At 50.7% G+C, this 234,652-nt stretch overlaps 3 protein-coding genes and 1 long non-coding RNA gene across 8 annotated transcripts; 3 read left to right on the top strand and 1 right to left on the bottom strand.

Annotated features, from left to right (window-relative positions):
* Nucleotides 1–23,411: 23,411 nt before the first annotated feature.
* Nucleotides 23,412–39,882, bottom strand: LOC102463337 (tapasin-related protein-like). 2 transcript variants are annotated; one of them, XM_075902442.1, is made up of 7 exons: nt 39,750–39,875; nt 37,689–37,940; nt 30,346–30,621; nt 28,951–29,292; nt 28,413–28,742; nt 27,632–27,727; nt 23,412–26,939 (listed from the first exon to the last, which is right to left on the bottom strand). In XM_075902442.1, the coding sequence occupies exons 1-7, from the start codon at nt 39,796–39,798 to the stop codon at nt 26,899–26,901; spliced, it is 1,386 nt and encodes a 461-aa protein (XP_075758557.1). In that variant the 5' UTR covers nt 39,799–39,875; the 3' UTR covers nt 23,412–26,898. The 2 variants fall into 2 exon arrangements, with proteins under 2 accessions (XP_075758557.1, XP_075758566.1); XM_075902451.1 differs by having other exon boundaries at nt 23,413–26,939; nt 37,689–37,937; nt 39,750–39,882.
* LOC102462774 (uncharacterized) lies at nt 39,461–49,704 on the top strand. Of its 4 annotated transcripts, none has more exons than XR_012896668.1 (4): nt 39,461–39,483; nt 42,476–42,689; nt 48,707–48,793; nt 49,042–49,704. It is a non-coding gene; the product is annotated as an uncharacterized LOC102462774 (long non-coding RNA). The 4 variants fall into 4 exon arrangements; XR_001368874.3 differs by lacking the exon at nt 39,461–39,483 and adding an exon at nt 40,063–40,199 and having other exon boundaries at nt 42,593–42,689; XR_003091037.2 differs by lacking the exon at nt 39,461–39,483 and adding an exon at nt 40,073–40,199.
* Nucleotides 49,705–88,309: 38,605 nt separating this feature from the next.
* On the top strand, nt 88,310–230,682 carry LOC112547505 (antigen WC1.1-like). The gene is made up of 16 exons (XM_075902503.1): nt 88,310–88,426; nt 97,278–97,592; nt 122,285–122,599; nt 122,826–123,140; nt 133,769–134,092; nt 134,171–134,485; nt 134,919–135,233; nt 136,683–136,745; nt 136,829–137,143; nt 222,450–222,485; nt 223,759–223,896; nt 226,417–226,509; nt 227,536–227,619; nt 228,317–228,406; nt 228,625–228,756; nt 230,273–230,682. The coding sequence occupies exons 1-16, from the start codon at nt 88,363–88,365 to the stop codon at nt 230,395–230,397; spliced, it is 3,039 nt and encodes a 1,012-aa protein (XP_075758618.1). The 5' UTR covers nt 88,310–88,362; the 3' UTR covers nt 230,398–230,682.
* Nucleotides 139,604–145,044, top strand: LOC142827833 (uncharacterized). The gene is made up of 7 exons (XM_075923881.1): nt 139,604–139,709; nt 141,539–141,631; nt 142,124–142,207; nt 142,586–142,654; nt 142,921–142,992; nt 143,463–143,615; nt 144,627–145,044. Exons 1-7 carry the CDS (start codon nt 139,604–139,606, stop codon nt 144,749–144,751), a joined length of 702 nt encoding a protein of 233 aa, XP_075779996.1. The 3' UTR covers nt 144,752–145,044.
* Nucleotides 230,683–234,652: the final 3,970 nt, after the last annotated feature.

The following is a 234,652-nucleotide window of genomic DNA, read 5'->3' as shown; positions in this document are numbered from 1 at the left end:
TTCTGTCAATCTGAAAAAAGAATTCCCTTAGTACTCAGTACAGCTGAATCCTGTCTCTTCTGTGTAGCAAAGAGCACCACATTGGCCATAATGACACAAGGTCCCCAGAGAGAGCCACAAGTTAACCAAGAATACAACATTGGGGACATACAATCAAAAAGCATCCAGAGAAGGAGACAATGTGAGGTAAAATCCAGCCTGAAAGAGTTGTGTATAGGTGTGTAGCCAAACTGAAAGAAGTTTAGAGGAAATTTTGAATCAGTAAATTACAGCAATTTGTGGTATCAAAAAAAGGTGGCCTTGGAGGAAACAGCTCAAATGCATGCCTCTCTAGCACTTTGCCGTCCTCAGCTCATGAAGGCCAAACTGCCACAGCATGAGCTCCTTGGCAAAGAACAACAGGATGTTTCCCCACTCAGACACCATCTTGGTGAGAGGGGAGAACTCTGAATCAGCACAGGAAGTTTTCTCTTATCCGCCCAGAAAGCTGCAAAGGCTGGGTACCCTGGGACAGCTCACCACAGTCCTTCTCAGTGGTCCACTGTGCATGGGCCAATACAGCACAGTGCAGCTAGGGACATTGAATAAACAGAACAATGATCAGAGAATTCAAGGACTGGCTGACAAATAAAGACAGGTACTGGCAATGGACATAGCTGGCTAGAAAATTCATATCTTCCATGTCTGGAGTCTTTTCCCAGATGGTGGCATCCACATGGACAAGATGAGTCAAAGAACCAAAGACCCTCTTGACGTCACACTATTTACCAGTGTAACCTTGATCATTCTTGTTCACATCCATGTATGATCCTTTGTGGAACTCTATGGATCCTTCACATAAAAGAGATATAAAGAAATAGGAGCTGGGTATTCAAAACACGGCTCGAAGCACAGCCATCTGTCCCCTTAGGAGCAGCTGTGGTCCAAAGTCCACCAGCCCTGTTCCACAGTTATCAATCTAAAGAGATCAGAAATAATTAATTAGTTCCCACGTGAACTTGACCCAAAAATTCATAAGATTACAAATGAAAACACGACAACATGTGGTTTGGGGGCCATCTTTGTACTCTCCCCTGCCCACTCCAGTGTGTGTGTGACAATTATTGTTACTCATCTCTAGATTTCTTGAGTAAAGTGATTTTGCCTTCTCCAGTAGCTCGCACCCCCACTTAGAAGCATAGGATCATAGAACACTAGAACTGGAAGGGACAGCTCCAAGGACTCTTCCTCCCCGCTCCCGTATATCTCTTCCCTGGTTGTGGGGAGGGTGAGGAGGGATAGAGGATGAAGCAGGTGATCATCTCCATCACCCCTCGATTGCTTACAGCAGGTGAGCAGGGAGAGGAGCAATCCTGAGCTACTGGGCACTGTAGCTCCCCTTTACATTTGCGCAAGAGGGCTTTTTCCTGAACAGAAGCAGCATAGTATTTGCGCAAGAACACTGACAATCTTACATGAGATCGTCAGTGTTCTTGTGCAAATTCAAGCGGCCAGTGTAGACAGCTGGCAAGTTTTTCCGCAAAAGCCACTGCTTTTGCGGAAAAACTTGCCAGTCTAGACAAAGCCAAAATGTATTCGCTTTGCACCATATGAAGAAGTGGGGAGGCAGGAGTCTGATACAATTTTTGTTTCTCTCTCTGTGACTGGATGTTGTAACCATTTCCTGTTGCTCGAATTTCCTATTTACTCTTGTACAACAATGTATTTAATAGTTGCCTCAGTTTGCTCTTTACAGATAGGGAAAAATCTTTCCTAAAGCCCTGTCAGTCTTGGTTCATTTCACAGTCAGGAAAACACCAAAGGGATCAGTCTGGAGTCCCAGTGAGACCACAGTGTGTGGCCTGTGCTATGCTCCCAGCCTGGCCTATCTAGGAGGAAGGCAGGCAGACCCCTCCCTTGTGAAGCTGCAGATCACAGAAAGGAGACTCATACTATCTCCCCAACATTCACAGCACAAGAAGGCCAAAGCACAGGAGGCTGAGGGCCATAGATGACTCATGGTAGCATTTGGGAGGTGCACTGCTCCCTTGTGCCCCCACCAAAATGTTAATTGCTAAATGGGGTGTTTCCTCATGCCCCTTCCCTGTTCCTCTGGGCGGCCCACCCTGTATTCTTCCTCACACAGTCACCAGTCACCTATCGTTGAAGCATTGAGGCAGCATCTCCCTCAGTCCCTCTCACTACTCCCCCTGAGACATTCCTGTGCTTGAGCTTCTTGTGTTTGGGTCTCTGCTGCTCTGGGGGCTGTAGCTGAGGCTGGAGCAGGGCAGATCCTCTTCCTGTGTCTCCATTGCCCCACAGCCCCACAGGGATTTTACTGTATACGAAACTCCTACCACACACAGGGCTCAGTACAAGATCTGAGCTGGATTTTCTGAGTCCATCTTCTATCTGGTGGTTCCAGACTCCTGAAAAGGAATATGGAAGATGCTATGCCCAGGACATTGCAGCTGTCAGCAGGGAGACAGACTGAGATCTCTCTCAACCAGATCTGTCATATTACTGGATCAGACAGGTCACTGCTGCATCCGTAGAGGGGTGTTTGCCTCAAAAGTTGGTATAAAGGGTACCATGTGCGGTGTTGAATGAAAGCTTATGTTCTGTATATGATTCTGTATATGATATTCATGTACTTGTATGATATCTGTGCGTGGAGTTATAAATATGAACTCTATGTTGATGCTGGAAGATTCTCTGTCTGAGGCAGAGCAATGGGCAAAGAATGTTCAGCCAGTGGCTATGCTAATTAGCAAGGCTCCGGGGACAATAGATCTCTAAGTGCCAGAGACACACCTCAGGAATGCCTGGATATCTGCAAGCCAGCCAGAATAATGGTTGCTGACTTGGGGCATAAGGATAGGTCAATGGACCATGTGACCTGCAGTAACCTGCTCTAACCAGGAAGATGCCAGGAGAGGTATATAACTGACATGTGGCACCCTCCATCTTGTCTTCAGTTTAGCTCCTGATCCCAGATGCAGCCTTGCAGGGAACAACGAGCCAAAAAGAACTCTGGACCCATCCTGACATAGGATGTACACCAGAGACCATTGCTGCAACTGGTAATGAGAGCTTGGTATAGGCCCTGGTATTTGGCAGCTTACATTGGGGCTTGGGGCCCTAATACAGACACTGGTTTTCAAATCAGAGCCAGCTCAGACTGGTCCTGCACCAATAGGAGTGTGTGCTCTGAGAAGGCATGTTTCTCCTACATTGCCCTCTAGTGGTGGCTTCCTGATTCTGAAGAAGACAGATTCATGACTATGTTCCCCTTTTGTTGTGCTGAGCTGATGCTAATGGTCCTATTCCTTCCAGTATAGCTAAGTTTTAGTCAAGGGCCTGCTGACAGTTACAGCACCACATGCCCCCTCCCCTCCCTGCATTATGACTGACAGTAACAAACACAGAGCTTCGTTATTTTGAAATAACAAGATGAGCATTGTGACGGGGGAACTTACCCCCGCACTCCCAGCCACGGGGACCGCGGCCCCGTGCCCCGCGGGGAAGGTCAGCGGGGGCCAGGAACCCAGCCCTGCGCGCCAGAGCCGGAGGGGCAAGGGGAACCCGGCATGATCGGCGCGCAGGCGCAAGACAGCACGGCGGGAACCCGGCCAGCATTAGGACCCAGGAGCGCAGGGCCGGCGCTCGGAAGGGCGGGGGCCGGCCAGACGCCGAGCGGGGAGTTCAAAAGGGGGGAGGAAGGAGCAGCAAAGGAGGCTTGGGGAGAGCAGGGAGGATTCTGCTCTCAGCCTCCTCCGCAGGACCCGAGCAGGACCCCACCGGGAGCGGCGTGGAGCCCAGCAGCAGGAGCCGACGACGCAGCGGGGACGCCCGGAGCGGGGAGGAGCCGGACGGAGCCAAGCCCCACCAGGGAAGGAACGGCCGGGGAGCGGACCGGGGAGAACCCAGCACCCGAGCCTAGGCAGAGACAGTGAGGCTGCCGGCCCCGGGAGGACCGACAGGGGGGCCCGCGTCCAGGGGGACGACAGGATAGAGACCGGGATCGGGAGGTGCCAGGCACACTAAGGCGAGGACCCTCGGACTCGGGGGGGTGTGCCCGGTGGCCCCCGAAGAGAGACTCGGTTACACTGGTGGAGAATGTGGGCACTGCCCCAAGGGGAAAAGGGGGTGTAGCAGTAGTATAGTGTGGGTGCTTTAAAAAAAAAAAAAAAAAAAAAGGGGACACAGGGGTGCACCGTAGCGGATAGGGGTGCACCGTATGTATGGATGTATAGACCCAAAGGACGAGGTAGATTGAGGGCAACAGGCGTTACAGAGATGGATGCAGGGAAGCTGTTGGAGTGGCTGGCTGATAACCAGCGCCAGCAGCAGCAACAGCAAACTCAGCTCCTCCAACAAATGGCTGAGCAACAGAAAGAACAACAAAGGCTGGTGAGGGAGTTAATGGAGCAGCAGCAAGGGCAGGTCGAGCGCTGGCTCCAGGCAGGGGCAAGGGGCCCGACAGGGGCCACGACGGAGGGAGCCAGCGTAGGGGCAGCCCTAGCACTACCCTTGAGGCTAGTGAAAATGACCCCGAGTGACGACCCCGAAGCGTTTCTCGTAACGTTTGAAAGAGTGGCCACGGCAGCCAGGTGGCCTGAGGAGAACTGGGCGACCCTGCTGGCCCCATACCTTACGGGCGCTGCGCAAGGGGCCTACAGGGGTCTGGCGGCACGAGACGCTTTACACTACCATAAAGTAAAAGAGGCCATCTTAGATCAGGCCGAGATCACGCCGGAGACGCACCGGCAGAGGTTTAGGGCGGAGAAATATCGACCAGGCGAGCGACCGAGAGCGGTGGTACAGAGGCTCAAAGAGGCGGCCATGAGGTGGCTGGAGCCGGAGAGAAAGTCAGCGATGCAGGTCGTGGAGATGGTAGTGTTGGACCAATTCCTGCAGATCCTGCCCCCAGATAGTCGCCTGTGGGTCCGTCGCCACCAGCCCACTACCCTGGGAGATGCTACCTCTATATTGGAGAATTACATGGCAGCGGCAGGGGGCGAAGAGAGGGTGGAAAGGGGTCCGGAAGGCCCCGGAGGTCGTGGGGAGCGCGGGAGAGCACGGCCCTCAAGGGCCCGCGGAGGCTGGGGTGCGCCACCCATACCGTGGAGAAGGTGGGGGGAGCCTTCCACCACACCCCCACCGGGACCCCCAAGGGAGAACCTGCCCCGGGAAAAGCCGGCAGCCGCCCCGAGACCCCCGGAGCCACCGACACCCGGTGCCTGTTTCGAGTGTGGGCAAGAGGGACACTTCCGCAGAGACTGCCCGTTCATGGACTGCTCATACGGGAGGACCCTGATGGCCGCCCAACGGGCTAGGAGCAGGGCCGACGACAAGATCACCTTACAGGTAGGCGTGGCAGGGAAGGAGGTATGGGCCCTCGTGGACACAGGGTGCAACCAGACGATGGTCCGGGAAGCGTTGCTGCCCCGGGGAGGTACGATGGGCCTGACAATAGCGATGCAGTGCATCCACGGGGACGTGAAGCACTACCCGACACAATGGGTCCTGATCACAGATGGGGATCAACAGCGGAGGTGCCGGGTGGCCGTGGCCCCGGGCCTGGCTTACCCTGTAGTGCTAGGGCGGGACTGGCCAGGACTAACACGACTCCTCCAAGAGTGAGGAAAGGCCCGTCCCACCCAGGAGGAGAGGGCGGAGTCGCGACCCCACGCAACAACGCCCCCGCGGGAGGCCCAGGCCGGAGACACGCCAAGCATCGATGCTAGGGGAAGAGAGCCGGCGGACAACCACGAGTTCGTACGGGAGCAGTGCGAGGACGAATCCCTGAAGCATGCATGGGAGCAGGCGGGGGATACGGCGGAACCAGACAGGACCGGCAAAAGGGGACCTCGTTTTGAGGTAAGAGACGACCGACTGTATCGGGTAGTCTGCCCCCCAGAGCAAAGAGGAGAGGTATGGCAGCTGCTGGTGCCAGCCCGGCGGCGGTGGCGAGTGCTGGAGGCAGCGCACGCCAACCCCTGGGCAGGACATTTAGGGAGCGAAAAAACGCTGCAGCGCATACTGCAACGGTTTTATTGGCCGGGGATTCACAAAGAAACCAGAGACTTCTGCGACTCCTGCCCGGAGTGCCAGCGAGTGGCGGGGAAGAGCGTGGCGAGGGCTCCGCTGGTACCCTTGCCAGTAGTGGATGTGCCTTTTAGGAGAATAGCATTGGACCTAGTGGGGCCCCTCGAGAGGTCGAGAAAGGGCAACCGATACATTTTAGTATGGATAGACTACGCCACCCGCTACCCGGAGGCAGTCCCGCTCCGCAGCACGAAGGCCCCGGTCCTGGCCGAGGAGCTGGTTAAGGTGTTCTCCCGGGTCGGGTTACCCCAAGAAATATTAACGGACCAGGGGACAAACCTAACAGGGCGAGTCCTAGCGGAGCTTTGCCGCCTACTCCGGGTGAAGCAGCTCCGCACCTCCGTATACCACCCCCAAACGGACGGGTTGGTGGAACGTTTTAACAGAACACTCAAAACCATGCTCCGGAAGTTTATAGAACTAGACCCCCGGGATTGGGACCAGTTCCTCCCGGCCCTACTGTTTGCCGTGCGGGAAGTACCCCAAGCTTCTACCGGGTTTTCCCCGTTTGAGTTACTCTATGGGAGACAGCCTCGGGGCATATTGGATCTTATCAAAGAGGAATGGGAAGAACAGCTCCCCAAGGTACAAGGGATGGTCCCGTACATTTTAGGACTGCGAGAGAGATTGAGAGCGGTAGGAGAACTGGCCCAGGGTAACCTCCGCAGGGCCCAAGCGAGGCAAGCTCGCTACTATAACCGAGGGGCACAGGTGCGGACCTTTGCCCCGGGAGAGCGGGTTCTGCTGCTGCTGCCGTCGGCAGAATCAAAGCTATTAGCAAAGTGGCAGGGCCCCTATGAGGTCATCCGGCAAGTAGGTCCCGTGGATTACGAAATCAAACTCCCGGACCGGCGAAAAGGGGCGCAAATCTACCATGTAAACCTGTTAAAAAGATGGAGGGAACGGGAAGGCCTCATGGTCAGTATGCAGAGGGCGGAGCCGGAATTGGGACCCTGGGGTGGCGACATCAAGGACGCGGAGGAAGAGGCCCCCTTGGGAGAGGAGCTGACGGAGCCCCAGAGGGAGGGGATGAGAAGCCTGCTGCGGGAATTTGCAGACGTGCTGTCGACTCAGCCAGGCAAGACCACGGCAGGGTACCACCATATCCAGACGCCACCCGGACAAAAGATTCGAGAACCCCTCCGCCCGCTACCTCGGAAGATGTGGGACCCCGTGCAGGAGGAGGTAAGCAAGATGCTGCGGATGGGGGTCATACGAGAATCTCGGAGCGCCTGGCGAAGCCCCATCGTGCTCGTCCCCAAACGGGACGGGACTCTGCGGTTCTGCATCGATTTCAGAAAGGTGAATGCCATCTCCCGAATGGATGCCTACCCGATGCCGCGGGTAGAAGAGTTACTGGAGAGGCTGGGGCGGGCACAATACCTGTCGACATTAGATCTGACCAAAGGATATTGGCAGATCCCACTCACGCCCACGTCACAAGCAAAGACTGCCTTCGCCACACCATCGGGACTGTATCATTTCATCACAATGCCCTTCGGACTAAACGGAGCGGCGGCCACCTTCCAGAGGGTCATGGACCAGGTGTTGCGGGACCATCAGGCATACGCCGCCGCCTATATTGATGATATCATCATTTTCAGCACATCATGGGAAGAACATCTGACACACGTCCGAGCGGTCCTACAGGCGTTAAAAGAAGCACGACTGACAGCCAACCCGGCCAAGTGTGCCTTTGGCCAGACAGAAGTGGCATACCTGGGGTACGTGGTAGGAAGGGGCCACTTGAGGCCGCAAGTGAACAAGATAGCGGCGGTCCAGAACTACCGGGCCCCGACCACGAAGAAGCAGGTGCGGCAGTTCTTGGGGCTGGCCGGATATTACCGCCGATTCATCCCGCAGTTCGCCACCATCGCGACCCCCCTAACAGACCTAACGAGAAAGGGTTACCCGGAAAAAGTGAAGTGGACGGAGCGGTGCGAAGAGGCCTTCCAACAGCTGAAGCAGAGGCTTACCTCCGCACCAGTACTAACACAACCCGACTTCACTAAACCCTTCATCGTGCAAACGGACGCGTCCAATTTAGGGATGGGGGCGGTCCTGGCTCAGGATCAAGGAAAAGGGGATAGACCCATTGTGTACCTGAGCCGCAAACTACTGCCGCGAGAACAACAGTATTCCACCATAGAAAAGGAAGCGCTAGCACTTAGGTGGGCGGTAGAAATGCTGAGGTATTACCTCTGGGGCAACACGTTCCGATTAGTGACGGACCATGCACCCTTAACGTGGATGCACAACATGAAAGAGGTTAACCCCCGGGTGATGAGATGGTACCTGTTTTTGCAGCAATATTCATTTATAATAGTCCATCGGGCGGGGCGAGAGCACTCAAACGTAGACTTTCTGTCCCGGTGTGTTGAGAGAGAGGAGGTAAAAAGAGAGACAAGAGAGACTAGGGGGGAGGGGTGTGACGGGGGAACTTACCCCCGCACTCCCAGCCACGGGGACCGCGGCCCCGTGCCCCGCGGGGAAGGTCAGCGGGGGCCAGGAACCCAGCCCTGCGCGCCGGAGCCGGAGGGGCAAGGGGAACCCGGCATGATCGGCGCGCAGGCGCAAGACAGCACGGCGGGAACCCGGCCAGCATTAGGACCCAGGAGCGCAGGGCCGGCGCTCGGAAGGGCGGGGGCCGGCCAGATGCCGAGCGGGGAGTTCAAAAGGGGGGAGGAAGGAGCAGCAAAGGAGGCTTGGGGAGAGCAGGGAGGATTCTGCTCTCAGCCTCCTCCGCAGGACCCGAGCAGGACCCCACCGGGAGCGGCGTGGAGCCCAGCAGCAGGAGCAGACGACGCAGCGGGGACGCCCGGAGCGGGGAGGAGCCGGACGGAGCCAAGCCCCACCAGGGAAGGAACGACCAGGGAGCGGACCGGGGAGGACCCAGCACCCGAGCCTAGGCAGAGACAGTGAGGCTGCCGGCCCCGGGAGGACCGACAGGGGGGCCCGCGTCCAGGGGGACGACAGGATAGAGACCGGGATCGGGAGGTGCCAGGCACACTAAGGCGAGGACCCTCGGACTCGGGGGGGTGTGCCCGGTGGCCCCCAAAGAGAGACTCGGTTACAAGCATCTACATAGCAAGCCTGTTATTTCAAAAAATTTCAAAATAATGGGCTTCTAATTCCAAAATCAGTAATCCTCATTTCATGAGGAATAATGCCTATTTTGAAATAGCTATTTCAAAATAGGGTGTGTGTAGACAGCTCAGCTGTGGTTATTTTGAAATAAGTGGCCTCCAGAGCTTCTCAGAGGTGCCATGATGGCCACTCTGTCCACGCTCATCAGGACTGTACAGTTTTCCTTCCCCTGCAGCCTTTAAAGCTGCAGCCTCAGGGGAAAGGGCTTGTTGCTTTCTAGCCCTGTGCTACAAACCAGTAGCCTTCACAGCTTTTGCTGCCTCCATGAACAACCTCCATACTCCCAAGGAGCCCTCCATGGCTGCAAGCCAGCTCCCAGGCCCCTGCCTGGGGGCAAAGGAGGAGGGCCCTATCTTAGTCTGGTGCAGAGATCCTGGATCTCATCGAGATATGGGGAGAAGAGTCAAACCTCCAGGATCTCCATACCGGATTCAGGAACACTGACATTTGCAGCTATATGACTGACAGCCTGGGCCAGAAGGGACACAGCCTCACTCAGGAGCAGGTGTGTATGAAGGTCAAGGAGCTGGGGGAGGCCTACATGAAGGCCAGGGAGTGCAACTCCCACTCAGGCATCGCAATCAGACCTGCCCGTATTTCAACCAGCTCCACTGCATCCTGGGAGGGGGATCAGTCCCTTTCTCCCCCTTGTTGTGGAATTTGGGTTGGAAACACCCATCATCAGCCCCCTGGAGAGTGTGGCTGTGAAAGAGGAGGTGCAGGAGGAGGAGGAGGAAGATGAGGAAGCCGGCAACCAACACCATGCCTGCCAGTCAGTTCAGCCTGTCCCTGGAGCCAATACCGCCTCCCAGGATGTTGTCCAGGGCTCAGATGAGGCCAGGGAAGGCCCATTAGGTGAGTTCCCTTACTTTCCCTAAACACACAGGCTACGTCTACACTGGCCCCTTCTTAGGAATAGGCATGCTAATTTAGAACTTTGGAATAGGGAAATGCTCGGGGGATTTAAATATCCCCCGTGGGATTTAAATAAACATGGCCGCCGCTTTTTTTCCGGCTTGGGGAAAAGCCGGAAAAGAGCGTCCAGACTGGTGCGATCCTCCGGAATAAAGCCCTATTCCACGAGGAGTAACGGTAGTTCGAACTAGGAAGCCTAGTTCGAACTACCTAGTTCGTGCCCCGTGTAGCCGCGCTGCACGGGGTTCGAACGAGCGGGGTTTTAAAAATGGCGGCGCCCCGCTTATGCAAATGAAGCCCGGGAAATTCAAATCCCGGGCTTCATTTGCAAGTGCGGTATGCCTACATTACCCTGCTAGTTCGAACTAGCGGGGTAGTGTAGACATACCCAGAGAGAGCAGGTAGAGAGGTATGGCCATGGGATAGGCAGAGGGTCAAAAATGCAACAAGCTAATGAAAAGACTGCAAGCTGGGAGAGGAACATAGTCTGGGAGGCAGAGTGGGCATTATGGGGGCTGAACTACAGAACATATGCTCCTCCTCATGGAAGCCATGGAGAAAGAGATGTCTCTATGGCTGGGGGAGGAGAGGGGAGATTATTGAACAAGACACAGTAAAAAATCATTAAGGCAACATGAATCATCCCCTGAGCTAGAGAAACTCCCCTGAGCCCTGGTGGGAGGGAGGGGAGAAGCAACAGCTGCTCCATCCTTGGGTACTACCCAAGAACCCAACATGGTCACTTCCATGAGCTCAGCCCAAACACTCATTCCTGGCCAGTTATTGCAAATCAACAGTGCTCCCAGATGGAAAGTGGCACCAAAGTTGCCCTGGGGGATTTCTGGGCAAATCTCTGTCTCTCCCTCAGTGTCTCCTTTCCCATCCCAGTCCCACATACCAGCCCCCGTTTGTGACTCCTAAATCAAAAATTCTACCCCTGGATTCCTTTTCTCAAGCCAGCTCCAGTCCTCCCACCATTGTTTCCTGCCCTCCCCGCCAACTTCCACACCAGCTGCTCTTAAGCATCCCTTGACCTGTCCTGTCCCCTCACACTTGCCCCATTTTGTGTATCCTCTCTTTCCCCCTGCAGTAATACGCTGCCCATCAGAGCATCCTTTCTTGCCAGGGCTCTGACGTCAGTCCCCCCAGACTCTCCTGTTTTCCATGTGCCAGAACATCAACACCTGTCATGGTCCCCCTCTTGTCACACTCTTAATATCTGTCTCCATCATGGTGGATGCATATCAGCCACAGCACATCAGAGACTGACTCTAGCATCAGCATTAACACCATTTCAGGCTGCTGCAGAGCTCTGCACAGGGAGATGCCTTGGGCTGCAGAGACCTAAGGCTTAGCTCCATTCCCCAGGGTATGATCATTGCCCAGCTGTTGTACACATTGCCAGGAGAAATGTTCTTCTATTTCTATTTCATCTGTTCCTCAGGACCTGCTCCGTCCCAGAATTAATACCTGGCCAGGCTGTTCTGTCTCCTGCAGGGAGGGACAATCAACTGCTACAGGGGAGACCTGAGTTCTGGTTGCATTCGTCAATGGATGGATGCTCTTTCTAAGTTCTCTGTAGCCCTGCAGAGAGAGGAGACCTTCTAGCTCTGCCTGGGAAATACCAATACTTGGTTCCACCCACTAGAGATACCACTGACCAAAAACACATCCTGGGTGCATCCAATCCACCCCCTACAGTCCTCAGCCCCCCCTGCCGAGGGTCCCCCTTATCCAACACTCTCCCCTCCCCCCTCCCTGCAGGGACTGCAGCCCACAAGCTCCTTCCCCACCCCAAAATGGTTGGCCACTGACCGCTATCTGTCGGGGGTGGCCAGCTTCCACAGAGTTATTGCGACCCACTTCTGCAGGGGGATGGCGTGCCACAGGTGCATGTCGTGTCTTTGGAGGGCAGGTGCAAGCCAGGCACAGAGCTCAAGGAAGGTGGCGTTGCACATTCTGACATTCTGCAGCCGCTTCTGGTCATCCCACTGCTCCATGACCAGCCGGTCCCACCAGTCTGAACTGGTCTCTAGCCTTCAAAAACGCCTTTGTACAATGGGGTGTGGCAGCCAGACTGGAGCAGCCAGAATCACACAAAGGGTCCCAAGAATGAGCTCGGGGTCAATGTCCAGAATGAAGATGTGGGCAGCTGGCAGCAAATGCTGCAAAAACTGCAGCATGGCCATGTGGGGTCATTGCCTGCCCAGGGGTGGCTCCGGTTCCCTAGCACAGAACAGGAAAAATGCTGTGGTGTCCCAAAAAAGAACAGGGAAACCACAGCAGGCACTGCTGAAGCTTTGCTGTCCCTCAACAGAGGTCCACAAGCAGGCAGCAGAAACAGAGAAATGACTGCCCAGGGGGTTCCCTTTAAGCGTGCCTCTCTGCTGGGCTCTGGCAACAGCACTCAAGAACAACTGGTGACCTAAAGCTCAGCTAGAACGGGGTTCCAGGTGATTTTATATATGAGAGAGCACCCAGGCAGTCTGGACACTCTCTTGCACAAGAGGCTCTATTGATAATTGTGTGATTGTGTAAATTAGGTCAAGCATGGAAGAACATAGGGAGGCACCAGATACAAGGATCAGAAACAAGCTGTAAGCCAGAGGGGAGTAGCGGAACATCTCAATAAGAAACAACCTCCCCATAAATAATCTACATACCGACGTAGGTTCAGCATCATAGATCATAAGTTGACAGCATGAAGGATAGTAAGTAAGCCCCCCTTCTGTGAGGTAAACGGTGGTAACTAGGTAACAGAAGGTGGCAACTTGGTACGTCAGAAGTGATGTAATTTGTTTGTACGTGTCTATGAGGATGTGTCTACACTGCACCATTTTTCCAGAATAACAATGCGAGCATCCACATGGCAATTCCATTATTTCGAAATAAAATCAGAATAACAGATGGCTTTTTCTGACTTTTGTAAAGTTCATTGCACGAGGAATAACGCCTCTTCCGAAATAGCTATTTCAGAAGAGGGCTGTGTGGATGCGGCACAGGGAGTTTTTTTTCAAAATAAGGGGCCTTTAGGAAATCCCACAGGTGCCCTGCTGACCACTCCACTCACACCCCTCAAGACTCTATAGTTCCTCTTCCCCTGCAGCACTTAAAGCTGCAGCCACAGGGCAAGGACTTGTGGCAGGAAACTGGCCCTCACAGCCTCCAGCCACATTGTTGCTACCACTGCCTGACATCTGGCCAGCAAGGCTGATGCTTGAGCCTCCCAAGAACTCCCTACCCATTCTAGGGAGCAATCGGAGACCTCCCAGGAGCCTGCCAGCTGGTGAAACTGGTGTATGCTATCCTGGTCTGGTGCAGAGATCCTGGCCCTCCGTGAGGTGTAGGGCAAGGAGGAAAACCTCCAGGATCTCCACTCCAGACAGCACAATGCTGCATGGCTGATAGCCTGGCCATCAAGGGCCGCATCTGGAACCAGGAGCAAGTCCTGAGTAAGGTTAAGGAGCTCTGCCAGGCCTATACCAGGGCAAGGGAGCACAGCTCCCACTCTGGGGCAGAACTCCACACCTGTCCCTATTTCGAAGAGCTGCACACATCCTGGGGGGAAGTGCAGCCCCTTCCCCACCCCTGGTGGTGGACTTGGGGCTGGAGACTCACATAGTCACTTCCTGGGGTATCAGCTGGGGATGAGGAGGAGCAGGAGGAGGAGGAGGAAGTGGCCAGCACGGTGGCCACGCTCACCTTGGAACCAATATCCCATGGCCTGGACGTCTCCCAGGCAACCTCCAAGGCTGGAGAAGGATCATCAGGTGAGTGAACATAAGAACATAAGAACGGCCGTACGGAGTCAGACCAAAGGTCCATCTAGCCCAGTATCCTGTCTGCCAAGAGTGGTCAACACCAGGTGCCCCAGAGAGGGTGGACCGAAGACAATGACTAAGCGATTTGTCTCCTACCATCCTTCTTCAGCCCCTGGCCAATAGCCTTTTATGGACCTAACCTCTATGAAATTATCTAGCTTCTCTTTAGAGCCACTCCCTTGGTGGTACAGCTTCCTACAGTAGACACTCTGCAGGGTAGCTCTCCCTGTATTATATCCCTCTGAACAGTAGTGTAGCGCCCCCTCTCCACCTGGTTACCTTCTTTAAAGCCAATCTCCTTTCAGGTTCGGATGGATAGGTCTGGGTTCTTCTGGATCCCGCCACCCACTCAATTTTATTCTTTCTGATGGATTTATTTGGCGGTGCCTCCACCCCCCACACTCCTTCCTGGCAGGGTCACCAGGGCAACTTGGGAGGAAAATTCTAGCCCTGGGTAATCCCCACGTATTTGCCAGATAGTTGGAGACTCCCAGACAATAGCACAAACACATACACTATAATAAACACAATTATATTAAACGAGACAATTATAACAGAACAGGGTAAAACACTATTTTTAGGGTCACCGGTGCCCAGCAACTGTAAGATCAGTGTCCCATTGGTACACGTACTTTGTTGGGGCCCTTGATGACTGTTGATCACACAATCCTTCTCTGCAGTGGTTTAGCAGTGGAGCTGACTAGGTCCAGTACAGCCCAAAGGACTCTCACATGGGAGAAGGCAGTAAATCCCTCCACGGGTTTAATATGCTTCAGGTAATAAAATCCCCAAACAAATTCCCTGCCTAACTAAAAATTGGTGCACTCACACACTCCATGAATGAGCCTCTGGTTGAGAGATGACTCAGTCACTGCAGAGGGGCTGCTCTCTTCTCGCAGGGATCCTCTTCAGGCAGGAATCAGGCTGCTTCGGTCCCAGAATTTCCCCTCACCGCGAAGGGGTGCAGGGCTCAAGGTGCAGGTCACACAACAGCACCAAAATTCAAACTATAACCTCCCAGCCCAGCATTCAGACCCACACAGCAGGCAGCAGCCCTGAACTCGCAGCTAGAGCCAAGCTGACCATGCAGTGACTCCTCTCACCCAGGGAGCTGGAGCTAACTCAGCCTGGCTGGGGAAGCCTCCCAGCAAACTCCACAAACTGGGACTCAACTGGGGAGACATAAACCCAGCTGAGGGATCCTGCCTTCCGGTCCCTAGAGGCTAGTTCTCAGGGGGAACCCTGCATGCAGGCCTGGGGCTTACTAGCTCCCACACAGCCAGTCCTCCCCTTGTCCTGCTGGCTCCAGACTCCCCCCAACAATTGTCTCTCTTTCCCCCTGGGAGGGGCATCTCACTCCCTATGGGTTGCCGGGCAGACTCTGGCCCTGGTAGGGAGGGGGAGCCAAGGCAAACTCAGAGTGCCTCTCCCTGAGCTGCCAGCAGACAAGGTCCCGAGAATCTAAGTAATCTCCTTGGGGGTTATACTAGCCTCTCCCTTCCCATGTTATGGAAAACAGACCCTTTCCTTAGGTTCCTGGTTGTCCTGACGCAACCAAACCCCAACCTTGCTTTAGTTAGGAGAAGAGAAAGTTGCATAGCAAATTTACAGTTTAGGAGGAGTTCTTAAACAAACAGACTTGCATTCTAATTTGTGTGTGTGTGTGTGTATATATATATAAAGAGAGAGAGAGAGAGAGAACATTTTCAACTCATGAGATTTCCTTTATTCCAAATTGTGCCATCTACTGAAGCCAGTGAGATGACACCATCTCCCTACAGTCTGTTGATGTCTGGGAGTGAGTAAAGTTGGCTGCCACCTCCCACTGTTTTCAAGGAGACTGAAGCCCTCAGGAAACATGGCTGCTCTTATATGGTTTGTGGGGGGCAGAATGAACAGGACCCAGGGGCAGTGGGAGGCAGCACAGACCCTGTGAAAATAGGATGCAGAGAATGAGGGGAACAGGGCATGGAGGCAGTGGGGTGGGGAGTGGGCAGGAGACAATTAAGGTTTCAGTGGAATGGTGTTGAAAACGATATGAGACAGCTGGAAGACAGGGGGCAGAGAGCAAGGTGAGCTAGATATCTGTTGGAGGGAGAAGGGAGGTTGAGAGGAATATAGCGGGATGTGTTGTGCAGGGAAACTGAGGGGACTGCAGATGAGAGCAGTGGTGGTGAGAGATGTAGGGTATCAGATGGCAGCTCCTCAGCCTGGGATTTGGGGTGGTTTTTGGTGCCTTCCAAGCCACCAGGGAAAGGCAGTGTTGCAGTGTTTGTAGAGCTCACAAGCTGATCGGAATCATGGGATTTTTCTGCCTATACAAACCTCAGAGGAGCTGGTATGATGACATGAGAAGCCCCACTGATACTCCAGTTTTCCCACAGCTGTAGGACCCAAGTTAGACTTATGTTAATGTCAGCAGTTTGAATTCTTACCTGAACACGATACACTGACATCATCTTTGTGAGAACAAGTCTTATTAGGGTGAGAGATCCTGGGACAGTTTGAAAGGAAAATCTCACTCCCCACACATTGAAACTCTTCTTTCCAGATCAGGTCATGTCCTTCTCCAAAATGTGCAGCTCCTATAGCAGCTACAGCCTGTCCACACCCTAATTCACTGCAGATAACAGAGGCAGCATTGAAATCCAAGTGTGAATCACACACTGTCTCCCACGCTTTTCCATGTTTAACTTCAACAAGTCTGAAGCAGACAGTGTTCCCTCCAGCCAGCTGGATCTCAATGTGACCTAGAAAGTCAATACATCCATCACTGAGTGTTAGTTATTCTGACACTCCATAAATTTCCCTGAACCTTAGAATATAAGAACATAAGAATAGCCGTACTGGGTCAGACCAAAGGTCCATCTAGCCCAGTAGCCTGTCTGCCAACAGTGGCCAGGACCAGGTGCCCCAGAGAGGGTGGACCGAAGACAATGATCAAGCGATTTGTCTCCTGCCATCCTTCTTCAGCCCCTGGTTAATAGCCTTGAATGGACCTAACCTCTATGAAATTATCTAGCTTCTCTTTAAACTCTGTTATAGTCCTAGCCTTCACAACCTCCTCTGGCAAGGAGTTCCACAGGTTGACTACATGCTGTGCAAAGAACTACTTTCTTTTATTAGTTTTAAACCTGCTACCCATTAACTTCATTTGGTGTCCTCTAGTTCTTCTATTATGGGAACTAATAAATAACTTTTCTTTATTTGCCCTCTCCACACCACTTATGATTTTATATACCTCTATCATATCCCTCCTCAGTCTTCTCTTTTCTAAACTGAAAAGTCCCATTCGTTTTAACTTCTCTTCATATGGGACCCATTACAAACCCCTAATCATTTTAGTTGCCCTTTTCTGAACCCTTTTCAAGGCCAAAATATCTTTTTTGAGGTGAGGAGACCACATCTGTACACAGTATTCAAGATGTGGGAGTATCATAGTTTTATACAGGGGCAGTAAGATATTCTGTGTCTTTTTTTCTATCCCTTTTTTAATAATTCCTAGCACCCTATTTGCCTTTTTGACCTCCGCTGCACACTGTGTGGAAGCTTTCAGAGAACTGTCCACGATAACTCCAAGATCTCTTTCCCGATTTGTCATAGCCAAATTAGCCCCCATCATACTGTACATATAGTTGGGGTTATTTTTCCTGATGTGCATTACTTTACACTTATCCACATTACATTTCATTTGCTATTTTGTTGCCCAATCTCTCAGTTTGGTGAGATCTTTTTGGAGTCTCTCACAGTCTGCTTCTGTCTTGACTAACCTAAACAGTTTGGTATCATCCGCAGACTTTACCACCTCACTGCTTTCCCCTTTCTACAGATCATTTATGAATAAGTTGAACAGGATTGGTCCTAGGACTGTCCCTTGGGGGACACCACTAGTTACCGCTCTCCATTCTCAGTGGTCTTAGCTATCTGACACAGACAGGGTGGGGGCAGCGGACACTGAGGGGCTGTAGTGTGATTGTTGCTTGGCCTGGCTCTCAGACTGCAGTCCGTGGACATGGATGTATGTGCAGCGCCAGCCTGCACCATGCAGGCCCAGGAGGCAGCACTCAGGGCTCCTGCTCACAGGCTCTGGGGAGGCCACCCACACTTCTGACCCCTGCCTGCGGGGGGACGCCCTCCCACCACGAGCTACCACTGCAAGGAGGCTGGGGACAAGGACACACCCTCCACTCCAGGACTGCAGCCCAAAGGCTCTATACCTGCATGATGAGGGCCCTGATGGTCAACTTCTCCATGCCAAATTGGTTTACGACGGGTCAGAAACTGTCTGGCGTGCCGAGATTCCAGACTGCAGTGGCAACCCACTTTTCCGGGGGGGATGGAGGGTCTCATCTGCATGTCCCTTTGTGTGAGGGCAGGGGTGAGCCAGCACACAGCTCCAGGAACGTCTCTTTCCTCCTATGGAAGTGCCGGAGCCATGGCTGGTCGTCCCACCGCTCCATGACGAGCCGGTCTCACTGGTCGAAACTGGTGTCCAGCCACTAGAAGTGGTGCTCCACAGTGGGATGCATCTGGAAGATCTGTCCTCCCAGACACATGTTGGGGGGTCCTCAAGCAGCTCGGGGTCATGTTCCTGCAGGGCCAAGAGGGCAGCCTACAGAAACTGCAGCACGACAGTCGGAGCTGTCATGTTCCCGGAGACAGTTCCGGCTTCATAGCTGGGAGTGCTGTGATGTCCAAATCAGGCCAACGAGAACATGCAGAGGAAATGCTTTGCTGTCTCTTGGAGAGGTAGGCAAGCAAGCAGAAGAACCTGAGAAACGGTTGTACAGGGGAGTCCTTTTAAACACGTGTGTCAGAGAGCCTCAGGCAAGAGCTTCAGGAAATCACTGCTGACCTAATGCCCCACCTGAACTGGTTCCGGGTGGCCTTAAATGCAAGATAGCATCCAGTTAGAGTGGACACTATTTCAAAATAGCAAATCGCTGTTTTGTTGTGCTTTTTACATATACATGCACTATTTTGAAACAAGCTATTCCAGAAGGTATCTTCCGGAATAGCTTATTCTGAAAGAAGCATGCAGTGTAGATGTACCCTAAAAGTGCACCCCAAAGGGTGATTGGCAGCTGACCATGGGGGGGGGGGGGTTATGGCATTTAATGGGTGTTAGCACATTGCCATGGCTTGCATGAGGTGTAGTGGCACAGCGGTGAGTCTGTCTGCTGACAACTATTAGTGTATGTCATTTGGCAATAAATCTGCTCGGGTGATTCGATCCTTATCTGATTTGTGGTCTCTGGGAGGGTTCGAGACGAACCCTGAATCCTGACAGAGAACGAAACCAGAGTGAATGACACTAATTCTCCCCTTCTCCTCATCCCATCCCCAGGTGTCCAGTCACCTGACACATTGTTCTCTAGCTCAGTTCTTGCACTGTTTCAGGAGCAATGATAACTCCTTTTCACTCTCTGGCTAGCAATGGCATGTACAGAAGGAAACTGAGGCACGTCTGGGATTCATAAAAATACTACAGAAAATCTCCGTTTTGTTACAGAGGGTACACTCAACCATCTCTACTGTCAAGGATGGTCTATATTTGTGTAGTCCTGCCTCAGCAAGGGGGGAATGGACTACACGACCTCTCAAGGTGTTTTCCAGCCCTAGAGTTCTTATTCCATTGTGGTGAGTCTCTCCCCCACCCAGGTACAAGCTGGAACTGGGGTCCACTGAACGCTGGGTATGTCTACACTACAACGTTAGTTCGAAATAACGGACGTTAGTTCAAACTAACTTTCAAAGGCGCTACACTAGCGCTCCGTTAGTTCGAATTTAATTCGAACTAACGGAGCACTTAGTTCGAACTAGGAAAACCTCATTTTACGAGGATTAAGCCTAGTTTGAACTAGCTAGTTCGAATTAAGGGCTGTGTAGCCCCTTAATTCGAACTAGTGGGAGGCTAGCCCTCCCCAGGTTTCCCTGGTGGCCACTCTGGCCAACACCAGGGAAACTTGTCTGCCCCCCTCCCGGCCCCGGACCTCTTAAAGGGGCACGGGCTGGCTACGGTGCCCATGCCAGGTGCAAGCCTGCCAGCACCCAGCCAGCAGACCCTGCACCTGGCACGGATCGAGCCACCCACCCGATGCCCCCCAGCCCTCCCCCTCTTCCCGGGACCAGGCTGGCGGCTCCCAGGAGCTTGCCCGGGACCGCAAGAGGCGGACACCCGCCTGGGCTAGTGCGGACATCGTGGACCTCATCCACGACCTCCGCACTAGGCACAGGAAGGTGGCCGGCTAGGGCAGGAGAGCTGCCAGCCTGGCCACCCAGGAGCAGGTGTGCATGAAAATCAAGGGGGTCCACTGAGACCCCCGACCCTGAGCTTACAATGGCCGTCCTGGGTCAGACCAAAGGTCCATCTAGCCCAGTAGCCTGTCTGCCGACAGCGGCCAACCCTAGGGACCCTGGAGGGGATGGACTGAACACAGTGACCAAGCCATTTGCCTCGTGCCATCCCTCTCCAGCCTTCCACAAACCTTGGGCAGGGACACCACTCCTACCCCCTGGCTAATAGCACTCCATGGACCCAACCTCCATGACTTGATCTCACTTCCCTTTAAACTCTGTTCCAGTTCTAGCCTTCACAGCCTCCTGCAGCAAGGAGTTCCACAGGTTGACTCTTTGCTTTGTGAAGAACAACTTTCTCTTACTAGTTTGAAGCCTGCTACCCATTCCTTTCCTTTGGTGTCCTCTAGTCCTTCTTTATGGGAACTAATGAAGAACTTTTCTGTATGCACCCTCTCCACCCCTCATGCTTTTAGAGACCTCTATCCTGTCCCCCCTCCGTCTCCTCTTTTCTAAGCTGAGAAGTCCCAGTCTCTTTAGCCTCTCTTCATATGGGACCTGTTCCCAACCCCTGATCATTTTAGTTGCCCTCCCCTCTCCCAGCCTCTCTCTTCCCCTCTCCCACCTCCTTTTCCCAGTCTCCCCCAGTTTTGTTCAATAAAGACAGATTCCATTTTTGAACACAATTGTCCTTTATTTTGTACATCAAGAAGAGGGGCTAAGGAAGTGTAAGTGGAAGGAGGTGAGGAGGAATGGGGTACGCGCCCCCGATGGGGAGGACTGGGGTGGCTTTTGGGGTGGAATCTCTCCTGCAGCCCCCCAATTGCCCCCTCTCCCCAGATGGCAGCCTGCAGCAAGTGCAGCTGGTCTGATGGCCGAGTGCTGTGATGTGCCCAGTGTGGGTACTCCAGGCACTCCAAGCCAGGACTGCTTTGCAAGCGGGGCACCCCTGAGAACTGTCTGTCCGGGGTGGGGGTCGGGACGCTTTAAGCACAGCCCTCAGCTAGCCTGAGACAGCATCTCCACGTTCTAAGTCCTCCTCTGATGCCCTGCCGGCACTGCTTCCGGCCATCCTTAAGCCTGGTTCAGGATCCACTTAATGTGGACATGCTAGTTCGAATTAGCAAAACGCTAATTCGAACTAGTTTTTTAGTCTAGATCCGTTAGTTCGAATTAGCTTAGTTCGAACTAAGTTAGTTCGAATTTACCTTGTAGTGTAGACATACCCCCTCTGATTCACTAGTTTGGGCTCCCTCTCACACTGTGCTGCTGTGACAAGCTGCAGACCATTCCTGGTCCATCTGCAGGACAGCATGGTGGCTGAGCATGATGCTGGGTAAACACCTCTGGTGAATGTGCAATTCCAAACAAATTATAGGATTTACATGCTCTTACTATTACATTATATATTTAATACAAAGAAAAAGTGAGGTGCAGTGAGGATCTGCTTCCCAATGGCTGCTACAGCTACACAGAGGGTGCCCCCCATCGGAAGGGAATGTTTATGTGCACAAGGATGGCCCAGGAAACCCTGCAGTCCTTTGCAAGTTTCTGAGGAGGGCCGTCTTATTTCTTCCACTGTGGTCGGGCACTTTCCCATTCCCCTCCAGAATTAGCTCTGCAGGCATCACTATGTATGCAGAATAACTGCTTAAGGTCCAGATCTATATCCAGACATTTGCAGCATCTGCTCCCTTGAAACCCGTTACCCTCAGGACACTAATATCAGCTAGGGTCACCTAGAGGAGACGGGAAGTTCTCATTACAAGGACCCTTAGGCTGTGTCTACACTGGGCCACTTATTCCGGAAAATCAGCTGCTTTTCCGGAATAAGCTGCGAGCTGTCTACACTGGCCCTTGAATTTCCGGAAAAGCAACGACGCTCTACTGTACAAAATCAGCCGCTATTCCGGAAAAGCTACGCTGCTCCCGCTCGGGCATAAGTCCTTATTCCAGAACACTGTTCCGGAAAAGGGCCAGTGTAGACAGCCCAGTAGTCTTTTCCGGAAAAAAGCCCCGATCGCGAAAATGACGATCGGGGCTCTTTTCCGGAAAAGCGTGTCTACACTGGACACAGATGCTTTTCTGGAAAAAGGGCTTTTCCGGAAAAGCAGCCTGCCAATGTAGACGCACTTTTTCCGGAAATATTTATAACGAAAACTATTCTGTTTTAAGCATTTCCGGAAATTCATGTCAGTGTAGACACAGCCATACTGCAAACAATAGAGCACATGCTCCACAACCCATGGCAATTTCTAGGTCCCTCAACCATATTTTCCCTAATACGCCAGTGGTTTGGCTGGCAGGAATAGACATTGACCTCAGATTCTACAAGTCCATGGCAACTACCACCAGCAGCACAAAGGAAAGGAGTCGTGGGCGTCCTGTGTTCTTGAGGCCACAAGTCCTTTGCCCCCTGCAGCCAACTTGGACAAATACAGCAATTTGGGAAGCTTAATGCTGGTCCCTGGCTTCAAAGCAGCATCCATGTAGCTAGGGGGATGGAGCATTGAGCCCACCTGTGCTCCCAACACAAATTTGCCACAATTTGCATCACAAGGCCTCTTGCCCATGCCAGAGGGCCCTAATCACAATGGCTGGAACAGCAAATCAGTTCACTGAATAGCGAGGGATTCTCATTATGTTCTTACTCACACTAGAGTGAAATAAGGGGAAAGGTTATTTTTAATAGCAGCCTTGTGCTAAACACAGGGTATATGCCAACAAGGACTGTCTTGTGCTTTCCATACCTCACCGTGGAAAGCTGGGTCTTCATCACATCCTCCACAGTGTCAGAAGGGCTTTTGCAAATTAGAAGAGGGAAAAGGAAGATGTGGGACAATCTACACCCCAGGGGAGCATCTTGTAGCTTCCATAATCATCATCTGTGTGTAATTCTGATATTTCATATAAAGCATGATATGTGAGGTATGGGGGACAGGTTCTGATCTGCTCAAACCCACTGTTCCATCTAACTATGTATATCATTAATGGCTATGAAGTTATGAGAACTGTGTTGTATGACTGTCACTAAAACACACTGTGGGTTTGGAAAGGACCAAGATACTAGCTCCCCAAAGACAATGCCCTAGGGATAGCCAACACCTGCGGTGGGGGGGTATGGTACATCAACAGCTATTTTCCTGCCAGGGAGCTACAATGCACTTGCACAAGGCCACATCAGGGGAAATGCTCACTTGTCGGGTGACTAGCAGTGCCCACCAGACATGCCTGCACTTGTGTTCTCCAGGCACATGCTGGGACGAAGGTTACAAAACACCACATAATGACCCCACACGTCACCTTTTCCATCCCCAACCCCCAGCTGTGCTGCAAGCAACAAGGACAACTGAGAAGACTCAGTCTCAGACTCCAACGATGGAGATTGGCCCAAGTTTCAAGCGTGAAACCTGTGTTCTATGAACTGCAATATCCAGTGAGAACAATTGCTTAGGCTAGTTGTTGCCCAGTCTAATGGGCTGAGAGTTTAGACTGTGTGCTGGTATTTTATTTCTTTTGGTACCGACTCTGACTTTTTGCCTGTCTGTCTTGAAGTCAATAAACTTGTTTTACTGTTTATCTTTACCAGTGAGTTTATCTGAAGTTCTGAGGCTCCACCACTTAGCCCAGCTCTTAGTGATTTCCCTGGACAAGGAGAAACCTCTCTTCTGCTGCCTCTCGTCTTTCATTAGAATGCTGTCCTCACATCACGTGTAAAACTGATTGCTGCTCATCAGTGCTTTCAACTCTCAAAATCATGAAACAGAAACAAGAACTCTTAATTGAGTTTGCTCAACTCTCCCTTTCAACACTAAAGAGAAAATCAAATAAGACAAGAACATCTAACCCGACCCCTCTAACCTTCACTGGGCTGTGGCATCCCCAACCCCTGCTTAGTTAGTAGCTTTGAGTTTAGAGTGATCCCCTCAGTCAGGGCTCACCTAGACTATACTAAAGTGTCGAAAGAGCAAAAAACCCCATCTTCACTGCTTCTTTTTGAGCAAAAACCCCTTGTGCAAAAAGAAATGGCAGAAAATATGCTAATGATGTTGCAACTTCTGCAAATGAGTCCCTCATTAGCATATTTTCTGCAAGAAGAACTCGCAGTGAAGACGTAGCCATACTAAGGAACACATTTCAATAACCCTATGTTCAATATTAAATTGATCTGTACCACTCCAAACCAGCCAAAATTGCTCACTTTGGCAATCCAGCTCTAACTGCTGAGCACCTAGGCAAAGTAGGTGTGTGTATGTAAATATTTCCTGGTCCTGAAGCCCTTCCCTCATTTACTTTTGCTGAGTTTTCTCTCTGCTACTGTGAATTAAACAGCCACATGGGGATCATTACCTTTAATCCCAGTTTCTTTCCCAGGGGTTGCATTTCAAGGCAATAGTCCTTTACACGTGGAAGTTGGGAATGAAATACTTCTTTTTTACCTGAACACGTGTGCAAAAAGAGCCAAGAAGAGATCTGTATAACAAGCAGTGAACCTCTACTGTGATCTGTCACCTTGCAATTCCAACCTGGCACCCCTCCTAAGAGGTGGTGGCATAATGATACCTTCCAATTCAGCTGAGTTTGGCGTTAAAGTGGAAATGTGCTAGAAAAATAACCACGGGGTTTTATTCAGTGATTAAATTCAAACTAGCATGAAGTGCAGTGAACAGCATGTCTTGTATGAACCAGTTACAGAGTGAGCCCCACTCCCCCTTGCCCATTCCCTTCCCCACCCTGCACTTCCCAAACACAGCTTTTCAACAAGATACTAACAGGGACTATAACAGACTCTCCTCTTGAAGCATGTCTTCATATAAATAATTAAATATTCACTGGAGAAGAGAGGAGAAAAAGCAGGAGACTGACTCAGTAGCTCAGTGGTCAGGGCATTCCACTGAGATACGGGAGAGTCAGGTTCCCTGTTTCAAAACTATTTCATTTATATCAAGTGGAACAGCTTCAGCAGGGCAGACTAAGCCATAACCACCTCAGAATACTCAACAACTCAGTGGTTTGAGCATGCAGCTGGGATGTGAGACTTGATTTCAAGTCCCTGTTTCGGCTCTGGCAGAACAGGGGTAGAAATTTGGGCCTCTATACTGCAGAAGAGTGCTCAAGGCACCAGGCAAATAACGTTATTAGTTACATTATTGTAGCGCATAGGAGCTGTCGTTATTGGCCAGGACCCCATTGGCCAGGCATTGTACAAATGGAACAGAAAGACAGTTCCTGCCCCAAAGGGCTTACAGTCTAACCATATACCAAGAGACTTGTAAGGGAATATAAGGAAACAATGAGACAACAACGGTCAGGATGTTCAGCTTTCTAACCATTCTTTACACATTACAGGCATCTCAGCCAAGGAGAGTTTTGCAGAGGTATCTGCAGGTGGATGCTTTGTGGATGTTTACAGGCAGCTCCTCCCAAGTGTGCTGAACAGCATGGGAGAAAGTAGAGAGATGCTTGTCTGAAAACTGAACCTGTGGACAATGGAGACTGGCATCATGGGCATCAGCAATTCAATAGCAAATAGGTAGGGTGGGAAAGAAGGGACTAGAAGGTGAATAGAAGCAGCTTATATTTGACATGCTAGAGAAGGCAGAGCAGTGGAGGGGTTAAAGGAAAAGGATGCCTTGGGATGGCATACATGTACATATGCACATAGACACATACATCAAATTTCTGTTCTGCTTGCTCCTAGCTACCCTTTATTCAAGGCCCAAACTGAGAGGTGAGCTCTGAGCATGCCTCTGGGATCAGGCCGTGCAGGTGACAAAGGCAGAATATTGCATTGGCTGAGAATCCTCCTAGAGGTTATGCATGAGCCAGGGAACCGAGCAGCTCAGTGGCATCAGGAATGATTCTGTGTATGCCCACAGGCAGAAAAGTAGATTCTTAAGGGATTTTTCCAGCAAAAACGTAAGTGCCTATGAAACCTGAGCAGTAAATGGGTTAGTCACCAAGTGAAAGGAGCTTTGTGGATCTCAGGGATGATAGCAGCCTTCACCTATCTGAAGGGGGGTTCCAAAGAGGATGGAGAGAGGCTGTTCTCACTAGTGACAGATGGCAGAACAAGGAGTAATGGGCTTACGTTACAGTGGGGTAGGTCTAGGTTGGATATTAGGAAAAACTATGTCACTAGGCGGGTGGTGAAGCACTGGAATGGGTTCACTAGGGAGGTGGTGGAATCTCCATCCCTAGAGGCTTTAAAGTCCCAGCTTGACAAAGCCCTGGCTGGGATGATTTAGTTGTGTTGGTCCTTCGTTGAGCAGGGGGTTTTACGAGATGACACCCTAAAGGTCTCTTCCAACCCTAATCATTTATGATTGTATGACAGTGGTTCCTAAATGATGGACTTAGGCACCAATGCCAACATCTTTTTGAGGATCTAGTTCTGTGTACCTAAAAGTGTGAGAAGAAAAGTGTTACAGTGAGGTTACCCACAGGAAATGTGGGAGATGCCCACTTTTCTCTGATTCCACTTTTCCAGGGTCACAAGGGTCCTCCAATCCCTTCCTACAGAGCTGCAGGAGGGTCCTTGGCACAGGTAGTAGCTCCATAATGGAAGGTTTGCTTCTGAGTGGCGGAATCTCCACCTGTGGTGGAGTCCATCAGAGGGACTGTCCTTTTACCCTGAAGTCTGCAGGGATTTCTCCAATTTTGCATCAACTGAAAAGAAGGAAAAATACTGAGATTCCAGGAGACAAAAGTGATCAGATCCATGTTCTGCAGTTACTGGGTTGATGAGAAACAGAAGCTGTGGGAGGTCTAGGTTGGATATTAGGAAAAACTATTTCCCTAGGAGGGTGGTGAAGCACTGGAATGGGTTCCCTAGGGAGGGGCTGGAATCTCCATCCCTAGAGGTTTTTTGGTCCCAGCTTGACAAAGCCCTGGCTGGGATGATTTAGTTGGGATTGGTCCTGCTTTGGGCAGGGGGCTGGACTCAATGACCTCCTGAGGTCTCTTCCAGCCCTGGGATTCTATGAGTTTATGATTCCCCCACTTCCTCCCAGCAAGAGGCATGGTAAGAAGAAAAGCTGGAGCACTAACTCTGCAATGATCTGCCAACGACTCCAGTTCTAGCTTCTTCCTGGCAGGAGGCTCAATGGGAAGGAGATAAACGCACTAGCTACTCCAGTCTGGGCCTCAGGCTGCTGTAAGGAAGGCGCCAGGAGAGCTGGTTTTGAAGGAGCTTTCAGCTATTCTACTCTCTACAGGAAGCACTGTCATTAGTGTGGCAGGAATCCTGGCTGTAGCAGGTGCTCCCAGCTACTCCAGTCTCTGCCTCTCACAGATGGGCACTGTAGGGAGCAGGACAGGAGCTCTGGGTGTGGGAGGGCTGGAGTGCTCTACACACTTACCAGTTTTACTTCTCCTGAGCATGAGGCCAATGAGAGCAGCAAGGAAGATGAACGTAGCGATGAAGATGCCCACAAGTCCATTAGATATTTTTTGCTCTGTTGGAAAAAGAAGGGGAGTCAGTATCTGAACTGCATCTGAATCTGTTTCAGAGTTTAAAGTCCTCACACACATCACACGCAGCATAGGCTGGGACCCTATGGGAGGAGAGATGTGGAAGGTTCCAGGGGAAAGACTGGATTAGGGAGACGAGATAGTCCATAGGGCAGCATCAGGTCCCAACGGGGGGAGAAGTGTGTGGTTGGGGCGGGCAGTGTGTGCTTTCAGGCAGTTGGCTGCCCATTGGGTAGAACCATGGCACAGAGAGCAGGACCAGTGCTGAACTTCTACTGCAGAAGGCAAGGGGAGGGGCAAAAAAGACCATGTATTGTGAGGTTCCCAATAAGGACTCTGATGAGCAGGATTGGGGCCCAAGTGCTGATTTTTTGCTCCCCTGAAATCACTGTCCCCTTACCAGTGCAAGGTGCTGCATGATGCAGAGAACAAACTGCTTTAGGGGTGCAGTAAGAGCTGAGGAAGTGAGACTCAGAAGCCAGGGAGGAAAGAAGGAATGGGATATAAGGGCAGGCAAGGGAATTGGGAGAAATGGGAAGATGCTCAAACAGGAAGGGGCTATCGTACCTCCTAGTGAGGGGTGAAGAGCTGGAGCTAGGAGATCAGAGGACGAAGCAAAAGCTAAGAGGCCGAGGCAGTTCAGGGCACTCGCCCTCCTTTCCCACTTACCTGGTGCTCTGAGCTGGGCACTAGCTGTGATTTGCTCTTCGAGGGCGAGATGCGAGACATGGCAGCTGTAAATGGCAGGTCCCAGCTCTGTGGCGGTGTTGATACTCAGGTACGAATTGACGCTATACGTGCCATCCTGGGCTTGCCTATGGCTGGAGAAGTATGTGCTTGAGCCTGAGACAGGGTCCTTGCCCTTGTCATCAGGAGCCTGCCGCGTCCACGTCACTGACACATCCAGGGGGTAATAGCCAGAGATCTCGCAGGTCAGGGTGCTGACTCCATTCCCCTCACGAGACACCAGCTCTGGGAACAAACGGACCCTTGGGGGCTCTGGAGGGGAATAAACAGGAAATTAAATCCAGCCATTCATAAAGTGTGTTTGAGGGATGGAGTCGTACAGAGGAGTGCCTCACCCCACTGGGTGGGCCTGGGAAAGCGAGGAGGGGAGCAGAGTTACAGGGAACGGTCAGGTTCCAGTCAATGGGACCTGTCCCCCGACTGCCCTCTGACTAGTATCCATAAAGCACCAATTCCTCACCAACCAACTGCAGCTGGATGATGTTCTGGGCCTGGTGCTGCGGAGTGGACACCAAACAAATGTATGTCCCTTCATCCCCCACCCGCACGCCATGCAGCCGAAGCGATGCATCTCCAGACTCCAGCAGTTGCACCACATCCACCTGGGCCCCTGGCTGTTCTGCTTGTACTGTGTCCCCTGCCTGGTAGTGAAACACTCTCCGCCCACTGCCTCGGTGCTGTAGCCTCCACTCCAGCGAGGCCAGCGGAGAGCTGGGAGCCAAGGCAAAGCTGCAGTCCAGGCTGACGGAGCTGCCAAGTCGGGTACGCAAAGCAGGGGTGTGAGATGACAACTGGAATTCAACTAGAAACAAAGAGTAGAAGAAAGATAGAAAGTGTGTAAATCTGTGATCATGAAAGACTCCTTGGCAGCACATCAGGTCACAATAAGCTCCACCCACCGGCAGAAAGTATGCTGTGCACTTATTGGGTAGGCTGAATCGAAGGGTATGAACTGTGCATCCGTTGGGTTATGTCTACACTGTAGAGTTTTTATACAAAAACTCGCAGAGCGTCCACATGATTTTGCACAAGAAAAGTACAGTAGATGGTCAGAAGACAGGGCTTTTTGCACAAGAGTTATTCCTCTTTCTACGAGGAAGAAGCCTTTTTGCGCAAGAGCTCTTGTACAAAAAAGCGTGTGGATGGACAACAAGTTTCTTGCACAAGAAATCCCTATCGGAAAAAGCCCAGATGCACTGATGGAATGGCCATCAGAGCTTTCTTACGTAAGAGTATCCATGGCTGTGTGGACACTCTGTTTGGCAAAAGCACATGGCAGTGTGGACGTGCTCTTGCGCAAGAAACCTGCAGTGCAGACGTACCCCCAAGAAGAGCCCATCCTGCAGGCTGCAGAGCTATTAGCAGGATACAGGGAGTAAGTGCACATTGCTCTGCTTGCTACAACAAACTATTAGATGACTCAGCACTTGTCAGGGATCCCAGGGGTGTGGCAAATAATGGGGACAGTCAGTGAGAACAGGAGGGACAGAACTGGGGGCCAAGGGGCACAGAAGTGGAAGGGAGAGTGACCAACAGGGAACATCGGTGGCCCCGAATTTACATTTTGGAAATAACTGGAGGCCCACAGGGCCCCATGCATTTGAGCTTCCCTCCAGAAGGCAAGGATTATCTATCCTGCTATGTTCAGTCCCTGTACAAGTGAGGTATTCCTGGGATCTCTTGTTCCCCTAGCACTCCTTGGTGTGGAGATTTCAGCCCTGGGATCTCTTGCTCCCCTAGCACTCCTTGGTGTGGAGATTTCAGCCCTGGGGTGTCTGGCTCCCCTAGCACTCCTTGGTGTAGCAGGTGCATTCCAGAACTAAAGTCTTTTCATCTCATTCTTCACTCTGCTTACCTGTGGTCAGTACTGTGCCCTCATTGCTTACAGGGACCTTCAGCCTTGGGTGCAGCACAGCCACTCCCCCATCTTCCTCCCTGTCGCTTCTGACCTTCAGCACCAGGGCTATGCTGAGCCCACTGGACAGCTTCAGGGTCCCCATGAACCAGGAGGCCTGAGTGAGCGTCTCATCGGCCATGTGTAGGCTGTATGGAGAGATCTCACAGGTCACTTCCTCCCCAGCACAGTCTGCATGCAGCAGGGATTCCGCATAAGGGATGGGAACCAACGTTTCTGTAACGAGAAAAAGGAGCTAGGTAGTCTGATGAATGGAACAGGAAAAAGAGGATCAAGTTTCAGTAGGGCCCTAATTTGGAGAGACACCAACGGCTCTTTCACACCCAACGTAAAAAGTGGCAAACTCCAGCTGTACAAACAAAAGAGCCTTAAATGAAGCATTGGTCTCCCAGCTTGTTTGAAGAAATTCTTGTGGTGAATGAAGAAGCCATATGGTTTGTTGTTATGGATTTCTCAATTTACCTGTTACTTTTAACTTTTCAGCCAGAATGGACAATATGAAAGGCTATTGGGGGAAAACAGCAGGGAACAAAACAGTGGCAGACAGTAGCTTAAGGGAACAGTAGGGAGAGCTGTACATCGGAAAATACCTACCTGCCAACCATGCTAGCAAGGTTTATTCTTCCCACTCCTAAACCTGGGACCAAAGGGGATGCTGAAACATTAAAGGTTTCAGCCTTTAAAAAGAAGTGGGATTGAGGACGCAGCAACAGCTAGAGAGGAGGGTCTGCCAAAGAGAAACACAGGCTGCTGCAGGGGCTCTCACCAGCCCAGGAGTAGGGATTTTTGAGTTGTGTGGAACTTACCAAACACTTGCAAGGAAAAAATAAAATGCAGGTAAAAAGCCAATATAGAGGCCACTGTCATTGAATACTTGTCACTGCATGCTCTGTATCTTGGGTGAACAAATCATGTTTTGTTTTCTAGAAGTCTCTTTTGGATTACCTTTAATCCATCACTGTCACAGACCACAGAATAAAAAGAGCTGCTAGGTGGCAGTTTAACTGGCTAACAGGTTAAACATACTGTTTAACTGGTCAACTGATTAAATGGGAGGGGAGTGGGACAGCAGCTCCAGCGGCTGGAGTGGCGCCTACCACCGCAGACAGGGACTGCTCCAGCCTCGCCAGAGTATCCCGTCTGTGACAGGTCCCTTGTGGGAGCTGCTCCCACCCCCATCGGTTAACCTTAACCGGTAACCCTCACCTGTTAAGAATGAGGCTTACGGGTTAACCAATTAAACCAGGATGGGAAACCTTTTGTGGATTGGGGGCTGCTGACCTACAGAAAAATTAGTTGGGCAGGGGATAGAGGGGGTTCCCAAATACTGGGGGGGGGGGGGAAGCCCTGAGCTCTGGGGGCCGGATCCAGGCGAACTTGGGACTGCATCTGGCCCCTGAGCCTAAGGTTCCCCACCCCTGAGTTAAACCTTCACATCCCTAGTAGGTGCCAGAGGGGCCTGTTGTGTTAACATGTTTGGGAAACAGGACTATGGGGTCCTGCCCTTGGGAGAGGTGAAGAAAGCCAGGCTTCAAGTGAAGGATGCACTTGAGAGGACAGAAAGGGATTTAAAGCCCAGCTTGTCCTTTAACCTGAAAACTGTTCTATGCAGTTCTTGCCACCTGCCAATTCACTTACTGTTACTGAAGCACGTGCCAGTCTTTCTTGTTGCCCTGCACTCTCTGCACCTATACTCCAGTGGCAAAATACTGGAGTGTTTTTAACAATTTGTTAATACAGCTTCAACCTCCTTGGTTCAGCATCCTCGGGTCCTGACTGGTCCCGGATGAAGGATTTTGCCAGACCAGGAAAGGTCATTTCTGGGCCCATCCCTGTCACCGCCCCCCATCCCTAGCTATGGCCTTACAGCCAGCCTCCCTGCCAGCTTCCCCTGCTGCCGGCCCCTCCATACACAGGGCACCTGGTCCCACTGTGGCAGCCCTGCCACTGGCACACACAGCCACACTGCTGGGCTCCATCCCCACGGGGCAACTGCCCTGCTGGGATCCAGTTGCACCACTGGGGGAAAAGCCCTGCTTGGGGCTACCAGGCTCTTTGCTGCACTGCTGGGCAGCCCCACTACTGGGGTCCTGGCCCTGCCACCAGGTGGCTCCACGGTCAGGTTCCCGGCCCTCTGGGGCAGACGCGCTGCCTCCTGCTCCCGCCGGGCAGCTACAGTGCTTGGTGCTAGTGGGGCTGCCGGCTCCGCGCTGTGCTGCCGGGTGACTCCGCTGCCTCCCAGCCTCGCAGCAAGTTTTGCTGCTCGGCTCCAGCTCTGCTGCCCCTCCCTCTCTCAGCGTTAACACAGGGCAGCAGCCCTACTGCTTGGCTCCCGGTTTCACTGTCACAGGGCAGCCCTGCTACTGGGCTGTAGCCCCACTGCAGAGCTCCCAGCCACCAGCCCGCCACTGGGACTCTCTGGTCTTGGGACATCCCAGGATGCCGGACCAGGGATGCTGCTGGACAAAAGAGTCCCGGTTAAGAGAGGTTCAATCTATTGTGTAGACTGGCTTGGCTCTGGTGAAGAGGTTTTTGTGAGAATGTATTTCATTAAGGGCTCCCAGGCAGACAGGAGAACGTGGCTCAAACACTCCTTTAACGGCTTTGCTGGTATCGCCAACGTTTTCTTAAAGCTCTTGCTGAAATCAAACCATTGCATGAGGATTCCAGCTTCCATTAAAAAAGTAAGTTTCTACCACTCATGTCTGAGGAGCAAAACTTGAAAACATGACCTAGGTGCATTCTAAAAGCACAGAATCCAGACGGCCGATAAAAAATAACCTAACATTTATCCTTAGAAAATCTCATGATTTTTAAGTCAATCTCATGATTTGTTGAGACCTGATTCATGATTTTAACGCTGTATTGCAAATACTGCAACCATGTGAGAAAAGTTAAGAGACGATGCCAGAGCTATTAGCTCTGATAACTCTGCATTGATCCGCAGATCACATACAGAACTGTCATGACCAGTGGGAGCCCAAGCTTTCCAATACTCTGAGAAGCATCTTGGACAACAAAACACTTGTGGGGTTTAAAAGGACATTCCCTCAGAGTTACCAGAGAGAACCAGACTGAGACACACTCAAACCTGTGGTACCACTGGACAGGGGACAATGACTCTGAAGAAGCAAAATCTACCTAGGTCACCTTTATGGAATGATGGTAATTTAGATAAGACAGATGTACATGCAGGTTGTTATTTTAAAATCTTCCCTCCTTCCACCCCTGCTTTGTTTCAATGGCTAAGTAAAAACATTTTGTTTTAAAATATTTGATTATAGTATTGGCCACTACTTTGTTGGCTCCCAAGGGAAGAAAACACGGGTTCCCCAAACCCAACTGGAGCTGCACAATAATAAGCGATTGTCATACACTGGCCAGTGGTCCTAGGCCTGCTCCACGTATGGAAAAATGATAACATTCCATCCCAAACCAGGCAAGGACAAGAGGCTCAAGACCTGAATTGGGTTCTCTGAGAGACTAGAAAGGGGACTGAAAAGCAGGTAGTCCTGCAGCTGTGACACTCCCCTTCTTACACCCTTTCCTCTCCTTGCACGCCGGGTGAAGTGAAAGTTCTTCCACAAAAGAACTCCAACCTCAGCTGAAGGCAGCAGGTTCTGCCGCTTTGTGTCCAGGTGGGACAGGAGGGCAAGGGAACGTATACAGCAGGGGTTCTCAAATGTCTTTGCACCACAACTCCCTTCTAACAACAAAACTTACTACATGACCCTGGGGGGAGGGGTGAGGGGGACTGAAGCCTGATCCCACCTGAAATTCACTGCCCAGAGTGGGAGGGTCAAAGCCTGTAACCCTGAGTTCTACCACCCTGAACTGAAGCCCTTGGTCTTCAGCTTCAGTCCTGGGAGGGGCAGTTCAGGCTTTGGCCTGGGAAGAGGGGCTTGGGCTTCAGCCTCAGGCTCCAGCAAGTTTAACAGAAGCCCAGGTGACCCCATTAAAACAGGTTTACTAGACTGTCCAAATATATAACATGCAGCCAGTGTGAAAGGTGCACAGTGAGGAAGGCAGCTGCAGAGCCCGGTGAACAGGGTAATCAGTTCTGCTCCTGGTTTGAGGCATAGTCATTATGCTGCTAGGGTCACGTTTTTTAATTACATCATGACACACAATTTTTCCTCTGCGTATACCAACAGGTTTGAACTCAGAACTTTCTCCTCCACCACGCAGGCCCCTACCCGATGTCAATGGGCTGATGCCAAATGTCTCAGGCTCCCAGGGCTCAGGCTGCAGGATTGTTTAACTGCAGTGCAGACTTCCAGGCTTGAGCTGGAGCCTGGGCTCCAGGACACTGTGAGGCAGAAGGGTCATAGAGCCTGGGCTCCAGGCAATGCCCAAAAGTCTACATTGCACTTAAACAACCCTGCGGCACGAGTCCACAAGCCACTGGCAGCCACCAGTTATTAACTGCAGTATAGACATAAACAAGGAGTAGTGGTGGTAGGAGTATCTTGTGGGGCCTCCAGACCGGCCACTAGAGGATAGCGTGACACACTTTGCTAGTGGATTACAGGGCTGCTTGACTGACCGCATAGAGCTGTAGGTATCAGGATTTTGATTACTCTCTCCTCGTACATTCTCCCTGGTTAAACAACACAGCTGCACTCTCACTGCAAACCATGCTCAAATCCCCATCCATTTTTGCCACTTTCAGCTCCATCCTTAAACTCTCCCTTCTCTTGTCAATTCCTCTTTGCCATTAAAAATCTTGTTGGTTTTTTCGGCACAATTAGAAAAGTACGCCCCTCCCTTTCCCTTTGCTATCTCCCCCCCTTTCACTACCACTGCAGCTGAGATCTCTCTCTGTCGCTTTCCTCCTCTAACCATTCCCACAGTCTCACTTTCTCCCTTCCCTCATTCTCACTTTCTTCCTTTCTTATTCCTACTTGTTCTCCATCTCTCTCCTATCAACTCCACCATGAAGTGTCAGACTTCCATTCTCTCCTGTGAGTGTGTCTCTCTCCTTGTCTAAGGAGGAAGGAAGGTACCCATGTGGTTAAGGCAGTGATGGACTAGAGTTCAGGATTCCAGGGTTGCAGACTGCAAAACTGCCATGCAGCAGTTCCAGTTGGTGTCCCAGGGTGCAAATGCACACACAGGAATCAGGCCTGGATACACATTAACCTGCATGGGCAGGACCACCTGAGGTCCTACGCACCAAAACATCTGTCCCAAGATGCCTCACATCTAAACCCTGTCTTTAAAGTTGCCTTGTCATCCTGCTCTCTGCAAGTCCCAGTGCTCGCTACTCCACCTAGCAAAAGGTCTCACCCACCAATCAAAAAACCAGGCAGGCAGGCAGGCAGCAACCAATCGAAATATGATGTTGCCATGGCCAATCACTAGGCTCCAAGTTCATCCTCCTCTGCCAATTACAGACCTGGAGAAAGAATTTTTTCTGCCCAGTAACATAGAACGTGTGGCCAATCACAAAAATACACCAATGCATGTCACAGGGAGGCAGAGCCAGAGTGATGAAGTGGGGCGACTCAGCTGGAAAATGGCTGAGTAAAGTGTGCTGGGGCTGGGTTGGCCTGCTCTGCTTTCGCTTTGCTTTTGAGGCTTTTTGGCCCTAACAGGCTGCCGGTGGCCACCTGCCTTTTTGTCTCCCTGCACCAGTCCAGACAGCTCCCCTGCAGAACCCGGTAAGCACCCAGGATTTTCACCTCCTGGCCGGGAAGAAATCAGAAAGTACCGGACATTTTAGGTATCTGGTATTTTCTGAATGTTTTTACCAGACAGGAGGCGAAAATACCGGACTGTTCGGTTCAATACCGGACACCTGGCAACCCTAACCCCGGCTGCTGGTGCCTAGCCCTCCAGTAATTCCACAGGCCACCCGGGCCCCACCTCCAAAGCACAGGGCCCGGAGTGGCAGCTCAGATCTGTCTAATGCTGTCCTTGCCATAAGCCGTGGAGTTTGGGTGAGGAGAGTTAAGCTCAACCATTGCACGGAGAGGGATGAGGCTGGGATTGTGCCACAAATTATTGGCTGGATCTAGGACACCCTCACTGATCTGGAAGGCAAGCTGTAGGGCTGAAGAATGAACTTGCCATTTTAATAAATTATATCGACAAATGTGACATTATGTAACCTCATGAAATGCAGTCCAATTTTATTAATGGGTTTTGAATTAATTTGGTAATAACCTGTTAAGAATTGCCTTTGGAGAATCTGTTATTGTAACCTTTTTGGAACATTTTTTACATACTGTAACTGAAACCCCATTTTAACCATGTTGTAACTGAACATTTTAAACTGTGTACTGCCTTAACTCAGTGTAAAGTTAGGTGTGTGTTTATGTTACAAGTGCAAATGTGAGTGTCTGTACAGCAATCAATCCTTGAAGCCAGCCTGTCTGGAGACCAGCTGCCAGCACCACCTGTTGATGGCTGAAGACCACTGTGTGTGAGACCCACCTAAGAATGAGAGACAAAAGTCTCATCAAGAAAAGAAGATCATAGTCCCATCTACCGTTAACTGATGATGCATGGTCATACAGTGCTCTGGGGCAGCGGGACAGTACATGATCTATGGACTAAAACATACAAAAAGACGGGTACAAAACTACAAAAAGACGGGTACTTTCACCAACATTTAAAACATCCCTCCAATAAAACATTTTATCTCATTCATCTTATCCCTCTATTGTAAGTAAGCTGATAGAAACTGTTTGGCTGTGTCTACACTGCACCCCTTTTCCGGAAAAGGGATGCAGATGAGACAAGTTGGGATTGCAAATGAAGCAGGGGATTTAAATCTCCCCCACTTCATTTGTATAAACATGGCTGCCGCTTTTTTCCGGCTCGGGGCTTTGTTGGAGAAAAGCACCAGTCTAGACGGGGATCTTTCGGAAAATAAAGCCTTTTCCGAAAGGTCCCTTATTCCTGATTTTAAGAGGAATAAGGGACCTTTCGGAAAAGGCTTTATTTTTTGAAAAATCCCCATCTAGACTGGCGCTTTTTTCCGGCAAAGCCCCGAGCTGGAAAAAAGCAGCAGCCATGTTTATACAAATGAAGCGGGGAATATTTAAATCCCCTGCTTCATTTGCAATTCCGACTTCTCATCTGCATCCCTTTTCCGGAAAAGGGGTACAGTGTAGACACAGCTTTTCTGTTTACACAGAATCCTTTACTCCCTTGTCCATCACATGTCCTGTGCGCCCTTGCAGCAGAGCTCTGTGTTTTGAGTCTGTGCGGATTTCAGTTCACTCAAGGACAACTGGCTATCATGGCAATTCTGCTATCTCCAATTCCCCACTCACCTGAGACTTCAAAGATGATGGGAGAAGTGGAGTCAGCACTTGTCCCTGGAACCTCATAGTTGGTGACACTGTCCAAGCTTCCATCATCAGCAATGCTGACACCTCTCAGCACCAGGGTGGCAGGGTCTGAGGAGAATGATCCTGCAAAGGCACCTGGAAATCCTCCCACAGCTTCCTCTATATAATGACAGTCCAAGACCACATCCACAGAGCGTAACTGGAAGCCTGGGGCCGGCTCTCCTGGCAGCTCTGCTGAGAAGGAAAGGAACCAGCTGAGAAGTGGGGTGCACACACAAACACCTGCTGCTCCATCGGGATGAGACAAATAGCACTTAATCTTGCCCTCTGCTAGGGCAGCCCTATGGAAAAGGGGATGATCCATGTGAGCCCAGGGGCATGCTACTGTCATAGAATTCCCCTTCTTTCCTGGAACACATCCCTAGAACTACCTCTTCCCAGTTGTGGTATTATTTCCCCACCCCCAACCCCCTCCGCCATCATCCTTTTGGAAGATTCCAGGCATAGGCAGTGATGCCATGGCACCAGGAATATTCCTGACTTGGGGACAGACTCCACCAGAGTTCTGGGCCACTGACTGACATGGGCAGGACCACTTGGGGTAGCATGTACCAAAACATCTGTCCCAAGATGTTTCACATCTAACCTCTATTTTTCTCCTCAACCCCACCCCACTTGCTGTCCCTGTGTGCTCCACACCAGGTGCATGCCTGGCCACCTGGTGAGGAGCATAGGGTTGCCAGGTGTACAGTATTCTACCAGAAAGTCCGGATTTTGGGCCCTTTATCCAGTAAAAAAATTCAGAAAATACGGGACATATGCAATATCCGGTATTTTCTGGTTTTCCAGCTGGGCGCTCGATGGAAGCCTGGTGGGGCGGGGGAGTGGCTGGGAGGTGGGGCGCAATTGGCACTGGGAGCCTCTGGTTGCGTATGACACCTTGGGCAGGGGGAGAAGCCCCGTATGTGCTCCTGAGCGCTGGTCAAGCGCATGGTGGAGCCACAGCTGGACCCTTCGTGCTTTGCTGGGACCGTGCAGGCAGCACCCTGGGATTTGCATGTGCCCGGGTCAGTCCCGCTCCCCACCAGCCTATTTGCTCCCCAGTCCTGCTTCCTGCCAGCCGGCCGATCTCCCCCAGCCAGACCCGCTCCCACCGGCCACCCCCCGATATCACCCGGCCAGCCCTGTTGCCCCCAAGACTCCCCATCTCTGCTTCATGCCCCCCCCCCCCCGGCCAGCCCTGCTCCCCTCCCCCTGCGCCCCCGCTCAAGTGTGTCTGGTATTTTTTGAGACTACCTGGTAACCCTTGGAGCAGGAAGCTGCTCTAGCCCCACTGTGCTACCAGTGGTGGGGGCAAGGACCCCTGGTACATTTTAAATAGCTTGGGGGCAGCTGGCAGGACTGGAGGACGCATGGGCAGAGGAGCGCATGGGGTGGTGGGTGGGCAGGAGTGTGAGGAGACCCCCATCTCTCCAGGAGAAGATGCCAGAGGGGGATGTGTCTGTTCAGCATGGTGCCCCTCATCTCCCCCACCCAAACCCTCATTCACCCCACTCCTTTGAGAGCCCAAACCCTCTTCCCCATCCCCCTCCTGTCCCCAAACTCTCTCACTGCCTCCAGCCCCCAAAGTCCCTCCCAGAGCCTGACCCCAGCGCCCCTTCGTATACCCCCATCTTCCGCCCCAGGCAAAGCCTGCACCCAGGACCCAGCCTCCTCCCAGAGCCTGACCCCGCTGGCGGGAAGCAGCTCAAGCTGGGGCCGGATGCTCCCCCCGCTGGTGAGCGCAGAGCGGGGGGGGGGGGGGGCAGGGAAAGGGGGGGAGCGGCGGGACCTGGGGCGGAGGGGGGGTTGCTCCTCCCTTCTGGTCACGTGGCCATTGCCCCCCCCATATCCCGCCTCACCAATTGCCCCCCCCCCCCATCTCCCTGGCAGAGCGCTGGGCGGCGATTCTGGCTCCTGCTCCCGCAGCAAGGCCCGTCCCGCCCCGCGTCTGCCCTCGGCCCCCCCGGCTCCCGCAGCGGCACCTCCGCCCGCTCCGCTCACCAGCCCCCAGAGCCAGCGCGCCGCACGCGAGGAGGAGCCCGAGATGCATCGTGCCCCGGGGGCTCCCGGCAGACACGGAACCGTCCGGCGTCTGCGCCCGAAACACGCTGGGCAGGAGCCTGCGGCGCCCGGGCGGCCGCTTTCGCTTTCGCTCCGCGAGCGAGGCAGAGCGGGGAGCGTGAACGCTCCAGACCCGAGCCCGCGACAGGCAGCGCCCAGGGGCTGCCGGCTAAGCCCGGGCGGGAGGCTGGCTCGCTCTGAATGGCTTTGCCAGGAACACCCCTGTGTCAGCCTCTCCCAAAAGCCACTTTGTGCCGCGTCTTGTAGCTCCCCAAAACTCTCTGCAGCCCTTGGAATTTCCGTTCGGCCGAGCCCTCGCAAAACCTTACACTGGGCAGTACACTGACCATTGGGCTGCGGAATTAGTGCTCGAAAGCTGTGTCCTGTGAGGTATGTGCGCGCTCTTCAGCGCTGGGAGCTTAGGTCCAGAAACAACAAAAGTTTGTTCTCAGAAAATGGGGGGGAGGGTCCTAGATTTAGAAAGAGAAGGGGAAAAAGTCCGGCAACTCTACAGAAATGAGCGAGCAAGAGGCTGAGTATTTCTGATATATCACACGTTGGCTCTGTTTCTCTTTTTCATACAGATACCGCAAGAAAATGGCATTTTTATTAGGGAGGAGCTGTACAGAATTACAGTTGCATGGCTATGCTCAGTAGAAAGTGTCACCTTAACTTTTCTTTTCCTTGTGTTATGTTTGCTTTTCCGTGTTTGACTTTGAGGCATTTTTGTTTGGTTGGTTTCTGTTTTTCTTTTCTCCTTTGTGGATGTAAAGGGTTTTGTATGTGAATTTCCCTTGTTTTGGGACAAAGTGGGTGTAATGAAGGATGATTGAGATACATTTGTAGGATGGCTTTCTGTGCATGGCAAGCTGCTCTACAGGTAACTCCAAGTCATGGCCTCTTTCATACTGGAGCTGTGTCTCCCATGAGGGTCTGAATGAATGTAGTGCTTTACATTCTTCTTCTTTCCCCCCAAAAACTATCCAGTGGAATGGCCTTCCTTCCCAGTATTACTGCAAACTGTGAGTCTTAAGCATCCTGCATCTTTTCTGCATCTGTTATGTTACCTTCTTGGTAGCTCCTCTCCACAAATAGAACCCCTCTGGATCCATTCACCACCCTAAGCAGCCATGACACATGGCTTCAGAGGCAGATTGGCAGATGTTACACTCTTCTGTGGCAAGCTAATTTGAAAGAGAGAGGTTAGCTAGCATGTGACATCTATTAAGCTTTGGCCTCTCAGCTTTCCTTCCTTCGTGTCTCTCTGAATCCCTTCCCCTAACATCTTTGGACTTGCTAGAAAAAGTTTCAGAATTAAACCTCTCACATTGCTCTCCAAAAGCACCTAGGCTGCGTCTAGACTGGCAAGTTTTTCCTCAAAAGCTGCTGCTTTTGTGGAAAAACTTGCCAGCTGTCTACACTGGCCGCTTGAATTTCCGCAAGAACACTGACGATCTCATGTAAGATTGTTAGTGTTCTTGTGGAAATGCTATGCTGCTTCTGTTCGGGCAAAAGCCCTCTTGTGCAAATGCTTTTCCGCAAGAGGGCCAGTGTAGACAACGCGGTATTGTTTTGCGCAAAAAAGCCCCGATGGTGAAAATGGCAATCGGGGCTTTCTTGCGCAAAACCGTGTCTAGATTGGCACGAATGCTTTTCCGCAAAAAGTGCTTTTGCGGAAAAACGTCCGTGCCAATCTAGACACACTTTTCCGCAAATGCTTTTAACGGAAAAACTTTTCTGTTAAAAGCATTTGCGGAAAATCATGCCAGTCTAGACGTAGCCCTAGAGTCATGCTGAAATTATACTTTGTGTCCCAGAATTTCCTGCACCTCCAAAATAATGTCACATTTCCTTTAATACACTTTCAATTTCTGAATTCTGTCTATCCTTCTCAAATGAAACACATTCCTTCCTTCCTTCTTTGAACCCAATGCATGCCGCTGCTCCATGTCTCTCTGCATTCCCTTTACTTTTGAAAGTAGAGGAACATACCCTTTTCTCTCTGACCTCACACACTGTGGTCAAGTACAGACACATTCAAGAAAAGACAGAACAGTGCTCAAAAACATACTGTTATTTCTCCTGTGTAGTGAGTGGAGTTGCTATTACAGCACATGGGAAAGGACATTCCAGCCACCACTTCTAGTCCTACCATACCATTATCTCTGTAGTCTCTGAAATAGAAAACATTTTTAAATAAATATTCTCTTTAGCGCTGGCTCTCCCATTCAGTCCTCCTTGCCCCCAGCTCTGTACAGCTAACAGTAGCTGAGAGGGAAATGATCCAGTCGCTGTGAATAGATATTATATCTGTTGGCCAATGAAATAGTGTTCATTGTGCGGTCCTTCCTCTCTTGCACGTTCATCTTTTCTATGAAGTGCTTCCAGACAATTTGTTGTTTTTTAAGCTTATCTATGCAGAGTAACTCGGCTACCCCCTGAAGCATCTTTTCTGTGTACTTCATAGTGACTTTTCTGCACTCTACCTCCACAACCATGTATGTGAACTATTACTGAGACTGTGGTACTGTCTCTTTAAAATGGGTCTTATCATGTCCTCCCATTACCACTTTGTCAGGTTTCTCTGGCATGTAGGAGCCATCTTGTTATGTGTATTCATAAAAGAAAAACATGTACCTATGTAACTCTATGTTCCTGACATGCAGAGGCTGTAGCTCCCTCGCAAAGACGGACTCTTCCAGCTGCATGACTGCACTAGCAACAATGTAGGGCAGCAGAAGAGAGACTCCATTCTATAGGAAGTGGCTATTTTTTTTTGCCAGGATGCAGTGTAAATGGTACAAACTGCCACACGCAGACAAGACGCTGCAATCCACAGACCAGCCGAAACCAAACAGAAGGCACAGCATACGAAGACAAGTGAGTATGCAAAAGTGATGGCAAAAGTAAAGCAGTTAAACTAGAAAATTGTTTCTCTTTTTAAAAATCCTGAACAGGAAGGTCTGCAAGCCCACCCCACTTTTACCCTTTTGTAAATTTTGCTGAAAATTGAATGAGATGGGAATAAACCTTCCAGATTTATAAGAAAACCCCAGGAACAGATTTTAAGAGCACAAGGCATAAAAGTAGCTCTTTTACTGCACCTAGAGGGAGTGGAAGTTCTGCAAGTTTATAGCACTCTCCCAGCAGTCAGGTGAAAATGCTCCCACTTTTGATGAGATCTTAACAATGCTTAGGGATTTTGGTAACCCTAAGAAAAATGTTGTGTTTGAATGGTACCAGTTTTGTAGTGGTCTCACCTACACTTAGGGGAAGAACAGACAGAGCTGTTCAAGAGCTCAGGCAAAGAGCAAGAAATTGAGTGTTTGGAAATACTGAAAATGATTTTCTTAGCCCTTGACACCGAACACAGTACTGTATCTAACAGAAATCTTGAGGAAACCTGATTGGGCTTGCAGAAAGCACTTCATAGAATCATAGGACTGGAAGGGACCTCAAGAGGTCATCGAGTCCAGCCCCCCGCCCTCAAGGCAGGACCAAGCTCCACCTACACCATCCCTGACAGATGTCTATCTAACCTGTTCTTAAATATCTCCAGAGAGGGAGATTCCACCACCTCCCTTGGCAATTTATTCCAATATTTGACCACCCTGACAGTTAGGAATTTTTTCCTAATGTCCAATCTAAACCTCCCCTGCTGCACTTTAAGCCCATTACTCCTTGTCCTGTCCTCAGAAACCAAGAGGAACAAATTTTCTCCTTCCTCCTTGTGACACCCTTTTAGATATTTGAAAACCGCTATCATGTCCCCCCTTAATCTTCTTTTTTCCAAACTAAACAAGCCCAGTTCATGAAGCCTGGCTTCATAGGTCATGTTCTCTAAACCTTTAATCATTCTTGTCGCTCTTCTCTGTACCCTTTCCAATTTCTCCACATCTTTCTTGAAATGTGGCGCCCAGAACTGGACACAGTACTCCAGCTGAGGCCTAACTAGTGCAGAGTAGAGCGGCAGAATGACTTCACGAGTTTTGCTTACAACACACCTGTTGATACAACCTAGAATCATATTTGCTTTTTTTGCAACAGCATCACATTGTTGACTCATATTCAACTTGTGGTCCACTATGACCCCTAGATCCTTTTCCGCCATGCTCCTTCCTAGACAGTCGCTTCCCATCTTGTATGTATGGAACTGATTGTTCCTTCCTAAGTGGAGCACTTTGCATTTCTCTTTATTAAACCTCATCCTGTTTACCTCTGACCATTTCTCTAACTTGCTAAGGTCATTTTGAATTATGTCCCTATCCTCCAAAGAAGTCGCAACCCCACCCAGTTTGGTATCATCTGCAAACTTAATAAGCGTACTCTCTATCCCAATATCTACATCATTGATGAAGATATTGAATAGTACGGGTCCCAAAACAGACCCTTGAGGAACTCCACTTGTTATCCCTTTCCAGCAGGATTTAGAACCGTTAACAACCACTCTCTGACTACGGTTATCCAGCCAATTATGCACCCACCTTATCGTGGCCCTATCTAAGTTATATTTGCCTAGTTTATCAATAAGAATATCATGCGAGACCGTATCAAATGCCTTACTAAAGTCTAGGTATATGACATCCACCGCTTCTCCCTTATCCACAAGGCTCGTTATCTTATCAAAGATAAGATAACAGATAAGATAAGATAACTTGCAGAGCCTCACAAAGACACAAATAGAGTGTCATCTACTGTTGTCGGTGTCATACATTGACAAGTTTGCAGAGTCTGTTACACAAATGAATATTCAGGGCATCGTGGGTGGGGCCCAGCCACTATCGAGTTGGGGCAAAGCAGATACACCAACTGTTCACACGAAAACTGTACACACTGTTATATGACACACCTACCCATAGGCTGCCTGTCTTTGGAAAAACATGTCACAAATGTGGAAAATGTGTTCAATGTTCTATGTGCAGAATACACTTACCCAAAATGCAAAGCTGCAAATCTCTGTCACAACTAGAATGTGAACAATCTCTGTGTTATCACAGGGAAGGAGAATTCATATAGCTCACTCAGCAGAACCTTGGTATTCTATGCTGTGTGTAAGGAATGTCCTTATAAAGTTTTTCTTGATGTTGGGGATGTGACCCTTGAAGTTGAATGAATTCTTTCCTGATACCTAATGAGGAGCTGAGGAAAATGACTTTATGTAACCAAAGCTTCCAAAACTAATCTTGGCTGCATGCCTAGGTGATCAGTTTTGGCTGGTGTTGGATTGCAGATTGGGTGTAGGGGTGAGGAAAGATTGTTGTCTTTGTTGTGTGAGTGGTGGCAGCAGAACTGGGCTTGGCCTGCCCTGATTGAGAGGGGTCACCCTCAACTAAACTCCGCTCACTTAGCAGTAGGTAAGGGTGCCAAAGACTAGTGGAGGAGAGAGTTGGGGAGGCGCCTTGCCCAAAGAGTCTTAGACATCAGCCTGAACTTTTTAGTCTCTCTACTGAGTTCTGATGAAGTGAGTTTTACTCGTGAAAGCTCGTGATCATATATATATTTGTTAGTCTGTAAGGTGCAATAGGATGTTGTTTTTAAAGTTACAGACTAACATGGCTGCTTCTCTGAGACTTCATATTTCTTTTGTTCTTTTTGGTTGTTTCTTAGGCCGTTTTGTATTGTGTTTATTCCCTTTGTTTCTTGTGTTCCTCCTTTCTCTCTCATTCCTTCAACAATTGTGTTCCCCTCATTGTTTTGAAGGAATTTTTTCCCTAAGCGTCATCAGTAGGGTTGCCAGATGGTTTCAACAAAAATACCAGACACACTTGACATTACATCACAATCTACATTACATCTTAGTTAGAAAATACTGGACGTTTATATTTTCTCATAAATATTTTCTCAATTTGTTTCCTGAACAGAAAGCTCAAATATTGGACTGTCTGGTTCAAAACAGGACACCTGGCAACCCTACTCTTCAGACCAATGCTGCACTCAGAGGAGTCACTTTAGTTATTTAGCTTCAGCGTCTCCTAACTGTAGAGTGTCCTAGTGGCACACAAAGCAACCCTCCCCGCCCTCCACCACCACTCCCTCCGCTGCCTGTCCAGGGCAAGGTGTTTCACTCTACTTCAAGTTGTCTCTGTGATGCCAGCATCACTTCTAGTCATGCTGTTCAGAGAAATAGCTGTATTTCCAATTGACGTTTTTGCCATTTGCACCCTATTGTGCTCTTTTTGGTTTTCCTCTTTCCCAGGCAATGAAGCTTTTGGGGGGCATTAACAGCAATGGATTGTAGATTGTGTTGCCATTGCTGATACAATCGTTGTAGTATTTGAGTCCCAAGTGAATCTGGATCTGAATTTGATGATGTGAAAAATAGAAGATAGAGGCAGATTTGTCCAAAAGATATTTGAGAAACTGCCCCAGGGAGGGGAATGATTGGGATTTTTATTGTCAGGATTATTTTTCCTTTGTTGTAATGAAGACAATCCTGAGAAACAACATCCTCATACCCCACTAGGCATCTGGCTTCAATCTCTCTCTGCAGATACTGAATGCTTCCTGTACAGCAGCTTTGCAGCACAGTTTGACCTTCTCCTTTCACCCAGGTTATTTCCTACTGTTGCTACAGCTCCCTGAATGAGAAGAACCAGCCAACTGGGAAAGGGCAGGGGGAAGGTTTTTAAACAGGACTCCAGAGTAAAGCTACTGGAACAAAACTGTGGCACCCAAGGACTTCCCTGTTGCCACTTTGCTGAACTGCAAGGCCCCTCAGAACTGTACTGTGACTGAGCATAGCTCTTGGCTTCTCTTACCCCCAAAACCCATGCCTCGGTGACTGGAGCTAAAGGAGATTCTTCACTAGCTTTGAGCAATGCAGGGCCTAGGATACCCAACTCAACCTTTCTCATTCCATCCAACTATGCCTTGCAATGTATACATGTACTAGACAGCGGAGTACAGTGTCAGTGGTGGTTTATAATGGTGATGACTCCTGTTTGCTCCCTGCACCTCTTTAGCCACCTTGTTATGGTAGGGATGAATACAAATCACAATGTGCATGTGAACAATGAATCATTGCAAATCATTGCAGCAGCCATTGTCAGCACACTGGGGTTCTGTGTGGAGCCTGAGTCCCCTGAAGCACTTCTTCCTGCTAAGAAAGTTCCTGAGGCTGGGACCTCTCCCCAAATGAGATTTGGCCCCCAGATAACCAAGCCCAATAATTTTGGATCATTCCCCTATGCAATGGTCCTAGTCAGACACCTGGAACGTTAGCTCCCTCCCCCTGCACAGAAAACGCTTTCTGTCCCTAGGTATTTATAGTAATAGAGAGGTAGCCGTGTTAGTCTGATCTTGCTATTCCCTCCCTCCGCTCTCCCTCATCCCACCTTCTGTACTAAATCTGATTTGTCAGTTTAATAACGTGTTCACTTTTTTCATTGTATTCCTTTGGTGTATATGGTCATGCCAATTCTCTTCCAGAATATGATCTGAGGAAGTGGGTCTGGACCATGAAAACTCATCACCTATTAAACCATCTTGTTACTCTTTAAAGTGCTACATCGTTTTTCCTTTTGTTTTAGGTATTTATAGAGCACCCAGCAGCATAGAAACCAGGCACTGTGTTAATACACCTCTCCTGGCGTGTCCCTCCAAGGGGCCCCTCACTACCCTCCTTCTCTCCTCCATGTAATTAAGTAATCACAACAGAACAGGTAAATCAGAGAGGACTTTGCAGGCTATTTGTGCTGTGGAGCAGAATGTATCTTTGTGTTTCCTCCTCATTCGTGTCCCAGACTGATCCAGCCTCTCTCATTTCAGTTGTGCTTGAAAGCACAATTGCTCTAGCAGGGGCATGGCCATTGTTGATGGCAAGGTGCTTTCAGGCTTCATCCCTCTCAGATCATCCTTACAGAAGGTAAGGGACGGGAGTGATGTGAACAAGCTACTCCATGGGCAGAGAAGGCAATGAGCTGTCATACCCTGGGCTGGATATGAGGAGGGGCCTGGCCAGCCAGCCACTGTTCTGAGTCATGTGGGCATTCTCTAGAGCAGGGCTGGGGAACCTTTTTTGTGTCAGGTGCTGCTGACCCACAGAAAAATCAGATTGGGGCCACACACAAGTGAAAAGAAAAAAACCCTCACTTGTGTCCCCCAACTAAGGAAAAAGACACTCCGGACGTTCACCTTACACAACAGAGCCTAGGGGAGCCCAACCTAGTAGATTTTGTGTGCTCCAACCCCACGGTGGGGCAGCAGGGTGGCTGGAGCGCCAGCACAGGCGTTCCAATGCTAGAGGGGACCCATGCCTCAGGCCAGATCCAGGCAAGCTGGGGCTGCATTTGTCCCCAGGGCTGAAGTTCCCCACTCCTGTTCTAGAATCCACCTGGCTTGGACAAAGTTCCATCTCCTTCATTAGGTAAAATCAGAAACCAGTATTCCTCTAATCTTTTCATCCATGTGTGGAATAAATTTTATTTGCACCAAGCAATGCATGAATGTGCACCACCAGTAGAAACAAATATCTAGCTATGATTGCTCTGCTAATCAGCTGGGTGGCATTTGAATCTCTCCAAAGCAGCTATACAGGTACACAGCTTGCAGGGAACACTGCTAGTGAGCCACTTAATGAAACAAACGTACCAAAGTTTTGTGTGGATTTCCTGACAAACTGCTGCAGGCTAGTTTAGCTGTGCATGTACGCATGTGTACACAGACATACACACACCAGATTTTACAGGTATGAGTTTGAAAATGTGCCCTCGGAGATTATTTCGCAGTTCCCACTTGACCACTAGATGGCACTGTGGTTCCACAAGACTAGAACTACTACTAGGCCCACCAGTTAAGAAAGAGGTAGATAATAATGGGCTTTTCTGCAGGATCTGAGATGCCTCTTATGTTTATTGCTTATTAATAATCGAACCTCTTTCCCATTTTCTTGTTTAAAGCTTCAGCATGATTGTGTGCTGATGAAGGTGGAAAAAAACCAAGAACAATTGTGTCCTCTTCTAGATGGAGAACATAAATTCAGAGAGGTATTTTTTTTTTACTGATGTTATATATGTATACAAGCTTTAAAAAGCTGCCTTGTGAAATTGTTTAGTCTCAGGGCAAAAACTTGTAAGAAGATAACTTTAAAGAAATTGATTAGGTGAACAGTGTGATGATACCATGGAAAGTGGGAGCCCCATGTGTTTGGAACCCAGCTCAGTAGGTCTTTGTTGGACAGAAATTGATATTAAAAGAAAATATCTAATGCCTGCCTTTGTCCTCCCGTTATCAGGTCTCACAGAAGAATATCACTTTCTCCTTCTCAGTTAAGCAAGAATTTCCTGTGTCCAACATCATATGAGCGTCAGTAGTGATCTAAAATTACCATAGAAGATACAGGACGCCTGGCTGAGATCCCTGTTTATTTATGTATCTGGGTCATTGTTAGGGTTTTTGCTGTTGGTCCGTTACCACAATTGACAGAGGCCTTCTCCCAGTTTGTGTTAGATATTAGACCCATGTTGTACCCAGATGGGACCAAAGGTAGCTCTGCTTTGGGAAGGGATCCAAAATGGGGAGATTTCAAGGGAGTTTCACCAAATATTTAGTAACACTGAACATGTCAGATTCTTCTCATGAGTTTATAGATCAGCCCTGAAGACAGATCATTCTCAACCCAGGGGATAGTAAAAACCCCTGCATCTTTCCACTGAGGAGGCAAGAGATCAGAATGTTATATCCTGAATGGAAGATCATAGGCTAGCTTGTATTACAGTTGGAATGATTTTGGGTGAGTTCTTGCTCTCGCATGCCAAGGAAAATACAGGCCCTAGAATGCATGTTATGATTTTATGCGCAACTTTGTTATCAGTATTGCTCCTTTTTATCACTCGAGCCTCTGTTTTTTGTTAAAGAAAACCTTTCTCAGTAAATAAATCTCTGTGTCATGTGTAAAGCAGAGCTGGTTCGTGGTAAGCTCTGCTGAATAGCTCTTTGGAAGTGGCAGCTCTGGAGCACCAGGGAGCCAGTGTCCAGTGGATCAGGGCTCAAAACTGCAGGTGGATGCTTGGAGGGCTTGGATTGGAGTCAGTGTTCCCTCTAAGCTGCTCGCCTGCGTGGCCGCCCATAGAGCACTCTCCACTCACTTTTTTGCTGGACCTGAAGGTGAGAGGTAGCAGCAGTGGCAATAGTGAGCTGCTGGGGCCACGTGACAGCAAGTGGCTGCCTTGCCCCCAGTTTGCTTCATTGAATGTGGTGTTTGGGGTTCTTTTCCAGATGAGCATGTCTTGCTGAGTGCAGCACAGTCCGTGGTCTTACTTTACACTCTGGAACCAGCTACAAGTCTGCAGAAAATGGGCTCATCAAGTGGGGATTTTCAAAAGCAACTTAAGGACATACATGCTATTGAGAATCAGGGGGATGTGCTTCTGGGGCACTTTTGAAAATCCCACTCAGCTGAACGTGACTCTAGAACCAGAATTTTTGCAGATTCAGGATTTGAAATTTCACATAGTGTTGATGCTCCAAAAACAAAAAAGACATTTAAGAGAGTTTCGTAAAAAAGTGAAATTTGTGGGCATGACATTGCCTAAAACACAGTGAAAATGTCTGTGCTTAATTCTACCGTGACATTTTCATCAGTTTCATGCACCAACAGTGCTTTGTCGAGCAGGCAACAAAAGGAAGAGGGATTAAGTGTGGATTTTTCCCTCTTAGCACAACCAAAATTCTCATTAAAGACAATGGGGCACATTCTGATCTCTCTCACGCCAGCATAAATCAAGAGTCACTGCTATGAAGTCTATAGTTACTCCAGTGAAGGAGATAGGGTAAGGGGGGGGTCTTCATGGGGCAAAACAGGTTGATGTTTCAATGGTACCACATGTAATTCATAGAACCTCCATTTCAGGACTGGCCTCTTGTCATCCTGTAGAGAGAAACATTTTTGGGGGCAAAAACTAGGCTTCCCCTGCCCCAGATTTCTCCTTTTCATTGCTGTGACAGAGAGTTCCATCCGTCAGGCTCATAGGGATTAAAAACTGTGATGTTACCCTCTACTGGTATTGGTGGAAGTGTTTGAAATAAAATACAGACTGGACACTAAAAAAAGTGGGTCTGAGCATATTCTGGAGAATCAGAGAGCAGTCCCCTGTTACAAGTGCTTTTGTGGTTTCTCCTCTCCTCACACACCAAACCTAGAATGTGAACTGAGGAAAGGAGACAGTTTATTTCCCTGTGCAGTCTCTCATACTGTAGCCTATTTGTAAATGTTACACTTACAACCTGACTGCACATTGTGACTGTGCAGTAGGTAACTTGGTGAGATTCAGCCCCAGTGTGTATGTCTCCTCCACAAACCACCTCCAGTTCTGCAAGACCATATGCTAGCCTGGTTCCACACTCAGACACAGAACCATGGCTGGTGAAAGCATGTTATATTCCCCTTAATAAACTGTCTACTTGGGTCCTAGATATCTTGTTCTCTCTGCATGCTTTTGTAACGCAGAACTGAAGAATGTTTATTGCTAGTAAACTGTATGGCATTTCACTATTTGTAGTGCATGAGTAACTTCATACCCCAGATGATCAATTCCAAAATGTCAGGGAATGTTCTAGACATCAGTGGACCAAATCTGTAGTTTTTAAAACATCGAGAACTAGAAAAGCCTTCCATTGGAGCAAGTGTGGTTTAAATTCAGGCCTACCACATGCCCATTTGGTGATACAGGCCTACACAAATCCCAGGCAGTTGATTAATAATGCTGCTCTATTCCATTAGGTGGATAGCTAGACCTATGTAAGCAATGATGTGTGCAGTTTCTAATTAGAGCTACAGGCCAGCCCAAAAACTGTAATTAAGGGCAATGGAGTTATGTGCAACTCTTGAGTGAATCAGTGGACTTTTGAGGGCAAGGTAAACTATCTGCTTCACAGCTCTGCCAGTGGCCTTCTGTCCTGTCCTGCCCTGCAGTCCCCTCACAGCTCAGCCAGTGTCTCCCTCTCCTCCCCCCACACTCATCCTTTACAAATAAGGGGAGGATAAGAAGGGGATTGTGCCATGTAAAGGACAGGACCTTATCTGCCTTGTCTATCTCTCTGCACCTTTACATAACCTCAGTCCACTACAAGGCAAACAAAAGGGAAAGTTGGTCCCACATCCTTGAGTTTCCCCCTCCTTCCTCTTCTTGATCCTTGTCCCTTAAGTATACCATTTCTAAGTCAGCGCTCAGTTCAGAGAATATCATAATTACATGAATGCAGCTAACGCAGGATGGGACCCGCAAAAAGAGCGTCTAGATTGGCACGGATACTTTTGCACGAAAGCATCCGTGCCCAGTATAGACGCGCTTTTGCACAAGAAAGCTCTGATGGCCATTTTAGCCATCGGGCTTTCTTGCATAAAAAATTAAGGTGCCTGTCGACACTGGCCCTCTTGCGCAAGTATTCTTGCGCAAGAGGGCTTATCCCTGAGTGGCAGCATCAAAGTATTTGTGCAAGAAGCACTGAATTCTTACATGAGAACGTCAGTGCTCTTGCGCAAATTCAAGCAGCCAGTGTAGACAGCTGGCAAGTTTTTACGCAAAAGCATATGCTTTTACGCAAAATCTTGCCAGCCTAGATGTACCCAAGGTGTTTAACTGCCCTGACAGTTATGTCATGTGACTATCCCCTCATCAGTCTGACCCACATCCTGTTTCTGGGACCAACACACAGTTTAGTTTGTTCAAAGTATCCCTTGATATCAGAGCATTAAAACAAGGAAGGGAGGTCCTGACTGAACACTAAATGGTGTGGCAAGGCACCTCCTCCACCTCGGTAGTCTCACTGTTGCCTCTCTGTTAGGGGGGGCTTAGAGTAAATGAGCCCTGCTCCAGACAGTTTATTTTCCCACTTACGGTTTATTTCTCAATATTTTTCGAGCAGGGCTCAGAGCTGGCCCTAGCATTGCCCTCCTGCCAAACAAAAAGAAACATGTTCACAAACAGAGGAGGATACCTTTTCCTGCCCTGCTTACGGGATAGAGGGCCTTTGTTTTTGGCCCTGAAGTGCCAGTTCTTCTCATAAACAGGCAGTCAGGTAGCTTCCACTCTAGGGAGGAGAGCAACCGCCCAACCCAGAGAACTCTTTCTCCATAGGCATCTGGTAGCTTAGGCAGGGGAAGGCATTGCCTTCCCAAACTGCCAGGCATGGCCGCCCACACTCCACCCCCAGAACACCTGCTGCACGGTGCTCCGGGGAGGTGGGAGCTACACTGTGATCTCTCCTCCCTCCCCCAGTGCTCCAGGGGCAGGACACGCACTGTGCACCCTCCTCCCTCTGCTGGGGAGACTGGGGTGCATGCACGTGCCCCTTCCCCTCTCCATGAGGGGTCAGGGCCTAAGCAGAGGGGGTGGAGCTGGGGGCCTGCCTCCCGCAGCCCCAGCTGCACCAACTCCCCATGCCTTTCTCCCTCCTGCTACTAGACTTGTAGCAGCTAGTCTTCTTGGGTATGTCTACACTACAAAGTTAATTCGAACTAACGGACGTTAGTTCGAATTAACTTTGATAGGCGCTACACTAGCGCTCCGTTAGTTCGAACTTAATTCGAACTAGCGGAGCGCTTAGTTCGAACTAGTTAAACCTCATTCTACGAGGATTAAGCCTAGTTCGAACTTACTAGTTCGAATTAAGGGGTGTGTAGCCACTTAATTCGAACTAGTGGGAGGCTAGCCCTCCACAGCTTTCCCTGGTGGCCACTCTGGCCAACACCAGGGAAACTCTATTGCCCCCCTCCCGGCCCCGGACCCCTTAAAGGGGCATGGGCTGGCTATGGTGCCCGTGCCAGGTGCAAGCCTGCCAGCACCCAGCTAGCAGACCCTGCACCTGGCACGGCTCGAGCCAGCCACCCGATGCCCCCCAGCCCTTCCCCTCTTCCCGGGACCAGGCTGGCGGCTCCCGGGAGCTTGCCCAGGACCGCAAGAGGCGGGCACCCTCCTGGTCCAGTGCAGACATGGTGGACCTTGTCCACGACCTCCTCACTAGGCACAGGAAAGTGGCCGTCTAGGGCAGGAAAGCTGCCAGCCTGGTCACCCAGGAGCAGGTGTGCATGAAAATCAAGGCGGTCCACTGAGACCCCCGACCCTGAGCCCTGAGCTTATAATGGCCGTAATGGGTCAGACCAAAGGTCCATCTAGCCAAGTAGCCTGTCTGCCGACTGCGGCCAACCCTAGGGACTCTGGAGGGGATGGACCAAAGACAGTGACCAAGCCATTTGTCTCGTGCCATCCCTCTCCAGCCTTCCACAAACTTCGGGCAGGGACACCACTCCTACTCCCTGGCTAAAACCACTCCATGGACCCAACCTCCATGAATTGATCTCACTTCTCTTTAAACTCTGTTCTAGTTGTAGCCTTCACAGCCTCCTGCAGCAAGGAGTTCCACAGGTTGACTATTTGCTTTGTGAAGAAGAACTTTCTGTTATTAGTTTGAAGCCTGCTACCCATTCCTTTTCTTTGGTGTCCTCTAGTCCTCCGATTATGGGAACTTATGAAGAACTTTTCTGTATGCACCCTCTCCACCCCACTAGTGCTTTTATAGACCCCCCTACATCTCCTCTTTTCTAAGCTGAGAAGTCCCAGTCTCTTTAGCGTCTCTTCATATGGGACCTGTTCCAAACTCCTCATCATTGTAGTTGCCCTCCCCTCTCCCACCCTCTCTCTTCCCCTCTCCCACCTCCTTTTCCCAGTCTCCCCCAGTTTTGTTCAATAAAGAGAGATTCTATTTTTGAACACAATTGTCCTTTATTTTATACATCAGGAAGGGGGGCTAGGGAGGGCTAAGTAGAAGGAGGTGAGGGAGGAATGGGGTACAAGCCCCCAATGGGGAGGACTGGGCTGTCTCTGTGGGCCTCTGGGGGTGGAAGCTCTCCTGCAGCCCCCCAATTGCCGCCTCTCCCCAGATGGCAGCCTGCAGCAAGTTCAGCCGGGCTGATGGCCGAGTGCTGTGATGTGCCCAGTGTGGGTACGCCGGGCAATTCAAGCCAGGACTGCTTTGCAAGCGGGGCACCCCTGAGAACTGTCTGTCCGGGGTGGGGGTCGGGTCCCTTTAAGCACAGCCCTCGGCTAGCCTGAGACAGCAGCTCCACGCTCTAAGTCCTCCTCTGATGCCCTGCCGGCACTGCTTCCGGCCATCCTTAACCCCGGTTCAGGGTCCACTCTGTGTGGACATGCTAGTTCGAATTAGCAAAACGCTAATTCGAACTAGTTTTTTAGTCTGGATGCGTTAGTTCGAATTAGCTTAGTTCGAATTAACTAATTCGAACTAAGTTAGTTCGAATTAGCGCTGTAGGGTAGACATACCCCTCCAGAGGAGGAGTTTTTAAAAGTCTTGTGTAGCCCTTAATTAGACTCATGTGCCCTTAGTTGTCCTTAGGTCGCCACTTTTCAGCTTATAGGGAAAAAGGCCTTTATCATTCTGAGCTGAATATACCCACCCACTTCCGATACCCAGAAGAAATTCCAGAAAACAAATCAGATCCCTTTTTTACAGCTACCCAGTCTGGCGTTTTCACAATAGTAACAAGCCAGCAAGGCTAAATCTAGGGTTAAATGTGGTGGCCTTGCCTATCTGTCCCTGCAGTTTGAACTATAGAGGTGTAAATTGCAGTGCACGCCAATGTGCTACACTATAAGTGCCCTGTGTAGACCCTGTGGCTGTGTCTACACTGGGCCACTTATTCCGGAAAATCAGCCGCTTTTCCGGAATAAGCTGCGAGCTGTCTACACTGGCCCTTGAATTTCCGGAAAAGCAACGATGCTCTACTGTACAAAATCAGCCGCTATTCCGGAAAAACTATTCTGCTCCCGCTCGGGCATAAGTCCTTATTCCGGAACACTGTTCCGGAAAAGGGCCAGTGTAGACAGCCCAGTAGTCTTTTCCGGAAAAGCGTGTATACATTGGCCACAAACCCTTTTCCGGAAAAAGGGCTTTTCCGAAAAGCAGCCTGCCAATGTAGACGCGCCTTTTCCGGAAAAACTGAAAACGGAATAGTATTCCATTTTAAGCAGTTCCAGAAATTCATGCCAGTGTAGACACAGCCCTTGAGTACAAACTAAAAGTTACATAGTTTGCATGAATGTAGTCCTGTTTCAGGAGCATGTCAGTGCGATTTGTGTATCTTTTATTTGCAGCGGCAGGATTAATGGATGAGTGTAGTATGATAACACACAGTGCAGTTTGCACCCATCTGGTCCAAATTGCAGGGCCATGTAGACAAGTCCTTAGAGAAAAGACAATGAAAATACCGTAATGGGTAGCGCAAACGGCACTTGTACCAGTAGGTGGTGCTGTATCTTTAGCTGATTATTAACTTGTCTTGCCTGTTGTTGTATCTGAGGTGGGAATCACAAATCCCTGGAGAGGACAATGAAGGGCAATTCTTGGACCTTTGAGATTCCACTCCCATGCCAGTGTGATAGCCTGTGGTAGCTCAGAATAAAGCACAGTAGAAGGCAATGAAAGGAAGTGATTAACCAGCTGCTTTAATAGTATGCTAGTGGGTTTCACAAGTGTTTTGAAGATATGCGGGGCTGCAGTATCAGACTGTACTTAAGCCTGGACTTGTTCCAGTGGGACAACCTCGGACTGGAGCTGCAAGAGAAGCAGAGGTCAGGGTGAGAGGGCGGAACTGATGTGGGGTCAGGATTGATGGGGACTGGAAGTGGGAGTTTGTTGTACATGGGGCAGGCAAATGTGGGGGTGAGAGCTGTTACAGCAGGAGCCAAAATCATTGTACTAAATTCAGAAAAGAGGGCAACACTCATTGTCATACACCAGAGGTGGGGAACCTTTTTTGGATTATTGGCCACTGACCCACAGAAAAATCAGTCGGGGGCTGCACACAAAAACAAAACAAAAAATGTGGCTCCTGATGGAGAAGGAAGCAAACTCCCCACATCCCCTCAGACCCCAGTGCCTAGGAGGCTCATCCTAGTAGATTTTGTGTGCTCCAGCCCCACGGAGACGGGGGGGGAAACAAAAGAGCTGTAGTGCCAGTACGGCCTCCCCAAAGCTTGGGGAGGAACCAAGCCATGGGGGTGAGATCCAGGCAAGCCAGGGGCCAGCCTGAGTTTCCCTACCCCTGTCATACACAAACACAGGTGGACCCACATAATGACATGGCCCAATGGACACAGACCCGCTGTCTATGAAGAAAGGGAGCTCAACAAGCAAACATTATGCAAAAAATCCAATATACTCTTTAAAAAACCCTCATGTTTTTTCAGGCAATCTAATGATAGTTGGGGTCTGACTCATAATATTTGATTTTTAGGGGGTGGCAATACTAAAAATGTCACAAATAGACCCCCTCTGGATTGCAAAAGGGTGGGAGGAGGTTGTGAGAGTGGGAGAGAAGGAAGAGGATGAGGGAGAGGCTGATGGGGAAGGGATACAGCCCACCAAGGAACCCTGCTAGCAGATGCCATCTCCGCAATGCTTAAGGTCTGTCCAGAATCTTTTGGTAATTGAAAACCCAGGCTCAACAGCTACAGTGAGACCAGCCATAGCCCCAAAACTTTTCCTTACTCCAAAGATTGGCGGGAGGAAGGTGAGTCAGCTACTCTATCTGGGCAGTCCCTAATCCTCATCACAGTCAGAGCAGCAGCAGCAGTTCAGTCTGTGTGATGTGCGGGTCATCTGTACTAATCCCACACTCTCCCAGTATGTGTGGGAACACTTGTCAGTCATGGAACACCACCTGGCCACATGCAGCAAAGTCCAGTCATCGAACAAATGGAACAGGGAGACAAAAATAAAGTGTGTGAAATTAAAATATATTTTCACAAAAAGAAAATGTCTTTAGTATTTGCTGTCTTCATAGCAGCAGGCTTGGCTTTTGCAGGAGTTAGTTAGTACATTTCTAATGATCAGAGGAAGCTTTAGAAAGAGACTGTTTGGCGTATACAGGCAGGCATGACCATACGCCCTGATCCAGAGAGATTTGTCTCAGGTGCTTGTTTAGAAAAAGGCTCCCAACATTCTGTCATGTGAGATACAGAGATAAATCCTTATAAAACGCAGACAGAAATGCAGAAACCACAGCATCTATACAAGCACAGCATCTATACAACATCTATACAAGCCTCAAACTCCCTCCTGGCCTGAGTGAGGAAGAAAGTGGTTTCTCTCCCACCACTCATTTCCCCTCAGGCAATGGCGCTCCTTCCTCCCATATGTATAAACCCAGCGATTGCTCACATAAACATCCTTATAAGAGATAACAGCTGCTGAAAATCACACATGTGCACTCCTAACAGCGTACACATGTAAACAGATCTGTGAAACCCCAGTAATTTGGCTCTTGGGGAGTGTGTGCGTTCTCTCACTCACACATATTTATAGACTCATGTTTTGCAGGGCAGGGAAAATATGTTAACATACATGTGTGAATATCTCTCAGTGTAACATGGGACCCTAATATTGGCTAATGACTTCTGAACAATAAAAATATTTTTAATTATTTGTATTAACAAGTTATTAGCAAAGCCCATTTAAAAAAAATTCTCAGCACTAGGTCAAATATCAAACAGATGGAAAGGATCCTTTTTCAATGGAAATGCTCAGGCAACCTTAACTGTAGTCTGGTGTAACACCAATGGCAATACACACAATTGAATGTGGCTCTCAGTGGCCAGATCTTGTTATGAATTCACTTGGTTTTAGTAATTGTTTTGGATACATTTGAGTCAACAGAACTGGTGACCTCATTTGACCTAATATCTCCAAAATGGAGGCTTCCTAGTAGAACTGGTTAAATAATGAAAAAGATTGATAAATATTCTCAAGCTGCTCTACCCAGCTCCATGAAGAAACTTAGGTTGTGTAAATTTTCATATTTGCTAATAGACCAGTTCAGAACAGCCTGTGAACAGCTGAAAACTAATAGTGGTGAATGTGTGGTTTTTAGGCCTACAATTACAAAGGAATTTAGGTGTTTCTCCACTCAGCATTCATAGAATCATAGAGTCGTAGGGCTTGAAGAAACCTCAAGAGGTCATTGAGTCCAGCCCCCTGTGCACAAAGCAGAACCAACCCCAGATTAAATCAACCCAACCAGGGCTTTGTCAAGCTGGGACTTAAAAACCTCCAGGGATGGAGATTCCACCACCTCCCTAGGGAACCCATTCCAGAGCTTCACCGCCCTCCTAGGGAAATCGTTTTTCCTAATATCCAACCTAGACCTCCCCCACTGTAACTCTCCAATCCTTTCTATAGTGGGGGGGTCCAGAACTGGACACAATACTCCAGATGTGGCCTCACCAGAGCCGAATAAAGGGGAAGAATCTCTTCCCTAGATCTGCTGCCAATGCTCCTCCTAATGTACCCTGTAACAGAGGGGGTCGTCAAGGGGGTTTCCCATCCTGGTGCCCCTCCTGCCTTTTGTCTTTTTTGGGTTTTCCCCTCGGGGACCCTCCCGTAGTCCCTCCTTTAGTCCTCCTTGTAGATTTCACTGCCATCACCAAGCCCGGTTCCGGCTGCATCTGTCCAGCCCTCGGGTTGCTCGTCCTGCAGTGACCCCGTGTGTTCGCGGCCAGGCTGCTCCTTCCCCGGGTCCATGGCTGATCAGGTCACTGTGGCATCCAGCGCTTCCTTGGTCCCCCAGGGTTGCTCGCTGCCTGCAGGATTTGAGAGCACAGCCAGCCCCCGCTCTCTCCCTGGCCTATCCTCCCTTCGCCCTCTTATATGCCCTGGCCAGCGTCACGACGCGTCTCAGTGTCGGGGCCGGCCAGTCATCCTTGGGTTCTAAGGCCCGCCAATTCAGGCCCTGGCCTCTGTGTGCCTGTGCAATCGGCCCCGCGTTCGCTACTCGGCGCTGCAGTGCCTGGGCTGCTGGCAGCCACCGGCGAGCAGTCCGGAGTGTGGGGGCCAGGTCCCCCGTCACATACCCTAATATGCCATTAGCTTTCTTGGATACAAAGGCACCCTGTTGACTTATATCCAGCTTCTCATCCACTGGAATCCCCAGGTCTTTTTCTGCAGAACTGCTACTTAGCCAGTCGGTCTCCAGCCTGTAACAATGCTTGGGATTCTTCCATCCCAAGTACAGGACTCTACACTTGTCCTTGTTGAACCTCATCAGATTTCTTTTGGCCCAATACTCCAATTTGTCTAGGTCACTCTGGACCCTATCCCTGATCCCCAGTGTATCTACCTCTCTCCCTAGCTTAGGGTATATCTACACTACAGCGCTAATTCGAACTAACTTAACTAAGCTAATTCGAACTAGCGCATCTAGACCTAAAAACTAGTTCAAATTAGCGTTTTGCTAATTCGAACTAGCGCGTCCACACTGATTGGACGCAGGGGCGCATTTAAGGGCAGCTGAAACCGGTTCTGGCAGGGCATCAGGTCAGTAGTTGCTTTGTGTGGCTGCTGTCTGAGGCTATCTGAGGCTCGTGCTTAAAGGGACTCCCCTGAACAGCCGGTTCTCAGCTTTTCCGCTTGCTTGCCAACCTCGCCGAGGGACAGCAAAGCGTTGGTCTCTGTGCCCGTCTGTGTCGGTGCTTCCCTTCGGGGGGGCCGCCGCAGGTGGCAACATGGAACCAGAGCTTGCCCTGCACCTTCTGGTTTACTTTCTGGACTTGCTGCTGCAAGCCTGCCAGCAATAGCTGGAGGCTGCCTGGCACCACCTGGTGACATCAGCCCCCTGCCTCTCTGCCTGGCTGCCCTGGGAGCCATAGAAGAGCCGCGGCAGCACCCGGACGCCGGCGTGCCCCGCTGCATCTGGCGTCTGGACACCAGCACCGCCTGGTGGGACCGCATCGTCCTGGAGCGCTGGGACGACCGACAGTGGACCCAGAATTTCAGGATGAGGAGGGACACCTTCCTGGAGCTCTGCGAGTGGTTTGTCCCTGCCCTGCGCAGAAGGGACACTCGCATGAGGCCCGCCATCCCCCTCCAGAAGCATGTGGCCATCGCCCTCTGGAAGCTCTCCATGCCGGACAGCTACCGATCCGTCGGGAACCAGTTCGGCGTGGGGAGATCCACCATCGGAGCAGTGCTCATGCAGGTACGGCACCCATCGGCCATTGGACAGGCGGGGGAGGGGGGCTGCAAGGAGGGGATGGGCCGCCCCAGGGAAAAAGGGGGAGGGAGGAAGGAGGCGAAAGTGCCCCGCACCGGTCTCTCCCGGCCATAGTACACGCCGCCCGGGGGGGTTGCTTCCAGGAGTGGGGCGCGGGGCACTGCCAGGGCACGAACACTCTCAGCCACCCGGGCGCCCCACTGATTCACGCTTTGCTGTGTCTCTCCGCAGGTGGTCAGGGCCATCAACCGGGTGCTGCTCCGCAGGGTGGTCCGCCTCGCCAACCCGGACGCCGTCATCCGGGGCTTCGGCGCCCTCGGCTTCCCCAACTGCGGGGGGGCCATCAATGGGCCGCACATCCCCATCCGTGCCCCGGAACACCAGGCCTCCCGGTACGTCAACCGCAAGGGGTACTTCTCCGTCATCCTGCAGGTCGTGTGTTACCACCGGGGCCAGTTCATGGACATTAATGTGGGCTGGTCTGGCAAGGCACACGACGCCCGGGTGTATCGCAACTCCTCCGTGTGCCAGCGGCTGCAGGCCGGGTCCTTCTTCCCCGACTGCCACATCAGGGTCGGGGACATGGACATGCCTGTCTGCTGGTGGGGGATGCCGCCTACCCCCTACAGCCGTGGCTGATGAAGCCCTACACGGGGCACCTCAATCCCTCCCGCCAGTCCTTCAATGCCAGGCTCACCAGGGCCCTCATCTTGGTGGAGGGGGCCTTTGGGTGACTGAAAGCCCGCTTTCAATGCGTCCTCACCCGTCTGGACTTCGCCGAGCACAATATACCTCCTGTAGTGGCAGCATGTTCTGTGCTGCACAATTTGTGTGAGAGAAAGGGGGAGGCTTTCCTGCCAGCCTGGATGGCTGAGGCTGACCGCATGGCTGGCCACTACGCTCAGCCCCGCACCGCCGCTGTCCGGGAAGCCCTGCGGGAGAGCTTCCTAGTGGAGGAGGAGGAGGACTGAACTCTCCCTGCATGCCCCACTGGGGGCTTCTTCCACCCTCCCCACCTTCCCCTTTCCCCTTCCTAACCACCCTTCCTAATGTCAAATAAAGACACCCATTTTGGCAAACTACATTTCTTTTTATTTAACATAAGTGGGGTGGGGGGACGGAGGAGTGAGGGTGGGAGAGGGGAGGGGGAAACCTGGGACGAGGGAGGTGGAAGGGAAGGGAAGGGAAGGGAAGGGAGGAAGGGAAAGGAAAGCTCAGGGGTGGGGGTCCGGCTGCCTCTCCCATCTTGCAACACTGCGGGTGAGGGGGCGTCGGGGGGGAATGGGTGTGGAGGTTGGGGCAGGAGGGACGGGGGCTGCGGGGGAAGCAGGAGCAGGGGGAGCAGGAGCAGGAGGAAGCCGGAACCGGTCGAGGAGGCTCTGGAGGTGGCCTCTGAGGGCATGGCCCTGCTCCTCCAGCGCCTCCAAGCTCCGCTGGCGCAGCCGAAGGTCCTCCTGGCCCAGTGGTCCTGGGTGCGGAGCTGGTGATCCAGGAAGCGGAGGTGCCGCCGCTGGTACTCCTCCAGGTTCCTGGCTCTCCTGCTGGCCCGGGCATGGGCGGCTGCTGCAGGTGGGGTGGTGCACCCTGCAGGCCCAGGTGCTGCAGCTGTGGTGAAACAAGAGCAGCGGTCAATTCTCCCTGGGGCCCAGGTGGGTGAAACCCAGCCCCACTCTGCAAGGCCAGGGCCCCTGCAAGACACCCAGCTACTGCTCCATGGTGGGCAAGGGCCAGGCGCACGGTCCCTGTGCTCCCTCTCCCTTCAGCCCCCGTATACCTAAGGGGAGCATGATGGTACTCACATGTGGAGGCTTCCCCGGCCTCTGACGACACAGGTGATCGGCTCTGTTGGGTTCCTCAGGGGTCCTGGGTCCTGGGCAGGCTGCCGGCAGGCTCCTGGCTCTCGGCATCCTCCGGCTCCTCCTCCTTGGTGTCACTGAGTGGTCCCTCCGCCTCGGGGTCGATGACCACCCTGGGGGCAGGGACGGCGTGAGCCCCCAGGATGCGGTCCAGAGCCAGAAAGTGGGGGCAGGCCTCCAGGTCGGCCCCTGGCAGGCAGGCCCGGGAGTAGGACTGCCGCAGGTCCTTTATTTTGCAGCGGACCTGCTCCCTGCTGCGGTGGTGGCCTCTGGCGGCCAGGCTGGCAGCCATGCGGCCATAGACGGCCGCGTTCCTGTGGCTAGTACGGAGATTGTGGACATTGGAGGCTTCCCCCCAAACCTGGATGAGGTCCATGATCTCCGCACTAGACCACGCGGGCACCCTCCTCTTGCAGCCCCGGGCAGGCTCCTGGGAGCCTCCAGGCTGGGCCCAGGAAGAGGGGGAGGGCTGGGGGGCATCGGGTGGCTGGTTCATGGGGTGTCAGGTGCAGGGTCTGCTGACACGGTGCTGTAGCCAGCCCGTGGCCCTTTAAGGGTTCCGGGGGCGGGAGGGGGGCAGTAGAGTTTGCCTGGTGTTGGCCAGAGTGGCCAGCAGGGCAAGCTGGGAAGGGCTAACCTCCCACTAGTTCGAACTAAAGGGCTACACAGCCCTTAGTTCGAACTAGTAAGTTTGAACTAGGTGTTAGTCCTCGTGAAATGAGGTTTACCTAGTTCAAACTAAGTGCTCCGCTAGTTCGAATTAAGTTTGAACTAGCGGAGCGCTAGTGTAGTGCCTATCAAAGTTAATTCGAACTAACGTCCGTTAGTTCGAATTGACTTTGTAGTGTAGACATACCCTTAGTGTCATCCGCTAACTTGCTGAGGGTGGAATCCATCCCCTCATCAAGGTCATTAATAAAGAAGTTGAACAAAACTGGCCCGATGGCTGACCTCTGGGGCACTTGCATGCCAACAGCCAACCAGACATCGAGTCATTGATCACTACCCATTGGACCTGATAATCTAGCCAGTTTTCTATCCATCTCACAGTCCATTTATCCAAACCATACTCCCTTTGCTTGCTGGCAAGAATACTGTGGGAGACTGAATCAAAATCTTTGCAAGGGCTATCATGTACTCTGCAGTCTTTCCACCAGTTGTCTCTATCATCACCAGTGTAGTACCCTGACAGGTATCTTGCTTTGTCAAATGTGGATAACTGTTCACCTGTGTGTGTGCACCTCTGTGTTCTGCACCTGGTCTGAGCAGATAGCCTGGACCCGAGAGAACCCCAAGGGCCACACAATCAGATAAGGAGTGAAGGCCCCAGGCTAGGTTTATTGTCAAACAAAGCACATTCTCTAGCTCCTTGGTGCTACAGTTCTGCTCATATATGAGTTTCCCTTGACAGTGGACTCAGCTTAGTCAGTGGCATGACTTTCCACTGCCCTCCCGGCTGGACAAAGGCAGCCCTTCTGAGATACATCATTATATCCAGATAGAAACAAGTTATGTTTCACTCTTTCTGCCTCAAGGTGCCACCTTCTGACATATCTGAATGCCACCCACTACCTTGAACATGTTGGTTTGATCAAAATGTCCCAAATTATCATGCTGTGATCCTGAACCCTATACTAAACCAGAGTCAGTGTGTTCCTGTCATCCATGGGGAGTGATACCAAGATATTTCCTAGTGAGGTGTCCTGGTACCATTCTCCTGGAATATGTCAAGTATCTCTTAGGGATGTGTGTTTCTGCAATTTCAGCCCAATTCTTGCCAGATTCTTTGAGCAGGGCCTGCCTCCTCACAGCTCAATTTTTTTTTAGATTAGTAAAGTCTTGACTACTTGTACTCAGGCCTCAGACCTAGGATGTTTTAAGTCCTCTTACTGCAGTTTTGTGTGGTGTTGTCCAGCCTCTTCTACCATTCAGACTCAAAGCCTTTAAACACATATGTAGGCCTGTATGAGTGGGTGGCTGTCCCTTCTTGTCAGTCTCAGAGGGAGGCCACACCCTTGCATTCTTAGGTCCCCAGGTATTACTGCGGGATGAATAGTCTCCAAGGCCCTGGCCTATAGGCAGGGCTCAGTGGGAAACAGGCCTCAGTCTGGGAAGACCCACAAGTCTGTGGGCTCTGACCCTCAGGCAGGGTGTACAACAGTCTGACATCCTAGGTTTGGCAAGTGGAACACAAATACAGGCCTCCAGGCCTAAGGTGGGGTTGGCAGCAGGTGGCAGGGGCAATTGTGCACACTCTACTCCACTGGGTTTCAGCCCAGGACCCGGACAGTACTGGAATATTCTGCCACTCGATCAGCAGGTGCAACATGGCTGCCCACTGACCCAGAAGAGGAAGCACCCTCTCAAACGCCTTGGCGGGTGGGTCCAGTTGCACCTAGCCCTGCCCACAGGAAGCCAGAGAGCGGGTCTAGGACTAAGAGCTATAGGCTCAGTCAGAGCTGGGCAGCCGACCCGAGCAGACACCTGGCCCTGGTTCTGGCAGCGAAGGGCTCAGCCACGTTGTCTCTGGCTGGAGAACTGGGTTGGGTCACCAGGACCCCTGCCAATCCTGGAGCTCTGGCCAGGCTGCTGAGACACCAGCTGCTGCCTGAACCCACGCAGAACCCTCCAGGACCCCCGCCGAGCACAGACGACTGGTCTGACCCACCTGGACCCCGTGCACACCCTGCCAGCCCCTCCATCATCTGTGGACCCCCCCGGAGCAGCGCCAGAGTTTGGTAGGCCCACAGGGGGAATGGGGAAGTGGCCCAGGGTTAGTCAACTCAGAGTGGCTGAGGAGATGGAGGTTGGGTGGGCAGCAAGTTGCAGCTTGGACCCCCCCACTGACCCTCAACATAGCTGCTGTGTAATGGCCTGGATCCCTGCCAACCTAATGGCTGCAAGGCTGCCACTACCAGAGCCCTGGGCTGGGACACAGTGGAGTGGGTGGGCCTGCATCCCGCTGCTACCCCTCTCTGGATGGTAGGTTCCCCCTGCACTTGTCAGCTCTCCGGGAGTGAGGAGACCCAACCCCTTGCCTGGCACCCTGACCCAGGGCTGTGCCTTAGACTGTGACCCTTGAACTATTTGTTTCCCCCCCATTGCCTGGTGCCCCGACCCCAGGCTGGGCTGTAGGGGGCTGTCACTCTGCCAATGGCTGGGCCAAGGCGTGCCTCACTGACTTGTGGGCATTCTAAGGAGTCAGTGGCGCCCCTCCCCACCCCCTGTCCCTGCCACTGAATGAGGATCCTTTACACCTGGTGCAGAATGTGGGCATCACCCACTCTATTGACGTGAGGGGATTGTTGGAAGTTAGGAGTTTTCAGATTTAGGTAACTACAGACTCCAGGACCATGGAGCCGCTTGTTAAGTTCCTCGTTGAGACTCAGCAGCTTCAGTAAGAGATGTTGCTAGAGTACTTCGCTACGCAGCGGGAGCAATTGCTCCAGCAATTGATGGCCCAGCATTGGGAGCAACAACAGTGACTGGCCAGTTTAATCCCCTTATCTGGGGACAACTCAGCCGCGGGGGCAAGAGATTCGCTAGCTGCTGCAACGCTGATCCGCCTCTCTAAGATGGGGCCAGAGGACAACCCCAAAGCATTTTTGGAAACTTTGGAAAGTGTGGCCTTGGTGGCCGGATGGCCTCAGGGACAGTAGGCCTCCATAATCACCCCCTACCTGAGTGGCCTCGCCCAGACAGCTTATCAAGGCCTCTCTCCTGTGGCAGCCAGAGACTATGTGTGGGTAAAGGCCACTATTCTGGACTCCCTAGACATAAACCCAAAGAACTTTCAGTGGCACCTTAGGACGAATACCTATTCAGCAAGGGCCTGGCCCTGGGCCATTGCCCAGAAATTCGGGATCGGGACTAGGCAGGACGTGGTGGAGGACATAGCCCTCAAAAAGTTCATGCACGTCTTACCTTCCCAAGGCAGAGCCTGGGTACTCCACCACTGACCTACACTAACTCGGGTGGTCACCCCGATGAAGGACTTTTTGGTGGCAGAAGCCCTGTGGGTCCAAAGATGTTGAGGGTTAACCTTGACCCTGAATTGGGACCTCCCCCAGTGAGTGTGACAGCTGGGACCAGAAGGGAAAGCCAGCCCTCTGAGAGGAGTCTCAGAGGCTGAGCCCAAAACCATGGGCAGGGAGGACCATGCCCAGGGCCCACAGACATAGGCCCTGGGAGAAACTGAGGTAGCAGATGCTGTTCCTCACATGGAGAGCCCCTCCAACCGGGGCGGCCCAAATTAGGATTCTGCTTCTCCTGCGTTCGGCTGGAACATTTGCAACAAGATTGCACTGATACAAAATGCAACTTTGGGCAGGTCTGTGCTGGGGAGTCTTGTGTTTGAACCCAATCTCCCCTTAAATTGACCACCTTGGTTAAGGTCGGGTCACAAGACTGGACTGCTCTCATACACTCGGGTTGTGGACAGACCCTCGTCCAGCAGCGGGTTGTCCAAGAAGCCCGAATGACAGAGGGAGAACTAAGCTTAGTGTCATCTGCAAACTTGCTGAGGGTGCAATACATCCCCTCATCCAGTCATTAATAAACATGTTGAACAAAATTGGTCCAAGAACTGATCCTTGGGGCACTCCGCTAGAAACCGACCGCTAACCTGACATCGAGCCGTTGATCACTACCCATTGGACCCAACAGTCTAGCCAGCTTTCTAGCCACCTTACATTCCATTTATACAATCCATACTCCCTTAACTTGCTGGCAAGAATATTGTGGGAGACCATATCTAAAGCTTTGAAAAGTTCATTTAGTTCCTGTAATTCCTTCTTCTTATCATCTTTCTTGAATTTCTTGTCACCTTCAGCTTGAGAAGCCTGTCGTGGATTTTGTTGACCAAATTTAACCTGATGAGTCACAGCCTTGATAAATTTCTGTTGTTTTGCTCCTTTCTTATTCTTTAGACCAAAGGTTTTGTCCTCGATGATCTTCTCCTTTTTTTTCTGGTCCGACTTCTTGCTAGGCCCCGCCACAGGCGGCGGTTTCTTGGGGGGCATAAAGCGTTGCTAAAGTCAAGGTACATCACATCCACTGACTTCCCCATATCCATAGAGCCAGTTACCTCATCATACAAGCTAATCAGACTGGTCAGGCACGACTTGCCCTTCATGAATCCATGCTGACTATTCCTGATCACCTTCCCTCTTCCAAGTGCTTCAAAATAGATTCCTTGACGATCCCCTCCGTGATTTTTCCAAGGATGGAGGTAAGACCGATCAGCCTATAGTTCCCTGCATCGTCCTTCTTCCCTTTCTTAAAGATGGGCACTACATTTGCCTTTTTCCAATCATCCAGGATTTCTCCTTATTTCCACGACTTTTCAAAGATAATGGCCAAAGGCTCCATAATGACATTTGCCAACTCCCTCTGGGTACGTCTACACTAACTAAGCTAATTCGAACTAATGCATCTAGAACTAAAAACTAGTTCGAATTAGCGTTTTGCTAATTCGAACTAGCGCGTCCACACTGATTGGACGCAGGGGGGCATTTAAAGGCGGCTGAAACCGGTTCTGGCAGGGCATCAGGTCAGTAGTTGCTTTGTGTGGCTGCTGTCTGAGGCTATCTGAGGCTCGTGCTTAAAAGGACCCCCCCGGACAGCCGGTTCTCAGCTTTTCCTGCTTGCTTGCCAACCTCGACGAGGGATAGCAAAGCGTTGGTCTCTGTGCCCGTCTGTGTCGGTGCTTCCCTTCGGGGACACCGCCGCAGGTGGCAACATGGAGCCACAGCTCGCCCTGCACCTTCTGGTGCACTTTCTGGACTTGCTGCTGCAAGCCTGCCACCAATGGCTCGAGGCTGCCTGGCACCTCCTGGTGCACGTCAGCCCCCTGCCTCTCCGTCTGGCTGCCCTGGGGGCCATGGAGGAGCCGCGGCAGTGCCCCGGCACCGTCGTGCCCCGCCACATCTGGCGTCTGGACACCAGCACCGACTGGTGGGACCGCATCGTCCTGGAGCGCTGGGAGGACCGACAGTGGACCCAGAACTTCAGGATGAGGAGGGACACCTTCCTGGAGCTCTGCGAGTGGCTCGCCCCTGCACTGCACAGAAGGGACACTCGCATGAGGCCCGCCATCCCCCTCCAGAAGCGGATGGCCATCGCCCTCTGGAACCTCTCCACGCTGGACAGCTACCAATCCGTCGGGAACCAGTTCGGCGTGGGGAGATCCACCGTCGGAGCGGTGCTCATGCAGGTATGGCACTCGCCGGCCACTGAGCCGGAGGGGAGGGGGCCTGTGAGGAGGGGATGGGCCGCCCCAGGGACAAAGGGGGGGGCGGGAAGAAGTGAACGCGCCCCGCACTGGAGGGGTCGGTCTGTCCCGGCCGTACTACACGCCGCCAGGGGGGTTGCTTCCAGGAGTGGGGCGCGGGGCACTGCCAGGACACGAACGCTCCCAGCCACCCGGGCGCCCCACTGATTGGCGCTTTGCTGTATCTCTCTCCGTAGGTGGTCAAGGCCATCAACCGGGTGCTGCTCCGCAGGGTGGTACGCCTCGCTGACCCGGATGCTGTTATCCGGGGATTCGGCGCCCTCGGCTTCCCCAACTGTGGGGGGGCCATCGACGGGACGCACATCCCCATCCATGCCCCGGAACACCAGGCGTCCCAGTACGTCAACAGAAAGGGGTACTTCTCCGTGATCCTGCAGGCCGTGTGTGACAACCGGGGACAGTTCACGGACATTAATGTGGGCTGGTCCGGCAAAGCACACAACGCCCGGGTGTATCGCAACTCCTCCGTGTGCCAGCGGCTGCAGGACGTGACCTTCTTCCCCGACCGCCACATCAGGGTCAGGGACGTGGACATGCCCGTGTGCCTGGTGGGGGATGCCGCCTACCCACTGCAGCCGTGGCTGATGAAGCCCTACACGGGGCACCTCAATCCCTCCCGCCAGTCCTTCAATGCCAGGCTGACCAGGACCCGCATCGTGGTGGAGGGGGCCTTCGGGCGACTGAAAGCCCGCTTTCGATGCCTCCTCACCCGTCTGGACCTGGCCGAGCAAAACATCCCTCCCGTGGTGGCAGCATGTTGTGTGCTCCACAATTTGTGTGAGCGAAACGGGGAGGCTTTCCTGCCAGCCTGGATGGCTGAGGCTGACCGCATGGCTGGACACTACGGACAGCCCCGCACCACCGCCATCCGGGAAGCCCTGCGGGAGAGCTTCCAGGTGGAGGGGGAGGACTGACCGCTCCCTTGCATGACCCACTGGGGCCTTCTTCCACCCTACTCCCCTTCCCCTTTCCCCTCCCTACCTACTGTAAAATAAAGACACCTCTTTTTCAAAGAAAAACGTCTGTTTATTTCACATAACTGGGGTGGGGGAAGGGAGGAATGAGGGTGGGAGAGGGGAGGGGGAAACCTGGGATGAGGGAGCTGGAAGGGGCGGGAAGGGAGGAAGGGAAAGGAAAGCTCAGGGGTGGGAGTCCGGCTGCGTCTCCCGTCTCGCCACACTGCGGGTCCAGGGGCGTCAGTGGGCAATGGTTGTGGAGGGGGGGGCAGAGGGATGGGGGGTGTGGAGGAAGCAGGAGCGGGAGCAGGAGGGGGAACAGGAGGAGCAGGAGGAGCAGGGGGAGCAGCAGGGGGAGCAGGAGGAGCAGGGGGAGCAGGAGCAAGAGCAGGAGGAATTGGGAAGCGGTCGAGCAGGCTCTGGCGGTGTGCACGGCCCTGCTCCTCCAGGGCCTCCAGGCTCCTCCGGCGCAGCCTCAGGTCCTCCTGGACCCAGTAGTCCTGGAGACGGAGCTGTTGATCCAGGAACTGGAGGTGCCGCCACTGGTAGTCCTCCTCATTCCTGGCTCTCCTGCTTGCCCGGGCACGGGCAGCTGCAGCAGGCGGTGTGGTGCGCCCTGCAGGCCCAGGTGCTGCAGCTGTGGTGCAACAAGACCAGCGGTCAATTACCGCAGGGGCCCAGGTGTGTGAAACCCAGCTCCCCTCTGCAAGGCCAGGGCCCCTGCAGGCTCCCCAGCTGCTGCTCCGTGGTGGGCAAGGCCCAGGCGCACGGTCTCAGGGCTCCCTCTTGCCCCAGCCCCCCGTACACATAAGGGGAACACGATGGTACTCACAGGTGGACGCCTCCCGGCCTCAGACGACACAGGCGAGCGGCTCTGTGGGGTGCCTCGGGGGTCCCGGGTCCTGGGCAGGCTGCCGGCAGGCTCCTGGCTCTCAGAGCCCTCCTCATCCTCCTCCGTCTCCTGGAGCGGTCCTTTTGCCCCGGGGTCTATCACATCCCGGGGGGCAGGAACGGCATGAGCCCCCAGGAGGCAGTCCAGGGCGTGGAAGTGGGGGCAGGCCTCCGGGTCGGCCCCAGGCAGGCAGGCCCGGGAGTAGGACTGCCGCAGGTCTTTAATCTTGCAGCGCACCTTCTCCCGGCTGCGCTGGTGGCCCCTGGCGGCCAGGCTGGCAGCCATGCGTCCGTAGACGGCTGCGTTCCTGTGGTTAGTGCGGAGATCGTGGACATTGGAGGCTTCCCCCCAAACCTCGATGAGGTCCACGATCTCCGCACTTGACCAAGAGGGTGCCCGCCTCTTGCGTCCCCGGGTAGGCTCCTGGGAGCCGCCAGGCTGGTTCTGGGGAGCAGTGGTGGGCTGGGTGTCCTCGGGTGGCTGGCTCATGTTGTCGCAGGTGCAGGGTCTGCTGGCTGGGTGCTGGCAGCGTTGCAACTGGCACAAACTGTGTAGCCAGCCCGTGGACCTTTAAGGGCTCCGGGGCCGGGAGGGGGGCAATAGAGTTTCCCTGGTGTTGGCCAGAGTGGCCACCAGGGAAACCTGGGAAGGATTAGCCTCCCACTAGTTCGAATTAACGGTCTACACAGCCCTTAATTCGAACTAGCTAGTTCGAACTAGGCTTAATCCTCGTAAAATGAGGTTTACCTAGTTCGAACTAAGCGCTCCATTAGTTCAAATTAAGTTCGAACTAACGGAGCGCTAGTGTAGCGCCTATGAAAGTTAGTTCAAACTAACGTCCGTTAGTTCGAACTAGCTTTGTAGTGTAGACATACCCTCTGTACCTTCAGATGTATTATGGCCAGACCCATGGATTTATGTATGTTTAGCTTTTCTAATTAGTTCCTAACCCGTTCTTTACCCACCAAGGGCTGTCCACCTTTGTCCCATATTGTGTCAATTAGCGCATTAGTCTGGGAATTGACCTTTTCCGTGAAGACAGAGGCAAAGAAAGCATTAAGTAGTTCAGCTTTCCCCACATCATCTGTCACTAGGTTACTGCCCTCATCCAGTAGGGGTCCCACACCCTCTCTGATCACCTTCTTCTTGTTAACATGCCTGTAGAAACCTTTCTTGTTATCCTTCACATCCCTTACGAGTTGCAATTCCACTTGCGTTTTTGCCTTCCTGATAACTCCCCTGTATTCTCGAGCTCTACATTTATACCCTTCCCTAGGCATCTGTCCAAGTTTCCACTTTTTGTAAGCTTCCTTTTTTTGCTTAAGTTCACCAAGGATTTCCCCGGTGAGCCACTCTGGTCTCCTACCATATTTGCTTCTCTTGCTTCACATTGGAATGATTTCTTTCTGTGCCTTCAATAAGGCTTCTTTAAAATACTGCCAGCTCTCCTGGACTCCTTTCCCCTTCATGTTAGCAACCCAAGGGATTCTGCCCATCAGGTCTCCGAGGGAGTCCAGGTCTGCTTTTCTGAAGTTCAAGGTATGTATTTTACTACTCTCTTTTCTTCCTTTGGTCAGGATCCTGAAATCTACCATCTCGTGATCACTGCTTTCAGGTTGTCACCCACCTCTACTTCCCCTCCCTGTTTGTGAGCAGCAAGTCAAGCCTCTGGTTGGATCCTTCAGCACTTGTACCAAGAAGTTATCCCCAATATTCTTCAAACACTTCCTGGATTGTTTGTGCACTGCCGTATTGGTCTTCCAACAGATGTCAGGGATTGGGATTGGTCCTGCTTTGGACAAGGGCCTGGCCTCGACGACCTCCTGAGGTCTCTTCCAGCCCTAGGATTCTATAAAGAACCATATGATGTGGTGGAAGGAGTGACTCCACTTGTGTGGACTTCCCTTTCTGTCACTCACACCTACCAGAGAGTGTAACATCTGATGCATCCTGTCGGGGTGAAGAGCTCAACTTGCCGCTGTCACAGTTCTGTGTGGATGGATGGCCTATGAGACCAGTCTCCATGTCAACCTGTTGGAGCACTTGCCTCCATTTCCTGCCCTTGATCGGGGCAGATTGATCAGGACAATGATGATCAATCAGGGAGGACCAAGATACTCTTCTTTGTGCTCTAAAGCTATAACACTCTGGAGCTGGGGCATAGCCAACCACAACCAGAGTTCAGCAGCCTACCTTCCAGGCATCTGGAACACCACTGCTGATGCCCTCAGCAGACACTTCTCCCATAAGTACAACCTCATTTGTTCTAAGGGTGGTGAACAGGATCAGGGAAATCAGAGCCAGATAAATTTTTGTGGTACCTACCTATCCAGGACAAGCTTAGTACCTTTACTTGTACTTTGTCCAACCTCAGATCGAGATCCAAGTCACTCCCTATCTCCCGTCTCAGGATGCAGGTCATACACATCATCCCGACCTGGAAGTTCTGTCTCAGAGCCTGGCAGCTGGATAATTCTTGGGACTACACTCCTGCTCTATGGGTGTACAGCAGATGTTATTGCATCAACACACTATTTATTTGCAGAAGTAGAAGAGGTTCATCCACTCGTGCAGTCATCATTATCTCAATCCTGAGCTGTTTCCCCTTCTCCTGATTTACATTTTGGATTTGAAGATGCCTGGGTTGTCCATCAGCTCAGTCAAGGAACATCTGGCTTCCATATCAGCCTTTCAACCCCCAGTCAAGGGCTTTTTCACTGTTTCTCACCTAGTATAGTCTAGATTTATTGAGATCCTTACCCTGCATCAGAGACCTCAGTCCTTTTTGGGAACTCAGACTGGTTTTCAGCCACCTTGAGACCTCCATGTGAACCAATGACTGCCTGCTTCCTTCATGCGTCTGTGAAAATCACGGGCAGGGGAGATTGGACTTTTGATGCTGGATCCACTCTATCACATTTCTTTTTGTGATAAAGTGATTTCTTTATAGCCACATCCCATGTTTCAGCTCAAGGTTTCTTTGGCCTTCCCTCTTAAGTGATCCATCTACCAGTATTTTTCCAAAACCTCACAGTCCTCTGCAGAAATCCTTAGATATTACTAAGCCTTTTAGAACTCTTTATCTCCTTCACAGATAAGCCCTCCCCCTTCATGTCTACTTAGCAGCTTCTAAAATGAGGATCAGGTTGCATCTACATCTGCCATGAGTCTTCAGGTGCTCATCCCCCTCATGAGGCTGTATTTTATTTTTGAGGAATATCCTTATTTCTGATATATAGAACCCCTAACTGATCTTCAGTCTGTTTCAGGGGGGTAGCTGTGTTAGTCAGAAACTGGGAAAACTTAAAAAACAAGAAATAGTCCTGCAGCGCCTTAGAGACTAACAAAACATGTTGATGGGCTGTGCCCACGAAAGCTCGTGATCCCATCTGCATGTTTTGTTAGTCTCGAAGGTGCTGCAGGACTATTTGATCTTCAATCTATACATTTTCGAATCATTGTGTCCTGCACCAGGCCACCAGGTGCAATGTGGCCCACAGCGGTGGATATAGGGCAGAGCGAGCAGGCAGCCACCCCGGCCCCCACGCTTCAAGAAGCCCCACGCATGCGCTTTGGTGCCATGGCGCATGCGCCGTGTCAAAAGGGGGGACCCCGTGAAATTATGCTGCCCTGGGCCCCGCAAAATCCTCATCCACTCCTGGTGGCCCATAGCTCTGCAGTACTATCTTCAGTTCTGGATCTTCTTCCAAAGGCCCCTCCACCTTCATAGGCTACTGATTGGAAGTCACCTGGTGTGGTGCACTCATAGGGACAGCTCTCACAGAAGGAAACTTGACTCATCCTGGGCAGTAACTTTAGTTCTTGGAGCTATGGGCACTCCACTCCCCTCTGGTTCATGTGTTGCTGAAGAGGGTGATTGGGTAGAGTTCACCTTGCACATTTCTATATTGCCTCAGAGCCTGCCGTGGAGAAGCTTGGGGCACAGGTGCTGTGGGAGTGAGCACTACTTGATAGAAATCTCCAAGCCAGGGCTGGAGGGGCGCATGCCTGGTGCAGTGCCCACAGGGACACACATCTCAAAGGGGCACAGATAGTGCACAGAGTGAGTAACATTTCCTTTATGTACCCTTGCTAGGCACTGAGGGTATGTCTACACTACCCTCCTAGTTCGAACTAGGAGGGTAATGTAGGCATACCGCACTTGCAAATGAAGCCCGGGATTTGAATTTCCCGGGCTTCATTTGCATAAGCGGGAAGCCGCCATTTTTAAAACCCCGCTGGTTCGAACCCCGTGCAGCGCGGCTACACGGGGCTCGAACTAGGTAGTTCGAACGAGGATTCCTATTCCGAACTACCGGTACACCTCGCGCTGCACGGTCTGCACGGGGTTCGAACCAGTGGGGTTTTAAAAATGGCGGCTCCCCGCTTATGCAAATGAAGCCCGGGAAATTCAAATCCCGGGCTTCATTTGCAAGTGCGGTATGCCTACATTACCCTCCTAGTTCGAACTAGTGGGGTAGTGTAGACATACCCTGAGCCTTTCATTTCCATGTGGCTTTCTCAACTTCCTGCACAGCCTAGTCCAGCTCTGCAAAGGAGCCTAGCAGCTGTGCTCCCTACAGGGTGCTGCTGGCTGGCCAGAGGGGCACACCAGGGCCCTGGTTAAACTTTGGTGTGTGAACAGAAATTATCCTGATTTCAGCAGCAGCAGCAGCTCCAGAAATGCCCATCTCTGGAAGACTTTCTGTCAGGCCTTGCGGGGCTTGGACCAAGCACAGGTTTGGGGGCCTGGGGAGTTACCACACTCCAATCTCCCACTTGTCCACTTGCAGACAGTCCCTGAAACCAGGGACCCTTAAGCCTAACGGAGTCACAACCTGTGATGGGGTGTGGTCACAGCTGACTCCTAGCAGGTGGTTCCCCAGGTTCTGACACAGTCACTGCCACTTGCCTTCCTGCTCTCTGGGGCTATGTCTAGAATGCAGGCTTCTTTCGAAAGAGGCTCTTTCGAAAGCATCTTTCGAAAGAGCCTCTTTCGAAAGATCGCGTCTAGACTGCAGGCGGATCTTTCGAAAGAGAAATCCGCTTTTTCGAAAGAGAGCACCCAGCGAGTCTGGATGCTCTCTTTTGAAGACGGCCTCTTTACATTGAAGAACGCCTTCTTTCGAAAGAGAAACTTTCAAAAGAAGGCGTTCTTCCTCGTAAATTGAGGTTTACCGCCATCGAAAGAAAAGCCGCGTTCTTTCGAAATAATTTCGAAAGAACACGGCTTGAGTCTGGACGCAGGGGAAGTTTTTTCGGGAAAAGGCTACTTTTCCCGAAAAAACCCCTGAGTCTGGACATGGCCTGGGGCTCCTCATGGCCCGGTCCTGCTGTGCCAGCTACACTGGTCTCCCCCAGCCAAGGTTCTGAGCTGATACTTCTGACCCCACTAAGAAGAAGTACAGACACTGAACCTCTTTAAGTCCTAGGAGAGTGCAGTTTACAGTCCAGCCTCCTGAGATAATACTCCCCATTTGGGATCAAAGCCCAGAGAATTAGGTAAGGATAACCCCCCTTTAACAATGAAACAGGGAACGTGCACACCGGTTGCCCCCCTCCCCTTGTAACAAATTTGTTAGAAAATAAAAATGATGTTAAGTGTAAGACGTAGGATTCAAGTGATAATAAGTGAGAACAGGTAGAGCAAAGTAGGTTAAAAATCAAAGGAAAAAAATGCTTGGCTTATTCCACATTGAAACCTCAGTACAAACTCTTCCAACTCACCCTAAAACCTCTTTTCCAGTGGCCCCTCCAAACCATCCTGGGGTCTTCAGCTCCTTCCTTCAGGTGCAACCCAGCCAAAAGACCAAGGCCTCTGCTTTCCTATTCTTTTTATTAAGGCATTGAGGCCACTACCTACCAACCCCTGCTCAGACTTAAGGACAAAATAGATTGTTTAACAGTAGCTCATCAAGACATACAGGGTAACAACCTCCATGTCTCTCATTCACATATTTAAAACATACAAAGTATTACGCACTTCATATGTCTAATTTTACACACACAAATGATTCATTCACCAAAGTGATATAAACTGAACCTGTGGATCATGAGATGAAGATTGATGGGCTACACAAAATAATTTGCTCAAAGCACCTTTGAGTTATGTAAATTCTTGTCCAGAAGTCCATTTCATAATGCATGGGGCGGGGGGAGGGAATCTGTCTCACAACCCACCCCTACTCTCTGATTGGAGACTCCTGATTTGGTTGCAAGCCTCTATTTACTCCAGAAGAGGAAGCAGGAAGTTGTCTGAGCAACTAGGTGCCACCCCACCATAGATTGCTTCCTTGATCTTCCCGTGTCTGCCTTCTGATCCAGATCTCCTGGCAGCCTGTCTCAGCCTGACTCTTGACACCTGCCTTGTGGTACCATTGTCTGATAACGACCTGGTATCCTGACTCTGCCTACTCTGTCTCTTGGTTCCAGCCCTCCACTATTTTTGCCTAACTTTGAAATCAAGGTGTTCCAATGCCATCTAGTGCCTTAAAATTGGCTCTTGGTGCCTTGGCTTGTGCTTGACAGTAACAGGTAGGCCAGGCTCCCTACTCTCGGGTCCTTTACTTCTTCTTTACATTCATAATGAAACTTTGGGTTTAGATGCTAACGTGTTGGCTGGCATCATGGCATTTTCAGTAAGATCCAAACTAATATTGAAGCTTGTTTGGAGCACTGAGACCCTCAGAAGGACTGATTGTGAGAAGAAAGGATCCAGCAATGGTACTGCTGCCTCCAGAAGCACCAAACACACACAAACAGGCCCCTTTCCCTTAGGTGGATAATTAAGCCCTGCAGTGTTGGCTTGTTCAACTGTCCATGGAGAATTAGCTACTCCAGGAATCAGTCAATCGGCCTTGCATGGAGAATGCAAACATTTTTGGCACAACTAGTAGTGTCCTTCCCTGAACAGTGGAGTACAGTATGCTGTATGAAATATGTGAGGTACTTTATGATATTATTATCAATATTATAAAATTGCAATGGATCTTACCAGCTATGCTATGTAAGGTGTCAGTGAAAATGTTATGATTTGCCAAGTATGAGTATCTAATTTATGTTTGTATTGCCTATGTACCATGAATTATAAACATGTGAGACTGATCTGTTTTTCAAGCTTGTGCTGTATTTCAGAGTGACACCGCCAGACCGATTGGCATCAGCATTACCTAGCCTGTTTGATGGCCTATGAATAGGAATCAGCTACACAATGAGCCTCATCTCAGTGAGAGGAGGCTGGGGTTACACCTATGAGTCAGCAGGACATGTAGGGTCATGCCTGGGGGGAGGAGCTCTGCTTTTCCATGCCCATGTTCTATAAGTTTATGTTTGGCACAAAAGAAGTACAAGCCGCATGGCAATGGATGTGAAAAAGCAGTGGCTTCACCTCCATTTTGTCCTCAATCCTGCTTCTCGTTTCTGGAATAAGTTCTCTACAAACTGAAGCTCTGAACAAAGAACTGAATGACTCATCCTAGCTTTGGATATGATCCAGAATGATTTTCAAGCCAACAGACTCACCAATTCTGCCAAGAAACTCATATTTGGACTCTAAGGGCTTTTGTTTGTATTAGACTGCTTTGACCTTTTAACATCTCTTTCCTTTTTCTTTACTTTCATAATGAAACTTTGGGCTTAGATGCTAAAGTGTTGGCTGCCATCATGGTATTTTGAGTAAGAGCCAAACTAATATTGACTGAGCAATGTGGCTGGCACTTTGGGATTCAGAAGAACATTTTGTCTAATGAGTAGAATTATAAATAATGTCTCAATGTACTGGTTCTACATACTGCTTTGGAGCCAGAGAACAGGAATGAATGAAAGAGAGCTGTATGATTATCTTATTCAGCTTCTTATTAGCCAGTGTGGGGAATCAGGAGAACAGATTGTGACTGACTGGTAAATCTAACTTCAATGTTAACCAACATCTGGGGAGAATTTGGTCTCCCTTTTGCAGCCTGCCCCGATCCTGGCATTTTCAGAGAGAGCTACCCTAGGCCTGGTCCACACTTGCCTTTACTGCTGTTTGCCCAGGGTATGCTAACACAGCAGCATTATTTTTGGAATATCGGCCATTATTCCAAAATAGCAATGTGAGTGTCTACACAGCAATTACGTTATTTTGAAATACGTTCAAAATAACGGATGGCTTATTATGACTTCTGCAAACTTCATTAAATGAGGAATAATGTTCGTTTTGAAAGAGTTATTTTGGCATAAGGTGTGTGTGGATGTGGCACAGGGAGTTATTTCGAAATAAGGAGCTCCAGGAAAACCCACAGGTTCCCAGATGTCCATTCTGGCCACACTCATCAGAACTCTATAGTTCCCCTCAAGCTGCAGCCTCAGGGGAAAGGGCTTGTGACAGGAAACTGGCCCTCACAGCCTATAGCCACATGGCAACTGCCATAGCAACTCATCGGGCCACTGTGAGTGACTCACAAGATCCCCAAGAGCCCTCCCCCATTCCCAGGGAGTACTCTGATGGCTCCCAGGAGCCTGCCAGGTGCCGCAAGAGGCATGTGCCGTCCTGGTCCGGGGTGAAGATCCTGGCCCTCAGAGAGGTTTGGGGTAAGGAGGAAAACCTCCAGGATCTCTGCACCATAGAGTGCAACACTGAAATCTATAGCCACATGGCTGACAACCTGCAGGTCCAGGTGAAAGTTAAGGACCTCTGCCAGGCATATGCCAGGGTGAGGGAGCACAGCTCCCGCTTTGGGGCACAACCCCATTCCTGATTCTATTAACAGGACCTGCACCACATCCTGGGGGCCAGTGCAGTCTCTTTCCTACCCCAGTAGTCAACTTGGCTGGTTTTGGGTGGTGTTTGTTTGTTTGTTTGTTGCATGTGCTTGCCAGCTGCTAATCAGGGTTTGAAATCTAGAAGCCGCTGCTCATTGGTTGAGCCTTAATCAGGAGGCAGGGCTTTATAAAGCAGTGAGTCAGTGACCACGGGGCTCGTGAACAGGGAATTTTGAGAGGGAGTTTGGAAGGGGAGTGGGAAGGGGGCGAGGGACACTGGACATTCTTAAAAACCTTTACACTTTCCACTAAACTATAATAAAAACTTACCGAGCTCAGGTGGGCTTTCAGGGGTCGATTGCATCTGACGCAAGGCTTTAAGCCGGGCCTAGCCTCAGCCTTATACAAAAGGCAGCCAGAGTGAATGCAGAGAGCAGCGAGAAGGCAACAGACAACAGGGGAGTTTGGCCTGGGAGTTCACCCTGGAGTAGCTCCATAGTGTTTGGTGCTCTTTTCCTTGAATTTTTTTTTCTCTGTCCTTCAAGGAGGCATTCAAAAATATCTGGAGTGTCTCTCAGAGGGAAGACAAGTAGGGATAGTGACAGGTCTGCTTTTGTTATCTGCACAGCATATGCCATGTTTGTCTTCCTCCCAGAAGAAAGAAGGGATTTCATCTGTACTAAGTGCAAGTTGGTCGCCATTTTGGAAGAAAAACTTAGAGGACTGAAGGTCCAAGTATCAACCCTACGTTCCATCAGAGAGGATGAAGACTTTCTCGATAGAAGGCAGTGTTTAATTCTGCAGACACAGCAGGCTGAAGAGCAATGAGATCAGGACAGGACAAGGAAGAGAACTAGTAGCATGTAACCTCTAGAAGAAGAAGGCCAACTCAGGTATCCCCCATTCCTGGAGAGGTAAGTAACCACTTTCAGGCTCTCTCCACTGGCACTGCGGTGGAGGATGCTTTGGCAGGGACCTCTCAGGGAAGAAATCAGAAGGGGACAACATCTACAGGAAGGCATGGGATGCCTAGGGATGGGGGTTCCACGACTGCCACCCCCAAAAGAAGAAGACGGGTAGTGGTGGTTGGGGGACTCCCTCCTAAAAGGGACTGTGTCATCCATCCGCCATCCAAACCTGGAATCTCAAGAAGTGTGCTGTTTACTGGGAGCTCAAATTCAGGATGTGATCGAGACTCTTCCAAAAATGATCAAACCTTCAGATTGCTGCCTCTTCCTGCTTTTCCATGTGGGAACTAACGATACGGCCAAGAATGACCTTGACCAGGTCACTGCAGTTTATGTAGTGCTTGGAAGAAGGATCAAGGAATTTGAAGTGCAAGTGATATTCTTGTCCATCCTCCCTGTTGAAGGAAAAGGTCTGTGTAGGGATCGTCAAATTGAGGATGTAAATGCATGGTTGCGCAGATGGTGTAGGAGAGAGGGCTTTGATTTCTTCGACCATGGGATTCTATTCCGGGCATGAGGATTGTTAGGATGAGATTGGATCCACCTAACCAAAAGAGAAAAGAGCATCTTCGCAGTCAGGCTTGCAATGAGGACGGCTTTAAACTAGGTTCATTGGGGGACAGTTGCCAAAGTCCTGAGTTAAGTGGGGAAGTCGGATACTGGGAAGAAACACAAGGAGGAATGAGCAACAAAGGAGGACTCCTGATTCAAATGAAGAAGTTAGGGCAATCAACTGTTTTTTTAAGGTGTCTGTACATGAATGCAAGAAGCCTGGAAAACAAACAGGTAGAATTAGAATCCCCGGTCCAGTCAAAGAACTATGATTTGACTGGGATAACAGAGACGTGGTGGGATGACTCGCATGACTGGCGCACTGTCATAGAAGGGTATAAACTGTTCAGAAAGAACAGACGGGAGAAAAGGAGGAGGAGTTGCACTGTATGTAGGGGTATGTCTAGAGTACATGGTTCTGTTGACGGAGCCATGTAAACTAGTTTATCCGGCATAGGCAAAGAAGCGGGTATTTAAATAATCCCACTTCATTAAAATAAACATGGCCGCCACGCTGTACCGAAGATCAGCTGATCTGGCACAGCGTGGCAGTCTAGATGCGGATCTGTTGACTGGGGAAGCCTTTGCTGACCGATCCTGTAAACCTCCTTTCACAAGGCATAAGGGATCAGTCGGCAAAGGCGTCTACAGCCAACAGATCCACATCTAGACTGCCGCACTGTGCTGGATCAGCTGATCGTTGGAACAGCACGGCGGCCATGTTTATTTTAATGAAGTGGGGATTATTTAAATCCCCACTTCTTTGCCTATGCCGGGTAAACTAGTTTACATGGCTCCGTTGACGGCTTTTCTAAAAGCTGGAAAAAAGCGGCGGACATTTTTATTTAAATGCCGCGGGGGATATTTAAATCCCCCGCAGATTTCCCTATTATGATCTCAAAAATTACCATGCCCCTTCCGGAAAAGGGGCCAATGTAGACAAGCCCCTAGTGTGTTTTATTGTCTATGAGGGAGAGGGTGGAGGGTGGGAAGGGAGGGGTGAGGGAGGAAAGGCACAGTGGGGCAAGGCACAGGCCCCTAGTGGAGAGGCCCAGGGGTGAGTGCCACTGGGATCTTTGTGGGAAACTCTCACTCAGGGCCTCCTGGATGCACACACCCCTTGATGAGCCTGATGGAGGGCAGCTGTGCTTCAAGGCCCTGCTGACCTGGCTAACCTCTGCCCTTCACCCTGGCAGGAAGGCCTCCCCCTTCCACTCTCAAATATTGTGAAGCACACAACATGCAGCCACCACGTGTGGGATGTTCCACTCCCCAGTGTCTGTCTGGGTGAGGAGGCAGCAGAACATCACCTTGAGATGCCCAAAGGCACCCTCCACCACCATGCTGGCCCTGCTGAACCTGTCATTGAAATGTTCCTTTGTGTGGTCAAGGCATCCAGTGTAGAGCTTCATGAGCCAGGGAAACAGAGGGTTGGCCTCATCCTCCAGGATACATAGTGGCATGTCCATGTCCCCGATCCTGATGGTGCAGTTGGGGGAGAACGTACCAGTTTCCAGCTTCTGGAAGAGCATAGAACCATAGAACACTAGAACTGGAAGGGACCTCGAGAGGTCATCAGATTCAATCCCCTGCCCTCACGGCAGGACCAACCACTGTCTAGAGCATCCCTGTTAGATGTCTGTGTAACCTGCTCCTAAATATCTCCAGAGATGGAGATTCCACAACCTCCCTAGGCAATTTAGTCCAGTGTTTAACCACCCTGAGAGGTAGGAAGTTTTTCCTAATCTCCAACATAAACCTCCCTTGCTACAGTTTAAGTCCATTGATTCTACTCCTATCCTCAGAGGCCAAGGAGAACAATTTGTCTCCCTCCTCCTTGTAACACTCTTTTAGGGTATGTCTACACTACCCCGCTAGTTCGAACTAGCGGGGTAATGTAGGCATACCGCACTTGCAAATGAAGCCCGGGATTTGAATTTCCCGGGCTTCATTTGCATAAGTGGGGTGCCGCCATTTTTAAATCCCCGCTCGTTCGAACCCCGTGCCGCGCGGCTACACGGGGCACGAACTAGGTAGTTCGAACTAGGCTTCCTAGTTCGAACTACCTAGTTTGTGCTGCGTGTAGCCGCGCGGCACGGGGTTCGAACGAGCGGGGATTTAAAAATGGCGGCGCCCCGCTTATGCAAATGAAGCCCGGGAAATTCAAATCCTGGGCTTCATTTGCAAGTGCGGTATGCCTACATTACCCTCCTAGTTCGAACTAGTGGGGTAGTGTAGACATACCCTTAGATACTTGAAAACTGTTATCATGTCCTCTCAGTCTTCTCCTTTCCAAACTAAACAAGCCCAATTCTTTCAGTCTTCCCTCATAGCTCATATTCTCTAGACCTTTAATCATTCTTGTTGCTCTTCTCTGGACCTTCTCCCATTTCTCCACATCTTTCTCAAAATGTGAAGCCCAGAACTGGACACAATACTCCAACTGAGGCCTAATCAGTGCAGAACAGTGCAGAGATAAGGGCCGTTGAGATCCCAGAGGCAGCTAGTGTTGAGGTGTTTGCAAAGCTTTGCTGTCCCTCAAGGAGGTAGGCAAAGGAGAAGAACCTGAGAAATGGCTGTACTGAGGGGTACCTTTATGTACACGCCTCAGATAACCTCAGGCAGCAGCTTCAGGAAGTAACTGCATCCTGATGCCCTGGCTGAAGTGGTGGCCTTAAATGTGATTCAGCATCCAATCAGTGTGAATGCTCTATTTCAAAAGAGATAAGTGCTATTTTGATGAGTGTTTTTTATGTAGACTTGTTATTTTGAAATAAGCTTTTTTGGAATATTTCTCCTGGAGTAGTTATTCCAAAATAAATATGCAGTGTAGACGTACCTCCACTGTCCCAGACACCTGCTGGACTGGCTTCTCAATCTGGTGGCCACACAGTGCAGCCTCCACCTCCAGTATCAGCTGGACAGGGAGAAGTGTCAGCTCCAGTGCTCTAAGGACCTTCTCCATAGTACCACATCCTGTGGACAGTGCACGCCTGGAAACCTCTGGGATTGGCTAGTCAAAGAAAAGCTCCGACCCTCCACCCCATGCAACCCACCAGCCCATGCACTACGTGGGCAACATGTTCTGCCAAGGGTAGGAGAAGGTCCTACTTCTGACAGAACAATGTCACCACCAGGGATACTGGACATGCAGCTTTGTGTTCCAATAATTGTGCTGTTCAGACCATTTTGCAGTGTTTGAAACAGACCCATGTAAAGGGTTTCAGCACTCCTCCCCTATTAGCCAGTGCAAGAGACCATGCTTACATACATTTCTTCCAGTCTTCTGGAACTTCCCCAATTGTCCAAGAGTTATTGAAAATTAACATCAGTGATCCAGAAAACTGCTTAGGCCATTCTGTTACAACTCTTGGTGTTTTTAAATCTATAACTTTAATAGTCAAATAGTTTCATTGTCCTGACTTACTGATCATCATTATCATCATCATCATCCCACTCTGTCGGTAACCAGTTTGGTGTCAGGAAATCTACAGTGTATTTCTCCACACTGAACTGGTTCCTGACGGAGCAGTAGCTGTCCAGCGTGGTGAGCTTCCATGGGCTGATGACAACATGCTTTTGCACAAGGATAGAGGGTCTCAGTTGAGTGTCCTCTCACCTGAGGGCAGGGGAGAGGTTACTTGCAGAGCTTGAAGAAGGAGGCCTTCCACATGCAGAAGATCTGCAGCTATTGCTGGTCATCCAGTCACTGCAGGATGATGTGGTCCCTCCAGTCCCAACTAGTTTCCTGACACTAGAAGTGGCATTTCACAGAGCCAAGATAAGGGTCTGTAACATAAAATCATCAGGCCTGAAATCTAGTGAGCAATACTTTGGCTTAGTGAAAGTGCAAGCAGGAAAGAGGCTTGGCTACAGAGAAATAGTACAAACATGGCCAAGCATAGAGAACGCCAAAAGGTGCTAGGCACATACCATACAACCCATTCTGGAGGGGTCATAGCAGAGCACCTCTTTAAAAAACATCTTGGTACCAGCCACCTCCCCACAACTAATATATATACTGAAGCAGGTTCAGGACCGGATCTAAATTGACAGCAAGACGGATAGTCATGGAAACCCCCCGGTGTGAGGTATGGGGCGGTAACTAGCTAACAGAGGGTGGCAACCTGATACAGGTTGTATATTGTTTGTACCCGTGTATCTTGTTTGTACGCCTGTATAAAAGTGCATCTCAAAGGGTGATCGTCGACTGACCGTGGGGGAGGGGAGCTAGAATCCAGGGTGCTTAGTTGGGTGATAGTCCATTGTCACGGCTTACATAGGTGTAGTGGTTCAGTGGCGAGTCTGTTTGCTGAGAACAGTTATTGTCTGTTGCTTGGCAATAAACCTAATCAGGTGCTTTTGATCTTTGTCTGTGGTCTCTGGGGGCTCTGTCAGGAGTCTGTCTTGTTAATTAATTGTGCGTGGCTAATGCATTAGACAAGCAAACACACGCATACACACACGCAGCCAAAAGTTTATCATCATAACGGAGCAGAAGACCTGAGAGGTGCTCATTGGGTGACCTGACTAATGACACAGGGGAATGAGGGGCATGTGCAGCAGCAGGAGCACCAGGACCTGGGTGAACAGGACCTGTGGTCCAGGCTGGTCCATGTTCCCCTGGAGCAGCATGCAGGCAGTCTGGAAGTGCTGTGCCATGAGGAGCAGCATGAGGCCCATGTGCCTGGCACTGCTTTGCAGTAGCTCCAACTCCATGCTGTGAATGCTGTTGCACCACAAGGGCAACCAGAGCCCACTGCGTCCCTTTCGTGTCCTGCAAGGGAGGAGGCAGTGGAAGAGCAGCATGTGAGATGTGGCCATAGTGAGGAGCCCCTGAAAACATGTGTGTCTTCTTGCTTGACCAAGCAGCCACAGGAAGCATCCACCCTCCTGGTGCCATCCCCAGAGTGCTTCCGGGGGTTCTAAGTCTGAAGCAGGCTCCAAACAGTGTGGATGTGATATTTCAGACTAATTCTAACTAATTTTGATGCTTCCCTGTAGTGTGGACATGCTATTTCAATTTTGTTAAATCGGGAGTTCTGATGTTGATTTTACTTATTTTGAAATAATTTCCTAGTGTAGATATACCCTAAGAAAGTTCAGTTTATTTTTTAACCATTGAAGTCTGCTTCTTTCTTCTTTAAGGGTATGTCTACATTAGCTCGTTAGTTCGAGCTAGGTAGGCAAATGAGGGCAAGCGGAGTTGCAAATGAAGCCCAGGATTTAAATATCCCGGGCTTCATTTGCATGTTCCCGGGCACCGCCATTTTTAAATCCCCCTTAGTCCGAACTCCGTGCCCGTGGCTACACGCGGCATGGAGTAGGTATTTCGAAATAGAGATCCTAATTCGTGGAACGAGGAGTAACGGCAGTTCGAATTAGGATCTCTAATTCGAACTACCTACTCCGTGCCACGTGTAGCTGCGGGCACAGAGTTCAGACTAAGGAGGATTTAAAAATGGCGACGCCCGGGAACATGCAAATGAAGCCTGGGATATTTAAATCCCAGGCTTCATTTGCAACTCCGCTTGCCCCCATTTGCCTGCCTAGCTCGAACTAACGAGCTAGTGTAGACATACCCTAAGTCTCTTAGCAATATAGCCAGGGCTCGACAAAATATACAATCTAGTTGCCCGTTGCGAATAGATTGTAACCCGGAAGAGCCAGGTTTGGGTGATCTGTACATGGGCAGAACAATCTGTGCATGCACAGATCGCCGGATAGCGCGGCTGGCAAGTAGGGCTCGCCACGGTTCGGTGAGCCCTGAATATAGTAGTAGATTTATCATTATTATTTATTAATAATAGCACAGAAACAAATTCACAGGGTGCTGATTGGTGCAATTTCCTGTTTTCTTATCATAGAAAGCAGAGTGTGGGGCAATGGCAGGGCTGGGGCTGGGGCAAAGGTAAAATAAGGCTAGATCTACACTGCAAAGAGAAGCCGGGAAAAAGATTGTGAACCGCAATTGTGTACCTTTTTCTGCTTTTCTTTCTAAAGAGGATTTTCTGAAATTTGGCCCAACTACACTTTGCCAAATATTGGGAAACCCTCCTCTTTCAGCACATCCCTTCTTCCTTGTAGAACAAGGAATACAGGGATGGCTAAAGAATTTGTCCACTTTTTCAGAAATTGTTCTTTGGACGTGGCATAGCTTTTGCGGGATACCTCCGATATCCCGGAAAAGCTCTGCAGTCTAGACATAGCTTAAGAAGAGAGAAGGAAGAGGCACATCCTTTCACCTGCTAAGCTGCTCTTTGCTGGGGGTTTTGCTGGAATCACACCTGAGCTGAGTGGGAAGGAGGGGTTAGAAGGAGGATCAGGTGGAGCTGCAGACAGACAAAAAGAGAAGTGTAGGGGATGAAGTAAAGGTAAAGGGTCAAAGATGTTTCCCTTCATCAAAGCACTTGCCACAGGTTTCTTTAGGAAGAGCCTGAGGTGGGGGTGGTGGTAGCCTGTCATTACTCTCTGCCATGTCCCTTTGCCTGTGTCCCAAGAACACAGTACACTTGCTTTCAAAGACACCTCCCCCACACACTCCTGACAGCACTGATGGGCTTGGTGAATGCAGGACTCCCTGCTGCTTCCAGAGAGAGGCTCATGGCCACTTAGGAAGCCCTAGTCTCTGTCTATGTCCCTAAGGATAACGGTTCAGGCAAGAAACTCCAAGGCCTATTCGTAGAAGAGCCACCAGCATTTCAGATGGTGCTGGGCAATTCTGCTTATACAACAGCTGCCTTGAGTGGTACAACCTGGATCTAATGAATGGTCCTTGTCTGCAAGTGGCCATGTCCCACACGCAGAGTGTGTGCTGTAATGGTCCCCTTTGGCACATGGGATTTCTTCCACAGTTTATAAACTACCTCCAAAACTATCTCTACCAGCCTCTAACGTCTCCCAAATGATGTTTAACACAATATAGAATCTACTGGGGTAAGAAGCAGCACGGGCACAGTTTGTACGGCACTTTTCTCTCCCGCACTGGAGACTGCGGGTAACCGGATGATCTGAGACGCTGGCAAACCTGACGTCAGGAGGGGACTCATCACTCATATATGGTGATGTTTCTTGCTTTTGAGTGTTATTGGCTGGTTTAGCTGCCTAAAGTCACAGATCAAACCACTGATAATAACTAAAAAGGCAGGTGGGTTTGCCATTGGCTCCTTCCCCCAGCTGATACCAGCCTCTGAATCTATATATTCCCCTTCCACGGCTTTGTTGTCACTTGTAAGATACAGGAGTCCTGGCAGGTGTTTTGTGACAGCAAGTGCAGCAAGTCAGGCTGGCTATGAAGGGACATCTCTGCACGCTGCTGCTGCGGCTTCTTCTCATCCTAGTTCAGGACACAGCAGGTAAATCTCTTCTGTGCTGTACCTGGGGAGCTGGGTAAACTGCAACTGGGGTGGTGACTTTTACTGGCAGATTTTTCTCATCTGTGTCTGGCCCAGAGTTTGTGAACTTTGGGGATTCAACTTTGACACTGTGCCCCCCGCGCTTGTTACCTCCCTGGGTTATTGCAGTGACCTCCGTGTGGGACTGCACCTTGAAGCCACCCAGAGAATGAAGCTGGTGCAATTTCAGTGACTCACGGATTGAGCAGGGCGTCTCGCGGGGAGCATGTGAAGCAGTGCTGCTGAGTCTGCACTGGCGCCATCTTTGGGTGGAGGTTGGGGTGTTGCCTGGGATTTATAAACCCCTAAATGAGCTTAGACCAGCCTTCCTGTGGGGTCACCTCTCTGCCCGTGCCATATGGACACCAGGGATGCCATTTATGGAGGATTGAGGGGACAGTAGCTCCCCCCATCCCAAGTTGGAACCCCTGGATTTCATATTTGAGATCTGCTTAAAGCTACATGCCCTGACTCCAGAGGCAGGTCTTAACTGCAACAGAGTTTGAGCTGCTTGCAGCTTTGCTTTTGGGGCAGGGAGTTTGTTATAAAAGAGGGAGGCAGGTGATTAAGAATAACAAGAGGCTGGGCATTCACATCATTGAAGGATTATTAGATCATCATGAAAACATTGCCAGGTACTTAAAACATAGGGAAGAAAAAGAGTAACAATGAGTGTTGTGTGGCTGGGATCTGCATTCAGAGCACCGCTGTTAAATTTGCAAATGTTCTTGAAAATGGCAGGAACAGGGACTAGTCCAATACTGATTGCAGGGAGTTACAAAGCGATCTCACAAAACTGGGTGATTGGGCAACGCAAGGGCAGATGGAATTTAGTGGGGATAAGTGCAAAGTAACGCACATGGATAAATATAATCCTAACTATACATACAAAAATTATGTGGTCTAAAATAGCTGTTACTATTCAAGAAAGAGATCTGGGAATCATTGCGGATAGTTCCCTGAAACATCTGCTCAACGTGCAGTGGCAGTCTACAAATTAAAAAGCTAACAGAATATTAGGAGTCATTAGGAAAGGAATAGATAAAAAGACAAAAGGCCATATTACCTTTATAAGAAGTCACTGTGGGTGTGTCTAAACTACCTGGCTCCATCGATGGAGCCATATAGATTAGGCTGATCGGCAGAGGGAAATGAAGCCGCGATTTAAATAATCGCGGCTTCATTTAAATTTTAATGGCTGCCACACTCTGCCGACCAGCTGATGATCAGCGGTTTGTCGGCAGACCGAGGCAGTCTGGACGCGCCACGGTCAACAAGGAAGCCTTTGTCGACCGGCATAGGTATGCCTCGTGAAACCAGGTTTACTTGCGCCAATCAACAAAGGCTTCCTAGTAGACTGCAGCGCATCCAGACTGCCCTGATCTGCCAACAAACAGCTGATCATCAGCTGGTCGGCAGAGCGCGGTAGCCATTTAAATTTAAATGAAGCCGCAATCATTTAAATCACAGCTTCATTTCCCTCTGCCGATCAGCCTAATCTATATGGCTCCATTGACAGAGCCATGTAGTTGAGACACACCCTGTATGCCCAAATCTTGAACACTGTTTGCAGATCTGGCCACCCTGTCTAAAAAAAGATCTATTGGATTTGGAAAAGATACAGAAAGGACAACAGAAATGTTTAGGGGTAAGGAACAGCTTCCATATGAGGAGAGATTAACCAGACTGGGACTTTTCAACTTGGAAAAGAAATGACTAAGGGGTGAGGGGATATGTTAGAGATCTAGAACAGGGTGGGGAACCTAAGGCCCAGGGGCCAGATGTGATCCCTGGCTTGCCTGGATCCAGCCCCCGGGGCCAGGGCTCTTTCCCCCCACCAGTACTGGGAAGCCAGCACTCACACTCCAGCCCCCACTCCCCCCTGACTGACAGGGTTTTCTATGGGTCAGCCAATCCCAACCCAAAAAAGGTTCCCAACCCTGATATAGAAAACCATGAACAGTGAGGGAAATAGAATAAAGAAATGTGATTTATTCCTTCACTAACATAACACAAGATGCTCACCCAATTCCATGTATAGGCAGCAGATTTAAAACAAACAGAATGAATTATTTTTTCACAATCAAATTGTAGAACTCTTTGCTGGGAGATGGTGGAAAGGCCCAAAGCATAACAGGGCTCCATTAAGAACAAAATAAGTTCAAGGTGGGTAGGTCCATCAATGGCTACTAGCCAGGATGGGCAGTGATGGTGTCCCTAGGCTCTGTTTGCCAGAAGGTAGGAATGGGTGACAGGGGATGTATCATGATGATGCTTCTTTGGTTATTCCTTCTGAAGCACCTGGCATTGGCCACCGTTGGCAGACAGGATACTGGGCTAGAAGGACCATTGGTCTGACCCAGTATGGCCTTTCTAATTATCATATTTAGATGCGAAATGTATCTGCCCTGCTTGTTGTAACCCACTAAACCCCATTCCCCTTGCAGAGCTGAGCTGGAGCCCAGGAACCCTGATGGGGGGGTCTGTGTCTCTCCACAGAGTTAGGAACAAAGTAAGAACAGACATTAAAATTTGAAGGCTAACCAGTGTCCCTTAAGTGACTTGCCGCAAGATGTCAGAATATGTTACTGTTAGAGCTCAGTGGGTCTAAATGTATTTAATTTTCATTCTTTCATATAGGAATTAGATACAGTGCTCCCATCAGCTAACTGCTAAGTTGTCTGCCAAAAAGTAGTTTTCCCTTGTCTTAGTAGCCCCGGAATAGAGGTCATGTATGTGTATGTGAGAAGGGGAGGGCAGATGGGGTTGGTTCTCCCCACCCATTTGCTGCTTGGGTTGTACTGAGTATCCCAGTAACACTGCTGAAGCCTCAGTCCTCACCCCTCCGACCCATGCTCTCACTCTCTTCTTCCCCTCACCCATCATAGCATGCACAGGTCACCTTTCCCTCCCACTAAAATCTGAAATGGTGGTCAGCAGGGGGCCCCAAGCAAGATCTCCCTCTTATAAAGGTCAGGAGTGGTGACCTGGCAGGGCTCTCTCAGCACTCCCGGACTCTGGAACTTACTTCAGCATTAGGGCCAAAATAGCCCAAAGTTGATAAACTTGGCTCACTACAAACCCCCCTTTCCTGTGGTGCGTTTGGGGAGGACCCATGGCCGGGCTGCACCAGAGAAAGAGGCGGGAAGGACTTTTTGACGGTGTCTGGCTGGCTGAGATCCTTGTGAAATGGTCACTTGGTGTTGCTGGGATTTGCACGTGGTGTCAGTGCACCGAGCTGCCTAGAGCCTCGGCTCGGCACTGGGTTAGTATTCTACCCCCGTAAATACCCCAGTCACTTAGAATTCCATGGAAATGTGGGTTTGGTCCAGACTCCAATGATTGCAAGGACCAAGTCTTGGCTCCTCCCTTCCCCATTCTCTTTCTCAAGCCAATGTGTGTGTGTGTGTGTGTGTGTATGTGGTGTGTTGTGTTGTGTTGTGTGTGTGTGTGTGTGTGTGTGTGTGTGTTGTGGTTCAGTGCCCTGTGCCCATTAGTTTACTGGAAGTTGTGCCAGAAAGAAGATTTGTCCTGAAGGAGCCTTTCCCCTTCCTCCAGGATTCCTGCTGGAGCAGAGACATTTCGATTCCCAGCTGAAGTCGAGTGAAGCCAGACTAGCAGGCGCCGCCTGGCTGAGGTGCTGGATCAGTGCCGCTCGTGGCCACATTGGTTTCATTCCCTACAGGCTGCCCCTGCCCAGTTCCAGGGATGCTCTCATGCCACCAGCCTGGTGATCAGCCGGACAGTGCAGGGCATGGACAGGTGTTGCTGTGTGGGCGGGACATGATTGTGCAGCTATTTATGGGATAGTGTCACACAGTGATGCCAAAGACCTGTTCAGCTCTAATATAGTTGTATTGCATTGATGAGGAAATGGGCATCATCTCCCAGACGTGTGGTATTTTCAGTGGGAATTATGAGTTTGCTTCACATGACCCAGACACAGAAATAAAATCATAGAATACTAAAGGTGTAAGAGACCTCAGGAGGTCATCAAGTCCAGCCCCCTGCCCAAGGCAGGACCAATCCCAACTAAATCAACCCAGCCAGGGCTTTGTCAAGCCGAGACTTAAACACCTCTAGGGATGGAGATTCCACCACCTCCCCAGGGAACCCATTCCAGTGCTTCACCACCCTCTGAGTGAAATAGTTTTTCCTAATATCCAACCTGGACCTCCCCCATTGTAACTTGAGACCATTGCTCCTTGTTCTGCCATCCATCACAACTGTGAACAGCCTCTCTTCATCCTCTTTGGAACTTCCCTTCAGGAAGTCGAAGGTTTCTATCAAATCCCCCCTCACTCTTCGCTTCTGCAGACTAAACAAACCCAAATCTCTCAGGCTCTCCTCATAGGTCATGTGCTACACCCCCCTAATCATCTTGGTCACCCTCTGCTGTACCATCTCCAATGCGTCCACATCCTTTCTATAGTGGGGGGCACAGAACTGCACACAATATTCCAGATGTGGCCTCACCAGAGCCGAATAAAGGGGAATGATCACTTCTCTAGATCTGCTGGCAATGCTCCTTCTAATGCACCCTAATATGCCATTAGCCTTCTTGGCTACAAGGGCACACTGTTGACATATCCAGCTTCTCATCCACTGTAATCCCCAGGTTCTTTTCTGCAGAATTTATACTTGGCCAGTCAATCCCCAGCCTGTAACAATGCTTGGGATTCTTCTGTCCCAAGTGCAGGACTCTACACTTGTCCTTGTTGAACCTCATCAGATTTCTTTTGGCCTAATCCTCTAATCTGTCCAGGTCACTCCTATCCCTGCCCTCCAGTGTATCTACCTCTCCTCCTAGCTTAGTGTCATCTGCAAACTTGCTGAGGGTGTAATCCATCCCCTCATCCTGGTCATTAATAAACATATTGAACAAAACTGGTTCAAGAACTGATCCTTGGGGCACTGCGCTAGAAACCGACCACCAACCTGACATCGAGCCGTTGATCACCACACATTGGGCCCAACAGTCTAGCCATCTTCCTATCCATCTTACTGTCCATTTATCCAATCCGCATTCCCTCAACTTGCTGGCAAGAATATTGTGGGAGACCATATCAAAAGCCTTGCTAAACTCAAGGTACATCACATCCACTGACTTTCCCATATCCACAGAGCCGGTTACCTCATCATAAAAGCTAATCAGATTGGTCAGGCACAATTTACCCTTCATGAATCTATGTTGATTATTCCTGATAACTTTCCCCTCTTCCAAGCGCTTCAAAATGGATTCCCTGAGGATCTCTTCCATGATTTTTCTGGGGACTGAGGTAAGGCTGACTGGTCTATAGTTCCCTGGATTGTCCTTCTTCCCTTTTTGAAAGATGGGCACTACATTTGCCTTTTTCCAGTCATTCGGGATCTCTTCCGATCTCCATGAGTTTTCAAAGATAATGGTCAAAGGCTCCTCAATGATATTTGCCAACTCCCTCAGTACCCTCGGATGCTTTAAATCTGGACCCTTGGATTTGTGTATGTTTACTTTTTCTAAATAGTTCCTAACTTTTCCTTTCCCCACCAAGGGCTGTCCACCTCCTTTCCATGCTGCGATGCCTAGTGCATGAGTCTGGGAGCTGACCTTGTCCTTCATGACAGAGGCAAAGAAAGCATTGAAGTACTTCAGCTTTTCCCACATCTTCTGTCACTGTGTTACCTCCCTCATACAGTAAGGGTCCCACACCTCTCTGATCACCCTCTTATTGCTAACATGCCTGCAGAAACCTTTCTTGTTACCCTTCACATTCCTTGCCAGTTGCAATTCCAATTGTGCTTTCGCCTTCCTGATAACTCCCCTGCATTCTCAAGCAATATATTTATACTCCTCCCTAGTCATCAGTCCAAGTTTCCACTTCTCGTAAGCTTCCTTTTTGTGTTTAAGCTCACCATGGATGTCCCCAGTAAGCCAATCTGGTGGCCTACCATATTTGCTTTTCTTACTGAGCATCAGGATGGTTTCTTTCTGTGCTTTTAATAAGGCTTCTTTAAAATACTGCCAGTTCTCCTGGATTCCTTTCCCCTTCATGTTAGCATCCCAGGGGATCCTGCCCATCAGTTCTCTGAGGGAGTCCAAGTCTGCTCTTCTGAAGTCCAGGGTGTGTATTTTGCTACTCTCCTGTCTTCCTTTGGTCAGGATCCTGAAATCTACCATCACATGATCACTGCTTTCCAGGTTTTCACACACTTTATTTCCCCTACTAATTCCTCCCTGTTTGTGAGCAGCAGGTCAAGCTGCGCATGGTCCCTGGTCGGTTCCTTCAGCACTTGTACCAAGAAGTTATCCCCAACATTTTCCAAAAACTTCCTGGATGGTCTGTGTCCTGTTGTACTGGTCTCCCAACAGATGTCAGGGTGATTAAAGTCGCTCATGAAAACCAGGGCCTGCGATCTGAAAGCTTCTCTCAGTTGTCCAAAGAATGCATCATCTATCTCATCCACCTGATTCAGTGGTCTATAGCAGACACCAACCACAATATTGTTGCTGTTGCTTCCACCTCTAAATTTAACCCATAGACTCTCAACAGTCTTTTCTCCCTCTAAGATGTGGGGAAATACACAATGGAGGGAAGATCACTGTGTCGTTGCTTCTCCTTTTCCCTGGTGCCCCAGTCTTCCTCCCTGGGCCCTGATCTTCTACATCAGCTTGTCCATGATATTGTGTTTCACAATTATTGACCTACATTGGGAAAACAAATCTGTACAATGTTCAGTTCAGGCAAACAAATAAGGAAATATCAGGGATTGACAAAAGCCGTGGGTTTCATACCCACAGCCAGCTCTGGATCACCAGTGTTCGGAGAGCTGGGTGAGGTCCTTCTTCCAAGCTGGGCCAGAGAAGTGAAGCAGGCACATGATCGGTGCAGTGTGTAATGTGGCATTACACACAAAGGTGTTGACGGCTGCTGTCACATAACTTTGGGCTGAAAGCAAATCACAGACATCGTGACAGCCAGTGGGGGTGCCTAGCACTCTCTTTTAGGCTCAGCTGGTGGAGCAATCAAGTTCCTTTATGTAACAGTAACCCAGCTGCAGAAAGTGGGGGCTATTGCCCAGGACCCAGGGCACATGGTCATGCGAGGGCTGAGCTATGCCAGGGAATGGGCAGGATGCTTGAGTTGGACTGTGTCTGTTGGAGGGAGAAGCCATTAGGAGGGGTTATAACCAAGATCCTAGAAGGCAGCACAGAAGCAAAGTCTGTTGGGGCCCAGTGGAGGGGCAGGCTGGGGGGTTTCTGAGCAAGGAAACTGTTGGCTGTTGTTAGTTTCTGCTACATGCAGGGAAACAGAAGTGGGTGTGTGTGGGGGTGTGTGGGTGGGTGTGCAAGTGCGCTAGAGCAGTGTCACGGCCCTGGGTCCTGTCACAAGTGAACACACTGAGTTGACTCCACTGAAAAGAGCCCATTTTCCCGAGTGCTGACAAGGCCCAAGGGGTTTCTTTGGGATGCACAGAACTTTCAGGATTGTCTGGGCACATCCTGGTGTAACGCAGTGAACTGCCCTGTTCTCTGAGCTCCTTGGAGGCTCCATAGACCTGCTGTCCCTTGGTCATCTGCTCCCCACTGCAAACAGCCTGTTTCGGGGGCGCAGTGGGACCCTGCATGTAGCCATTAGTCAGGGGCATTGTCATGAGCCCCTCACTCACCATGGCTTCTACTCCCTTCCCCTTCCTCCTGCCCCCTTTCCAGACTTTTCCTTCTTCCTGTCTCGCCTCCCTGACTCTGTTCCAGTTGCCCCATCTCCCTCACCCCACTGCAGACCCCCCATTCCTGCCTCCTTCTCTAACAACCCCTCCCCTCTCCTCCTTTTGCCTCCACCCTTCCTTCTGCTAGCTCCTGGCTCCTCCCCTTTCCATCCCCCCTTCCCTCCTGAACCCTGCTCCAGAATCCCACCGGAAAGCTCTCTCCACTCCCCCAGTTTCCTCCCCCATTCCCTCCCCTTCCTTCCCTCATGTGCCCGCCCCCAGTCTCCCTGCTACCCACCCACACTGCAAACCCCCTCTCCCTCCTCTCTCATGAGCCCTGCTTCAGCCCCCTCTCCTCGCCCCCCCAACTGGCTCCCTCACGTCTCTTGCCTCCCCCCACCCCAAACCTCCTGCATTTCAGTCCCCATCCCTTCCTCCTGCACCCCCTTTCCAAAGCCTGTTTCTTCCCCACCTTACATTCCTGCCCCCCCCCAGCTCCAGACCCACCACCACTCACTACTTCTCCCTCCTGCCCAACACTGCCTGTGCTGCACTGCACTGCAAACCCCATCTCTACCATCTGGCCTCAGCTCCCTGCTCTTCCTACTCCCCACCCCGCTGTCATGGGGTCTGGGCTTCCCCTCACAGTCCCTGGGTCCTGTCCAGTCTCTGAGCCACACAGGAGCAGCCACGTCCCCTGTGGGCTGCAGTCCCATTGCAAAATGAGCCAGGGGGCAGCCGGCCTAGCTCCAGGCAACCTCACTCCCACCCACCCACAGACTATAGGGAGGTGGCGGCATCTCACTGTCTGCAGCCCCAGTGAGGGGGCAGGAGATGGCGCCGTTGGGAACGAGGGAAACTCTGGGAGTTTGCAGGTTTGTCGTGTTCTCCTGGGACAGATGCAGCCCCCCAATTGGCCAGAGTGGGGATAACATGGCGGGAGCTGCAGCACTGGCAGCCCAAGGGTGAGGCCTGAGGTGGAAGAGGTGGAGCCACAAGGCAGCTCTGGGCATGTCCCAGTCTCCTGGCTCTGCGGTTGGATCCCGGCTGCTGGGCACCGGCTTTGCTGAGGGGTCGCTGGGAGGGCTCCCTGCTCACACTGACCCTGCTCTGTGTCTCTTTGAAGGTGCTGACGAGCTGAGGCTGGCGGATGGAGGCAGCCCCTGTGCCGGGAGAGTGGAGGTTAAACACCAGGACCAGTGGGGGACGGTCTGTGACGATGGCTGGGACATGGAAGACGCTGGGGTGGTTTGCAGGCAGCTGGGATGTGGAGCTGCCGTCAGTGCTCCTGAGGAAGCTCAGTTTGGACCAGGATCCGGACCAATTTGGCTGGGTAATGTTCCCTGTGATGGTACCGAGTCTGCTCTCTGGGACTGCGGGAACCCGACATGGGGTGTGAATTACTGTGATCATGGAGAGGATGCTGGAGTGACGTGTTCAGGTAAGAACCAGCCCCCTCAGTCCTGAACGGCCAGTCCCCTGAGACCAAAGGGCTTGGACCCAGAGGGTGTCCTGGGCCTGTGACCTAGGAAGGAATGAACCAAAGCCAGAGCCAGACCTGTCACTGTTGCTGATACTGAGCTGCAACTATCACTGCTCACCTCCCCGGGCACTGGCCATCCCCTGTGACTGGGAAGTGGTTTCATTGTCGCATTTACCACGATCCCAGCACCTCGTCCTTCTCTCTGAGTGGCTCCCGTTTTATGGTTCCTTTGCTGATTGTGAGCCAGTGACAGGGAGGGTCTCAGCCCAGCTGTGGGACCTGCTGCCAGGGCGGGAGCTCAATTGGGGGGGATCCGTGACCCAGCCAGGAGCTTCCTGCTGAAGGTTTCCATGTTATGTGATTGTTCATTAGGTCACTAGCCGTGCCTGCCCCACAGGGTCCTGTGGCCATGGTTGGCACCTGGAGAAAAATACTTGGGAAACTCATTGTCAGGGAAAAAATTAAAGAAATCCCATTGAATTAGCAAACTTGCCTGTCTGCAAATAACGTGTCTGTCTCCTAGAACCACTGGCTTCGGTTTAAAGCTTCTGTGTGATTTCTCTGTTAGGATTTCCAAAGAGGCCAGCAGCGGTTTGATGCCCAATCTGCATTGTCTGTCAGTGAAACATTTGATCCTCAGAGACTACAGGCCAGATTTTTAGAAAAGATATTTAGGGTATGTCTACACTACAGCACTAATTCGAACTAACTGAATTCGAATTAGTTAATTCAAACTAAGCTAATTCGAACTAGTGCATCTAGACCTAAAAACTAGTTTGAATTAGGGTATGTCTACACTACCCCGCTAGTTCGGACTAAGAGGGTAATGTAGGCATACCGCACTTGCAAATGAAGCCCAGGATTTGAATTTCCCGGGCTTCATTTGCATAAGCAGGGCTCCGCCATTTTTAAATCCCCGCTCGTTCGAACCCTGTGCCGGGCGGCTTTACGCGGCACAAACTAGGTAGTTCGAACTAGGAAGCCTAGTTCGAATTACCTAGTTCGTGCAGCGTGTAGCCGCGTGGCACAGGGTTCGAACGAGCGGCGCTTTAAAAATGGCGGAGCCCCGCTTATGCAAATGAAGCCCGGGAAATTCAAATCCCGGGCTTCATTTGCAAGTGCGGTATGCCTACATTACCCTCCTAGTTTGAACTAGCGGGGTAGTGTAGACATACCCTTAGTGTTTTGCTAATTCGAACTAGCATGTCCACATTGAGTGGACCCTGAACCAAAGTTAAGGCTGGCCGGAAGCAGTGCTGGCAGAGCATCAGGTTAGCACTTAAGAGTATGGAGCTGCTGCCTCAGGCTAGCCAAGGGCTGTGCTTAAAGGGACCCGATCCCCACCCCGGACAGACAGTTCTCAGGGTTCCCCGCTTGCTTGTCTACCTCGATGACAGACAGCAAAGCAGACCTGTCTTGGAGTGCCCTGAGTGCCGACACTCGGCACATCACAGCACTCAGCCATCAGCCCAGATGCACTTGACGCAGGCTGCCATCCGGAGGGGTCAATCGGGGGGCCGCAGGAGAGCTTCCACCCCGAGGAGCCCGCAGAACCACCCCAGTCCTCCCCATCAGGGGCTCATATCCCATTCCTCCCTCACCTCCTTCCACTTACCCCTCCCTAGCCCCCCTTCCTGATGTAAAAAATAAAGGACATGTGTGTTCAAAAATAGAAACTCGTTATTTAACAAAACGCGGGGGGGGGGGGGGGAATTAACCTCTGGGGAGACTGGGAAAAGGAGGTGGGAGTGGGGAAGAGAGAGGGTGGGAGAGGGGAGGTAGAAACCTGGGAGGAGGGAGCTGGAAGGGGGAAGCCAGGGGAAGAAGGAGGAGGGGAAGTATAAAACTATGGTATGCCATATCTTCAGTACTGTGTACAGATGTGATCTCCTCACCCCAGAAAAGATATTTTGGCCTTGGAAAGGGTTCCAAAAAGGGCAACTAAAATGATCAGGGGTTTGGAACAGGTCCCATATGAAGAGAGGCTAAAGAGACTGGGACTTTTCAGCTTAGAAAAGAGGAGACTGAGGGGGGATATGATAGAGGTCTATAAAAGCATGACTGGTGTGGAGAGGGTGCATAAAGAAAAGTTCTTCATTAGTTCCCATAATAGAAGTACTAGAGGACACCAAATGAAATGAATGGGTAGCAGGCTTCAGACTAGTAAGAGAAAGTTCTTCTTCACAAAGCAAATAGTCAACCTGTGGAACTCCTTGCTGCAGGAGGCTGTGAAGGCTAGAACTAGAACAGAGTTTAAAGAGAAGTGAGATAAATTCATGGAGGCTGGGTCCATGGAGTGCTATTAGCCGGGGGTAGAAATGGTGTCCCTGGCCTCTGTTTGTTGAAGGCTGGAGATGGATGGCACGAGACAAATGGCTTGGTAATTGTTTCGGTCCATCCCCTCCAGGGTTCCTAGTGTTGGCCACTGTCGGCAGACAGGCTACTGGGCTAGATGGACCTTTGGTCTGACCCAGTACGGCCATTCTAAGCTGAGGTCTCAGGGTCGGGGGTCTCAGTGGACCACCTTGATTTTCATGGAAACCTGCTCCTGGGTGGCCAGGCTGGCAGCTCTCCTGTCCTAGCTGGCCACTTTCCTGTGCCTAGTGTGGAGGTCATGGATGAGGTCCACGATGTCCACACTAGACCAGGCGGGCGCCCGCCTCTTGCAACCCTGGGCAGGCTCCTGGGAGCCGCCAGCCTGGTCTCGGGAAGAGGAGGAGGGCTGGGTGGCAGCGGGTGGCTGGTTCGTGCCGTGCCAGGTGCAGGGTCTGCTGGCTGGATGCTGGCAGGCTTGCACCTGGCACGGGCACCGTAGCCAGACCGTGACCCTTTAAGGGGTCCGGGGCCGGGAGGGGGGGGCAGAAGAGTTTCCCTGGTGGTGCCCAAAGTGGCCACCAGGGAAAGCTGGGGAGGGCTAGCCTCCCACTAGTTCGAATTAAGTGGCTACACAGCCCTTAATTCGAACTACTTAATTCGAACTAGGCGTTAGTCCTCGTACAATGAGGTTTACCTAGTTTGAATTAAGCGCTCTGATAGTTCGAATTAAGTTCGAACTAGCGGTTTGTATGTGTAGTGAGTATCAAAGTTAATTCGAACTAACGTCTGTTAGTTCGAATTAACTTTGTAGTGTAGACATACCCTTAATGATTAATACTGCAGATAGGCGCCATAGGGGATTTATAGTGTGTCTGCTGCCAAACTCCCAGCAGCTTTGGAAAATTGCACTAAGCACCTGCCTGCATTTCTAGGCACTGAATGCCCTTTAAAAGCTGGCCCTGAGTATTTTTTTTTTTTTTTGGAACATGGCAATTAAGCTACTAAGTCACTGGGGGCATGTCTACACTACAGCGCTAATTCAAACTAAGCTAATTCGAACCAACACATCCAGACTCAAAAACTAGTTCGAATTAGTGTTTTGCTAATTCGAACTAGCATGTCCACATTAAGTGGACCCTGAACTGGGCTTAAGGATAGCCGGAAGCAGTGCCGGCAGGGCATCAGATGAGGACTTAGAGCGTGGAGCTGCTGCCTCAGGCTAGCCGAGGGCTGTGCTTAAAGGGACCCGACCCCCACCCCGGACAGACAGTTCTCAGGGGTGCCCCGCTTGCAAAGCAGTCCTGATTTGGAGTGCCCTGAGTGCCCACACTGGGCACATCACAGCACTCGGCCATCAGACCGGCAGCACTTTCCGCAGGCTGCCATCTGCGGAGAGGGGGTAATTGGGGGGGTTGCAGGAGAGCTTCCACCCCCAGAAGCCCGCAAAGCCAGCCCAGTCTTCCCCATCGGGGGCTCGTACTCCATTCCTCCATCACCTCCTTCCACTTACCCTTCTGTAGCCCCCCTTCCTGATGTACAAAATAAAGAAAATGTGTGGTCAAAAATAGAATCTCTCTTTATTGAACAAAACTCGGGGAGACTGGGAAAAGGAGGTGGGAGAGGGGAAGAAAGAGGGTGGGAGAGGGGAGGGCAACTAAAATGATCAGAGGTTTGGAACAGGTCCCATATGAAGAGAGGCTAAAGAGACTGGGACTTCTCAGCCTAGAAAAGAGGAGACTGAGGGGGGACAGGATAGAGGTCTCTAAAAGCATGAGTGGGGTGGAGAGGGTGCATCAAGAAAAGTTCTTCATTAGTTCCCATAATAGAAGGACTAGAGGACACCAAAGGAAAGGAATGAGTAGCAGGCTTCAAACGAGTAACAGAAAGTTGTTCTTCACAAAGCAAAGAGTCAACCTGTGGAACTCCTTGCTGCAGGAGGCTGTGAAGGCTAGAACTAGAACAGAGTTTAAAGAGAAGTGAGATAAAGTCATTGAGGTTGGGTCCATGGAGTGCTATTAGCCAGGGGGTAGAAGTGGTGTCCCTGCCCAAAGTTTGTGGAAGGCTGGAGATGGATGGCATGAGACAAATGGCTTGGTCACTGTCTTCGGTCCATCCCCTCCAGGGTCCCTAGGGTTGATCGCTGTCGGCAGACAGGCTACTGGGCTAGATGGACCTTTGGTCTGACCCAGTACGGCCATTGTAAGCTCAAGGCTCAGGGTCAGGGGTCTCAGTGGACCACCTTGATTTTCATGCAAACCTGCTCCTGCCAGGCTGGCAGCTCTCCTGCCCTAGACGGCCACTTTCCTGTGCCTAGTGCGGAGTTCATGGACGAGGTCCATGATGTCCGCACTAGACCAGGCGGGTGCCCGCCTCTTGCGGTCCCGGGCAAGCTCCCGGGAGCTGCCAGCCTGGTCCTGGGAAGAGGGGGAGGGCTGGGGGGCATCGGGTGGCTGGCTCGAGCCGTGCCAGATGCAAGGTCTGCTAGCTGGGTGCTGGCAGACTTGCACCTGGCACGGGCACCGTAGCCAGACCGTGCCCCTTTAAGGGGTCCGTGGCCGGGAGGGGGGCAATAGAGTTTCCCTGGTGTTGGCCAGAGTGGCCACCAGGGAAAGCTGGGGAGGGCTAGCCTCCCACTAGTTCGAATTAAGGGGCTACACACCCTTAATTCGAACTAGTAAGTTCGAACTAGGCTTAGTCCTAATACAATGAGGTTTACCTAGTTCGAACTAAGCGTTCCGCTAGTTTGAATTAAGTTCGAACTAGCGGAGCGCTAGTGTAGCACCTATCAAAGTTAATTCGAACTAACGACGTTAGTTCGAATTAAATTTGTAGTGTAGACATACCCTGAGGTAGTTTAGAAGATATAACCCTTAGAATAAAATCCAGGCCCTTTCTAAGGGCTCCAGGGAATGGGAGGATCTTCCCAACTTTGTCGGAATTAGAGTTAGCCCACAGAATTCCCCAGATTGTGTGCACATTTTCATATTTTGGAGCAATTACTAATAGAAAATTACAAAGTCTCTGGTACCCTGGGGTGTGTCTAGACTACAGGGTTTTGTCGACAAAAGTGGACTTTTGTCGACAAAACTATACCTGCATCCACACTACTGCTGAGTTCTGTCGACATAACATCGACAGAACTCAGCAGTTTTGTCGACACTGGTAAACCTCATTTTACGAGGCATAACGCCTTCTGTTGACAGAGTTTCTGTCGATAGAAGGTGTTATTGCATGTAAACTGTCCTTTGCGTCTACACTACCATGTCGACAAAGCAGTTTGCTTTGTCAACAGAACTCAATGTAGTGTAGATGCTCTTTGTCGACAGAAGTTTTGTCGACAGTATCTGTCGACAAAATTTCTGTCGACAGAAGCCTGTAGTCTAGACGTACCCCTGTAGACCTGGCATGGAGGCATTTATGGTGCCTCAGTAGTTAACATTGCAACTATGGGGTCATTATAAGTTGTATTTAAATTGTTCTTGGCTCAACATTTCATACAATCCTATGAAAACAGCTCAAGGAAGAGAAGGATATTTCTCTCATTCCAAAAGTTTTAGCAGTTTCCCTGGGAGTTGGAGCTAGGGGTAATGTTTAGTCTTAACCTTTCCCTGGATTTTGAGAGTTTCAGTGATAAACCTTGAATTCTGTGTATGTGCGGTAGGAGTGGTGGGTAATGGGGAGGGTGTTACATGCACTTTCCTAGTATTTAAAAATAAATAAAAAAGACAGGGGAAAAAACCTTAGGAAAAAGATCAGTCATTGCCAGGATTCTCAAACTCTACAGATTTAAAATATATTGGCCTTTGCAGATGTAAATTCCCTAACACAGTTTTTACACAAGGTTTTACACTACCCTGGTGAAATGGGCCAGCAAAAGGATCTGAGTCCCTGCTCCCACTTACTTTACCCAGAGCCCTTCCTGACCTCGAGGGCTCCCCTTCCATCCTCCTTTGCGGCAGAGTACCAAAAAGGCTGGGCTCAGGATTCCTTGGTGGCTCGTGCCTAACCTTGCTGTGGTCCCTGAGGAACAGAGGAGGGGTGTCCCCGCTCTGAGATGCTCTCTCTGCTATGGACACTTTCTTGACTGTTACATACAGTGAGGAGCATCCCTACCGACACACAAAACACACAGCTCTATGGGGCACCCCTGCAGCTGGGTGCTTCGTATGGTTACTGGCTGTTCCCAACCCCATCCCCCTGGCTGCCCCACCTTGGCCTGATGGCTCTTTGCCATCTCTGGCCTCCAACCCCATCTGTTATCTGGCCCCCCATGGGCTGTGCCCATCCTGCACTTCCCAGGCAGGGGGAGCGGTACCAGTGTGGGCTGGGGGACTCGGGAGGAGCAGGTGGCAGCTGTTCAGATGCACCTGCAGAATAAAGGTGGTTTCCCCTTCAAAGCGCCGCTTCTCTCAGCCAGGTGGGTGGCTCCCTTTGCTCCTGAGTCCTCTGGCCTGCGCTTGCACCACTCACTGCCCCCTGCCCCTCCTGCCTGCTTCCCTGTGGCCACAGGGCAGCCTCCTTCCCTTCCCTGCTCCTGCTGTGGGCTGCGACTCTCCAGCCCAGAGGCCATTTGAGGCAACGTGTACGGCCCATTTGTTCTGGGGGAGTTGGCAGCCAAACACTGGTGCCCTACAAACCCCAGCACTGGCACCTCCGCCCCCAGTCCCCAGCAGAGCAGCCATTCCTCCTGTGGGGAGTGGGGGAGGGGAAGGTTCCAGTGCTGAGCTCTGTAGGGCCCTGGCATCAATAATGACAGCCCTGCCTACAGTTCAGTGTAAATATGAATTACCAGAAGACTTACCTGGCACTGCCTGGGTCCAGCCTGGGGGAGGAAGGGGGAGCCACATAGGCCTCCTGCTGGAGCTCCCCAAACCCAGGCTGGGGCTGGAGTGTGTGTGTCTGTCGGTGGGTCGGTTGGGGTGGAGGGGGTGGCTGGCCTAGGGCTAAAGGGAAGGATTCAGGGGACAGCTGGGGGAAGCGGGCAGCCTCCCACCAGTGCTCTTTGCACCTGGTACAGGGGCAGGGGGGAAGGTTGTGCAGTCTGGCGCTCCCCAGACCTGGACCAAGGTGGAATGGGGGACTATGAAGGCTGGACAGCCACTGCTGCACTGGGTGGCCCAGCTGTGTTGGGGGGTTGAGGGGGAGGGGCTGTGGCTCCTGCAGTAGGGGGTCAAGGTTTCATTGCCCACCCTGGTGGTGGTCTTGGGTGGGAGGGCTGCGGTGATGGGTCTGGCGTTGGGGCTGAGGGCCGGGGAGAGGGCTTTGGGTAGAGGGGGCACTTACCTAGGTAGGTGGTAGGTAAAATGGTGAGCCCCATCCCCAGCTGGCCCCATCCCCAGTGGTCACTCTGTGATACATCTCTGCCCTGCGCTCACTGCCATTAGTGGTGACTTTCAGTATCACATTCCTCCGCTCAGCCCCTCCCTTTCCATGTTATGGAAAACAATCAAATTCCAGGCACATCCTGTTTTCCTGGCACAGCTCTGACCTGGCTTGAAGTAGAGATAAGAGGAAGCCACATGCCAGATTTGGTGATCCTAACTCTTACCATTTAGGAGGGAGTTTTTGAACAAACAACTCGCAGACAGACAGACAAACAAACTCAGGGTATGTCTACACTACCCCCCTAGTTCGAACTAGGGGGGGTAATGTAGTCATACGGAGTTGCAAATGAAGCCCGGGATTTGAATTTCCCGGGCTTCATTTGCATAAAGCCGGCCGGCGCCATTTTTAAATGCCGGCTAGGTCGGACCCCGTGCCGCGCGGCTACACGCGGTACGGACTAGCTAGTTCGGATTAGGCTTCCTATCTGAACTAGCTGTACGCCTCGTGGAACAGGCGTACAGCTAGTTCAGATAGGAAGCCTAATCCGAACTAGCTAGTCCGTACCGCGTGTAGCCGCGCGGCACGGGGTCCGACCTAGCCGGCATTTAAAAATGGCGCCGGCCGGCTTTATGCAAATGAAGCCCGGGAAATTCAAATCCCGGGCTTCATTTGCAACTCCGTATGACTACATTACCCCCCCTAGTTCGAACTAGGGGGGTAGTGTAAACATACCTTCCGAGAGGACAGACGCATAAATCTCTAAAATATAGAGAGAGATTAAACAGCAACTATTGTAAAGAATGGGAAAGGTAACAGGAATGCACGTAACCCTGCTCTGTAGGCACAACGACACCACAAACAGCCATCGCAGGAATGTGAGGGAAGTTCACAGTCTGTCCCTCACACATTCCAGGCCCCCTGCCCAGCATTTGTGCCACAGGGATGCTGCGTGTCAGAGACTTGATTTGGCAGTGGCCACATGTCTTTAGGCTCTAAATGACAGGGACTTTCACCCACCCTGCATCAAGGTTACGATTCCCCTCCAAGTCTGGCATGAGAGGTCCCTAGGCTGGTGATGTCTCCCTGCGCTGGGCTTCTGTCAAGGGTCCCCCTTGCTCTCCCCAGCTGCTCACTGCACCCAGCTCCAGGCTGCTTAAATTTCAGTGCTGCTGCTGCTTAAACACTGCTGCTGCTTTCTGCCTCCAGTGCATCTCCCTGGGGTGCTTCTCTGATTCTCTCTGGCTTTGGATGGCCCAAGCTCTGCTCCCAGCTCAGCTCAGGCCCCTCCTCTCACCTTAGCTCTGGCCTTCTGATCCTGTCATTGGCCGGCCTGCCCTGTCAATCAGGAGCATTTGATTCTTCTCATTGCTCCTTGGGACTGTCATCTCAGGGCCGATTTCTCATGCGCTTTGGGAGTGGGAAATGGCCAACCAATCCCCTTACAAAGGGTCCAAGCAATCCCCTTACACTGATAATACAAGTGCTCTGCCTTGTACTGCACCCCTGGCAAGCGCATGGCACAGAGTCTCTCTCATCTGAATCGCGCCATGGGGAGGGAGCTGCACACCCACAAAGAGGTACTAGAGCAACAGACCCTTTGGTGCCCCTTTCTGTAAAACCGCACCTGAGGCTCAGCTGGAGCTGCACGTTTGCAGCGGGGAAAAGGGAGGTTGTTCCCCATCCCATGCTGAAGGTTGGAGGGGAGGATTGGTCTTTCCGTACACCTTACAGCAGGCATGTCCAAAGTCCGGCCTGCGGGCCAATTGCAGCCCGTGTTCCGGTTTAATACGGCCCCACAGGTAATTTGGCAATATCTATCTTTTATGGCCCCCAACAAATCCCCGAGCGCCGCTCAGGACTAAGGATGAGCTCGGGCGTGTACGCAGCTCCACGTACCCGAACCAGCCGGGAAGCTAACAGCGTGCAGCGCTAATCACAGGTACTGAGACATTTTCCCGGTCCGCAGCTGCAGAGATCGGGAAATGTCTCAGTACCTGTGATTGGCGCTGCGCGCTGTCAGCTTCCTGGCGGGCTCGGGCATGTGGAGCTGCGAACACGCCCGAGCTCATCCTTAGACTCTTCACCACACACAGCCACAAAAGCAAGAGAATTCTTGTTGGGCAGTGTATTAGTGCTCGGACGAACACACTTAGACCAAAACCTCTGGCACTGCGCTCACATGATCCCTTCTCCTGCTGGTCAATTTCAAAAATGGCGACTGTAAATAAGAGAAGGAAAGTTGACAGTGAGGGCCGCCGCATCCAGGACAGGTGGATATTTCTTCACTGAAATACGGAATCACTGTGTTTGTCTCATATGCCAAGAGACTGGCTGTTTATAAGGAATTTAATGTCAAGAGACACTACCAGTCGAGACATAGCACATACGACAAGCTAACAGGGCGCAACCGCAGTGAAAAGTTGAAGCAACTTGAAGCTGCTTTAATGTCACAACAGCGATTTTTCACAAGAGCCAGTGAGTCAAATGAAAATGCCACAAGGGCGAGCTATGAGGTGGCAACGTTAATTGCTAAAAATTGCAAATCTTTTGCTGAGGGTGACTTTATCAAAGAATGCGTTACGAAAATGGTTGAGAATATCTGTCCCGAGAAGAAGCAAGAGTTTGCCAACATTTGCCTGGCTCGTAACACTGTAGCACGGAGAATTGAAGAGATTTCATCAGATATTAAGAGACAGTTGATGTCCAAAGGAGTGGATTTTGACTTCTTTTCAATAGCCTGTGATGAAAGCATAGACCTATCTGACACAGCTCAGTTGCTGATTTTTATGAGAGGGGTGGACGATGAAATGAATGTGACTGAAGAGCTACTTGACCTCCAGAGCCTTACGGACCAAACAAGAGGAAAAGATTTATTTGTTTCTGTTAGTTCCGCCATAGACAACATGAAACTGCCCTGGAACAAAGTTACTGGGATTATTACTGATGGGGCACCTGCCATGGCTGGTGAACGAAGTGGATTATCAACCCTAATCTGTAACAAGGTGATCAAAGAAGGAGGCAAAGCTATTAAACTCCATTGTATCATTCATCAACAAGTTCTCTGTGCTAAACATCTCAAATATGATCATGTTATGAAACTGGTGCTAAAGACTATTAATTTTATTCGCTCTAAAGCCCTGTGCCACCGCCAGTTTAAACAGTTTCTACTGGACATCCAGGCTGAATACGAAGATGTTTTATATCACAACGATGTAAGATAGCTCAGGCGGGGGTCTGCACTGCAGCGTTTCTATTCTCTCAGAAAGGAAATCGGAGAATTCTTGGAAACAAAGGGACAACCAATGCGAGAACTATCTGATCCTATTTGGCTGGCTGATTTGGGGTTTCTAGTTGACATAACAAAGCATCTGAATGTACTGAACACGAGTCTTCAGGGGAAAGATGCAGCGGTGAACCAGCTTTATTCACACCTCAAAGCCTTTGGAACAAAGCTGCAACTTTTCATAAGGCAGTTGTCACAAACACAGCCCAATACCATACATTTTTCAGTGTTGCAGGAAATAATGAACAGTTTTCCACAGGACAATATCAGTGCGCAAACGAGCAGGTATGCAACAGACATCGCATCTCTGGCTGGGGAGTTTAAACGGCGCTTTCAGGATTTTGCAGCTATTGAAAAGGAGATCAGCCTTTTCTCCTCTCCATTCTCTGTTGACCCCGATGATGCTCCAGATCAGCTGCAGCTCGAGCTCATTGAGCTGCATTGTGACAGCGAGTTACGCAGTCGTCACCAACAGCTCTCTCTTGTGAACTTTTACCGCCAACCGGATAAGAGCCGGTTTCAAGAGATTCGAACATTGGCTAAGAAAATGCTGAGCTTGTTTGGCTCAACATATATGTGTGAGAAGACATTCTCTGCTATGAACTTTAACAAGAACCGCGTGAGGACAAGACTAAGTGACTCTCACCTGCGTGACATTTTGCGCATCAAAACCAATGCCTTTGAACCAGACCTAGCCTATGTGCTGCAGTCCAGATCTCAGTTTCACCCTTCACATTAGTGCAGGCAAGCTTTTTTTTCAATTGAGATGAATACATTGTAAAATCTCAGTTAATGTCAGTTGGTCTAAATCAGTTATAAATATATTTGGACACAACATATATACTTGGTGTTATGTTCCTGTTCATATTTTTTTAACTTAAAAGTTGACAGGCAACATTTATTACCAATAATATGTAATGTACTTTACAATGTTCCTGACATGTATTTCAGCTTCCTGGATTTTTTTTTCATCTGGCCTTCAGATATGAAAGGCAGAGTGATTTAACACCTGTTTAGATTTGTCATCCATGTGACGAAATGAAAAGTATGCCGTTTGCAATAAACTTTGCATAAAATAGTTAATTTGCATTTAATTTTAATGGTTCAAAGAATGTCAGGCAAAATGGTCGGCCCTCACGCATGTTCACTTCATCAAATCTGGCCCTCTTTGAAAAAAGTTTGGACACCCCTGAGCTACAGGCTTAGCAAGTGCAAAATGGAGGTGGAACGGGCTTTGGGGCATTTAGTGGGAAGATTTAGGAGTCGACCAGCTAGGATAGACCTGAGTGAATGCAACATTGCCTTTGTGGCAGCAGCCTGATGAGTACTGCATAATACTGTGAGAGCAAGGGGCACATTATCTGGCAGGGTGGGGGGCTGAGGCAGAGACCTTTTCAGAGATGTTGGGCAGCCAGGTAGCAGGCACTAGGGAGAGCACAGCATGGGGCAGTGCCAATCAGGGAGGCTTTGAAAGAGTTTTCTGAATGGCTAATTTTGAGAGTTATGCAAGTTGCTCTCAAAGAAGTGCCCCTGCATTCAGTGTGCCTGCCTGTAATTCCCCACTTCACCCCTGCAGTACAAGCTATGTACTCTGACTGTTGTTCAGAGACCATGCATTTTTATTTAGGGAAGGCAGCAGGGACAAAAACCAAATCTATGGTGGGACCCAAAGGGGGACTCAGAACCACAAGAAGGACAGCCTTTGGCCTTCTGAAGCCCTGGAGATTGAGTGTCAAGCTGTCCTTGAGATACCCCATGTCCTGGGGGGAGAGGCTATAGAACCGGGTGAGGAGGGTGGGGGGCCCTGTGGAGAGCTCTTGAGGCACACTGCCAGGTGCCCCATTACTGCCAGCTGAGAGGAAAGAAATTCTCCTGTTGCTTCCCTTGCAGTTTCCTGCCCCCTCTCCTCTCCTGCCCTTCCGCTGTCTGGGCCTGTGCTGCACACATGTCTCCTTAGGAGCGTCTGCCTCCTCTCCACTTGCTCCTGAAACACGTCTTCACCTGTCTGTCCTCGCCTGCGGGTTTGTGTGACCAGACAGCCGCTGGAGCGGGGAGAGCATGCAGGGAGCCGCCTGCTGTTCCTGCGTAACAAAAAGTGACAAGGGCACACCTCACAGGGGGGACATTGTGGAGCTAAACCCCCATCTGTTCACATACAGCAAAGGCCTCTCTAAAGACAATGGAATGTACTTTTGTGCTCCCTGCAATGCCAAAGTGATGCTTTCAAGTGGCCACTGTACAGCAGGCAGACGTTGGCGTTGTCAAGGGAACATCAGGACTCACACAATTTGGAGATAGGTGTGGCGAGGGGCCTACCAGGGCACGATTCTGTAGGTAGGAGGGAGTGCAGGGACTGGTCATGACAGTGAGGAATGGCGATGCCTCACACGGCTTCCCTCCTCTCTGTCCACCACACCCCACTTCCTGCCAGAGCGCTACTTTACCCTCCCACAGGAGCCTGCAGGCAGGAGAGAGGGAGGAAGGGAGGAGGTGCCAGAGGCTGAGCCATGCTCACAGCAGAGGCAGCAGCTACTAGCTAACAGCTTCCCCTCCTCCTGCATCAAGGTTGCCATGTGAGATCATAGAATCATAGAATAATAGGACTGGAAGGGACCTCAAGAGGTCATCGAGTCCAGCCCCCCGCCCTCAAGGCAGGACCAAGCTCCGTCTACACCATCCCTGACAGATGTCTATCTAACCTGTTCTTAAATATCTCCAGAGAGGGAGATTCCACCACCTCCCTTGGCAATTTATTCCAATATTTGACCACCCTGACCGTTAGGAATTTTTTCCTAATGTCCAATCTAAACCTCCCCTGCTGCAGTTTAAGCCCATTGCTTCTTGTCCTGTCCTCAGAAACCAAGAGGAACAAATTTTCTCCTTCCTCCTTGTGACACCCTTTTAGATATTTGAAAATCGCTATCATGTCTCCCCTTAATCTTCTTTTTTCCAAACTAAACAAGCCCAGTTCATGAAGCCTGGCTTCATAGGTCATGTTCTCTAAACCTTTAATCATTCTTGTAGCTCTTCTCTGTACCCTTTCCAATTTCTCCACATCTTTCTTGAAATGTGGTGCCCAGAACTGGACACAGTACTCCAGCTGAGGCCTAACTAGTGCAGAGTAGAGCGGCAGAATGACTTCACGAGTTTTGCTTACAACACACCTGTTGATACAACCTAGAATCATATTTGCTTTTTTTGCAACAGCATCACACTGTTGACTCATATTCAACTTGTGGTCCACTATGACCCCTAGATTCCTTTCCGCCATGCTCCTTCGTAGACAGTCGCTTCCCATCTTGTATGTATGGAACTGATTGTTCCTTCCTAAGTGGAGCACTTTGCATTTCTCTTTATTAAACCTCATCCTGTTTACCTCTGACCATTTCTCTAACTTGCTAAGGTCATTTTGAATTATGTCCCTATCCTCCAAAGAAGTTGCAACCCCACCCAGTTTGGTATCATCTGCAAACTTAATAAGCGTACTCTCTATCCCAATATCTACATCATTGATGAAGATATTGAACAGTACGGGTCCCAAAACAGACCCTTGAGGAACTCCACTTGTTATCCCTTTCCAGCAGGATTTAGAACTCTCTGACTATGGTTATCCAGCCAATTATGCACCCACCTTATCGTGGCCCTATCTAAGTTATATTTGCCTAGTTTATCAATAAGAATATCATGCGAGACCGTATTAAATGCCATACTAAAGTCTAGGTATATGACATCCACCACTTCTCCCTTATCCACAAGGCTCGTTATCCTATCAAAGAAAGCTATCAGATTAGTTTGGCATGACTTGTTCTTCACAAACCCATGCTGGCTATTCCCTATCACTTTATTACCTTCCAAGTGTTTGCATATGATTTCCTTAATTACCTGCTCCATTATCTTCCCTGGGACAGACGTTAAACTGACCGGTCTGTAGTTTCCTGGGTTGTTCTTATTCCCCTTTTTATAGATGGGCACAATATTTGCCCTTTTCCAGTCTTCTGGAATCTCCCCTGTCTGCCGTGATTTTTCAAAAATCATAGCTAAAGGCTCAGATACCTCCTCTATCAGCTCCTTGAGTATCCTGGGATGCATTTCATCAGGACCTGGTGACTTGCTGACATCTAACTTTCCTAAGTGATTTTTAACTTGTTCTTTGTGTATCCTATCTTCTAAACTTACCCTCTCTCTGCTTGTATTCGCTACGGGTACGTCTACACTACAGCGCTAATTCGAATTAACTTAGTTAATTGGAACTAAGTTAGTTAATTCGAACTAAGCTAATTCGAACTAACGCGTCTAGAACTAAAAACTAATTCGAACTAGCAAATCCACATTGAGTGGACCCTGAACAGGGCTTAAGGATGGCCGGAAGCAGTGCCGGCAGGGCATCAGAGGAGGACTTAGAGCATGGAGATGCTGTCTCAGACTAGCCGAGGGCTGCACTTAAAGGGTCCCGACCCCTACCCCGGACAGACAGTTCTCAGGGGTGCCCCGCTTGCAAAGCAGTCCTGGCTTGGATTGCCCGGAGTACCCACACTGGGCACATCACACCACTCGGCCATCGGCCCGGCTGCACTTGCCGCAGGCTGCCATCTGGGGAGAGGAGGCAATCGGGGGGCTGCAGGAGAGCTTCCACCCCCAGAAGCCCGCAGAGCCAGCCCAGTCCTCCCCATCGGGGGCTCGTACCGCATTTCTCCCTCACCTCCTTCCACTTACCCTTCCCTAACCCCCCTTCTTATTGATGTACAAAATAAAGATAACGTTTCTTCCGACATTGACTCTGTCTTTATTGAACAAAACTGGGGGAGACTGGGAAAAGGAGGAGGGAGAGGGGAAGAGAAAGGCTGGGAGAGGGGAGGGCAACTAACATGATCAGGGGTTGGGAACAGGTCCCATATGAAGAGAGGCTACAGAGACTGGGACTGTTCAGCTTAGAAAAGAGGAGACGGAGGGGGGACAGGATAGAGGTCTCTAAAAGCAGGGGTTGGGTGGAGAGGGTGCATTCAGAAAAGTTCTCCCTGAGTTCCCATAAAGAAGGACTAGAGGACACCAAAGGAAAGGAATGGGTAGCAGGCTTGAAACTAGTAAGAGAAAGTTGTTCTTCAGAAAGCAAATAGTTAACCTGTGGAACTCCTTGCTGCAGGAGGCTGTGAAGGCTACAACTAGAACAGAGTTGAAAGGGAAGTGAGATAAAGTCATGGAGGTTGGGTCCATGGAGTAGTCTTAGCCAGGGGGTAGAAGTGGTGTCCCTGCCCAAAGTTTGTGGAAGGCTGGAGAGGGATGGCACGAGACAAATGGCTTGTTCACTGTCTTCGGTCCATCCCCTCCTGGGTCCCTAGGGTTGGCCACTGTCAGCAGACAGGCTACTGAGCTAGATGGACCTTTGGTCTGACCCAGGACGGCCATTGTAAGCTCAGGGCTCAGGGTCGGGGGTCTCAAGGGACCTCCTTGATTTTCATGCACACCTGCTCCTGGGTGGCCAGGCTGGCAGCTCTCCTGCCCTAGACGGCCACTTTCCAATGCCTAGTGCGGAGATCGTGGACGAGGTCCACGATGTCCACACTAGCCCAGGAAGGTGCCCGCCTCTTGCGGTCCAGGGCAAGCTCCCGGGAGCCGCCAGCCTGGTCCCGGGAAGAGGGGATGGGCTGGGGGACATCGGGTGGGTGGCTCTGTGCCATGCCAGGTGCAGGGTCTGCTGGCTGGGTGCTGGCAGGCTTGCACCTGGCACGGGCACCGTAGCCAGCCCGTGCCCCTTTAAGGGGTCCGGGGCCGGGAGGGGGGCATAGAGTTTCCCTGGTGTTGGCCAGAGTGGCCACCAGGGAAAGCTGGGGAGGGCTAGCCTCCCACTAGTTCGAATTAAGGGGCTACACACCCTTAATTCGAACTAGTAAGTTCGAACTAGGCTTAGTCGTAATACAATGAGGTTTTCCTAGTTCGAACTAAGCGCTCCGCTAGTTCGAATCAAATTCGAACTAGCGGAGCGCTAGTGTAGCGGCTATGAATGTTAGTTCGAACTAACGTCCGTTAGTTCGAACTAACATTGTAGTGTAGACCTACCCTACGTTAGGCACACCTCTAGACTTCTCGGCGAAGACTGAAACAAAGAAGTCATTGAGCATCTCCGCCATTTCCAAGTTTCCTGTTACTGCTTCTCCCTCCTCACTAAGCAGTGGGCCTACCCTGTCCTTGGTCTTCCTCTTGCTTTTAATGTATTTATAAAAGGTCTTCTTGTTTCCCTTTATGCCTGTAGCTAGTTTGATCTCATTTTGTGCCTTTGCCTTTCTAATCTTGCCCCTGCATTCCTGTGTTGCTTGCCTATATTCATCCTTTGTTATTTGTCCTAGTTTCCATTTTTTATATGACTTCTTTTTTATTTTGAGATCATGCAAGATCTCCTTGTTAAGCGAAACTGGTCTTTTGCCATATTTTCTATCTTTCCTACACAGCGGAATTGTTTGCTTTTGGGCCCTTAACAACGTCCCTTTGAAATACTTCCAACTCTCCTCAGTTGTTTTTCCCTTCAGTCTTGCTTCCCATGGGACCTTACCTACAAGTTCTCTGAGCTTATCTCTTATCTTATCTCTGAGATATTGGTCTTCTCTGAACCACAGAGTGAGGGGCAGCTGATGCTGACTGGATGAGGCCAGAAACCTGGGCCTTGTGTGCAATGCTCTGGGCTGCAATGACGCCAGGCCACTTACTGCTGGCTTGGCGTGGGAAGGTGTCCTACCGTGGAGAAAGGAATAAGGAAGTCTTGGCTTGACAAAGCCCTGGCTGGGATGGTTTGTTGGGTTGGTTCTGCTTTGTGCAGGGGGCTGGAGTCGATGACTCCTGAGGTCTCTTTCATTCTATGAAGGCCTCCCCAGAAACCATGTGAGAAGGATCAAAGAGTTCTTATCCGAGCGCTTCATGGAGATGTGCGGGAGGATTCCTGCTCCACCTCCAGACAAGTTCTCAAGCTGTTATGGTCCCTTGTGTAGACAGGGCCGGCCCAAGCCATTTTGGTGCCCTGGGCCCCAGGTGCATGGCGCCGTCCCTGGGATGCGCGGGCCCTCCTCTGGGTGCACGGTGCATGCGCGGGCCCACCCCTGGGGCGCGTAGGTAGATGCACAGCATATGCACTTCCCAGTTGGCTCGGCCACCGCCGATGGCATGCAGCCCGGGGCCGCCTGGGGTGGGCTGCGCCTGGCTGTGCAGGGCCCCGTGGCCGTGGGGGGAAGGGCACTGCTGGCCAGTGCTGCGGGGGTTAACATGGCCTCCGTCTCGGGCAGCCGCTGCAGCCTGCTGGGAGCTGGGCGCCCCCCGTAGGTTGGCGCCCTGGGCAGCTGCCCGGCTAGCCCACCCCTTAGTCCGGCCCTGCGTGTAGGCACAGAGCACACGGCACATCACACCGAATTGCCTTAACCAGCTTGTACCAAGAAAAAAAATTGTGAACTCACCAGAAGTGCCCTCCCTGGGATAAGTACCCGACCGTGAGACATCCTGTGAGAAGGGGATTGTCTCCAAGTGATGAAAAGTTCTTGGCTTTCTCAGCTCACTGGCTGGCTAGTTTCGTTGCCCTCCTCCTCCTCTCTCTCCACAACCACGCTGTCCTTCACACGCTGCCTGAAATATCTTTGACTGACTCAAGGATCTGGCTTGGTTAGCTGGTGAGGTCCCACTCTAGGATCACTCGCAGCTGGTTGTAGAATCGGTATGTTTGCAGCTCAGTTGTGTTGTCTGCTCTGAGGTGTGCTCGCAACGCTGGCCATGTGGGAAATGGAACTCAAACTTTCCTGGGTCCTTTCCTGTCCACCAGGAGAGCAGGAGAGGCACAAGTTACAGCCAGAGTGGCCACAGAGAGACACTTTGGGATGCCTCTTGGAGGCCAGGAACATAAACTTTATCAACATTGGGTCTACACTACTATAAATTCAACCATGCAAGCTCAAAATTAGTGACACGTCTCGTAAAAGCAGGAGTATCCAAAATAGACTTCAGCAGCCCTTAAACTTGGCAGAATGGCCTTGGTAGTGTGATAGTGTTTAGAAAATTGATCTTATGCAGCTACATTCGACCTAAAGTGCTAGTGTACACCAGGCTATAGCTTTAAAGATTTTAGGAACGGAAGGGAGTTTTAGATCATCTAGTCTAACCTCCTAGGTAACAAAGGCTAGAGAACTTAATTCTATTTAACTATAATAGAATAATAGAATTTAGGGGAACATAATTCAATTACTCCTGTACTGAATCTAATAACTTGTGTTTGGCTAAGGCACATCTTCCGGAAAGGCAACCAGTTTGTTCTGAACATTTCAGAATGTGGAGAATCTTCTGCTTCCCTGGGTAATTTGTTCCTCACAATCACTGTGAAAAACGCGTGCTGTACCGCTAACAGGAATGTATCTGCATTTACCTTCTATCCACTGGTTCTTTTTATGCCTCTGAAGGCCATTAATTTGCCATGCTTGTCCCTGTGACAGTACTTATTGTATTCTGCAGTCAAGGCACTTCTCAGTCATCTTTATTATAAGCTCCATAAAATATTTCTCTGCAAGGCATATTTTCAAGCTCTAGAATCATTATTGTGGGTTTTTTCTCTGTGCCCTCACCAGTTTTTTAACATCCATCTTAGAATGTGGGCACTAAAACTGGATGCAGCTCCCCACGGGAGCTGGTTGGAACTTATCTGACAAACCAGAATTTGAGATCACGGTTTCACTTTTGAAATAGCGTTTTTTTGAAAGAACGCCCAGGATGCAAATATGCAAATGAAGCATGGGAAATTCAAATCCCGGCTTCATTTGCACTTTCTATACATCTAATTTACATTCCTCTGTTGTAAGAGTGGTGTATTTTAAACATACCCCCAGAGTCCCAGCAGTGGATTGAGAAATTAGCATGCTTGCCTTGGTGTTAGCAGAGATGAAACTGACAAGAATGTCAGTGTTACTCAGCATCCTCTGGAGTTCCTGGTAGCAAATCTGGATACACCACGGTCTGGAGTTTCCAAAGCTAATTTAAGCCCGATTTTCAGCTCACAGGAAACTTTAAAATAGTAAAATGTCCTGTAAACTGGAAATTCTGCATTTCAGTCAGGTCTCTTCACTACTCCCCTATTGATACATCCAAGGGTCTTTTGGGGCACACCTGTATTTCTGTGAATATTATCTGTACCTCAGTTCCTTTTCCTGCTAGTTTCACATTTTCCACCAGGGTGCAAAGGGTAGCCCCCACCTGAGATCCCCACATATCTCAGGAAGGCAGAGAGTGGCTCAGAGAACCCAGACACTGGTACGTAACTGACAATACAGGTGTCAAGGCCATTGAACTTTTGAATCTGGCCAAACTGAGCTGTCAAGGCTGTTCCCCACTCTGCCATGACAAATGCAGAAGTGGGGGCACGCAAGAGCACCCCAAAACCTTGTCTCTACAGACTCTGGTACAACCCCCCCCTCCCCCCGCCCAAATCTGAATACCTGTAGTTTGAGGGAATATCCACTGCCACCACTCAAGAATTCCAAGAAAACCAGGGAAGAGATCACTTGGGAAACCTTCTGCCTAAAGCCTCCTGGGTACATCAAGCTCTTTTCCCCAAAGAGCTTGAAAAGAAAAGAGAAAACAAGCTGCAATCACTGGTAGCTGACTCCTAGTCAGACCAACAGACCTCTCAGGACACAAAAATGAACCAATACCAGTTGGTAAGAAAAAGAAAACAAACTTTTCTTAATATAAAAAAAAAAATTACAGTTGCAAGCATAGTTGAGGTTTCTGGATGGCAAGAGCCACCAATTGATATACTCATGAGGGACCCTCCTCCCCCATGGGCTCAAAACTTTGACCAAACTTTGCCCTACTTTTCTTGGAGCGAGACAGGCCTTTCCCATCTCCCTATTACTTGGAAGAAACCCCTCTGACACTAGCAAAGGAGGGAAAAGATAAAAATTCCTTTGTCCCAGTTTGAAATCCCTACCTGCATTGTTATTGGTTGACCAGACACCTGGCTAGGTTAACCCCTTAGCCACCAAGCTGCTGGTCAGCCCTCCTGGTTATGACTTGAGCCAAGCCCCCTAACTTGGGAGAGGCCCCTCAGGTAGGACATTTTACACAGAGAGCTGGGGGATTGTTAAAAGGGAGCTCTGATGAAGAGGAGGTGGAGCAGGGGCTGCAAGGAAGGAATCTGAAACACAATTCCCAGAAGCAGGAGTTCCTAGGATAAGCTGAGTCAGCCCAGGTTTTCAGAGAATTGCTGAACTTTAGGTAAGACATGGGCCTATGGGCTGTCAGTTGCTTTAACCCCTTTCTCTAGGGTTGCTGTGTTCCTGTGGATGAATACATTAGAGCCCTGTCCTAGGGCTTTTACTACTCAATATTTTCTTACATGACTTGGATGATGGCAGAGAGAATAGGCCCACGCAATGTGAAGATGGCTTGAAGCTGGGAGGGGTTGCAGGCTCTTTGGAAGGGAAGTTTAAAATTCAAAATGATCTTGATAAACTGGAGAACTGGTCTGAAATCAGGAAGTTAAAATTGAGTAAAAACAATCACAAAGTACTAGTCCTAAGAAGGAAACATCAAATAAAAAACCCCAAAAGGTGAACAACAGACCAGGCAGCAGTACTGCAGAAAGTGATCTGGAGGTTAGAGTGCATCACAGATTGAGTTGTGATGCTGTTGTGAAAAAAGGATGTGTCATTCTGAATTGAATTAACAGGAAAGTCATAGGTAGGCCACAGGAGGTAATTGTCCTGTGCTAATTAGCACTGCTGAGGCCTCAGCTGGAGTGCTGTGTCCAGTTTTACTCATCACTGTTTAAGAACAATAAAGACAAACTGGAGAGTGTCCAGAGGAGAGCAACAGAGTAAAAGCTTTAGAAAACATGATCTATGATGAAATGTGGAAAGAATTGGACATTTTCAGTCTAGACAAGACGGAGGGGAGACCCAAGCAAAGTCTGCACATATGTGAAAGCCTGTTTGTCAATTGTTTTCTTTGTCCTTTAGGGTATGTCTACACTACAAAATTAATTGGAACTAACAGACGTTAGTTCGAATTAACTATGATAGGCGCTACACATACAAACCGCTAGTTCGAACTTAATTCGAACTAACGGAGCGCTTAATTCGAACTAGGTAAACCTCATTCTACGAGGACTAACGCCTAGTTTGAATTAAGTAGTTCGAATTAAGGGCTGTGTAGCCACTTAATTCGAACTAGTGGGAGGCTAGCCCTTGCAATCTTGCCCTGGTGGCCACTCTGGGCACCACCAGGGAAACTTGTCTGCCCCTCTCCCGGCCCCGGAGCCCTTAAAGGGGCACGGGCTGGCTACGGTGTCTGTGCCAGGTGCAAGCCTGCCAGCACCCAGCCAGCAGACACTGCACCTGGCACGGCACAAGCCAGCCTCTCGCTGCCACCCAGACTTCTGCCTCTTCCCGGGACCAGGCTGGTGGCTCCCGGGAGCCTACCCGGGGCCGCAAGAGGTGGGCGCCCTCCTGGTCGAGAGCGGACATCGTGGATTTCATCGAGGTTTGGGGGGAAGCCTCCAACGTTCACGACCTCCGCACTAGGCACAGGAAAGTGGCCGTCCAGTGCAGGATAGCTGCCAGCCAGGCCACCCAAGAGCAGGTTTGCATGAAAATCAAGGTGGTCCAGTGAGACTCCAACCCTGAGCCCTGATCTTAGAACATAAAAACATAAGAATGGCCATACTGGGTCAGACCAAAAGTCCATCTAGCCCAGTAGCCTGTCTGCCGACAGTGGCCAACACTAGGTACCCTGGAGGGGCTGGACCGAAGACAATGACCAAACCATTTGTCTCATGCCATCCATCTCCAGCCTTCCACAAACAGAGGCCAGTGACACCATTTCTACCCTCTGGCTAATAGCACTCCATGGACCCAACCTCCGTGACTTTATCTAACTTCTTTTTAAACTCTGTTCTAGTTCTAGCCTTCACAGCCTCCTGCAGCAAGGAGTTCCACAGATTGACTATTTGCTTTGTGAAGAAGAACTTTCTGTTATTAGTTTGAAGCCTACTACCCATTCATTTCATTTGGTGTCCTCTAGTCCTTCTGTTATGGGAACTAATGAAGAACTTTTCTTTATGCACTCTCTCCATACCACTCATGCTTTTATAGACCTCTATCATATCTCCCCTCAGTCTCCTCTTTTCTAAGCTGAAAAGTCCCAGTCTCTTTAGCCTCTGTTCATATGGGACCTGTTCCAAACCCCTGATCATTTTAATTGCCCTCCCCTCTCCCAGCCTTTCTCTTCCCCTCTCCCACCTCCTTTTCCCAGTCTCCCTGAGTTTTGTTCAATAAAGAGAGTTTCTATTTTTGAACACACTTGTCCTTTATTTTGTACATCAGGAAGGGGGGCTAGGGAGGGGTAAGCGGAAGGAGGTGAGGGAGGAATGGGGTACGAGCCCCTGATGGGGAGGACTGAGGTGGCTCTGCGGGCTCCTCGGGGTGGAAGCTCTCCTGCAGCCCCCCAATTGACCCCCCCTCCCCAGATGGCAGCCTGCGGCAAGTGCAACCGGGTTGATGGCCAAGTGCTGTGATGTGCCTAGTGTGGGCATTCAGGGCACTCCAAGCCAGGACTGCTTTGCTGTCCCTCATCGAGTTAGACAAGCAAGCGGGGAACCCTGAGAACTGTCTGTCTGGGGTGGGGGTCGGGTCCCTTTAAGCACAGCCCTCGGCTAGCCTGAGACAGCAGCTCCATGCTCTAAGTCCTAACCTGATGCCCTGCCGGCACTGCTTCCAGCAATCCTTAACCTTGGTTCAGGGTCCACTCAATGTGGACATGCTAGTTCAAATTAGCAAAACGCTAATTCGAACTAGTTTTTAGGTCTAGATGCGCTAGTTCGAATGAGCTTAGTTTGAATTAACTAATTCAAATTAAGTTAGTTCGAATTAGTGCTGTAGTATAGACTTACCCTTAGACTGCAGCAAGGGAGGAGATTCATATTCGATATTAGGAAAAGCTTTCTAACAATAGCCCTCATTAAGTAATGGAATAGCTTACATAGCCATCGCTGGAACAGCCATCACTGGTGACTTTGCACAACAAATTAAATAAAAAACTTTTAGGGATGGCCTAGGATTACTTAAGCCTGCCTTGGTATGAGGACATGGACTAGCTCACCTCTTGAGGTTCCTTCCAACCCAACATTTATATTATTCTTCCAATCCAACATTTCTATTATTTTGTGGTTTTATCAGCTATTCAGGTCTGTGGATATAACTAAAAATATTTAACTCTGGTAGATGCCATTTAATATTCTCCTTTGGTACCAGCAGACTGGAGAGCGGTTCATCCTCTTCACAAAATATGAACAGACACCCTCTTGTCATCCACAACTAAAAATGTTTATTGAGCACTTCTGGCTTTTCTGGTTCATTATTAACAGTTTTACCATCTCCATTTCTAATGGGCCTCCACCACTGTTAGGCTTTGTTTATTTGTTTGTTCCTCATAAACTCATTGCTCATAGCCCCGCCAGCCATGAGTTTTACACTTAGGGGTCTTTAGCTTCCATTCTCAGTTTTCTTCATATTGTCGTCTCACGTATATTGACTGATTTCCTCTAGTGCCCCCTTTCCTCATGTTTTATTCATTGCCCTTTTATTTCTATTGCTGCCGTCGCTAGGCCACAGAACAGGAAATCAGCATTTAGACACTGTTTTATGGCACTCAAGCATCCCAACTACCAAAGGCCCCTTATAATTTTCAGCCTTCATTGACTTTCCAGGACATGTGAAGCCCCGGCTGGTTGGAGGGGACACTGCCTGCTCAGGACGTGTGGAGATAATACATGGAGACACGTGGGCTACAGTCTGTGATGCGCACTTTGATCTCAAAGTTGCCAACGTCATCTGTACTGAATTGCAGTGTGGAATAGCTGCATCGGTCCTCGGAGGCGCTCACTTTGGCGAAGGACAAGGGCTGGTCTGGACTGAAGAATTACAGTGTGTGGGGAATGAGTCTCTCCTGTTTTCCTGCCCCAGGGTCTCTCGAGTGAATCAGACGTGCTCACATGCAAACGATGCTGGTGTCAGGTGCTCAAGTAAGGACTCAGTGCAACATCTTTAAAATCACGCTCCTGTGTATTCTGCATTAGGGTGAGGTGAGGTAGGGATCTGCCTGTGTAGGGAGCGGAGCTGGATAAAACCCCAAACAAGCCAAGATAATGAGACAGGAACCAAATGCCCCCTGAGTCTCCTTTTGTTAACTATTTGCTACAGAATAGCTCCAAGACATCACCTCTCTAAACCCTTCTCCCTTCTCTCCAGGGCTCACAGGGTTCCGGCTGGTGAACGGCAGCACAGCCTGCTCCGGGAGGGTGGAGATCCAGGTGCTTGGTGCCTGGGGGACCCTCTGTGGCTCACATTGGGATCTATCAGACGCCAATGTTCTCTGTCGTCAGCTCGACTGCAGATTCGCTGTGTCGGTGCCAGGAGGAGGGCACTTTGGGAAGGGAACCGGCCCTGTCTGGGCAGACACATTTCACTGTGAAGGGACTGAACCTCATTTGGGGCACTGTCCTGTCACTGCCCTGGGGGCCTCTCCGTGCTCACACGACAATGATGCCGGTGTGGTTTGCTCAGGTAAGTGCAGGAGCAATGCTGGATTAGTGACACCTCAGTGTGTGACACTGCCCCAGAGCAGGGGAACCTCAGGGCACAGCGAGGGGAGGGGCAGCTGGATCCTCAACCTTGTACAATAATTGCAAAGTTATGGAAAATAAAATCACAGTAAATAGCATCACAAAGAAACAGCTGTGTCCAGGGAAGGCCCTGGGTTCTCCAGCAAAAACTTCAACAACTCTGTCCTTGTGCAGGGCAGGGCTGCAGGGGCAACACATTCTCTTGTGGGTTAGATAAATATTCCCAATTCCATGTCCCCATCCTTCTCCAAATCACTGCCACAGCAATTAGAGGGGGAGCTACTAGAGATTCCCAGCTGGCAGCTTCTTCATACTTTCCACTTTCTGTAAAATAGTCTCGACACCTTCTTGAGAAGGTTTCATCACAGAACTGGAGGAGACCTGGGAGATCATGTAGTCCAGCCCACACACTGACTGCAGCAGGCTATGCAGTTTGGAAGGGGTCAGTGCTGGGCCAGGGATGTGCCTTTCCATAGTGCAGCAAAATCCCTTCCCTTGTCTGAATTATAAAGTGATGAAAATGAACATTTCCCTTCTCTCCCTTGAGTGCCTAAGAGTATTTCTGGCACCATGCCACAGAGAAAGTAGCACTTTATCTCACTTTTTAACATTCTTTTCTCACCTTTCCAGTTGAAAAAGCCTGATAAAATTATTTCCCCTGCTTTCTCACACTCTTTTTACTTTTTTCTCTTCTTTTTTTTCCCCCAATGGAAGAAAAGATGAAAACACAGAAAGGGGGAGGAAGAGAGAAAACTTGTCAACCCAAATAAGAAAAGGAAAATTGAATTTTTCTTTTTCCAAAAGTTCAAATGAATCAAGCTATTAATTAAAATCTATACCGGGGTAGACAATAATTTCTGATGGGGGCCGCTCCAAGATTTTGGCAAGTTTTAAAGGGCCACACTTTTCTATAGAATGGCTGTAGGGTCTGGAACAGGAGTTGGGTGCAAAAAGGAACTCATAGTAGTGGGTTAGGATGCAGGAGAGGATGTGGTGTCTGAGAGGGTATGTCTACGCTACAGCACTAATTCGAACTAACTTAATTCGAAATAGTTAATTCAAACTAAGCTAATTCGAACTATTGCATCTAGACCTAAAAACTAGTTCGAATTAGCATTTTGCTAATTCGAACTAGCATGTCCACATTGAGTGGACCCTGAACCGAGTGCCGGCAGGGCATCAGATTAGGTCTTAGAGCGTGGAGCTGCTGTCTCAGGCTAGCCGAGGGCTGTACTTTAAGGGACCCGATCCCCACCCCGGACAGACAGTTCTCACGAGTTCCCTGCTCACTTGTCTAACTCAATGAGGGACAGCAAAGCAGTCCAGGCTTGGAGTGTCCTGAGTGCCCACACTTGGCACATCACACCACTCGCCCATCAGCCTGGCTGCACTTGCCGCAGGCTGCCATCCAGCGGGAGGTCAATCGGGGGGCTCCAGGAGAGCTTCCACCCCAAGGAGCCTGCAGAGCCACCCCAGTCCTCCCCATTGGGGCTTGTACCCCATTCCTCCCTCACCTCCTTCCACTTACTCCTCCCTGGCCCCCCTTCCTGATGTACAAAATAAAGGACACGTGTGTTCAAAAATAGAAACTCTCTTTATTAAACAAAACTCGGGAAGACTGGGAAAAGGAGGTGGGAGAGGGAAGAGAGAGTGTGGGAGCGGGAAGGGCAACTAAAATGATCCGGGGTTTGGAACAGGTCCCATATAAAGAGAGGCTAAACAGACTGGGACTTTTCAGCTTAGAAAAGAGGAGACTGAGGGGGGATATGATAGAGGTCTATAAAAACATGAGTGGTGTGGAGAGGGTGCATAAAGAAAAGTTCTTCATTAGTTCCCATAATAGAAGGACTAGAGGACACCAAATGAAATGAATGGGTAGCAGGCTTCAACTAATAAAAGAAAGTTGTTCTTCACAAAGCAAAGAGTCAACCTGTGGAACTCCTTGCTGCAGGAGGCTGTAAAGGCTAGAACTAGAACAGAGTTTAAAGAGAAGTGAGATAAAGTCATTGAGGTTGGGTCCATGGAGTGGTATTAGCCAGGAGGAAGAAATGGTGTCCCTGGCCTCTGTTTGTGGAAGGCTGGAGATGGATGGCATGAGACAAATGGCTTGGTCATTGTTTCGGTCCTTCCCCTCCAGGGTCCCTAGTGTTGGCCGCTGTCGGCAAACAGGCTACTGGGCTAGATGGACCTTTGGTCTGACCCAGTACGGCCATTCTAAGCTCAGGGCTCAGGGTCGGGGATTGGACCACCCTGATTTTCATGAAAACCTGCTCCTGGGTGGCCAGGCTGGCAGCTCTCCTGCTCTAGATGGCCACTTTCCTGTGCCTAGTACGGAGGTCGTGGATGAGGTCCACGATGTCCACACTCGACCAGGTGGGTGCCCGCCTTTTGCGGACCTGGGCAGGCTCCCGGGAGCCACCAGCCTGGTCCCGGGAAGAGGCGGAGGGCTGGGTGGCAGCAGGTGGCTGGTTCATGCCGTGCCAGGTTCAGGGTCTGCTGGCTGGGTGCTGGCAGGCTTGCACCTGGCACGGGCACTGTAGCCAGCCTATGCCCCTTTAAGGGCTCCAGGGCTGGGACGGGGGCAGAAGACTTTCCCTGGTGGTTCACAGAGTGGCCACCAGGGCAAGCTGGGGAGGGCTAGCCTCCCACTAGTTCGAATTAAGTGGCTACACAGCCCTTAATTCGAACTGCTTAATTCGAACTAGGCGTTAGTCCCCGTGGAATGAGGTTTACCTAGTTCGAATTAAGCGCTCCGTTAGTTCGAATTAAGTTTGAACTAGTGGTTTGCATGTGTAGCGCCTATCAAAGTTAATTCGAACTAACGTCTGTTAGTTCGAATTAACTTTGTAGTGTAGACATACCCAGAGAGAGTTTGGGTGAAGGAGGAGGCTGTGATCTGGGGCAGGAGTTTGGGGTCATAGGTGCGGGAGAGGATTGTGGCCTGAGGAAGGAGTGTAGGCAGGGGTGCAGGGTGTGGGAGGGAGTTGTGACTTGGGGGAGGGGGACAGGAGGGGTTTGGGTGGTGACTTGCGGCAGGGAAATAGGGTGCAGGAGAAGAGTCTGGCCTGGGTGAGGGATGTAAGAGGGGGTGCAGGGTCTGGGAGGGAGTTATGACTTGGGGGAGGGAGGTTGCAGAGGGTTTGGGTGGTGCCCTGGGGCAGGAGCAGGTGGTGCCCTGGGGCAGGGAATTTGGGTGCACGGAGGGGGTGAGATGCCAATAGGCAGGCAGGCTCTATCCGGGACGCACTTACCTAAGCTTTTACCAGCAAGCAGTCCCTAAATGCTGCCTGCCTGCCACACTTCCAGGCTGCTCAAAACTGCTGGCTGCTCCATTTGGCACTCTGCTCCAGGTGTGGGGGAAGGGAGGCTTTGTGTGCTGGCCCCACCCCCAGCAAAATATCACAGCCCCTATTGGCTGGATACTGTTGGGAGCAGTGTGCACAAAGCCTCCCTTTCCTACTGGTGCCCAGAGCAGAGCCAAAATGTGCAGCAAAAACTTAAAGTGACTTGTTCTGCTCTGTGCCTGAGGGCTCTGGCGGGTCAGAGCATCCTGCAGGCCAGATCTGCGGGCGAGGTGGGACAGATCCAGCCTGCAGGCTGCATCTTACCCACCCTGATCTAAACAAAGATTGTCATTCCATTTCCACATCCAAATCTCTTGGATTTCCTTTAAAATTGAAATACGGCTTTTGAAATACTTCACGGGGACACTTTTGAATTGTCGACCCGCTCTGATATTTCCCTCACCCACAAAAACGGTAAACAGCGCTAGTTAGTCAAAACTAAATGCTCCAGGAATAGGAAATACCAGCGATAAAGTGGCCCTGATGCAGATGCTGAATATTTCAGGTCTAAAGGTACGTCAAAACTACATGGCTCCGTCGATGTATTAGTGTACTCGAAAAAGGGAAATGAAGCGGCAATTTAAATAATTGCCACTTCATTTACATTAAAATGGCTGCCGCTCTGTGCCAATCAGCTGTTTGGTGGCACAGCACGGTAGTCTGGACGCTCCACGGTTGACAGGGAAAGCCTTTGTCGGCCACCCTGATAAACCTCATTCCACAAGGCATAGCGGGACGGTGGACAAAGGCTTCCCTTGTTGACCGCGGAGCATCCAGACGATCACACTTTGCTGCCAAACAGTTGATCGGCACAGCGCGGCAGTCATTTTGATGTAAATGAAGTGGTTATTATTTAAATTGCCGCTTCATTTCCCTATGTCTAGAAACCTCATCTACATGGATCCGTTGACGGAGCCATGTAGTCTAGACATACCCTATGGTTACGTCTACACTGGAATGAAAAGTTTTCCGTTAAAAGCATTTTCAGAAAAGCATGTCTAGATTGTCAGGATGCTTTTCCGCAAAAGCACTTTTTGCGGAAAAGCATCTGAGGCCAATCTAGATGCGGTTTTCCGCAAAAAAGCCCCAATCGCCATTTTCGCCATTGGGGCTTTTTTGCAGAAAACACTTCTGTGCTGTTTATACTGGCCCTTTTGCGCAAAAGTCTTTCGGAAAAAGACTTTTGCCCGAACGGGAGCAGCATAGTATTTTCGGAAAAGCACTGACGATCTTACATGAGATCGTCAGTGCTTTTCCGGAAATTCAAGTGTCCAGTGTAGACACAGTGATTTTGCGGAAAAACTTGCCAGTCTAGACACAGCCTAAGAGTGAAATCCTGGCAATGCATCTGACCAAGTGGCTTTTACCCATGAAAGCTTATTCTCAAATACATCTTCAGGGGATAGTCGAGTTAGTCTGGACAGGATGAACTTTAAAAAGTTACCATCTGCACGTCTTGTTAGTCTTTAAAGTGCTACCAGACTATTTGTTGTTTTTTCAGTTTATTAAATAAATCTGACAGTCTTTAAGTTTCCACAGGACTCCTTGTTTTTGCAGGTACAGACTAGCACAGCTAACCCCTCTGAGAAAAGTCTCCACAGAGCTTCTCGACTGGCTGGTGCTGGGGTCCTTACAGACAAATCCGCTGCAGAAGCCTCAGATTTCAACCTTCCTGCTAGGAATATGCTTGAGCTTCCAGGGCTCTTCCACAGAGTCCAGTGTTACTGGTGCCATTGCACGGCATGAGTAGCCTACAGGGTCCTGCCCAGCACCTCAGCCTCTCTGCTCTCTCCCTCCCAGCGGGTACCTATGTACCTCGGGGGGATCATCTCACAGCTCTCTGGCTTCTCCCCAGCATTGCTCTCTGCATTCCCAGCTGTATTGCCTGCTGCAGTCATGGCCTGTCTGCCCTAACTAGCCACCCAGCCCACCCCTTGGTTCCCAGAGGGAACTCCTCAGCACAGGAGGGTGCTGGTTCCTCCCTGGAAGGAGAATCCCTCCTAAAAGAAAACTCCTGGTACCTTCTGCTCTTCCTGAGAGCCTGTGGTACCCAGCTATAGCCATGAGCCATGGGCCTGTAGTACCCAGTTATAGCCCTGGGAATCCCCAAGTCTGCTCTCTACTCTCACACTACCCTGGCTGCAAACTTGACTTCTCCTAGCCCAGCCGTAGGGAAATCACCTGCTGCTGTGACAGTCAATGCAGGTTCTACCATTGCCCTGAGTGGGGCCGGGATTTCACTCTTCGGGTACGTCTACACTTGCCCCCTAGTTCGAACTAGAGAGGCAAATGAAGCATTTCGAAATTCCTAATGAAGCTTGATTAGCATATTTGCAGCCGGTCGCCATTTTAAAATGCTGGTCGCCCGATTTAACTTGCCGCATGTAGACGCAGTAGTCCAATCCAAAACTCTTTAATCGAATTAACTGGTACTCCTCGTGCAATGAGGAGGAACAGTTAATTCAAGGGAAGGGTTTTGGATCGGACTAACGCATCTACATGCGGCAAGTTAAATCGGGCGACCGGCATTTTAAAATGGTTCGAACTAGGGAGGCAAATGAAGCATTTTGAAATTGCTAATGAAGCACGGGATTGAAATATCCCACGCTTGATTAGCATATTCGAGGTCAGTCGTCATTTTAAAATGCCGGTCGCCCGATTTAACTTGCCGCATGTAGACGCAGTAGTCCAATCCAAAACCCTTCCCTCGAATTAACTGGTACTGAGGAACAGTTAATTTGAGGGAAGGGTTTTGGATTGGACTAATTCATCTACACACGGCAAGTTAAATCGGGCGACCGGCATTTTAAAATGGCGACCGGCCACGATTATGCTAATGAAGCGCAGGATATTTAAATCCCATGCTTCATTAGCAACTTCGGTATGCTTCATTTGCCTCCCTAGCTTGAACTAGGGGGCAAGTATAGACATACCATTAGTCTTGAAATGCTCTTTGGGCTTCAAGACCCTTGGGCGGTTTGGATCCAGTGGACACACTCTGCACTGGTCAGGCTGCCATTGCTAGTACATACCGTGCCAGCCACAGTGGCTGCACCCGCCCTTCTGCTTGTCTTTCCCATGTCAGTCTCTCCTGGTTCCGCCCACCTCTGGGCTCGGTGAGTGCTTCCTGATCTGCTGCCTGGCTGTGCACTGGCCATTGCTGAAGGACCCTGCTTATTTTAGTTTCATGTGAGGTAGCTCATTGATCCTGAGACACACGCACATCCCGAGTCAGTGGGTTTCAACCTTTTTTCCTCATGACTCAGTTGCAAAAAATGGTTGATGCCCACGACCCAACGTCATGTAACTAGAGTGTGGGCTCCAGGGTGGGGCTGAGGGTGAGAGTTTTGGAGGGTAGGAGGGGGCTCTGGCTTTGGGGAGGGGATCAGGGCTGCGGCAGGAGGGGCTTAACTTGAGCAGTTCCAGGTCAGCAGTGCAGCAGGGGGGGCTGAGGAAGTCTCCTGCCTCTCCTGACACTGCAGACCATGCTGCCCCCAGGAGCAGCCAGCAGCAGGTTCCCAGCCAATGGGAGTGCGGAGCTAGCGCTCAGGGCGGGGGCAGTGCGTGGAGCCCTGTGCGCTCCCCATTCCCTTGTAGGAACCAGGTCTGTTGCTGACTACTTCTGGGTAACAGTATAGTCTGTGGTGCCTGGACAGGCAGGGAGCAGCCTTAGCTCCTCCACTGGTCACCTGATCACCCTGAGCAACTAGACCCAGCCCCTGACATTCCACCCCCCAGTACTGGGTCACAACCCATAGTCTGAAAACCACAGTACTGAGACACAGGCACATCCCCAGGGAGTCACAATATTCCCTACAGAAAATGTCCCCCCCGCCCAACCTGCGTATCTGTGCATGGATTAGCTGGAACCATAGCTTGGACTCAGAAGTGGCAGCACACTTCAGGGCACAGCTCCAGTGGGAACATCAGTGCCAGGTTCTATCTCACACTGGGAACTCCTGCACTGGAATCAGGTGAATCAAGAAAGCTGCCACCCTCTAAGCAAAGATCAGAGGGAGCCAAGTGAAATGACCAACAACAGCTTGTTCCTGACCAGCATGAGCCCTGCTCTCTCAGGGTATGTCTACACTACCCCCCTAGTTCGAACTAGGGGGGTAATGTAGGCATACCGAACTTGCTAATGAAGCCCGGGATTTGAATTTCCCGGGCTTCATTAGCATAAAGCCGGCTCCGCCATTTTTAAAAGCCGGCTTGTTCGAACCCCGTGCCGCACGGCTACACGCGGCACGGACTAGATAGTTCGAACGATGTAGTTATTCCGAACTATCTGTACGCCTTGTGGAATGAGGTGTACAGATAGATCGGAATGGCTACATAGCTCGAACTATCTAGCCCGTGCCGCGTGTAGCCGCGCGGCACAGGGTTCGAACAAGCCGTCTTTTAAAAATGGCGGAGCCGGCTTTATGCTAATGAAGCCCGGGAAATTCAAATCCCGGGCTTCATTAGCAAGTTCGGTATGCATACATTACCCCCCTAGTTCGAACTAGGGGGGTAGTGTAGACATACCCTCATTGTCCAAACCCTCCCCGCCCCCACGAAAGTCTTTCACCTCCCAACCTTTAAGTGCCCATGCAGACACCATTCACTGGCTTCCAGGTACTTAAACCTGGATTAAGAGACTAAAACCCCAGCCCCAATTCCACAAACACATAGAGACAGAGATTTTCCAGACTGGCAATCTGCAGGAATGCCCTCACCCACTCATGTATGGGATCTGCTCGCAAAACCCCGTGTAACACTCAGTGTGCTACAATCCTCACAGCACCTTCCACTTATAACCAAACAAAACCATATCTGCTCTCCAAGTTTGTTCCCTATAACACATTCTTATTGCTTGTTATGCCTTCTTACTTAGCAAGAGTCCATAATTTCATGTGCTCTATTCGTGGCCCAATGTGCCAGGGGCAGCCCTCACCGGAAAAGCCAAGGTTGCAAAAGGGAGAACAGATATTCTCAAAACTGGTTGGTAACACTGAAATTAAATTCACTAACGAGTCACAAACTGTGCTTCTGATCCCCACAGTAGTTATTATGAAGCCGAACAAAGAAATTGCACAGCCCCTTTATTGCATGGCAGTTCTTTGGCTCTCAGTCAGCACCTCAGTCCAGTACAGAGAAACTATTTTAAAACATTGTTCAAATACACAAGGGCTACGTCTAGACTGGCATGATTTTCCGCAAATGCTTTTAGTGGAAAAGTTTTCTGTTAAAAGCATTTGCAGAAAAGAGCGTCTAGATTTTTGCGATCAGTGCTTTTTTGCGTAAAACAAATCTCAGCTGTCTACACTGGCCCTTTTGCACAAAAGTTTTGCGCAAAAGGGACTTTTGCCCGAACGGGAGCGTCATAGTATTTCCGCAAAAAGCACTGATTTCTTACAGTAGGAAGTCAGTGCTTTTGTGGAAATTCAAGCGGTCATTGTAGACAGCTGGCAAGTTTTTCCGGAAAAGCGGCTGATTTTCTGGAAAAACTGGCCAATCTAGAAACAGCCAAAATGTTTTTCTGACTCCAAAGGGTTGATCTTGTTACCAAGTCAATGTAAGTTTGCATGTTACCCAAAATAACACACTGCTAGCCCATCCTTTCCTGCTTCAAAGTAAAGGTTTATTATGTCAAAAAGAACAAAAATTGTTAAACGGTAAAACACTTGGGGTACACCAACACAGGAGTGTTATTTCAGAATAACTGACATTGTTCCGAAATAACGTAGTCGGCATCTGCACTAGAAGCCTTTATTTCGAAATACTGTCAAGCTGGAGGACTGCTTACTCTGACTCCTATAACCCTCATTTTATGAGGAGTAAGGAAATTGGAGGAGGAGTGCTCTAATTCGGACTTTCTGCTGTGTCGACAGTGTCAAAAAGCCAAAATAAGCAATTTCAACTTAAGCTACACAATTGACATAGCTGAAGTTGTGTAGCTGAATTGGTCTTTAGCTCTGCTGTGTAGACATTCCCTTAGATATCCACAGAGACATCAGAGTTCATGTATCAGGTTCTGAGCAGTACTGGCAAGTTTGCTAATTTGAAAGTCCCTCTGGAACACGTCCATTGCTGGGATGGGTCATTCAGTCCATCGTTCAGAGATTCCTTAGGAGAAGTTACTCCACTGACAAGCTGAGCTGGGAAGAAGATAAAATGAAGAAGATGCAGCTACTTTCTATATTCTTTTGCCACCTGGCTTGTACGTTCTTTGTTCCAAACACAAGTTCATAGCTGAAGGCACGGAAAAGACTTAGAGCTCTCTGGCCACAGGCAGGTCCTCCATGTCTTGCTGACTCATAAGGTGTATCCACGGGATCCTTTCCATGGGTTCATTGTACTGCACATGAGCCTTTATGGGACATCAAACGGGATAGGCAGTGCTGATGCCAAGCTGTCTGCGGGTGTCACCCAGATGCACAGTACAAGTTTCAAATACAGATGTACCATATCTGTCTATATTCAAATTGTGCATCTGTCTGTCCATCTGCGAGTCTGTTTGTTCAAGAACTCCTCCTCAACGGTAAGAGCTACAACCACCAAATTCCATATGCTGCTTCTGGGCTTGTTCAAAAGTGGGCTTTTTTGTAAATGTGTAACCGCTCCCCACAACAGTCCGTATGGGAACATGGCTGGTTGCTTCCCTTTGGCAGGGAGCGAGGGGGAAGTGCACCGTTTGCTGCATTCCTCACTCTGGCTGGGGAGCACAGAGGACAGATGAATCTGGACCTGCCCCACATGGGGATCATGCTCCCCACTCCAGCTGTGCCCACTGGACCTGCAGCAGCCAGGGAGAGGTGCATTTCACCTGTCCCCGAGCTGTTGCGGTGAGAGATGGGTGGGGATGTCCTTTCTCTCTAACACAGCTTGGTACTTCAATCCACACCCCGCCCCAGAGCAATGATTGAATTGAAGCAGGAGCCTTTTCATTTTATGTTTCAAAAAACAAAAATTACTTGAGTTACGGACCTCAGTCACGCCAGGTAAATCCTCTAGTACATTTGTAACTCCCAAAACACAGGTGATGGAAACATCTCAACAAGATTATCTTCCTTGGTTGTCATAACATTTTCACAGCTATCTGGCTCATCAAATTCCTTGAACATTTATAATATTGGTACAAATTATATTATAAACCATCCTCCCTATTCCACACAGCATCACACCCTGTGTTATTTCTAGTCTACAGCAGTGAATGATACTCAGTGTGTTTCCTGTCTGCTAGGCCCAGGTCTCTCTGGAGCGCTGCGGCTGCTGAGTGGAGATGGCCGGTGTGACGGCAGAGTGGAGATTTCCCTCCGAGGTGTGTGGAGCCGGGTGCTGGATGACCAGTGGGACATGAACGATGCCAGCGTGGTCTGCAGGCAGCTCCAGTGCGGAGCAGCTGAGAGAGCTTATAACCCCCCTTTGTCTGAGCAAGGCGCGGGCCCTGTGGGGCTGAGAAGGGTCCAGTGTGCAGGGAACGAGACTCGTCTGACCAGCTGTGACAACTCCACGTCTGAGCCGGCCCAGGCAGGAATTGCCGAGGACGTCGGTGTCGTTTGCTCGGGTGAGTCGTTTCCCGATCTCACACACGTGCTCTGGGCAGCAGGGCAACGCGCACTAAACGCTGGGATCTGTCCCGCAGGGAGCAGGCGGATCAGGCTGGCGAATGGGCCGGGTCGCTGTGCCGGGAGAGTGGAGATTTATTACAATGGCACCTGGGGGACAGTCTGTGACGATTCCTGGGACCTGCCGGACGCCGATGTCGTTTGCAAACAGCTGGGATGTGGACGCGCCCTCAATGCAACTGTCTCTGCTCATTACGGGCAAGGGTCCGGGCAGATCTGGCTGGACGATGTGAAGTGCTCTGGGAACGAATCCGATCTCTGGGCCTGTCCTTTCGCACCCTGGGGCCAGCACAACTGCAGACACAAGGAGGACGCGGGAGTTCTCTGCTCAGGTCTGGTCTGGGAGCGCTCTTGGGAGCCTGGTTACCAGGGGATGTGAGGAGACAGCTGGGAATGGTAGAAACTCTCTCGCCGTCTCTGTGTCTCTCCAACCTACCTACTGGGATCATGATTAGAAAGTCGCCATTTCCCATGAGTTCTCGTTGCATTTGTGTCCCCTGGGCTGGCAGGGGCGGTCACAGCTATCGCTGGACTATCTGTGCGTGTAACGGCCATTAAGGGGGCATTTTCCAGACATGCTCCCTGTGTTTCTAATGGGCACGTGGTGGCCGGATGAGTCTCTGATTCTTGCAGTGACTCTTGCAGGCACTGGCCTGTGCAGAACAATGCCTGGGGCTGGTCATGGTTATGGGGTTTTCACGCTTCCCACCCCAGTTACATTTAGAATCAGACCATTCAAATTACACGTCTGTGCGTTTCTTCTAGAGTTCACAGACCTGCGGCTGGTGAGTGGCAGTGGCTGTGCTGGGCGGCTGGAGGTTTTCTACAATGGGACGTGGGGCAGCGTTTGCTCCAATCAGATGTCTACAGTCACTGCATCAATCATCTGCAAGCAGCTGAACTGTGGGGACGAAGGGAATATTGAGTCTGGCCCTGTGTATGAAAAAGGTTCTGGTCCCACATGGCTGGACCATGTTACATGCCGTGAGCAGCACAGCTCCCTTTGGCAGTGCCCCTCCCGCCCGTGGGAACAGCAGTCGTGTGATGACCGTGCGGAAGAGACTCACATCACTTGCCCTGGTAATTCTGACACGCTCCACGCTGACACGCACCCTCTGCAAGTCTGACACAAGGGAAGGGCCTGGGAGCAGTTTTGCACGTCTTCACTTTTCAGCACGGACACTTCCACACTCACAGCGCCTGGTGAAGTGGGTTTGAGTTTAGTTTCATCAGTGACAGGCGCCATTTCACCGACCGTCCCAGGAATGAGAATAGGGCCCGTGGGAAAGCAGCAGGGTTAGTTAGCGGAAGGTGCTGAGTAGCACGGAGCAGTCACCTAGGTGAGCCCACAAATACGCTGTGGGAATCTGTGTGGCTGCCCGTGTGGGGTGAACAGTCAGAGACGGGCCTAGTGCCAGTGACCAGGAACTGGCAGTTTTGGGGAGTGGTTAGAACAGGAGCGGGGAGACAGAACTGGAGACATGAGTCACGGGCAGATTGAGAGGCCAGGGCCAGTCGGAAGTCAGGAACTGGAGCCAAGGGGTAGGACTGAGTTACCTGGAGCGAGGCCAGAGGGGGTGAAAGGGCAGGGCTGGGAAGGAGGCGGGAGCATGAAGTTTTGCAGCTGTGAGCACTTGTTGAATGGCTGCAGTGGATGCTGGACTTGCCCCTTCCCACCCATCAGGCAGGATGGTCAGTCACGACCCTGGTACAGGCCAGCTGCCCATGGTACCAGCTGTAGGTTGCCTGGAGACGGGCTCTGCTGCAGGCTCTGCTTCCTGCCAGCCAGGGTGTGACCAGTCCCCAAGCGGGTGTGTGGGGCTACGTTTAGACTGCAGGCTTCTGTGATTGCTATGGGCAGAGTGGCCACCAGGGCACCTGTGCTTTGTCCTCTTTCCTCTTCGTTCAAAAGAACTCCCTCTTCCCTGTCCACACATGCATTGTCCTGAAAGAGCTCTTTAGGAAAAAGGCTCCTTCCTCATAGAATGAGGATTACCAATGCCAGAAAATCCCCTCCGTTCAATTTTTTTCAAAAGAACGTAATAGCATTGTGGATGTAACTCAGGTGTTGTTGGAAAAACCGACTTTTTTACAAAAAATCTCTGCAGTGTAGATATACCTTGTGTCTGTGGACAAGTGTGGAGATAGCTTGTTTGTTTCAGATCTACAGTCCCATGATGGCCCCAGTTCTGACCCCGCTCTTTCTTTTCCCCGCATCCCCTCGATAACCTGGGTGAATTCCAGCTGGCAATTGGCTTCTAACTTCCAACGTTGGAAGGGGCTGGAGTGACCATCCGTGGGAAGGCTGGAACAGTCACGCCAGCTGGAAGCTGCTTAGAGATTTCAACAGCTGAGGGAGGAGAGCGGCCGAGTAACAAATCCATTAGCTAGGAAAAAACTAGAGTGTAGATTTAAGTTTATAAACTTGCTGATCATGGGGGGTTTAATGTTCACCCATATCTACACCCTGCTCACTCCTACATCACTTGTGCTCCTCAGTCTGTTCACTGCATTCTTTGCTGTCTGCAGGGCAAAAAGTGAAACCGACTCAGCCCCAGGTTACTGAATGCCCGAACTCGACGAGCTGCACAGGTATCTCTGCCTCTCCCTGTCCCCTCCTGCTCCCTGAGGGTTCCCCGCTGTGCCAGTAACATGGGAGGTTTCTGCATTTCCAGACCGGGACAAGCTGCGCCTCGTGGGAGGAGAGGGCAATTGCTCGGGCCGAGTGGAGGTTTGGTACCGTGGCTCCTGGGGCACAGTCTGTGATGACTCCTGGGACCTGGCGGATGCTAACGTGGCGTGTAAACAACTGGGCTGTGGAGCGGCCGTGTCTGCCCCGGGCGAGGCTGCATTCGGCGAGGGGACTGGTCCCATCTGGGTGGAGATACTGAATTGCAGAGGGACAGAGTTATCCCTCTGGGACTGTCGGGCCAAGCCCTGGGGTGACAGCAACTGTGGCCATAAGGAAGATGCTGCCGTGAATTGCTCAGGTGAGTGGCAGCCGACGTCTCTGCGACATGCTGTGAGGTTCAGGGAGGAGGATGGACTCAACTGCCCCCCTTGCTCATGGATTGACCCCTCCCATCTCCTGTGCGCTGGAGCATCATGGCTGCCGTGGGCAGAAACTTTGTGGGTCGGGCTGGCTCAGGCATCGGCCCTGGGAGCTGCAGGCTCCATCACAGGCCCCAGGGCGCAAGTGCTGGTTTGTTACCAGTGTCTCAGCACAGGAGCACCTGGGCCCTAACTCCCCGGCGTGCAGGCGCCGCGCTGCTGGGGGCGTCTGTGGGAAAGAGAACAGGTGATGTCTGGACACCCCGGGGACTTGCTCCCCCAGGCAACAAGCACATTCCCCTCTCCCGCCGCCAGACTCCAACTCTGCTCCCTTTCCCTATGCAGGTGTGACAGAGACAGCAGGTCCACTGGCTGGAGCAGGTAACACCCCACCTCTTCCCGCAGGAGTCGCAGCGACCGGGGGCCAGGGCTGCAGGGGGGAGCTGCAGTTGCAGCCTGAGGCCCACGGCTCCTGCTCAGGCCTGAAAAATTGAAGAGTGGTAGGGGTCCAGTCGTAAGGCACAGTGCTGGCCTGTCAGTGCCTTTCTATTGGCTTCCCCTCTCCCTAGGGCTGGGGTGGTGAACTGATGTGTCTGGGATCCAGCAGTGGCAGCTGCAGGGAAGAAAGCAGTGAGCTGTGACCAATCCAGACATGGAGGCAGCTCGCTCTCACTGACCCGTCTCTCCCTGTGGCCTGTTCCTTTCCATCCAGCTCCCTCGCGCCGCCCTGCGACCGACAGTGGGAGACGCACTGTGCCCGTGGTCATCTGCATTATCCTGGGGGCCCTGCTCTGCCTGGTCTTAATCATCCTGGGTGCGCAGGTGCGAAGTGCCAGGGCCCAGCGCAGAGGTGGGTCCTGATGGTATCTATGTCTGAAACACCCCTGCAGCAGCAGAGGAGGCGATGGCAGTGGAGGGTGGGGAGTTGGCAGGGCCGTGAGGGGCCGTAGGGCTGGAATAGCAGGGGGAGATGCAGCAGAGGGAAAGGGGCACGGACTGTAATGAAATGCTAAACTGTGTTCTATTGTTCAGTATAAATTGTGTAGCTTTTTATTTTAGTGCCCCTCAGTCATAGCTGTCAGGCCAGTAAGGGGGCTCATTGTGAACACACCTGGTGTGTAGCTGTCTGGGAAGGAAGCTCAGAAGCCAATTTATATCTGGTACAGAAACCTCCCCTCCTAAAACAGCCCTGCAGCCTACCCTGTAGAAGTTGTACATGGCATGGGCTGCGTCTAGACTGGCCAGTTTTTCCGGAAAATCAGCCGCTTTTGCGGAAAAACTTGCCAGCTGTCTACACTGGCCGCTTGAATTTCCACAAAAGCACTGAGGATCTCATGTAAGATTGTCAGTGTTCTTGCAGAAATACTATGCTGCTCCCGTTCAGGCAAAAGTCCTTTTGAGCAGCTCAGATTTGTTTTCCGCAAAAAAGCCATTTTCGCGATCGGGGCTTTTTCGCGGAAAAGCGCATCTAGATTGGCACGGACGCTTTTCCGCAAAAAGTTCTTTTGCGGAAAAGCGTCTGTGCCAATCTAGACGCTCTGTTCCGAAAATGCTTTTAACGGAAAACTTTTCCGTTAAAAGCATTTCCGGAAAATCATGCCAGTCTAGACGTAGCCATGATGTTTGAAGTTCAGCAGTGCTAGAGGAGAAGAAAACCAGAAGGAAAACAGCAGCAGCAGTTGCCGACAGAAGAAATAGTAACAAAGACACGAACAGGAAAGGAAAGCAACAAAAGTTGCAGAATCTCATCAACATCCCTCCCATCTATGCCCTAGAGAACTTCAGCTTTGACAAACCTTCCCAACTGACAGATGAGAAAGCAGCAGTTTGCAAGATCTCAGATTGCTACACAACTCCCAAAGGACACTAAAGCTATGCAGGAATGCTCTTTAATCAGTCCTGTGCAGAAGTAGGTAGAGCATATCTTTAAATCCTTTGATTTTCCTGAAGATAATCACAATGACAACTTGGGAAAACACCCAACCCCTCTACAAGTTGTTAGTATAATCACTAAGGCAAGAGAGACAACTCCCAAGCTAAGAGGGACAAATTCTAGCCATAAGTAAAAGCGTTACAGCATAAATGAAAAAGATGTGGACAAAATCACATCCCAAGGGACATGGAATATCCAGCCAAAGACTCGCAGTATAATAAATGCAGGAAACATGGACATTTTCCTATTGTTTGCCACATTAAAGTAATCTGGAACTTGATTCACATGACAGACAATCAAGAGTCGTTGTTTCTGGGGTTGATCACATGTGAAGATACAGAGCTGCCTGGGGAGTGAAACGAAACATTCAGAGAAACGCTCTTGACTTCAAAATTGATTCAGGAGCAGATGTCGATTTACAAGAACCACGGCAGCTCTGACTCACCCTGACGACATTCTGAATTGCATGAGCCAGTTCACCCCAGAAACCACTTGGAAGGACAAACACTTTGCATTCAGAGGACATGTGATCAAAGGAGCAAACTCCAGCCACATTGACCATTGTGACAAAGGTAGAAAAATGAAAGAGGAAAAGTGACAGAGGATTAATGCCAATGAAATAGCCAAAGGGACATAGACCCATTACCTGGGCATTGAGGGAGCAGGGGGAGTGCACTGGAGGGACAAGGCATTGGCAGCAGCACAGGGAGGGGGACTGGAATGTTGAAAGGAGATCCAGAAAATTCAATTCAAGAGACATTTCAGACCCACGCTGTGTACCTGAGAAAGAAGAACCAACAGAGCAAACCCTGAAGCTAGCAGAGGCAGAACGAGACGGCAATAATACCCGTGATTTCCAAAGGGGCAGCAGCCAGGCCCTGTCACCAGTGGCTACCCAGCCAACCAAGTTGTTGCATTGGGTCAAGTAACCAGAAAAGCGACATGACTGGGAAACACTTAACAGGCCGGTGCACCCTGAGCTACAAAGGCAGCACCATAGGAGAGTGGGCCCAGCCTCTTCCCCAGGGAGGGGCGCTGATCTGGGCTGGGCAGAAGATTGTGGGGCATGTGAGAGGAGGAGCAGGTCCAATGGGCCAAGGGAGGCTCAGGGACCCCTGGTGCTGCCGTAGCTGCCAGACCCCGGGTTGCAGGACTTTGGGCAGAAAGCTTTTTATGTATCCTGCCGGTGCAGGTTGTGGAAGGGCTGGGGAGAGACGTGACTGGTAAATCCTGCCTGCTCGGCCCCCCAGGGATCTGTGCGGAGCAGAGTGACGCTCCTTCCAGGGGACAGTCTCTGAGAGACGTGGGCTTTCTGCGAGCCGCATGCTGCATGGGAGCAGAGCGGGGGCTGCAGCTAGTGCAGGGCTCTGGGCAGGGCTCAGGGGAATGATACAAAAGGACTGAGGAGATTACAGCTCTTGTCAGACAGTAACAGGCTGAGATTCCATTGAGGAAAGTGCAAGAAAGTCGATGGGAGGGGAAGAGCCTGAACAGAGAGATTCGGGGGCAAGGGAGGGGGGTAACGAGGAAGGAAAAAGGTTTGAAAGGAGCTTGGGTGAGAGAGGCCAGAGAGCTCAGACAGTCCTACCAACGCTGGGCACTCGGGGTGTGTTTGCCCTGCAGTCAGAGGTGTGATTGCACCTGCAGACACACCTGAGCTAGCACTCACCGAGCAAGGTGGCAGCCGGCTGGCATAACAGTGGCAGTGTCACTGTGTAGCACTGGGCGGAGATGAGGGCTGGCCCCTAGAGTGGGCGACCAGGATCCTGGGTGTGTCTGTGCGAGCAAGGCCAGTGTGTGCTGCGGTGTCTGCTGGGGCAGCTACGCCCTACCCAGACCCAAGCTAGCTGAGGTGTGTTTACTGATGCTGCAATCACACCTCCGGACAGCAGTGTTCACAGGCCTCCTGCAGACAGCACTTCCTATTGCCAAGGTGCTGCACACGTGAGCCGGCTGTTCCCCACACAGGCTCTGGCAGTACAGGCACAAGTGCCACTTTGCTGGCTGGTGAACCCCCCAGGCTGGAGAGCAGTGAATTTGGGTGGTACTGGGAGGGAGGGGGGCACATTCATCAAGGGACCAGTCAGGCTGAATATCAAGAGCTGGTTAAAGCCAGTAAAACTGCCAATGGAACAAACACCGAAGGGACAGAGACCCCGTCACCTGGGCATTGAAATCTGGACTGGACAGAGCAGGAGGAATGTGCCACGGGAACTAGTCCTGCATTGGCACTGAGGGGGGGAGGGGTAGGGAGGGAGACTGGACTGGATTGAGCAGGAGGAATATGGCGGAGGGATGAGTCTTGCATTGGCACTGAAGAGGGGTGGGGGTTGAATGGTCTCATAGGGTTTCCCAGCTCTGGGTTCTCTGACCCTGTGCAAACCCGGCCCTTTGTTTCCAGGCTCCAGAAGATCCTCGGACCCTTTCTCTGAGGCAGTGTACGAGGAGATTGACTATGACCTGATGAGGAAGGTGCAGCTGTTCGGTCGCTCAGGTCTGTGCGAATCATTTCTAGCAGGGACAAACCACCAGGCACTTTTCAGGTTGAAGCCCTGACCCAGAGCTAAATCTCCTCAGACTTCTGCCCTGTGAGTCTGGGATGGCTGCTGGCCCTGGCTCTGTGGGGAGACCGGCAGTCACTGGACTCAAACGCAGGTGATTCCTCCCCAGCAGAGCCTGCTCGCCTGCTCTCGGGACAGCCCATCCCTTGTGTCCAGCATGGAGCCGGGGAGGGGAGGGGGTGGTGGTCACTACTTATGGGCCAGGAACGTGTCCTTCTGAAGCCACAATTCCCGTGACAAACAGGTGTCACTCTTGGGAGGTCTGCGCCGGCCCCTTGCTGCTCAGAGTCGCTGTGAATTCAGCATCTTCTCTGGAAGAAGCAACACAGCGAGACCATAAATCCTGCTCCAGGACCTGGCTCTGGCGGCCACTGGCCAGCGCAGCTGCTCTCACTGTGGTAACATCCTGCTTCCCGTCCCTCCAGGCTCCTATTCAGATGAGTCCATGAGGAAGCTGCCGTATTACACCGGGGACAGCGAGGGGGAAAACGATGCTGGATCAGAGCAAGGTAACAGGGGAAAGGGATACACCAGAGAGGCCCCACCTCTGTGAGGGGAATAGAGATTACACCTATTTCTATCCCAGCTTCGGATGGAAATGTGCGATCAATCCTGTCCCCTTCTCTGTGTGGCTCATGGTGCTCTCCCCAGGGGAGGGGCTGCAGGGAATTGGGCAGGGAAATATTTACCTGGCATGAAAGACTCTGAGGTTCATAGCTGGTCTGTGCCACTAACCCGGCCCTGATCTGTGCCCCGTGAACTTAGCTGCCTCACGAACTTTGCTCCCTCTCGCCTCCGTGGCATGAGCATGGAGCCCAAGTCACAATCTAGCCTCTGTGAGCAAATCAGAGGGGTTCACAACAATCAGTGCTGGTGCAGCAGCTGAGATCTTCCAGTGAGCCCGTGGTTAGCTCAGTACCAGCACAGACCCTGCTCCCAGCGAGGGGCATGCCAAGGTGAGTTTTGGGTGCAGCGGTGCAGGGCTGTGCCCTAGTTATTTGGGAGGAAATGAAGCTGGCAGAATCCCTATCTCACAGGATGTCCACGACGCTCCCTTTTATCCGGGATTCCCCTGGGACTTCTCCTACAGAGCCCATGAGAGACAGGCCAAACTCCAAGGCAACTGATGCTTAACAGAGCCCTAAAGCCGGCTAGGGAAAGGGGCATGTTCAGGAGCTGCTCAGTGTGGGGTTTGCTATTACAGAGGGAGCTTTTCTTGTAGGGTCCCAGCTAGATTACGATAACGTGGAGGAACCAGCATCAAGCAACATTCCCCAGATTCTGGGCAGTCAAGGTGAGCAGTGAATCTACCTCCTGAAGCCAACGTCCCCCTTGGCTACTGCTGCTCCCCCCGCCTTTCATTTTCTAGTCTGCCCTTTCGTCCTGAGTTCAGGGCCAGGAGGAATTAAACAGCCAGGATATAGCCAGGCAGGGGCATTTCACAATTACAATCATCCCCCCATTGTTTGCTTAAGGATCCATGTTCTTGTCATTTTTCTTTTTGCTGTTTGCTTACATTCCAACAGCCTCATTTGTGGGTTTTTTGGTTTTTTTTGGTGGTGGTGGTCGGGGGATGGGGGGGGTTAGCTCTGTAGTTTTTGGTTTTCTGTTCTCTGCAGTCTGGCAGGCTAATGTCAAACAGCTAAACTGCGCTGTAGGCATCAATACACACAATTCCCTCATTCTCCACACCTGCATGTAGCTCATTTTGCTATTCAGTGTGCAGTCTCATCTCATGCTCATTCATTCCCCTCTTTATTCCAGAAGTCCCTGCTCTCCCTGGAGGTGCCCCAGGGGATGGCTATGATGATGCCAGAGAAGCTTCTAATGCTGAAGATAATCCTGGTTCTAGACCAAATGGCCAGGAAGTCACGGGGGCCCATGGGGACAGTGACAGGGCCAGGTGTTCACAGACAGGTGAGCAGGGAGGTGCAATGTTGCTGAATCTTAGTTCCTGGAGTTTAACTTAAATATTCAGAAACCAGAGACTTACAAAGAAATCACACTTCTTTAAAAGAACCCTCCTCGTTTTGTAGGGTGAATCTACACTGCACCGCTATTCCAGAATAATGGCCGTTATTTGGGAAAAACAATAGTGCGTCTGCACAGCAATTGCGTTATATTGAAATAATGGGGGGAGGGGAAGTTTCTGATATTGGTAAATCTCATTCCAGGAGGAATGACCCCTCTTCCAAAAAAGCTCTTTTAGAAGATGGGGGAGGGGATGGATGCTCCACCGCTGCGATGTCAAAATAGCCCCTCCCCGGGGCCATTCCAAGTTATTTCTCCCCAGTGCCTCCTGGGGCTCTACATCGAGATAGCGCGTCCACATTGGGGGAACCTGAATGATAATGGGAAGGGCAGGGCCCTGCTGTGGGCTGGTTACAGGCTTGGCCTCGGGTTCGAGATCAGTCCCCTCAGGATGGAAATGTCCCTGGGCCCACAGGCTCAGAGCTGGGCCCTGGGCTGAGATCCCATTTGGCCCCTCACAGGAAATGGGGCCAGGTGAAATGTGCCTGGCTTTGGTCTGGGTGGGACTCATGTGTGAAGGGCCCTGGGTGGGCAGGTGAGATCTGCAACATGCAGGCACCTCCCCTGGGCTGGGCCCATCCTGCGCCAGCCCCCAGGTCTCTGCTGATGTTGGTCCCTTGGGGACTCTATGAACTGCCAGGGGATCCAGCAGCCCCCAGTGGGAACTGTCCCCCACTCACTGCCACCCCCCACTTCTCTGCCTCAGGCAGGTCTCAGCACAGAGACTCTGCCCCACGTGCTCCCTGTGTGGGTCAGGGCATCACACTTGTCAGGGGCCCACTCAGCGGAAGGGGGGGTCACTCCCAGCCTGCGCTGTGTTGCCCACCCGTTCTGTGAGTGCGTGGGGGGGGGGGGAGGGACACACTGGCTGTAACGGGCCCCCCTTGCTACTTTCAGCCTGGAGTCTGCGCTCGCCCAGACGCGAAGGGGCCTCTGGGGTGAAGAGCGACGCCCTGGCCCCGGCTCCTGGTGACGCGGGCTATGACGATGTTGGAGACGGTGCCTTTGGAACAGCCACATAGGAACAGCTGAGCCCAGAGCAAAGCTCCTCTGAGGATATAGCTGCTGTAGGATTAGACTCTGCCTCCCCCGCACGTTCATGGGCCAACGGGCGTCAGACAGACCCTGCCTGGAACTGCTTCAATCCGCTTTTTTATCGCAATTTTGTATAGATCCAAGGAGCAGAGCGACTGAGCAGGGTCTGTGATTTCCTCTGTAACTTCCCATCGCTCAGCGTCGCGGGGCCTTTGCTGCCTTTTTGTTCCTAACACGGCTCCACTGGGAACTTTTGCCCTTTCTCATTAAAGCTTTTTGGAAGGTCTGTTGCTTCCCTTGGTCTGGGTAATTGGCGTGAGCAGGTTGTGGGGAAGCTGCTCTCGTGTCCCCTGCTCTACGTGAGCTGCCTTGGCCGGGACAAATGCTGGGGAGGGCGTGGGAGCTGCTCTGCTTTCATTGGATGCTGATCCCCTCCTGGCTGGGCTGCTCACTCCAATCTGCCATCTGCTTCTGGCGCCCTGCACTCTGGTTTGGGGGCTTGGCCTGAACGTCATGGCTGGGTGCAGGGTGCTGCCCGGAAATGACTCAGCTCCTTCCCTCAGCAGAGACCCTTGCGGGGCGGGGCTGACCAGGCAGGGGATGTGACAGTTCTCAGGTCTGTTACATTTGTAAAAAATGTGAATTGAAATGAAACAAAAGGGGGAAAATTCCAACAAACGTTCATCTTCTCCCAGCTCTGGTCTGGGGCAACTGCTCATCCTCCCTGCACGAGACCGTGTGTGCACCTGTCTGCTAGGCCCTGCTCTGTTAGGCCAGGGGGGAAGAGTGTGATGAAGCAGATGTATTGGTCTGTGCCATTCTCAGGATTTACTTTCACCACCTGAACAAGGGCACCTCCCCCCCCCCCCACACACACACACACCTGCCTAGGGCTCTGGGAGGGAGTTTGGGTAGGGAAAAGGTCTGGGTGCAGGGCTCAGGCCCTGGGAGGCAGTTTGGGCATAGGAGGGGTGAGGTGTTGTTCTTTGGGAGGGAATGTGGGTGTGGGAGGAGGTCTGGGGTGCAGGCTCTGGGACAGAGACTAGGCTGGGAGAAGGGGTGAGGGTGGAGGAGGGGGTGAGCAGTTCAGGTTCTGGGAAGGTGTTTAGGGGTGGGGTGGGGCACTTACCAGGACACCTCCTCTGGCAGCAGCCCCTAGGCGGAGGTGGGGGATCTCCATGTTCTGCTGCCCACAGAGACGTCCCCACAGCTTCCCATTGGTCACAGGGCATTTGGGGCGGGGCAGAACAAGGACACTCACAGCCTGCCAGGGGCCACAGGGTTGTGCCGGCAGTCACATGTAACGAGCGGTCAGAAAGCCACTCTGGCCCTTCTGCACTGTAGATGGTGGCAGAAGAGGTCACTTTAAATTGCCCAGGGGATGCACAGAGGTGGCAGGCAGGCCTGAGGGAGAGACCCAGCCCCAAGCATTGCTGGAGCAGGGCTCCTGGGCTGGACCATTCCTGGTGCCATAGAACTCACTGTCCTTGTTCAGGCAGGGATAATAAAGCCCCCGATGTTCCCCTCAGCTGCCAGACATGCAGAAACCACAGCACCTGGCAACTCATCAGCACGAGACGGACTCGCTCCATCACTGCCCAGAGCAGCTTGTCATCAAGTGCCCTTGGTGGCCAGCAGGGGGCTGGTTCCTCACGGCTGCTCCATGAACTGCACTAATGGAGCTGGCGCCCTTTCAGGCAATTGACATTCAGCCTCCTCTCTGCCGGCCAGAGGCAGCTGGTGTGGGACTTGCTCTAGATGTGGGGTGGTACCAAGGGTCCCTCTAAGCTGCTTAATCAGCCCTGCTCAGCAGGGGCTGAGGGCTCCCACAAGGAGCTGCCTGGCTGGGGGAGGGAGCAGAAGCTCCCTGCTGAGGGCAGAACAGTGAGTCTCTCCCCTGGCTGGACAGGATTCTTTAAGCAGCTGCAGGGCCATGCTACGGGCACTTAGAGGGGACCTTGGGTATTACCTCTGGGTGTCAAGGCTGATCCCCACTCTGGGACGATGAATACGGAAGTGGGGGCCCACAAAAGCACCCCAAAACCTGATCTCTACTGACTTGGTATAAATACTCCCCCCAAAATCCTAATACCCGTTCTTTGGAGAATTAAAAATTGCTGCCACCGCTTCCAGGTCTGGAGGAGGGCCTGGCAGAAGCCTGGCAGCCTGGTGAAGTCTCTCAGATGATCTCTCAGATGGACATACTGAAACAGCCAATCATATCTGAGCTCTCAGAAGTGGCAGAGGAAGGAAAACACAAATGAGCTCTTCATGTACCATAGAGGAGACTCTGCAGAGCCTGGAAGTGGAAAACATGGGCATGCGTGCCCAAGCACATCAGGCCCTGCTCTTCCTCCTGCAGGGGAAGCTGGAGAACTCCTGGAGAGACCCAACGTCATCTTTGGCAGAAGAACTCCAGAACCAGCTTCTGGGGGTTGGCCAGGAAACTGGGGTCGGGACCAGAGTGTTGAGAGAGCTCCAGGGGATGGAGAGAACCCATTGGTTAAGAACCTCCCTCACTGGGAGAGGTACCAGAACATCCTGTCCATCTCTGCAACCACTCAGACATCCTGGCCTCCAAACCCTGCCAGCTGTTGGACAGAGGTGAAGGTGTGGTGGAAGGGTAAACATCCAGAGAGAGCAGTGAACTCATGCACCGCTGGACAGCTTGAAGTACATGTGAGAAAGGAGCTCACCTGCTACCCATCTCAGGTCAACAGTCTAGAGCTCTTGACCCAGCTGATCTAGACAGAGAAGGCTGCCAAGCAGATGGCCTGGCAAGCTTCCAACCACACTGAGTCTCCCAGGTTCTGGCCCACAAGGAGAATGTCATTGGCAGATGCCGCAGCTCTGGTTCTTGGAGCACCAACCCTGTTGCCCTCTGATGGAAGAGTCAAAGGAGGGCTTGGTCACCAAGACATAAAGCCAGCCTGACAGCCAACCAGTTTGGTCACGGTCCAGTTGAGCCTAACCAGACACTAATTGAGACCTGTAGCTGAACACACACATAATCCATTCACTCAAGTTTAGGGCATCCCAGAACATGTCGTAGAACACCATGGTCATGCCAGGGATTTATTGATGGGTATGACACAGAGTGACAATGGGTGAGACACAGGCCAGAAGGCAGCAGATTCAATGGTTGGTGCTAATTCCTGGACTAACCAGCAGGAGGTGTTGTAGCAATGAATCAGCCCCATTAAATGCCCTTGGGAAAAACGGCCAAATTCTGGGCCTCTGCGAGTTTCTGAGGTGAACAGTGCAACCATATATGTGGGACCCCCCAGGGCAGAGAAGGAATACTGTAACAATGAGAAGAGGGGGGCTGCTGTCAGTAATGACTAGGTTGATAGGATGTGGCCTGATAAGAATATGGATTGAGGGACAAGGGTGTTGAAGATTTTGAACAATCCCTTGTTCTCACTCCTCAGGAACATTTCCTGGGCGTGTGTAAGGGGGTGGGGAGCAATGTCTCTGGGACAAAGCTGTGAAATCTGTGACAGAAATGGCCATTCTGGGAGAGGTCTTTGAGCAAATCCAGTCGCCTACTGAGAGGAAGCTGCAGAGAAAGGGGATTAAACCTGGAGGGAAGAGGGGCCCTTGCTCTTCCCCTGGGAAGAAGGAATGTGGCTGGAAGGCTGAAAACTCACCTCCCCAGAGTGACTCCTCTCCTGGTAACCCCCTGTCCCCCAGGCTGCCTAAAAGGGGGAGGAGCCCCACAGGTGCTGTCAGTGCGACTCTCCTGAGCACCTAACAAACTGACACGCTGAGCTGATAGGAAACGAGCTGAGAAGCAGCTGCCAGCCCGTGGGCTTTGGTCACTATGGATGGATGAGCGCCAGGCCTGGCCGTGCACAGCTTGAGCCTGGTCCAAGTCCCTGGTGGTTGAGGATGGGGGAAGTCAGGGCTGTCCTTAGGCATATGCGGAGTATGCAGTCATGTAGGGCACCACACTTTCTGGGGCACCACTCTGCCGGCCCGGCACGCTCTGCACTGGAGCCAGTAGGGGCGCTGCCAGCACTTAGGGACCTGCCAGGAGATCCCACCGGGCGGAGGGACTCCGGCGAGGAGGCTGGCAAGCTGACCCTGGCTGGAGAAGGGAAGCTGTCAACCCGGGCGGCAGCGTTGGGAGGAGCTGGGGCTACGCCGGGGGTGGGGTCACATGCGGTTTGGTGTTACGGCGATGTTTTTAAAAACAGCCAAGCCACTGCTCAGAAGGAGACGCACCGAGCGGGGCGCAGGGGAGCCTCGCCAGGGTGGGACCGGCTGTATTGTGGTGAGCCAGGGCTGCGAGCGCCAAGAAGCCCGGCTCCGGCTCCGGCTCCGGCATGTGGTCTGGAGCCCGGGCTGCGGGGACTTCTAGGGCCTGATCGTAGCACACTCCAGCCCTGCAAACGGGCAGAAGGGAGGTGAGTGGAAGGGATGGGAGAGGAAGGGGCTTGTGCTGATGGGAGGGGGCAGGTCAGGAGAAGAAAGGGGAAGGCACCAAAGGTCAGGGGTGCAGGAGAAACTAATGCGGGGGGCAGAAAGTGCAGACAATGAGGAAAAGAGCAAGAGGGGAGGTGTCAGTGGGAGGGGGACATTGTGACGCTGGGAAAGGAGAGGAGAGGGGAAGGGCTTTGGGGGCTAGAGGGAGAAGGGGAGGTGTTGGGAGGTTTGAAAGAAGGGGGGCATGAGAAAGGCGGGGATGGAGCGAGGCATGTGTGAGGGCACAGAGGGGCATGAGGGGAATGGGGGCAGAGAGTGGTGAGGGGGTGGGCATCAGGGAAAAAGAGGACAAAGGGGGCAGGGGCAGTAAGGCAAGGGGGAGGCACTAGGAAGGTCCAGGAGTAAGGGACGGTGCAGGTGCCAGGGGATTCTGGGTGTAAAGCAGAAGGGCAGACACCTGGAGCGGAGGGACCAGCACCAGAGGAGAGAGGCAGGGAAGGTGTGTTAGGTGAGGGGATGAGGATCAGATCAGAGTAGGGCTACTGGAGGAGTGGGCACGGGGAGGGGGGAGAGAAGGGCTGGTGGAGGGGGGCAGGTCTCAGGAAGACAGTGAGAAGGGCAGAAGTCAGGACAGCAGAGGAGGGTGAGGGTTGGGGCCAGTAGGCACCAGGGGAGCTGATGGCGCAAGGGGAAGAGACATGACAGCAGAGGTAAAACGTAGAGGTTTATAAGATATTTATTAATAACTTGGTGTATGTCTACACTACAAAGTTAGTTTGAACTAATGGACGTTAGTTCGAACTAACTTTCATAGGCGCTACACTAGCGTTCCGTTAGTTCGAATTTAATTCGAACTAACGGAGCGCTTAGTTCGAACTAGGTAAACCTCATTCCACGAGGATTAAGCCTAGTTCGAACTAGCTAGTTCGAATAAAGGGGTGTGTAGCCCCTTAATACGAAGTAGTGGGAGGCTAGCCCTCCCCAGGTTTCCCTGGTGGCCACTCTGGGCACCACCAGGGAAACTCGTATGCCCCCCTCCCGGCCCCGGAGCCCTTAAAGGGCCACGGGCTGGCTACGGTGCCCGTGCCAGGTGCAAGCCTGCCAGCACCCAGCCAGCAGACCCTGCACTTGGCACGGATCGAGCCACCCACCCGATGTCCCCCAGCCCTCCCCCTCTTCCCGGGACCAGGCTGGCGGCTCCCGGGAGCTTGCCCGGGATCGCAAGAGGCGGGCACCCACCTGGTCTAGTGCGGACATCGTGGACCTCGTCCACGACCTCCACACTAGGCACAGGAAAATGGCCGTCTAGGGCAGGAGAGCTGCCAGCCTGACCACCCAGGAGCAGGTGTGCATGAAAATCAAGGTGGTCCACTGAGACCCCTGACCCTGAGCTCTGAGCTTACAATGGCCGTACTGGGTCAGACCAAAGGTCCATCTAGCCCAGTAGCCTGTCTGCGGACAGCGGCCAACCCTAGGGACCCTGGAGGGGATGGACCGAAGACAGTGACCAAGCCATTTGTCTCATGCCATCCCTCTCCATCCTTCCACAAACCTTGGGCAGGGACACCACTCCTACCCCCTGGCTAATACCACTCCATGGACCCAACCTCCATGACTTGATCTCACTTCCCTTTAAAGTCTGTTCTAGTTGTAGCCTTCACAGCCTCCTGCAGCAAGGAGTTCCACAGGTTGACTCTTTGCTTTGTGAAGAAGAACTTTCTGTTACTAGTTTGAAGCCTGCTACCCATTCCTTTCCTTTGGTGTCCTCTAGTCCTTCTTTATGGGAACTAATGAAGAACTTTTCTGGATGCACCCTCTCCACCCAACTCCTGCTTTTAGAGACCTCTATCCTGTCCCCCCTCCGTCTCCTCTTTTCTAAGCTGAAAAGTCCCAGTCTCTTTAGCCTCACTTCATATGGGACCTGTTCCCAACCCCTGATCATTTTAGTTGCCCTCCCCTCTCCCAGCCTCTCTCTTCCCCTCTCCCACCTCCTTTTCCCAGTCTCCCCCAGTTTTGTTCAATAAAGACAGATTCAATTTTTGAACACAATTGTCCTTTATTTTGTACATCAAGAAGAGGGGCTAGGGAAGGGTAAGTGGTAGGAGGTGAGGGAGGAATGGGGCATGTGCCCCTGATGGGGAGGACTGGGCTGGCTCTGCTGGCTTTTGGGGTGGAAGCTCTCCTGCAGCCCCCCAATTGCCCCCTCTTCCCAGATGGCAGCCTGCGGCAAGTGCAGCCGGTCTGATGGCCGAGTGCTGTGATGTGCCCAGTGTGGGTACTCCGGGCAATCTAAGCCAGGACTGCTTTGCAAGCGGGGCACCCCTGAGAACTGTCTGTCCAGGGTGGGGGTCGGGACCCTTTAAGCACAGCCCTCGGCTAGCCTGACACAGCATCTCCACGCTCTATGTCCTCCTCTGATGCCCTGCCGGCACTGCTTCCGGCCATCCTTAAGCCTGGTTCAGGGTCCACTTAATGTGGACATGCTAGTTCGAATTAGCAAAACGCTAATTCGAACTAGTTTTTTAGTCTGGATCCATTAGTTCAAATTAGCTTAGTTCGAATTAACTAATTCGAACTAAGTTAGTTCGAATTAACGTTGTAGTGTAGATGTACCCTTAGGTACCACAGTGGCATATCCAAACAAGCCACATGAAATCTGCATCTACAAAGCTCATCATTTCTACAATGAATCTGATCTCAGAACGGTCCTGACATCTGCCTGCATACTGGTCTCTCTTAACCAATGCCACTCAGCCAGGCTGTCATGTGGGAGCAAGTGACGCAAGCGGCCATTTGGGCCCCGTGCTCCCCATGCAGCACCCCCGTGCATCATGGAGAGGGCGAGGCTGAAATGGACACTTGTGCTGCTTGCTCCTATTCAGCGGCCCGGCCGAGTGGCACAGAAGTCAGCCAAGTGCCACGGCGGGAGGCAACAGTGCTTCCCATGGGGAACGGCCAGGGGGCGAGGCCTAGACGAGTGTGCATCTCTGATGTCTGGAAAGGGCGCCAGATTCAAAAGGAGGAAAGTGGAGCAGACACAGAGGACATCGAGGAGACAGGAGGAGAATGGAGGAGGCAGAGGACAGTGAGAGAGAGTGAGAGAGATGTGGCTGGAGAAGGAGAGGAGAAAGAGAGAGATGGAGAGAGAGGCAGGAGGCGGACGAGAGCTGAGAGCTGAGTGAGGGTGAGACAGTAGGAAGAGAAGAGAGAGAGAGAGGCTGTTTGTGCCTCTTGCTCCCACGTGGTGGCCTGGCTGAGTGGCAAAGAAGTCAGCCGAGTGCTGAGGTGGGAGGTGAAAAGGGGTGGGGCGGGGCCTGAAAAAGTGTGCATCCCCGACGGAGACAGAGGAGAGCGGAGAGAGAGTGAGAGGCAGCAGGGGGAGAAGATAAAGAGAGAGATGGATAGAGAGGTAGAAGGCAGAGGAGAGCTGAGGGGGGGAGGCAGGAGGAGGAGGTGAGAGAGAGAGAAAGAGACACTGAGCGAGAGACCAGAAGCTCAGAAGAGAAGACCGACGTGGAGGAGAGACCTGAAAATCCCATTTTATGACACGCTAATTGGTTAGTTCTTACATAATAGTAAAACCAGAGCTTCCAAAATTATAGCTCAAGAGAACTATACAAATGCAAACAAAGGGGTTAAGAAGAGCATTATAGCAGATAAGAAAAATCACATTAACACCTCAGCAAAAGAAGCTGAGGAAGTAGCAGTTACAGGAAATATGAAAGCTCTGTGTGATTCAACCAAGAAACTCTCAGGAAAATATTTACATCATAACCGACCAATCAAGGACAAAATGGGGAGAAAGATTACAAACATAGAAAACCAAATGGAAAGATGGGTAGAACATTTTAGTGAACTTCTAAACAGGCTAGTTCCAGAAGATCCCACAGAAATCCAGCCAGCTGAAGAAAATCTCTTGGTTGATTGTAGCAAGCCAAGTGAAGAAGAGATAAAGGAAGCAATTTGACTTCTAAGAAGTGGGAAAGTTGCAGGTCCTGATGGAATACCAGCAGAAGCTAGAAAGGTGGACATAGATAAATCAACAGAAATACTCCACCAATGTTATTGGTAACATTTGGGAAAAGGAAGGTCTATTGAGAGACTGGAGGGAAGGATATTTAGTAAAATTGCCAAAGAAAGGTGACTTAACAAGAATGTATGAATTACTGAGAAATCATGCTTTTTTCAGTGCCAGGCAAAGTATTAAACAGGGTAATTCTAGAAAGACTCAAGAAAACTATAGACTCCAAGCTAAGAGATGAACAAGCGTGCTTTCGTCAAAATAGATCTTGTGTAGATCAGATAGCCATATTGAGCATCATTATTGAACAATATTTAGAATGGAATGGTTTTTTGTATATCAACTTTGTGGATAATGAAAAAGCGTTCAACAGCTTGGATAGGGAAACATTGTGGAAATTGTTATAGCACTGTGGGATCCCTCAGAAGCTCGTAAATCTCATAAAAAAGACCTATGAAGATATGAGCTGTAGGGTCTTGAATGAGGGTCAACTTACAGCACCCTTCAGAATAAAGTCTCGTGTTCTGCAAGGTTGTCTGCTGTCCTCCTTCCTCTTTCTTTTGGTGTTGATTGGCTCATGAGAGAAACAATAGCTAATGAGAGAAATGGAATCCAGTGGACCCTCTTTAAACAGCTAGGAGACCTTGATTTTGCAGATGACCTAGCTCTTCTGTCACATAATCAACTTCAAATGCAAAATAAAACAGTGAAGATGGACAAGATTTCACAGCAGATGGGACTGAAGATCCACGAGGGGAAGACCAAGATCATGAAAGTGAATGCAGCAAGTAACAGCAGCCCAATTGTCCTCAGAGGAACGACACTGGAGGAAGTTGATACCTTCGCCTATTTAGGTAGTACTGTAAATAAAGTGGGAGGTACTGACAAAAATATTAAGACCAGAATACAGAAGGCAAGAGGTTCTTTTATTGTTTTGAGGAACATCTGGAATTCAAGAGAAATCAAGCTACAGACCAAAATAAGGATCTTCAGCTCAAATGTAAAATCAGAACTTCTATATGGCTCAGAATCATGGTGAACAACAAGGACAAACATTAAAAGATTGCAGACTTTTATTAATAAATGTTTGTGTAAGATCATTGGTCTGAAGTGGTCTGACAAGGTTACAAACATTAGTTTATGGGAAACAGCAGGGCAATGCCCAGTAAAGCAAGAGATATTGAGAAGAAGATGGCAATGGATTGGCCATACACCAAGGAAGCCACCAACTACCATTACCAGACAATCCCTATCCTGGAATCCACAGGGAAAAAGGAGAAGAGGAAGGACAAAGAATAGTTGGAGAAGAGACCTGGATGTGAATGTGAGGAAAACGGGCAAAAGCTGGAGAGAATTAGAAAAAGTGGCACAAAACAGAGAGGCTTGGAAAGAAATTGTTGATGGCCTATGCTCCCATAAAAGCTAAGAGCAAAGAAGAAGAAGGCTTTAGTTCATAGGAATTGGCTGTAAGCATGCATGTACTTGGGGTAAGCTCTGAAATATTTGTTAACCTGAGAGGCAATGGGTGTGATCCTTTGGGATTGAGAGAACTTTCTTATGGGATGAATAAGATATTCAGTAATCCACATCATATTTGACGTATGAATCTGATTGGAGGCTTTAAGAGAACTGTGTTGTTGGGGTCTGGTAACCGATGAGGCATTATAGCAGCTGGCTTAGTACATCTAAGTATTGGAACAGCCACCAGCTTTGGGGAGTGACTGCCCCATTCTTTGCTGTTTGGTTCTAATTGAGTAACCTCAGCTTCCTTTCCCTGGGGTGGGGTGTGTCACATTCACTTTCCACACATTGTTGCTGAAAATGAGAGGGGGGCAAATGCTGAAAAGGAGAGAGGGTTGCATCTGAGCACTTGGGGAGATGCAGCTTGGGTTGATCTAAAGCTTAATTCACTAGGGCCACATCTCCACTTGCGGGAAGATCGATACTGCAGTGGTTGATCTTCCAGTGTTTGATTTAGTGGGTCTAGGAAAGACCTGCCAAACTGAATGCTGAGGGCATCCCTGTGAGCACTGCTACTCCTCACAAGGAGGAAGAGAAGTCAATGGGTGTTTTTTCTCCCACTAATCTTCCACTGTGAGGACAGCACTGAAGCTCATCTTAATGTACTTTTTAATGTAGTTAGAATTGTGTATTTTAAGGCAACCTTTCCCCATGGTATGGATCAGGCCTCGGTGTCTTCTGAGGATCAGGCAGGCCTCCTACCTGTTTCATAGTAGTCATAGATGTGCACTGAAACAGGTTTGATATCAGTAACAGGAAGGTTTTGCTCAACTGAGAAAATGATTTCCTCCCAAGATACCTGGAAATGGGATGGAAACAAGCATCAGATTGGGTTCATTTAATATCCACTTCACTGCATCATTCCTAGCAGAGATTTCCAAGCCCCTTCTGTGATGGACCCCTCCCCCCACCCTTCATGAAATGGATTTATGGGTACAAATATACATAACTTGAAGACGCTTTGGACAAAATATATCAGGCAACTTTTCCATCATGAAGTTATAATCCAGTGGATCAGTATATCTTATTTTGGTGAACGTAAGGCTTGGGTGTTGTTAGAGATATGGAGTGTGGAATGCTTTATGGATTTAAATGTGCAAAGGAAAGCCATCAAGGGTGTTCCTAATGCTGGGATGCCTGTAAACAGACACTTCTGTCCTTTGAGTCCAAGCAGTGGTTGGAAGTCATGTGACCAATTCAACTGGTAGGGTCTGACCAAGTAACTTTCCATATAAGGGTGGAATGTAGCCATTGAATTCCTGCCCAAAGTGGAATCTATACAACAATGGGAAACTGGTTGTCACATGGTCTTTGTCTGGCATGGCACACTCAAGGCAATAACTGAAGACCCCAGAGAAAAGGGGACTTCCCTGGTTTGGAGGCTTAGCTGGAATGAGAACAACCTGAGGGTGAGTTTGCAATAAACTTGACTGTATGGGTATGTCTAGACTACAGGGTTTTGTTGATAAAAGTGGACTTTTCTTCGACAAAACTACCTGAGTCTACACTGCTGCTGAGTTCTGATGACACAACGTCGACAAAAATCAGCAGTTTGTCGACAGCTGTAAACCTCATTCTACGAGGAATAACACCTTTTGTCGACAGAACTCTGTCTACAGAAGGCGTTATTGCATCTACACTGTTCTTTGCGTCTACACTGTCATGTCGACAAAGCAGCTTGCTTTGTCGACAGAACTGGATGTAGTATCCATCGACAGTATCTGTCAACAAAACTTCTGTCAAAAAAAACCTGTAGTCTAGATGTCTCCTGTTAGAACTAGCGGAGCATTTTTGTTATTTTAAATTTGTAATCTATTTTGCTTTGCTTGCGACCACTTAAATCCTACAGCTTGTACTTAATACAATCACTTTTATTTACCATCAAGTCCAGTGTAAATACTTGTTACCTGGGGGAGGAAGATGCGGCATCCACACAGGCTTGCAGCCAGGAGTTGTTCTGTGCCCTGAAGAGGCGAAACACTCACAGGCTTTGGAGGCTGTGGGTGATGTGACTGGTGGGTGGGCTGGAAGCGCTCAGGCACTTTACCAGAAAAGGGAGTGATACAGAAATGAGACGTTTTTGTGTGATGCAGAGGGTCCGTCAGATGAGGAACAGAGCATTGTTATGATCTCTTACAGCTCAGTAATCGGCCTCGCACAGCCCTATGGAAGTGTCAAGCAGGTGCTGTGCCAGAGTTCTCAGATTAGCTGGTAAGCAAATGGGGTATTTGACCCCGAAGACTGACATTTCCTCACCACTGTGCTGCCAGTGGGAAAAGGGGGACCATCACTGTGCAAAGAGAGGCTGTTTCTGGTCCTGGACAGAACCTGAAGTCAAGTAACAGACCCTCCTTTACTTCCCCGCTCACCCTAAGCAGAGATATATCTTCAAAGGTGAACTCAGCCTGTGGAAATGAATGGCCTTACTAGAACTTTTACTCCCCCCCCCCCTTCAGTGCTGTCCCCAGATCACAGCTGCCCAAAACACATTATGCTCATGTGTCCAGGCTGTTCCCCACTCTGGCACTTCAAGTACAGAAGATGGGGACCCACAAATGAACTTAAAATACCCTGCCACTAAAGGCTTCAATTGCAAATAGCTCCCCAAGGTCACGGATTCCCTGACCTCGGGTGATTCGCTGCCATCACCCAAATGCAGAAACCCCTTGAGAACACTAAAAGAGGCACATAGGAATTTCTTCCTGTTGGGAAACCAAAACCTTTAGATCTTTTTCAGGGGAGACATTGAAAACAAATTTATTTCTTACTAGCTGATTTTCAGTCTCAGGCATTTTCACACAGAAACCTCCTGCCTTCTAGGACACAGGAATCAGATCATAGTCTAAAAAAAGATTTTATTAACAAAACAAAGACAATATATTTGGTATGTTGGAGAAAGGAAGAGCCTAAAGCAGGGGCCTGGTGCTTGAACCAAAGTAAGCAAGAGTTGTACGATGAGTAACAGACAGGCTGTGTCAAAAGCAAATGTTTGCCAGCTGAGTATATGATAAAACAGTTGGAAACAACAAGAGTAAAAGCGTAACAAGTGGTAGTGAATGCTTTGGAGGAAAGTACAGGGGGAGGTACCAAACGTGTCATTAGTGCATAAGATGATACATATGGCATGTATCATAGATTGTTCATTTCTGTCTATAAATGTTGGGGTACCTCACTTAACACTTTAGACGACCTAGGGGGTTAGTGAAATCCATATTATTGATTGAGCCCTGTCCATTGTCCCGGCTACAAATACATTGGGGCTCGGAGGCCATCTGGCTACCAACAACTATTAATGTACTTCATTTGACAATAAACCTGACTCGGGTGCCTTCGTATCTTATCTGAGTCTGTGGCCTTTGGGGGATCTTTTGAAGTCTATTATGCTAACTATCCGCGCAGAGCTGCCATGATATACTGAGCAAATATACGAAAACGCACGCAACCAAATGTTTATCATCACTTAAGGAGCAGGAGACCTGTCAGGACACCACACCAGTGAATCCTGAATTTACTGCATTGCTGTCCTGAACTACTGCAAAGCATACTTGGTTGGTAGGTGTTACAGAGTGAATGAAAAAAGGCAAATTAAAAGCACAGAGAATTGTTTCTTTGGATTCAGTTTTAAAAAGTTATAATGTATGGGGTGAGTGTGTATGTGTGTGTGTGTGTGTGTGTGTGTGTGTGTGTGAAGCAGAAAATAAAGGAAATAAGGTGATTGTGTCTAACTAAACATTCCCTATCCCAACAGCACTCCCAGCTATCTCTGAGACACCACTGATTTCCTGAGAAAAATACAATGCATTGGTGATCTTTCAGGAAACACCTTCCCAGCCACCATGGATGAAGAGGCTCTCTTCATCAACATCCCACACATAGATGGAATACAAGCTGTCAGGAACAGTATCCCTGATAATGCCACAGCACAACTGGTATCTGAGCTCTGTGACTTTATCCTCACACACAACTATTTCAGATTTGGTGACAATATATTCTTCCAAAACCAGTGGCACCACAATGGGCACCTGCATGGCCCCACGATATGCCACAACTCTTCCTCAGCTCTTGTCCACCAGCACCCCTTCTCTAAATTGATGACATCTTCAGCAGATTTAAAGATAGCCATCCTGCAACAAAAAAACTTTAAGAACAGACTTAAAAGAGAAACTGCTGAGCTACCGTTCATCTGCAAATTTGACAGCATCAGTTTAGGATTAAATATAGTCTGTGAATGGCCAGACAACTACAAAAGAAGTTTTCCTCTCTTGGTGTTCACAGCTCAACATCAGCTGCTAGAAGTGGGCCTCATCCTCCCTGACTGAATTGACCTCCTTATCTCTAGCCTGACTCTTGATTTGTACTCTTTTTATGCCTGTATATTTATTCCTGCCTCTGGAATTTCCACTACATGCATCTGGTGAAGTAGGTCTTTGCCCATGAAAACTTATGCTCCAATAAACCTGCTAGTCTATAAGGTGTCACAGGACTCCTCGTCGCTTAAACATTCCCTGTTCATTTACATATCCATCATTCCAGGTTTCGGTCCTTCCTAGACATGGCTATTGCTAATAATTTCACTTCTGATTTCTGATTCACTTACTCTCACCCCCAGCTCTTGCTCTGAGCTCACACAAAGACTGATGCAGGCAGAAGCTGCTTTTCAACGCAAATCTCTCATTTTCCTCCCATTCCCTCTTCTGGCTCCCTGCCTCATTTTCCTCCCATTGCCTCTTTTGGATACCCACTGCCTCTGGGTTTAACCCTTTACAGGCAGTTCAGTTAACTGAATGACTGAGACATCTAGAAATGGTAGAACCATCACAGCATGTGCAAATGAAAACCCCTGCTCCCTGGAATCTTACCTGCTTGCAGAAAGGGATTTTCCTGAAATTCTGCTGCTGTTGTGGATCGAGCTGTTATAGTAACTCAGTTAGGTCATTAGGAGTCAGACCAGCTGGTTTTGGTTGGTTCTGGTTAGTTCTGTGTTATGGAATAAATGGAAAGCTTGCAACTGCTTCAGCTCTCTGTGTTTCAAGTATTTTCTTTCTAAACTCTGTAACTCCAGACAGTATTGTAGCCAGACAGAAACCCCCACCTGTAACATCCATCTTGCTTGCCTGGAGCAAACAGGGCACACACAGAGCAGTAAAATCAGCATAGTCTTTTAAACTTTGACAGGAGGCCCGGATATGCTAGCTCACAGTGATCCTGGATGGCTGTAAACAGGGATACGCCAATTGTTGACCTCGAGGCTGTGAGAACTGCCTTGACTGGCACCTATATTGATACAAACACACACTCGTTGGGGGGGGGGGGGAAGAATCTCCCACACAGTAAAGAATGTCCAGTACTCACAATTTAGTCATCTCTCTTACAAGTGTAAATTAAGTTGAAACTCCCTTGTAAGAACTGGCGTCACAAAGATGGACCAACACAATTTGTCATCTTAGATAAGAAAGAGGATAAGGACCCCTATGGGTATAAAAGATGGGCCCAGCAGCACACTTACTCTGAGCATCAATCTACCATCTATCTGCTGTTCGGGTTAGGTGATTGGCCTCCCAAGGTTCCACGGGGGGGGCCCACCTCGTATTCGTCTTTCCTAGGAATTGAGGGACCGGACCTGGCCTGACACGCTGGAGTCGAGAGGCACAGAAGGGGGTAAAAATTGAACCTGGATGTGTCCTTTGTCTTAAGAGTACACATAGACTTAGAGCTCTTTAAAGATTAAGCTGTCACTTGGTACCATTATTTCTATTTTCTATCTTTATTTTCTTTGTAACCATTATTTTAAGATCTGTACTTGCTAGCAGTTAAGAAATAGAGCAATAGCCACTGTAACCATATGCTTTAGAAGTCTCTTTAATAAACCTGTAACTGTTTAAGCTTTAACCTGACTCCTTCAGTTGCTGTAACAGAACCAAGCACAATTTAAAACAGTGGTCTCCAACGCGGTGCCCGCAGGCGCCATGGTGCCCGCTGGGGCATTTGTTGTGCACCTGCTGACAACCTGGGCCGGCCCCGCCCACGGCACATGGGAGGCGCCGGCCCCAGATGCGCGACACACACCGGCGCCGGGTGTGCGGCGCTCGGGCGGCCCCAGCCCCAGGACACATGCGGGCGCTCGGGCGCGCGGCACTCGAGCGGCACCGGTGCCGGCCCCAGGCGCACGGCTCGGGTGGTAGCACCGGCCCAAGGCCCACAGCACAAGGCGCTCGGGCAGCCCCAGTCTCGGTCCTTGGGCACATGCCGGCGCAAGGTGCAAGGGCATCCCAGTCCCCTGGCGTGCTCCCGGACGCACGGCCCCACCCCCAGGCGCCCGGCCCTTGAGTGGCCCCACCTCCCGGGTGCCCGGGAGCCTCTAAAGGTTGGGGACCACTGATTTAAAAGAACTACAGCCGGGGCAGACACAGGCAGAGCTGAGCGTTTTGGATTATGTCACCTCCAGGGGGCAGATCCATAGGGGTATCCGTCAGCCTTCCCTAGGCTGCCCGCTGCGACGGGACCTCGGTCCTACCAGCTAAAGACGAGGGTGTAATAAGCTCTCCCTGCAAACTCTGGGGCGTCTGTCAGTCAGTTGGCTGCCTGACGCGAAGGGACCCCGGTCCTAGCGGTCAAAGACACGGACGTAAAACTTCTCAGGGCACCCGTCGGCCTCCCCTGAGGCCACCCACTGCGACAGGATCTAGTGTCCTAGCAGTTGAAGACTCGGGTGTATAACACACACACACACTGCCCTGATCATCGGCTGACGGGATTGGCGTAGTCGGCAGGATTGTGGTGTTGGTTCAAATACAGCAACATGAAGTCTGTCACGCTGGATATGGATTTTAGCTGTATAGAGAAAGAGTTTGCCCAAGAGGGATGGGGCAACCTTAAATGGGATAAAGAGATGTTAGGGAAAGGCGCTTGCATTTGGCTGTTAAAGGGTGTGTGTCAAGCAGCCTGTACTAGCTACTGGAACTTAGAAACAGAGCTGATGAGGGTTCAGAGGGAGAAGGAGGAACTGCGAAAACAATGCCAGAACCTAGATACCTGGGTGAGAACACTAACTAAGGATATGGAGCACGTACAGGAACGGCTCCTCCTGAGGCTAGGGAGGGGAAGGACAAAGTAATTAATGGAGAAAAATTAGCTTTTGGAGCTGGCTTTAAGAATTTGCTGGCTCAAGCCCCCGCTCTCCCGCCTTCCACTGTAACCAAGATAAAACAGTACAGCATTCCAGCCGAAGCTATGGCTCTGGTCTCTGAACTAATTAAAGATCTGAAAAAATGGGGAACCTTAATTCGTACCTACTCCCCATATAACTTGCTCAGGAAGCATGCTTGCTGGGAATGGGCCCCCACCCATGAGGAAGCTCTGAGATAGCTAATTAATGAGATACACACATATCAGTCTATGAGTCTGATTCACCCTAATGCCCCATTTCATTTGTACCTCACTGTGGGAAACACAGGGATGTCCTATGCCTTATGGCAAGAAGGAGAAGCTGTACCCCACCGTCCCATACAATCTGGCTCGAAATCATGGTGGTGGTCACAGTCAAATTACACACCTTATGAAAATGTGCTTCTGGCACAGCCTACACAGCACTAAGGGAAACAGAGGAGCTAACCCAAGCTCAATCCATAACACTTCACACTCCTCTCCCCATCATTAAGCCTATGTTGGAGGGAAAGGAGTTGCCACCGGGAGTAGCCCAAAAGAAAATGACTGTCCAAAGATGGGCACTCTACACCACAGACTTTGCTGCAGCATGGATGTTATGAAAACCCTATACTGAGAAGTTTAAAATTAGTAATAGCTGACTGCAATAATAAACCTTCAGATTTACCTATTGAAAGGAATCAGGAGGTGTGGGGGGCTAATTGGAAAGCCCACCCTCCTTACCAAATTAACACTAGACAAACCTGTGTCATTGGGAAAAGTCATTTAGCAGGAATCAGGATGGACCATAAAAAGGAAAAAGCATGTGAAAGGGGAAGGCAAAAGGTTTGGAGCCCTATGGGCATAGTTGAAGGAATAAGGAAAGTAGGGCAGACATTGGAAAGTTACTAAGAATGAGGAACGTTTTCTTTGTAAGGACGATGCAAGTAATTTGAGGGAATGTGAAAGTGAAAAGTGGACTCTGTGGGAGTGTGGAAGGAATTAAGCAATTGTAATATGTGAAGGAAAACCTGCTTTAAAAATGACACCTCATTTCTTTCCAGCCTCTCTGGGTATGTTTACACTACCCCGCTAGTTCGAACTAGCGGGGTAATGTATGCATACCGCACTTGCTAATGAAGCCCGGGATTTGAATTTCCCGGGCTTCATTAGCATAAGCGGGGAGCCGCCATTTTTAAATCCCCGCTGCTTCGAACCCTGTGCAGCGCGGCTACACGGGGCTCGAACTAGGTAGTTCGGACTAGGTTCCTATTCCGAACTACCATTACTCCTCGTGAAATGAGGTGTACCGGTAGTTCGGAATAGGCACCCTAGTCCGAACTACCTAGTTCGAGCCCCGTGTAGCCGCGCTGCACGGGGTTTGAAGCAGCGGGGATTTAAAAATGGCGGCTCCCCGCTTATGCTAATGAAGCCCGGGAAATTCAAATCCCGGGCTTCATTAGCAAGTGCGGTATGCCTACATTACCCCGCTAGTTCGAACTAGCGGGGTAGTGTAGACATACCCTCTCTTAAGCAGTGTGCAAATCATCTGTATATATCGTAACTCTATCGTGTGGGTTTCAAATAAACTAGTTTTATTTTGTTTTGGATAATGCCCTCTTGCTTAAAATTGCAAATAGACAAGGCACAAATTGGTTAGTGCTTGTGTTGGGCATTCAACTCTTAAGGTTAAATTTAACTCTAGAAACAAATTTTTTATTTTAGAAATTCAAGCTTTGAAACTTCACTGTCTCTTTTCAAGGCTGAGTTGATAACACTTTTGACTTGCTTTCAAATCCAACATTATATGCTAATACAGGCTGCCGGACTATTTCAAAGGAAAGTGGACAGGGAAGGCTGCGGCGGTCTCAGCAGATACATTCGCTGCACCCCTGACTGCAAACATAGAGGGGTCAGCTCAGCCTGCAGAACTGGCAGCAATCAAACTAGCTTGTGAGGCAGGTGCCAGTACCATCTACACTGACTCCTATGCTGTATGGGCTGGAGCCACCCAGTGGATAACTAACTAGAAGAATAATAACTGGGAAATAGGGGGAAAGCCTGTTTGGGGATTGGAATATTGGAAATGGATATACCAGCATGCAACCCAACATGCCTTAAGCATACGTCATGTGTCAGCTCACCAAAAGAACAACACCCCAGCTGCACAGCTAAATAACTTAGTAAATGCAGCAGCAAAAAGGACACAGTCTTAATGACCTGCTAACCTGCATCCTACTTCAGAAGACATTCAAATCTGCACTTGAAAGGGAATCCTCTGAACTGGCATTCATGCTAAAATTCGACACTCTCCGCACCGGACTTAACAAAGACCCCGGCTATCTTACACATTACAAAGATAGCTTCCCCAATTATCACCTCTAATTCTATTAACTCACAGACATTTCCCCTTCCCCACCTCTAATATCATTAACTCACTGGCATTCACCTTCCTTCCCCCCTCCCCTACATTCCCCTTCTGTTCTGTAATGTGATTTGTCCTTTTCATGTGTGTTCATTTTTTTAAATTGTATCCTTTGGTATATATGGTTGTGATTATTTTCTTCCACTATTTGATCTGAGGAAGTGGGTCTGGCCCACGAAAGCTCATCATCTAATAAACCATCTTGTTAGTCTTTAAAGTGCTACATAGTCCTGTATTTTGTTTCAGCTACACCAGACTAACACGGCTACATCTCTATCACTATTTTACCTGCATGAGCACAGCCCCATCGGTGGACTTGCCCATGAAAAACTGGTTGCCCACCAACCAGTAACTGTCCATGGTGGCGAGCTTCCAGAGGGCAATGGCAACCCTCTTCTGCAGGGGGATGGCAGGCAGCAGGTGGGTGTCCTGTCTGCGGAGTGTGGGGGTGAGCCAGGCACACAGCTCCAAGAAGGTGTCTGTCCTCATCCTGAAGTAGTGCAGCCACTGCTGGTCGTCCCAGCGCTCCAACACCAGCCGGTCCCACCAGTTGGAACTGGTGTCCAGCCGCCAGAACTGCCTCTCCACCGTGGGCTGTGTGTCCAGCAGTGAAGCTGCAGTACCCAGGGAGAGGGACTCCACAGTGCCATCATGGTCGCTCTCCTGGAGTTGCAGCATGGCACTGTGTATCATGTGCAGCACACATTCGAGCATGGCCATGTGGGGCAGGACATGCCTAGGGGCAGCTCCGGCTTCATGGCAGCAATCGAAAGGCAATAGAAAGCTGTGTTGTCCCAGGAAGCACAGGGCAAGCACAGCAAGCACTTCTGAAGGCTCCCCAATTCGAACTACCGGTACAGCTCGTTCCACGAGGAGTAACGGTAGTTTGAATTGGAAAGCCTAAATCAAACTACCTACTCCATGCTGCGTGTAGCCGCGGGCATGGAGTCCGCATTAAGGGGGATTTAAAAATGGCGGCGCCCAGCAAGCTGCAAATGAAGCCCGGGATATTTAAATCCCGGGCTTCATTTGCAACTTCGAATGCCTACATTAGCCACTCTAATTTGAAGTAGGGTGGCAGTGTAGACATACCCTTACTTTACTTAAGAGGCTTTGGTGAGGCACCGTCTCAAAGGAATTCTGGAAATCTAAGTATACTATAGCCACTGAATCCCCCTTGTCCACATGTTTGTTGACCCTCTCAAAGAACTCTAGCAGATTAGTAAGTCACGATTTTCCTTTGCAGAAACCATGTTGACTTTCCCCCCAAAATTATGTTTATCTATGTGTCTGACAATTTTATTCTTTACTCTTTACACAGCCAGCTATTTTCCCTTGTGTGTTTGGCTTCCCTTATCAATTACATACTGATATATATTCATTACTATCAATGATTCCTGTCTTTTGTGTGTTAAATACTGTACTATTTATTGTTTTCCTATAGATTTCTTCATTACCCCTATGTGATGGGATGCATTAGGAAGCTGGCTTTGCAAGAGCTACATTAGGCCAAGTTGACCCAATCAGCCCAACAAGCTGCAAATCTAGGGGTAGAGTGAGGAACCTTTGGCTGGAGGAAGCTAATCAGAAGAAGGTTCATCTGTGAGTAAGCAGATGGGGATTTTACAAATCCAGAAGGCCAGCAATGGTGTGAAAGGGGCATCAGTGAAGAAGCCTGCTGCCCCCCTCCCTGGGGTAAGGGAAAGGGAAGTGAAGAGGAAGTGCTGTAGGAAGGAGGACAGAGGCGAGAGCAGTAAATTAATGGTAATGTTCCTTCGACCAGTGGGACCACACCTAGAACCTGGACAAGAACCCACAGTGAAGATGGGCCTGAGTTCCCCTTCCAACCAGTGATGGTGTTAGTGGCAGTGGGTATGAGGACTGCAGGAGTCCTAGCACACGTGATGTCGTCAGGGCAGCAGACATGATCCCTAACTTCCCTCTAAGCTACATGGCTGTGGGGCTGCACAGCTGCCTATGAAGTCGCACTCAGGGGCTCATGGCTGCAGAGGGGAGAGGTGCCTGTCAACCAACAAAGACCTGCTGCGGCCGGGGGGCGGGTGCCTCCCCCTGCCAACCCCGGCACAGACCTGCCCCTGACATTTCATGGCTGGGTCAGAAGTGCCCCTCTCCCAGCCCCAACCCAGCCCTGGCAGGGACCTGCTGTGGTGTCAGAGAGGTGCCTGTCACCTGGCCCTGCGCTGCTGTGGTGAGAGGGCTGGGGAGAGTTCTTTCTCCTCCAGGCAGCCTGCACCACAAACCCCTCACCCCAAGGCCCATCCAAGATCTGCACCCACAGACAGAGCCCTCCCCTGCACCCCAACCCTCTGCCCCAGCCGTGATGCCTCCTCCAACACCATGAACCCTTCAGTACTATCCCTGCCACAGACTGCCCATGTGTAGAATTAATTTTGTTCTGTGCACCTTATGGGTGTGAGATGTCACACATGCAGGGGCAGATGACCGTTCTGCAGGGCCCCGGGCAGCATAATTCCATGGGGCCCCCCCTTTGCCACAGCGCATGCACGGGGCTTTCTGAAGCACGGGGTCCGGGGCGGCTGCCCCGTTCGCCCTGCCCTATAACCGACCCTGCACACATGGCCTAAAGATTAATGCACAGAACAATCTTCCTTCCACGCATGGACATATGCAATTGGGGGGAACCTTGAGGGGGCTTCCTGATGCAGCGTGCGGGGGTGACAGAGACTTGGAAGAGCCATGCCCCAGACATGGGGGATGCTGAGTACCCTGCCTGAGTTCCAAAGAGGCAGCAGGAGTGAGAGAGGGGCTGCAGAGGGATGGAGAGAAAGTGTGAAACTGCAGGGAGGGGGATCGACCGGGTGAGCTAATCCCCAGAGTGACCAGGAAGAGGCATCATCCCGGCAGCGAGTGGAGCCTCCCATCACACCCAGAGCCAGGTCATTTTTCAACTCAGTCCAGCCTGGTTCTCTGGCCTTTAATTCTCCTGGTGACCTGCAGTGGCTGGATTCATTATATATTATTAATAATACTACGGTTCTGTTACATTATTGTAGCATCCAGAGGCCCAATATGGTCACAAATACAAACACAGAACAAATGCACGACTGGAGTTGTCATGTGTGTCAGGTGGCCAGACTCAGGCTAGGTCTAGGCTGTGGCATTTCTGTGGAAAAAGCTACGCAAAATGCGCTCCACTTTTTTTCTAGACGGAGCCAAATGGTATAAAGGGCTCCCCAAAAGAGCGTGTTTGCAAAAAAAAAGAAGCAAACGTGTTCCTTGGACTACAAAACCTCCATAGTCTAGACATAGCCTCAGGCTGTGGTCTAGACTGGCCAGTTTTTCTGGAAAATCAGCTGCTTTTCTGGAAAAACTTGCCAGCTGTCTACACTGGCCGCTTGAATTTCCGCAAAAGCACTGACTTCCTACTGTGAGAAATCAGTGCTCTTTGCGGAAATACTATGCTGCTCCCGTTCGGGCAAAAGTCCCTTTTGCGCAAAACTTTTGCGCAAAAGGGCCAGAGTAGCCAACTGAGATTTGTTTTTCGCAAAAAAGCCCCAATCGCGAAAATGACAATTGGGGCTTTTTTGCGGAAAAGCGCGTCTAGATTGGCACGGATGCTTTTACGGCAGATGTCGGAGATGCAGCCAGGGCTACTGGGGAGTGTACTGTCCCTGAAGCAAGACGTAGTGGCCACAGGCCTGGGCTGGCCGCTTCTCCGCTCCTCCTCCCTGCAGACCTTGGACAAGTAGCCCAGGGAAGTGTGTGGCCGCAGTGGAGGGCTTTTCTTGGGGGCAGCAGAGAGGCCGGGAGCAGCCAAGGGGCTCCGTGGGGGCCGTGCTCACAGGGCTGGCTCACTGCGATTCTCCTAGGAGCAGCTGCTGTGTCAGACAGGCAGGCATGGCTGTGTGCTGTCTGTGTGCAGCACCCTGCGGGAGGTGCGGGATGTGGCCTGTGCCCTTGGGGCTTGGCTGCTTCCAGCCAACATCTCCCCTCCATCCCCCAGGCAGGACGGGTGTGAGCAGCAGGGTCCCAGGTATTCCCTGGAGCTTCCTGCCTCATCCACATGCCACACAGTCAAGCTGCACAAACTTGCATGTGCTGCGAACTGCTCCAAGTGCCTGACTTATGCTTCCCCGCCCCCCCTCCAGAACCTGCCTCCCCTGCCCTTGCGAGGGAGAAGTGCTAAACTCACCGATGTATCCGTTGCCGTCCTAGGACGAGGCCCAGGAGGCATCCCGGCTGCTGGGCACTGGCTTGAGGTGCAGGGTGATGGTGGTGCTGCGGTCAGCTCCCTCGTCCTTGGACCTGGTGGTCAGGTTACCCCCCTCCTCCAGACCAGGTGGCCTGACCACTGGGGTGCACAGGTTGGTTCCCACCGACGGCGAGGGCCCTTGTACCACCGTGTTGCCCAGTATGATGTGCAGCCGGTCATAGTGAGGGCAGGTGTTGGCTGCTGCCGCCCCTGCCCTCAGTGGCCCTGACATAGCCCAGGTGCAACACTTTGACCTTGGCACGAACCTGTTCAAGGGTCTGGGCTGAATGTCCCTGTTCAGAGAGTGCCTAGGCCATGCGGCCAAAGATATCGGCATTTTGGCGCCAGACACGGGGGTCATGGAGGGCTTCCTCCTGCACCCTAAAGTCCAGGATGGCCTCCAGCTGAACTGCAGATCAGCAAGGGGCGCGCCGCTTTGTGTCCCTCTGTGACTGCTGGGAGCCCTGGGGTGGCTTCTGGGAGGAGAGTGCAGGCTCTTGAGGTGCCTCTGGAGCAGACATGTGGGCTCCTGGGTGCAGCAGGGCAGAGCCACGTGGTAGAGCTGCTGAGTGTGCTGCTGCTGCCACGTGGCATCTGCAGACTGCCTGTGTCTTTGGGTGGGGGGTCCAGCAAGTAGGAAGTAGTGCGCTGTGAGTGCAGGTATGGAGCGTCCAAGTGGCCACCTGCATTTTTTCCTGGGAGGCCACTTCTTGTGCAAAAACTCTTGGCTGCCCATCCACACTGGCCTCTTGTGCAAGAAGACTTCTGTTCCGACGCTTTACTGTAAATGTACTTACGCAAGAATGCAAAGAGCCCCCTGTCACGTTGCTGAATTGGAGGGAAGCAGCCAAATCGCTGCTGCACCCCTAGGTGGGGGTGTTGGCCCCAGAAATTGGTGTGGGGGGAGCCATGTAGGGTGCTGAATGGGAGATTGTTGTTTGTTGATCTTATGTACGCTATTTATGTGAGTGTATAATGTCTATGTGTGTAGGTAGGAATCTGTAATCTGTGTGGGAGCTGAATATTTCTGTGAATGTGGTTAAGCATGGCTATGGACAGGCTGAGTAGCAAAGCCCTGTGGAACAATGACTCTCAATAGGCTATGGACACACCCAAAGAATGGGATGTCACCTGAGGGCAGCCAGCAGGAAACATAGAGATTGGCCTCTGACCAGGTGACTTGCTGCATGCAAGAAGAGGCGAGGAAGGGGATAAAAGAGGCCATGTGGTCAATGCCATTTTGTTCTCAGCTCAGCACTTCATCCCAGAGGCAGCACTGCAGGGATTGAAGAGCCCGGAAGACCTGTGAATCCATCCTGATCTCAGGATGTGCAATAAGAACTTTTAAACCAGCAGCTGCAACATCTCTGCTAGAGCCTGCATCGAGAACTGGGAGATTCGGTGCATGTAACGTACTGTACTTTAATAACCTTACTCTCATGCTTTTCTTTCTTGTAATAATAAACCTTTAGATATAGATTCTAAAGGATTGGCCCAGCGTGATTTGTGGTAAGGTCCAGAGGGTAAATTGACCAGGGATCTGTGGCTGGTTTCTTGGAACCGGACAGAACTTGTTCGGGGTAGGTGGGATTGGGTGCTAGGACCCCCCACCTGTGTATAGGCCCGGGGCCATCTGGGGCACGGATATTGCTGGGTTGTCGGAGGGGTTTTGCTCGGGAGGCTTCAGGCAGGCAGCTGAAGTGCTCTGTGGGACTGGTTTGTGGCCTGTTTGGAGAGGTTGCCAGTCAGGGGGACTGTAAGGAGCCCCGGATTTGAGCAACTCGCCCTGAGCGGACGCCCTTAGTTGTGCCCAGACACGGCCCGGTCCGCCACAGTGGCGTAGTCGGCAGGATCCACAGATCTTGGTCAATTGAGCTTTGGGATCAGGACCCCACGCTGTCTAAATTTGATTTTTGGTGTTGAGAGTTTGGTTGATTAAAGAGCCGCTGCGATGATCCCGGAACTATATGAGAGTCTGAGCAAAAGTGCTCTGAAGGATTTGTGCTTGGGGAGAGGCATTGCCTTTAGGAAAAGGGCCTCTAAACTAGATCTGGTAGTGTTGTTATTAACCAGAGATGTGGATGAAAAGGAGCAGAAGCAAGCCAAGGAGGCTGCTGAAAGAAGGCGGAAGGCAGATGAAGAAATTGCTAAGAGACAGAAGGAGATGGATCGGGAACTTGAGGAGAAAAAGGCAGAATATGCTGAGAGACAGAGGAGGGAAGAGGCAGAGCATGCAAAGAAGATGGCCCTAGCCAAGGAGGAAAATGCTAGACTTGACCTCCAGCTTAAGAGACTAAAAGAACAAGAGAGACTGTATCCTCCTGAAGGTTCAATGTATAACTCTGTGGGTATGGGGTATGCTTATGATATGGCAGACGTATTTTACCCAGCTGATGTGATGACCCAACCCCAAAGCATGTATGAATGCAAACCTTTTGTGTTACCTGTAGCTAACAGGGAGGTTTGGGAAGGGGGTGCATGTGGGTATGGAAAGTTTCCTGGAGCTGGTCAGTCTCCCTGTAACCAAGGGGAAAGTGTCTCTACATGTGAGCCTGTGGGTAAGGGCCTGTCTGATGCCTCAAAGGTGAGGCTGGAATCAGAACCAGGGCAAGAAGAGCCCAGAAATCAGGGAAATGTTTCTCTGGGGCAGCCTGGAGTGGCTGGCCAGAGTGAAGTTTTAGTTGAGGAGTTGGTGGCTGGTGAGGTTTGTGGAATTGAACCTGCACAAGCTGAAATTGAGTGTGAAGCACAGTGTGTGCAAGCTGGCAATTTGGCTGGTGGAAGTAGCAGTGGGGCAGTAAAGGAAGCTGTCCCAGTGGCTAGCTATATGCCTGAGATTAGCCAGGGGTGTTGGGACAAGGGAGAAGCTGTCTCTGGTTGTCTGGCTGTGTGTGGGGAAGAGTTTCTTCCTGTGTCTGAGGAAGGTGCCCCACAGCCTGTGAAGGCTGAGAGCAGTGTTGTGGTCCCAGAGTTGGGTCTGGATATGGCTAAGGCTCAGGAAGGGGGTGGCCCAAGGTTTGTGTCTGCTGGGGAGAGGGATGAGGTGACTCAGGTAGAGTCAGTCAGTGTTTTACCAGAACCCCAGAGACCAGACAGTGGTGACCCTGATATTGTGCCTGATGCTGCTGTGTTGCTGGCAGAGGGGGGAGCTACTCTGTGGGAGCAGAGAGACCCCTTAGCCCGGGCACAAGGAGAGAATGAGGGTGTGTTAACTCTGGTGCCTAATGATGGTGTGGACGTTTACAGCCATCTAGAGAGTTGCACAGGGAGTGAAGGTGCTTCCGACCCTGTCTCTTGTGGGTCTGTCTGTGTGCCTGAGAGGGGATTGTCTGTGAATCCACCAGAGGGGCCAGAGATGACCCAGGGAGTAAGGGAATTGCAGGAGGAATTGGTTGTGGCTCAGCAGGGCAAGGCTGCTGCAGAGCCAGGGAAGGGTGAACTGCTGCCTAAGGAAGGTCATAGGGAGGAGAGTCCTGGCAGTGCTTGTAGCAAGCAGTTTGCTGTGACTGAGGGAGGTGACAGGGCCTTGCTGGGAGAAGGCATTCAGGAGAAAGCTCTGCCTGTAAACGGCAGCAGCTTCTTGTGTGAGGCACTTGTTGTAGTGCCTGACAGACAGAACTTGTCTGTTAGCAGTGACTCCACTGACTTGGGTTTAGGGAAACCTAGTGTGGATGGTGTTGGAGAGGTCTCAGAGGGACTGAGGGTTGTTCCAGATGAGGCAGGAACAGCCAGAGAACTGGAGCAGGCTGCTAACCCAGTGACTGTGGGTGACCAGCTTGCTGGGAAGTCAGTGTGTGTGGGACAGGATTGTTCCCAGGTGAAGGAGGAGAGTGGGAAGTTAGTGTCTCAGATTCAGGAGAAGGACTGTGTAGCCAAGTATGCAGAGCAGAACAGCTGTGTGGTCACCCTCCCTAGGATGCAGGAGATGGCAATTAAGCTCCCATCTCTAGACACGGTGGACACTCATACTCAATCAGGGAGGTTGATATCTGGTTCCATGTGGAAACAGAGGTTAGAGAGGGACAGAGGAGAGACTTGGGAGTCTACAGCTTACTGCTGTTACCCCACTGAGTGGGGGAAGGGGGAGAATTCCAGGGCCATTGTGAGCCAGGGAGTCACGCCCAGCCAGCCCTTTGTCTTGGTCAGGCCAGAGGTTTCAGGCCTGGAGCCCAGAGGACAAGGGGGAGGGGCAGGACTTGCTTTGGCCAAGAAGATTTGCAGGTTGAACCTGAAGGGAAAAAACTGCAATGGTGTGGAGCCAAAGAAGGGGCCTGACGGAGAATTTCAGTATACACCTGATATAGGATTGTTCTTGTTACTGATGTTAATTCTTGTAACCAATGTATTGTTGTGGCAGAGAATTGTAACGGTATACAATGTGCATGATCTTATGAAAATACCATGTAATCTGTCTGGAGATGTACCAAACGACAGACGGTATGTAAGGGGACATTGTGATGTTGCTCTTTCATGGTTAACACTTGTAACTGGTTTTGGAACTTCTTACAGGACAAAAAGGGTTCCAGCCAGAAGGTCCTGTGTAAGAAGGAAACAGGCACACCACCATTTTGACGGGGGAGGCCTGTGATGCCCTCAGTGATGTTACTGGCATCACTTCCTGCATCAATTTTGCGTTGGGGGTGTCACGTTGCTGAATTGGAGGGAAGCAGCCAAATCGCTGCTGCACCCCTAGGTGGGGGTGTTGGCCCCAGAAATTGGTGTGGGGGGAGCCATGTGGGGTGCTGAATGGGAGATTGTTGTTTGTTGATCTTATGTACGCTATTTATGTGAGTGTATAATGTCTATGTGTGTAGGTAGGAATCTGTAATCTGTGTGGGAGCTGAATATTTCTGTGAATGTGGTTAAGCATGGCTATGGACAGGCTGAGTAGCAAAGCCCTGTGGAACAATGACTCTCAATAGGCTATGGACACACCCAAAGAATGGGATGTCACCTGAGGGCAGCCAGCAGGAAACATAGAGATTGGCCTCTGACCAGGTGACTTGCTGCATGCAAGAAGAGGCGAGGAAGGGGATAAAAGAGGCCATGTGGTCAATGCCATTTTGTTCTCAGCTCAGCACTTCATCCCAGAGGCAGCACTGCAGGGATTGAAGAGCCCGGAAGACCTGTGAATCCATCCTGATCTCAGGATGTGCAATAAGAACTTTTAAACCAGCAGCTGCAACATCTCTGCTAGAGCCTGCATCGAGAACTGGGAGATTCGGTGCATGTAACGTACTGTACTTTAATAACCTTACTCTCATGCTTTTCTTTCTTGTAATAATAAACCTTTAGATATAGATTCTAAAGGATTGGCCCAGCGTGATTTGTGGTAAGGTCCAGAGGGTAAATTGACCAGGGATCTGTGGCTGGTTTCTTGGAACCGGACAGAACTTGTTCGGGGTAGGTGGGATTGGGTGCTAGGACCCCCCACCTGTGTATAGGCCCGGGGCCATCTGGGGCACGGATATTGCTGGGGTGTTGGAGGGGTTTTGCTCAGGAGGCTTCAGGCAGGCAGCTGAAGTGCTCTGTGGGACTGGTTTGTGGCCTGTTTGGAGAGGTCGCCAGTCAGGGGGACTGTAAGGAGCCCCGGATTTGAGCAACTCGCCCTGAGCGGACGCCCTTAGTTGTGCCCAGACACGGCCCGGTCCGCCACACCCCCCCACCCCGCGCCCCTTCTCCCCCACAGCACTGATGGGCTTGGTGGATGCAGGACTTCCTGCTGCAAGAGAGTGGGCCATGGCCACTCAGGAAGCTCTAGTCTCTGTCAACATCCCTAAGGATCAGGGTCGAGGCAGGAAACCCCAAGGCCTGATCGTAGAAGAGCCACCAGCATTACAGATGGTGCTGGGCAATTCCACTTGTACAACAGCTGCCCTGAGTGGTACACCCTGGATCTAGTTGTCTGCAAGTGGCCCTGCCCTACACTCGGAGTTTGAGTTGTAATGATCCCTTCCGGCAAATGGAATTTCTTCCATGGTGTTTAAATTCCCAGCCTCTAATGTCTCCCAACTGATGTTTAATACAATATAGAATCTATCGGGGTAAGAAGCAGCACAGATAGAGTTTTACAGCACTTTTCTCTACCGGAGACTGGGGGTAACTGAATGATTTGAGACGCTGGCAAACCTGACGTCAGGAGGGGACTCATCACTCATATATGGTGATGTTTCTTGCTTTTGAGTTTTACTGGATGTTTGAGCTGCCTAAAGTCACAGATCAAACCACTGATAATAACTAAAAAGGCAGGTGGGTTTGCTATTGGCTCCTTCCCGCAGCTGACACCAGCCTCTGAATCTATATATTCCCCTTCCACGGCTTTGTTGTCACTCGTAAGACAAACAGGAGCCCTGGCAGGTGTTTGGTGGCAGCCAGATCAGTGAGGGGGGGACAGCAAATCAGGCCGGCAATGAAGGGACATCTCTGCATGCTGCTGCTGTGGCTTCTTCTGCCAGTTGACACAGCAGGTAAGTCTCCTTTGTGCTGTTCCTGGGGACCTGGCTGAACTGGAACTGGGGTGGGGAATTTTACCGACAGCTTTTTCTCATCTGTGTCTGGCCCAGAGTTTGTGAACTTTGGGGATGCGACTTTGGCACTGTGCCCCCCGCGCTTGTTACCTCACTGGGCTATTGCAGTGACCTCCACGTGGGGCTGCACCTTGGAGCCACCCAGAGAATGAAGCTGGTGCAATTGCAAAGGCTCAGGGATTGAGCAGAGCATCTCGCGGGGAGCATGTGAAGCATATCTGGGTGGAGGTTGGGGTGTTGCCTGGGATTTATAAACCCTTAAATGAGCTTAGACCAGCCTTCATGTGGGGTCACCTCTCTGCCCGCACATATGGACACCAAGGGCGCCATTTATGGTACATTAAGGAGTCAGCAGGCCCCCTCATCCCAAGTTGGAAACCCTGGATTTCATATTTGAGCTCTGCTTAAAGCTGCCTGCCCTGGCTCCAGAGGCAAGTCTTAGCTGCAACAGAGTTTGAGCTGCTTGCAGCTTTGCCCTTGGGGCTGGGAGTCTGTTATAAAAGAGGGAGGCGGGTGATTAAGAATAACAAGAGGTTAGGCATTCATGTCACTGAAGGATTGCTGGGAGCACGTTACACTGGCTGCTTGTCTCTGGGTGGAGGTTAAGTTACAGGTTATAGTTTATAGACCCCAAATGACCTGGGACCAGGGTTCCTGTGGGGTCACTTCTCTTCCTGTGCTGTACGGCACAGCTGTGGCCAGCAGAGACCCCCACCCCTTATAAAGGGCAGGAGTGGGTGGAACTTACGTCAGCATTAGGGCCAAAATAGCCCAGAGCTGATGAACTTGGCTCAGCTCAAACCCCCCTTTTCTGTGGTGCGTTTGGGGAGGACCCATGGCCGGGCTGTACCAGAGAAAGAAGCGGAAAGGAATTTTTGATGGTGTCTGGCCGGCTGAGACCCTTGTAAAATGGTCACTTGCTGCTGCTGGGATTTGCACATGGTGTCAGTGCACCGAGCTGCCTAGAGCCTCGGCTCGGCACCGCTTTAGTATTCTACCCCCGTAAATACCCCAGTCACTTGGGATCCCATGGAAATGTGGGTTTGGTCCAGACTCCAACGGCTTCAAGAATTAAGTCCTGGCTCCTTCCTCCCCCATGCAGTGTGCATGTATGTGTTGTGTTGCATGTGTGAGTGTGTGTTGTGGTGCAGTGCCCTTTGTCCATGAGTTTACTGGAAGTTGTGCCAGAAAGAAGATTTGCCTTGAAGGAGCCTTTCCCCTTCCTCCAGGAGTCGAGAGAGGCCCGAGCAGCAGGAGCTGCGTGACCGAGGTGCTCTGTCAGTGCCTCTTGTGGCCACATTGGTTTCATTCTCCCCAGGCTGCCCCTGCCCAGTTCCAGGGCTGCTCTCATGCCGCCAGCCCAGAGGGGACTGCAGGCTGGTTTCTGGTACGTGTCCCAGCTCCAGGCAGATGTAACAGCAGCAGGAGGCCCAGAGCAGGGCTGACAGCCGCATGTGCAGGCGCATGCATCTTAGGGGAGCAATCTGTTTAAAAGATTCCAAACCTGATCCAAATTCAGGTGAAAATCCCACATGGGACCCAGATGTGATTTTGCGAATGCAGCCTGTTGGCCTGGTGTTTGCAGCATGAGAATGATCCCTGGGTCTGGCAGGGCGGTGGAGCTCGTTATACAAAACACCCATGTGAGTGATTGCCTTGGGGAAAAGCCTCCCCTCCCAGACAGCTCAGTACCTGTGCGGTGAATGGGGGGCTGGTACCCAGCACATCCGGGGCAAGCCAAGCTGTCGGGAAGAGACTTTCACACTCCCAAGCCGTTCAGCTGTAACACGCTGGGTTAGAGCCCCCGACACAGCTGTGCAGGGCTGAACAGCAGAGCACTCTGTGGGGCTGCCTGGCGATCAGCCTGACAGTGCAGGAGACATTGAGTGAGGGAGACATGACCATGCAGCAACTTGTGGGATAGTGTCATGAAATGATGCCAAGGGCCTGTTCAGCTCTAGTACAGTTGTGCTGGATTGATGAGGAAATGGGCATCATCTCCCAGACGTGTAGTATTTTCGGTGGGAAATATGAATTTGCTTCACTTGACGCAGACACAAGGATGCAGGGAAATACACAATGGAGGGAAGATCACTGTGTCGTTGCTTTTCATAAGAACGTAAGAATGGCCATACTGGATCAGACCAAAGGTCCATCTAGCCCAGTATCCTGTCTGCAGTGCCAGGAGCCCCAGAGGGGGATGGACCGAGGACAATGATCAAGCGATTTGTTTCCTGCCATCCATCTCCAGCCTTTGACAAACAGAGGCTAGGGACACCATTCCTTACCCCCTAGCTAATAGCCTTTATGAACCTAACCTCAATGAATTTATCTAGCTCTTTTTAAAACTCTGTTACAGTCCTAGCCTTCACAGCCTCCTCTGGCAAGGAGTTCCACAGGTTAACTATGTGCTGTGTGAAGAAGAATTTTCTTTTATTAGTTTCAAACATGCTACCCATTAATTTTATTTGGTGTCCTCTAGTTCTTATATTAAATAACTTTTCTTTATTCACCCTCTCTACACCACTCATGATTTTATATACCTCTATCATATCCCCCCTCAGTCTCCTCTTTTCTAAACTGAACAGTCCCGGTCTCTTTAACCTCTCCTCATATGGGACCCATTCCAAACCCCTAATAATTTTAGTTGCCCTTTTCTGAACCTTTTCTAAGGCCAAAATACCTTTTTTGAGGTGAGGAGACTACATTTGTATGTGATATTCAAGATGTGGGTGTACCATAGTTTTATATAAGGGCAGTAAGATATTCTTATTATCCCTTTTAAAATAATGTCTACATCCAATTTGCTTTTTTGACTGCTGCTGCACATTGCATGGATGTTTTCAGAGCACTATCCAGGATAACTCCGACATCTCTTTCCTGATTAGCTGTAGCTGAATTAGCCCCCATCACATGGTATGTATAGTTCATTACTTTACACTTATCCACATTAAATTTCATTTGCCATTTTGTTGCCCAGTCACTGAATTTGATGAGATCTTTTTGAAGTTCTTCACAGTCTGCTTTTGTCTTGACTATCTTGACAAAAGTATCATCCGCAAACTTTGCCACCTCACTGCTCACCCCTTTCTCTAGATCATTTATGAATAAGTTGAAAAGGATTGGTCCTAGGACTGACCCTTGGGGGACACCACTAGTTACCCCTCACCATTCTGAAAATTTACCATTTCTTCCTACCCTTTGTTTCCTGTCTTTTACCCAGTTCTCAATCCAAGAAAGGACCTTTCCTCTTATCCCACGACAACCTACTTTACACAAGAGCCTTTGGTGAGGGACCTTGTCAAAGGGTTTTCCTTTTCCCTTGGTGCCCCAGTCTTCCTCCCTGGGCCCTGATCTGCCACATCAGCTTGGCCATGAGATCGTGTTTCACAATTATTGACCTAAAGTGGGAAAACAAATCTGTGCAATGTGGGGTCCAGGCAAACAAATAAGGAAATATCAGGGATGGACCAAAGCCGCAGGTTTCACGTCCACAGCCAGCTCTAGATCCCCAGTGTTCGGAGAGCTGGGCGAAGTCCTTCTTCCAAGCTGGGCCCTCGAAGTGGAGCAGACACATGCTAGGTGCCGTGTGTAATGTGGCCATGACACGCAAAGGAGCTGACAGCTGCTGTCACAGAGCCTTGGGCTGAAAGCAAATCACAGACATTGTGACAAACCCCCTCTCCCTCCTCCCTCCTGAGCCCCGCTTCAGAACGCCTTTTCTCGCCACCACCCCAGCTTGCTCTCCTCCCTGCTTCCCTGCTCCAAACCTCCTCCCTTTCAGTCCCCATCCCTTTCTCCTGCACCCCCTTTCCAGACCCCGTCTCTTCCCCACCTTCCATTCCTGCCCCCCGGCTCCAGACCCACCATCACTCACTACTTCTCTCTCCAGCCCCATGCTGCCTGTGCTGCATTAAACTGCAAACCCCAACTCTGCTGCCTGGACCCAGCGCCCTGCCCCTCCTATTCCCCACCCCCCTGCCACAGGGCCTGGCCTGCCCCTCACAGTACCTGAGTCCAGTCCAGTCCCTGAACCACACAGGAGCAGCCACATTCCCTGTGGGCTGCGGTGCCATTGCAAAAAGAGGCAGGGGACAGCCAGCTTAGCTCCAGGCAACCTCACTCCCACACACCCACAGACTAGGGAGGTGGCGGCATCTCGCTGGCTGCAGCCCCAGTGAGGGGGCAGGAGATGGGGCCATTGGGAACGAGGGAAACTCCAGGGGTTTGCAGGTTTGTCGTGTTCTCCTGGGACAGATGCAGCCCCCAATTGGCCGGAGTGGGAATAACATGGCGGGAGCTGCAGCACTGGCAGCCCAAGGGTGAGGCCTGAGGTGGAAGAGGTGGAGCCACAAGGCAGCTCTGGGCATGTCTCAGTCTCCTGGCTCTGTGGGTGGATCCCGGCTCCTGGGCGCCGGCTCTGCTGAGGGGTCGCTGGGAGGGCTCCCTGCTCACACTGACCCTGCTCTGTGTCTCTTTGAAGGTGCTGACGAGCTGAGGCTGGTGGATGGAGGCAGCCCCTGTGCCGGGAGAGTGGAGGTTAAACACCAGGACCAGTGGGGGACGGTCTGTGACGATGGCTGGGGCATGGAAGACGCTGGGGTGGTTTGCAGGCAGCTGGGATGTGGAGCTGCCATCAGCGCCCCTATCCTTGCTCAGTTTGGACCAGGATCCGGACCAATTTGGCTGGGTAATGTTCCCTGTGATGGTACCGAGTCTGCTCTCTGGGACTGCGGGAACCCGAGATGGGGTGTGAATTACTGTGGTCATAGAGAGGATGCTGGAGCGACGTGTTCAGGTAAGAACCAGCCCCCTCAGTTCTGAACGGCCAGTCCCCTGAGACCAAAGGGCTTGGGCCTAGAGGGTGTCCTGGGCCTGTGACCTAGGAAGGAATGAACCAAAGCCAGAGCCAGGCCTGTCACTGTTGCTGATACTGAGCTGTAACTATCACTGCTCACCTCCCCAGGCACTGGCCATCCCCCTGTGACTGGGAAGTGGTTTCGTAGTCGCATTTACCACAATCCCAGCACCTCGTCCTTCTCTCTGAGTGGCTCCTGTTTTACGGTTCCTTTGCTGAATGTGAGCCAGTGACAGGGAGGGTCTGAGCCCACCTGTGGGACCTGCGGCTGGGTCGGAGGATCAAGTGGGAGGAATCCGTGACCCAGCCAGGAGCTTCCTGCTGAAGGTTTCTGTGTGTTTGGTTGTTGATTAGGGCATTAGTGGTGCCTGCCCCACAGGGTCCTGTGGCCGTGTTTGGTACCTGTCATTTTGGAGGAAAATTTTTGAGAAACTTATTGTCAGGGTTAAAAATAAAGAAATCCCATTGAATTAGCAAATTTGCCTATCTGCAAATAACGTGTCTGTCTCCTAGAAACTCTGGCTTCTGTTTAAAGCTTCTGTGTGATTTCTCTGTTGGGATTTCCAAAGAGGCCAGGAGCGGTTTGGTCCCAACCTGCATTGTCTGTCAGTGAAACTTTTGAACCTCAGAGCCTACAGGCCAGATTTTTAGAAAGGATATTTAGTGACTAACACAGCAGATAGGCGCCATGGGGGATTTATAGTGTGTCTGCTGCCAAACTCCCAGCAGCTTTGGAAAATTGCACTAGGCACCTGCCTGCATTTCTGGGCACTGAATGACCTTTAATAGCTGGTCCTGAGTCTTTTTTTGTAAATGGCACAAACTTCTAAGTCACTAAAGTAATTTAGAAAATATTACCCTTAGGATAAAATCCAGACCCTTCCTAAGGGAACCACAGAATAGTAGGGTCTTACAGCTTGGCTAGAATTAGGGTCAGCCCAGAGCATTCCCCAGACTGTTTGTAACTTTTAAGCTTTGGACCAACTACTAATAGAAAATTATAAAGTCTCTGGTACCCTGTAGACCAGGCATGGAGGCATTTGTGGTGCTCAGTAGTTAACATTGCAACTATGGGACCATTATAAGTTTTATTTTAAGTTTTTGGCTCAACTTTGCAAAGGAGTAATACAGTCTTATGAAAACAGGACAAGGAAGAGAATATTTTTCTATCATTCCAAAAGTTTTAGCAGCTTACTTGGCACTTTGAGCTAGGGGTACTGATTTGTCTTAATTCTTTCCTGGATTTTGATTGTTTCAACAATAAACCTTGAATTCTCTGTACGTGGGGTAGGGGTGGTGGGTGAAGCAGAGGGTGTTACACAAAGTTTTCTGGTATTTAAAAATAAATTAAAAAGACAGAGGAAAAAACACTTAGCAAAAAGAAACGTCATTGCCAGGACTCTGAAACTCTACAGATTTAAAATATATTGGCCCTTGCAGAAGTAAATTCCCTAATGCAGTGTACACAGGGAAATGGCCCCACTTTTGGGACACATTTTCCTGGCCTCTACACCACACTGATGAAATGGGCCAGCAAAAGGATCTGAGTCCCTGCTCTCACTTCCTTTACCCTGAGCCCTCCCTGACCTTGAGGGCTCCCCTTCTACCCTCTTATGCGGCAGAGTACCAACAAGCTGGGCCCAGGATTCCTGGGTGGTTTGTGCCCAACTTTTCTGTGGTCCCTGAGGACAGAGGGGAGGTGCCCCCGCTGTGGGGTGCTTTCTCTGCTCGGGACACTCTTGACTATTACATACAGTGAGGAATAGTGAGAGAAATGTAGCTGTGTTAGTCTGGTGTAGCTGAAACAAAAAACAGGACTATGTAGCACTATAAAGACTAACAAGATGGTTTATTAGGTGATGAGCTTTTATGGGCCAGACCCACTTCCTCAGATCAAATAGTGGAAGAAAATTGTCACAACCATATATACCAAAGGATACAATTTAAAAAAACGAACACATATGAAAAGGACAAATCACATTTCAGAACAGAAGGAGGATGTGGGGGAGGGGGGAGGTAAATGTCTGTGAGCTAATGATATTAGAGGTGATAATTGGGGAAGCTATCTACCACACTAATACCAACCCTGGTACCTTCCCTTGCAACAAACCCTGTTGCCAGCTTTGTCCACATATTCACTCTGTTGATACCATTATTGGAACTAACCAACTAATGCGGTGTACCGGTAGTTTGAATTAGAAAGCCTAATTTGAACTACCTACTCCGTGCCGCATGTAGCCACGGGCATGGAGTCCGCACTAATGGGGATTTAAAAATGGCGGCGCCCGGCAAGATGCAAATGAAGCCCGGGATATTTAAATTCCAGGCTTCATTTGCAACTTTGATTGCCTACATTAACCACCCTAGTTCGAACTAGGGTGGTAGTGTAGACATACCCATAGAGACCTAGGGCTGGAAGAGACCTTAGAAGGTCATCAAGTCCAGCCCACTGCTCAAAGCAGGACCAACCCCAACTAAATCAACCCAGCCAGGGCTTTGTTATCCCAGGACTTAAAATCCTCTAGGTAAAATGCCTCTAGGCACTATCTCATGACCTCTTGCAATATGGGTCAATCTCGTCCTAACACCACTGGCATGTCAGCTGGGAGGGGCCACCCCTACAAGGAGGAGCTCCTTCTTTATAATAGTCTGGCTGCAGATGGTGTCCACCAGAGCTGTGGCCTCCATGTCATCTACGGCCACAGGGATCACCAATTTTCCAGGTTGAGGGTTGTGTGCCGGCTGGTCGGCCTCCCAGACTTGTCCAATCCATATATGTCCTTCTGGAAGTGTCCCCCTTGGACACACTCCCAACAATGGTCTCGGGGGCCTGTAGATCGAGGATCATCCTTGGCAGACTTCTCTTCCCTTATGGAAGAGTTTCTTTCCCTGTGTTGTTCTGGGTCACTGCTCTTTGGTGTTCTGTCCTGGGGGTCTCGGCCTGCCTGGTATAGTATGTGCATGGGGATCCCACACCTTCCATACTCTGTGACTTCCCCCCCCCCCCAGACCCTCTCATCTCCGTGGCCTCCCTGACTGAGGGTCTGGCTCCAGTTTCTTTCGCTGCTACGTAATCCTCCATTAGGGTTACTGCCACTGTCAGTGTGGTTGGCCGATGTCGTTGCACCCACTCGTTGGCTCCTAGAGAGGTACCTGTATGAATTGCTACAGGGCTACTGTGTCTGGGTATGTCTACACTAGCCCCCTAGTTCGAACTAGGGTGGCTAATGTAGGCATTCGAAGTTGCAAATGAAGCCAGGGATTTAAATATTGCAGGCTTCATTTGCACGTTCCCATCCGGTCGCCATTTTTAAATCCCCTTAGTCTGAACTGACTGCGGCTACACGCGGCAGTCAAACGTTAACTCAAACTAAGTCCTTAGTTCGAGTTAACTATTACACCTCATCCTCATTCCTCATATTTAAATCCCTGGCTTCATTTGCAAGTTCGAATGCCTACATTAGCCTCCCTAGTTTGAACTAGGGGGCTAGTGTAGACATACTCTCTGTGACTTGGGGTCAGTTAAGCCCTGTGGGTTTGGCCACTTCCAGCAGTGGTCCCTGATTCTTTGGGCGACAGCCTGTGACTGTGCCCTGCAGCGCACCCCTCTTGATGCAGCCTCTGCTGGTATATCTCTGGGCTGATATCAGTACTATCTAAAATGGCCACCTTCACCCTTGGATACTTGAGTGCATCTCAGGAGTCTAGGTTATGATACGCGGTCTGTGCTGGTCATGTTAGGGAAGGGGCCAATAGGGTAGCCCAGTTTTCCTGGGGCTAGTGAGTGGCCATAGAAACTCATTCGAAGGTAACTAAAAATGCTTTGGGGTCATCCCCTTGCCCCATGTTTGTTAGCAGAATGGGCAGCCCTAGTCCAGTGTCTCCTGTCCTGTTCCAGTGGCAATGGAGCTGGGTGGTCCCCTTGGCTGTAGCAGTGCCACTACCTGTTGAAGCAGGCCTTTATGGTGGGTCTGGTTCTGGGTGGTCAGCTCCCAGTGCAGCTGCTGCTGTGGCTCATGATGTTGTGCCCTTTGCAACTGGTGTTGGGGGATCGGGGGGTTAGCTGCTTATCAGCTGCACCTGCTGCTGGTGGTGCTCGTATGTTTGCTGCTGCTGGTTTTCCACCATCTACTGCTGGAATTTCTCCATATCCAACTCTTAGCCAACCTACAGGGGCAAAAGGAGGCTCCCTTGTCTCCCTCTCTCCACGTGGACTGCTCAGCAGGTCCTGGATAGTGCCCACATTCTCCACCACGCTGTTGTACTTAAAAGAAGTACTCGGGATCTTTTTCAGAGGGATAAGGCAACACGCCACATTTATTGAACACACATAGAATAATCAATACTTATCATATGCATATGACACATTGCACTCATGCACTCACTCACTCACACACACACAAGCACACTCTGTCTTGTTACTACCAAAAGTTGCTCCCCCTAACTGCACTGGCCAGGTGAGTTAGATGGGGGAGGGGTGGAGCCGGGCTTCTGCTGATCCGGATTGATGCTCCCATGTTGACAAAACGAAAACCCCGGGGTCCCTCTGCAAGATTAGTCATCAACTGGACTTTCTTAATGCTGCTTCAAAGAGAGTTCTTCCAAGGGCAGGCACTTGCTGCTTGACTCCCAAGGCGTCTGTATGTCCAGTCTTCTTAATGAGCTCACTTTGCAGGTATTGTCTTAGATCTGGCTCCGAGACCTTCTCCACCCTTGCAACTGCTGCTGGAGGTGCTCCCCTTTCATTCTTCAATCACACCTCATTCATTTCAACAGGGCAATCAAGGAAAGGGGAGAGCTCAAAAGACATTTTTTCTTACAAGATCTATATATCTTAATACAAAGTTATAGGAGAAATGTTATAGAGATTCTATAAGAACACTTAAAGATATATCTAATAGGACAAGATCTTAATACAAAGTATAATATCACAGGGATCTCTCCACAATGCGTCATGGCATATGCATACCCTGTCTTTGGCGTGGGGGTACACAGGTGTGTGGCCTCCGCCCAGCGAGCTGCACAGTCGTTGGCAGTCTCTTTTAGTCTGGAAATAACAACCCTTGATCTATAGGGGTATGTCTACAATACAAAGTTAGTTCGAACTAACGGACATTAGTTCGAACTAACTTTCATAGGCGCTACACTAGCGCTCCGTTAGTTCGAATTAAATTCAAACTAACAGAGCGCTTAGTTTGAACTAGGTAATCCTCATTCCACGAGGACTAAGCCTAGTTCGAACTTACTAGTTCAAATTAAGGGCTGTGTAGACCCTTAATTCGAACTAGTGGGAGGCTAGCCCTCCCCAGGTTTCCCTGGTGGCCACTCTGGCCAACACCAGGGAAACTCGTCTGCCCCCCTCCCGGCCCTGGACCCCTTAAAGGGGCACGGGCTGGCTACGGTGCCCGTGCCAGGTGCAAGCCTGCCAGCACCCAGCCAGCAGACTCTGCACCTGGCACGGATCGAGCCACCCACCCGATGCCCCCCAGCCCTCCTCCTCTTCCCGGGACCAGACTGGCGGCTCCCGGGAGCTTGCCTGGGACCGCAAGAGGCGGGCACCCGCCTGGGCTAGTGCGGACATCGTGGACCTCGTACATGACCTCCGCACTAGGCACAGGAAAGTGTCCGGCTAGGGCAGGAGAGCTCCCAGCCTGGCCACCCAGGAGCAGGTGTGCATGAAAATCAAGGGGGTCCACTGAGACCCCCGACCCTGAGCCCTGAGCTTACAATGGTCGTCCTGGGTCAGACCAAAGGTCCATCTAGCTCAGTAGCCTGTCTACCGACAGCGGCCAACCCTAGGGACCCTGGAGGGGATGGACCGAAGACAGTGATCAAGCCATTTGTCTCGTGCCATCCCTCTCCAGCCTTCCACAAACCTTGGGCAGAGAAACCACTCCTACCCCCTGGCTAATACCACTCCATGGACCCAACCTCCATGACTTGATCTAACGTCCCTTTAAACTCTGTTCTAGTTCTAGCCTTCACAGCCTCCTGCAGCAAGGAGTTCCAGAGGCTGACTCTTTGCTTTGTGAAGAACAACTTTCTGTTACTAGTTTGAAGCCTGCTACCCATTCCTTTCCTTTGTTGTCCTCTAGTCCTTCTTTATGGGAACTAATGAAGAACTTTTCTGTATGCACCCTCTCCACCCAACTCCTGCTTTTAGAGACCTCTATCCTGCCCCCCTCCGTCTCCTCTTTTCTAAACTGAAAAGTTCCAGTCTCTTTAGCCTCTCTTCATATGGGACCTGTTCCCAACCCCTGATCATTTTAGTTGCCCTCCCCTCTCCCACCCTCTCTCTTCCCCTCTCCCACCTCCTTTGCCCAGTCTCCCCCAGTTTTGTTCAATAAAGACAGATTCCATTTTTTAACACAATTGTCCTTTATTTTGCACATCAAGAAGAGGGGCTAGGGAAGGGTAAGTGGAAGGAGGTGAGGGAGGAATGGGGTACGCATCCCCGATGGGGAGGACTGGGCTGGCTCTGCGGGCTTCTGGGGCTGGAAGCTCTCCTGCAGCCCCCCAATTGCCTCCTCTCTCCAGATGGCAGCCTGCGGCAAGTGCAGCCGGTCTGATGGCCAAGTGCTGTGATGTGCCCAGTGTGGGTACTCCGGGCAATTCAAGCCAGGACTGCTTTGCAAGCGGGGCACCCTGAGAACTGTCTGTCTGGGGTGGGGGTCGGGACCCTTTAAGCACAGCCCTCGGCTAGCCTGAGACAGCATCTCCATGCTCTAAGTCCTCCTCTGATGCCCTGCTGGCACTGCTTCCGGCCATCCTTAAGCCCGGTTCAGGGTCCACTTAATGTGGACGCGCTAGTTCGAATTAGCAAAACGCTAATTCGAACTAGTTTTTAGTTCTAGATGCGTTAGTTTGAATTAGCTTAGTTCGAATTAAGTAATTCGAACTAAGTTAGTTCAAATTAGCACTGTAGTGTAGACGTACCCTAGTAGTTTAGCATAATGGCAAAAGTCCATAATGTTCGCCCTTACCCCAAGGCAATACATCCTAACCACAAGAGTAAATAGTTAGCCCTTATCCCAGGGCATAAGAACATAAGAGAACCCATACTGTGTCAGATCAATGGTCCATCCAGCCCAATATCCTGTCTGCTGACAATGGCCAGTACCAGATGCCCTAGAGGGAGTGAACACAACAGGTAAACCTCATGTGATCCCTTCCCTGTCACCCACCTCCAGAGAAACAGAGGCCAGGGACACCATTCCTACCCTTCCTGGCTAATAGCCATTGATGAACCTAACCTCTATGAATCCATCTAGCTCTTTTTTGAACTCTGAAAAAGTCACCACATCCTCTGGCAAGGAGTTCTAGAGGTTGACTGTGCGCTAAGTGAAGAAAAAATTCCTTTTGTTTGTTTTAAACCTGCTGCCAATTAATTTCATTTGGTGACTCCTAGCTCTTATATTGTGGGAATAAGTAAATAACTTTTCCTTATTCCCTTTTTCCACACCAGTTATGATTTTATAGACCTCAATAATATCCGCCTATGACGGAACAGGCCAGGTCCAGGCACTGCTAAAGGCATCCTCTTAGGGCGAGTTACTCAAATCCAGGGCTACTTACAGCCCTAGATTAGAGACCTTTCCCAAACAGGCCACAAACCAGTCTCACAGAGCGCTTCAGCTGCCAATCCAGCCAGCAGGAAGCCTCATAAGTAAAACCTTTCAGACACCCCAGCTCTCCCTGTGCCACAATCAGCCCTGGGCCTACAAACAGGTGCGGGGTTATAGAACCCAACCTCACCTACCCTGAACAGATCCTCCTGGCCCCAAAGAACCAGCCATCCCTGATCAAATTATAGTTTAAATCTTACCCACAAGATCACGCTGGGCCAATCCTTCAGAATCTAAAATCTAAAGGCTTTTTAACAACAGAAAGAAAAGGTTGAAAGTAATATTGTTAAGGAGAATACATTACATGCACCAATCACCAAGTTTTGGGTGCAGGCTCTTAGCAGAGATGTTAGAAACTGCTAGCTTAGAAGTCTCTGGTGTACATCCTATATCAAGATGGGTCAGCAATCCTTCCCGGCTCTCTGTCCCTAGCAAGGCTGCATCTGGGATCAGTAGCAAGATTGAAGACAAGATGGAGACCACCTCATGGCATTTTATATCCATTCCTGGTACCTCCAAAGTTGAAGCGGGTCACATGGTCAAGTGACTTGTCTATGTTCCACATGCTGCAGCAATTATGCCCTGGCTGGTTTGCAGGTTTCCAGATGCATTCCTCAGGTGTGTATTGGCCACTCAGAGCCATTGTCCTTGGTGTCCTTCTAATCAGCATAGTCATTGACTGAACAATCCTTCCTCGCAATAGGCAGTCCAGGCCAATTGCTCGCTCCCAGACAGAGAACATTCACAATACCAGCACAGAGTCCATATTGATAACTCCACATACAAACATTGCACAAGTACATGAGTAGCATATATAGAATCAGTAGAACATTATCTTTCGTTTGATGCCTCACATGGCCCCCTTTGTACAGAATTTGGGGACCCCCCCATAGGTGCTGCAGTGATCTGTCTGCTCACTTTAAAATCTAATAAGGTAACCACTCCCCTCCCCCCCCCGTCTCCTCTTTTCTAAGATAAAAAATTCCAAGTATTTTTAATCTCTCTTCATAAGAGACCCATTCCAAACCCCTAATCATTTTTGTTGCCCTTCTCTGAACTTTTTCCAATGCCGATACATCTTTTTTGAGATGAGGCAACCACATCTAAATGCAATATTCAAGATGTGGGCATACCATACTCCTCATTTTTTGAGGAGTACAGTATCTGTCGAAAAAGCTCCCCGCTGTCGACAGAACTGCGTCTAAATGGGGGGTTTATTTTTGAAATGGTGCCTGATTGGCACAGTGTCAGAACGTGAGTATGCAAATGAAGCCTGGGATATTTAAATGCAGGGCTCATTTGCACTTTCGAAGTGCTTCATTTGCATCCCTCTGTTAATAAAGGGATGCAGTCTAGATGTAGCCAAAGACTCCACGATCTTTCTCTTGAGTTGTTGTAGCTAAATTAGACCGCATCATTTTGTATGTATAGTTGGGATTATTTTTCCAATATGCAACCTCAGCAGTCCAGCACCCTGGCATTTAATTTCAAAAAGGGGAATTACACAAAAATGAGGAGGTTTGTTAAACAGAAATTAAAAGGCACAGTGACTAGAGCCAAATCCCTGAAAGCTGCATGGAAACTTTTTAAAGACACCATAATAGAGGCCCAACTTAAATGTATACCCCAAATTAAAAAACATAGCAAGAGACCTAAAAAAGAGTCAACGTGGCTTAACCACCATGTAAAAGAAGCAGTGAGGGACAAAACGGTATCTTTTAAGAAGTGGAAGTCCAATCCTAGTGAGATAAATAGAAAGGAACTTAAACACTGTCAAATCAAGTGTAAAAATGTAATAAGAAAAGCAAAAAAAGATTTTGAGGAACAGCTAGCCAAAAACTCAAAAAGAAATAACAAAATGTTTTTTAAGTTCATTAGAAGCAGGAAGCCTGCTAAAAAACCTGTGGGTCCCCTAGATGATCGAGCTATAAAAGGAGCAAGCAAGGACGATAAAGCCATTGCAGAGAAACTAAATGATTTCTTTGCTTCAGTCTTCACGGCTGAGGACGTTGGGGAGATTCCTGAATCTGCACCTTCCTTTGTGGGTGATGAATCTGAGGAACTGTCCCGGATTGAAGTGTCATTAGAGGAGGTTTTGGAACAAATAGAAAAACTTAATGTTAACAAATCTCCGGGACCGGATGGCATTCATCCAAAGGTTCTAAAAGAACTCAAATGGGAAATTGCTGAGCTATTATCTGTGGTTTGTAACCTATCCTTTAAATCGGCTTCCGTACCTAATGACTGGAAGGTAGCCAACGTGACACCAATATTTAAAAAGGGCTCTAGAGGCGATCCTGGCAATTACAGACCGGTAAGTCTAACTTCAGTACCAGGCAAATTAGTCATAACTATCTTGAGTAGTTTGGTATCGTCTGCAAAGTTTACCACCTCACTGTTTACCCCTTTTTCTAGATCATTTATAAATTAGTTGAATAGGATTAGTCCCAGAACAGACCTTTTGGGGACCCCACTAGTTACCTCTCTCCCCTCTAAAAACTTACAATTTATTCCTACTGACATAGGCTCCTTCCCTACCCTGGCATGATAAATGCAGAAGTGGAGGCCCACAAAAGTACCCCAAAACCTTATCTTTCCAGGCTTTGATATAAAGCTTCCCCCAAAAATCTTAAAAACATAGATTTTGGGGATAAAATCTGCTGCCACCACCCAAGTCATGATAAGAGAATCAGGTGAGAGATCACTTGAGAAATCTCACCCCTAAAGTACAAAGCAGGACACAAAATTAACCAATACCCGGTTAATAGAAAGAGAAAGAACTTTTATTATCACCACAATATTCCTGTTGCAAGCATAATGGCTAGATGGAAAAGTCATAAATTAATATACTCATGGGGGAAACCCCACCATGGGCTAGAACTTAATTACAAAGGAAAGCAATACCCATTTTAAATGCACAGATATCAGAGCCCATTTCCCAAACCATAAAACAACAAAACGTAACAGATTTATCTAAACTTTATCCTACTTACAGTTAGTGAAGAGTCTTTTCTTGGAGGGAGAAATAGTGTCTGTTCCCCTTAGTAGCTGGAGAGAAAACTGTCCAGGAACGAACGAGGGAAAAACCCCAATATTCCTCTGTCCCTGTTTGAAGTTCCTACCTACATTCCTATTGGCAGACTCTACCTGGCTGATGTTTAGTTAACCCCTTAGTCCCCAGGCTGCTGGCTAACCCTCATGACCATGATACTTACCCTTTGTTTCCTGTCTTTTAACCAGTTATCAATCCATGAAAGGATCTTCTCTCCTATCCCATGATAATTTACTTTACTGAAGAACCTTTGGTGAGGGAACTTGCCAAAGGCTTTCTGGCAATCTAAGTACACTGTATCCACTGGAGCCTCCTTGTCCACATGTTTGTTGACCCCCTCAAAGAACTCTAGTGGATTAGTAAGGCATGATTTCCCTTTACAGAAACCATGCTGACTTTTCCCCAACAAATTCTGTTCATCTGTGTGTCTGACAATTCTTTTCTTTACTACTTTAAATTAGTTTAAACTAATTTGCCCAGTACTGACATTAGACTTAATGGTCTGTAATTGCCAGGATCACCTCTAGAGCCCTTTTTAAATATTAACATCACATTAGCTATCTTCCAGTCATTAGGTATGGAAGTTAATTTAAAGGATATATTACAAACCACAGTTAATGGTTACGCAAGTTCCCATCTGATTTCTTTCATTCACTCTTGGGTGAATGCCATCTGGTCCTGGTGACTTGTTACTGTTAAGTTTATCAGTTTGTTCCAAAACCTTCTCTAATGACACCTCAATCTGGGACAATTCCTCAGATTTGTCACCTAAGAAGAATGACTCGGGTTTGGGAATCTTCCCAGTATCCTTAGCTGTGAAGACTGAAGCAAAGAATTCATTTAGCTTCTCCTCAATGACTTTAACATCTTTGAGTGTCCCTTTAGCATCTTGATCATCCAAGGTCCCCACTAGTTGTTTAGCCAGCTTCCTGCTTCTGATGTATTTAAAAACATTTTGCTATTACTTTTTGAGTTTTTGGCTAGCTGTTCTTCAAACTCCTTTTTGGCTTTTCTTATTATATTTGCAAAAGCGACGAGGAGTCCTGTGGCACCGTATAGACTAACAGATTTATTGGAGCATAAGCTTTCATGGGCAAAGATCCACTTTGTCTGTTAGCCTGTAAGATGCCAGTGGACTCCTCATTATTTTTGCAGATCCTGACTAACATGACAACCCTTCTAATACTTACTCTATTTGTACACCGAATTAGACAAAGTTTATGCTCCTTCCTATTTTCCTTCCACTTTTTAAAAGATGTATTTTTGTCTGTCATTGCTTCTTTTACTTGGTTGTTAAGCCACCATAGTACTATTTTGGTTCTCTTACTGTGTTTTTTAATGCAGAGGGTAGCACAGCCTAGTGGCCACAGTCAATATCAGCCCCTATCCCCGCGGGAGGGAGTGGTTGCGTCCCCCTTTTCCCCTCCCTCTCCAGTTGTACCCCCTTTTTCCTTGCGCCCTTCCCCTTCCCCACCTCCCCGTTAGTGCTCTCCTCCTCTGCCACAGTCTCCGCAGGGAGGAGTGGCTGCTAGCCCCCGACCTCAGTTGCCCCTTCCTGAAACCAGTATCCTCCCTTTTTCCAGCCCCCGCCTTTTCATTGTGCCCTCCTCCCCTGCCTGCTGCTTGGTGGGGAGGAGCGGTCACCCCTTACCTCCCTCCCTGCCGTCTGTGTCTCCTTCCATCCTCTCTCCAAGACGGAGGAGACCCCTGCCCATACTAGTCCCAAGGTCCCCCCATTACCACTGGCCCCAAGAACTGTTGCGGCTGACCTCCCGATGCTCCCCCTGATGCGGGTGGGCCCTCAACCTTGGCCGGTAAGAAGAGCCGAGGAGAGAAGAAGGGCAAAGGGTTGGCCCGGAAGGCTGCGGCCACCCTGCCCACTGTGGCTCAGACATCTGCTGCAGCCCCTCCTTCCCCTGCTGTTCCCCCCACCAGCTCTGGGGGTGATCCACCCTTGGCCCTCAGAGCATAAGGCTAGTTGGCTGCTGCCGCTTCCCCGAGTGCCGCCACATCATCAGCCCTGACCGCTGCCTCCAGCTCCATCCCTGGTGGCTGAGGCCCCTTTCCCACCCTGATCAGGAGGCCTGGTGTCTGCTGCCTCCCGGTCGTCACCTTGCCTTATGTTGAAACCTACATGTGGGTGCTGGCGAGGGTGGTGGGGGCCTCGGCCGTAGTGGTGGCCTCCAAAATGTACAGAAAGGTCGTGTTCTTCCTTGCCTCAGAAGCAGCTACCCAGGAGGCGGTGGAGAGGGGCCTGACGGTGGGGGGCATGCACATGCCCCTTGAACTGCTGGAGGACCTGGTCGTATGGGTGGTCCTCACCTCCGTCCCACCCCTCTTCCCCAATGCCGCCCTGCTGCCTTCCCTCTCCACCCTGGGGAAGCCAATTTCCACCATCAGTCCTCTCCCGTTGGGCTGTAAGGACCCCGCCCTCTGCCACGTCCTGTCCTTCCGCTGGCAGGTACAACTGCAGCTGCAGCTGACAGTGTGGGGCAAGGTGGCACTAGAGGGGTCCTTTATGGTGCCCTACCAGGGGGCCCTCTACTGGGTCCACTTTTCAATGGGAGAGTCTCGGTGCTTCCTCTGCCAGGCGATGGGGCACATCCGGAGGGACTGTCCCTTGGCCTGGTCGGGCGAGGCGTCCGGGCCCTTCAGGGCCTGGGAGAGCACCGGCCCCAACATCTCCGGCCCCCCTGGTAGTCCGGCTTCCTTGGCTGCCCCTCCTCCAACCAACGGCTCCACTCGGGAGCCGGAGGTGCCCCCTCTGGCCTGCTCAAGCGAGCAGACGGTCCCCGCTTCTACTCAATCCGTTTCTTCAGGGCCTGAGGAGGAGAGGGTGGTGCAGTCGTTGCCGGGCGAGGGAGAGGGCTCCCCCCAGGTAGAGGTTTCCTTCTCCCCTCCCCTGCCTCAATGTCCCGTCCCCCGCGAAGACCAGCTTCACCCTGTCATGGCTCCTTCCCCACTCTGGCATGATAAATGCAGAAGTGGGGGCCAGCAAGTGTACCCCAAAGCCTTATCTACCAGGCTTTGGTATAAAACTTCCCCCAAGATCTTAAAAACCTAGATCTTGGGAATAAAACTTCCGCTGCCACCACCCAAATGTTGCTAAAGAAACCAGGGGAAAGATCATTTGGGAAATCTTCCCCCTAAAACAAAAATCAGGGCACACCATTAACCACTGCCAGGTTAATAAAAGAAAAGAAAGAACTTTTATTATTACAACAATATTCTGGTTGCAAGTATAATGACTAGAGAGGAAGGTAACAAAATATACTCATGGAGAAACTCCATGGGCCTAGAACTTAGTTACAAAGAAAAGCCAAAACATCTTTTAAGCAGTGCCAGATCTCAGATCCCATACCCAATCCATAACACAATAAATCCTAACGAAACTACCTAAACTTTACCCTACTTACAGAAAATGAAGAATGATGTCTTGGAGAGAGAGAGAGACATGCTTGTCCCTCTCTGTAGCTGCAGAGAGCTCTCAGAGAGACAAAAGGGAGAAAAGAAAAAAAACCAAATTCCTTTGTCCCAGTTTGAAAAGTCCCACCTACATTCCTATTGGTCACTCCACCTGGCTAGGTGTAGTTAACCCCTTAATCCCCAGGCTGCTGGCTAACCCTCATAATCATGACACACCCCCTGGCCATCTCAGAGGGCTGGACGCTCGTCCGGGCGAAGTGCAGAGCCCGCCATTTGGGGGCTCAATCTCCCCCCTCCGAAAGATCCCGAGGGGGGCCAGTGCTGCAGAGAATGTCCCTGGTGAGCTGCAGAGAAGCTCCCCCGGCCCTGGTACCAACCGAGCCGCCCGCCATTACCGCTGAGGAAATTGTTGCCTCGGCAGCCAGCAGGGAAGGCTCCAGGGCCGAGGGGATGGAGCTTGTCTCCATCTTTGAGGAGATTGAGGCCCTGGGTCTGACCCCGCTTACCCGGGGGAGGACGACCCTCTGCCATCGGCCCTCGGTTTGGGCAGCAATTTTGAAGCCCTGCCCCCTTCTCTCCCCACCCGTATGCCCCAGGTGGCCGACCCTGTCCTCATTCTTGGGGCGCCCCTGGTGTCACCTATTGGCCCAGCCAACTCGGGCACCGGAGCTGAAGCTGACGAGCCCTCAGGGGTGATGGCTGGCACCGAGTGGCCAGGCCCAGAGTTTGAGGGCACCCTCTCTCCCACATATGAGGCGGGGCAGTCGTCTCCCCTTCCCGGTGGGGGCCCAGGAGAGAACATCCCCCTAGTCAACCCGTGGTCAAAGTCGCTGTTCCACCACCTGAGCCCGGTGTCGGCGTGGGCCCCCTCCCTGTTCCTGCCTCCCGGTCTCCATTCAGGAGGAGCCACAGCCCAGTGGCACAAACCCGGGGGATCTTCCCTCAGACCCTGCCCAAATTTCTGGTCCCCTTCCATGTCCCAATCCGTTCCTCACCCGTTTCCTCCCTTGCCCTGATCCCGCCCTCTATGAACTTATTTCCAGCCCTGAGTCCTCGCCCGTCCCTGATCCTGCTCCAACCATTACCGTTCCCTCTCTCTCCACCCCGACCCAGCATCTGGCCACGAGCCCATCCCCCTTTCCATCCCTACCGTGCTGCCTGTCCTGCCTTCACCGTCCTCCCAAATCACCGTTATTGCCACCCCTACGAGGGCCATCTCATTTCCGCTACCTGCAGGCGTCTCTCAGGGGTTAGTTCGAATCAACTGTAATAGCGTCCACACATACAATCCACTATTTTGAAATAAATTTGAAATCGCTGAGCCCTTATTTCAAATTAGGTAAACCTCATTCTACGAGGAATAACACCTAATTCGAAATAGCTAATTTGAAATAAGCTCTGTGTAGACACTTATTTCAAATTAGGGGGCCTCCAGGCCTTCCCAGTTCCCCCTGGTGGCCACTCTGGGCCAAACGAGGAAAACTCTTCTTCTCTCCCCCAGCTCCGGGGCTCTTAAAGGGACAGACTATGGCCACTGGGCACGTGCAAAAGCCAGGCCTGCCAGCAGCTGCAGACCCTCAGCCAGTGGCCACAGGATGGCAGCCAGTGGCAGCCAGCTCTCCCCTGCCCAGTCCCCCAGCACCCAGGGGCCAGTCAGGGGCCGTAGATGGCACGTGCACTCCTGGACTAGAGTGGAGATCATGGACCTCATTGAGGTTTGGGGGGAGGCCCCCAATGTCCATGATCTCTGCACTAGGTGGAGGAATGCAGCCGTCTACGGCCGCATAGCGGCCACCATGGCCAGGAAAGGCCACAGGCGCACCCAGGAGCAGGTGCGCCTGAAGGTGAAAGAGCTGCAGCAGGCATATGCCAGGGCCACAAGGGGCGGCGCCGCAGCAGGGGCTGATACCTGCCCCTACTTCCCCACCCTCAACCAACTCCTGGGGGGCCGGGGTGGTCTGCACCAACCCAGGAGGCAGCGAGCCGGGAACAGAGGACCCTGACCCCGGCACACCAGAGGGGCCACTGCCAGCTGTCCCAGCACTGGAGTCGTCAGGGTCGTCCAGGGAAGCCATACCAGGTAAGTGCAGCACTGTCCCCTGCCCGGGGGGGGGGGGAGGGGGAGAGGGAGACCAGGGACCGCGCGTGTGAGCCATGCCTCCCACGGACAACTCAGCCACCTGTGCACATGCGAGCACGTGCCATGCCACCCTTGGGCAGGTGGCTTCAGCTGCGTGACACCCAGGGGCCGTGGCCCAATAGGCACACGCATGTGTGAAGAGACCTGACACATTCCTGACCCCGGGGCGGGACCCAGCAGGACGCCCTCCCTTCACACGCCCCCTCTACACAGAGGCAGGGGACATCTCACCCCCGCCCCAGTCACACTATACACGGCACAGGGGCATGGGTGTGGTCTTGGGGCAGCTCCCAGTCCCGGGGAGATCCAGACATCCTGACCATGGCCTCTGTGCAAGCACAGTGGCTCTGACGGTGCAGGACATGGTCACCCTCACATCGCAGGAGGGGTGGGGGGACTGGGCATCATCCACTGTGTCCCCAGGGAGAACAAACCACTTCTCTTCTTTCCCTACAGCTGCACCAGCTGCTCGTGCAGAGCACACCACCCCGCCCAGGACATGCTTCCGCACCCGCGACCTGCTCCGGACCACCACCATGCAGCAGGAGTACTGGGACCAGCACCTGGGGGCCCTGCGAGCCCTGCGAGCCCTGCACCGCACCGTCCAGGTCTAGATGCTGGAGGACCTGCAGCTCTGCCTACAGCAGCTTGCTGAGGACCGAGCTCTGAACTCTAACCTGCAGCCCCTGATGCTGAGCATGCTGCCCAGTGCCAGTCCTGTGCCTGCTGCCCCCTCAACTACTGTCCCTCCTCCCTCTCCTGCCCCCTCCCACCTCTTCTTCCTCAACCTCCATACCCTCCTCCTCAATGTCCACACCCCCACCTCAACCTCTGTACCCTCCTCCCCATCACCCCATGGCGCATTTGTTCGATCCCACATCCAGCTCCTTCAGGAGATGGATTGTGGCTCCTGCTTCTTCTATGCCCTGCAGAAAAAGAGGGGGGCTAAAAAGCACGTCACCTACCTTTTGGCGGAGGACGGCACCCCCCTTACAGATCTAGCGGAGATGCGTGGAAGGGCCAGGGCCTTCTACACCAGTTTGTTCTCCCTGGATCCGACCAAAGCCGACGCCTTAAAAGTGCTCTGGACCAAGCTCCCGACAGTCAGAGCGGGCGACCGGCTGGAGACGCCCGCCTCTCACTCTGGCCGAGTTCTCAGAAGCCCTCTGTCTCATGCCCACCAATAAAACCGCAGGCATGGACGGGCTGACTATGGAGTTCTACTGCGTGTTCTGAGATGTCCTCGGCCCAGACCTTGTTACAGTCTGGGCCGAGTCCTTCAGGCCATCAGGTGGAGCACGGGTCCACTGCTCTATCTGGATATTTATTTATCCGCCACGCATCCCTTTCCGCCGGAGAACTGGCAAGGTTTGGAGGCCAGGGTGGGTGAGCGGCTGCAGAGATGGACAGGACTGTTCAGTGTCTCTCCCTCCGCAGGAGGGCGCTGGTGCTGAACCAACTGGTCCTATCCATGCTCTGGCACCAGCTCAATACCCTGAGGCCGGCTCAATACCCAGAGGAGAGCTTTGGAGTTCTTTTGGACAGGACTGCACTGGGTCTCTGCAGGGGTTCTGTCTCTTCCCCTGGAGGAAGGGGGCCAGAGCCTGGTCTACATATGCAGCCAGGTCCAGACTTTCTGCTTCTAGGCCCTGCAGAGACTCCTCTTTAGTGCAGGTAGTCTGGCATGGAGCACCTTGGGGTGCACCTTCCTCTGCCATCACCGAGAGCTCCGATACGACCGGCAGCTCTTTTTTATCCATCTGAGAGGTCTTCCGTGAGACCTCTCAGAACTGCCAGAATTCTACCAGAAACTCCTCCAGACCTGGAAGCTGTTTTCAGTGACCAGGTCCATTGTGCCAACGATGGAGCAGACCTCCTTGTGGAGCCCCTGTTCCACAATCCAGGTTTGTGCGTGCCTATGGCGGAGCCTCCCGTGGTGTGCCGGAGGCTGATCCTGGCAGAAACCCACCAAGATTGGAGACCTCCTGGACTATGATGGGGGGAACTGGATGGATCCCCGAGTGCTCACTCAGTGCATGGGGCTCTCCACCCTCCAAATCTCCCTGCACCTACTCCAGGAGGTGAAGGTGGCTTTGCCGCAGCCCGCTCTTGATTTCCTGCAGAGAGCCCTGTGAGGGGGTACGCCCCACCCCTCCCTTCCTGCAAAACCTCTGTCCCTTGTTATTGGGCCCCTATTCCATGCCCCCTACCAGCCTCCCCATCCTTGGACTCCCAGCCAGCTGCAAAATCTGCAGCTGGTCTGCTTTTGAACTGCGCCTAGAGAACATCTGTACACACTCATGCTCCATACGATTCACTTCCTCACTCTCACGTCCCACCCTGATACCAAGTGGCGGGACTATCTAAGACCTGTAGAGGGTGGGGAACCCCAATAGGCCAGCATGTATTCCACCCTAGTTCTGTGGCCCATCACAGAGCCATGAGCACAGGTGTGGACCTAGCATGCTTCACCCCCATCCCAGACACCTGCCCCTTTTGTGCTGTGAGGGAAAACCTGGTGCACGCATATCTGGAGTGCGCCAGGTTGCAGCCCCTGAGTTTCTGGCCGCATTTCTCCCCACACCTCTTTATTTATGTGCACCCTATCCATGACCCCACATAGTCATGAGACCTCCTTGTCAACCTCCTCCTGGCCCTGTCTAAAGCTGCCATATATAATACCAGGAGGAGGATGCTGGATGCGGGGGTTCTCTGCAACTGTGGGCCTGCTTCCGTTCCTCCCTTGTGTCACGTATCCGGGCAGAATTCCTCTGGGCAGCATCCACTGGTTCCATCGACATCTTTGAGGAGCAGTCCAGGGTTCTCTGCTCATTGTTCCTGTCCAGTTCCCTCATTTTGAACCTGTGACTCACACCCACTGCCACTTTCATCATTATTTATCCCCCATGACCAGTTGAGCCTGGGTCTAGTCATCCCTCCCACAAGGCTGGGGAAGGGGCTTTGAGAAGTGGGTGGGCTGTGCCCCCCCCCTTCTTAGTCTCAAATAGGAACCCACTACAGACGGACTCAGGGCATAAGGTTGAGGTGAGAGTGGGGGGGGGGGAATGCAGGAGTGTTGTGGCAGGGGGCTGGAGATACAAGGGTGCAGGAATTTGGGGATGTGGGATTATGAGGGGCTCAGGGTAGGGGATCAAGTGTATGATGGATTTAGGGTTGGCGTGTGGGGTGGTGCAGGAGTGTTATGATGCTGAGGCTAGATGGGGGCTGGGCCTTTGGGGCTTTGTTGGCCAGCCTTCATTTTTAAATAAAGTAAAATATTATGTCTAACACCAAAGGTTTCAACATTGTCTTTATTTACGGTAGTGCTGGGGGACGTTTTTTTGGATTGGGAGCCTCTGAGAAGCAAAAAACCCACAACTCTCCCAAAACCTCCAACCCTCATTGATGTGGCCCACAACTGACACACTTCACTCCCCTGGTGCTCCAGCCCCATAGTGGGGGGGAAGAGAAGGGAGGACTGAAGTACAAGGCCTCAGGCCAGATATACTCTTTCGGGGGTTCTGGGTTAGTGGATTTTGAGGTCCTTCCCTAGGTTCTGAGGTAGGGCCAAAATTAGGGTTTCAGTGTGAGAGAGAGGGCTGACAGTGAATGGGATAGGGATGGGGGTGCAGGATCTGAGCAGGAAGGGGAGTGTAGGAGGAGTTGAGGGTGCATGGTCTGGATGGGAAGGAGAATGCAGGAGTAGGCTGGGAGTAGGGTGTCTGGGCAGGGTGCAAGAGTGGCCTGAGGACAGGGTGTCTAGATGGGGAGGGGATAAATGAGGGGGTGCAGGGTCTGGGCATGAGCGTTACGGGGTCCACTTACTTGCTTTTGTGCCACTTGTAACACGGCCTCCCACTGCTCCCGTTCACCGGGAAGGATTTGCAGGGGAAACTACTGAGAATTATATTCTGGGGGAAAGAAAATGGCAGTGCACAGTCATTGTTGGGTTCTGGTTGCCCACATGCCAGGGAAAGGAAAAGGGCACCACACACAGAGCCAGAAATGATGGAACTTGTTCCCCGCACACTGGATCCAGCGAGGATGCTTGGGGCTTTCTCCCCCATCCCCTTGCAAGAAGCTGGTGTTGGCCAATCTTGAGGAGGGGGAGGAGGGTAAGGCTGTAGCACCAGCGCGAGCTCCCTGCTGTGGAGGAAAAGAGGGAAAAGGGCTGAGTTGGGGCTCCAGAAAAGCTGTATCTGGTTCCCTCGTGAGCCATATTTGGCTCGTGAGCTATAGGTTGCCAACCTCCTTATCTATTCAATTGAGGAGCTCAGGCCCTGGCTTCATAGCAGGTCTTCCAGGGCATTAGAAGAGACCTCTGAGGGAAGGGATCAGAAGGAGGCATTGAAACCTCTGGCAAGGTTGGTAGCTCCTCCAGGTCAAAGTCTGTCTGGGGTCCTAGTGGTCCAGGCCAGTCCTCAGCCTCCTGCAAGTCCTCAGCAGCCTCCCAGCTCGGGAGCACAGGGCAGGTGTCTGGTCCCCCTAGCAGTTGGGGCCTGACTGAGCTCCTGGGCTGGCCTTTTATAGTTTAGTCACACTCCCGCCCTGACTTCCAATTAGGTGGTTGGTTGGGGCCAGGATCTGCCCAAGAGGGCTCAAGGAGGGGCTCTTCTCCCTCCAGGTCAGTGGGTGGTCACTTTGCCTCAGTAGATCCTTCAGAAGAGATTATGTACAAGAACACAACTTGCACCTCAAACTCCTCGATCCTTCTTCCAATGCCACCTAATCTGCAGTGACTCACTCCAGGTCATTCTTGGCAGTATCGTTGGTTCAGGGCAGGGGTTTGAGGATGTGATCAGTCCCGGAAGACTCTCGGTCACATCCTGGATTCTAGCTTCAGGCAAACAGCACCCTTCCTGAGTTTCCTGGTCTGGATGGCAGATGGATGAATCTGTCCCCCTTGGAAGGGGGTCCCTGAACACCACCTGTCTCCTTCTCTTGGGAGTGGTGGTCATGGCACCCCCATACCTAGTTCTATGCATCCCATTCTTTCTGGTTGATAGGGTGTCCTGATCCCTCCCCTGACACATCCCTGCCAAAGCATTCTTCACCATAGTGTCTCTGGAGAGAGCCTGAAAACAGTTACTTACCTCTGTCTGGATTGGGGTTACCTGAGTTGTCTGTCTTCCCCTGGGGGTCACATGCTGCTAATATTCTTCCCCGTTCTGTACAGCCCTCCCTGGCTCTTCAGCCTGCTATGCCTGCCCTATCAAATGCTTCCTTCTATCCAGCTGGTGATTGACTAAGTGAGAAGTCAGGCACTGGGAACTGGTGGGGAGGAGCTGGCGGTGGGTGGGGAGAGAGAGACCAGATCAGAATCAGGAACCAGGAACCAGCTAGGTAAAGACACCAGCAACAGCAACCAGGCAGCCTGAGAGCACAGCCACGTGAACGATCCATTCGTGGCAAGCTGGGCAGTGAATCTGTCCTGCACTGTGCTGCCATGCACCAAGTATCCATGTGGACCATGCTGCAGTGCACTGAGCATTCCCTAGTGAGCACTGCCCGTTTCACAGCACTAGGGAAATGTTAGTGTGAAGGAGGCAGTTCCACATGGATATTGACCTCATGTCTACACTAGTGTGTTGTTTTGAAATAACAGGGTGAGTGTCCACACTGGAAACCTGTTATTTCAAAACTATTTAAAAAATAACAGGCTTTTTATTCCAGAATAATAAACCCTCATTTTACGAGGATTAATGCTTATATGCTATTTTGAAATAGTGTTAGTATGGACGCTCCGCTGCTGCTATGTCCAAATAGCTCCTCCCCAGGGCTATTCAAAGTAATTGCTCCCCAGTGCTTTCTGGGGCTCTAAATTGAGGTAGAGTATCGCCATGCTGTACTCTCCTTATCACTCTGATCTGGCTGCTCAAAATCTCTGACTAGGCTTCCCTGTAATGTGGGCGGGCTATTTTCAAACAGTTATTTTTTCAGTTATTATTCCAAAATAGCTTGTTTTGAAATGTTGTTGTTCGTCCATCGTATTCGAAGAGGACCTTGACATCTAACAGGTTATGGACTGTTCATGGTGTGTCCGCAAATGGCTGATAAGGCCGATACGGGCACGGAATGTTCTACCACAGGTCGGGCAGACATGTGTGGGCACCACTGTTGCAGCTTTTGCAACTCTGGCTTTACGGAGTGCTCGCTTCTCTTGTGCTATGGTTGTCCTTCTGGCTTCAGATGTTTGACAGCCTTGGTAGATCAGCGTGTGCCATGTTGATCGGTCTTGTGCCAGGGTCTCCCAGGAGGTGGTGTCAATATCCAGGGACTTGAGAGAGGCTTTAAGCGTATCTTTGTATCGCTTCTTTTGTCCCCCGTGCGATCGCTTCCCTTGAAACAGCTCACCATAGAAGAGCTGTTTAGGGATGCGATGATCTGGCATCCTTGCAACATGGCCTGCCCAGCGTGTCTGAGCTTTCATCAGCAGGGTGTAAACTGACGGCAGACCTGCTCTAGAAAGGACTTCTGTGTCTGGCACCTTATCCTGCCACCGGATCCTCAGAAGTCTGCGGAGGCAAATCGTGTGGAAGTGGTTCAGTTGCCTAGCGTGCCTCCTGTATACAGTCCAAGTCTCACTGGCGTACATCAGGGTAGCTAACACTACTGCTCGATAGACTTTAAGCTTTGTAGCAAGGCTTATTCCACGGCGGTCCCACACTTTGGTCAACAGTCTGCCGAACGCAGAGCTTGCCTTGGCGACTCTGCAGTTGACCTCGATGTCAATTGTCACTGAGTGGGAGAGGGTGCTGCCAAGATATGTAAATTGGTCCACTGCTTGCAGCTTTTGTCCCTTCACTGTGATGGTGGGCACTTGATGCTGAGCTTTTGGAGCTGGCTGGTGCATCACTTTGGTTTTCTTTGTGTTGATGAGAAGGCCGAAGTTGTCGCATGCTGCTGCAAATTTGTCCATGCTGGCTTGCATTTCCTGCTCTGATCCAGCATTCAGGGCGCAGTCATCAGCAAAAAGGAGATCTCGTAACACAGTCTCTTTTATCTTGGTGACAGCCTGGAGTCTTCGCAGGTTAAACAATTTCCCATCGGTCCTGTATCTCAGTCTGATTCCCAAGGAACTGTTCTGAAAGGCGTCTGACAGCATGGCTGAAAACATTATGCTGAACAGGGTCGGTGCCAGCACACACCCTTGCTTGACGCCGTTTGTGACGGGAAAGGCCTCTGAAGCTTCTCCATCATCCAAAACACGAGCCGTCATGCCATCGTGGAACTGACGTACCATCAAGATGAATCTGTCAGGGCACCCAAACTTCGACATGATGCGCCACAGACCTTCGCGACTGACAGTGTCAAAAGCCTTGGTGAGATCCACGAAGGTGGTGTACAGTTCACGATTCTGCTCTTGACACTTCTCTTGAAGCTGTCGGGCTGCGAAGATCATATCCACCGTGCCACGCTCTTTGCGGAAGCCGCACTGTGTCTCGGGTAATAAACCCTGTTCCAGGTGGTTAATCAGACGATTCAGCAACACTCGTGCAAGGATCTTACCTGCGATGGAAAGCAGTGATATTCCTCTATGATTATCGCAAACTTGTCGATTTCCTTTCCTCTTGTAGAGGTGTACGATAGACGCATCTTTCAGTTCCTGAGGAATAGATCCTTGATTCCAGAAGGACTGGAACAGCTGAGTGAGTTTGTTGACAAGCACTGCACCACCACCCTTATAGACTTCCGCTGGAATCGCATCAGATCCTGGGGCCTTGCCACTGGACAGCTGGCTGATGGCCTGTAAGGTTTCAGTCTCTGATGGTGAGACATCCAGGCTGTGGTTGATATCCGCCTGGGGCATTCTATCAATCGCCTCGTTATTGATGGAAGATGGGCGGTTCAGTACGGATTGGAAGTGCTCAGCCCAACGCTGTAAAATCAGAGCCTTCTCAGTAATGAGAGTTGCACCATCTGAGTCCAGTAGAGGGGAACTCCCTGAGGGCTGAGGTCCATACAAGGATCTAAGGGCTTCGTAGAACCGTTTGGCATCGTTTCTATCAGAAAACTCCTGGATTTCATCTGCTTTGGCACTCAACCAGGAGTCCTGCATCTTACGAAGCTTGTTCTGTATGATCCTGCGAATGTTGTTGAAGGCATTTTTCTTAGCTGTTGACGATGGGTCATTCTGGTGAGCACGGTGAAGGCGATGCTTTTCAGCAAGTATGGCCTTGATCTCTTCATCGTTTTCATCAAACCAGTCCTGCTGTTTCCTGTGTGAGGGTCCAAGAACCTTTAGTGCAGAAGAGTGCACAATATCCCGGAAGCGTTCCCAGTCCTTCTCAGCATTTTCTTCTAATTGCAGCTCTAAAAGTTGGTTGCCAAGATCTTCTGCTAGTAAAGTTGCTGTGTTGGGGTTCCTCAGTCTACTGACATTGATCTTTTTCATCACAGCTTTGTTTCCCTGCAGACGTCTCTTTGGCTTGATGCGAAAGCTTAATTTGGAGATGATAAGTCTGTGGTCAGTCCAACAGTCAGCACTCGGCATGGCCTTGGTCACCCTTACATCCTGTCTGTCTTTCCTCCGCACAATGACATAATCAATGAGATGCCAGTGCTTAGAGCGTGGGTGCATCCAGGACGTCTTTTTGCGAGTGGGTAGGCGGAAGATGGTATTGGTGATGATCAAATCATGAGCCGCACATGTCTTCAGTAATAATAGGCCATTGCTGTTACATTTACCGATTCCATTTTTTCCAATGACGCCATCCCAGGCAGTGTGATCAGATCCTACTCTCGCGTTGAAATCGCCAAGTAGAATCAGCCTGTCAGTGCGCTTCACGGATGAGAGCAGGGCATTGAGATCTTCATAAAACTTGTCCTTTACTTCATCCGGATTCGTCATTGTGGGCGCATAAGCGCTGATCAGTGTGGCTTGCTTTCCTCTCGGTAGTGGAAGATGCAGTGTCATGAGTCGGTCATTCACGCCCTTGGGAAGACTGGCAAGTTTGCGGACAAGATGATTCTTAACCGCAAAGCCAACTCCAGATTCACGACGTTCGTCACTGCTGCGTCCACGCCAGAAGAATGTGTAACCACCTCCTGTTTCCATGAGCTGACCTTCATTTGCTAGACGAGTTTCACACAGTGCCGCAATATCGATGTTAAATCTTGTGAGCTCTCTGGCGACCAGGGCTGTTCTTCTTTCTGGGCGGTCTGCTGAAGGGTTGTCCTGAAGCGTGCGTACGTTCCATGTGCCAATAGTGAGTGGTGTCATCTTGCATTTTGTTCAAAATTTTATTGTTCGACCGCATGAGATGGGATCCCCTCCAGCTGGCCAGGGTTCTGTGAAGCAAACAATGTTTAGGGCACCTTTTCTAGCCCCTTCCTCTTACTACGGAGGTGAGCAGTGCAATCCTAAAGAGGGCTGCTCAGTCACTCAGGTAGACGCCAAATCCAGCTGTTGCTTCCACCAGCTGTCAGTTGCTTTAATCTCTTTCTCTAGGATTGCTGTGTTCCTGTGGATGAATACATTAGAACCCTGTCCTGGGGCTTGTACTACTCAATATTTTCTTAAATGACTTGGATGACAGAGTAGAGAATAGGCCCACACAATCTGAAGATGGCATGAAGCTGGGAGGGGTTGCAGGCTCTTTGGAAGGAAAGGTTCAAATTCAAAATGATCTTGATAAACTGGAGAACTGGTCTGAAATCAGGAAGTTAAAATTCACTAAACACAATCGCAAAGTACTAGTCCAAGGAAGGAAACATCAAATAACCCCTCAAAAAGTGAATAACTGACTGTAGTACTGCAGCAAGTGATTTGGAGGTTATAGTAGACCACAGATTAAGCTGTGACGCTGTTGTGAAAAAGGGGAGTGTCATTCTGAATTGAATTAACAGGAAAGCCATAGGTAGGAAATGGGGGGTAATTTTCCTGCTTTACTTAGTGCTGCTGAGGCCTCACCGGGAGTGCTGTGTCCAGTTTTGGGCATCACCCTTTGAGAAGTATGCGGACAGATTGGCGTGTCCAGAGGGGGAGCAACAAAGATAACAAGAGGTTGAGAAAACATGAGCCATGAGGACACGTTGAAAGAATGAGGCATGTTTTAGACTAAAGAACAGAAGACTGGGGTAGGGGGCAGGTCCTGATGAAGTCTTCAAATATTTGCAAAATTGTTTGTCAAGTGTTGCACTTCTCCACCAAGAGCAGGACTAGACATAATCATCTCAGATTGCAGCAAGAGAGATTCAGATTAAATATCAGGAAAGCTTTTTAACTATCATGGGAATTGAACAGTGGAACATGGTACTGACATCTGAAAGTGAAGGGTTAGGTACAATCATACCTGCTTTGGTGTGCTGGGATAGATTTCTTGAGGTGTCTTCCAACCAGACGTTTCTACTTTTCTGTGTTTTTTTTTTTTAGGCTTCCGACGTAAAAAATGTTTAACCCTGGAAAAGGCTGTTTAACTTCCTCCTTAGTTATCAATGGATTGAAGAGTAGTTCATCCTCTTCACATAATATACCTTCTGCTTTTATGCAACATCAGAAATCTTTATTGAATATTTCTGCCTTTTCTGAATCATTGTTAACAATTTTGTGATCTTCCTTTGCAGTGTAATTCCATCATTGTTAGGGTGTATATTGACTGTTATCTAATTCCAGTGCTTTCTTTATGTTATCTATTCCTTTTCTGTTTTTAATTAATATCTGTGCTTAGCCAATGAACCATGATGGGCCTTTAACCAAAGTCTTCATTGACTTTCTAGGGCACTTTAAGCCCCGGCTGGTTGGAGGGCACAGTGACTGCTCAGGACGTGTGGAGATAAGAGATGGAGAATTATGGGCCACAGTCTGTGATGAGCACTTTGATCTCAAAGCTGCCAGCGTCATCTGTACCGAACTGCAGTGTGGAACGGTTCTGTCTGTCCGAGGGGGAGCTCACTTCGGAGAAGGACATGGACAAGTCTGGGCTGAAACATTCCAGTGTAAAGGGACTGAATCCCACCACGCGTACTGTCCCAGGGTGTCACACGGCAGCCAGACATGCTCACACAGAAATGATGTCGGAGTCATATGCTCACGTAAGGATTCAGTCCTAAGTGTTTAAAATCCCAGGGCTGTGTAGTCTAGATTAGGATGCAGCAATAACATGATCACACTCTGTAGGGAGCTGGGTTGGCATCAGCTTCTCATAAAATGCTTGTGATCCAAGGCAATCAGAGAAGGGGCACATCTCCCTGAGGAGAGTTGCCAACTGCCTAATGGCACAAACCAAAACAGGTTTTCCCCACCCCCACCCTGCCCCTTCTCTGAGGCCACTACCCCCATTCACGCCAACCCCCTGCCTCCGTCGTTTGCTCTCAACCCCCTTCACTGGGGCAAAGGGCTGAGGTGCAGGAGGGGGGTGCAGCCTCTGGGAGGGAGTTTGGGCATGAGAGGGGCTCCAGGGTGAGCCTGGGACAGGGGTGGGGGGGGGCAGGAAGGAGTGTTTGGAGTTGGCACTGGGAGGGAATTTGGATGCAGCAGGAGGGGCAGGTGTGGACTCTCAGAAGGGGTCGGGTGCAGGAGAAGGCTCAGGGCTGGGGCAGGGGTTGGGGGTGGGAGGGTTGTGAAATCTGGGAGGATATTTGGGTGGGAGCTCTTGTCTGGGGCAGTGGATTGGTGTGTGGGAGGGGATGTCACTTACCTCAGATAGCTCCCAAAAGCAACAGCACATCCCTATGGCAGCAGCTCCTGGCAGGGGTGGAGGGCAGGAAGCTCCAGGCCATGGGAACTGTGGAGTCAGCACTCGGCACAGGGTGGCATTCAGACACTACTTCCCCTGCCAGGGGCTACCAGGACAGTGCCAGATGCCTCTGGGAGTGAGAGCAAAGGGAGGGCAGGAAGCTACCTTAGCCCTGTGGTACTGCCATACGGGGAGTGCCCACAATGCCTGGCTTGGCAGCGGTAGCCTTCAGGAGCCAGCGCCTGATTCCTGGAGCCTCTCAGCAAAACCCTGACCCATTTGTTATAACATAACTCAAGGCTTCATCTCTCTAAACCCTTCTCCCTTCTCCCCAGGGCTCACAGGATTACAGCTGGTGAACGGCAGCACAGCCTGCTCCGGGAGGGTGGAGATCCAGGAGTTTGGTGCCTGGGGAACCCTCTGTGGCTCGCGCTGGGATCTCTCAGACGCCAACGTTCTCTGTCGTCAGCTCGACTGCGGATTCGCTGTGTCGGTGCCAGGAGGAGGGCGCTTTGGGAAGGGAACCGGCCCTGTCTGGGCAGACACATTTCACTGTGAAGGGACTGAGCCCCATTTGGGGCACTGTCCTGTCACTGCCCTGGGGGCCTCTCCGTGCTCACACGACAATGATGCCGGTGTGGTTTGCTCAGGTAAGTGAAGGAGCAATGCTGGATTAGTGACACCTGCCCTCAGTGTGTGACACTGCCCCAGAGCAGGGGCAACACATTCTCCTGTGGGTTAGATAAATATTCCCAATTCCATGTCCCCATCCTTCTCCAAATCACTGCTACAGCAATTAGAGGGGGAGCTACTAGAGACTCCCAGCTGGTGGCTGTTTCACGCTTTCCACTTTCTGTAAAATAGTCTCAATACCTTCTTGAGACGATTTCATCACGGAATGGAGGAGACCTTGGGAGATCATGTAGCCCAGCCCCCTCACAGACTGCAGCAGACTTTGCTGTTTGGAAGGGGGGCTGTGCTGGGGCCAGGGAGGGGCCTTTCCCTCATGAGTTTACTAGACATAGGAAAATCAAACGGCTATTTAAATAATCATAAGAACATAAGACTGGCCGTACTGGATCAGACCAAAGGTCCATCTAGCCCAGTATCCTGTCTACTGACCGTGGCCAGCACCAGGTGCCCCAGAGGGGGTGGACCGAAGACAATGATCAAGCGATTTGTCTCCTGCCATCCCTCTCCAGCCTCTGACAGACAGAGGCCAAGGACACCGTTTTATCCCCTGGCTAATAGCCTTTTATGGACCTCACCTCCATGAAATTATCTAGCTTCTCTTTAAACTCTATTACAGTCCTAGCCTTCACAGCCTCCTCTGGCAAGGAGTTCCACAGGTTGACCACACGCTGTGTGAAGAAGAACTTTCTTTTATTAGTTTTAAACCTGCTCCCCATTAATTTCATTTGGTGTACTCTAGTTCTTCTATTTAGGGAACTAATAAATAACTTATCTTTATTGGCCCTCTCCACACAACTCATGATTTTATAGACCTCTATCATATCCCCCCTCAGTCTCCTCTTTTCTAAACTGAAAAGTCCCAGTCTCTTTAACCTCTCCTCATATGGGACCCATTCCAAACCCCTCATCATTTTAGTTGCCCTTTTCTGAACCTTTTCAAGGGCCAAAATATCTTTTTTGAGGTGAGGAGACCACATCTGTCCACAGTATTCAAGATGTGGGCGTACCATAGTTTTATGCAGGGGCAGTAAGATATTCTGGGTCCTATTTTCTATCCCTTTCCTAATAATTCCTAGCATCCTATTTGCCTTTTTGACCGCCGCTGCACACTGCGTGGAAGTTTTCAGAGAAGTGTCCACGATAACTCCAAGATCTCTTTCCTGATTTGTCGTAGCCAAATTAGCCCCCATCATACTGTATGTATAGTTGGGGTTATTTCTCCCGATGTGCATTACTTTACACTTATCCACATTACATTTCATTTGCCATTTTATTGCCCAATCACTCAGTTTGGTGAGATCTTCTTGGATTTCCTCACAGTCTGCTTCTGTCTTGACTATCCTAAACAGTTTTACTACCTCACTGCTTACCCCTTTCTCCAGATCGTTTATGAATAAGTTGAAGAGGATTGGTCCCAGGACTGGCCCTTGGGGTACACCACTAGTTACCCCTCTCCTATCTGAAAATTTACCATTTATTCCCACCCTTTGTTTCCTGTCTTTTAACCAGTTCTCAATCCAAGAAAGGACCTTCCCTCTTATCCCATGGCCATGTAACTTACACAAGAGCCTTTGGTGAGCGATCTTGTCAAAGGCTTTCTGAAAATCCAAGTATACTATATCTGCTGGCTCCCCCATGTCCGCATGTTTGTTAACCCCTTCAAAGAACTCTAACAAATTAGTAAGACAGGATTTCCCTTTACAGAAGCCATGTTGACTTTTGTCCAACAAATTATGTTCTTCTACATGCTTCACAATTTTATTCTTTACTATTGTTTCGACTAATATGCCCGGTACTGAAGTTAGACTTACCGGTCTGTAATTGCCAGGATCGCCTCTAGAGCCCTTTTTAAATATTGGTATTACATTGGCTACCTTCCAGTCATTAGGTACGGAAGCCGATTTAAAGGATAGGTTACAAACCACAGATAATAGCTCAGCAATTTCCCATTTGAGTTCTTTTAGAACCCTTGGATGAATGCCATCCGGTCCTGGAGATTTGTTAACATTAAGTTTTTCTATTTCTTCCAAAACCTCCTCTAATGACACTTCAATCTGGGACAGTTCCTCAGATCCAACATCCACAAAGGACGGTGCAGATTCAGGAATATCCCCAACGTCCTCAGCCGTGAAGACTGAAGCAAAGAAATCATTTAGTTTCTCCGCAATGGCTTTATCGTCCTTGATTTCTCCTTTTATAGCTCGATCATCTAGGGGACCCACAGGTTTTTAGCAGGCTTCCTGCTTCTAATGTACTTTAAAAACATTTTGTTATTTCTTTTTGAGTTTTTGGCTGTTCCTCAAACTCTTTTTTCGCTTTTCTTCTTACATTTTTACACTTGATTTGACAGTGTTTATGTTCTTTTCTATTTATCTTCCACTTCTTAAAAGATACCTTTTTGTCCCTCACTGCTTCTTTTACATGGTGGTTAAGCTACGGTGACTCTTTTTTAGGTTTCTTGCTATGTTTTTTAATTTGGGGTATACATTTAAGTTGGGCCTCTATTATGGTGTCTTTAAAAAGTTTCCATGCAGCTTTCAGGGATTTGGTTCTAGTCTCTGTGCCTTTTAATTTCTGTTTAACTAACCTCCTCATTTTTGTGTAATTCCCCTTTTCGAAATTAAATGCCAGGATGCTGGACTGCTGAGGTGTTCTTCCCACCACAGGAATGTTGAATGTTATTATATTATGGTTGCTATTCCCAAGCGGTCCTGTAATGGTTATATCCTGGACTTGATCCTGCACTCCACTCAGGACTAAATCGAGAATTTCCTCTCCCCTTGTGGGTTCCTGCACCAGCTGTTCCAAGAAGCAGTCATTTAAGCCATTGAGAAATTTTATCTCCGCTTCTCTTCCTGAGGTGACATGTATCCGGTCAATATGGGGATAATTAAAATCCCCCATTATTATAGAGTTCTTTATTTTGGTAGCCTCTCTAATCTCCCTCAGCATTTCAATGTCAGTATCGCTGTCCTGGTCAGGTGGTCGGTAACATATCCCTACTGCTAATTTCTTATTATTGGAGCATGGAATTACTGTCCAGTGATTCTATTGAACATGTTGATTCACTTAATATTTTGATTTTGTTTGATTCTACATTATCTTTCACATAAAGTGCCACTCCGCCACCCACCCGGCCTGCTCTATTCTTTCTATATATTTTATATCCCAGTATGATTGTGTCTCACAGATTTTCCTCATTCCACCAGGTTTCAGTGATGCCTATTATGTCAATCTCCTCATTTAATATGAGGTACTCTATTTCACCCATCTTATTAGTCAGACTCCTAGCATTTGTGTAGAAGCACTTTAAAAATTTGCCACTGGTTATTTGTCTGCCCTTCCCTGATGCATTGGATTCCTTTGTATGCGGTTGTTTGTCTGCCGTGGCCCTTCATTTACATCAAATGAATCGCCGCTTCATTTACATCAAAATGGCCACCGCGCTGTGCCGATCAGCTGATTGTTGGCACAGCGCAGTAGTCTAGACGGGATCTGCCGACCCCAGAACCCTTTGTCGTCAGATCCTTTATTCCTCATGAAACAAGTCTTACAGGATCTGATGACAAAGGGTTCTGGGATGGGCCGATCCCCGTCCAAACTACCGCGCTGTGCCAACAATCAGCTGATCAATACATCACGGTGGCCATTTTGATGTAAATGCAGCAGCGATTATTTAAATCACCGCTTCATTTTCCTATGTCTAGTAAACTTATCTACATGGATCCGTCGACGGAGCTATGTAGTCTAGACACACTCATAGAAGCCAGGGATTTTCCAGACTAACAATCCGCAGGAATGCCCTCACCCACTCATGTACAGGATCTGCTCACAAAGCCCTGTGTAACGCTCAGTGTGTTACAATTCTTACAGCACCTTCCACTTATAACCAAACAAAAATATATCTGCTAACAGAGTTTGTTCCCTATAACCCTGTGATACATTCTTATTACTTGTTATACCTTCTTACTTAGAAAGAGTCCATAACTTCATGTGCTCTATTCATGGCCCAATGTGCCTGGGGCAGCCCTCACTGTAAAAGCCAAGGTCAGGGCAGGCTGCAAAAAGGAGAACAGATATTCCCCAAACTGGTTGGTAACACTGAAATTAAATTCACTAACCAGTCACAAACTGTGTTCTGATCCCCACAGTGGTTATTATGAAAAGGTATGTCTACACTTGCCCCCTACTTTGAGGCAAATGAAGCATGCCGAAGTTGCAAATCAAGCCCGGGATTTAAATATCCCGCGCTTGATTTGCATGTTGCCGGCCAGTCGCCATTTTAGTAATTCACCAGCCCGGAGTAACTGCCTGCGTCTACAGGCGGCAGTAAACGGGAGTCCGATTTAAAGCCCTAACTCGAATTATCTGGTATTCCTCCTGCAGTGAGGTTTACCATCTAATTCAAATTAGGGGCTCTAAATTGGACTCCCTTTTCACTGCTGCCTGTAGACACTGGCAGTTACTCTGGGCTAGTGAATTTCTAAAATGGCCAGGAACATGCAAATCAAATACGGGATATTTAAATCCTGGGCTTGATTTGCAACTTCAGTATGCTTCATTTGCCTCCCTACTTCGAAGTAGGGGGCAAGTGTAGACATACCCAAACTGAAAAAAGAAATCTCACAGCCCCCTTCATTTCAGGCCTGTTCTTTGGCTCTCAGTCAGCACCTCAGTCCAGTACAGTGAGAAACTATTTTAAAACATTGTTCAAATACACAAAATGTTCTTCTGACTCCAAAGGGTTGATCATGTTTCCAGGTCAATGTAAGTTTGCATCTTACTCAAAATAACACACTGCTAGCCCATCCTTTCCTGTCTCAAACTAAAGGTTTATTATGTCAAAAATAACAAAAATGTTAAATGGTAAAATACTTAGGGTACATCAACTGATGTTGTTCTGAAATAACATAGTCGGCGTCTGCACTACAAGCCTTTATTTCAACATAATGTCGAAAAACTGTCAAGTTAGAGGACTGCTTACTCTGACTCTTGCAACCATCATTTTACGAGGAGTAAGGAAATCGGAGAAAGAGTGCTGTAAATCGAACTTCCCTCTGTGTAGACAGTGCCAAAAAGCCAAAATAAGCTAATTCAACTTGAGCTATACAATTGACATAGCTGACGTTATATAGCTTATGTGGGCTTTAGCCCTGCTGTGTAGACATGCCCTTAGATATCTACAGAGATATCAGAGTTCATGTAGCAGGTTCTGAGCAGTACTGGCAAGTTTGGTAATTTGAAAGTCCCTCTGGAACACGTCCATAGCTGGGATGGGTCATTCCGTCCTTTGTTCAGAGCTTCCTTTGGTGAACAGTTACTCCACAGACAAGCTGAGCTGGGAAGAAGATTAAATGGAGAAGATGAAGCTACTTTCTATATTCTTTTACTGCCTGGCTTGTACGTTCTTTCTTCCAAACACAAGTTCATAGCTGAAGGCACAGAAAAGACTTAGAGCTCTCAGGCCACAGGCAGATCCTCCATGTCTTGCTGACTCATAAGGTGTATTCACTGGATCCTTTCCATGGGTTCATTGTACTGCACATGAGCCTTTATGAGACATCAAACGGGATAGGCAGTGCTGATGCTAAGCTGTCTGGGGGTGTCAACCAGATGCACAGCTCAAGTCAGAAGTACGGATGTACCATATCTGTCTATATTCGATCTGTGAATCTGTCTCTCCATCTGTGAGTCTGTTTGTTGAAGGACTCCTCCTCAACGGTAAGAGCTACGAAAAAATTCCATATACTGCTTCTGGGCTTGTTCAACAGTGGGCTTTTTTGTAAATGTGTAACCGCTCCCCACAACAGTTCATGTGGGGACATGGCTGGCTGTTTCCCTTTGGCAGGGAGCGTGGGGAAATTGCACAGTTTGCCACATTTCTCACTCTGGGGGTATGTCTACACTACAAAGTTAGTTCGAACTAACGGACGTTAGTTTGAACTAACTTTCATAGGCGCTACACTAGCGCTCCGTTAGTTCAAATTTAATTCGAACAAACGGAGCGCTTAGTTCGAACTAGGTAATCCTCATTCCACGAGGATTAAGCCTAGTTCGAACTAGCTAGTTCGAATAAAGGGGTGTGTAGCCCCTTAATTCGAGCTAGTGGGAGGCTAGCCCTCCCCAGGTTTCCCTGGTGGCCACTCTGGCCAACATCAGGGAAACTCTACTGCCCCCCTCCCCGCCCCGGACCCCTTAAAGGGGCACGGGCTGGCTACAGTGCCCGTGCCAGGTGCTAGCCTGCCAGCACCCAGCCAGCAGACCTTGCACCTGGCACGGCTCGAGCCACCCACCCGATGCCCCCCAGCCCTCCCCCTCTTCCCGGGACCAGGCTGGTGGCTCCCGGGAGCTTGCCCGGGACCGCAAGAGGCGGGCACCTGCTTGGGCTAGTGCAGAAATCGTGGACATCGTCCACAATCTTCGCACTAGGCACAGGAAAGTGGCCGGCTTGGGCAGGAGAGCTGCCAGCCTGGCCACCCAGGAGCAGGTGTGCAAGAGAATCAAGTGGGTCCACTGAGACCCCCGACCCTGAGCCCTGAGCTTACAATGGCCGTCCTGGGTCAGACCAAAAGTCCATCTAGCCCAGTAGCCTGTCTGCCGACAGCGGCCAACCCTAGGGACCCTAGAGGGGATGGACCGAAGACAGTGACCAAGCCATTTGTATCGTGCCATCCCTCTCCAGCCTTCCACAAACCTTGGGCAGGGACACCACTCCTACCCCCTGGCTAATAGCACTCCATGGACCCAACCTCCATGACTTGATCTCACTTCCCTTTAAACTCTGTTCCAGTTCTAGCCTTCACAGCCTCCTGCAGCAAGGAGTTCCACACGTTGACTCTTTGCTTTGTGAAGAACAACTTTCTGTTACTAGTTTGAAGCCTGCTACCCATTCCTTTCCTTTGGTGTCCTCTAGTCCTTCTTTATGGGAACTAATGAAGAACTTTTCTGTATGCACCCTCTCCACCCAACTCCTGCTTTTAGAGACCTCTATCTTGTCCCCCCTCCGTCTCCTCTTTTCTAAGCTGAAAAGTCCCAGTCTCTTTAGCCTCTCTTCATATGGGATCTGTTCACAACCCCTGATTATTTTAGTAGCCCTCCCCTCTCTGAGCCTCTCTCTTCCCCTTTCCCACCTCCTTTTCCCAGTCTCCCCCAGTTTTGTTCAATAAAGACAGATTCCATTTTGGAAGACACGTTATCTTTATTTTGTACATCAATAAGAAGTGGGGCTAGGGAAGGGTAAGTGGAAGGAGGTGAGGGAGGAATGGGGTACGAGCCCCCGATGGGGAGGACTGGGCTGGCTCTGCGGGCTTCTGGGGGTGGAAGCTCTCCTGCAGCCCCCCAATTGCCCCCTCTCCTCAGATGGCAGCCTGCAGCAAGTGCAGCCGGGCTGATGGCTGAGTGGTGTGATGTGCCCAGTGTGGGCACTCCGGGCAATCCAAGTCAGGACTGCTTTGCAAGTGGGGCACCCCTGAGAACTGTGTCTGTGGTGGGGGTCGGGACCCTTTAAGCACAGCCCTCGGCTAGCCTGAGACAGCATCCCCACACTCTAAGTCCTCCTCTGATGCCCTGCCGGCACTGCTTCCGGCCATCCTTAACCCCGGTTCAGGGTCCACTTAATGTGGACATGCTAGTTCGAATTAGCAAAACGCTAATTCAAACTAGTTTTTTAGTGTAGATCAATTGGCTCGAATTAGCTTAGTTCGAATTAACTAATTCGAACTAAGTTAGTTTGAATTAACATTGTAGTGTAGACATACCGTGGCTGGGGAGTGTAGGGGGCAGATGAATGTGGACCTGCCTCACATGGGGATCATGCTCCCCGCCCCAGCTGTGCCCACTGGACCTGCAGCAGCCAGCGAGAGGTGCATTTCATCTGTCCCTGAGCTGCTGCGGTGAGAGATGGCTGGGGATGTCCTTTCTCTCTAATGCAACCTGGTACTGAACTCTTCAATCCACAACCACGCCCCAGAGCAATGATTGAAATGAAGCAGGAGCCTTTTCATTTTATTTTCCAAAAACCAAAAATTATTTGAGTTAAGAACCTCAGTCACGCCAGGTAAATCCTCTAGTACATTTGTAACTCCCAAAACATGGGTGATAGAAACATCTCAGCGAGATTTTCTTACTTTGTTGTCATAACATTTTCACAGCTATCTGGCTCATCAAATTCCTTGAACATTTATAATATTGGTACAAATTATATTACAAACCATCCTCCCTATTCCACACAGCATCACACCCTGTGTTATTTCTAGTGTACAGCAGTGAATGATACTCAGTGTGTTTTCTGTCTGCTAGGCCCAGGTCTCTCTGGGGCGCTGCGGCTGCTGAGTGGAGATGGCCGGTGTGACGGCAGAGTGGAGATTTCCCTCCGAGGTGTGTGGAGCCGGGTGCTGGATGACCAGTGGGACATGAATGATGCCAGCGTGGTCTGCAGGCAGCTCCAGTGCGGAGCTGCTGAGAGAGCTTATAACCCCCCTTCGTCTGAGCAAGAGACGGGGCCCGTGGGGCTGAGAAGGGTCCAGTGTGCAGGGAACGAGACGTGTCTGACCGGCTGTGACAACTCCACATCTGAGCTGGCCCAGGCAGGAATTGCCGAGGACGTCGGTGTCATTTGCTCGGGTGAGTCGTTTCCTGATCTCACACACGTGCTCTGGGCAGCAGGGCGACAAGCACTAACCGCTGGGATCTGTCCCACAGGGAGCAGGCGGATCAGGCTGGCGAATGGGCCGGGTCGCTGTGCCGGGAGAGTGGAGATTTATTACAATGGCACCTGGGGGACAGTCTGTGACGATTCCTGGGACCTGCCAGACGCCGATGTCGTTTGCAAACAGCTGGGATGTGGACACGCCCTCAATGCAACTGTCTCTGCTCATTACGGGCAAGGGTCCGGGCAGATCTGGCTGGACGATGTGAAGTGCTCTGGGAACGAATCCGATCTCTGGGCCTGTCCTTTCGCACCCTGGGGCCAGCACAACTGCAGACACAAGGAGGACGCGGGAGTTCTCTGCTCAGGTCTGGTCTGGGAGCGCTCCCGGGAGCCTGGTTACCAGGGACTGTGAGGAGACAGCTGGGAATGGTAGAAACTCTCTCGCCGTCTCTGTGTCTCTCCAACCTACCTACTGGGATCATGATTAGAAAGTCTCCATTTCCCATGAGTTCTCGTTGCATTTGTGTCCCCCAGGAGGGGCAGTTACAGCTATCGCTGGACTATCTGTGCGTGTAACGGCCGTGAAGGGGGCACTGTCCAGATGTGCCCTTTGCCTTTCTAATGGGCATGTGGGGGCCAGACGAGTCTCTGATTCTTGCAGTGACTCTTGCAGGCACTGGCCTGTGCAGAACAATGCCTGGGGCTGTTCATGGTTATGGGGATTTCACTCTTCTCACCCCTGTTATGTTCAGAATCAGACCATTTAAATTGCATGTCTGTGCGTTTCTTCTAGAGTTCACAGACCTGCGGCTGGTGAGTGGCAGTGACTGTGCCGGGCGGCTGGAGGTTTTCTACAATGGGACGTGGGGCAGCGTTTGCTCCAATCAAATGTCTACAGTTACTGCATCAATCATCTGCAAGCAGCTGAACTGTGGGGACGGAGGGTATACAGAGACAGACCCTGAGTATGGAGAAGGTTCTGGTCCCACATGGCTGGACCATGTTACATGCCGTGAGCAGCACAGCTCCCTTTGGCAGTGCCCCTCCCGCCCGTGGGAACAGCAGTCGTGTGATGACCGTGCGGAAGAGACCCACATCACTTGCCCTGGTAATTCGGACACGCTCTGCGTGGACACGCACCCTCTGCACGTATGACACAAGGGAAGAGCTCGAAGCAGTTTTGCACGTCTTCACTTTTCAGCACGGACACTTTCACACTCACAGCGCCTGGTGAAGTGGGTTTGAGTTTAGTTTCAGCAGTGACAGGCGCCGTGTCACCGACCATCCCAGGAATAAGAATACAGCTCGTGGGAAAGCAACAGGGGTGATAGTTAGTGAAAGGCGCTGGGTGGCACAGAGCAGTCACCTAGGGTATGTCTACACTACAAAGTTAGTTCGAACTAACTTTCATAGGCGCTACACTAGCACTCAGTTAGTTAGAATTTAATTCGAACTAGCGGAGTGCTTAGTTCGAACTAGGTAAACCTCATTCCACGAGGATTAAGCCTAGTTCGAATTTACTAGTTCGAATTAAGGGCTGTGTAGACCCTTAATTCAAACTAGTGGGAGGCTAGCCCTCCCCAGGTTTCCCTGGTGGCCACTCTGGCCAACACCAGGGAAACTCTATTGCCCCCATCCCGGCCCCGGACCCCTTAAAGGGGCATGGGCTGGCTATGGTGCCCGTGCCAGGTGCAAGCCTGCCAGCACCCAGCTAGCAGACCCTGCACCTGGCACGGCTCGAGCCAGCCACCCGATGCCCTCCAGCCCTTCCCCTCTTCCCGGGACCAGGCTGGCGGCTCCCGGGAGCTTGCCCGGGACCACAAGAGGCGGGTGCCCGCCTGGGCTAGTGCAGACATCGTGGACCTCGTCCACGATCTTCGCACTAGGCACAGGAAAGTGGCCAGCTAGGGCAGGAGAGCTGCCAGCCTGGCCACCCAGGAGCAGGTGTGCAAGAGAATCAAGGGGGTCCACTGAGACCCCCGACCCTGAACCCTGAGCTTACAATGGACGTCCTGGGTCAGACCAAAGGTCCATCTAGCCCAGTAGCCTGTCTGCCGACAGCGGCCAACCCTAGGGACCCTGGAGGGGATGGACCAAAGACAGTGACCAAGTCATTTGTCTCGTGCCATCCCTCTCTAGCCTTCCACAAACCTTGGGCAGGGACACCACTCCTACCCCCTGGCTAATAGCACTCCATGGACCCAACCTCCATGACTTGATCTCACTTCCCTTTAAACTCTGTTCCAGTTCTAGCCTTCACAGCCTCCTGCAGCAAGGAGTTCCACACGTTGACTCTTTGCTTTGTGAAGAACAACTTTCTGTTACTAGTTTGAAGCCTGCTACCCATTCCTTTCCTTTGGTGTCCTCTAGTCCTTCTTTATGGGAACTAATGAAGAACTTTTCTGTATGCACCCTCTCCACCCAACTCCTGCTTTTAGAGACCTCTATCCTGTCCCCCCTCCATCTCCTCTTTTCTAAGCTGAAAAGTCCCAGTCTCTTTAGCCTCTCTTCATATGGGACGTGTTCACAACCCCTGATTATTTTAGTAGCCCTCCCCTCTCTGAGCCTCTCTCTTCCCCTTTCCCACCTCCTTTTCCCAGTCTCCCCCAGTTTTGTTCAATAAAGACAGATTCCATTTTGGAAGACACGTTATCTTTATTTTGTACATCAATAAGAAGTGGGGCTAGGGAAGGGTAAGTGGAAGGAGGTGAGGGAGGAATGGGGCACGAGCCCCCGATGGGGAGGACTGGGCTGGCTCTGCGGGTTTCTGGGGGTGGAAGCTCTCCTGCTGCCCCCCAAATTCCCCCTCTCCCCAGATGGCAGCCTGCGGCAAGTGCAGCCGGTCTGATGGCCGAGTGCTGTGATGTGCCCAGTGTGGGTAGTCCGGTCACTCCAAGCCAGGACTGTTTTGCAAGCGGGGCACCCCTGAGAACTGTCTGTCCAGGGTGGGGGTTGGGACCCTTTAAGCACAGCCCTCGGCTAGCCTAAGACAGCAACTCCACGCTCTAAGTTCTCCTCTGATGCCCTGCCGGCACTGCTTCCGGCCATCCTTAACCCCGGTTCAGGGCCCACTCTATGTGGACATGCTAGTTTGAATTAGCAAAACGCTAATTCGAACTAGTTTTTTAGTGTAGATCCGTTAGCTCGAATTAGCTTAGTTAGAATTAACTAATTCGAACTAAGTTAGTTCGAATTAGCGCTGTAGTGTAGACATACCCCTAGGGCAGCTCACGAATGCCTTTGTGGAAATCTGTGTGGCTGCCCGTGTGGGGTGAACAGTCAGAAAGGGGCCCAGTGCCAGTGACCAGGACATGGTGGTTGTGGGGAGTGGTTAGAACAGGAGCGGGGAGACAGAACTGGAGAGATGAGTCACAGGGAAATTGGGAGGCCAGAACCATTTGGAAGTCAGGAACTGGAGCCAAAGGAAGGACTGAGTTACCTGGAGCGAAGCTAGAGGGGGTGAGTCTGGGGCCAAGGAAAGAGCAGGGCTGGGATGAAGGTGGAAACACGAAGTATTTCAGCTGTGAGCAGTTGTTGAATGGCTGCCGTGGCTGCTGGGCTTGCCCCTTGCTACCCATGAGATAGGATGGTCAGTCAGGCCCTTTGACAGGCCAGCTGCCCTTAGTAGGGTGCCTGGAGATGGGCTCTGCTATAGTGTCTGCATTCTGCCAGCCAGGCTGTGAGTAGTCCCCAAACAGATGTCTGGTGCTACGTCTAGACTGCAGGCTTCTAAAAAACAGCATCTACACATCAAATATGATTACTATGGACAAATGGCCACCAGAGAACCTGTGCTTTTTCCTATTTCGTTGTCTTTTGAAACAACTCCCTCTTCCCCATCCACACATGCCTTTTTGTGAAAGAGCTCTTTGGGAAAAAGGCTTCTTCCTCGTAGAATGAGGATTACCAATGCAAGGAAAACCCCTCTCTTCGTTCAATTTTTTTCAAAAGACTGCAATAGCAGTGTGGACATAACTCAAGTGTTGCTGGAAAAACAGACCTTTTTCTGAAAAAAACTCTGCAGTGTCTGTGCTCAAGTGTGGAGATAGTTTGTTTCAGATTGACAGTTCCATGATGACCCCAGTTCTGACCCTGCTCTTGCTTTTCCCCACATCCCCACAATACCCTGGGTGAATTCCAACTGGCAATTGGCTTCCACCTTCCAACGTTGGAAGGGGCAGGAGTGACTGTCCATTGGAAGGCTGGAACAGACTCAGACATCCAACAACAGTCACACCAGCTGGGAGCTGCTTAGAGATTTCAACAGCTGAGGGAGGAGAGAGGCTGAGTAACAAATCCATTAGCTAGAAAAAAAGTAAAGTGTAGATTTAAGTTTATAAATTTGTTGAATGTGGGGGATTTAATGTTCAGATCCACCCTGATTACTCCTACATCACTCGTGCTCCTCAGTATATTCACTGCATCCTTTGCTCTCTGCAGAGAAAAAGAAGAAGTCGCCCCTGTTTGCCGAATGCCCGAACTCAACGAGCTGCACAGGTATCTCTGCCTCTCCCTGTCCCCTCTTGCTCCCTGAGGGTTCCCCGCTGTGCCAGTAACATGGGAGGTTTCTGCATTTCCAGACCGGGACATGCTGCGCCTTGTGGGAGGAGAGAGCAATTGCTCGGGCCGAGTGGAGGTTTGGTACCGTGGCTCCTGGGGCACAGTCTGTGATGACTCCTGGGACCTGGCGGACGCTAAGGTGACGTGTAAACAACTGGGCTGTGGAGTGGCCGTGTCTGCCCCGGGCGAGGCTGCATTCGGCGAGGGGACTGGTCCCATCTGGGTGGAGACGCTGGATTGCAGAGGGACAGAGTCATCCCTCTGGGACTGTCGGTCCAAGCCCTGGGGTGACAGCAACTGTGGCCATAAGGAAGATGCTGCTGTGAGTTGCTCAGGTGAGTGGCAGCCGACGTCTCTGTGACATGCTGTGAGGTTCAGGGAGGAGGATGGACCCAACTGCCCCCTTGCTCACGGATTGGGCCCTTCCTCTCCTGTGTGCTGGAGCATCATGGCTGCCGTGGGTGGAACCTTTGTGGGTTGGGCTGGCTCAGGCATTGGCCCAGGGAGCTGGTTTGTTACCAGTGTCTCAGCACAGGGGCACCGGGGCCCTAACTCCCCGGCGTGCAGGCGCCGCGCTGCTGGGGGCGTCTGTGGGAAAGAGAACAGGTGATGTCTGGACACCCCGGGGACTTGCTCCCCCAGGCAACAAGCACATTCCCCTCCCCCGCCGCCAGACTCCAACTCTGCTCCCTTTCCCTACGCAGGTGTGACAGTGACAGCAGGTCCACTGGCTGGAGCAGGTAACACCCCACCTCTTCCCACAGGAGTCGCAGCGCCCGGGGGCCAGGGCTGCAGGGGGGGAGGTGAAGCTGAAGACTGAGGCCCAGGGCTCCTGCCCAGGCCTGTGAAATCGAAGGGCCGGGGACACCGGGGTGGGAGCTGCAGGCCCCGCAGGGCTAAAGGTCTCATGTCAGACGATTGCAGCTGAGAGGTCAGGACCCATGACTGAAATAGCAGCCTGGTGCCCTGAAGTTAGAGTCACTGTGGGTATGTCTACACTACCCTCCTAGTTCGAACTAGGAGGGTAATGTATGCATAGCGCACTTGCAAATGAAGCCCGGGATTTGAATTTCCCGGGCTTCATTTGCATAAGCGGGGAGCCGCCATTTTTAAAACCCCGCTGGTTCGAACCCCGTGCAGCGCGGCTACATGGGGCTCGAACTAGGTAGTTCTAACTAGGCTTCCTATTCCGAACTACCGGTACACCTCGTGAAATGAGGAGGAAGCCTAGTTCGAACTACCTAGTTCGTGCCCCAGGGTTTTAAAAATGGCGGCTCCCCGCTTATTCAAATGAAGCCCGGGAAATTCAAATCCCGGGCTTCATTAGCAAGTGCGGTATGCCTACATTACCCTCCTAGTTCGAACTAGCGGGGTAGTGTAGACATACCCTGTGTGTCAGGTTCCAAACTAGGGACCCTGGGGAGCAGAGGGGAATTGGGAGCTGGAGGGAATAGTTGGGGACCTGAAAGGGGAGAGTTGGTATAGTCAGGCAGTTCTGGGGCAGGGGTGGGAGGGGCAGCACTGGGGGTGGCACTGGCAGGGAGCTGGAAGGAGTATTTGAGAGTAGGTGCAGGGGGTACCTCCATGTTTACTCTCAAGGTGGGGGGTAGGACAGTTGGGGTGCAGGCCCAGGGCACAGCGCTGGCCTGTCAGTCCCTTCCTGTGGATCTCCTCCCTCTCCAGAGCTGGGATGGGGAGCTCAGGTGTCCAGGACCCAGCAGCTGCAGGGAAGAAAGCAGTGAGCTGTGGCTGCAGGGGAGGGACCAACCCAGACATGGAGGCAGCTGGCTCTCACCTGGAGTCTGCTCTCAGAATTCGGACTTTTCCTCCTCTTTGGAGAATCTTCCTGGTGAGAGGATCAAAAAAGATTCCTGTCCAGGGAAATCCAGATGTGTGGTGACTCTGCCTGAAGCTTGGGGCTGGACATTGAGTGACTGGGGAGTTCTCCCCCTCCCCCCGCCCAACAACTCTCACCGACCTGTCTCTCCCTGTGGCCTTTTCCTTTCCATCCAGCTCCCTCGCGCCGCCCTGCGACCGACAGTGGGACATTCACGGTGCCCGTGGTCATCTGCATTATCCTGGGGGCCCTGCTCTGCCTGGTCTTAATCATCCTGGGTGCGCAGGTGCAAAGTGCCAGGGCCCAGCGCAGAGGTGGGTCCTGATGGTGTCACTGTGTGAAATGCCCCGCAAGAGATGCAGCTGAGGGAAAGGGGCACTGGCTGTAATGAAATGCTAAACTGTGTCCTGTTGTTGAGCCAGAGCAGTTAATTTCAGTATAAATTGTGCAGCCATTTATTTTAGTGCCTCTCAGCCATAGCTGTCAGGCCAGTAAGGGAGCTCATTGTGAACACACCTGTCTGGGAAGGAAGCTCTGGAGCCAATTTATACCTAGTAGAGAAACTTCCCTTCCTAAAACCGCCCTGCAGAAGGTGAACATGAGTTGTTGTTTGAAGTTCAGCAGTGCTAGAGGAAAACAAAACCAGAAGGGAAACAGCAGCAGCAGTTGCTGACAGAAGAAATAGTAACAAAGGAGTGATAAAAGGAGTAAATTCCAGCCATAAGTAAAAGCCTTCGGGTATGTCTACACTACCCCGCTAGTTCGAACTAGGAGGGTAATGTAGGCATACCGCAATTGCAAATGAAGCCCGGGATTTGAATTTCCCGGGCTTCATTTGCATAAGCGGGGAGCCGCCATTTTTAAAACCCCGCTGGTTCGAACCCCGTGCCGCGCGGCTACACGGGGCACGAACTAGGTAGTTCGGACTAGGCTCCACGAGGTGTACCAATAGTTCAGAATAGGAAGCCTAGTCCGAACTACCTAGTTCGAGCCCCATGTAGCCGCGCTGCACGGGGTTCGAACCAGCGGGGTTTTAAAAATGGCGGCTCCCCGCTTATGCAAATGAAGCCCGGGAAATTCAAATCCCGGGCTTCATTTGCAAGTGCGGTATGCCTACATTACCCCGCTAGTTCGAACTAGGAGGGTGGTGTAGACATACCCTTACAGCCTACATGCAAAATATATTGACAAATTCACATTCCAAGAGACATGGAATACCCAAACAAAGGTTCATGGTATAATAAATGCAGGAAACATGGACATTTTCCTATTGTTTGCCACATTAAAGTAATCAGGAACTTGATTCATGTTGCAATCAAGAGTGATTGTTTCTAGGGTTGATCAAGTGTGAAGATACAGAGCTCGCCTGGGGTGTGAAACGGAACATTCAGAGAAACACTCTTGACTTCAAAATTGATTTAGCAGCAGATGTTTATTCACAAGAACCATGGTGGCTCTGACTCACCCTGACGGCATTCGGAATTGCACCAGCAAGTTCACCCCAGACACCATGTACAAGGACAAACACTTTGCATTCAGAGGGCATGTGATCGAAGGATCAAAGACCAACAACTTTCCACTGCAGCCAAAGTGACCATTGTGACAAAGTGGAAAAATGAAGAGTATTTGGTGACACAGGATTAATGTCAGTGAAATAGCCATTGGAGCAAACCCCAAAGGGACATAGACCCTGTCACCAGGGCATTGAAACAGAGCAGGAGGAATGTGCTGGAGGGGCGACTCCTGTATTGGCAATGGGTCAGGGTGGGAGCCATTGCAGACTTACACCTTGTGCCTCAGAAAGAAGAACCAACAGAGCAATCCCTGCAGCTGGAAGATGCAGAACAAAACGGCAATAATACCCGTGGTTTCCAAAGGGGCCGCAGCCAGGCCTTGTCACCAATGTCTAGCCAGATGACCAAGTTGTTGCGTTGGGTCAAGTAACCAGAAAAGCGACATGACTGAGAAATGCTTAACAGGCCGGTGCACCCTGAGCTACAAAGGCAGCACAACAGGAGGGTGGGACCAGCCTCTTCCTCAGGGAGGGGTGCTGATCTGGGCTAGACAGAAGATTATGGGTCACATGACAGGAGGGGCAGATCCGCTAGGTCAAGGGAGGCTCAGGGACCCCTGGTGCTGCTGTAGCTGTCGGGTTGCAGGACTTTGGGAGGGAAGCTTTTATGTATCCTGCCAGTGCAGGTTGTGGAACGCCTGAGGAGGCGTGTGATTGGTAAATCCTGCCTGCTCGCCCCCCCAGGGATCTGTGTGGGGCAGAGTGACGCTCCTTCCAGGGGATGGTCTCCCAGAGACGTGGGCTTTCTGCGAGCCGCATGGTGCGTGGGAGCAGAGCGGGGGCTGCAGCTAGCGCAAGGCTCTTGGCAGGGCCCAGGGAAATGATACAAAAGGATGAAGGAGATAAAAAATCTTGTCAGACAGTAACAGGCTAAGATTCCCATTGCCAAGGTGCTGCACACGTGAGCCGGCTGTTCCCCACACAGGCTCTGGCAGTACAAGCACAAGTGCCACTTTGTTGGTCGGTGAAGGCCCCAGACTGGACAGCAGTGATTTGGGTGGTATTCGGGGGAAAGGGAGAGAGGCACATTTATCAGGGGACCAGTCAGGGCGAATGTCAAGGGAAGGTCAATGCCAGTGAAACAGTCAATAGAATAAACCCCAAACAGAGCACTGAATCTAGACTGGACAGACCAGTAGGAATGTGCCGGAGGGACTAGTCCTGCATTGGCACCGGGGCAAAGGGGAGGTCTGGATGGTCTCAGAGGGTTTCCCAGCTCTGGGTTCTCTGACCCTGTGCAAACCCGGCCCTTTGTTTCCAGGCTCCAGAAGATCCTCAGACCCTTTCTCTGAGGCGGTGTATGAGGAGATTGACTATGACCTGATGAGGAAGGTGCAGCTGTTCGGTCGCTCAGGTCTGTGCGCGTCATTTCTAGCAGGGGGCAGACCTCCAGGCCCTTTGCAGACTGAAACCCCAACCCAGAGCTAAATCTCCTCAGACTTCAACCCTGTGAGTCTGGGATGGCTGCTGGCCCTGGCTCTGTGGGGAGACCAGCAGTGACTGGACTCAAACGCAGGCGATTCCTCCTCAGCAGAGCCTGCTTGTGTCCAGCATGGAGCCTGGGAAGGTCACTAGTTATGGGCCAGGAACGTGTCCTCCCGCTCCTTCCTTTCTGACTCAGTGCCCGTCAGTTGGGAGGCTGGTGCTCTGGTTAGCAACTTATGTGGCTGTCTGAGCACGGCCAGTGCCTCTTCCCCGGGCTGACACCCTCCCTGGCCTCTTTGCTAATGTGGGGGTTGGTCTTAGTCAGAGTGTTTTGTGTCGGGGCCACTGACCCGCAGAGAAATCTGTTGGGTGCCACACACAAGTGAGAAGCAGGGGGGTGGGGTGGGGGGAGGAGCTCCCGGGGTGGGGCTGGGGGAGGAAGCCAGAATCAGGCCAGCCAGGGAAGGCTTCCAGACCTTGGGTTCCCCACCCCGTCTTAGGATCGGCCTCCCACGCTGAGAGGGCCGAGGCCCAATCTGGCCTCAGAGCAGGACAGGGGGACCATTAGCTCACCAAAGACGCACACATGTGACTGGGAGTGAAAACCTGCCCCAGCTAGTTTCCAAGGGTCCCAAGGAGACCAGTGGAAGGCAGCAGGCCCATGTTAAAGGACTCGGTCAGCCCTTCCCTCACGTCATGGGCAGTAGGGGGTCCCTCAGCATTTTCCCAGTTTCACTTAATCCAGGCCAAAGCAACAGGTCCCGTGACAAAGGGGTTTCACTCTTGAAAAGTCTGAGCCAGCCTCTTGCCACTCAGAGTCGCTGTGAATTCAGCATCTTCTCTGGAAGGAGCAACACAGCGAGACCATAAATCCTGCTCCAGGACCTGGCTCTGTTGGCCACTGGCCAGCGCAGCAGCTCTCACTGTGGTAACATCCTGCTTCCCGTCCCTGCAGGCTCCTATTCTGATGAGTCCGTGAGGAAGCTGCCGTATTACACCGGGGACAGCGAGGGGGAAAACGATGCTGGATCAGAGCAAGGTACCAGGGGAAAGGGACACATCAGAGACAGGCCCCACTTCTGTGAGGAGAATTGAATTTACACCTATTTCTGTCCCAGCTTCGGATGTAAATGTGAGATCAATCCTGCCCCCTTCTCTGTGTGGCTCATGGTGCTCTCCCCTAGGGGAGGAGCTGCAGGGAACTGGGCAGGGAAATATTTACCTGGCATGGAAGACTCTGACGTTCATAGCTGGTCTCTGCCACTAACCAGGCCCTGATCTGTGCCCCGTGATCTTAGCTGCCTCACGAGCTTCACTCCCTCATGCCTCCCTGGCATGAGCATGGAGCCCAAGTCACAATCTAGCCTCTCTGAACAAATCAGGTGGGTTCACAACAGTCAGTGCTGGTGCAGCAGCCGGGATCTTCCATTGAGCCCGTGGTTAGCTCAGTACCAGCACAGACCCTGCTCCCAGCGAGGGGCATGCCAAGGTGAGTATTGGGTGCAGCGGTGCAGGGCTGCGCCCTGGTTATTTGGGAGGAAATGAAGCTGGCAGAATCCCTATCTCACAAGACGTCCATGATGCTCCCTTTTCTCTAGGATTCCCCTGGGACTTCTCCTACAGAGCCCATGAGAGACAGGCAAAGTCCAAGGCAACCGATGCTTGATGGAGTCCTAAAGCTGGCTGGGGAAAGGGGAGTGTGCAGGAGATGCTCAGTGTGGGGCTTGTTGTTACAGAGGGAGCTTCCCCTGCAGGGTCCCAGCTGCATTATGATAACGTGGGGGAACCAGCATCGAGCAACATCCCCCGGACTCCGGACAGTCAAGGTGAGCAGTAAATCTACCTCCTGAAGCCAAAGTCCCCCTTGGCTACTGCTGCTCCCCCTACCCTTTGTTTTCTAGTCTGCCCTTTAGTCCTGAGCTCAGGGCTCAAACAGCTAAATTGAGGTGCCAATACACACTACTCCCTCATTCTCCACACCTGCACCTCTTCTCATTCCCATTCATTCCCCTCTTTATTTAAGAGATCCCTGCTCTCCCTGCAGGTGCCCCAGGAGACAGCTATGACGATGCCAGAGAAGCTTCTGATGCTGATGATGACCCTAGTTTCAGAGCAAGTGCCCAGGGAGTCACAGAGGCCTATGGGGACAGTGAAAGGGCCAGGTGCTCACAGACTGGTGAGTAGGGATGGACAATATTGCTGATTTTCATGGTGTTTGACAATGACATTTCCTACTCCCCCCCCCCAAAATAATCTCAGGTCCCCGAGTTTAACCTAAAAATTCAGAAACCAGAGGCCAACAAAGAACAAAGAAACAGCATTTATTTAGAAGAACCCTTCTTGTTTTTTAGGGTGCATTTACACTGCACCATTATTCCAGAATAATGGCTGTTATTTGGGAAAAACAATAGTAGCATCTGCACAGCAATTGCGTTATTTTGAGGGCTTTTTCAAATGTTGGCAAATCTCATTCCAGGAGGAATGATGCCTCCTCCTACTAATCTTTTTCAGAAGACGGGGGTGTGAGGATGCTCCACTGCTGCGATCATGAAATAGCCCCTCCTCGGGGCCATTCTAAGTGATTGGGCAACAAAATGGCAAATGAAGTTTAATGTAGATAAGTGTAAAGTAATGCATGTTGGAATATGGGGGGATATGATAGAGGTATATAAAATCATGAGTGGTGTGGAGAGGGTGAATAAAGAAAAGTTATTCATAAGTTCCCATAATATAAGGACTAGAGGACACCAAATGAAATTAATGGGCAGCAGGTTTAAAACTAATAAGCAAAAGTTCTTCTTCACACAGCGCATAGTCAACCTATGGAACTCCTTGCCAGAGGAGGCTGTGAAGGCTAGAACTATAACAGCGTTTAAAGAGAAGCTAGATAAATTCATGAAGGTTAGGTCTATAAAAGGCTATTAGCCATGGGGTAGGAATGGTGTACCTTGCCTCTCTGTCAGAGGCTGGAGATGGATGGCATGAGACAAATCGCTTGATCATTGTCTTCAGTCACCCGCTCTGGGGCACCTGGTGCTGGCCACTGTCGGTAGACAGGCTACTGGGCTAGATGGACCTTTGGTCTGACCCAGTATGGCCGTTCTTATGTTCTTATTCCTCCCCAGTGTCTCTTGGGACTCTACATCGAGACAGAGCGTCTACATTAGGAGAGCCTGCCTCAAATTGATTTTGAGGCTTCCCTGTAGTGTGGATGTGCTATTTAGAAATAAGCTGTTCCAGGAGATCTCTTCCAGAATAGCTGTTTATGAAAAAAGTTTGCAATGCAAATATCCCTTAGATAAACTGGGGCTCAGGGGCTGATTTTGGAACACTTGGGGTTGGCGATGCTGGAAATGTGTTTCCCAGTGACTGTACTTCTGGAACAGTCTTTCTCTGGGAATGGAGCTGTTGAAGTAAGGAAGAACTCTGACCAAAACAAATTCTGTGAGGAGTCTCTTCTCTCTATGAGAAGATTTCGCCCCACTTCTCCTGCCCCAGGCAGGTCTCAGCACAGGGACTCTATCCCACGTGCTCCCTGTGTGGGTCAGAGCATCACACTTGTCAGGGGCCCACTCAGCGGAAGGGGGGTCACTCCCAGCCTGCGCTGTGTGGCCCACCCGTTCTGTGAGTGCGCGAGGGGGGGGGGGAGGAGGGACACACTGGCTGTAACAGGCCCCCCTTGCTACTTTCAGCCTGGAGTCTGCGCTCGCCCAGACGCAAAGGGGCCTCTGAGGTGAAGAGCGACGCCCCGGCCCCGGCTCCTGGTGACGCGGGCTATGACGATGTTGGAGACGGTGTCTCTGGAACAGCCACATAGGAACAGCTGAGCCCAGAGCAAAGCTCCTGTGAGCATGTAACTGCTGTAGGATTAGACTCTGCCTCCCCCACATGTTCATGGGCCAACGGGCATCAGACAGACCCTGCCTGGAACTGCTTCAATCCGCTTTTTTATCGCAATTTTGTATAATCCAAGGAGCAGAGCGACTGAGCAGGGTCTGTGATTTCCTCTGTAACTTCCCATCGCTCAGCGTCGCGGGGCCTTTGCTGCCTTTTTCTTCCTAACACGGCTCCACTGGGAACTTTTGCTCTTTCTCATTAAAGCCTTTTGGAAGGTCTGTTGCTTTCCTTGGACTGGGTAATTGGTGTGAGCAGGTTGTGGGGAAGCTGCTCTCCTGTCCCCTGCTCTGCGTGAGCTGCCTTGGCCGGGACAAATGCTGGGGGGGGCGTGGGAGCTGCTCTGCTTTCATTGGATGCTGATCCCCTCCTGGCTGGGCTGCTCGCTCCGATCTGCCATCAGCTTCCGGCGCCCTGCACTCTGGTTTGGGGGCTTGGCCTGAACATCATGGCTGGGTGCAGGGTGCTGCCCAGAAATGACTCTGCTCCTTCCCTCAGCAAAGACCTTTGAGGGGCGGGGCTGACCAGGCAGGGGATGTGACAGTTCTCAGGTCTGTTACTTTTGTCAAAAATGTGAATTGAAAAGAAAAAAAGGGGGAAAATTCCAACAAACGTTCATCTTCTCCCAGCTCTGGTCTTGGGCAACTGCTCATCCTCCCTGCAGAAGAGCATGTGTGTGCTCGTCTGCTAGGCCCGGCTCTGTTAGGCCAGGGGGGAAGAGTGTGACACAACAGATGTGTTGGTCTGCGCCACTCTCAAGATTTACTTTCACTGCATGAATAAGAGCACTCTCCCCCCCCCCCCCCCTACAGCTCAGGGAGTTTGGGTACAGACTAGGCCAGGGGTAGGGGTGAGGATGGACAAGAAGATGAGAAGTGCAGGTTCTGGGAAGGTGTTTAAGGGCAGCAGGGGTTGGGGGTGTGGTACTTATCAGGGCAGCCCCTCTGGCAGCAGCCCCTAGGTGGAGGTGAGGGATCTCTGTGTACTGCTGCCCACAGAGACATCCCCACAGCTTCCCATTGGCCACAGAGCACTTGGGATGGGGTAGCATGCAGACACACACAGCGCACCAGGAGCCACAGGGATGTGCTGGCAGTTGCACGTAATAAGTAGTCAGGAAGCCACTCTGGCCCTGCTGCACTGTGGATGGTGGCAGCAGAGGCCCCTTTAAATTGCCTAGGGGATGCACAGGGGTGGCAGGCAGGCCTGAGGGAAAGACCCAGCCCCAAGCTTTGCTGGAGCAGGGCCCGTGGGCAGGACCATTCCTTGTGCCTGGGCACCCTGGGCCCATAGAACTCACTGTCCTTGTTCAGGCAGGGATAATAAAGCCCCCGATGTTCCCCTCAGCTGCCGGACATGCAGAAACCACAGCACCTGGCAACTCATCAGCACGAGACGGACTCGCTCCAGCACTGCCAGAGCCAGGCAGAAAGTGGCTGCTCCCTCTTCCCTCATTTCCCCCATCCAGTGTCACTTCTCATCAGGGATGTGTGAACTACAAGGCCTAAGAACACTGTTGGAATCAGCCTATGAGCATTGAGAGGGTTCAGGTTTGGGGGTTGCTTTTGCAGGCCCACAATTCTTTATTCATCATGCCAGAGTGGGGAACAGCCTTGACACCCACAGAGGTAATGCCCAAGGTTCCCTCTAAGGGTATGTCTACACTACCCCCCTAGTTCGAACTAGGGGGGGTAATGTAGTCATACGGAGTTGCAAATGAAGCCCAGGATTTGAATTTCCCGGGCTTCATTTGCATAAAGCCGGCCGGCGCCATTTTTAAATGCCAGCTAGGTCGGTCCCCGTGCTGTGCGGCTACACGCGGCACGGACTAGCTAGTTCAGATTAGGCTTCCTAATCCGAACTAGCTGTACACCTCGTTCCACAGCTGGGCAGGACTCTTTAAGCAGTTGCAGGGCTGTGCCACTGGGCACTTAGAGAGGACCTTGGGTATTAACTCTGTGGGTATCAAGGCTGATCCGCACTCTGGTACGATGAATACAGAAGTGGGGGCCTGCAAAAGCAACCCCAAAACCTGATCTCTACTGGCTTGGTACAAATACTCCCCCCAAAATCCTAATACCCAGATTTTGGAGAATAAAAACCTCTGCCGCCACCCAAGTAATGGTGAGAAAACCAGGGAAGAGATCACTTGGGAAATCTCCTCCCTAAAAACCCCCAGGGGTACTTCAAGCTCTTTTCCACAAAGAGCTTTGAAAAGAAAAGAGAAAATACACCCTAGTCAGAGGCATGCAGATCCCACAGACAGATTTTCCAGGACACAGAAATGAACCAATGCCAGGTTAAGTTTAAAAAAGAAATAACATTTATCATCAAACAATACAACCATTGCTAGCATGATGACTAGATGGAAAAAGTCACCAGTGAATACACTCATTCATTGGGGGACCCCCATGGGCTCAGGCCTCCATTTTCAATGCAAACCCAATTTTCCCTTCCATTTCATTCCCTAACTGGACTAACCCCACACAACACACCGGGTCCCAGAATTAAATATCTGCTTGATACTGGCCACCAACCAGACATTGATACATTGACCAATATTTGTTGCACCTGAAGATATAGCCATCTTTCTCTCCAACTTATAGTCTGTTTATCCTATCCATACTTTTTAATTTTCCGGCAATACTATGTGTCAGCCGACGGTCAGGGCAGTGTGTGTGTGTATGTTTCCGAGAAAAGGTTTAATGTCCGTGTCTTTACTGCTAGGACCGGGGCCCTGTCGCAGAGGGTGGCCAGCAGGCCAACAGACACCCCATTATATAGGAAGAGCTTATTACACCTTAGATTTCAGCTGCTAGAACACAGGGGTTCCTTCGCAGCGGGCAGCCTAGGGAAGGCTGAAAAGTGCCCCAACGGATCTGTCACCTGGGAGTGACACAGATCCAAACGCCCAAGCTCTTCCTATGCCTGTCCCTTTATGACCGGCTGAAGTTCTTTTAAATTGTGCTTGGTTCTATTAAAGCAACTGAAGGAGTCAGGTTAAAGCTTAAACAGTTACAGGTTTATTAAAAGACTTATAAAAGCATATGGTTACAATGGCTATTGCTCTATTTCTTAAATGCTAGCAAATATATATATATATATATATATATATATATATATATATATATATATATATATATATATATATATATGTCTTAACAATGATTACAGGAAAAAGGTAAAGATAGAAAATAGAAATAATGGTACCAAGTGACAGCTTAATCTTTAAAGAGCTCTAACACTACGTATATATATACTTAAACAAACGACCGCATCCAGGTACAATTTTTACCCCTTTCTGTGCCTCTCGACTCCAGCGTGTCAGGCCAGGGCCGGTCTCTCAATTCCTAGGAAAGACGAATACAAGGTGGGCGTCCCCTTGGAACCTCGGGAGATCAAACACCAAACCCGACCAGCAGATAGATGGTAGATTGACACTCAGAGAAAATGTGCTGCTGGACCCATCTATATACTCCTGGGGGACCGTATCCTCTTTCTTATCTAAGATGCCAAATTCTACTGGTCCGTTTTGTGCCGCGAGTTCTTACAAGCAAGTTTCAAGTTAATTTACACTTGCAAGAGAGATAACTAAATTGCGAGTACTAGACATTTTTTTACTGGGCGAGAGATTCCTCCCCCCACGGACAGATGTGTGTTCGTATCAATATGGGTTTGAGTCAAGGGCACTCCTTGGCAGCCTCTTGGTCAGCAATTGGCGTATCTCTGTTTACAGCCATTCACGATCACAGCAGCCTGGACCTTCTGCTCTGTGTGCCCTGTATGCTCCAGGCAAGCAAAAATGGATGTTACAAGGGGGGTTCCTGTCTGGCTACACTATGGGAGACTGAATTAAAAGTTTTACTAAAGTCAAGATACATCACATCCACCACCTTCCCCAGATACACCACTCACACAGAACTGGGGAGTGGGTAGCAGGGGTTCCATGAGAAGTCTATACCACCGATACCAGCTTCCAGGCCTGAGGTCTTGGTAGAAGCCTAGTAACCTGGTGAGGTCTCTTAAATGGAGATACTGGAGCAGACAGCCATATCTGAGCCCTCAGAAGTGGCTCAGGAAGCCGAACACCAACGAGCTCTACACCAGACTTCCTATACCATAGAGGAGACTCTGCAGTGCCTGGAGGTGGAAAACATGGACCTGAGCGCCCAAGCACA

This window comes from Pelodiscus sinensis, chromosome 1 (assembly GCF_049634645.1).
Source record: "Pelodiscus sinensis isolate JC-2024 chromosome 1, ASM4963464v1, whole genome shotgun sequence".
NCBI lineage: Eukaryota > Metazoa > Chordata > Testudines > Trionychidae > Pelodiscus > Pelodiscus sinensis.
The sequence above is the reverse complement of the archived record's forward strand: the minus strand, read 5'-3'. Positions and strand labels throughout refer to the sequence as shown.

Excerpts from the sequence above, each read along its gene's own strand:
- LOC102463337 (XM_075902442.1), bottom strand. The coding sequence starts at position 39,798 with ATGCATCTCGGGCTCCTCCTCGCGTGCGGCGCGCTGGCTCTGGGGGCT. Across the intron at positions 37,941-39,749 it reads CGCGCTGGCTCTGGGGGCTG|CAGAGCTGCCAGGAGAGCCG; the intron begins GTGAGCGGAGCG and ends TTTCCTTCTCAG. Across the intron at positions 28,743-28,950 it reads CATCCAGCTGCAGTTGGTTG|AGCCCCCAAGGGTCCGTTTG; the intron begins GTGAGGAATTGG and ends ATTCCCCTCCAG.
- LOC112547505 (XM_075902503.1), top strand. The coding sequence starts at position 88,363 with ATGAAGGGACATCTCTGCACGCTGCTGCTGCGGCTTCTTCTCATCCTA. Across the intron at positions 134,093-134,170 it reads CGTCGGTGTCGTTTGCTCGG|GGAGCAGGCGGATCAGGCTG; the intron begins GTGAGTCGTTTC and ends TCTGTCCCGCAG. Across the intron at positions 228,407-228,624 it reads CCGGACTCCGGACAGTCAAG|GTGCCCCAGGAGACAGCTAT; the intron begins GTGAGCAGTAAA and ends CTCTCCCTGCAG.
- LOC142827833 (XM_075923881.1), top strand. The coding sequence starts at position 139,604 with ATGAGCCAGTTCACCCCAGAAACCACTTGGAAGGACAAACACTTTGCA. Across the intron at positions 142,208-142,585 it reads CGATGCTGGATCAGAGCAAG|ATCTTCCAGTGAGCCCGTGG; the intron begins GTAACAGGGGAA and ends GCAGCAGCTGAG. Across the intron at positions 143,616-144,626 it reads GGCCAGGTGTTCACAGACAG|CCTGGAGTCTGCGCTCGCCC; the intron begins GTGAGCAGGGAG and ends TGCTACTTTCAG.